The 265824-nt window shown below is 40.7% G+C and overlaps 1 protein-coding gene and 1 pseudogene across 2 annotated transcripts; one reads left to right on the top strand and one right to left on the bottom strand.

Moving 5' to 3' along the window:
• Nucleotides 1-12444: 12444 nt before the first annotated feature.
• LOC119001458 (ferritin heavy chain-like) lies at nt 12445-13064 on the bottom strand (annotated as a pseudogene).
• A 10243-nt stretch (nt 13065-23307) lies between these two features.
• Nucleotides 23308-204328, top strand: SRBD1 (S1 RNA binding domain 1). Of its 2 annotated transcripts, none has more exons than XM_037066637.1 (21): nt 23308-23370; nt 29110-29189; nt 32068-32248; nt 38888-39268; nt 40469-40635; nt 44506-44623; nt 45667-45805; nt 51715-51811; nt 52900-53035; nt 57000-57103; nt 63044-63151; nt 67268-67425; nt 73434-73524; nt 74298-74405; nt 123553-123644; nt 131200-131282; nt 179391-179497; nt 180222-180398; nt 184240-184419; nt 200018-200202; nt 203451-204328. In XM_037066637.1, the coding sequence occupies exons 2-21, from the start codon at nt 29110-29112 to the stop codon at nt 203738-203740; spliced, it is 2982 nt and encodes a 993-aa protein (XP_036922532.1). In that variant the 5' UTR covers nt 23308-23370; the 3' UTR covers nt 203741-204328. The 2 variants fall into 2 exon arrangements, with proteins under 2 accessions (XP_036922532.1, XP_036922531.1); XM_037066636.1 differs by having other exon boundaries at nt 184237-184419.
• Nucleotides 204329-265824: the final 61496 nt, after the last annotated feature.

The following is a 265824-nucleotide window of genomic DNA, read 5'->3' as shown; positions in this document are numbered from 1 at the left end:
ACACAAAGGGATTTGCCCTGGGTCCAGAACCCCAGTAAGAATGGCCCTGAGACCAGGGAGGGGGCACCCCCCTATACACTGCTCCTTTGTACAATGAGAGAGGGAACTGCAGGAAAAATGTAAGTAACTCAAATAGAATGTAAATAATAAGGAAACAAAGCATGTGGCTAACCAGCATCCCCTTGCAGTTGTGTTGGAGTTTTCCAGCCATTTAACCCACCGGAACCCTAATGTATGTGTACCCTGCCCCTTCCAGTGGCTGTAAAGTAGTAATTACTTAGTTCTGTCTCAGAGAAGATTGAGATAGAACAGGCACTGAGCAACTCGCCTAACGTTCCATGGTTAGCACCCCGGACACGGTCTCCTGTCCTCTGTCCTTCGTGCACGATGGACTTACACATCGCTCCATTGGTTCAAGTCCCTACCCTGGCACCCTCATCTCATGGGACCCAGTGTCCCCACGAGATGGGAACAGTGCAACAAGGGACCATGCGAGGAAAGTGCTAGTGCAAGAACTGACCTTGCCAACACGTAGTGCATCGTTGTGGTTTTCTCCAGCAAAAGAAACAGAGAAGCGGGGAGTATTTCCCACATTTCCTCCGGTGGCACCCACATGTTCTGTGTTTGCCCGCCTATGGCGGAGTGCAGCTCACGAGAAAAATGGGCAGGGCATGCAGAAGGCAGGTGCAGTGGGAGGAGCACTCTACGATGTGTTTGTTTCTTAAAATAGTAACAGCAGTAGTAATAGTAGCAACAAAAACAATGATAATAGCTAACTAACAACTGCTGGTTGAAAACTCTGTGCCAGGCAGTAACATTTAACTACTCTGAATGACTAAAACTACCCAATGCAGTAGGTATTACCATGTTTCTCCAATGCTAAGACACATTTTTTAAAAATCACATTTTAACATTTTATAGTGCACATGGTAAGGAAGTACTATGTCATATCACAATTGCAGGGGAGGCTTTTTTAAACCTCTTAGTAGGGCATACAAGTAGGGTGCATTTTATAGATGAAGCAATTGAGGTAGAGAAAAGCTAAGCAATGCAGCCAGACTCTCACCACTAGTGGGCAGCAGAGCCTGGACTCAGACACCAGCGGTCTGCCTAGTCTCACCGCCCACCGCATGTTTGTGTAGCGATCTCAGACATCATTCAGACCACTTGCCCTCATCGCCCTATGTCTGTCCAATAGGGGCCAGGCTCATGCTGACCACACACTCTGTAAAGCAGAATATGTATTTTTTATGCAATAAATCTTGTTTTAACTTGCCCATGTAACCATGATTCTATTCTGCCTCTTGCAGAAACCTCTGATTATTTAAAAACTACCTACAGAAAAATGGAGGCTGAATTAAACCTGGCTGAGTGGCACTGGGGGGAGAGGCGGGCATCAGAGATGTTTCCCCAGGAGAACACCCACTCCCGTGATCACCTCTTTTTTCTTTTGGCCTTGATTGGGTGACTTCACTTTCTGGCCTCAGTTTCTCCAACTGTAAAATGAGAGGCCTGTGCCAGTTCCAGACTTTTCCGATGGTACATCCTTAACATTGAAAACATTTGAGCACACATCTTCACTATGTGTATCCCCCTTTTTTATTGACAAAAAAGGAAAATGTACTGGTATGTGTGTGTGCAGTTATATAAGTTTTAATACATGTACAGATTCATGCAACCACCACCCAGCCAGAACACGGAACAGTCTCGTCGCCCCCTTCGCCCAATTCCCCCTTTACCATTGGTAGTGAAAGTCTGCCAACCACCATTCAGGTCTCCGTCTCTGCAGTGTTGCCCTTACCGGAATGTCATTTACATGAAACCATACCATATGTCACCTTTTGTCACCTTCACTCAGTGAAATGTCTTTGAGCTTCATCCACGATGTCAAGTGTATAAATAATTTGTTCCTTTTTATTGCTGAGCAGTAACCCATAGATTACTATGGTGTAGTATGAATAGACGGACTGTGTTTTACTTGGCCATTCACTCCCTGAAGGGCATGTAGGGTGTCCCTAGCTTGTGGTGATGACGAATAAAGCTACTATGAACATTTTTGTATAGGTTTTTGACTGAGCATAAGTTTTCATTTCTTAAGGGTTCACGAGAAGGGAGATTACTGGGTTATATAGTAAATACATACTTAACTGTATAAGAAATTGCCAAACTCTTTTTAGTGTCTACACCATTTTGCCTTTCCACCAGCAAAGTATGGGAGTTCCGGTTCTTCTGCATCCAACTAGCACTTGGTATTTTCCGTTGGGTCTGTTGTCGTTTTCACTTAAGTCATTGGAATAGGTGTATAGTGGTGTCTCATTGTGAATTTTTCTTTTCATGTGCTTGTCAGCTGATGGCATGTTTATTCAAATCTCTTGCCTATTTTAAAGTTTTTGATGTTTTATTTATTTTTAGAGAGAGGGGAAGGGAGGGAGAAAGGCAGAGAGAAACAGTGATGTGAGAGAGATGCATTGACCGTGTGCCTCTCAAACACCCCAATGGGGACCTGGCCTGCAGCCCAGGTGTGTGTCCCACAAGGAATAGAACCACGACCTTTTGGTTCACAAGCTGGCGCTCAGTCCACAGAGCCGCATCAGCCAGGGTCTGTGGCTATTTTTAAAACTGGTTGCCTCCTACTATTGAGTTTTGAAGTTTATTTACATATTGTAAATGCAAGTTCTTTGTTGGATATGAGATCCGTTAATATTTGCTTCCAGATTATAGTTTGGCTTTTAATTCTCTTAACAATGTCTATTGCAGAAAAAAGTTTTAATTCTCAAGTCCAATTTATCATTTTTCTTTAATGATGTTTTATGTCATTGTCTAAAAAACTCTGCCCAACTTAAGATCACAATCTTTTTCTCCTATTATTTTTTAATAAAAATTGTATACTTCTGGTTTTACATTTAAATCTATGGCCCACTCCAGATTAAATTTTCTAAAAATTAGACTCTTACATGTCAGTTGCAGTTCATTTTTTTCAGATGGATGTCTGGCTGCTGTATTTGTCGGAAGGTTTACCCACATCACCCATTCAATTTGCCTTCCCACCTTTGTCAAAGGCAGTTGGTCACGCATTGTACAATGCACTTGGAAATGGTTGGAGTGGTGAATTGGATGTTATGTAAACTTATCTTAATAGAATAATCTATCTTTGAAGACTCACGGGCTGTGTTTGCGAGGGCCTGTTCCTGGCCTCTCTCACTCTGCTCCATTGCTCCTTGGTGCCCGCCAACACCACCTGGTCTTGTTACTTAGCTCTGGGTTGTGTTTCAAATTCAAGCAGTGTGAGGCTTCTAACATTGCTTTTCTTTTAAAAATGATCTCGCTTATTCTAGGCCCTTTGCTTCTCCGCATATATTTTTTTAACCAACCTGCCTACATCTACAAAAAAATCCTGCTGGGATTTTGATTGTTATTATATTAAATCCATAAAATAAATGTCAGCCCTGAAGGATTTCCAGATAATACATACGGCATCCAGTTAAATTTGAATTTAAGATTTTAAAAATGACTACTTAAATGTAAAATCTCAAATATTGTATGGACATACCTATACTAAAATTATTCATTGTTTCTCTGAAATTCAAATTTAACCTGACATGCTGTAATGCTTTTTTTTTTCTAAATCTGGAAACTCTAGTTTGGGGTGAATTAACATAACTATTTGAATGTTCTGATTTATGAACAAAGTATTTCTCTTTATTTAGGGCTTCTTTGATTTTCTTCATCAGTATTTTATAGTTTTTAGCATACAGATTCTCTCTCACATGTTTGGAGACTGCACCCAAAACATTTGAATTACATTTTAAATATTATGTTATAAGATTCTGTGTCTGATTTAAATCCTATGGGGAATATCAACTTTTTGTCTGTCTATTTGCTTTAACTGGCAACACACCTGTTAAGTTCAGGGTATAAGTTCTAATTTGCCTACTATGGGCTATTATCTCAACATCTATTCAACTTTCAAAGACATCGCTGCATTGCTCAGGTCTGTCCCACACGAGTGCCACCCAGTCTGGGACATGGGTGGGAGGTCCACTCTGCAGGTCAGCTCACTTAGTCTTTGGTGGAGGTTAGGACCCTGTCTACACATGTGCAGCTCAGACATGAGCCTAGGAATTGATACAGGTTAGGGAATCCCGTCCCTCTTTGGTTTCCGAGGGTCCGCCTTCCCGGTGCTCTGTGTGAGAATCCAGGGACTGGCCTCCCTGCCCTGCCATTCACTTTCTGAAACTTGGGGCCAAGTGTCAGGAGGATATATAGGGGGAAAGCAATGGGGATTCTCCCTATATTTTTAGGATCTTATTCCAGTGATTAAAGAGAAACAGTCTCCTCCCTCCGGGGTTTAGGCGCCCATTGGCATCCACTGCCTTTACTTCCCAGGCTGCCATCCGTCCATCACAGAGCTACAGTTTTGTATCTGGCACTTGCCCAGGGCTGGGCTGGGAAGGAAAGTGAAACAAAAAGGCGGGGGATTTCCTCAAATGTCTGAATCCCACTGGAGTCCCCCTTCCTGTCCCTCAAGCTGGAAAGAGAAGGCTTTCCTCAGGATGGGCCCGGCACACTGCTGGGGGGCTTGGTCCCTGTTTGACTCCAGATGGGGGAGAGGTGTGGAAAAGAAGACAGAGAGAACTCACGGCCAGATTATTCCCCCCTGCATCTCCTTCCCTCAGATGTCCGCTACCACTCATTTCCAGCCCTCAGGCAGCTTCTCTGAGTTGAAACAGCAGCAACAAACCCAACTGAAAACACTAAGTGCTAGTGAGGACACAGAGAGAATTGGGAGGGCCAACCTTTATAGATTTTAGTTTTAATAATTTTAAACATGTACTACTTTACTGCATTCTGTGATATGTGAATAAATAGTAACATCTTAAAAGGAGAGAAACTTCCATTTTTAAAATTCGAATTTCGCTGATTTATTTTTAGAAAGATGGGAAGGGAGGGAGAAAGAGAGGGAGAGAAAGATCGATGTACAAGAGATACATCGACCAGTTGACCTGGCCTTCAACCCAGGCATGCGCCCCCACTGGGAATCGAACTGGTGACCCTTTGGTTTGCAGACCAGCGCTCGACCCACTGAGCCACACCAGCCAGGCAGAAACTTCCATTTTTTAACTCAGGTGGATTAGGAGGTGCTGGATGTCAGGCAACAATGAAAATGAATGCTCTGGGATGGAGAACAAAGAAAGTGAGCCTTTCTATCACTGGCCCAGCTTGGTGCCTGGGGAGGACCCCTGGGCCATAGTGCACTGAGGGGGAATAGAGACGGAGCCGGGTGGACTGATGAGGTGGAGCTGACAGCCTGGGGAGATCCCAGTGGCTAGAGCTTGTATGACACAGTATTGATAACTATGCAGATGGGCTGCTCCAAATACGTGAAGAAGGCCCGCTTGGGTGTTCACTTGTGTGCTGATTAGTGTGTGTCGGTGGGGAAACTGCCTGCCCAGGAGAGAGCCACCTGCAAGGGTTAGAGGGAGTAGTGCCCGGTGCACCTCCAGAGCTGGGAGCAGCGCCTCTTTCCACCAGCCAGAAGGCAAAACCCCATGATGTGCAGACGTCAGGTAGAGCGCTTGCCGAGATCTCGCCTCCGTAGTGGGGAATGATTGCCCCGAGGCTGAGCACTGCTCCAGTTCTGGCTGACAATTTCAAAAAAATAAGACCCCAAGTGGTCGAAGTAGTTCCAAGTAACTTAACTGTGCCCCAGGGCTCAAGAATATTTAAGGGAGCCTGTACAATTTTGTTAACCTGTGTCACCCCAATCAATTCAATTAAAAAAAGAATATTTAAGAGGAAACAAAAATATCCATTGTGCAATGAGTTAAAACTCCCAATGCCTGACATCCAAGCAAAAATCACCACACATGCAAAGAAGCCAGATAATACGCCCACGGAAGAGGAGAAAAATCCGTGGAAACGGACCCAGAACTGGCACAGATGTTAGAGTTACAGGCAAAGGCATTAAAACAGCTATTATAACTAAATTCCATATGTTCAAAAGGTAAAGTGGAGACAGGGAATATTGGAAAGACCTAAATCAAACATCTGGAGATATAACTGACAATATCTGAGAATAAAAACCCATTAGATGGGGTTAATTACAAATTAGATGTTGTGGAAGAAAAGATTCAGTGAATTTGAAGACATAGCAATAGAAAGGATCCCAAATGGAACACAGAGAGGAAAAATCTTTCTAATGAAAGGTCATCACCAACCCGTAGAGCAACTTTATGCAGCTCTATGTACTGTATCTATAACCGGTGCCCTGGGAGGAGAGGAAAAAGTGGGAGGGACAGAATGAATATTTGAATCCAACTCTTCCTTCTTTTATTTTTGAAATTTGAAATGCAGGCCACTCATTTAAAAAGTAAAGCAATTACTGTAGGCCAGGCATGCCAGTGGGCTGCCAGCGTGAGGTCTCCAGCATAATGGGATGAGTAAGATAAGCTGTATCTCGTGCCAGTATCATTACATAATAAAGCAATTCTCCCAGTGCTCCATTGCCCAAATTCAGGCCTTATCATTGCTGCTCGGTGGGTAAGATGCTTGGGGCCTACTTTGTATTTTGATGGAACTTGAAGTAGACTAGAAAAGCGAGAATAATAACAAGACAAGAACAATCCAAGGCTGTATACTATAGGGCATAACTTGTATAGTATCAAATGCAGATACAAACCCCATGAGTGTAGAGCTAGAGAGAGACGAGTTCCTGGCTATCTCAAGGGCTGGGGGTGCGCCATGAAAATTGCCATTTTGACATTTTCCCTGGAGGGAGAAGGTTAACCCTTTATCTGTAGGTCACAGGTTCAAAAGCAGGCTGGGTCAGATCTGGCTGGCTTTCCTGCAGCCTCCAAGCTGATGTAAATGCACATACCGTGATCTTTCTTCCTCTAATTTGCTGCCAACCCATTTTGCCAGTATCTGAATGGCCAGTCATTTTTCTAAGGAGACATTCTGAGTTCTGAGAAGAAAAAGAGCTTCCCACACCGCCCCCCCGGCACATTAAAATCTCAGTATTTTTAAAATACCGAGTGGACATGCTTGACTATGAATAGCTTGACTATCTACCTTATGACAAGGTAGGTGTCTTCTGAAAGAATATTGAAAGAAGGATCCCATTGCCATTCATTCAAATGCCTTCTCCCATAGTCTCCTGAGTTTCAGAAGTGTCAGGATGGTGCACACAGAAGTGCCAAATGCTTTTTTGCATCTTCTAGCCCATTGCCCCCAACTAGGTGTGTTGCATGTGGTGGAGCGAAGTGCATGGCAGGGGTCACCTGACAGCTGGTGGCATGGGGGGTAGTTCACATGGAGTACAGACACTCCAAGGTTGTTGCCTTCCAACAACCACCCTACTTCCTTGCTGGGATTGTTGTGTTCTGCTATCGATGGGATGGTAGGTGTTTCTCGGGGGCTGAGTCCCCCGACACTTCCCCAGTCCCAGGGGTGAGTTCCTGATCAGTCTGCGGCTCTTGTGCCAATCATGGGAAGCGTAAAGCATCCCCTTAACCTGTGATTAGTTCAGTAATGTGCATGTGACACAGAACTATTTAGTAAGATGCAGGTGGGTGTCCTTTGGAGGAGTTTTCTGGGAAGAAAATATTGAAAAGAAACAGTTCCTTGGTAGTGCATGAAATATTGCTATTAGTAATTATTTTTCTTTTTGAATTAATCACTGCCCTTTTGTTTTGGGTCTGGATGATATTTATGATGCAGATATCCCTTGAAAACACCTAACAATACATTGCCATAAATTAGTCGGGCAGCTTGCGAACAGGGGTTAGGTGGTGTAGCGCATTGCAATCCCCACCCCTACCCCCGCTGAAGGTGTGTCCATGTCCTAATCTCTGGAATCTAATTCAGGGAACTGTACTATTACCTAATTTGGGAAAAGGGTCTTTGCAAATATAATGAAGTCACCCATTTTGAAATAAGGTGGGCCCCAAATTCAATGATAAGTACCTTTATAATTGGTGCTTTTATATTGACACAGACCCAGGGGAGGTGATGTGAAGACAGAAGAGCGACGAGGCCACAAGCCGAGAAAGCCGAAGGATGCTGACAAGCTGCTGGAGCTGGAAGACGCAAGGAGGGAGTAAAGCCCTGCTGGTGCCTTGATTTCAGACTCCGGCCTTCAGAATTGTGAGAGAATAAAATTTCCAGTGCTTTAGAAATCTGGTTTATGACTTCCAGCCAAGATGGAGGCCTAGGCAGACACATTGTGCCTCCTCGCACAACCAAAAGAAGAACAACAACAATTTAAAAACAAAATACAAACAAAACTGATAGAAAAATCAAACTGTATGGAAGCACGACAACCGAGGAGTTCAAGTAGAAACATCCATCCAGACCTGTAGGAGAGGCGGAGATGGGCAGCCTGGTGGAGAGGACTCACGGTGAGGCAGCGGCTGGTGGAGCAGGCAGTCCCACGATCACGTGCGGATAAACTGGCAGGAACACCTGGAAAACCAGTCAGACCTCCCAACCCAGGGTCTCAGCGCAGGAAAATAAAGTCTCAAACCTCTGATTGAAAACACCAGTGGGGGTCAAGGCAGTGGGAGAAACTCCCAGCCCTCACAGGAGAGTTCGTTGGAGAGACCCACAGGGTCCTAGAACATACACAAACACACCGCCCAGAAATCAGCACCAGAAGGGCCCAATTTGCTTGTGGGTAGTGGCGGAAGTGACTGAAATCCAGCAGAGAGCAGAGCAAGTGGCCTTTTGGGGCTATTGTTCCCCTTTGGGCCCCTCCCCCACATATAGCACCACAAACCAGCGACATGGGTTACGCCACCCTGGTGAACACCTAAGGCTCTGCCTCTTATACGTTGGAGGTGCACCAAGCCAAAAGAAAAAGGCCCAAATAAAAGAACAGATCAAATCTCCAGAAAAAATACAACTAACTGATGAAGAGATAGCCAACCTATCAGATGCACAGCTCAAAATACTGGTGATCAGGATACTCACAGGATTGGTTGAATTTGGTAAAAAAATTAGATGAAAAAATGAAGGCAATGCTAAGTGAAATAAATGGAAATGTACAGGGAACCAATAGTGATGGGAAGGAAACTGGACTCTAATCAATGGTGTGGACCAGAAGGAAAAAAGAGACATTCAACCATAAAAGGATGGAGAAACGAGAATTCAAAAAAATGAGAAGAGGCTTAGGAACCTCCAGGATATCTTTCAACATTCCAACAACCAAATTATAGGGGTACCAGAAGGAGAAGAGGAAGAGCAACAAATTGAAAACTAATTTGAACAAATAATGAAGGAGAACTTCCCGAATCTGGCAAAGGAAATAGACTTCCAGGAAGTCCAGGAAGCTCAGAGAGTCCCAAAGAAGGTGGACTTAGAGTGGAGGAACCCACCAAGGCACATCATAATTACATTACCCAAGAATAAAATGAAGGAGAGAATCCTAGAAGCAGCAAGAGATAAGGGGACAGTCACCTACAAAGGAGTTCCCATCAGACTGTCAGCAGATCTCTCAAAAGGGACCTTACAGGTAAGAAGGGGCAGGAAAGAAGTTATGAAATTCAAGGGTCTACATCCAAGATTGCTCTATCCAGCAAAGCTTTCATTTAGAATAGAAGGGCAGATAAAGCACTTCTCAGATAAGGTCAAGTTCAAGGAGTTCATCATCACCAAGCCCTTATTATGTGAAATGTTAAAGGGACTTACCTAAGAAAAAGAAGATAAAAAATATGCACAGTGAAAGGACAGCAAACTCACAGTTATTAACAAACACACCTAAAACAAAAACAAAAGCAAACTAAGCAAACACCTAGAACAGGAACAGAACCACAGAATGGAGATCACATGGAGGGTTAGCAACAGGGGAGTGGGATGGAGAGAGAGGGAGAAAAGGTGCAGAGAATAAGTAGCATCGATGGTAGGTAGAAAACAGACAGAGGGAAGTTAAGAATAGTATAGGAAATGTAGAAGCCAAAGAACTTATATGTATGACCCATGAACATGAACAAAAGTGGGGGAGTGTGGATGGGAGGGGGTGTGCAAGACCGGGGGAAATAAAGGGTGAGGGAAATGGGACAACTGTAATAGCATAATCAATAAAATATAGTTAAAAAATAAAACTCTGGTTTATGGTAACTACCCACAGCAGCCACTCTTGGTTTGCTGAGTGTTGTAGTGAAATGAAGACCCAGAAAAGGAAGTCTTTGGGTCATGAGAAGTTCATTAACTCTACAAAAGTCAGCGTTTCTTCAGAGCCCTCACCTTGACCCTAAGTGGGCCAGTTAGCTTGTGCCTTGCTCCCTACTTGTACATGAACTTATAAGTCCTTCTAGCCACACAGTTCATCCCAGCCCTGGCTATAGATGTTCCTTTTCTCATTCCTGGGGCTATGGCTGAACAGCCCCTGTCCCTCAGAGAGACTGCAAGTTTCCATAAGAAGAAGGACATGGTTGGTAGACTCACTCCCCCAGGTGCCTCTGCCCAGGTAACTGACATAATTAGAGAATGGCAAAGAGCTAGGAAGAGAAATTTAGGACAAAGGAACTTCATGTTTGTTGTGCAAGTACTGTGAGCCTGGTCTTGTGTTAGGTATTTACATACACGATCTCATTTAATGTTCACAAAAATCACATGAAGTAAGCCGTGGCATTTCCCCCATTTTATATATGGGGAAACTGAGGCTCAGAGGGGCTGTCATGTGCCCGTGATCACAGTTTGTAAGTGCTAGAAAGCAAACGCAAGGTGGTCCATTTGGCTTCGAAGCTCATGTTTTCTACTCAAGAAATTGCTACTTCCTGTGGAAGTTCGAGAAGGCTCAAGACCGAAGGCAAAGGACAAATGAGGGAAACATCGGGTTCATGCATTTCTGTCGCTCCTTCCCCACAGACGGCAGGTGAATGTCTCCAAAGTCCCCACAGAAATGCATCAGCCCTCTGATGAAACGGGTCTGGGCTGTTGTTCAGGAAGGAAGGCCACTGTGAATGTGAAATGATGCAGAATTTCACGTGGTTCACTGGAGGCCTGAGCTACTCAGTAACTGAGGGACCGCAGATCACTTGGAAATGAAAACGTTTCAAGAATAGTGGCCTACCTTGTGTTTGGGAGGCATGTTCCAACCCAGGTCTGGTGACCGGTACAGGTGTGCCCGACAGTCTGTTTGTCAAAGGAGGCTGTGCTGTTGACTTTTCCTGTTCCACCGCCCCACCCCGCTGCTTCCGGTCCCCCCTCCCTCTGCCTTCGGGAAACACTTCCCTGGAAAAGATATGCTCATCCTGCATAATTGGGCCAGTAGTTTGCAGGGTGGCGTAACAACGAACAGACCCAGAGTCTCCCTTTCCCGCCAACTCTTCTAACAAATGTCCCAGGGGTCCCAGCTAAGGTTTTAAAAGAAAAAGAGTAAGCTTGCCAAAAGGAATGTCATTTTTAACCCCCCAACTTTCTTGGTTATTACCACTAATTTCCTTCGTACACCCCATTGTTTGGTGAAGCCTTGCTTCCTTCTCACTGCCTCCCATCTCCCTCAGGGGAGAATGGTCCTTTTCCAGGAAGCTGTCCAACTGTCCAATTTTCAAATTAAGCAAACACACATTTGTTCCTTCAGTTAACAGGCTTGGTTCAGAAGAGACAGGTAGAAGGCTATATCTGGAAATTGTTCTGGGAACACACATTAAGACTAGTCTTTCCTTCACTGGTTTGTTTGCTCTAATTAGCTTTGAAGTTTATCCAAAACTCCTCTGGTCACTGCCCAGCAAGATCTATTTCCCTGCAGTTCACCTTTTCTTGTGACATTTCTCTTAGAAAGTGGATTAGATCCAGGTTCTAGGCCCCTGTGAATAACTGGTCGGGCAGGGAGCAGGGTGACTCAGAGTGAATCACTTAGCAGCACTGAGTCTGGGTGTCCTCCTTATCCGTACAAGAGGGAGGCAACCCTGCCAAACAACAGAAGGTGGACAGAAGTACATCAAAAACTATAGAAGCCAGGACAGATGTAAATAAGGTCATTGTGAAAATCCTTACCCCACCAGGATGTTAATTGGGATAATAACCAAATTAACAGATTAACAGGAGAAAAATCAAAGTTTAATACATGTGCATGGGGAATTCGCATAGGCGTGGGATCATTCCATAAAAATTCCAAAGTCAGTGAGGCAGCACTGGGTGTCTAAGACGTTTCTGGGTAGAGGAGGAAGTGGGGACAGGCTGTTAGGCTCACAAGTAAGGATGGGAGGTTTACAGGTAGTTGAGGGAGAGGTGAGCACAGAAGGTAGGAAAGTCCTTGCTGGGCGACTCAGAAACAACGGGACACAGGTTAGCTAGTAAATAGACGCCCACCCTCTTACTCACCACTGAACTCAAATCGGGCTAAGGTGGCATCTTAAGATTTTCTTTCTGAAGCTGGTTTCTCTATCTGAATCCAGAGCAGGAAAGGGGGGAAGGGTCAAAGGTTCTTTCTGAATTTTTGTTTCATAATAAACAGCTCAAAATTAATATCCCCCAAAGCAGCTTCATGGTGGCAGAACTTTGTTCTTTGATGGATTTCACCTGCTCATTCGGGAAATGAGTCTCAATGAGGTCACAGCAATGGGGGTCGTTTTTATCAGTGGCCAGTTTATGCAATTCCAACAGTGACTGATTCACACTTTTTTCCCAGGGTAATGCGCACCTCATGGCACTCAGCCCCATTCTCCCATTTGGCATGGTCTGGTTTCTTTATAGCTAAAGACAAATTCCATCACCTCATTGATTCTGCAGCTTCATCAGTTTCTCAGCATGTTCCTTCTCCTCATGATACTGGTGAAGAAAATAGACTTGGCCAAGTCCTTCAAAGCCACATCACCGCAGTCAAAGTAGTAAGGCATGGACAGGTAGACATAGGAAGTGTAGAGCTCCAGGTTGATCTGGTCGTTGACGGTGGCCTCAGAGTCCTGGTCGTAGTTCTGGTGCACCTGTGAGGTGGACATGATGCTCTTACCTTGCAGCTGAGGAGAGGTAGTGATGGCCAGGTGCTGTCGGGCACTGGAGTGGTGAAAGGGCCTTGGGTGGTCTCTAGGTGCTGTGAGGAGGTGGTGGAGGGGTCTATCCATTTACCCCAATAGTTCAGCTCTGGTCCACTCTGAGTTGCAACTGAGTAACATAAAGCAGGATACTATAGCACAGTGTGGGGGTTAGGGTGGAGAGAAAATGCCTTTGGATGTCCCTAAGAAGACATCCTTTTCCTATGTAGCAACCTATACAACATTTCTGACACTGCCATCAAATGTCAGCTAGGACCCTTCTGTTAATTTTTTAAGGGTACCTTCTTGTGTAGATCACTTGTGGCTGTTAGGAAATGCTTCATAAATGAGAATCAAAACTTATATCTACCTTTTTTTTTGTCTGCTGGAGTCACATAAAAAAGTTTTGTCCATTCCTTCAGAGACTGGAAAAGCCTTCCTTTCTTTATTTCTTTTTCAGATATTTCATTGTAAGCATATAGGAATACAACTGATATCTGTATGTTGGGTTGGTATTCTGCAAGTTTTCTGAATTCATTGATAAGTTCTAAAACTTTTTGGGTGGAGTCTTTAGGATTTTCTATATTAAAAATCATACCTGCAGAGAAAATCTTTCTTCTTCCTTTTTGATTTGGATGACTTTTATTTCTTTTTCTTGCCTAACTGCTCTGGCTTGGATTGCCAGTGCTGTGTTGAATACAGCCAGTGAGAGTGAGCATCTTTTTCTTTTTCCTGACCATAGAGGAAAAAATTTCAACTCTTCATCATTGAGTATAATGTTAGCTGTGGAACTGTCACATATGGCAATGTATACCTTCCTTCTATAGTCATTCTGAGAGTTTTTATCATGAAAAGAGATTGTATTTTGTCATATTTTCTGCACGGATTGAGATAATCATATGATTTTTATCTTTCTTTCTATTAATGTGGTGTATCACATCCATTGATTTGCACATATTGAAGCATTCTCACATCCCAGGGATAAATCTCACTTGATCATGGTATATGGTCCTTTTAATGCATTACTGAATTTGGTTTGCTAATGTTTCGTTGAGATCCTTTGCATCTATATTCATCAGGGACACTCGCCTGTGGTTTTCTTTTCTCGTAGTGTCCTTATTTGGCTTTGGTAGCAGCGTAATTCTGGTCTAGTGAAATGAGGAAGTGTTTCCTTCTCTTCTATTTTTTAGCTGTTTGAGAAGGACTGGTGTGAATTTTTCTTTAAATGTTTGGTAGACTTCACCAGGGAAACCATCTGGTCCTGGGCTTTTCTCTTTTGGAGCATTTTTGATGACTAATTCCATCTCCTTACTCATTGGTCCATTCAGATGTTCTATTTCTTCATGATACACTTTTGGTGGGTCGTATGTTTCTAGTCATTTATCCATTTCTTCTACGTTGTCCAATTTGTTGGCATATAATTATTAATAGTAACCTCTCACTATCCTTTCTATTTCTATAATATCAGTCACACTGCCTCATTTCTGATTTTATTTGCTTGAATCTCTCTTTTCTTAACTAGTCAACCAAAGGTTTGTCAATTTTGTTTGTCTTTTCAAAAAATGGCTCTTAGTTTTATTGAGTTTTCTTAAAATAGTTATTTTGAATTTTTCATCAGCAAAGTTGACGATCTCCATTGTTGAGGTCCATTATTAGAAGATTATTTTTATCCTTTGGTGGAAAGATGTTACATGTTTCTTAAAGTTTTAAAAAGTTTATATATTGATTTTTTTCAGAGACAGAGAGGAAGGAAGGGAGGGAAAGAGGGAGAGGGAGGAGGGAGGGGGATGAAGAGAGACAGAGAGAGAGAGAGAGAAACACTGACTTGTCATTTCCTTCACTCATTGGTTGCTTTCTGCATGTGCCCCAACCAAGGATCAAACCCACAATCTTAGAACAATCAGGATGATGCTCCAACCAACTGAGCTATCAGCCATGGCTCCTGTTCCTTGAAGTTTTGCACTGCTGTGTTTGAAACAGCAGTCACCTCCTCCAGCCTTTACTACCCTCGCAATGTGTCCAATCCTTTCCCCGCCAACAGTGTGCTGGAACAGCTCCACTGCAAACTTGGATCCACAAACGCTCTCTCATCTGTAGGTAACTGCCTCAGACAGTGTTTTTCAAGGGCTCCCAGCTCAAGAAGGGTTGAAGCCAGTTCCCAGGCCACTGTAGGGCCCACAGCCAGGACTGAGGTCTCTGTGTCCATCGTCCTGTAGGGCGAGGCTCCTTCCAAGCCCCTCGGCATATGGAGCGAGACCCCACAGTGCCCACAAAGACACTTTTGACTATGGATGGATGCCAAGTTGTTGTTGTTGAGGAGTGAGACACAACAAGGGATGTCGTGTTCAGCCATGATGCTGACGTCCTCCAGCTGGAAGATACTCACACACAGACCAGGTCCTTGTAAGTCTTCCCAACTCCATACAAAACACATCAAGTGCATTCTTCATGTGACAGGGCTTCAAATCCTAGTACCCTCCTGGCTGTGTTTCATGGGACACACTTAAATTTGTCAGTGTCAGTTCAGTTGTGTATTAGAACCTTCTGCTGTGAAACAAATTACCTTTAAACAATTGCTTAAAGTTCTGAGAGTGTATTATCATTTCTGAGTGTACAATTCTGTGAATTCTTGTTAGTAGATTCACAAGGCCATGCAACCTTGACTACTATGTAATTCCAAAACATTTTCATCATTTCAGAAAGAAAGAGTCAGGAATCCAGGAATGGCTTAGGTGAGCGGATCTGACTCTGGGTCTCTCAGGGGGTCCTAATCAAGAGTCCAAGATTTGAAGACCACAGTCATTTGAAGGCTTGATTGGCACAGAGGATTTGCTTCTAAGAGAGGGCATTCACATGCCTGGTGGGCTATTGCTGGGTTTCGGAAGGGGCCTCATGTAGACGTCTCCGTAGGGTGCTTGGGTGTCCTCACAACGTGGCAGCTTGTCCCCTCCAGAGATGGTGACCCAAAAGAGAGTGCAAGAGGGAAGCCGTACTATGTTTTAGGTCCCAAGGTCAGAATCACACTTTCTTTTTATTCCATTCTGTAGAAGCTGTTTACTAGGCCAGCCCACACTCAAGAAGGGAAATTTGGCCTCGCATTCTGAAGGGAACAGCATCAAAGGGCCTATGGACGTAATTTAAAACAATCAGTGTGGTATTCAAAGGCAACCACGATGGTAAAGATGAAGTATAATCAGTACTATTTGCTGTCAGGCTGTCACCTCTGTTGATGTGGCTTTTCATCTTATTTAATTATTTATTTTAGAGAAACAGAGAGGGAAGAGAGAGAGATTGATTTGTTCTATTTATATATGCATATCACCAGTCTGCCTCAAAGGGTTATCTTAAAAACAAACAGTGTATCTTACAAACAGTAAGCAATCTGTAAGTGTGACCTATTTTTTTTTCAGTTGATAAACTACACCATAGTAGTTGGTATAGAACTATGAATATCTGGTCTACCTGTTGGAAGGGCAAGTTTAAGTACCATAAAAATATTGTATTTATTATTTAAAGATTTTATTTATTTATTTTTAGAGACGGGAAGGAAAAAAGAGAGGAAAAGAAATGTCAGCGTGTGGTTGCCTCTCACGTGCCATCCACTGGGGACCTGGCCTGCAACCCAGGCCTGTGCCCTGACTGGGAATCCAACCAGTAACTGTTTGGTTCACAGGCTGCTGCTCAATCCACTGAGCCACACCAGCCAGGGCTAAAAACACACATTTAGAATCCATATTTCTCTAGCTCAGTCTTCTAAGTTTCCTAAATCAAGAGCACAGTAAGAATTAGTCCAGTCTTTCTGTAACGTGCAGAACCACCTGGTATCCTCTTACACATGTAGGTTCTACCTTAAGCTCCTTAAATTGGGAGATTGAGGTAAGAATCATCATTTTAAAAAGCTCTGCTTTTGATTCTTATATGTATTTAAATTTGGGAAAGACTAGCTAATGCTTTTTAGAAATAGGCCTGAGAGTTACAGGAATTAGAGACCTGGGTCTCCTAACTGACAAAGCTCATGGCAGAAAGGTATCAGAGGCCCTTATACCTGCAGTAACTATTTCTGTTAAACTCTCTAACTTGCAGGATACGATAGTATTTTCTTGGTAAACTACCTGGGTTTTCTTACGCTCAGATCATGGCACCATCTTAACAAAATCCCCCTTAGGCTGTACGAACATTATGACTTCTATAACTTCCCATGGCATTTGCTAAAGCTTGTGGGGGCCACTTTCTCCATTTTAATGCATTTCTTTAGGGTGATCAATTCACATGTTTTAGACTCATACTTTTATCCTGTCTCATTGTGAATGAGGTCATCTTTCTACAAAGAATGTTTTCTGTCTGCAGCGATGTTGGTTTCAGGAAAACTCCGGTGTGTGGTTTTGGCATCATCTGTTAGCCGGCCTGTTGAAGGGACTGTTTTCCTCTGTGTACGATGCTGGCAGCTGCCTGTGGTAACGTACTACTCACTAAGCCAATTGTCATGTTTGATAAAGGACTAGTATCCACTCTCATAATTCCACAATCAAAAAATCCAGCTAAATTGTCAAAATATTTGAACAGACACTTGACCTAAGAAGATATATAGGTGACAAATAAACACATTACATTAGTCATTAAAGAATGCAAATGAAAGCCTTAAAGAGATACTTCTAAACACCAATTAAATGGCAACAAGACAAAAACAAACAGACAGATGTGACCATCGCATCCTGGCAAGGATGTGGAGTGACTGGAACTTTCACAGATTGCTGATGAGAGTGCAAAAATGATATGGCCACTTTAATAAACAATTTAGTAGTTTCTTATAAAACTAAACACTCCTCATACAACCAGCAATCTTGCTCGTAGGTATTTATTTGCCCAAGAGAAATGAAAACATAAGTCCATGCAAAAACTTGTACATGAATGTTTATAGCAGCATTATTAATGATGGCCAAAACCTGGAAAATGTCCACCAACTGCTAAATAGATACCTGTGTTATATCCATATGATGGAATACTAACTGGCTTTAATAAAAAGAAACAAATTAGTGATACGTGCAACAACATGGATTAATCTAACACGCTTTATACGGAGTAAAAGAAAGCAGACTCCAATGGCTATATACTGTGTGATTCTGTTTATATGACAACCTAGAAAATGTGTAAATATTGGGACAGAAAACACAGGAGTGGTTGTCAGGGCCTGAGCATGGGGGAGAAGATTGACTACCAAATGCATTTTAAGTGATGGAAATGTTTTACGCCTTGCTTGTGGTGATGGTCGCATGCGTTTAGCAGGTAAAAAGTTGTTTTACTTTATGTAAATTACATTCAATAAATCAGACTTAAAACAAAAACAGCAACATACACACACTTGAATGTAGGCTAATCTGACATATGATGCTTTTCCTAATTTGAATTCCAGTTAGTGTGTGAAGCTTCTGATATCAAAATTCTGACTCTAGGCATTCTGGGTGTTTCAAATCAGCCATTTGCAGGATAGTTCTAGCTCATTAAGCTGGAAGGAGGACCAAAGGTGCTACGAAGTATTAATTATGATAGATAGAGTCTCCAGATGTGGCTCCCTGTGGTGATGAACAAAATAAATTTGGCCTCATTATGCAGCCATGCCATCGTTAGGATCCTAATGAGCCCCCTGGGGTTTCAATGCTTGGACTTCAGGCTATTTAATGAATATTTTCGGCTTTTAAGGTGGTCCCTGGACACTACTAAAGGGTGATAAATTCACCAGGAGGAAATTTTGCTCATGAATGCAACTGATTGACTTTTAGCCAGTGAATTTGCCAGACAGGTAATGAGTAGCGCAGTGAGCTATGTAATCGATAAAATATTTTATCTATGATTCTGAATTTTTTTAAAAACCTTACTTTAAGTAGGCTTCCTTGCAAAGTACTCTGAGGACTTGTGAAAAAGAAGTGGGATGCCTGGCTGGTGTGGCTCCGTGGACTGAGGGCTGGCCTTCGAACCAAAGGGTCACTGATTCTATTCCCAGTCGGGTCACATGCCTGGGTTGTGGAGCAGGTCCCCAGTTGAGGGCATGTGAGAGGCAACCGATGAATGTTTCTCTGGCACATCGATGCTTGCCTCCGTCTCTTTCTCCCTCCCCTCTCCGCTCTCTACAAAGTAAGTAAATAAAATCAAAAAATAAGCGGGAAAAACTGCATTTCAATTTTCAGCTAAAGATAAAAATTACATTCTACTTTAATATGTAGGTCCCATAGTTGTACTTCATGTAAGATACATTAAATGTATGTAATTCCTTTGAATGATGCCTGAATATTTAATTCTTTGAAAAAATCTGCACAGTGAATTTTCTCAGGCTTAACTGATGCCTCCTCAAGGTCCACTCAATATTTGTCAAAACTCAATATTTGTCAAGGGATTTTAGTCCCTTGAATCTTTTTTGTTTTACACATAAGGTGACAGGCTTACTCAGGATTATAACGATGTCCTCACCACGAGACTGGCACTTTGGAAGGCTGCTGCTGCCAGACAGACTGGAAAGGTAACAGGGCAGGCCAGTTTGGGGAATGCATCTACCAGCCTAAATAAACAGGAAGCCCCTTCTCATTTGGGAAACAGAGGCAGTCCCTCCTCTGCTTACCAATCTCATATTTTTTTTTTTTAGGAAATCTCCAAGTTCCTGGCTGAATTATTGAAACCCACTGAAGCCAATGTGTTTTAGTGTTTAGGAATGAGAGTTTTTGATGGTGCGAAAGTGTGTGGGTGGGGCTAATCTGCAAATTCACAAACTAGGGCTCAGTTTCAGTTGGTGCATTCTGGAATCTGAAACAGACGCTCTGCTTTTGCAAGGTAATTATGTATCCCTTAGAGTTCTAAGGGACAAAATATTTGAATTTCCAGAAGTACACTTGATTTTTCAAATGGTAACCCACTTACTGTGTGGCAAGAGCTTTAGATTACTTTTCTAGTGCAAGGAAGAATTTTTCTTTACTCCAGGTTCATTCTTCAGTCCAGGAGTTACTCTGCTATTTTATTGAGTACTTATAATTTGTCAAGCATTATCAGGCAGTGTGTGGGTAAAGGAGAGACCAGTATGACTAATACTTATTTCCTAGACTTAGATCCAAGTATCTTACAATTTAGTGAGTGCAAAATTCAGTGCAAACAGTTGCATCAATATTAAGAATTTGTGTTTTTATGGAAGTTCAATTAGTGTGAAGCTAATAGGGAAAAGAGCCTGGTTGTGTTTTAAATGGGAAGATAACAGTTTTTGTAATGTATTTAGTGATTCAACATTTCTTTCAGCATCTCCATGACCCAGTGTCTTGCACTAACCACCATAGTGGAAAAAGGAAAGGTCTTTGCTTTACCCTGGCCAAGTAGTTCAATTGGTTAGAACATCATACTGATATGCCAGGGTTTCTGGTTTGATTCCCTTCCACCCCAACCCTGAGGGCACGTACAAGAATCAACCAATGAGTGTATAAATAAGTGGAACAACAAATTGATGTTTCCTGCTTGCTCTCTCTCCCTGTCTCCTCCTCTAAAATCAGTACATAAAAATTTTATTTTAAAGATCTTTGCTTGGAGTTGGTGGTATATGGATTATATGGATGTCTTTAAGAGTACTAGGTTTAAACCCTGGATCTGCAATTTAATTGCTTATGTGACTTTGGAAGAGTTATTTAGCTTGAATTTCTCATTTATAAAAAGAGGAGAGTAGCAACATCTATTGAGCTGATAGGTGAATCAAACACACAAATACATATGAAAGCATTAACTTGGAGCCTGGCACAGAGTAGATAATAAATGAATGTAAATTACTATTATTACAGTCTTCCTGGGGAGAGAGAATCCACAGAGAAAGGACTTGAAAACATAGTAACATAAAAATGATAACAATACCAATAAATACTATCTGAGATGCATACTTAGGAGCAATAAAATAAATAACCTCCAAAACATGTTTTTATTATTCCAAAACCCTACTGCATAGTTTCAGGTGGGTGTCCAGATTATTCTGGGCTAAACCCATGCATTTCTTGGCAGTCAGTGCTTATCCAAATAACAGCTTGGGCAAGCTCCTAGAGAGAAAAAGGAGTTTTTATGATGGGGCCTGGTTTATACTTAGTGATTACAGATTTCCCTTGAAGCTTTTAGTGGGAGTGGCTCTCTTGCAAAATTCCAAAGGAGATGTTTTCTGAATGGTCTTACTCACCTTTAGAGTAAGCTACCACTTACCTTAATGTTAGGACACCCAGCCCCAGTTTTATTTTTCCCAGATGTCTGATGTCTAAAACTTTTTTGGGTTACTTAGTTTAGGGGTTCTTTTTTCTTCCCCAGTCGAAGGCAAATATTCTTGGTACAGGAAAGGAGAAGCAAGGTCCAACACCACACTGGCCAATCCCTACTCTCATCCTCACTTTGCAGTGTGGTTACTACCATTGGCAACCTAACTCTTCAATCTGGATGGTCTTCTATGGGTCTATTGGGACTGTATCTAGTCCCCAGTCTTGCTTGTAAATTCCTCTAGGGCAGGAATTATGTCAAAAGATTTTGTAAAATATTGACTCACCTTGACCCTTAATTATTCCCTACCTTAAAGTTGTATAGTACAATTTGACATCAAAAGTAGATGAACAGTAAATAGTAAATTACTGTTGTTCATTGCAATGAGCTGGTTTCCCTTTCCATAATTCCAGACTGTAACGTGTTCTCTAGTTTTATTTATTTATGTATTTATCTTAGAAGACAGAGAGAGAGAGGGAGAGAGAAATAAAAAGAGATACATTGACTTGTTGTCCCATTTATTTATGCATTCATTGGTTGATTGTTATATGTGCCCTGATGGGGGATCAAACCCACAACCTTGGCATATCAGGATGATGCTCTAACCGACTGAGCCACCTGGCCAGGGCTCTAGTATTCTTTCAGAACTAGAAATTGTGGAGCAGGCAGTTTCAGACCTTCTGGAAGTCTGAAACTACTGCAAAAGGCAACATAGGACTACAAATTAAGAAGGAAAAACAAATCTATAAACCATCTCAGAAACTGATTCTTGCTGACCATAAATCTTAGATATAGAAGAGAAATTTAGAAAGTCCTATTTTCCTATACTTTGCAAAAATTATCCTGTGAAATTTATGTTCACTTTGGGTAAATCTATGTGTAGTAAAGCCCACTCAAGGGTCATTTCCATAGCTTGCTCAGCTCTTCCATACTCAAAAGAGTCCCAGGAAATGAGTCATTAGCACAGAAAGTTGCTTTTTAGAATATTAAACAAATCCATGGGGTCATGGTATGTGAAATTCTAATCTAGACTAGCAATAGCCTTATTTTCCTAATCATACAATCTATTCTTGACTGCTTCTATGAATTTAAAGTTTAAAAGCACATCACCAAAAAGCAAGTCATTTTTCATTTCTACTGAGAAATGATTTTGAGACATTGTGTTCGAGGCACAGGGAAAGAATTTCCAGGAAGGTCTTTACAACTTTTAAGTTGGATCAGTTAAAAAAAAAAGTGGGCCTTAAGGGATGAAAATGAGGCTGACACTTGGGAGTCACTGAAATCAAACAAGAGCTACTTTTGAGTTTTGTAGGGACAGAACGGGCATACTGGATCCGGAGAAGGGCTCGCCTAGGATACTAGGTTATTAGCGCTTTCAAAGAACCTGAAAACAAAATGGGGCAGGACTTTCCCCTTCTTGCCCAAGAAGTTTAGGTAACTGGGACCTGCGTTTGCCTCAATTAATCGAGTATTCACCCCTAATTTGTGTTTGGCACCTTATCAGGTAAAGGCAGTGGAAACTGGTTCAAAGACAAATGTAGTACTAAGCTCCGGAAAGAACCAGGCTTCCAAACCGGCGCACCAAGCTGCCTGAGAGACCCAAGCAAGGTAATGATGACCGTAGGACTAAACTCTTCCATTAATATAGTCTTTTGGGCCGTGTGAGGGTTTACTAGAAGTCCTCACCTGAAAATTTGAGTATTTTTATAAGATCGAAGCACACCTTACCCCGGGGCTTAGGAATTAATGAAACACAGTAAAAACACCTCTAGAAGTTAAATAACGTTTGGAAAAACTGACTTTAGAAAGAATACAACATGACTATTTTTCATTCTTCTACCGCAAATTCAAAGAATGTAATGAGAAAAAAATAAAGCAGTTTAAGAGAAAGAAAAAAAGGAAGGCGTTTGCAACACTCCCTGCCTCACCTCCACCGCCCCCATCTCAGTGATTCCACCCCACCCTCCAGCCTCGCCTCCATCCAGCTTGGCTCCACCCTGCCCCAGGGGCTCAGTGATTTTGCAACCAGTCAGGGAGAAACGAGGTGGGACTTCCGGCATTTGAAAAACTTCCGGCGGGAACCGGAAGATGTAGTGACACACAGAATCCCCGGCCTTCGGATACGTGGTGCGGGAAGGTGAGCTGAGCGTGTGCCTTGGCGGTGTTCCTGCGGGCTCGGGTGAGCCCGGCGCTCGGGCTCCGGTATTTTTGGGGCGATGTAAACAGTTTTGAACGCTCATTTGGGAAATAACGTCCCTTATTAAAGTGAGACGTTTTTACCGTTTGCGGTCTCTATTTACCAACTTACATCCAGAAAACCTCTCGTAGCACCCGGGCGCGTCTTAAGTCAAAATGCAGCTCTTGGCGCCTGGGGGCAAATTAAGCCGTGGCAAACCTAGCTTGTGTTTATAGCTCAAATTTCTGGAGATGGGGAGGAAGCATCTTTTCACTATCAGATCATGGCAGAATCAACTGCATTCTCAGCGGTGTGCCTGGCATATAAGAGGCGTTGAATAACTGCTGAGGAAAGGAATGAATGGAAACTCTAGGCAACTTTCCTGCAACCTCCCATGTGACAGCACGTACCAATTTAATGTATGTGGAATGGGAAACAAGCCTAGTCTTGGTGTGTAGGGCATTGTGTTCTATTCCTTCTACCACATAGCTTTTCCCTTTGAATCAACCATTTAAACTCACTGGCCTGATCTGGCTGGGTAGAGCTAGCATTCTTCCCATACAACAAGGTTGCTGGTCCCATCTTTGGTCAGGGCTCCCACAGGAATCAACCAATGAAAGCAAAAGTAAATGGCACAACAAAACCATGTTTCTCTCTCTCCCCTTCTCTACCTCTCTCCTTTCCTCTCTCTAAATAAATAATAAAGACAAGAAAATATAGAGGCTCTTCCAGGTTTAGTCTTTTGTTTTCATTACTCAGGCATTTATGCTGACATTCTGAGCACTTCTGACAGTACCCTTAGGGAGACTTTTAGGGGAAAGAGTTGTTCCCCTCTGCTCTTCTTAATTTTTTTCATTTTTTTCCTATTTTAATATTTGTCTTATGCAGATTTCCCTGTGCCTTTCTCCCGATTTTCTTTTTTTAATAGATATACAAGCAAAGTTTATTTAGAAAGTCACAGAGGTAGAAGAAGTGAGCTGTAGAAGAAACAAATGGGTTCAGGAAACAAGTCCCGGAGGCAAAAGAAGGGCCCTTGGAGCTTAGGAGAAAGAGAGAGGCAAGGAGATCGGCCTGGGTGAAGCCCGTGGGAAAAGGCTCCATATGGACATGCGCCAGAGAGAGAGCACCTTTCAGATTTTCACTTGCTCTAGTTCAGTGCCTTCTCACTTAGCAACATCACGGAAACCTCCAAGTTATTGATTTGAATATGCTCAGATGCCCAAGGAGGTAAGACAGCTTGGTAGACTGGAAAATCTCAGGCCACTAAGAACAGGAATGTTCTTCTGTACCATCACTTCTGCAAGGAAGCAGTGAGTGCCATGTGTGATTTTTGCCTAATAGTGATGTATATTCACTCTATAGAGAATAGATTCCTTTATATTCTTCTATACAGACCATTGTAAGAATGTGTTCATTTAATAAGTAGCTATAGAGCAGCTGTTAAGGGGTGGTCTCTGTGTGATGCAGACATGAAAAAGGTTAGTGTGGTTTCTTCCCTCATGGTGACTGCTGCCATGAAGTAAGCATGGGGCATACAGACAATGAATAAGGCTAATTATACGTTATGTTATATAGTGCTTTATAAGGGAAGTAAACAGGGTCCTATGATATTTCTAGGACACCCATTTTAGCCATGAGGTATTGACCTCTAAGAGGAGATGAGGAGCCTGCCACTGAAATGCGCAGGGGGAGTACTACCCCAGGCAGAGTGAGCTTGAGGTGGAGAAGAGTCGTGCTTGTTCCAGGAACAAGCTTGTGACTGTGGCTGCAGAGCTTCAGCAAGTGGTGGAGATGATTAGGAAGGTAGGCGGTGTCAGTCCTGGAGGGCACTTTCGAACTCAATGGTAAAAAATGTGACTTGGTTCTGTGGGGAGGACGGGAAATCATTGAGTGGTTTTTAAGCATTTTCTGAATATTTTGGATTGGCATGTGGAGGATGGGTTGAGGGGCAAGAGTAGAAGAAGGGGTGCCAGTTAAAAGGCCATTGCAGTAGTCCAGCTGAGAGAGACTGGGGACTAGAGACTCACTGGAGAGCACAGAGATTTAAGATACATTTTGGAAGAAAAATGTATTTGACTTACTGGTAGACTGGATGTGGGAGATGAAAGGAAAAAAGATTTGCAAGGCTTTTTTCATGGTGAATGAAACTTTGGATGATGGATGTGTTTGTTATTTTGGCTGTGGCGATGTATATACATATGTCAAAACTTTCCAAATTTGTATACTTTTGAAGTTTTTAAAAAATTTTATTTCTTTTAGAGAGGGGAAGGGAGGGAGAGAAACATCAATGTGTGGTTGCCTCTCATGCACCCCCACTGGGGACCCAGCCTGCAACTCAGGCCTATGCCCTGACTGGGAATTGAGCCAGCAACCCTTTGGTTTGCAGGCGGGAGCTCAATCCACTGAGCCACACCAGCCAGAGAACAAATTTGTGTTGCATGTCAGTTATAGCTCAATGAAGCTGTTAAAAATTTTCAAAGGTTCTGGCTTAGCAAAAAATTACCCATCTTAAGTGGATGGTGGTGCCATTTACTGAGATGGGATAAAGTATTTACAACCATGGAAATGGATGAAGTTTTGGTTCATGCAACCAAACAAATCCTATCTAACAAATCCTATGACACACCATAAGGAAGAGTTGGGGAATGGAGATGGAGCTATGGTCCCTAAGAACATTGGTCTTTTTTTTTTTTTAAGATTTTATTTATTTATTTATCTTTAGATGGGAAGGAGACAGGGAGAGAAACATCAATGTATGGTTGCCTTTCATGCGTCCCCTGCTGGGAGTTGGCCTGCAGGGAACTGGCCTGCAACCCAGGCATGTGCCCTGACTGGGAATCGAACCGCGATCCTCTGGTTCGCAGGCCCGGACTCTCACTGAGCTACACCAGCCAGAGCCTAGAACATTGGTCTTTAAGCTGAAGTTTGCATACCCCTGGGAGTACCCCTGGCACAGATAGTTTTTAGGAATAATTTCTAGGTCCTTAGCTTCTATATATATTCTTGCTTAAACTGATCTGCTTGAAATTGGCCTATGTGTTCATGAATATTCTCTTTTCTCACCTCCCTTTTCAAAATCGTACTTTTGTTCCCACTTGTTTATATCCTACTCATCTTTCTATGGTAACTGCCTCTGGACTGTCTGAAAGGGGCACTTTGAAATATTTTTTTCCGAGGAGTCTTCCTTAATGAGTAATCACAATTTTATGAGCTTGCCAAGTTTTTGTCTAACCCCACTTTAAACATTTCTGTTAAGGCTGAAGTGTGGAGCTAGAATTGGGGCACAGTGGTCTATGTGGGGGTGTTCTGAATTCAGGTATATCGTAGAAGGGGGTGGTGGCAGTGGGTGATGTGGTTGGCTGTTTGTTGGGGTGCACCTTCAGTTTTTTATTCTTGGGCTGGTAAGATTCTCCAGAGAAGACTCTTTCCGTTCCCTTCCCTAGAGGCTGAGGATCTGCCAGGCAGCTCTCTGGGAACTTACTGGGTGGAGAGGCGGAGGCTGGAGATGAGGCGGTAGGAGCAGGAGTTCTCTGTGGTTAGCACTCAGTTTGTGTGGTTCCCATGCCCACGAACTGCCCTTGGTGTCCTCTAGTCTAGCGACTGTCATACCCTCTTCAGAGGTTAAGCTTCTGGAGCACCAAGCGGAGTAGGGCATTTAGAGATAGTGCTTCGCCTCAGACAGCTTCCACCCAGTCTTAGTCCCTTTACCCTTAGTTTCAAAGTATCAGGTACTGCTTCCCGAGATGTAATTTTTTTTTAAGGACACTACAGAGTAAATTGGTTTGGTTTTAAATGGCTCCCACTACTGACTTGGGATTTTAATATTTACGTAGTGAAATCTGTTTATCTTTTTTGGCTTTGGGAATTGAGTCATGCTTCAGAAAACCTTTATTCTCCCACCTCCACTCAAAATCATGAAAATAGTCTTCATTTTTTGTAGTAATCTGTATTTTATTTTGTGCATTTAGAATTATTAGTCAGCGTGGAATATATTTCTGTTCCTGGTGTGGTGGTAGGAATTAAACACTTGTTTTCCTTCTGAGTGGTAGCTGGTTGTCTTAGTACCACTTAGTGAATCATTCGTTTCTGCCCTGGTTTAAACTGCCACCCGTCATACATTAACGTGCTGCGTGTTTGTTTCGTTGTTGTGAAATACATACAGCAGAGGCACCACAAGTTACCCCTCCTTTATGATCAGTGTCTAGAAGCACTCATGTCAGGAAGGATGCCCTGCATAAACATAAACTCGCAAAAAAGGGGTGAAGGAAAAGATGTGAGTCCGTTTTCTCTACTTCTGGAGACTTTTCCTTTTGTTCTCCTGGTTCCTTCCGGGCGCTCTCCCGCCAGTGCCTCTGTCTGGACTGAGCTGAGCGGTGGCAGCTGGGAGAATGTGCTCCCTTTTGTAACAGCCCTTTGCAGTATTTCTATGCAGTATTTCTCCTCCGAGTGGGAGGTAGAACCAGAGGCATTATAACGTGTCTGGTTTAGGGGCTTGTTTAAAGGGTTGTATTTATGTCAGAGTCTAATACAGTGTTTGTGGTTTGACATACATTGTTTAGGTAATTTATCAGCTAAAGTAAATCTGTTTATTTCCTGTATCATATGATGTCTATGGTTATTTGTCGTAACTTTTTTAGAACTAGGCTTTTGAATTTGGTAAATATTTAGTGGCTTCAGTGATTGTTATTTAACTATCGGGTTTTTTATTATAAGGAAATGGATTATCTTGTTTTAGGAATAACATGACTGCTTATTCAGTCAGTCAACATTATTTGTCAACTTTATAGGTAGACTGTCAGAAGAAAATATACTGTGAGAAGCTATAGAAGAGGGAAAATATTTCTTTTTTATTTTAAACCTAGTTTGTGAAAACTGGTGGCTTTATTTTTATTTTTATTTTTTAAAACATTTTATTTATTTAGTTTTAGAGAGAGGGGAAGGGAGGGAGAGAGGGAGAGAAACATCAGTGTGTGGTTGCCACAAGTACACCCTCTATCAGAGACCTGGCCTGCAAGCCAGGCATGTGCCCTGACTGGGAATTGAACCAGTGACTATTTGGTTCGCAGGCCTGCAGGCAATCCACTGAGCCACACCACCTGGGGCTGGTGGCTTTATTTAAAAAAAATATGTATGTTGATTTTAGAGAGACCAGAAAGGAGGGGGGGGGCAGAGAGAGAGAGAGAAAAACATCAGTGTGAGAGGGAAAAACATCTACTGGTTGCCTTCCACCTGTGCCCTGACCAGGAATTGAACCCCCAACCTTTTTGGTACATGAGGTGATGCTCCAGCTGACCAACCCATGCCGGCCAGAGTGGAAAATATTTCTTATATAGTTTATAGTTATAGTTTAATAAAGAACATTATCATTTGGTGCCTGATAAACCATCAAAAAACAGTTTACTCCTGCATATAATTCTGAAAACCTATGAATTGTCACCCTCTAGGAGCTTACATTTTACCAAAGATGGCTCACACTCACCAGGCTTTTGAATCCATCATGGAGTGTTAGCTACTCTTATAATTGGCAGCCACATAAGAGGGGAAACCAGTGTTTGGGCTCGTGAATAGCCCTCTTTTTTTCCCCCACCGATGGCATTTTCTAACAGCAGAGCCATTGGGGTTTTAGTTTTGCATACAAAATAAACGATCAGTCATTCAAGTGATTCAAATCATGCTGATTTCATGTTCCGTTTCTTCCAGATGTCATCATTGCCAAGAAGAGCAAAAGTAAAGGTCCAGCCTGCAGAACCCAAGGATGAGTTTGCTTCCCTCTCTGAGCTGTAAGCGTATACACATATATGTTTTTTAATGGGGGTGGGAGAGTGATGGGCATTTTAGGGAGTTAATGCATTCTTTCATTGACTTCATTTTAGTCGAAGAAGGCTGTGTCTTTCCATCATTCATGCTGCAGATACTTACTGAGCTCATGTTGTGTCCCGGTCCTGTTTAGGCGTTGGTACTGATGAACAGGGAGAAAGTGATGAACTAAAAATACAACAGTATTTGCATAAGCTCCATGAGAGCAGGGAGTTTTTTTATACAGGGTGGGGCAAAAGTAGGTTTATAATTGTGAGTATGTGAAGCATAGAGTTTATTCTTGTATCATTAACTTTTTATTGTATTTTCCAACAACTGTTGGAAACAACTGTTAACCTACTTTTGCCACACTTTATATTGCTTTAGAGCGAGGTTTCTCAATCTCAATACTATTGATTGGATAATTTGCCAGGGGGCGGGGGTGCTGTCCTTTGTAATATAGGGTATTTAGCAGTATCTGTTGTATCTACCTACTGGATGCCAATAGTGTCCTCCAGTCTCCCCCCCCCCTCCCCTCCCCCAGCACCGCCCCCTGCTGTGGCAATCAAAAGTGAAGAAACAAAAGGCAGGGCGAGGACTGATCAGTGCTAGGCAGTAATAGTCCTGCGAAGAAGCATAAAGCAGGGCAAGGGGTAGAGAGCACGTCGAGTGGTGTCCTGGGAGGACATTTTGGATACAGTAGTTGGGAAACTTCTTTCGGAGGGTGTGGCGGGAAATCTGTATGAGATTGGGCTGCAGCTTGCAGAGATCTGAGGGGTGCTGAGGAGAGGGCGTTCCAAGTTGAGAGAACAGCAAGGGCGAAAATCCTGAGGCAGGAATGAACTTAAGTATTAAGAGAACAGTGAGACCAGTATGGCCAGGTCAGAGTCACCAAGAGAGGGACTGGAAGTGAAATGATAGGTAATGGGCTGTGACAAGGTGTTAGGGTTTTATCTGAAGTGGAATGGGAAGCTACTGGCTGGTTTGGGGGAAGGGAGGTAACGTGATTCTGTTTATATTTATAAGAGATCATTCTGGTTTCTTGATGGTGAACAGACTGTAGGGGTGCCGTAATGGAAGCCAGGAGATCGGTCAAAGAGATTATTATAGAAGCCTTGGGTGCTAGAGGAGAAAATGGTGAGAAGCGCTCTGACTTGGGATATACTTTAAAGAGAGAGTAGACAGGATATGCTGATGGAGTTGATTTGGGGTGTGAAGGAAAGACAGGAATCTGGTGACAGCATGAAAGTCAGGTATGAGGGTGGTGAAATCAGGAGTTCTCTGTTGGACTTGGTAAGTTTGAGACAAACGTTAGAAATCAAATGAAAGTGGACATACTCTTGAGCTCAGGTCAAGTTGAAGACATAAAAGATTCTTCTATATTCAGCTGTAGGACGAGATGAGGTCATCTATCTAGTAAAAGAGCATAGAGAGAGGGGGCTAAAGACTATGTCTTACAGGGTCCTAACATTGAAAGGTTGGGGAGAGGAGGATGGGGAAGCCAAGGGGCTAAGGGGAAGCTGCCAGGGAAGTGAGGGGAAAACCAGGGGGGCAGTGTTCTGGGAGGGTGGGAGATGCTCTGTAAGGAGCGAGCGCCAGATGGTGCTGAGAGATCAAGTTGCTTAGGAGTGAGAGTTGACTACTCTTAGAACTGCCTCATGTTTAATAAAGTAATACCTGTACTAAGTGTTTCTGAATAGTGACTGAAGTCACTTTTGTGCCTGTCATGTAATCTTTGCAATATCTCTATGCAGAATAAGGTGAGTAATTCCTGCTTGACAGATGATGAGATTGAGGAGGAAAGAAGTCGTTCTGCTCAGTTTGGTGAGAGAGTGAAGAGCAGAACCCTGATTTTCTGATTCCTTGGTTTTCTAAATCTCATACCTTGAATTCCACTGTTACTGTGCTGTGCCAGTTTCATGATTTTCTGTGGGTTTTTTTGCTACTCGTAGGGTTGTTAGCATCTACCTGTGGAGGTAACTCAGTTGGAGACTCTCTGTGGCTTGACCTATCACAACTATGCTCACCTAGAGCGTAATTTAGCTAAGTAGTCATCCAATCAGGTTGTTGCTCCTAGGAAGAACTTAAATCATTCAGAAAGGCAGACATCTCAGTTCACCAGTCTCACTGAAGGAGGTGGTTGTCCTTCCCACCAATACTGACCTTCTACAGTAGGGATGGAAGTACCATTGATGCGGTTGACAGGAGCGTGATGTTCCTTTACCACAATTCATACACTGCTTTTTCTCTGCTGTTGCTATGAGTTTAATTCTTGGGTTGTTAGAAAGTACTGCAGCTGCACCTATGCCGTCTAATGAGGAAACAGATGCATTTTTCGAAAGGAACCAAAGGCTAAAACAGTTGGAAGGGTCGTGGTGCTGGCTTTTTATGTAATTGAGGGTGTTTCCTAGGGCCATACTCCACTTTTTAGGTTGGTTTGAATAAGTTAATACAATTTAAATGAATTTGATTAGCACTTAGGAAATTATTTAAGTGCTTTTCACCGGTAAAATGGAAAACCTCACAATGACTATGGTGTGACATGACCCAGTAAATTGCTTAAAGTGATAAATGATTTCCTGTGTCTTGAGTGCATGTGTGTGTATTTGTCTGTTAGGTTACTGGTGAATCGAGAGAGACTTGTGATTTACAGCACATCGGGGGGTGTTTTTACATTGGTCTCTGGTTAACTCTTCGGTTTAATTGTTAGTATCTGTTTGTACCCTGTGCTCACACGTGTCCATTTTATATTCAACACCTCTTAACCTTATTCTTTTGAAGAAGTGTTACATGTCTGTCTTTTTTTGCCTTTAACATTTGGCTTAGGTTTTCCTAAAATTTTTTCTGGCAATTTATGCCTAGATCATCTGCCTCTGAAGAAGACGACAAGGACGATAGTGCCTGGGAGCCCCAAAAGAAAGCCCCCAGAAACCCTAAGCAACCTGTTCGCAAGGAATCCAAACCAAAGAGGATGCCCCGGGGGAAGAAGAATACTCCGCAGACCAGCGGTGGCCCGGAAGGTGTGGCTGTTCAGGAGGTGTTGGTAGGTGCTTTAGCCGAATACAGGGACGCTAGTGCTTTCCCAATTAGCTATGTCACTTCCCCCTCATATATAGGAGGACAAAGCAGATAGATGACAATGACTTCAGGGCAATGGTGTCCTCTGCCATGGGTTTTAGTAGTATTTCCCTCTGATCCTCCATGATGGAGGAGAAGAAATACTTATCAACTCGTATATATGTGTATCTTGCCATAAGCACACTGCGTATACTTCAACCTGGATTATACAAAGAATTATGCATTACAAAGAGAATTATGCATTTCCAAAACCATTCTCTGTTGTATTCCTTTAAGTGACAGCTTCCCTAGGACATTTAAAATAATACTCTTAATGCACAGTGGATGCCTGACTTTCCAGGGACACATTTACTGTGTATAATAGGACTTACTGTTAGGCCTTGCTGTGCCCTTGGATAGGGCTTTGGAATTACTCTTTTCTCCTGCTATCCAGTACCTGTGTTGCATAATCTTTGCATTCAAGCTTTTCACTGGGCGCACTTTTTAGTGGGTGGGCCGGCTTTAGCTATAGCTGAGAAAGGTTTGACTTCCATTACCACTGGCAGAACTTGGAGGTATTTTGCTAAGCCTGGCATAGCTATTATTGTACTTGAGTAGATTGATTTCTTAACCCAGAAAATATCTCTTAGTTCAGTAGTTCTTTGTGTAGAGCTTACAAACCCTTTGAGAATTTGAGAAAAGTTAAGGACCCTCTACAGTGAAGTAAGTACAGTGTACACATGTCCATCCTCTAAGTTTTAAAGCGCAGTTCAAGGTGGGTTCAGCTTCCTTGTCATGGTCACTTCTTGATTTTACCAGTGATGCTGTATGTATATGTTTTTCTCAAAAGTGCCGAAACTCACATGTTGATAGCTCAATGAAAGCATGTGGATCATGTCGTAAGATTTCATTTCATTAGGTTGCATTTTGCTTTGCTGTAACCACCCCAAAATAATTAAACGCCCCATTTTGGATAGAACTAGAATTAGTAGCCTTCTAATGTTTTTAAAACTCGCTTTTAGCAAACACCACAGATAAAATCCATCATTATTCTGCCCCTTTCCCTCCAGGTTGCTGGCATTTATGAGCCCACTCTCCTTCATTCACTGGAGACTTTAGCTCCTGCTGTGGACACTCTGTCTGCCAGCTCCTGTCACCATTCTCAGCAATTTCCCTGCCCCGTGGGTGATCTAGTACCATGCTGTTCTTTGTTCTTTGATCTCATCTCCAGTGGCCATTCTTTGCATGGACAGCCATCTCATATTTCATCTTGAATCTTGTTGTCACTGGACTCGGCGCTACCTCCGACATTTCTCTTTCAGCCGTTCCACTTCTGCGCCACCAGCTCTGTGCTTCCAGCTCACTTGTTCAAGGGCTCCCACCGCCACAGTTTTGTGCCCCTTCTCATCAGCAGTTCTCAGTCTTAACTGCACGTTAGCTTCCCTTGGAGAACTTAAATCATGCCAGTTCCTAGACCCTGTATCTAGAGCAGTCCAATCTGGAGAGAATACCGGGCTAGGCAGGGGCAGCCGTAGAGTATTTCCTTAAGGCTCCCCAGGCGACTTTTTGTGCAGCGAGCACCGGGAACCCCTGCCCAGCCTTCCGATGTCAGCACTCCGTCACCGACATTCAGGCCTTTCTTCCCTCCTTATCTGCCCTACATTCCATAATCTCTCAATTAAATCACTTTTCATCAAACAGTTTCACTATTTTTGCCCTTCTTTCCTTCGATGATACACGCCTGATCAAACCCTGAGGCAGCCGGAAGCAGTCTTAGCGATGACCTAATTTGGTCTTTTAGATTTGTAATCTCATAACTCACGTATGTAGTGCACTCATTACTTTTTCCCCCAGCAGGTTTGTTTTTCCACTTTTTTCTCTTTTCTTAAACTTACTTGCATGTCTATATTTTCTCTCTCAGCTGATGACATTGCCTTTTACGTGTTCGAAACTATGTGAAGTTGCCAGTGACAGGTCTGTGCCCCCTCTGTCATCCCCTTTCTTCTGCCAGCACGTCTTCCATTGGCTCAGTCATTACACGGTATAAAAATGCTCGTATAGATCTAATTTTTAAGAAGCTTCCTCCTGACTCCATATCCCTTTTCAGTTATTTGTCAAGTTCCCACGACACAAGGCAAGGATAAGGCTGAGGCCTGCCGACGGATGCGACTGGTAGAGACACAGCGAGCCACGTTTTGGTTTAGGCAGTTTCCTACTCACAGAGACAGCAAGGAGAAAAGTGGTCAGCATCTTCTACAAGTCTTGGATTTGGTCATAGGCTACATAATAACCATTCGTTAAGAGTGACTTTAAACACCCATGGAGGCAAAAGAAAACAAACTTCGATTATTTAGTCTGTGAAAGATTCAGGTTAACTATAAAAAGGAAAAATATTGTCATGGAGGCTTTAATTAAAGTTACTAAGCACTGAAGGAGCTATAGAATTCTGGAAGCTTCAAAAAATGGAGAGATGCTTCCATGGTTTTGATAGTTTAGATCCATGTTTCTCAAAATTTTGGTCTGTGGATGCCCTTACATTCTTAAAATTTATTGAGAAACCCAAAGAACTTTTACTTACGTAGATTATTTCTATCAATATTTATTGTATTAGAAATGAATGAGACATTTAAAAAATATTAATCTAAAAATAAAGATGTTACATATTGATACATATAACACTTTAATGAAAAATAAGTATCCATTTTTTCAACACAAGAAAATAGTGAGGAGAACAATATTGTTTTACATTTTTGCAAATGCCTGTAATGTGTGACAGGAAGTGACTGTTTAAAGAAAACCCTGCCTCCACACAGATTATTTCCCTGGTTTTTGGGAAATGGAATATGGCTACTTGAACATAGATTTTTCAAATAAATGTGGATATTCATATTCGATTCTTTACCAAAACTCAGTTAAGTGGTGGTTTCTTTGTTTTTTAAAATTTATTTATTGATTTTTACAGAGAGAGAGAAAGCGGGGTAGAGAGACACACACGTACATGGATTTGTTGTTCCACCTATTTATGCATTCATTAGTGACTTCTCATGTGGGCCCTGACCCGGCATTGAACCTGCAACCTTGACGTGTCGGAATGTGCTCTAACTGACTGAGCTACCCGGCCTGGAGTAAGTGGTAGTTTCTTAAAGATTTGTCCTATGGTGGTAGCTGGTACCACATTAATGAACTTTTTATACTGTTATATTAAAATTCATTGGTCTGTGGTATGATATGGATTGATCTTTTACCTAAGCATGATTTTGTAACGTTACATATTGGTCATTGGGAAAATATTGGTTCACTGATTTATGCATATCTTCTAAACATTAGTACCTTTCATCATGCAATGTCAAAAATTCACATTTGTTAATATACCCACTGATTTTGTCACAGTGTTGGAAAACTGTCCAGCTCACAGAAGCAGATACAAATTTCTAATTTTCACTTTAAAGGCTAAATTTTATTATTGGCTCAAAGACAGGTATTTCTTTGAGGTGACATTCTGACAGAGACCCACATCTGATGAACCGTAGTTTGTCAGTCATTCTTTCAAGTGAAAGGGGTGTTTTGTGGACAGAGAAGCTAGGTCCCTCACAACTCAACCGGCTGGCCCACTGCTTTTCCTTGAGACAGCATGCGTCATGTACAGCGGGAGTGCTTTCTGTGCTCCAATTTCTGCTCAGATTGTCGAAAGGGTATGTTTTCAGGGGTCAATATTTTTAAAATTAATATTTTTTAATATATTAATTCTGCTGTATTCTTATGTGGTACTGACACTGCTTTACTGCAAGCACATGGTGGTGAAGGGAGCAGTGACTGTAATCACAGCGGGGCGACGCTGCCCTGCGTTTTGCTACCATTGCTCTTGCCGAACCCTCGCACATTTCAACATTTGTGAAGAAGGCAAGTGATGTCTCGGCATTATCGTAAACGTACCTTTGACCTCACAGACCCCCTGGAAGGGTCCCGCATCCCCCCAGAGCTCTGTGAGCAACACTGAGAAACAGTAGATAGATCTTGCCTGGTGACTCTAGAGAAGGTATCTTTTATGTATCTAATTTATAACTATTGGCCTTTTTTCTCCTCACCTTTAGTCATTTTATTTTTTTCTTCATTTCTTAATCTACTTCTTTTCTCCCCATTAGGAGGGGGTCTCAGTGTGGTAGTGGTGGTAATGATATTGGTATCAGCAAATATGCTAAACATGCCCTTGACTGGACAGTCTTCCTCAATCCTCACGACAGCCCCTTGAGGCAGGTGCTACTATTGTCCTAATTTTGGAGACGAGAAAGCCGAGGCAGGAGACATTAAATGACTTGCTCATGGACCATAGATAGTAAGTGATAAAATTGGGTTTCTAAGTCAGGGACGTGATTTTGTCAGTGTTTCAGGAACTGATACGTTTCTCATGGGTGTTTTTGCATCAGTGATGCTCCTAACAGTGATATATAAAACCAGAGTGTTGGTTTAATAATCCTTTGATCTAATCATACGAACTTGAAATTATTATGACTAGCACTGTCTCTCCTTAGAGGTAAGTAGGGAGTTAAATAGGAATCAGAAGTTTACTTGATGACCATCGACTCAGAGTAGGAGAGTCAGACAAACCCATTCACTTGGGTTTACTGAATGCCTGCTGTGGTCCGGGCACTGTGGTCCAGGCACTGGGAAGCCCATTGAACGTTTCCACTGCGTGGATCTGGGGTAGTCTGTGTCCAAGTTGCAGGAGGCTTGTCTTGCCATTGGGACCAGAATACCCAGAATCTGCTGCTCAGCTCTCCTCTTCCTTGTGCCTTACTTAGAAGAATGCGGATTGTATTTGCTTTTTACCGTTTTTTGCTCTTCAGTGGCTGACAGCCCTCTGTGTGATTGACACATTCTTTAACCAAGTCAGTTTATTTGATCAAATTATTACCAACTCTGATGGAGTCATTCTGTTTTTATTTCTTTGGTTTTGTCCATTATGTTTCAGCTGACAGTGTAATCCTCGGAGGTCTGTTTCATGTGTATCATTTCCCGGTTCAGGTGGTAGTGTAGTGGGTGGGCATTAGGATGGGGTGCTCTTTACTGTAGTAGTTCCCAGTATTTTCAGTAGTCAGTAATTTCGAAAAAGTATTTGATACGAGAGAAAATTGAATTTTAACTGAATTTAGTTTGGGAGTTGTCCTTCTGTTGTGGTTTGTGCCATCTGTCTCGCTTAGGTAAATAGCGACAAGCTAGCATATGGAATGGTAAACTCCACGTGGGCAGGGTCTGTTCAGTGCCCAGATGAGTGCCAGGTCTCATTCCTTCCCACCCGAGGTGTCACTTGGGTGTGGATGGCGGAGGGGGGGGTGGGAGCATGTGTCCAGTGGCCTCTGGACACGTGGGAAGTGCTTCGCAAACTCCTGTTATAGGGAAGTGCCTGACACTGCCCTGCTGTCATGCTTTTGTCTGTCCTGTGTCCTTCTGCAGAACTTGGTGGAAGGTGTAGCCTGTTGGATTTTATCAGTGTGTGTTTTTCTTTTCTCTCCAAATGACTGATTTTTGATGCAAGTTTTATTTATTTTTAAAACTAGATTTTTTGCCTATTCTCCCCTGTAATCCTCACCTCAGGATATGTTTATTAATTTTAGAGAGAGAGGAAGGAAGGAAGGGAAATGGCAGAGAATGAGAGAGAGAGAGGGAGAGAGAGAGAAGGAAGGGAGGCAGCAACATTGAAATATTGTTGAAATGTCGATCTGCTGCCTCCGGTGGGGTTTCCAACCAGAGACTGAACCTGCAGCCCTTCGGCGTATGGGAGACACTCCAACCAGCTGAGCCATCTGGCCAGGGCTTGATTGCAAGTATTAAATCTTAGTTTCTCTGGCATGTGTAGGCCTATCCTTTATTTACTTATTTATTTATTTAAATCATCACCCAAGGGCATGCTCATTGATTTGAGAGACACAGAGAGAGAGAGTTGCGGGGTGGGAGGAGGTGGAAGGAGAGAGAAACAGAAACATCGATTGGCTGCCTCCTGCATGTGGCCCAACTGGGGATAGAGCCTGTGGTCTTAGGTGTACGGCATGATGCTCTGACCAACTAAGCCACCTGGCCCGAGCCCTTTAGTTGTTTTTTAAAATTAAACTTTTTATTTGTAGGTAATTTCACGTGCAATTATAAAAAATATACAGAGAGCTATCTCATGCCCTTTGTCCAGTTTCCCCAATGGTAGTAACATCTTGCAAAATCCAGTAAAATAATCACAGTGGGGATATTGATGTGATAAAATCCACTGATCTTGTTTAGAGTTCCCCAGTTTTATTTGTATGCATTTATGTGTATGTGTATCCTTAGTTCTGTGAAGTTTTATCATGTGTGTAGGTTTGTGTATCTGTCACCTAGTGTTGCCCATTTATAGCCACACCCCGCTCCCTCCCAACCTCCCTCCCCCTTACCCTCTCCTGCCCCCAATCTCTGACCTCTGGCAATCACAAATTTGTTCAGGAATGTTTTTGAGATTGGCTTTTCCCCCCATCCAATCATATCTTTGAGATTCTTCCAGGTTGTTGTGTGAATAATTTGTTCCTTTTTATTGATGAGTAATATTCCATGGCAACTCATTTTTATCTTCTAATTCTCATGTGTTTTCATTGTGGTTTGACAGAATAGTTCTGTGGCTGTGGCTGATGTTGCTTTGGAAGACAGAAAAAATAAATCGGTTACTGTGCAGACTCTGAAAACAGCAAGGACAAAACGGAAAAATTCAGCTCAATCATCTTCAGCTCCAAAGACCAAAAAGCTGAAAGTTGAAGAAACCAGCAAAGCCAGCGATGTCAAGAGTGAGAGTCACAGTGCAGAGACACCATCCACAAGCACCCCGTGGGAAGTGGCCTGCAAGAAGGAAGAGGATGGAGATGACTGTGCATTCGGTCAGTCCCCGTTAGAGACCGTGAAGACCGAAGCACCCCAGGGGCAGCCTGACAGGATTCTGGCAAATGCCAGCGATGCTATGGAGGAGATGGAAATGAGCTGGGACATCGTGCAGGTATGCGCAGCCTTCGTCTGTGCTTTAGGTGCCCAGAGGAATGAGAGTGGCCCTGACGGTCTCCAGAGATCAGCCACTTATTTCATCTTTAGTTTTGAAATTTGGTCTATTTTATACGTTGACTTGTTTTGTTAGCCAGTTGGTTATGATAATTCTTTAATAATTTTTGTGCTTTTTCCTTCCATTTTTGGCAGATCTTACACATCAAGATTGAAATGCTAATAAAATTTAATGCCTTTGTGCTTTACTTTGAAAAATCTGCTTAGGTTTTGAGAAGAGTTACTGAAAGCACATTTCATTTTTTTAATTCTCCAGACTGACTTCTCTCAGCTTTTCTGCTTACATATACATTTTGCTGAAACTTATAGACTTTTTAAAGAAGAATTAATAATTATGAATATGTAGTACTAGATGTACTGCAAATGTGTAGTACATATACTATGTAGTACATGTATATAGTACATGTACTGTATGTATGTGATACAAAATTCCAAAGATACCGATCTTTGTATCCTAATTCTTATCCAACCAATTCTCGTTCCTGAAAGTAAGGCATCTTTCCCATTCTTGTTAATCATTCTCTATCAGTTCATATACGAGTAGTTGCCTGGTATTCTACTCTGTGGGTGTGTCATAATTTATTTACCAGTTTCCCATTGCACACTTAGATTCTGCTGAAAACAATTAGTCTGCTGAAAACAATTCTTCCAAAAAAATTGCTATGAATATTTCTTCCTCCAGAGGGTTAAATATATCAGGATAAACTGCCATTGAAATGTTTATGTATTTTGAATATTGATAGATGTTGTCAAATTGCCTTCCTCAGAGGTTAAACTATTATACTTTCTCACTGGCAATGAGAAAGTGTTTTTTCTTGTCACTCATGTCAATAAAGTGAGTTACCTGTCCTTCATTTTTGTAGTTAGTCTGAGAGATAACAATGCATATCTCACTGAGCCCTGTAGAATACAAATGATAGAGTGGCTTTAATTGGATTTTATCGAATTAGTGAAATGACTATTTTATGATTGTCAGTTTATATATTTTATGTAGTTTTAAATTATATTTTATTTTTTAACCACGGCAAGTAGTTTCTAAGTGACTGGAGAATATAACTTGATGCTGTATTTTAAACTATACATTACAATATAGATGTTTAATTTGGGGGACTTTAAATCACTGAGTATACTGAATTTACAGGTTTTATCCGAGAGAACCAGTATTGAACCTTGGGTTTGTGCCAACATCATCCGTCTCTTTAATGATGATAACACAATACCCTTCATTGTACGTTATCGGAAAGAGCTCATTAACAACCTTGATGCCGATTACCTGAGAGAAGTCCAGCAGACCCTAGAGGAGCTACGGTAAGATACTAAGATACGTGGGGAGAGATGAGCCCAGTGTGAGGGGAAGGGGGCAGGTGGACCAATGAGGGGCAGCCGTGGGGAAGTGAGTGACAGCATATTTCAACAGCTTCAATGTTTTGGGTTTTTTGAAAACTGTTTTTAAAGATTTTATTTCTTTTTAGAGAGAGGGGATGGGAGGGAGAAAGAGAGGGAGAGAAACATCTGTTGTCTGCCTCTTGCATGCCCTCACCTGGGGACCCATTCTATAACCCAGCCATGTGCCCTGACCAGGAGTCAGACTGGCAACTCTTCGCTTTGTGGGACAATGCCCAATCCATTGAGCAACACTGGCCAGGCCTGTTTTGTTGAATTACTGTTGTCTGGATGTAGTCCTATTCTGACAGAGGAAGCCAGCTCTATTTTACTTATGTAGAGGCGTAAGGGTCCCTCTGCTGGTGTGTTTTTGCATAGCGTGGGTGTGTATCAAGGGTGGTTCGCACTGCAAGTGTGTGCCTGAGAGTTGTAGCGTCATCTTGTCTCACGGAAATGATTCATGTGTCCGAATCAGGACTGCCAGTGGAAAACTCAGAAAAATACGCTTTGGTCTAAATCTTCAACAGATTACACAAAAATGCTCTCTCAGTACTACAGAGATGCTAAATGGAAAGTTCTTTGGCAGTAGAGAGTTTGTAGGAAACATGTATATTTTCTTTTTCTATTTTTTTGAGTGGATGGTCATTTTATATTAGGGGATTGTAAATTGTGTATGGTCATAGAATGGAAAGTACCCTTTAAAAAGTTATGCCTGTGGACTTACTGTAATAACTCTGAAATACACATAGAGAAACTAGAAAGACTGTAAGACTGTATTATTCACTAAAGTTATGAAAACACTCTTCATTGTTCATGCATTTATTGCATTTGTCCTACATGCCAGGTGCGATGTTGTCAATGTGTGTGTTCTTCAAGTCTACAAAAAGAATCTGATTAAATTGGATATAATACTACCATTAAGCCATTCTAAAAGTATTGAGTTATTTTTACAAGCCTAATAAGCTGCCTGTGATTTGGGGGGACCGTGCAGCTTGTGAACTTTTCCACCATGTGGAGAGTTAATTTTGTTGAGAGCAAAATCAGTTACCAACTCAGGAGTATAAATGGCTAGCTAAGCAAACGGTCTCAGATTTAAGTCTTCCAGGGCCAGGCTAGTATAATCAAATAGCAAGGAAGAAGAACTGGAGATCGCAAGTCCTGTCCAAGAGGGAGGGCCGGCCTCTACCCTTCTCCAGCAGATTGCTGGTACACAGTGTTACCTACCCAGTTGGATGGCTCTTTCTGTTTCTGAAAAGAACCTGATAGTGTGGGTTTCTATGTATAAAACTTCGGAGCCCAACAAAATCCTCTATGGACCACATCTGGAAGGCCAGTATTGCAATTTCTATAGTAAGCTTTCTGTTTGGTTGAGTGCAAGTTAATGAAGAAAATCTGAGGGTTTTGGGATCTGAAATTGTGAAGCGTCACAAACAAGCAAGGATGATTTATTTAAAAAATAAAATATTCTACCAATATTTGGTTGTACTTACGGGTTTATTACTATGATGATTATTATGTTCTTTTTCTATTAAAAAACCACTTCTGCAAGAGAGTTCCAGTCTTATATTAGCAGAGGAATGCTTCTCGAAGTAACTGGGGACACTAACTGGGGCCTAGAAAGTTTTTTTATATCATGCAGGGATTTCTTTGTGGTGAGGAGATAAGATCTCTTTTTTCTTAAGCTTCGCATTTTCTGTATCTAGAGCATTGGCTTGCAATCTGTTAATTGTTACCAATAAATGAGTAGGTCATTACAGTTTAAAAAATGATATAGCGACTAGAGAATATGAGTAAGTTTTATGCTAAAGGTAAATATTGTTTAATAAATATGTTTATATGTGTGTATGTAAACATGTAAACATTAACATGTTTATGTGTATATATAATAATAAACAGTTTTATGAAACAACATTTATCTTTATAAACTGCACTCTTATATTTTCTGTTTCATTTTTTAAGTGGTAATGACCTACTCAGTTGGTTTCACTACACATACACACAGACACACCCATATTCTCACATCTATACACACACACTGCATTGCAAGGTGAGATATATTTCTTACTGAGGGGTTACGATTAAAAAAGTAAATTACGTAGCACGAGTTTGGATAGTAAGAAGAGTTTTTGTATTTTCTGTAAAGATGCACCACCTTTGCCTTCCACGGGGGCCAGCGGGAAGATGCTGGCCAGCGGGAAGATGCTGATCATCTGTCAGAATGACTGGCAGGCTCCCGGCCCGGGCCGCCGGGGCTGTACGAGGCTTGCAGGCCGCAGCCCAAGGGCTGCCTAGTCTTCACCTTTCATTTGTAATCTTCTGCCTTTGGATTCTTGTTTCCCTAATTAGATTTGATTTTTTCATCCTTTTTAATAATTCCTCATCTCTCTGATTTTGCCCATCATTTTAGCAATACCATCATTAGGCAGGTCCTGTAAATAGGAACAGGTAAGGAAATGGGAGAAGAGGTGCTAAATAGAGCAATAGGACCGCATGTTCGTAGTGAAGCATTATTATAAAGTGGCAGAACAACTGTGTCTTGCTCTCGATCCTATCTGTGCGTTGATCCCCGGGATCACCTTTTCTCCACGAAATCCTGGTTCTTTGCAATGGAAAATGGTACAGCCAAACCTCAGCCATTTAGTGCTGGTGTCTGTATGATCAGTCACTGTATGATTCAGTTTTTGAACAAATCGCTTCTCAAACAGCCTTCTGGAACCAAGGTTCCGCTGTATTTAGAAACTGTGAATGCGAGGTATATTCATCCTGAGTAGTGATGCTCAACAGCAGTGAGTACCCGTGTCACCCGTAAGTTGGTGTCTAAGTACCATTCTCCGGATTTCGGGATGGGGTCTGGAGAGTAAAAGATGAGCCTGGAATATCTTGTTCCAGAGAATAAGGAGGTGCTTGAAGAATGATGGCGATACGGCAGAAGGACACAGAATCTAGCTTGGAGGAGTTACTTCCAGCCAGATAGAGAACAATTTAAGCGTTGAAACAAATTATAGCAATGGGCTATAATAATTAAAAAAGTGAAAAGTCATGAGTCCCTAGTGATATAAATACATTGATGAATACATTGAAAGTTTATTGAGGAATGGGATAATCAAAGTACCTCACCACAAAATACTTAATTTCAAAGGGAATATAGAATACCTGTACTATGGAGAAACCCACAGATACTACCTTGTCAAATGATTAAAGTTAATTAGTAATGGGACAAATATAAATCATCGTGATGCCTATTTTCACATTGAAGGCAGTAAGAAGAGCGAGAACATCACTTCTGTGATATTCAGATTTATCATCCAAATCAAAGTGTGAGTAAACATGAGAGAAACCCCAAATTTGGGACATTGTACATAGTAACTGGCCTGATTCACGCTTCTAAATCAAGGTGTTGGGGGGAAGGAGAGACTGAACTACAGTGTCGGCTGGGAGAGCACGAGTTACATGGCAACCTGTGATTCTCACCGAATTCACTATGAAGGACATTATCGGTACAGTTGGTGAAACTTAAATGAGGTCTGAAATCTGAAGATTAGGTGATAGTAACATCAGTATTAATGAATTGGTTTTGAAGGTTCTATTGTTATGTATGAGAAGATTCTTGTTTCTAGAAAATGCACATTAAAATACTCGAAAGTAATGGCAACTTATTTCAAATGGTTCAGAGCAGGGGTGGAGGGGATGTTCTTTTTACTTGACCTGTAACTTTTCTGTAAGTCAGAGGTAGCTTCAAAGGGAAGGTTTTGACGTGCAGGCCTTGTGTATTACAGAAGTTTTTTTTATTTTCAGGGCTGTTGCCAAGAAGGTTCGTAGTACAATCCAGAAAATCAAGAAGGAGGGAAAGATGTCGGAATGCCTGTTAAGAGCCTTGCTGGACTGTAAAACTTTTGAAGAACTAGAACACGTGGTAAGGAGCCCTTTTTATCCTTTAATGTAGACCTGATTATATTATCATTTAGGTCTGTTTATAGTTAAAGAAGACCTGGAAATAAAAAACCTAACCATCAGCCATCATTATTTAATTCAACAAAAGATTTATTCTTCATTCAGTCACTATCATATGCATATCTGTGCTGGGCACTTGGGCTAACAAAAATGAGTAATGTGTACTCCTTGCCTTCAAGGAATTCCCAGTGCAGCAGGGAACAAGGAGATGAGGATATTGCAGTGTGAAGCGGAGGGGAGAATCCTGAGCTGAAGGCCTAGTTGTGAATGTCTTCAGCATGTCGTTGGTTTGAAACTGTGAGGATGGAAGGTTTCACGGAAGGAGTGTTGGTGGGGTAGGCAGGTCAGGGTTGACCATTGAGGGACACCCACTTTTGAAACACGGGTGGAGGAAGGGAGAGCCTAGGGAGGAGACATGGGAAGGGTAAGCGAAGTGGGAGGAGAGTCAGATGATACCGAGGAAGACCAGGAAGAGGCGTTTTAGAAGGAGGTAACAATAAATTGTTTAGTAATTAAATGAGCAGAGAGGCTTGACAAGATATGAAGCTAAAAGGTATGTTCAGTGATTAGGGGGCCGGTGAGGGCCTTCCTGATACCACCTTCAGCAAGGCGTGTGGAGAGAGGAGCCAGGGGTCTGCAGGCCGAGGAGTGGACGTGGCTCAAGAAGTGGGAGCATTGAGTGTTGACAGCTTTTAGAAGACTTGGCTTGAATCAAGAGGACCTTATCATTCTTGCAGTTCAGGCACTGGGTTTTTAAAACGAGTGAATCTGAACAAAACCCCTAGTTGTAAGTATCTACAAAAGTGTCAAGAGTCAGATAAGGAGCACCGCCTTTGCACAGCCAGTATTACCCGGTTAGTGCTAATTCGTCTTCGGTGGGGGGCAAGGGTTGACGTGGGATGTCTTCGGCATTCTCACCACGTTCTCTAATGTTGCATCCTAATTTAACTTTTGCTTTTTAAAACTGAACAATGTGGTATGTGTTCTGATGTTTTCTTTTTCTAGTCAGCTCCGTATAAAACCGGGAGCAAAGGCACCAAAGCCCAGAGAGCAAGGCAGCTGGGATTAGAGGAGGCAGCCAGGACACTGCTTGAGAATCCAGGGGTGCTCAATCTGCTGTCTTATGTTCGACCCGATGTGAAAGGTACCTGCTCTCCTTAAAGAGATAAGCCCTATGTCTTTTTAAGTTTGAAAATATACGTTAAAAATGTTGTTTAAGTAATGCCTGCACAAAAAATAGGTAGCGTATGAAGAATGAGGAATTCTCACAAAATAAATCCCAGTGTACCTCTTGCTTAGCCATTCAGTTTTCCTCTTTTGATAAAGTGCCTGTTCTAGACTTTCATCCATTTTTTATTGTGCTTATTAATTAATAAGCGCTTTAAGATATTCTTCTTTAGTTATCTGGGTGCAGATTCTCCCTCCCAGTTTATAACTTCTCTTTCACTTTCTGTATGCTGTGTCTTGGTGAATAGAAGGTTTTACGTAGTTTTATTGTAGTTAATATATGAATCTTCGCAGCATATTGATCTTTACTTTTAGGATACTTGTTTTTTTTTTCTTTTAAAAGAAATCCCTTTACATTCTGAGGTTATAGGATGATAATGATTCTTCACACTATAAAGATTCTCATATTGTCTTCTAAAACTTTTACCCTGTTTCTCAAAATTTATTTAATTACAAAGTCATATCTGTAGAAAGAATTCCAACAGTTCTGACCTACATGAAGCGTCCAGCGACATCCGACGCTCCCTCTCCCGCTTCCCAGGAGTGAGGGGTCTGTCTCCTCCTGGATGGTGTCCGCCTGCCCTTCTCTTGTGCAGGCGCACAAGAGAGACAGGAGGAAGGGAGGAAGGCGGAGTTTTTCTTAGCAAAACCCGAGGGAAGTGGCAACCGATACATGTCAAGATGCATGGCTTTTATGTCAAAATGGGGGCCTTAGAGTGTGGGCTCGTTGAGGAAGAGCAGCCTTTTCAGGGTCTGATGGGACTGGCCCTGCAGTTCTCGCAGTTTCTTTGGCCCATGGTTCTGTGGGCCTGGAGACGTGAGTATCCATAGGGGGCAGTGTCTGATCACAAATGCATAGTGTGCACGAAACTGTAGGGAGTCACAGCATGCGGTGACCTTGTTTTTAAGAAAGTCACCCAGTAAATGTGACTTTGCGACGAAAAAAATTGAGTATGTGTGTCTGTAAAACTACATATATCTTTCATATACAAAACACATCTCAATATCTGTATTAAAGAAGACAAAAAGGAAATGCAAATTAGTATTATTTGAGTATATAGATGGGTTGAAATGAGTAAAGTTCAAGTTTAATTTTTTTTAAATGTGTATTTTTAGTTGGATTTTTAAATGGTTGCAACGTTTAATAATTTAACAGTAGCTGAGACTCTATAGCCATGTATTAAGATTGGCCCAGTGAGGATATGTTTTAGTAAAATCCAATGTTGAAGCTTTTAGAATGTTAGATACATAAAGGTTTATTGCTTATTTTTTCTCTTGTGGTTGATCTCCTTCTATTTCTTACCTCCCGTGCTACAGATTTTCCTCAGTGCACACGCATACTGAGGTCCTCCTGGGTAGGTTTGGAGACTGCATCGCTCTTCACTGTCCTGTGCGGTGATGCTTCTGGACTAGATGTGGTGATGGGCACTTGGTGGCACGTCTGTGCTGGGACTCAGTCAGGGTCTGGCACGGTTACAGCAGTACCAACACGTATAGCAGGACCTTCTGTTTGCTTTAGTCCCTCTTTTGGATCACAAATGTAGAAGAATTAGAATTCATTTCAAACAAGCTGGATAAGGTCTATTTTAAGTTTCCCTGAAATGCTTCTTCCTTTTTTTGGTCCCCTCATTCTTTATTTTTCTGAATCCTCACCCGAGGACATGCCTATTGATTTTAGAGAGAGAGAGGAAGGAAGGGAGAGAGCTGGGCAGAGGGAAGCATCAATGTGAGAGAGAAAAATCGACCAGTTGCCTCTCGCACCGTGGGCCCCCACAGGGGACTGAACCCACAACCCAGCATGTGCCCTGAGCAGGAATCAAACCCACAGCCCTTTGGTTTACAGGCTGACGTTCCCACCAAGTGAGCCACACTGGCTGGGGCCGTCCCTTCGCTCTTTGTGCTACACAGATACCCATGATCACCCTCAATTTATTAACGTTCCTTTTTTTTGAAGATATTTCTCTGTTCCCTTCATTTTGATGCCTTTTTTATAACTTCTCTAAAAACATCAAGAGAGTTGGAATTTGATCTTTTTTTAAAAAAGAAAATTGTATTTTATTGTTCATGCTGTTACAGTTTCCTTGCTTTTTCTCCCGTTGCCTGCCTCCACCCAGCCCCCACCCCTCTTAGGCGGTCTTGTCACCGCTGCCCCTGCCATAGTCATGCACGTGTGTTCCTTGGCCAGTCCCTTCACCTTCCTTCGCTGAGTCCACCCCTCCCTCTGGCAGCCGTCAGTCTGTTCCCCGTAACTGCTTCGGTTTCTGTTTCGTTTGTAGTACTGTTTTTCTAAAGAAGCATTTTCATCCTTCTTGTCATTCTTCAAGGAAGTTTTCAAGAAACCAGATAGTTTCGGTGTCATTGTTTTTTTACCCCAATAGAAGACGCACACTAATTTTCTTACTTGTCACTGACCAACAAGAATTTAGTCTGAGTGAAAAAGATACTGAGCCACAAATGGGTTACATCCTGGCAGATCAGAGCACTCCTGTGTTGCTACAGGGGAGTAGCCTGGTGGTTCTGTTGTGTTTAGGAAGAGAGGGCCTCGGGGCAGAGGAAGTAGAAAGAAGTGCCACCCTTTGATTCCTGGTACAGTTGTGGGCGTTGGAAATACCTCCGGCTGGGGAGCCTTCACTATAAGGCAGAGGATAGAGTTTTCTGGTTCTGTGGACTTGATTTTCTCCTGATTTCACAGAGGTGCTAAACTCTCAGAATTCCTCTTATCCTTGTTGTAATAAGCCCCCAGAGCAACTCTCTTTCACAAGGGAAGGTGGGTTTTCAAAACACACAAGGATCTTTTCAGTCCTTTCTCTCCCTGGTTGGACTGAACTGGGGTGTGTAATTTGGACGAGAGTTTTGGATGCCTGATAATGTCTACTTTCTGTTGAGAACCACTGCTATAGCAAAGGGCATCACCCCAGCAGTGTTTTCGGTTTTTTATTTTTTTCAATGACAGTTTACATTCGATATTATTTTGTACTAGTTTAGGTATACAGCATAGTGGTTAGATGGTCATATGAGATCTGTCCAGGAGGTATCCAGCTGTGTAATATGAAAAATAGAGACATTTATTGAAGAAAATACAAGATACAAGAAACATTGTACACTGGACAATGATGCCTCAGTCTTCTTCAAAGTAGATACCTTGGGACCTCACACAGTTCTCCCAGTCGCCATCAGCTGCCCCATTGTGTTTTACTGAATCTCATCCATGGTCTGAAATCTCTTGCCTTTCAAAGGTGATTTTAGTTTTGGGGAAAGCCATAGTTGCAGGGCACCAAATCTGGGCTGTAGGGGGACTGAGTCATTTGAATGATGTGATGTTTCACCAAAAAACTACACCAGACATAATGCATGAGCAGGTGCATTATTATGATGAATCTGCCAATCACTAGTTACCCATAGCTCTAGCCTTCTGAATTATCTGAATAGTTTCCACAGAGGAACGTTCAAGCTTAACGCAAAAATTGATTTAGATTCATTGCTCTACTTGCTCAGTTATTTTGAATGTGATGTCCACACAGTACTTGTGCTCAGTCAGTGGCATCAACTGCACTCACTGGCTAGTACAGTGAAGTGTCATTGTTCACGCGTGTGCATTCCAGTCCACCGCCTTGGCTCTCTCCTGGGCTGCCAGGTTACGTCCATATCACACAAACTGTTCTGATTATATTAACAGTGGTTGGACTTTTTCTGGACACTCAGCCAACTCAGTTACACCAGCCAGGGCTGGTTTTTTAAACTAATGAGTATCAGAATCATCTGTGATAGTCTATAAACTAGTGAAAGCCCATAGTCTACGAATTAATTAATCAGTTTTAATTCTCTCTTGATGATACATTTATTGATTTAGAGAGTGAAGAAGGGGAGGGAGGATGGGGGGAGAGAAAAATAGACAGACAGACAGACACAGACAGACATTGATGCGAGAGAGAAATGTCATTTGGTTGTCTCCCATAAGTGCCCCAACCAAGGGACTGAACCCACAGACTTTTGATTGATGTATAGGATGACACTCCAACTGAGTCATCTGGCCAGGAAAATTTTATTTATTTATGTTTAGAGGGGAAGGGAAGGAGAGAGGGAGAGAAATATCAATGTATGGTTGCCTCTCATGAGTCCCCTGGTGGGACCTGGCCTGCAACCCAGGCATGTGCCCTGACTGGAAATTGAACTGCGATCCTTTGGTTCGTAGGTCCGTGCTCAATCCACTGAGCTACGCCAGCCAGGGGAGAATTTCTATTTTTAATAAGTACCTAGTGTAAGGTACTTACCTTAGTACCCTGTTTTCGGGTCCTTGGACTATACTTTACAAAACGTTGTTCTAGAGCTCTAGAATAATTTTAATTACATAGGTTTACATATCATGTTCCCCACATGATAGGGGTTTTCAAAGGCCTTTGTTATTATAGCAAAATCTGATACCCTCTTTCTTTTCTTTTATTGTTTATTGTTTCTCATTGAGAGAAACAGTAGAAGAGTAGCGAGTATGTGGGTTACATACTTTTTTCTGACTTGTCACCATGGTGCTCATTAGACTTTGCATGATGATACTGTGAGATGCTTTGGGACACCAGGAATTAGTGCATAGTGAACAGTTTTCCTTAACTGAGGACTGAGCTAGCGAGACAGCTCACACGAGAGCAGACGGTCATCGACTGCTTACTATGTGCCACCGCTGTTCCGAGTCTTTTTCACACAGTCTTTCACCTGTCAAAGGTCATTTGTTCCTGAAAATGCCCTCATAGAGAAATTCTCTTAAAATATGAACAGATTTCTTATTAATTTCAATGGCCAAATTATTTTTCTTTGAATTTCTTCGAAATAAATGTAATTACATCAGTAGTTAAGAGTAGTTGTAATACAACACAGCAGGGCATTTTCTCCTTATTAATTACTCTGTAAGTCTGTCTTTGTCTTCGTTACTCATTAAAACTATGCTTTTAGAAAAATACATGATACTCAGTGCTTGTATAATTCAAGCATTACTGCAGGAAAGAAAGCTTTAATGGAAACAGAACAATAAAAAGAAAAGAAATGAAAGAAAACAATGCAAATGGTCTAGCTCAATGTATGAGTTATCGCAAGTGTGATAATGTACAAGACTTACCACTACCATTGGTCGACAATTCGAATGTGGAGATGAGCATAATTCAAATGATGCTCATTGTTATTGGTAGATACCAATTGTCATTGGTAGACAATTCAAATGTGAACATGAAACTTAATGAGTCTTGTTTCATGCTTAAGAGATTTGAGGGATTCGAATGAGTCATTGAAAATGTGAAGAAGTGCCTCATAAGCCAAAATAGGAATATTAAGAAACTTACTAAAAAAAAAAAAAAGAAACTTACTTTTTTATTAATATAAAAACATGGTTGAAGAACCAAGGAGAATTTTTGTAAGTGGAATGAAAGTATGCCTTGGGATATGACTCAATTAATATATATTTTCCATAACATGCTAAATCTTTGTAAATACCTCATGAAGTCGGTGGTAGTCTACTTTTATCGGAAACTGAGGCACAGAGGGGTCATGTGACTTGCCCAGAGTTGCGCATTTGGTAAGTGGAGTGGGGAGCAGCGCAGAGAGCACGTTCCAGAGCTGCACGTCCCACCACTGGGTTGTGTGCTCTGTGAAGGTCCTCTGTTCCTGCTTTGAGGGACTTGTTTTTGTTGGAGAGGGGAGTTAGTCACTGCTATGATACTTTTCTGTCCTAAGGCTGTCAATTTAAGGTTTTTATTTTGACTGGATGAGTTTATTGTGATTTAGCTACAGACTTAAAAACCAATCTGCAGCTCTTGCTTTTGTTTTCCCTTTTGTCCAAAGGGCTTTCGGCACTCCAGGACATTGAAACAGGGGTGCAGCATATTTTAGCAGACATGATTGCTAAAGACAGAGAAACACTTGACTTCATAAGGAAATTGTGAGTACCTCTTTGTAGATTTATGCTGTTAAGGGCTGCATGGTTAGTGCTAAGACCAGTGTTCATTAACGACTTGATTTTCAGGCTTTTTCTTAAGTAGCAGAACTTGATTCAAAGAACAGAACCGTAGTATATAACACAGATACAAGTAAAGTTGCTGCTGTTGGATTCTGAGAAGGGAGCCTGGGACTCTGCCCGCTTGTCCTCCTTGCACCGAAGCACCTCAGCGGAGGGCTCCGAGGAACACCGTTTAAAAACCACTGGCTCACACAAAAGATGCTGGAAGAAATTTATATTCGTTTTGAGTTGGCATTTAAAAAAAAACATATTGTGATGTATGCACTTAATTTTACAATATCCCCTTTCTGGTGTTCCCCTGGTATCAGAAGAGAGGACAGAGCTTCGCCGGAGGCCTGCTCTTCCTCTCTCTCCACATCTCCCGCTGTGTGTGAGCTGTGCAGAGAAGAGGAAAGGTGGGCATGAGCCAGTGGGCTGCTGTAGCTCGTCAGGGTTTTGTTCATTTGAGGGAGAACTTTGCTGTTTTCTCAGTGGCCCTAGAAGGAATTAATTGAAGTAGGAGAATTGCCCAGGTTTTTAAGTGTTTTTACAGGTAATTATGCTGCAGAAATTTGGTTCAGTTTTATGCATTATCATTGGAAGCTGTTCTGACACATTTTCTTGTTTCTCCTTTTTATAGCTTTTAATTGGTTCTGACTGGTCATACTTCTGACCAAGTATGGTGGTTAGAGAAGGATGATGTCTAGACTAGGATTTCTGGTCTGATTCCTTGTAGATAGTTTTGGTGTCTTATATGCAGATGGTATCTGCAGATGGTATCTGAACTCACTTAGGCATTTTATGGGAGGGTTGAGTTGCTACAGAAATAGATGTGTAGGATCTATGGTAGCATGAATAGGCAAAGAGTCCTTATAATGAGTCAGTAACATTTTTATAGTTGGACATCATTTAAAGAAATTACATTTGGTAGTGGCTTATCATTTTTGCTAACCTATTCAATATATAATATGCTTCTTTACTACACATATTAATAACTACTTGTTTAAAAAAATATTTGTGTATTTGAACAGGTGCCAAAATAGATATATTTCTATTCAGTCATCTTTGGCAAAAGTGTCTTCAAAAAAAGTAAATGAGAAAGATGTTGATAAGTTCCATCTCTACCAGAATTTTTCATGCAACCTAAGAAACATCCAGCATCATCAGGTAAGTGAGGAAGTCGCCTGGCGTGCTGTTGGTGGTGGTAACGACAATGCTCTGGGTTTCCCTGCTACTCTACTTACTAAGGAGTTAAAGAATTTTAAGTCACCTATTTTCTTTTTTATTCATATAAATTTTTGTAATATTGTCATATTCTTTCCATTTCATAAATGGGGAACTCAAGACCCAGAGACATTAGTAGGTGACTCTAAGAATTATTAGCATAACTGACAGTATAGCATCTCAGGTGTCTTGACTTTCTTATGGTGACCTGTCTTATTAGACTCTGCTTGCAAGTTCGCTGGGATGTAAGCTGTGTTCTGGGTCTTTTCCCTGTGAGGTACAAATTAGAGATACCTGGTTTAGAATAGAGTGTGAGAGATCTCACTTAACTGTATAAATCGTAGTCATTATATCTCAGACTTTTAATTTCGTTTCTAAGTTTACTAATTTTTTTCTAATTGTAGTGATAGGATGTATGTTCATTGTGGAATGTGGCTTTTAGGTCATATAGGGAAAAAGATGTTATAAGTGCAAAGTATGATATTGACTCTTACATTCACCTGTAATAGCTACCTTTACTAGTGTTCTTTTTTGTGTGAGTTTGAGCTTCTGTCCAGTGCCCTGTCATTTTGGTCTGATGACATTTCATGCAGGTCAGGTCTACTAGTGACAGACTCTGTCAGTGTTTGTTTATCTGGAAATTTGTAATTTCTCCTTATTTTTTAAATTTATAATTGTAAGATACATAAAACATAAAGTTTACTATGTTAACAATGTTTAAGTGTGTAGGTCAAGTAATGTTAAGTGTATTCACATTGTTTTGCAAACAGCCTGTAGAACTCATTCATCTTGCAAGACTAAAGCTCTGTACTTATTAACAATCTCCTTTATAATTGAAGGATAGGTTTTTTAGATATAGATTTCTTAGTTGACTTTTCTTTCAGCACTTTGCATGTGACCTCCCCTTGTCCTCCATGGTTTTTATGGAGAATTAGCTGTTTATTTTAATGAGTTTTTGCACATGATGATTTATGAGGTCTGTCTAGAAGGTACCAGCCATGTAATATGAAAAATAGAGACATTTATTGAAGAAGATACAAGATATAAGAAACACTGTACATAGGACAATGACACCTCAGTCCCCTCCCAAGTGGGTGCCTTGGGACCTCACACAGTTCTCCCAATTGCCATCAGCTGCCCGGCCGTATTTTCCTGAATCTCATCGATAGTCTTGAAATCTCTTCCCTTTAAAAGGTTATTTTAGTTTTGGGAAAAAACAGAAGCGGCAGGGTGCCAAATCTGGGCTGTAAATCTGGGTGCCAAAGCACCTGGGTGATTTGATGTCTCGTCAAAAAACTCAGTGTGAAACACGAAGCATAAGCAGGTGCATTGTTGTGATGAAGCTGCCAATCGTCAGTTACCCAGAGCTACAGCCTTCTGAGTCATCTGAATAGTTTCCATAGAGGAATGTTCAAGCTTAAAATCTAATGCAGATTCGTTGCTCTACACACTCAGTCATTTTGAATGTGACAGCCACACAGTATATATGGTCAGTGAAGTGTGTCTATTGCCCCTGCTGATTAGTACAGTGAAGTTGTCATTGTTCATACATGCACATCCCATTTCACTCTCCTTGGCTGCCAGGTCACATTGATGTTGCACAAACCGTTTTTATTTTAACAGTGGCTGGACTTTTTCTGGGCAGACCTGATGTACATTTCTCACTTTATTCAAGATTCTTTGGCTTTGGTTTTTGACAGTTTGATTTTAATATATCTGGCTGTGGGTGTCTTTGAGTTTATCTTGGAATTCATTATAATTCTTGGATGTGTAGATCATGTTTTTCATCAAAATTGAAAATTTTTTACCACTGTTCTTCAAATATTTTTCCTGTTCCTTTCTCTTCTTCTCTGGTTCTTCTACTGTATGTATGGTTGATTGTGTCCCACGGGTCTCTTACGCTCTGTTCGTGTCTCCCCCCCCCCCCCCCNAATGTTCAAGCTTAAAATCTAATGCAGATTCGTTGCTCTACACACTCAGTCATTTTGAATGTGACAGCCACACAGTATATATGGTCAGTGAAGTGTGTCTACTGCCCCTGCTGATTAATATAGTGAAGTCGTCATTGTTCATACATGTACATCCCATTTCACTCTCCTTGGCTGCCAGGTCACATTGATGTTGCACAAACCGTTTTTATTTTAACAGTGGCTGGACTTTTTCTGGGCAGATCTGATGTACATTTCTCACTTTATTCAAGATTCTTTGGCTTTGGCTTTGGCTTTTGACAGTTTGATTTTAATGTATCTGGCTGTGGATGTCTTTGAGTTTATCTTGGAATTCATTATAATTCTTGGATGTGTAGATCATGTTTTTCATCAAAATTGAAAATTTGTTTGCCACTGTTCTTCAAATATTTTTCCTGTTCCTTTCTCTTCTTGTCTGGTTCTTCCACTGTATATATGGTTGATTGTGTCCCACGGGTCTCTTACGCTCTCTTACGCTCTGTTCGTGTCTCCCCCCCCACCCCCCACCCCGCCGCCAGATTCTACCTCAATTGACTAGTCTTCAAGTTTGCTGATTCTTTTTTCTGCTCACTCCAGTTTGATATTGAGCCTCTAGCAGGCGTGTCCAACCTTTTGACATCTCTGGGTCACACGGGAAGAAGAGTTGCCATGGGCACACATTAAATAGATTGCAATACATAATCACAAAAAAGTCTCATAATGTTTTAAGTAAATTTACGATTTTGTGCTGGGCCGCATTCCTAGCCATCTTGGGCTGCCTGTGGCCCGTGGCTGCAGGTTGGACACCCGTGGGAGTGAATATTTTCTCTGTCATTGTATTTTTCAGCTCCAGAGTTCCTGTGGGGTTTTTTGTTTGTTTTATAATTTCCAACTTTTTATTGATATTCTGTATTTGTTGAGGCAATGTTCTTCTGGATTCCTTTATATTTCTGTCTATGCTTTTCCTTAATCTGAGCTTCAGTAAGACAGTTGGTCTGAAGTGTGTCTAGTAAGTCCAATGCTACTTCCTCCAGGACAGATTCTCTTCATTTTGTTTTTTTTTTCCTGTAAATGGGTTATACTTTTTTATCTCTTTGCATATCTTGTAAACGTTTTGTTAAAAAATGAACATTTTGAATGTTGTAAGTTGGTACTTCTGAGAATTATATTTTTCTCCTTTTTTTAGGGTTTGTTGTTGCTGTTGTGAGTTTGTTTAGTTAATTCTAAACTATTTTTGTAAAGTCTGTATTTTTCATTGTGTTTAACCACTGACGTCTCTGTTCCTTTAGCTTAGTGGAGATGTAATTACTTGACAAGAGATTCCCCTAATGCCTGGAGCCAAAACAAAAAAAACCAACTTTCCCAGCCCTTGAAGATTAGCTCTTTGGTGGGGCACTCTGAGTAGGCTGTTTACTACTCTGCCTTAGCCTTCACTTCCTCTTTGCCTGGGGCCCTAAGGTCAGTCAGAGGTGAAAGCCTAAGATCTGCTCAGGTGTTTTCAGAGCATGAGCTTAGTCCTGAGCATACATGTGGCCTTGCAGGTTTCCTGATATATGCAGGAACTTTACAAAACCCCTTTGCCCCTAAGTATTTTTTGTTTCCCAGCCTCTTCCTTCCCAGGCTTTTTGATTGCTTTCACCGTAATTCTTTATTTCCAACTGTTGTTTATTAATTGAGACTGCAGCTCATATATTTACCTCTAAATACTTTTAAGAAATGCAACCCAGGAAGCTGCTGCTGTCCCAGGGAAACCCTGACACAGGCGAAACAGAGGCAAGCCCTGGAGCTGGTCTCAGGGAACCCCCATGCAGAGTGAAACACACATTTTTGGTAAATAAATGAATAACAAATGGGTATAGCTCCAGGTTTTGTTTTGGTTTGGTTTATAAATGTTGACTGAGTAAATTGATCATATATATATTTTGCGGATTATCGACTTTGCCATATATGCTTGTACTCAGATTCTGGCAATTAACCGTGGAGAAAATTTGAAGATCCTGACAGTCAAGGTCAACATTCCTGATGGAGTTAAGAATGAATTCTGTAGGTGGTGCATCCAAAACAGGTGTGTTTGTAGACTTTTATAGAATTTCCTTTCTCTTGTTTCTAAAACACTGTACTGAGATCTATATTTTCTAATATGGAAAGACGTCCATTATGTCAAAAAAAAGAGAAATGAACAATGGCACTCAGCAGAAATAATATCTTTTTAAATTGGAGACAACTAGGACGGACTTTAATGCTTTTTCTATAAAGAGCGTATTTATTCTTTTGAAAAAACAAATTAACAAATGCATACTATATATAACATATCAGAAACGTTTTATTAAGGATAATTGAAACATTTAATTTATTGGATATTCCAGTGTAATTCTTTAAGCATGCTGTATATAGTTTACCTAAAATATTTTTCACATTAAGGATGATTGAAACAAGCATTAAATTAATTGGACAGTACGAAATTTTTAATGTTATGTAACTTTTTATTATGCATTTTTGTTTGTTAAGGGAACCTTTAAAAATAGCATCACATGGTTGTATAGCATTTTTGACTTTCAGTCTTAGTTTTTAGAATATATTTGATCCTCACAAGAGACTCATTGGATGGTAGAGCAGATTTGTAGCTGCCATTTGACAAAGGAGAAAACGGATGCAGAGTTAAAGTGGCTTGCCTAGCAGTAAGGAGATGTAGGTTTTAGGTATGCTCCTCACTGGCTGGTTCTGTGTGACCTTGCGTCAGAGGGATTGCTGGCAATGCTGCGTGAACAGTTGGATGAATTGTGCCGAGAGGAAGAACCACTGTGTACTTTTGGGGTGAGCTGTCTCACCCAATGTGCTTCTTACGTCAATTCAGTGGAAGCCAGTTTTCCAAACCAATTTCTTGAATGAACAATTTACTGAATGGTGAGACCAAAGACCTGTCAAGTAAAGCAAACATTTAAATGTTAATCACTAGGTTAATTGCTTAAGCCAGTTATGTTTTATCTACACAATGGAATTCTGTGCAGTCATTTTGAAAAATTTGAGATAGAGCTAAAGGTGAGAGATAAACATGTTATCAGGTTAAAAGGACAATTATAATGTATATTTGTAGTATCACCTCATTAATGGCAAAAATATTTCTATATTAGAGTAGAAAATATCTGAAAACATATAAGGGTCTACTCCTTAGCTCTGTGTGCAATTTTAATTGCCTGTTTTACTACTATTATGGGTCTACTACTATTTTGGGTCTACTCTTTTGGGTAGTTGTCATTTTTTACATCAATGTGTATTTCCTTTATAAATAAATAAGGTCCATTAAAAGTAAAAAAGAAATAAACACCTAAATGAAATCCTAGATTTAAAAAATTATATTAAGAAATTAGATAATTTTAACTTAAGATCTGATGAAAGTTTAAGACAGTTTCATGCAAAGAGCAAAACCCTGAGTGGCCGCATCTGCATCTGAGCTCCGGTTGCGTCATTCCCACCACGCTGACTGTGAGTGTGTTGCTTGATACTTCTTCTCAGTGTCGTTATCTTTAAAATGGCAGTAATTTTGTTCTCACAGATTTGAGAGTATTGAATGATATTCCATGGAACTGTATAGCTTTTGATGGTATCTGTTATTACAGTGATCTATTGTGCTAATTTTCTTTTTATAAATGTTTTTTATGAGGAAAATTTATGCTCATTTCCTACAAATATTTATAATACTCAGTATGAGGGTTTGTCTTCCATAGTTAAGGAATTATGCTTTTAATCTATTATCTTTATAGTAAGTAAATGTCAAGAAATGGTTTTCCTTGCAATGATATAGTTGGTTTTTATTAGCCCATCTCTATTTTATTTTATTCTCCAATTGAACAATTGGTAATAATATTAACCTATACTGTAATACTTTATATCACTGTGGTATAGTGATATAATTTTCAGTTGTATTTTAGAAGTTTCTCTCATGTAGATAATTGAAGAAACACTTTTGTGGAAACTAAAGAACTGAAACAGAGCTAGTTAAAATACTTTTTCCAGACTAAAGAACTATTATTAAGAAATTCTTTTCCTTTCTTTAAACACATTGGAGTGACTGGAGATGGTTGCTTGAATCTTATTCTCTTTTTTCAAGATTTTATTTATTTATATGTAGAGAGGAGGTAAGGGAGAGAGAAATACTGATGTGTAAGAGAAACGTCGATTGGTTGCCTCTCATATGCCCCTAACTAGGGACCTGGCCTATGACCCAGGAATGTGCCCTGACCAGGAATGAAACCTGCAACCTTTTACTTTGTGGGATGACACACAAACCACTGAGCCAAAACAGGCAGGACTCCTTTTTTTAAAAAAAAAACAAAACAAACCTTCACCCATGGAAATGTTTATTGGTCTTTAGAGAGAGACAGAGAGAGAGAAACATCTATTGGTTGCCTCCCATATGCACTCTGACAAGGGATTAAACCGGCAACATAGGTTTGTGCCCTGGTGGAGAATTGAACCTGCAACCTTTTGGTATAGTGAATGATGCTCCAACCAACTGAGCCACTTGGCCAGGGCTCCTAGTGTTTTTTTGTTGTTTTTTTTAACTCTCTTTGTTCCTGTTCTTCCGCCTTTCTCTTGTACTTACCATTCAGGTTATGTGCTAGATGTTGGGGTTCCACCTGTAAATCAGATAAATATACTGACCGTCTTTGGTGACAGTGTACTTTAATGAAAAAGACATTGAACGAATGGTTAGGCGTATGTAAGCTGAGGTTACAAAGAAGAAGTGCATTGTGTCATAAGGGTTCGCAACAGGGAACCTTAACAACTGGGTGCCCGTGTAGGTCAGAGACAGGAGGGAGAGGAAGCAACAGGAAGTTAGGATTGAGATGTAGGCTCGGGCCAAATCATATCTAGCTTTCTTAGTCATGTTAAGGACTTTTTTCTTTACCTCAAGGGTGATGGAAAGCCACTTAAGGATTTAAACAGAGGTATGTCATGATCAGTTTGAGTTTTAAAAGATCATTATGGTTGCAGCATAGAGAACAGTTTGGAAGGAACCAAGAGTAAATGTCAAGGCGAGGGATGATGGTGGCTGGGACTGGATGGTAGCAGTAGGAAATAGGTAAACTGTGAGTGGGTATAAGGAAGGCATCCTGGAGTCTCAAATAGACCCACAGCACTGTTCCAGGGTGGGGAGCAGAGCAGTCACCCCTAAGGAGGGTCTTGAGGTTTAAGGAGGACTGTTGGGGCTTCCAGAGAGATTAGGTAGGTAGCATTAATGGTTTCTGGTTTTCTCCTACATGCAATGGGGAAATCTTCAGTTGGTCTTGAAGAGAATGACCCCAGTAGACTTAAGATACATTTTTAAAATACCACTCCATTAGGGTCTTCTATCTTCAAAAGACTATCTTCTTAGCACATTGTCCCATGACCCAGGACTATTATTCTCTTTCCTAACTGCCCAAGCTACATGGCATGGTGTGAACGACTCTTAATGATCTGCCATGTTTTCTAGCTTATCTGTCTGAGCCATCCTGTCCCTTGAATCCTGATATTTTATGCCCTAGCAGTACTAATGTGCTTGCAGTTACTTGATCATTCTCTTCCATGTCACTGAACATAAGCTGTGGTTTCTTCCCAGAATATTTTTATTTCTTTGTCTTGCGTGCTAATCATGATTTTTTTAAAAGATTTTATTTCTTTATTTTTAGACAGAGGGGAAGAGAGGGAGAGGAACATCATTGTGTGGTTGCCCCTCACACGCCCCCTACTGGGGACTGGCCCGAAACCCAGGCGTGTGCCCTGAGAATCAGACCTGTGGCCTTTTAGTTCACAGGCAGGCATTCAATCCACTGAGCCACACCAGCCAGGGCTAAACCATGATTTTAAAAAAATTGAATTTATTGGGGCTGTTCCAGGTGTACAGTTCTCTAATCTGTCATCTGTGTATTGTATTGTGTGTTCACCACCCCAAGTCAAGTTTCTTTCCATCACTGTTTATCCGCTTTGCTATGTCCTACCCCCCCACTTCCCTTTGCCTCTGGTAATCACATTATTGTTGTCTGTCAGTGGGGTTTTTGTGTGTTTAATCCCTTCACCCTTTTCACCCAGCCCCCACAGGTCTGTTCTTTGTATTTATGAGTCTGTTTCTACTTTGTTAGTTTATTTTGTTCACTAGATTCTACATAGAAGTGAAATCGTATAGTACTTGTCTTCCTCTGACTGGCTTATTTCACTTAGCATAATACTCTCTAGGTCCATTCATGCTGTCACAAAAGGTAAGATTTCCCTTTTTTACAGCTGAGTACTATTCCATTGTGTAAATGTACCACAGTTTTTTTATTTACTCATGTACTTAAAATCCATCTCAAGTGTTTCTTCTGGGAAGTCTTTCTTAACATTGGGTTTCCCAAATTAATAATGATAATAATGTGTGTCTAATTTATATCCTACTCCTCCCTATTTCTTATACCCTCAGGTAAAGGTGACATTAGGGAGTAATCGGGATTTGGGTAGAAGAAAGGGTGTACAGTATGTCCTGCCTAAAAGTATTTTCATTCAAATTAGAAGACAAACAAACTATATTCTCCTTAAGTAATACCTTTTTATGGGAGGGAATCAATTGGTTGTAATTATGTAACTTTATAAAAAATATTTTATTTACTTATCTTTAGAGGGAAAGGAAGGAGAGAGGGAGAGAAATATCAATGTATGGTTGCCTCTCATGCGTCCCCAGCTGGGAACTGGCCTGCAACCCAGGCATGTGCCCTGACTGGGAATCGAACCGTGATCCTTTGGTTTGCAGGCCTGTGCTCAATTCACTGAGCTATGTGTAATTATGTAACTTTTGATATATTACATTATAAATGCTTAAATGTTTCTTCACTGAAATTAGTTAATATCCTTGCTGAGATAAGTAAGGGAGATGAGATCCCTATGGTCTATTAATGGTTTATTAGAAACTATTAATATATTATTATTTGAGACCCATTGGAAGGCAAGGTCAGAGATGCTGTTAATGGATGAGAACACAGAAAGGGCAGAGCTGAATTTCTTTGTCATTTTTAGCTTGCATTGTTTCTTACTGTTTTTCATCCAGTGTCCGCTGCATTTATATGCATCGGCGTGTATGTGTGCAGATGTACTGCCTGGAGAGCAGTGCAGTCTGAGTACCAGAGTGAGTTCTGCCCGAGAGTGACAGGAGGCAGGGGTTGAAACAGTTTCTCCTTTGCTCAATTCACTGTAACCTTACGGAGGAGATAAAGAACTGGGAAAAGAAGGATGGTGTTTGTCTTAGTTCTGGCTGCCTTAACAAAGTACCATAGACCAGGTGGCTTAAACAACAGAAATTTATTTTTTCATAGTTTTGAAGGCTCTGAAATTCCAGGTCAAGGTGCAGGCTAATTTCCTTACTGGTGAAGGCCCCCTTCGTGGCTTGCAGACCGAGGCCCTCTTGCCGTGCCCTCACTTTTTAGGTAGAGAGAAAGAGCTCTCTGATACTTCCTTTTATAAGGTACTAACTCCATTATGAGGACCCTACCCTTATGACCTCACCTAAAGTGAATTATCTCCTAAAGGTCCCATCACTAAGTAGCATCGCCCTGGGGGGAGTTAGGGCTTCGGCACACGAATTTGTGAGGGACTCAGTTCAGTCCATACCAGCGCTCTAGTCATTTTTGGGGTAACTTTCTTATATCTTAAGACTTTTGACCATTGTTATTAATGCTTTGGAGACTCTTCCCAGAATGGGAATGTTTTTGCCTTGCCTTAAGTTTTATGTGTGACCATGGTTACTGGGTTTTTAAAATAACTCCAGATGCCACAGCTAATAATTTCCAGACATCACAGGCTCTCTTCATAGATTGTTACTTGGTTCAGTAAAGTTGTTGCCCCCCTTCCTCTCTCCCTTCTCTCCCCCTTCCTCTCCCCCTTCCTCTCCCCCTTCTCTCCCCCTTCCTCTCCCCCTTCTCTCCCCTCTTCCAGGAGCACTTTCCTGGTCTTGTTGTCGGCACAGCAGCTTTATTACAGACTTTTTCTTCTTCAGGTGGAGACCACGTCGCTTTGCGAGGCCAGAGTTAATGAAGATCTTACACAATTCAGTGGATGATTCTTTCAAACGCCTTATTTATCCTCTCCTCTGTAGAGAGTTCAGGTATGCATCTTGTCTAATTTAGTTTTGTGTAATGTTTATTACTACGTATGATAATAGGCCCATTAAAAGCATGCAGTAAATATTTTTTGATCCATTAACCAATCCAAAGCACTGAGTCACAATCACAAAGTCTTAAAATTAAGCCTAGGTTTCAATCTGCATGTAGATCGTACACATAGATCACAAAACATAGCTCTTAATTTCGATATGCTTATCAAATCTTCACCCCTTACTATGTACCCCTTCCAGTTCTGCAATACCAGTCTTGCAGTTTAACATCCAAGCTAAACAAAAGGTTTTATTGATGAGAGATTTGGCTTGGGAGAAACAAACTAAGAAGTTAATGGAGAAGTTAGTTGGAAGTAGATTTTAGAGATAAAGTGAGCCCCCCAAAAAGCATAAGGGAATCAGTAGAGCACACGATGAATTTTTTTCTATAAAGAAAGTTAATATAACATTTTTCACTTCAAATGGGAGTCATTGGGATGAGTAATTATCAGCAATGATGAGCAAACGTTAGAAGATTATTAAAGAGATCACGTAGATGGTCTAGCACAGGGCTGTCAAACCCATTTTCACTGGGGGCCACAGCAGCCTTGAGGTTGCCTTCAAAAGGCCAAATGTAACTTAGGACCGTATAAACGTAACTACTCCCTAACTAGAGGCAAGGAGCTCGGTGCTGTCCCTGGGGAGAAACAAGATTCTGGCTAGATAAAACAAGGTGGAGGGTAAGATTTGGCCTACGGGCCTTGTGTTTGCTACCTGTGTTCTAGCAAAAGGACTGAGAGTTACAAAGAAGAACTGCAAAAGAGGTGAGGTGCAAAATTGTTTTTAGGGGAAGAGACGGAAAGGAAAGTAATGTTAGGGCAAAACCCCTTTCCGTCTGTCCCTTGTCTCGGAAGGCAGTCCTTAGAAACCAGCCGTTTCTTCGTCCCTCCTTCCTGTGTTCTGTAGGTTTTCTTCATTCTCAGTTGTTTATAGGTTTCAACAGGGGTTATCTGGGGACAGTCATTTCTAGTCATCTCTTCAGTTACTAGAGTTTAGAGCAGCCTTTACAATGTCTGTCTGTTTTTCTTTAGGGGACCTGGCCACTGAGCTGGGAGAGATTTAGAGCAGGGATGGGGAGATACTATTAAAACGTGCACACAGCGTCTTGTCCAACTTCTTTTTTTTAATCAATGTCATTCATTCTTTTGGTTTATCCTTTTTAGCCCAGACGTCCCTTAAAAATAATGTTTCTTTTGGAATCCTAGTTCAAGTCTGTGTGAAGTAACATGTCTTGATTTTGAATGCTGGGACATCAAATTTAAGACTAAGGGATTCTGCCCTCAATGAAGTGAAAAAGAAACTTATTTAAAATTTCATTTCCTTTATCTTGTTTTCTCATGTTGCATGTGATGGCCAGTGACACTTTTGACATTTCTGCATGTATTTGATTTGTGTAGCTTCACTACTTGTGGAGTAACTTCATAGAGGTTTGGTGACAGCACCTTGCTGTGGAATTCTTTCACGTGGACTCCTTCTCTGACTTCCACTAGTGGCAAGCGGGAGCACTTTTCTTTTCCTAAAATGCCTGTGGCTAAAAAAATATCTTATTTCGTTCCGTAAGTTGGTTTTCATGTGTTGTCCCTAGATGTGTCTCTTGATGGAAATACTTGTAATTACATGAACAGCAGTTAAAGGTGAAGACTCCCTGCTGATTTTTTTAGAAAATAAAATTACTTTTTTTCTCTAAGAAATCTGTCCTAATACAGAAAAATTGAAAGAATCAATAAAACAAAAAAAAACCACATGATTTTTCTACCTAGACAGTACCATTGTTAACCAGACTTTTCTCTATTAATGTGTATATATTATTATTATTTTCTAAAGATTTTATTTATATATTTTTAGAGGGGAAGGGAAGGAGAAAGAGGGAGAGAAACATTAATGTGTGGTTGCCTCTTGCATGTCCTCTACTGGGGTACTGGCTCACAACCCAGGCATGCACCTTGTAACAGGGTGCAGCCAAGAGGGGGGCCCCCAAAAGGGATTTGGAATGGGGACCAGAACTCAAGGTGTCCAGGAAATATTAGGATTTCCTGGAAGGGATCCTTACCGCTTCCAGGCCCTGTATGTATTCCCTTTGTTCTGTAACACCCTGACTGGGAATCGAACCGACGACCCTTTGGTTCTCATCCCATGCTCAGTGCACTGAGCCACACCAGCCAGGGCTCATTTGTATATATTAAAAGAGGACGTAGAGACTGTTATTTTGCAGCCACATTTTTTCATTTGACTATATACGGTGGAGAGTCCACGTCTGCATTTCTCATTTCTGTGACTGTCATGATCATTCATTCATGTTTCGTTTTTCACACCTACTTCTTTCTTTAAGCCACCAGTTACCATCTTTTATTATATTTTGAATTTTGACTCCTGTTTATCTCCATGGTTACTAGGGATAGTTAGTACCTGTGCATGGTTAGTTCTGGACATCATCATTTTTGTTTGAATTATTATACTAAGGTCATAGATGACTCTGCCTTGTATTTTCCAATACATATTCCGTGTTGCCATCCTAAAATTCCCATCTGATTATTTCATATTCTTCAACTTAAAATCCTTCCATGGATCTTTGTCTCCAGGAAAAAATCTACACTCTTTAAAAGGATGTGCGTGACCCTTTGTGATCTGGTTTCTTTTTGCCCAGTGTCTTGGTATTTCTTTTTACTTTAGCATATGAAATTACTTGTTTCTGCTGTGGTGAGCCATGAGCTGCTTCCATTGCCTGGAGTGTTTTCTCCATGCCTTCTCTCCCTCTGCTCTCCCCACCTGTGTTTGCCTAACTCTGTTACTTACTGTTCTTGATTCACCTGAGAAGACACCTCTTTTAGAAAGTCCTCTTTATTTAGCTATCCCTCCTAAGTGTTCCTATTGGAATAGCACTTACTGTTTTATACTTGTGCGGTTTTTTTTTCTTTCCGCTCCTTCTATTAGGCGATAGTCTTCAGGGCAGGCATCTTACCTTTTCAGCTTTGTGTCTCTCAAGCCCAACCATGGTGCTTTATATAAGACTGACAACAAATGCTTGCTCCATAAATAAAGTTAAAAGTGAAGCTGTAGAAATACCTATAAGGATATTTTTCATGTTGTATGGCTGAATGCAGGCAACATGGCCATGAAATGTTAGAGAAAATGAGAGAAAGCCTCGGGGAACTGAATTAAGCCAGTAAAGTAAACATTAGTTAGCTGTGTGTGCTTTTACTTATGTAAATAATTCTACCTCAAAACTAATACGGAGTGTGCTTTGAATTGCACAGTTAAGTTTGAACTCTCAATTTTCTTGTGGCCAGTGACATACATTTGTTTTTTAACCTTGCCTAATAGAGATGACATACTTTTTCTAGTTTCTTAGGAATTTCAGAAGATAATAAATTTTATTAAGTAGATGAATGGTGTAAAACTTAGTTTACAATTATCTTAAATTCCATTATAGACATATTTTTATTCTAGAGTGAGTTTTAAAGTTAGACTTTTAATAACTTTTTATAAAACTGGGACATTATTTATACGAGTCGTGGATCTAGACTGACATTAGTGCCTGCGGTCATATCGCATCAGTGTGAGACTGACGGGCAGGGGACTGGAATGGGTGGGAAGGCGGCATTGGGCAGGGGAAGGTGTAAACCAAGTATCGATGGAGGGGCAACTTATGACTCTGTAGTAACACTCTCAGTAACACTGCTCTGAGGACGCCTTTATATTTTAATCTGCCGACAAACTTTCCTTTGGTATCGTGTGATGTCCCAATCTTCACACACCTGTGCCTCTCACGTACACAGATGTTTATACGTGTAGATTTTGTGTACCAGGGAGAGCAGAGAGGAGTGAGGGTATGATGAACTTGGTAGGTTTGTTACCACAATTATTTGTGGTAACATGTCGCTGCAGTTAGCAAAAATAGACTCAGTGTAATTTTGTGTATATTTTCCCTCTTAGAAATTTTGTTATAATAAATGTTCCTGTGAGGAATAACTGTACAGAATGAATTCTGTTGTTTTTCTGGAAGAAAATTTGGGTGAATGAAAAACTAAATACATTCTCTTTTTTCTTTTTCTTTTTCTATTTCTAAAGAGCCAAACTAACATCAGATGCAGAGAAGGAATCTGTAATGATGTTTGGACGGAACCTTCGTCAGCTCCTTTTAACGAGCCCCGTTCCAGGGCGCACCTTGATGGGAGTGGACCCTGGTTACAGACACGGGTGCAAATTAGCTATAATTTCTCCTACCAGTAAGCATACCTTTCAGCTTGTATATTAAAGTTATTTGGTTGGGCATATGTTTCACGTCATATATTTCATGAGGATTTGGAAATAATGTTAATTTTCACATCTTAGAAAATGATTTTCTTATATATAAGGATATGGAACCAGAGAATCAAACTTCATATTTGTCATATTTGATGACCAAAATCCTCAATATATTACTGTCATTTATGCTCTTCCCGATGTCACCGTGGAGATGTCACACTGAGGTCAGACTCCAAAAACTCTGTCTGCCTGTCAACTTTTATTTATTGTGATGGATTTACGTGTGATACATTTTACTTTATATATTTATTTATTGATTGATCTATTTTATATGTATTTGCTTTTTTATAGCACAGGAAGATAATGTTTATTATACTGTAACTGGAATCAGAGCTGATAGCAAATTCACAAGGTAGTTTTGGTTACTTTGTTTTAAAGATCAGGCCTCAGTAACAATAATCAAAACAAGTCTGAACTGCACAGATATGTTGCTCACTGCTGTGATCCGCGAAGGTTCAGAAGCCAGCAGGGACAAGTAACACAAAGGTAATGACTAAGAATGTCAATGGGCCAAAGATGTAGTTCACTGCAATAAACTCTGCCCTTGAAATTTCTTAACATTCTTTTCAAACACCGAACAATTTTTGCTGGTCAGCAAAATATCAAACATGCACAGAGAATTCTTACAAGAATAGTATCTTAATACTGTCAGTGTTACCACCAGGCTTTTGTCCCCTCCCAGGTTCAATGGATCATGGTTCCATTCCCTGTATGTATTAGTGTTAACAGTAATACGCAAACTTGATTTTGTTTTCAAGGTTAAATAGCAGATTGGCTTCACATTTGGTGGCCAGCTGTGTACCTTAATTTTTCATCTTTTATGTTTTAAATAAATTTAACTACATTTCATAAGCCCCGAGATTTTCAATAACCTACTAATGATTGTATACTTTTAATTTACACTTCATTCCAATTAATTAGAACCCCACATACATATTTAAAATTATTTACAGATGGTTGTAACTAAAGCAATGATAAAATTTACTACTTGTACAGTTCGGCTGCTAATAAGGCCTTTAACTGAGAGCTGCATATTTTACGCATTTTTTTACTTGCTGGGAGCAATTCTTAAAATTGCAGCTATGATTCTCTGTGAGCAGTAAGTGCTTTCATTCAGCTTGCGCCCACGTGGGTAACCAGATTCGCTTTTCCCTCTCTTGTGAAACAACTTCCCCCCAAACATAAATGTTAGTTGTCCCACTGAACAGGTGCCAAAAGAAACTTGAATTTGAGCAACAGATTGATAAATATAATGACTAGCAGAGAAGTTTGCTCCTAACAGGCGCTCAATACATGTTTGTCATGCTGGAATGTGCGAATTGGGAGGCAGCTGTTAGAGACTTTTCATCATACACTGTAACTGTGGAGTTCAAGGTTCCCAGACTTAATTCTCCCTCAAATGTAAATACAAGATTTTGAAATTTTAAAAACTGTTTTAACAGTTCCCAGAAAATGTAAACAAGTTGACAATAGTTGCTACTACCATATTAATTGAGAGAAAAAAGAATAATTACTGAGTCATAATGTACAACTGAAGAGAAGAAATACAAAATTAAGAAGTGTTAGCTAATTATTATTTCCTCCAGATTTATCCTTGCAGTGTTTTTTTGTTCATATATTTATTTATCCCTGTTAACTTGGAGCTGAAAGAGAATTTTATTATCTGGATGGATTTCACTACCTCGTTTGGTACATAATTAGTGAAAAGCTGGTGTAAATGTGAGGTTATGTTTTCATGTCATGCCATGTCTTCGTATTTGTTTTCCATTAAATTTTTCCTATTGAAATGATTCTGTGAAGAGTAAAAATTAAAACTTCTTACAAAGTACAAAATTACAAGTGTACTATTACTATAATAATGTAAGACTAGGTACATAGGAAGTAAGACTGTAAGGTGTAACAGTTTGTATTGACAAATATTCCTTCATGTAATTGTATATGATTTAATTTTTATAGTTAAAAGTTAAAAAGTATTAATAAAAAATTTTTTTAAAGATTTTTTATTTATCTTTAGAGGGGAAGGGAAGGAGAGAGGGAGAGAAATATCAATGTGTGGTTGCCTCTTAAGAGTCCCCTGCTGGGAACTGGCCTGCAAGCCAGGCATGTGCCCTGACTGGGAATCGAGCCAGGATAGTATGGTTCGCAGGCCCACACTCAATCCACTGAGCTACACCAGCCAGGGCTGAAAAGTATTAATAAAATTTTTAATAGCAAAAATAAATAAGTGCTTTGTGAAAAAAATGATTATGTATAGAATGTGAGCTCATCTGCCAGCTTATGAGATTGCTTGCTTATAAATATTTCAGATTTTGTTGATAGCTTTGAAGCATACTTCACACTTGCCCTCTAGCATATTAATAAGTAACTTATTCTTTTTAGAAAGGATACACTGACAAAATCTTAGGTTAATGTCTTTGACCAAACATTTTTAGTCTGTCACAGGACAATAGCAATCACAAAAACATTGATGACAGAGTTCATGCTTTGGTTGCCCCATCTTATGGTCTCGACTCTGTCAGATGTGGTACCCCAAATCATGAGCTGGCTTAGTGATAGCCGTACACAGCCCTCTGGACCACTGCGTGGGTCCCAATATATTTATTGGCTTTTCCCAACTTAACTAAATGTGCTAAGGATAGTTGTACTGTGCTTGCATTGGTCGGTGTTGTTGATTATAATCTCCACCCCAAACCCCATTTATAAACTATGCAGCAGTATTGTGGGCCTCATCTGCACTGAAGCCAACCTGGTTGCAGTGGCAATGGTCCTCCTTGATGGTGGTGCCTGTGTGATAGATTTTAATTCTCAGTATACGTTTTGAGTACCCAGGGCACTTTTATTGTTTGGGCCAGTAAATGTTTTTTCTATTACTCATATATTTACCCTTTCTATTAATCTTAACTTTTTTCTATGTTTGACTTTTTATGTGAGATCATTTCTTTCTACCTAAAACTCTAGACTGTTACTTTCCATGTGGATCAGTTGGTGACAAACTATCTCAGTTTTTGTTTGAAAAAGTTTCTGTCCTGCCTGGTGTGGCTCAGTGGATTGAGTGCTGGCCTGAGAACCAAAAGGTTGCTGGTTTGATTCCCAGTCAGGGCACATTCCTGGATCAAGGGCCTGGTCCCCAGTTGGGGTTGTGTGAGAGGCACCTTGTCAATGTATCTCTCACACATCAATGTTACTTTCCCTCTTTTTCTCCCTCCTTCCTCTCTCTCTAAAAATAAATAAATAAAATCTTGAAAAATTTTTAAGTTTTTTTTTAAAAAAAGAAAAACTTTTGAAGAATATTTTTGGAGGTTTATAATTCAGGATTGGCATTACTTTAAAAATGTCATTTCATTTTTTGTGGGTTTATTTTTTAAGTTTTTAATTTTTAAATTATATTTATTGGGGTGGCATTGGTTAATAAGATCATATAGGTTCCAAATACACAGTTCTATGATACGTTATCTGTATATTGCATTGTTTCCCACCACCCAAAGTCAGATTTTCAGTCAGCATGTATTTGATGTAGATTTTTGGTTTTGTCTGATTCATTCATTCATTCATTCATTTAACTATGGTTTCTCTTGAGAAATCAGCCAAAAATCTTATTATTTCCCTTGCCTGCAGAGATTTTTCTCTTAATGGTTTTCAGAAGTTTTCTTATGTTGTTATTATTATTTGTGACATGAGTTCTGCTTGGGTTTATAGAGATTCTTGCATCTCCTTTTGGAATTCCAATAAAATGTATATTAAACCTTTCAACTTTCTATTTTCCATTCTTTTGTTATATTTTCTATTGATTGGCTTTAATACTTTTACTCCGCTGTCTTCTCTCTTATTATATTCATCCCTTGAGTCTTTTCTTTAAGCTATTATATTTTCAAGTTCTGGAATTTTCATTTGATACTTATAAAAAATAGATTACAGTTCTGTGGTGAACTTTTTCACCTTTTAACTTGTTTTGATACTTTAAATTTCCCTTACTTTTACCTTCTATATCTCTTAAGGTATTTACTATTTATTCATTTTTGTGTTTCTTTTGGTTTAGAATTTCAATTCTGAAATAACTTTCTTTCATGTGTAATTCATTCCTGAGTTCTCTCATCTCATTTCTGAGGTTTTTTATTTCTGACTTGGTATTTTATTTTCTATAATTTATTTTGTAGCTTTTTCTTATATATTACGTATAGTTTCTTTCTGTTTTGTGGGCAAGGACATCAAACTAGTCTTTTTTATTTCTCATTTTTCAAGATAATTGTTCTGTGTGATAATTGACTCTGACCCTTTTCGATGGATTAGTGTTACAGAAAATTAGTTAGTGTTCCTCAACCTTCAGGCAGGTCATGAATGATTTTCTAGCTGTGTATCCCTAAAACTGTCACTTCTGTTTTTTTCCTAAAGTTATGGAGAAAAAAAACTTCTGTATCTATGTAAATTGAGAGAGAATCTTACAGTTTCTGGAATCAGCTTCCGTGTTGCTTTCTTCCCCTTTACCTGGACTTTTTTTCTTTGCTCGCGCTCTCCTTAATTTGCTCAGTGTGGATATGATTTGAACAATTTCTCTTCACTGTGGGGTTTTGTACTGAGAAGATGTTGTACTTTCAGTTTCAAGAGTTCCTAGAGGTCAGTTTTCCGGTCCTTCCCGTGCAGCCTTCGCACTGACCTGTGAAGGGAGTGTGCAGGGGCTTCCCCTCCAGTTTCAGCTCTGTTCTCCAACAGACCTGTGGCAATTTCCAGCAAAGTACCTTTTGACGTTTTTGGGATTCCTCCTTTATGAGATGCTCTGTGCTCCCCCTGACCGAAATGTCGGTGAATGAAGGCCTTCATAGTAGTCGGTGGGCTGTTCCCGCCTGCTCATCCTCCAGGGTTTTGAGAGGGTTTTGATTGGCTGTCCCTGTTGCTCTCTTTTTGTGCTACACATTTTTACAATAAATAGGATGTGCATTTTATCAATGTCTTTTTCCTGCATCTATTGAGCTATCCTATAGCTTTTAACTTTTCCTGTGTTTGTATTTTATAGGATGATTTTTTAAAATTTCACACATACAGGTATCTTCAGTCTGTTTTGTTAAGTAAGACTTTTCCAAGAATTTAGCTATTTCATTATTTAATCTACATGAACATAAAGTTGTTTATAATAGTTTCTCTATCATTTAAATCTGTTCTGAATTTGTACTTAATATTTTTTATTTTTAGTACAGCTAGTTGCATGTTTTATCCTTTCTTTTTCCTGGGTGGTATTGCTAAAAAAGTGCTGTTAGTGCTGTTAAAAAAGTCCCTAATAAGTGCTGTTAAATATTAAACTTCATTGGTCTTCTATGATTTAAATTTTTTAAATTTTATTATTAATTTCTGCTTTTAACTTTATTATTTGCCACCTTCCACTTTCTTCGAGATTATTCTATTGCTCTTTTCCTAACTTCCTAAGTTAGTCACCTAACTAACTATTATTTCTATTCTTTAGGTATCCTCAACTTTTTTAGTATATTTTTAGCTAAAATACAGTACAGAAAAGTTCACCATTCATAAGTATGCAGCTGAGAAATTATACATGAAAGAAGTTATTCATGTATCTACAACCCAAAGGAGACATAAAAATATCACTTATTTTATATATAGTAAATATTCAGTAAATGTTAGCTTTTACTGTTATTGATCTTAAGTATTATTACAAATTAATAATTTTTTCTGCAATGCAGAAAATCAGGGCCTCAAACCCTTAATAACGGATTTATGTAGCAAAATAGAGTCCTCGTAACTTTGGAAGGAACAAAACTTCCTCGTGCTTAGGGAGAATCTGATTTAGTGAATATGGATGATTCAGACTGCATTGCAGAAGACAAACCAGCTCCCTTTCCTGTTTTAACTGGCCAAAATCATTGGTGTGTTAGGTTTTGTAATGCCTTATAAATTGGCTTATTCTTTTTCATTTTTTCCTAAGGTCAAATACTTCATACTGATGTGGTTTACTTGCATTGTGGACGAGGCTTCCAAGAGGCAGAGAAAATAAAGAGGCTTTTGCTGAATTTCAAGTAAGAAAATAAGTAACCTTTTGAGCCCTTCAGTTGCTCAGCCAATCAGAGATACCTTTGAAGCCCCTAATTTGGAGGGAGGGGCCACGGGCAGTGCCTTGGGGAGGGAGAAGGAGCGGAGTAAAACAAGGCTGGGGCAAATTGCTGGAGAGCCCTGCATTTGGAGGCTCCAGAGGAGCTCTCCTCCCTTCCTCTGCCACCTTCACTGAACAAAGTGGGTAATTTGAGCAAAATGAGCATTTAATTTTTCTGTTTGGGCCTGTACTTTCTTCTTCCTTTTCTTTTTCCCCTTCCTTCCTTCTATCCGTCCTTCCTTCCTTCCTTCCTTCCTTCCTTCCTCATGGGTCTGAAGAATGGATGTTCCAGTTGACAACCTATCAAAATTATTTGACAGTCTATCACATAATTCGGCTATAATACTGAATTCAGCCATAATGATGAATTATTATGGCTTAGATTCACTTAATTATTATGGCTTAGATTCACTTAACCGTTACTAAATTTGGTGCTTGCTATCTGGGAAGAAAACTGACTGTTCTTGAGGTGTGTGACAGTAAAATCTTTCTCCACTGACTGCAGTACCAAATGAAGAGGCGGTATTTTTTATTTTTCCTATGTCTGTCTCCCTTGTGAAACAGTGGCAAAGTCTCATGGATAGATGGAGAGTACGGGCATTGGCCAGTAGTATGTGTGCATTCTGTACCTTTTCTTCTCATTGATATGGAAGCACGCCTTGGGCTCACCCAGTGTCTCCTCCTGTTTCTCCTTTGAAGCTGCAGCACAGTGGTGATTGGAAATGGAACTGCCTGCCGGGAAACAGAAGCTTACTTTGCTGACCTGATAATGAAAAATTACTTTGCACCACTGGATGTTGTTTACTGGTAAGGATGTTAGGAATGTTTGTTTTCCTTGGAAGGCAAAAGAACTCAATTCCTTCTGTGATGTTTTCTCCCCCACCCACCTTTTAAAAAAGATACACATCTTGTTCTGCCTGAAACCACCTCTTGATGTTTATGAGAGCTTCCCAGTACAATGTGGAGTGTCTGTCTGTGGCAGAAATTTGAGTTTCGGTATCCTGAAACTTCTCAGAGGAGCTGCCAGTTAGGGCTTACTTGGTTTCATGGGACTGCCCTGGTTTTACACTGTGTGAGGGCCCTTGATGGACTAATAAGCAGGACTGGATAACTTAGCCTTCTTCTCCCCAAGTTTTGATGCCTGTGAATCATTGGCCTTCAGAACTGAGAGCCAAGGTAAGTATTATAAATTAAAAGCATTTCTAAAGTTCCTTTATTGTTTGTCTCTTTATCACAAGCTTTCATTTTATGTGGGCCTACAGTTAACCTGTAGGTGCGCATTACCCGTTTGTCCATTCTTGCCCCTGTAGTAGTTCTGCTTTCATTTACCGTTGTTTTCTCACTTTCCCTTTGAAACTCAAATAGCCATGCTTCCCTTTTCCAGACTATTGTACAACATTAATTCCGAAAGGGTTTAATTCTAGGAGATAGGGTGGTTATAAAGGTCTAGTATTTAGGGGAGAACACATAAAAGCCATCTCCTGCCGCTTTCCGAAAAGTACACTGAACAAATGAGTGTGTGTCTGCTGACAGCATCAACAGAACAAGACAAAAACCGCAACCAACACCAGAAGAGTTCTGCCGCCCATTTAGGAAGGGCGGAAAAGAGGGGCCTTGTGTTTAGTGTAGCATTCTGTGTGCCGAGAGTATGTCAAGGTGTCGGAAAACGAACTCAGGGTAACCGATGGGAGTTACAGGGTCCACTGCAGGTGCCATGGGGTCATGGTTTAGGAAAGCACCAGACTGCAAAGTCCACCTCAGCCTTTTCCCTCTGCCTCTTGCTTCACCTTGGTCAGGTTGGTTTGGAGATGACTGTGGACTTTCCGTCTTCTAGGAGCTGCACATGTGTGCCCTGTGCTTTTGAGAATCTCACACAAGCACCTGACGTAGCTGATTCCCTTGATTTCAGACAGATACTCTGATTTCTTTTTTACTTACTTGCATTAATTTGCTATAAATATCTTGGGTACTTTTATAGCCACTATAAATAGAACTTCCAAATCATTAAAAATATTACATAGTGAAGACTTCTTAAATTTCATCTGAACTAACCCCTTTATTGGATTTTCAGCAGTGATTATAGTGGAAAGAGGAAGGGAGCCTTGGCATTGGGCGCACCCGGGTGCTTTTGTTGTTACTGGTCACTAGCTGTGCTAGTCTGTGAGAGTTACTCAGCCTCTCTGAGCTTCAGTTCCCTTTATCATTCAAATGGGGACTGCTTTTGCTTTCGGCTGCGTTTTGAAGTTTTCCTTGTAATTATCATATATTAAGTATTAAAACTTTCTTGTATTAAAATACAAGTTTATCTCTTTTCTTCTGTTTCTATTAAAGTTAATTTATTACATGACTTTATATCTGTATAAAGGCGCACTGTTTTTTTTTATGTTAATTTTGTTCCCCAGATACAGTAGACTTCTTTCATTGTTTATATTGAATTTTTCAGTTGCTTCTCTTGTATTTGTAGATATATGTCATGTCATCTGCACAAGGTGATGCATTTTCTTCTCTTGTTTAATGATATCATGCAGTGTCTTTGACACTCCGTTGAGTAATAATGATAGTGGAACTCCTACTTTGAAGGGATCACTCCTAGTGTCTCCCTGGAGTTCAGTGCTGCCTTTTGTATATGTTTAAAACATTTAACGCAAAAAATCTTATTTATAAGTGTTTTAAAAATATTGATTACTATTTTATTGCGTTTTAAACTCAAGAACGAAAAGCAGCATTTATGGTTTTTCAGAATTTTGCTATAATCTGAGATTTTTTTTCTATTTTGATCAATGAGTATGCAAAATCGTAGTAGATTTTCTATAATAGAACTATCTTTGCAATTGTATTTGCACTCCATTTTGTAATAGTGTATTATTCTTTTAAGGTCCTGTTGGGATGTATTTGCTAATATTTTTACGAGCTTTTGAATTCCTTAAATAATGTAAGTAACAAATCAGAATTTATTGGGAGTTTTAGGAAAATCAGCTATTTGATTTCATCTTATCATTTTGCCGGTTCACTGTGCCTTTATGAGAAAGCCATATTCTGTCCGCTAACATTTTGAAGTTACATTGCAAACTCTGTTTTAGTTGACATTTTCATGCTTTCGGTGGCAGAAATTGTTCGCACTTCCTCAGCATGTAATCTGGTGTGCATTCTTGTAATCCTGCCGTTTACTCCTCCTGAAAAACCTTGTCCTGGCACGTCCTGCAGCGCATTCCCTCTGTCCCTCCCACACGGTTTGTCTGGACAGATCTGCTGAAGGCTAACATACACCGTGACTTAGCTGTTAGCACCGTGCACCCTGGTCTACCCAGGCAACTTCCTCTAGCGCGAGGCTCTTTCTGTCCTTATCATACCTTACAAACTTTGGTACTTACAGACACGGTGGGGCAAAAGGAGGCTGATAGTTGTGAATACACGAAAACACAGTGTATTCTGGTTTTGTCATTATATTCCATATGAGCAAATGTAAACCTACTTTTGCCTCATTGTGTAATATGGGGATCTCATTCAAAACTTCATATCTCAATTTCCAAATGAGGAAAAAAACTGGAATTAAGTTGTGGAATGTAACTATGCTAAGACTTAGTCACACATGTTCAAGTGTTTGTAAAAAGAAATTTTACAATATCATACATGTCATTTAAGTATTTGCTACAGTGATTTGCTATTTTACTCTGGCACATAGTAGGTACTCATTTTATTTTTTGAATAGCTTAGTCCTTGTGTTCATTCATGTAAAATTGTTATTCTTTGTGTTTTCTGCATTTTTATCCATTTTCCTTTTTGTAAACAATAGTGGTTTCTTTCATGTAGCAATGGTAGCGTTTATGGAAATGTAGAAATACCTAGCTCCTTATGAGACAATTGTATTTGTATTCCATGTATCTGGTTTCTGTTACATTGAAACTTTCTTAACTTAGGGAAATGAATTTTATTTATTTCTACTTCCTTGATATTAAGCATATTTCTGTACTTACAGGTCCATATCAATAAGTACTTAGGATTTCAAATTGTTAAATGTTAAGGGTGAAACTATAGTTGGCCCTTGAACAACACAGGGTGTAGGGCCTCTAACCCTTCTGTGGCTGAAAATCCACATGTAACATTTGACTCCCTAAAAACTTAAATTGTCCGCTGATATCCACACGGGATTGGTTCCAAGACCCTTGCAGACACCAAAATCAGTCGATGCTCAGGTTCTCTATGTAAAATGGCATAGATCAGTGCATAAATTCGTCCCTGGCATTTGCAGACTCCCAGCCATGGATTGAAAACAGTGTAGGTATTTATTGAAAAAAAATCTCTATGCAAATGTGCTTGTGTAGTTCAAACCCACGTTGTTCAAGGGTCAGTTGTATTTTTAACAAGACAATTCTTTACAAGACCATTGACCAGAATTACTGTGTGCGCAATTACGGAATATTTCCCCTCTGCCTAATGCTTTGGTAAATCTATGACTTACTATTTTCTCTACTTTTCCATTATACTGAAATTCACACTTGGCAGATTATAGACTTAGATTTTGCCAAAGATAAATTATTTCTGAAATGGAACTATTGCATGCTTACAGTTATATATGTATTTAATGAAGTGTAAAAGAATTAATAGTGATCTTTACTATTTGCTGCCTGTTTTTCAACTACAAGTATTATGATTTATGCTGAGAGTGGAAACATTGCTAGAAATCATAGCACTGAATGCATTCTGGAGAATCACAGATACATGAGACCACTTAGAACCTGGAAGCAGAAAAGGGAAAAGAAAATTTTGTGCTGTTAATTCATATCCTGTGCTTAATGTTTCTACTCTGAAAGCTGCAATACATAAATGGCTTTGAACAGGCAAATAAAGAAATTAATTTTGCTTCCTAATTACCTTGTTCATTAAGATAGTGAACAAATTAGAAAATAGTATGGAACAAGAAGGTGTGGTGTGCATATAACGAAAGAATGAGAAAAGGGGAGGGGCTCTGCAGTGGAAGGTTGGGGGTGTGGTTTTCAATGACCAAGGGCTTGGCCAATGACAGAACAGTGGATTGCTACGTCTCATTAGAAGTGAGGGTTTGTGCTAGACATCCGAGAATACACATTGGACCTCTTTCTTTTTTCATTACAGTAGGATATCAGCCATTTACTAGCAGGAAAATATAATTTGAGTAATTATAACTTAGTTTCTTGGAATAAGTTGATATGCTTTCCGAGTCTAACTAAATTGAAGGGAATAGCTTGAGCCTCGAGGTCTAACTCATTTGTGAAAAATGCCTGATAGTGAAGCTAATGAAAGTCTTTTGTCTTAAAATTAAAAAAAAACACACATGACTTCTTTAAAGAATAATGGCATAAAAGTATAGGTAAGTGGTAGGATATACTATTACCTCAGATGTTATTTATATTTTAGAGCATATTTAAAAATGTTGTACTGTAGATACAAGCAGCCCTTGGAGTATTGCAGGTTGGTTCCAGACCACCAAGGTGAATATTTTGGTTACACTACACTGTAGTCTGTTGAGTGTGCAATAGTGTTTCTGAAAAAACTGTGTCCATACCTTAATTAAAATATACTTTAGCCCTGAAAAATGCCATCATCTGAGCCTTCAGCAAGTCGTAATCTTTTTGCTTGTAGAGGGCTTTGCCTCGATGTTAATGGCTGCTGACTATAGTTGTAGCAATTTCTTAAAATAAGACAATGATGAAGTTTGTCACATCTATTAACTCCTCCTCTGAGGAACGATTTCTCTGTAGATGTGATATTTTGTAGATGTGAAAGGAATCTTTTTTCTGAGCACTCGGTCTCAATAATGGGCTTGAAATATTCAGTAAACCATGTTGTAAACAGACGTACTATCATCCAGGACTTGTTGTTCCATTTATAGAGGACAGGCAGAGTAGATTTAGCATAATTCTTAAGGGCTCTAGGAGTTTTGAAATGGTTAATGAGCATTGGCTTCAACTTAAAGTCACTGGCTGCATTAGTCCCTAACCAGAGAGCCAGCCTGTCCTTTGAAGCTTTGAAGCCAGGTATTGACTTCTGCTCTCTAGTCATGAACGTTGTAGATGGCATCTTCTTCCAGTAGAAGGTTGTTTTGTACGGACTGAAAATCTGTTGTTGAGCACAGCCACCTTCATTAACTGTCTAAGCTTGATCTTCTGGAAAACTTGCTACAGCTTCTGCATCAGCACTTGCTGCTTCACCTTGTACTTTTTTAAAAAAAATTTTATTTATTTATTTTTAGAGGGGAAGGGAAGGAGAGAGGGAGAGAAATATCAGTGTATGGTTGACTCTGCCCGGGACACACAATGTATCGTGTATCCCCTGCCAGGAACTGGCCTGCAACCCAGGCATGTGCCCTGACTGGGAATCGAACTGCGACCCTCTGGTTCACAGGCCTGCACTCAATCCACTGAGCTACACCAGCCAGGGCTCACCTTGTACTTTTATGTCTGCTTGGTATGGTCAGTTATCTAAATGTAGCTGCCCTAGGGGTGGTACAGTGATAGCTCACTGAGGTTTTCAATACATTCCCTAGCAATTAGCGAGGTTGAGCATCTTTGTGTTTTTTTGCCATTATATATCTTCTTTGGTAAAATGTCTGTCTAAATATTCTTCCCACTTAAAAATTGGATTATTTTTCTTCCTGTCATTGAGTAAGGGTATTTTATATTTATTCTGAATACAAGTCCTGTACCACATACCTGTTTTTTAAAAAATCTTTACCCAAGGATATATGTTTATTGATTTTAGAGAGAAAGAGACAGAGAGACAGAAAGAAAGCAAGAGAGAAACATTGATGTGAGGGAGACACGTTGCTTGGCTGCCTCCTGTATTTGCTCTGGCCAGCCATTGAACCCACAACCTTCTGGTGTGCAGGACGACACTCTAAGCAACTGAGCAACCCAGCCAGGGCTAGCATGGGTTTCTCATAAATAAACATTTTGGTCTTTTCCCATTTTATTTTTGTTAGGAAAACTAGACTGGTAGATACATCTAGATTTTAGTGTATCTTTTGATAGTTTCTTGCCACCCTTCTGGAGAAGCTATAGAATGAACAGACTGGGTTAGGGTGTTATCACAAAGATGCTGGTTATCTAATGGATTAACGTCTGGCATGAGATCTGTAGGGGCCTGCTGCAGACGCTGTATTAATTAATGTTTAATTAGTAATTTAGAAGGTTTGGAGGCATGCATTTCAAGTTTGTGGACATTGAGGTTTATTAGAATCCGGGTAAGAAAATATTTTGAAATACGTGAGTTGTTGCATCAAACCTAACAAGATGCACTTCACTATAACAAGGCTTTTGGGGTGCTAGAAGGGATTTTCAGTAGAGATTTTGTTGGGCTGATACTGGGGTTTCCTTGAATCCCAACTGAGGGAGATTCCACCACAGGAACCTGCAGCAGATTTCCCATGTCCTGAACCACCTGGCCCCTGATTTCTTTCGGTTTAAAGAAATTTAGTTCTTGACCATCGTTAAGATTAGCTATACAACTTAATATGTATCTAGCTATGTATAAAGCTTATTATGTTGTGAAGTTAAAATTGCTGTTATTTATTTCTGACTACTGCAATAATTTGAGTTTTACATGTGGAGTGTAAAGTCAGTTTCTTTGCTTCTAGTAGTGATGAAGGCCATGAATTAGTCTTGGAACTTAGGGCAACCTCAATTATTTTTTGGATGTCAGTTTGACTCTCACGCTTAATAACAAGGTAAGATGATATAGTATTTGTCTCACTTCTTTCTACAGCGAAGGCTTGAGACAGTGTGCTGTGACGGTCTAGGATTTTGTTGCCTGTCACGTGTCGAAAAACTCACTCCATTTCCGTGACCATTGTAAACGCTAGGCTCTTGTTTGTAAGGCTTCTTTTCCGGGATGTTTGTGACATTAAATACATTTTAAAGTAACACTTTTTATATCAATATAATTTATTTTTTTTCAAACGGCCAGAATATTTTTAAATATATTTTTTTAATGGACCATAATGAGGTATGTTGAAAAGGAGGCATAGGAATGAATAATTTGTGTGTGTGTGTGTGTGTGTGTGTTTGGTTTTAAAATACTGTTTGGATTCAGATTCAGTTTGACAGTTTCTGATCAGAATAAAATGTTTTACCGGTTTTGTAACCCATGTGTTTCTGTATCCCTAAGTCCAATTTAAGTATCTGCAGGAGTTCCCCCAACCTGGCCCCCCCAGCCCCCTTTAACTGTAGCCCCTCTTGCAGGTCTTTGTTTATTGACTCAGATTAGAACTGGCCTAGAGCCCAGTGATGGTCATTTCTCGTCTTAAGGTTTTGGTTATAAATCTGATTTTGTTGCCAGATCCAATAAAGATTCTTGATTGTTTTTGTTAGTTTTATTACAANTGTGTTTCTGTATCCCTAAGTCCAATTTAAGTATCTGCAGGAGTTCCCCCAACCTGCCCCCCCCAGCCCCCTTTAACTGTAGCCCCTCTTGCAGGTCTTTGTTTATTGACTCAGTTAGAACTGGCCTAGAGCCCAGTGATGGTCATTTCTCGTCTTAAGGTTTTGGTTATAAATCTGATTTTGTTGCCAGATCCAATAAAGATTCTTGATTGTTTTTGTTAGTTTTATTACAAGTTCTTGCCAAAGATACGGTATATTATAACCAAAACAGATGTTCTGTTTAGACAAGTGTATTTGCTATAGAATAACTTAAAATATAATTTAAACAACAATGTGTTCAGCATTAAGGTAATAACTGATGAACTTTGGGATTTTATGAGTGTTTTTGATAACCTTTACCGATAGAAGAAACAGTGCCTTATTTTGAACAATTGTTTTACAGGGGTTTTTTTTGTCCATCTCAGCTTGTGGATGTGCAGTCTTAGATCCCCCTAGACCCTCCTACAAACTAACATTTTAATGTGATCTTGAAAGAAGAATGGAGCTACACAATTTCATATACATAGTTCTGCTGTTTCTTAAAGCGTACATCAGATAAATAGTATTTGCTTTCATAGAGACTTCAGTATAGTAAAAATAGTTTTTAATATTCTAATGCTTATAAACTAGTAGGTAAAATAATTATACATAGACCTTTTCATAAATAGTGTACTTGGTGAATTTTGGAACCAAGTACAGGTTATTATAGGGTTGTAGGTAGATCATTTGGGCCTTTAACCATCTCTGATTAGGGCCCAGTGCAGTCTTGATTTATTGCCGCAGTCTTCGTTGTGGTGAACACAGACATGTAGTGAATATAAGATGAATGTATCAATATTTATAGGCTGTAATTTCAGCTCTTTTTTGATCATAGCCCCTAGAATAAATTAGATGTGTAAGGGATAAGACTGCATTATCAATAGATTTCTAATGGAATAAGTTTTACCTTGAGATTGTTAATGCTTTGGTCTCTTCTGAGTCATATTTTCCTCTTTTCTTAGGCATTTAATAACTTGCTTTTTTTTTTATCATCTTTAGCCTAAACCTTTAAAAGTGTATTCAGCTGATTATTGGGGAAGATTTAAGTGTTTTTTTTTTAAAATTAGATCTGTTTGGGTTGTACAGAATACTTTGGTTTTGTCTCTCATTTCAATTGCACTAGAAGAATGCAAAATTGCTAGAATCCTTTGTTGTTGAGATCCTTTTCATTTGGTTATATTGGATTGAAGATTCTCTGGCCAAAATTTGATACTTGCAAAAAGGAGTTCTTGAATCCACCTTATTTGTGTTATATATATATATATTTTTTTTGAGGGGGAACTCTTTTGATTCCAATGTATTTTATGTGGCTAAATCTTTGTATTATGCTTTCCTGACTTATTGAAATACCACTTTCAAGTTCCCCACATCCGTACATTTCTAAGGTTACACCCAGCTTAATTCCCATTACTTTTCCGCTTCACAGCACTTGCATTTTGAAGAGATCCTAACATTTGGGTTCACATTATGATAATTAGGTTTTAGGCGCATGGGGGATTAAAGATGTCTCAGGTCTAGTTGAAGAAGAAAGTTCAGAAGCACTTGCAAAACTTGCCTGATTGGTGGGTAGAGGTGCTTTTATTTGTTCACTACTCAGGCAGCATTAATCCGTATTTCATCAGGTACCTACAGTGCTGTAACTCTAGATGTGACCTTGGGACTTGATTTCCTTCAGCTTCGTTTTCTTTATTAATGTGCCGTGAAAGAGGTACATGAAAGATAGCCAACATCAAAGTACCTCTTAAAGTAAAATGGTGGATAGGAATTCCCTGGTATTTAACACTCTCTGTCAAATGTTCAGCTGGTTTGCATCCTTGTACAAGCTATTGCTTGCCTCACTAAAAGAAATTTAAAGCAGTTACTTCAAGACAGGGTGGTGGGGGCATGGTGGTGGTGGTGGTGATGGTGGGTGGGTGGCAAAGTTAGCCAGGGAAGAGAGTCCATGAGGATTTAAGGACATACTCTTTTTCAACTGTTCTCACAAGATGACTTGTTTTTGTGTTTTTCTGTGGGTCCAGTGTGTTGTGGGTTTTTTTTTTTTTTTCAGTGCAATGCAGCACTTATGATTAGGGTGAGGAGGCCCTCCTCCTGGGTAGGAGGAGATCGAAGAGGGCTGCCAGAGAAAGTTCATCTAACCTCTGTGAGAGAAAGAATAAAAGGCGATGTCAGGGTCTTAGTCAGAAGTTGTTTCACTGCTTTAACTGCACAGCCTGTTTATTCTTTACTGAACCATCTAAGAAAGAGCTTTTAAACACAGTGACATGGGAAACTGAGTCTTAAGAACCAAGGGAGCAGGACTCAGAGAAGTCTTGCCATTTGTATTGTGGGATATTTATTTTCCCCCAAACACGTGTTTTAGAAGCTGTCGTCCATTCTAGGTTGAGTATGCAGGGGTAGAACTTCTTGTAACTCAGTTTTGAAACTCTGGTTCCTTCATGTTTCATAAATATCTGTTGGATGTTTCTCCTTAGTTCAGAAAAAATAGTTAAAAGCGTTTTGCACTTTAGATAATCACAAGAATTATAGGTTTATTCCTAATCTCTTTATCATAGAACTATCTGAATATGAATAGTGAAAATAGAAATCACAGAATGCTTTAGAAAATGAAATTAACTTGCTTTCAAATTTATACTTTATTTGCAGCTTACTAACATAACCTTGGCTTCTGTCTTTTACAGTCTATTATAATAAAAACTTTTCCTAGTTAATATTTGTTAAAATGCATTTGTAGAATTAAAATGCTTTAAAAATAGCATATCTTCTTGATATTCTGTGGTTTTGTTTACACCTACCTACTTAACTAATTTTTATTCATAAATGGCAGGAAAATAAATTTCAACCCAGACCTCATCTTGGTGATATATTGAACTAAAGTCTGTGGCCTATAATGTATAAGAAATCAACATGACAGCTGATGCAGAGGAGTTTGGTAATGGTCTTTTCTTTTCAAGGAAAGCAGATAGATATTTTCAAAAGACCATTCTGTCAACACAGAATGAGCTCCAGACGTCTCCTGAAGGGAGATGGCCTAGTAGATGTGGGCAGGGAGCAGTGCATGCAGTTCATGTGGTGTTTGGGTTTGTGATTAAGGAAGGGGCGGGAGAGGTGCCTTTTCCCTATTTGTTGGTATAGGAAACGCAGTACTTGTTGCTGCCATTGCCATAGGGTATATGGCTCATCCCAGGCATTAGGAAAATTGAACTGGGATTGAAAGAATACTTAGGTATTAGGAAACAGGTATTGGGTTGGCCAGAAAGTCTATAGTTTTTACTGTAAAATTAAAGATGTTTTTCATTTTCACCAATAACTTCATTGATTTGGATATTTTGAGTATGTCTGAGTATGTTGCCTATGTTCCGCATAGTAGAATGTTGATTGTTCTCAGTTAATGTCTCGGTTTTATTGCTATCAACTTCGCCTGGTCTACCCGACTGGAGCATCATCCAGCAAAAAATCTCTAGGAGGAAACTTCTCAAACCGCTTTTGACCTGTTCCATCAGTCACGGCACCTTCTCTACACACTGCACAAATCTTCTTTTTTTTTTTTTTTTTTGCATTTCAGTTGCCTTTTTCCCTTTCTTGAAATAGTAAAGCATAATATGCCAAAAAGGTTGGTTATTTTCTTCCATCTTCAATATTAAACTGTCTACACAAAAATTCACCAATTTTTAAGTTCTTTTTAATGCACACTGATATGGCAGCTGTCACAATACAATCTAACAAAATTGTTTCGAATGAAGTTAAACTAAGTGCTACTACAGCCATCATACGGAAAAAAAACGAACTTTTTGGCCAACCCAGTAGTAGAATGAGAGCTGGAAGAGTTAAAACTCTTCCATTCATGCAACCTTCTTTAATTCCTTTCCCCCTCTCTCCTGCACACTTAATAGCATCTTCTTTTGCATATGGGGTATGTTCTGTTAGTAGTTGGATCTGACCCATCACAGTCATGGGAATTGGGAGACAAAGTGTAATAAGTATCTAAAATGTCATCAAGATCTTATTTGGCAAGCGTTTTATCTTTCCCAAGGCAGAGAGCTTTGGAATCCTTGGTTGACAGAGTGACTCATGCTTTGCCTATTTTTTTAAGGTTCTGAGGTTTTTTTGTATCCTTATTAGTACCAAGTTAAAGCACGTGAATTGGCTCAACATTGTATATTTAATCATTCAAACATATTAACTATAAGTTAGTCTAAAGCTTGATTGACAAAGCTCAGCATGGCCAAGGGTCATAGGTGCTGTTTATTGGTTACTTAGTGGCAAGCAATTTGAGTTTGCAAATGAGTCAGCAGCTTAGCAGTTGATCAGTATGTTTTTGACTGATTCATTTGGTTACTTAGTTACCCCATTTGCCTCAACATTCTACTCTTCAAATCATTTTTAATTTTCCTTTTCACACGAGGTTTATCAGTCTAGGACTACAAGGGACCTCGAGAAGTTGATAGACTGCCCTCCCCACTCCCAGGAGGTTTGAATTCAGATAGTGTGGTTTAAATCATGATGGCCATCGTTATCATGGCCATATTACACTTTCTATCTTTATTACACTCAGTAATATATTGGTGGTGTCCCTGGTTCAAAATTCAGATGTCGATGTGACCAAAATGCTAATGCTTTGAAGAGGAGTATGAAGAATCCTCTGTAATGTCTTCAGTGTATAATAGTAAATGTTTTGAGGATGTTCATTTTTAGTCAAGCCATATGCCCTAAGTTCTAGGATTGTGATTTCCTTCTCTTCCAGGTCCTAGACTTATTTTGAATTAAAATTCACTGGTTATATAAAAGGAACTTGGATACCTATTTTCTTTCTTCTCTCTGCTCTTTCTTGGTGTGTGTGTGGGGAGTGCTGATTCTCAAACCCTTTGGGAGATTCTATATCTGATTCTCAATATGAAATGCTACTTTTAGGCTGTTTAGACTTTGGTGATAAAAGGAATAATTAAAATTTCTACCAAAAAATTAGTCTTTTTAATAACTGAATACAGAAAGACTGGGAAGATGTTAAGGACCTCTGCTCAAATTTTCAGATTTTGTAACTTGACAGCTTTTTTCTCCCTGGTGTTTGGCAGGGGCTATGAGAAGTAGATAAAGAAAGCCAGGACCATGTTGGACTCTTTTGTTTTTTAAGATTTTATTATGATTTTATTTTTATTTATTTATTTTTTAAGATTTTATTTATTTATCATTAGAGGGGAAGGGAAGGAGAGAGGGAGAGAAATATCAATGTATGGTTGCCTCTCATACATCCCCTGCTGGGAACTGGCCTGCAACCCAGGCATGTGCCCTAACTGGGAACTGAACCGCGATCCTTTGGTTCGCAGGCCCGTGCTCAATCCACTGAGGTGCACCAGCCAGGGCCTACATGTTGGACTTTTGAAGTGTCTTAAGATCGTTCAGGCTTGATTTGCTTCTACTCTTCTTCATTTTCTTACTGCTTTCTTCTCACTTTTTTCCTTTGACTTTCTTTTACCTTTCCTTATTTAGAAGTGTCAGGTTTGTTTGTGTTACGTGGAAAATACAAAATGTACCTGTCCTGTTGAGTTTAATATACTGGGGGAAAGTTTGTCACCAAACTCTAGTGTACATACAAAATCCTTTTTCTGTTGTTAACTCAGGAGTGAAATATTTCAGTTAAATCCCCCTCCACTGTTAGAAGCCTGAGGTCTTCCTATAGTTTCAGTTACTGTCATCCTCACTAAGATATTCAAGAATCTTCTTATACTAATAACTGTCTCTCCCTTTGACTGTCAAAATTCTTTTACTCATTCATAGTCAGCAAATACTTATTCAGTACTTTGGTTTGCGCTAGGCACCGTGGGGTCAAAGATTCATAAAACCTCACCCAGTGGCCATTTTATATCCAGTTCAGTAGCCTCCTCTAACCTCCAGCTCATCTGGACTCCTTTTCATATACTGATGCAACTTCCACCCTATTAAATAATCTTAGTTCTGCCTCTGGTAAGCATTCTTTCTATGCATCCTTGCACTTATTCTTACTTTTAAACTAAGACGGTGCTCCAATTATTATCTTAATTTCCTTTGTCCTCTCTCTGTATCTTCTTTTCCTTGGTAATTTCTCCACTCACTTTTGGGCCTTTATCTTTTGCATCTGAGTCTGCATTCCTAATTTTAAGTTCTCTCCAGAGATCTGGACTCAGTTTCAGTGTCTTGCTGTCAGTCTCTTAAGTAACCCTCTGGTGCCTCAGATTCAGCAAAACTTAACTCCTTGCTTTTGCTCCCAACCAAACCTAATTTTCTTCATGTATTTTTTGTTCTTTTATGAGCCCCTCCTTTGTTGATGGGCTAGCAATTCCCTTGGCCACAACATTGCTAATCTTTGATTTCTTATTCTTCCCCGTACTCCATTCTAACTCTCAATCTGCAATGTTTGTTCTATTTTTCTTCCCTTCAATGTCTCCTGCTGGCTAGCCTTCTTCCCTTGAGATTTTAAGCCTTTCATGAGCTGGCCTCAAGTTACTTTTCTAATATAATCTCTTGATACTCCCGAGCCAACCCAAGACAAGGTGCTTATCATTCAGGCTTTCATAAGCTGAGTTTGCCTAGTTATCTTTGCATCAAGCCATTGATGCCATTCATTAAGGAATTATACAATCAACAAAAATAATACATATACCGGTAATCATCAATTTATTTATTGTGGTAAGAATTAGCACATTTATAATTTATACGCTCATGTTTTATTAAATATAAGCTAAGGCAAATTTATTTTAGTATTTTGTTTTATCTTTCAAGGTAGCCTTATTTAAATCTTCCCCTCATCTACTTCTGTTATGAACAGTGAAATTTTGGTTCTTGTTTTCAGTGGATTCCACTTAAGTGCCCTTTGCCCTCGTAGGAAGTATCCTCTGGTACCAATAAATCTTTATGCCAGGTAAATTGGAATATTGGTTCTTTGAACATGTGTAGGCTTCTTTCTTCTACCCCTTTTGTAGTTAAGAACATGGGATGTAGAGCCTGGTTCAAATTATGACTTCATCCCTTACTGCCATAGTCAAGTTACTCAAGTCTCTCTGCCCCTTTGTCTCTGAAGTGGGGGTAATAATAGGATCGACCACAGAATTTTGGTGAAGATTAAATGGGGTAATACATTTTAAAAATATTTAGAATAATGCTTGGCAAATGGTATGTAACCAATAAATGTCAGAAGCTACTATTTTTATTTTAACTGATAAGTGTGTAGGATAATAATTATTATTGTTCATACTGTTGTCTTCCCATGAAATACCTTTTCTCATCCTCTGCCTGTCACAGTCTTATCTGTACTTCAGAGCATGTCTCAGGTGTCACATCCTCCAGGAAATTCTCTTTGGTGTCTGCAGTTAGAATTAATCTTGCCTTGTTCTGTCTTCCTATGAAACTCTATATATTTCTACCATGACACTTAAAATATAGCCTTCTTTATACTGCAGCCATTTATGTAGCTGTTACTGGGATAATTGTTTATGACTAGGGACGTGTCGTTCATTTTTATAGAAGAGTACCTTGTTCATTATTTCCTCCCATGTTGGTACTCAAAAATTCAAATTGATTTTAAACAAATTAACCCCTCCCCCCTGCGCATAGATATGTAGGGAGTATGTATATATATTTATACACACACACATGATCGATCCTTCTATGCACAAAGCACTTGCGTAATTGTTGTGAAAGAAACAAAAAAATGAAAGGTATGTTTTCCAGATTAAAACCTGGAATGTTATCTGTACATTTAAAGAGATTCAAAAATGTACCATACAAATAAAAAAGACCATCATTTAAATAATAATGACTTGTGATTAACTGTAGTAACAATGGTTAAATGACCTGTGTCCTCACCATTCAGCTTGTGACTTGCGACCTTGTCTGTGCTTTTGAAGACCTGTTTCTCCTGCACCTCGTTCCCCCTCCAGAGATATTCTTGTAAGAGACTCTCCTGAGCTCTGCTGGTGCTTCCCTTGCCGTTGCTGTTTTACCTGGCGGCTCCTCTGCGGTGATTCGAGCTCTACTGCATGTGTTCTGTGAGTTGCTTTTGTTTAAACTTAAGGTTGTTTTGTCATTTTATTCATTTTGATATGTGTAACTGATTCATTCATTTTCACTGTTACGTTGAATAATTACTAGGATATTTTTCTATTTTATAGTTGATGGATTTTGGGGTTGTTTTCAGTTTTGTTGTTTTTAAAATTCTAATTCTCCTATTTTGTTTAGATAACAGATATATTGAGTTATAGTTCATCCACCATACAGTTCGCCCATTTGAGAGGTGCAGTTCAGTGACTTTTAATATATTCACCTGTACAAGTAAGTACAGCAGTCCCCAGTGTCAGTTTGAAAGCATTTCATCATCATAAAGGAAACCGCATCCACTTTAGCTGTTGCTCCCCCACTCCTCTGTTTCTCCCCTGGCCCGAAGCAATCGCTGACCTACTTGTCTGTATACACCCCTGTCCTGAACATTTCCTCTGAATGGGATCGTGCCACATGCAGTCTCTTGTAACTGCCTTCTTTTTTTTGCTTAGCATGATGTTTTCAAGGCTCACCCATGTTGTTGCATGTATCAGAGCTTTATTTCTTCTGTGGCTGAATAATATTCTATTGTATGGCTATACCACATTGTATTTTTGTATTCATCAGTTGATGCACATTTGGGTTAGTTCCACCCTTGTGCTATGATGAATAATGCTGCTGTAAACTTTCATTTCTATATGAACATGTGCATATACTTGGATATACACTGGGGTGTGTACTTAGGAGTGGAATTTCTGTGGTAACTATATACTGAATGGGTTGAGGAATGGCAGACTGTCAAAGTGTCGGCACCGTTTTACATTCCTACTGGCAGAATGTGAGGGCTCCGACTTCTCTACTTCCTCACCACACTTACTATTTTACTTTTTAAAAATGAATATTTAATTAATTTATTTCAAGAGAGAGGGGGAGGAAGAGAAAAAGGGAGAGAAACATTGATCTGTTGCCTCTTGAATGTGCCTCTGCTGGGAACTAAACCGGCAATCCAGGCATGTACCCTGACTGGGAATCGAACTGGTGACTTTTTGCTTTACAGGATGATGCTCAACCAATTGAGCCACACCAGTAGGGGCTATTTCATTTTTTAAATTGTAGGTATCATAGTGGGTATGAAGTGGTATTTCTTTTATGACTAATGATGTCTAGCATCTTTTCATATGCTTATTGGCCATTGGTATGTATTCCTTGGGTAAATGTCTACCCAGATTACTCAGTGTTTATTTAGGTTATTTGTCTGTTTGTTGAATTGTAAGAGCTACTTATAATTCTGGGTACAAGTTGCAAATCAGATAAATGTTTTGCAAATATTCCATTCTATGGGTTGGTTGTCTTTTTACTTTCCTGATTATCATATTTGAAGCACAAAGTTTTAAATTTTGATGAAGTATAATTTTTTCTTTTGTTGGTCATGTTTTTTGAGGTCATATGTAAAAATTCATTGCTGAATCCAAGGTCATGAACATTTGCTCCTTCATTTTCTTCTAAGAATCTATAGTTTTAGCTTTTACACTCAGTCTTTGATCCATTTCGAGTTAATTTCTATGTATGGTATATAGTAAAAGTCCAATTTCTTTTTCATGCAGTTCAGTTGTCCCAGTAACATTTGTTGAAAAAAACTATTCTTTCCTCACTGGATGACCTTGGCACCTTTATGGAACCCAGTTGACCAAAGAAGGACAGGTATGTCTCTGGGCTTCCAGTGCCGCTACATTGATCTACGTGCCTACGCTGTGCCTCCACCGCACTCTCCCGATTGTCATTTTTTATAGCATGCTTTGAAATCAGGAAGCATGTCTTCCATTTTGTTATGTTTCAGAGTTGTTTTGGCTATTTAGAATCCTCTTCAATTCCATACGAATTCCAGAAACAGCTTGTCAGTTTTCACAAAGAAGTCAGCTGACATTGTGATAGAGGTTGTATTGAACGAGTAGACCAGTTTGGGGGTGACTGCCAATTTACCAGTGTTGCCTTCCAGTCTATGAATGTGCGATCTTTCCATTTATTAAGATCGTCTTTAATTCTTTTAACCACATTTTGGTTAATTTTTTTAACCAAAAAATTTTTAATTTTTTTAACCACAGTTTTCAAAGTCAAAATTTTAATTTTTTGTGTTAAATTTATTTCTAGGCATTTTATTATGCTATATTATAAATGGGACTTTTTGTTTTATTTTTGGATTGTTTGTTTCAACTGTATATAAATATAATGGTAACTGATTTTTGTAATTTATCTATCTTACAACCTTGCTCAACATGTTAATTTGTTCTAACCTTTTTTTAATGTATTGCTTGAGATTTTCTCTATATAAGATTATATCATCTATGATAGATGGAAGATTCTTTTATCTTTACAATCTGGATGTTCTATCTATCTATCTATCTTTCTATCTATCATTTAGCTAAGTGCCTTGGCTAGAACTCCAATACAGTGTTGAATAGAAGTGGCAAGAACAGAATCTTTATCTCATGCCTGCATATATCTACTCAAACAATAAATCTGATCAGGGAGAAATGCATCCAGTGTTTTTTTGTTTTTTTTAAACCATTAAATCTGATGTTAGTTGTTAATTTTATTTTTATAAGCTCTTTATCTGGTTGAGGAGGTTTCCTTTTAATCTTTTTTTTTTTTTATCCTGAAAGAATGTGGGATTTGTTTTGGGTTTTTTTTTTCTGGATGTTGGGTTTTGTCAAATGTTTTTTCTTTGTCTCTGGAGATGATTATGTGAGCTTTGCTTTTATTCTGTTGCTATGATGTATTATGTTAGTTGATTTTTGGATGCTGAACCAACCTTGTATGCTTGGGGTAAGTGTTACTTGGTTGTGGTGTATAATTGTTTCATGTTGCTAGATTTGGTTTGCTGATACTTTGTTGAGAATTTCTCTATCCATACCTATGAGAGACATTGGCCTGTCGTTTTCTTGCGTTGCCTTGGTTTGCTTTTGGCATCAGGATAATATTGGTTTCATAGAATGAGTTGGGAAATGTTCTATATTTTGGAAGAATTTGTGAGGAACTCATATTGGGTTTTTTGTCTGTTTTTTTTTCATTTTTATTCAAACTTAGTGATAAAGCTATCTAGGCCTGTTTTTTCTTTGTGGCTAGTTTCTCTGTTACTAATTCAATATTATGGGACTATTGTGTTTCTTCCTAAGCAACTTTCAGTAGTTTGTGTCTCCCACGTGCTGTTCAATGAAACCAGGTTTGCGGCTTGAGCAGGTACAAGCCTGCAGACCTCACTCACCCCAGCACCAGCACAGAAGTACCGCGGGGGCTGCAGAGCCCGCTGCTTTCCCTGCGCCGCCCACCACTGACTGCTTCTTAGGCCCTCCTTTCCTGGAAACTCTTTTTTTGGACTGGAATGTGTTTTTTTATTCTTTTACTTTTGTCCTTTCTGTGTCTCATGTTCTAGATAGATCTTTTTTTTCAAATCCTCATCTGAGGATGTGTTTATTGGTTTTAGAGAGAGGAAGGGGGAGAGAGAGAAAGTGAGAGAGAGAGCATGCCATTGGTTGCCTCCCATATGTACTCGGACCAGGGATGGAACCTGCGACTCAGGTATGTGCCTTGTCCGGGAATGGAACCCTCAACCTTTTGGTGTACGGGATGAGGCTTCATCCAACTGAGTAACCTGGCCAGGGCTAGATGTATCTTTTTTAAACATGAAGGGCAACTTTATGAGTTTGTTGCAAGGATTAAGAGAGTTAACATGTAAAAGTACTGGAAGAGTACTCTAGTGCTGTATATAGCAGAGATGAATTCTCTCCTCTTGGAAGAAAAACACACTACATGTAGGTGTCAAAAATTTTCTAGAGTTGAAAATCCCGGGAAAATGAATACAAATAATAATTTTAAAAAATTGCATACTGTATGTATGATTTCTGAGTCAGAAATCACAAAATTTGCTTTTGAACCAGCAAACATGCAGATATGTTTATGTGATAATTGGAATTATCACACAAAGAACATAGTACACATATGTTGACTATTTCAAGAAATAAAAGAGAGGATCATGCTTTATCAAAGATAACCTTATTCCCTGGCTGGTGTAGCTCAGTGGATTGAGCGCGGGCTTGCGAACCACACGATCTCGGTTTGATTCCCATTTCAGGGCACATGCCTGGGTTGCAGGCCGGTTCCCTGCAGGCTAGTTCCCAGCAGGGGATGCACGAGAGGCAACCATACATTGATATTTCTCTCCTTCTCTCCTTCCCTTCCCCTCTAAAGATAAATAAATAAATGAATCTTAAAGAAAAAGATAACCTTAAAAACTCCTTAAGTGACCTCTGGTTCTTGGAAGTACAGCAGGCCAGGGAACCTTTTGCTTCTTGTTTGCTTTGTAGAGCCTTCCTCTTCTTGGCCTAGTGAGACCAGAGTTTGGTGTGGAAGGTGAGATGACAGTAAGGCCTGGGGTTACCCATGTTGTAGGGGTGAGGACCCATAAGTAAGGGCTCTAAAGTTGTTCCCTTTCTCTTTCCAGGAATAACTGACATTTGTATGTATTTGTATTTGAGGAAACCAAACATTTGGTTTTCTTTTCCCATGCTGTCCTCTAACCAGAATCTGTTTAGTCCCTACTTCATTTTTTAAGCTGCCTTCATTTTTAGGAGTTTAATGAACAAAGCACAAATCTCCCATTTCTCTGAGCAAAATGAGACTTAAATAAACATTTTAGTTGTACAAACTTTAAAAATGCATGCTTTTGGCAGCTTGAAAATTGGCTCATTAATGTAAACAAAATAATCAGATCAGATATTTGTGTTTAAAGAGATTTAGTTGCTTGAATACAGCTGTATCCTTTGCGTAAAGAAATTTCAAGTAATTATTCTCTGATCTCCTTTTCTAACCTATTCCTTTAGAATTTGTTGAAAACATAAAGATGTTTCCTTGGTTGATTCTGAAGAGAGCCCCGGGCATGTTGTAAAAATGTGAAGTGGGGGATTATTGCCCGCCTCATCCTTTGGCGGGGGTTTCTAAACAAGGCGCTGTGGATTTACGTAAACGAGAGGCATGACCTGGGGCTCTGAGGCCTCACCTCCCTCTAGTCCTTCTCCCCTCTTCCACTCACAGACCACTCAGTTGACAAGTGCTTTCTGCCTAGTTTGGAAATCGCCCTATGATACTGTTCTGCCATCATTCTGCTCAAAATAATGTCATACAGCTGTGCTGAAGTGAGTTGGGAGGTGCTGTAGTTAATTAAATATTCGGTAGATTCTTTAGAAACTTTGGCCATGTAGAAGAGTTTGGGGTGGAGAAATAGTATCAGAGTGACTGGAGAGGGACTGTGCTGGTGGAGCCACCGTGCCCCTCGCAGGTGGTGCCTGAGCGTCAGCTCTGCTCCTTGCTAGCTGTCTGTCTCCGGGCAAGTTTCTTCACCTCTCTGAGCTTTTTCTGATTAGTGAGATGAGAATATTCATACCTGCCTCTCGGGAATATGAGGATTAATGAGATGCCCATACTATGCTGAATATAGTACATTGTTCGAAATAGTGGTCAAGAATATGGGCTCTTGAGTCACACTGTCTGTATTCGTATTATAACTCTAGTATATACTAATTATGTCAACTTCAGCAGATTACCTAATCTCACTGTGCCTCAGTTTCCTCGCTTTTATGTGAGATAATAACAAGGTTGTGGTGAAGCTTAAAGAAATTAATATGCATGTAGCACAACACTGTCTGACGCTACAGGAGCCAACTCTCAGTAGTAGCTAATGGTAAGTGTCCGTTCGTTCTGAAGTGTTTTCACACTCTGTGTCCAGTGGGATGTAATTTCATCCGTTCTCTCCCTGCCCAGATCCTCACTGAACTTGCTGTTCTCAAGCCGAAAGCACTACCACGCTCCCCGTGTCTCAGCCCTGCTGCTCGCTTGTACATTTTCTCTTGAGATACAGAGATTCTTTTCAATATTAAAGAGTGACACTCAGCGATAAAAGGACTGAATCAGGATATTTGATACAGATTATAGTCTGTCATAGCTGTTCATAATCTGAGACAGACTTGGAGTTTTTTGGTTGATAATGCTTGGGAAGTGGTTAATGCTATAAGATTTGAAGGGATGAGGAAGTTGTTAATCATTTTAATAGTGGTTGAAATGAGAGTTGGAACACTTTAAAAAGCATTTATTCGAGAGATTCTGTAATGAAAACAGATATTTCTTCTGGGAACCTAGCTCAGACTATTTATTGATTTCCGTAACGTTGGAGCCAGAGGTCTCAGAAGGTTCCAGCACCCTGGTGCCATCGTACTCTTACTGAGCAGGGTCCCGAGGGTGACGTGTATTTGTTTTCATTTCAGTGATGGGTTATGTGGACACGTAAGAACGTTGTTTTTCTGCCTAATTTTTGCCTGAAAGATAGACAAACGAAGTCATAGTTAAACGATCCGTGTTGACACGTGTTCCGAGTGGCGTGTTTTTGCACTTTAGGAAACGATGTGTAGTAATACAGTAATCTTTTTTTTCTGTCGTGAATTGCCAGATAAATTTTATTTCCCACATTTAATTTTTTTTGGTTGAGATTCATACCCATTACTTGTGAGGTTATATTTGTGTTACTTAGTGCTTCTGGTTGTCCAGTATGCTGCCTTGCCCCACCAGATCACCCCTGCTTGTATGTCTCTTCAGGAGTGGGTCACTGCTTTGTAGGATGTAATTTGTAGAATGTAATTTCATAAACTGGGCGTGGCTCTCAGTAAGAATAGCAAATAGTTTGTTCCTTTGTTAAAAAAAGAAGAAAGAAAGAGTTTACTCCAGTCAAAAATTAGGAACCTTGCCTTCAAGTATTGACTTTAGGAGGTTTTTTTTTGAAGTATTTGTTCCTTCATTATAAACCATTTTGTATTATAGTATTTAAATCATTATGTACTTTTCTTATAGGTTACTAAAAGTAGATTTTAGTAAATTTTTTAATTCAGACTTTAAAAAACAATACCCCATGGCTTCATTACTGCTTCTCAAGTACCTTTACACCTTTTGTTTATTCCCACAGTAACCTTGTGGCTGGAAGTATCACTCACATCACAGGTGAGGGAACCGACCTGCAGGCTGAGAGGGAGGGAGGGCTTTAGTGGAGTGGGGGCTCAGATCCAGCCTGTCTGATTTTAAACCTCATGCTTTTCCCAGCACACATGCTCTTTCTCCTCTTCATTTTTGAATATGGCAAGTATTTCCAGAAAGTTTGACTTAAGGGAGTAAAAGCCTGTTTTCAACACTTAAATTTACTTTTACCTTTGATCATTCATTTGGAGATGGTGGAGACGACAGCAGAAATTGTTTGAACAAGACTGAATCTATATTCAAATTAATCCACGTTCATCTGCTTTTTAGGATTAAGGGATGTTTTAAAATTATACGTAATACAGTATCGGAGGCAGAATACCCTCAAAGTCTAGGCCAACTCCTCAAGGCTCAGTGATCAGGCCGTCCAGATTTGGTCTTGGTGGGTCCCAGAACTCGCCGAAATAGTTGGTTAGTAAGGAAGTGGAATACAACACCTCTTTGAACGTTTTCCATTTTCTTCAGCTTTTGAAATGTTTTAGAATTCAGCACGAACTAACTTTGTCTTGATACTAAGTTGAAACTAACTGTTTCACTAACTGCTTAGTGTTTCTTTAAGGGAACACTCCCCTTGGGATTCCCAGTCAGGGCACACACCTGGGTTCTCGGCCAGGTCCCCAGTTGAAGGAGTGTGGGAGGCAACCACACATTGATGTTCCTCTCCCTCTCTTTTCCCCCCCTTCCTCTCTCTCTAGAAATAAATAAAAATCCTTAAAAAAAAGATGTGGAAGAAGAAAGAATATCTCTCTACCTCTGGTGAGCCAACCTGTGACCATTGCTGAAGCTATGGGTTAAATGTTATAGAAAAATAGTGGAATAATGACAAGGAAGGAAAGAGTCTGAAGATAGAGCATGATTTCTTGCTTTTGAAGGGGAGGAAAAATGGACCCTTGACTCTATTAAGTTCCCCGGTTGGGCCTGAAAGTTAAACAGAAAAGCAACAAATGTATTTACTGTAAGTTCGATGTGACATGAGAGCCTTCATGCTGAGATGAAGACCTGAAGAAATGATTCTGCCTGCGTGTTTTGGCACTCGAGGAGGAGGGGGAGGTTGTGGGAAAACGTGGCAGGGGACGAAAAGGCTCTGAGCTACGGGCAGTAAACTGGGGCAGATGTGGAGAAGGCCTGCGCGTTTGGGTTCCTCCTGGCCATCCATTCGTCCTCTGAGTTCAGGGTACTCCTTCCCTCCGAGTACAGGGACGGCCCCTCTCGTGAATGACTGCAGACAGCTTCAGGGCAGAAGGAGGGGTCAGAGTCCCTTCTGTACCTGCTGTGTCTCAGGTTCCTTTGGCTTCAAATAATTATTCTGTCGAAGTGGCATATTTGAGGGTAACAGCCGGATTCCCCCCACTTTCTGGTTTTACTTCCTATCAGCGGCGGGGGTGTGCTCCAGGGCTCATTTGTAAGTGGTTCTTGGATTCTTGCTTGGTCCTTCTCACCACGAGGTTTTCATCTCTTTTGGAAAGAGATAAATTGTCCTTGGGAACATAGACTAGATACAGTGTAAGGGGTGCAGACCTTTCTTTCCTTTACTGGTACCACGCGAGGTTCATTTTTCCACAGTTAACATAGGTAAGGTATAGGCTTAGTGAAAAGAATTGTCCGTGTGTGGGAGTTACAAGGGAGGGGGTGGTCATTTGCTTTACCAGTGAATGTGTTGCACTATAAAAATTTGATTTTGTAGTTCTTTTAGCTACTAAGCTCTCTTGTTGCACTCAAATGCATTTTCAATGGAATTTGACTTAGGAAAATTCTGGTTAAGAGCAGATTTTTATGAATTCATGTACACATAAAGCAGAATCGGTGCCTTTTTGTTCCGAACAAGTGGGTTGTCACTTGGAAATAGAGACTTTGGTATATGTTCTTGGTTTAAATGCCTGAATTGGGTGTGCCAGAAAATCGTGTTATTTTTTGAAATTTAAAAATATATCTTCAACAGATAAGTATAATTTAGTGTCTTGGTAGGATTATCTCACAAAGGTTCAGGTTTTCTTTACATTGGGTTAAGTGATGGATATTTTGCCGAATAGACCAGACTGAAAGTTTCCAAGTCTAGAGCTGTGGTCAGCAGCAGGGATCTGGAAGTTGAATATACTTAGGTCATGTGAATGTATGTCGGAACTAAGGGAATATATTGCATAGGTAGAAAACTTGGGAAAATGAGAGTCAATTATGTGGAAATTTTCTTTTCCTTCCTTTAAACAATCTTCAGGTTTAGAAGCATACTTAGAAAAATAATGTTCTAACTGGAAACCCCATTTGGCAAGACTCAGGGCTTGACAAAATATGTGGGTGTCTCTGCTGCTTTGCATAAGAGACGGATGATGGTGATAGGGGAGGAGAGAAAGGAATCAAATGTAATATTTCAGCTCCTTTGCAGGATAAAGCAATGCAAGGAAAATAGCCGTGCTGTGTATCTCAAAGGGCCCTTGTGGGGTAGTTCAGTTTAAGAGGGGATTAGCATTGGAAGTCTGTGATCATGTCAGACATTTGTAATTGAAGGTGGCTGTTGAAAATAATTCTTAACATAACTGGAGTGTAGCAGTCTTACTGAGGATGAGGTAAGGGGAATGAATAGGAAATGACCTGTTTGTCATCGCCTGACCACAAAGCCAAGAAACTTGGTATCTGGTAATGGAGACTTTAGAAAGCAGAAACACTGGGAAATGTTTGCTAGTTCAAATCAAAAAGGCTTTTTGTGAAAACTGCAGAAGGAAGATACATGTGGGAATATACAAGGTCTGCCCAGAAGGTATCCAGCCATGTAATATGAAAAATAGAGACATTTATTGAAGAAGATACAAGATATAAGAAACATGGTACATAGGACAATGATGCCTCAATCCCCTCCAAAGTAGGCACCTTGGAACCTCACACAGTTCTCCCAGTTGCCATCAGCTGCCCAGTGTGTTTTTCTGAATCTCATCAATAGTCTGAAATCCTTTTCCTTTCAAGGGTGATTTTAGTTTGGGGAAAAGCCAGAAGTTGCACGGTGCCAAATCTGGGCTGTAGAGGGCTGAGTCAGCTGGGTGATTTGATGTGCCACCAAAAAACTGCTGAGATGTGATACATGTGCAGGCATGTTGTCTGATGAAATTGCCAAACACCAGTTGCCCATAGTTGCAGCCTTCTAAATCATCCAAATAGTTCCCATGGAGGAATGTTCAAGCTTAACACAAAATTTGATGCAGCTTCATTTCTCTACTTGCTTAGTCACTTTGAATGTGACAACCACACAGTACACACGCTCACTCAATGGCATCTACCACCCCCACTGATGCGTACAATAAGGTCTTTATTGTTCACACGTGTGCATTCCAGTAACCTCTTCTTGGCTGCTGATGTATAAACTGTTCTTGTTATATTGACAGTGACTGGACTTTTTCCCAAGAAACTTCCTCATATATCATTGAACTTTTTGTTTTTAACACTGTCCCTTGCCCCAGTTAAAAATGAACCTTTTGATTGCTTTAGTAGGCGCAGGTTACATAATAATAGTAGCCACAGGTCATATAATGATTTTTGCCAAAATGTTAAGTATATGCCTCATGTAGGCAGTCTTATTTTATGAGCATGTTTGGCCTGTTGCCTGTATTTCTGTCCTTTGAAATCAAGTCTTAAGAACTTTTGGGGGAAGTTCATGGACAATGAGTACTTCTTTCCAGTAGATGAACGTGATGCTCACTTCTGGAGGTAAATTGTCAGTGTTGTACTATGTAAATTAATCTGAAGTTTCAGGTGAAAAAGATACAGTGTAATTGGTTGCCAAAGAACATGTGTGCACTCAGGCTGCTAATGAATGACCACTTCCACAGGGCAGTCTGGGAGTGATGCGCAGCTTTTGGAAACAATGAGGCAAACAGGAAATGTTTTTCTCAGAGGATTTTACTTACTCGTCCAAAGCAGTAGAGAAGCATTAAATGATTTGTGGTGATTTTGTTTTCCTGAAGCACCTTTCACAATCTGAAATTCAGTCGGCTATTGTGCCAAGGGATAGATGCACTGACCTTGTCAGAGAGTAAGTGAAGATCTCATTTGACTGTGGTTGGTTAGTTCACTTATGTGTATCCGGATCTCCGACCTTGGCTTTTTATAACTCTGTCATTCACTACAAAAATACTCGTGTTTCTCTTTTTTCTTTGTGTTTGTTCATTTGAAAAGCCCTTCCAAAGGAACTGCAGCCTGCATGTGATTACAGCTATCAGTGGCACTTAAACTAACTGCTGAGGCGAAACTTCTCTGTTTGGACCCCGCTAACTTCAGATATCAATAGAAAAAGAAGAATTGTCCCCCATTAAAAGGCCCAACTTTACTAATTGGTGGCTGCCCTTTTGGTTGAGCTCAATTTCTCGGGCGCAGTGTGTGATAGGATAATTTTTGACATTTTAATTTGACAAGGAGCAATTTGGGGAAACGACGCAGACATGTGCCCGAAGCGAAGTCTCCTCTGGCTGTGATTGAGGTGCCAGTGCCGGGGAGGCCTTTGAACGGCTGCAGCACTTTGTGCGCCCTGGGATCCATTTAACGCGGTAGCTCGAGCTCCTTGGCGGGTCTGTCCTAGGAGCTTCACCTAAACCACTTACTGAGTGGAAAGGCTCTTTCCGTAGTTACTACGGTGTGGGGAGCGAGTGCAGTAGATTCTGACCTTTGTGACAAAATTACAGCTTTCCTTGAGGACTATAGATTTGGGTACAACGTGTAAATTTTATGTCTCTTTATTATTTAACAATATTAGAGTCTACATCTTCCAACTCAGAAGTATAATTTGTTTTAAAAGTTTGCCCCCGGCATTGAAAATGCTGGAATAGACTAATTTCAGATACAGGTTATTTTTTGTGTGGTTGTATAACTTTACATAATGGAAAATTTACATTTTTAAATGAAGTTAAAGCTGGAGAAAAGAGTATACACACACATCACACTAGCTAATTTATTCCTGAAAAAATTACCTTAGAAATTTGTGTTCACCAAGCACATTGGGGAATTTTTAGAGGGCCAGATTGGAACCGAAATGGATGTTTGAAAATATCTGCTGACAGATCATTGGTTTCTAAGTTTGGGAAGTAGGTTGAGAGAAGAGGAAAAGGGATTTGTAGTTTTTTCTTTGTGTGTGTGTGTCTAATAAGTGAACATTTGATTTTTAATGACTAGATAAGATTAGAAATGAATACTCTCAAACTTGCCCATAATGATGGTGATTTATTCCAGGCCAGGAAAAGATACTCATTTTACTGCCAGTGTACTTGCCCCCCCCCCCCATTAGGATGGACAAAAGGTTTGGAGAAGTAGACCACTTAAGGCCGATGGGTTACGTTCTGTTACTTTTTTACAAGCCATTATTAGTTTGTATCCTACATGTCTTGGTGAAAAATATTTTATGAAAAAATACTTGAATGAATTTGCCAGTCCTGTGGGCATACTGCATGCACATGCGTACTCGCTTTCCTGAAAAGTTTATCTGCCTGCTTCCCTTGCTCTCCTTTCCTCCTTTTGCTCTCTTCTTTCTTTTTCTTTTCCTCCCATTTAAATATGGGGAAAAGGTTAACATCTTTCACATCATTCTGTATGAATGCCCATGATTATAAATAATTTGCTTCTTGAAGACTTAGGATTGAAAGCATTTTTATATCTGCTTTTTGTAAAACCATCAGTTTCATTTAGCAATTCATCATTTATAGTTGCTCACGAAGAAGAAACACCACTATTCAATTTTCCTCCGGAACACAAGTCAGTTACGTAAATAGACACACACTTGAGTTTGTATTCTAACATCTTTCTGTTTTTACTTTCACTTTCAAATGAAAGTGATGTTGAAATGTGACTCCGAGTGTGAGATGTGCATTAATGTTACTGTAGAGATTGCGATTTTACTTCCTGTTTTTCTGTGTTTGAGTTAGAAAACTTGAAACTAACAGGAAAATTCACTGGAGCTCTTTGATAGAACATACATTTTTAGAACAGCACCAAGTCATTGAAAGCTTTCTTTGGAATGAACACTATGCACTTAAGACCAACTGAGGGGAAATAAAATAATTTTAAAGCTCTGTCGCCATGGTGCAGACTGACTGGGAGGTGACTGCCAGCGCGGGGAATCGGGAAGTGTGTAGTTTAAATTCTTCAGGGTCAGATTATGTCGAGGATTTTCTTTACACGTGGTGTTAAGTCCATGTTAAGTGACAGCTGTAACTGTCTACTTTTCTTACCTTGCGGAATCCCAGAACACAACGTTAGTGTTCTTCTAACTTGTGTTATTTTTGTATTTGTTTCTAATTTTCAAGAGTATATACCTTTAAGTTACAGTGTGACTAAATATCTGAACAACCTTCTAACTTTCTTTAGTGTATTAAGTATCTCCTGGCCAGGATTGAAGAATTTGGAGCACGGAACTCTTTTAGGAAGGCTTGGGGAAGATAAGACCAGGATCTTACCTTTACTCATTTGTTAGTTTTAGGGTCCCCTCTACCCCAGTCCTCACTCCCATGATTTTGTCTTAGCATTAAGCACTGATCACATGAAATACATTTGCCAAAAAATAAAGTCCAACAGTTAAGATTTAAAATTGCCAGGGATATCCAAAGAGGTGGTAAAAGGTTTTAGAAATCTAGAGGGAGATTTGACTGCATAGAGGTTTGTTTTTACATTTTGGAGAATGTTCAGTGATTTTCATAAAGGCGGTCCTTTGTACTTTGGCGTAATCCAAGAGGTGGTTGCAGTGAGGTCACGCCAGCTCACGTTTAACCGCCCTGTCTGGACTCTTGCTTTGTTGTGGACTGAAAACATTGATGGCTCCTCACCATGACATTGAAAATTATGCTATAACTGGATCGGGCTTATCCAGTTCTGCTTGTATTTCAGTTGAAATATGTCCTTATCCAACTCCAGTGCAGAGCTTGTCCATTTGCATGGTTTTGAGCAGCAAATGTCCTTTGACAACGGCATCTCACTTTGTTTTAGTAACACTCATCTTTGTTATAGTCCAGACCTCCTGCACAGCGGTTGGTTTTTATCCATGTTAATGAAAAAAACAAAATTCCTCTATTTTTCAGTGGGTAAAGCAGAAAAACATAACCTTCTGGACAGTTTGGAATCAAGTTAGCAAAATGTGCAGGAAAAAAGACAATAGACATGGCAAATAATCATATCAAAGTAACTTTTACAGAAATGAAAGCCTGCAGAATAAATGGTGAATAAGAAATTAATTTAGAAAATTTTACTTTTATTTAGTATTTATATTTTAATTTATTTTGTTTTAATTAACACATTTGATTTTTAAAACATAGAATATACACATGAGAGTACTTAGTCCTTATGTGAATGTGGGTGTTTCCTTCTATCCTTTTTATGCTGTTTGTGTTAATTGGCCTTAAAACAAATTTGAAGATTCGAAGATGAGGAGTTACTTGAGCGACTACACAGAGTTAGAGAATAGTACTTGCAGGTGCCTCAGAAGAGAGCAAGATGAGTGGGCTCCAGTGAATTGTCTCAGTGTGAAAATAGGCACAAGGGTATGGCAAAGAAATACATTTCAGCGGAGTAGCCACAGGGAGCAGGTGCTGTCGAAGAAAGAAGGGAATTAGACCTCCTGCTTGTTCTGCCTGGTCCCAGAGGTGCTCATGTTAACATCCTATTATTTTGCAATGTTACTAACTTGAATCCAAGCAAAGTCCTAGCTCTTTTTTGTGCCTTTTCTTTTGAGAAATGAGAGGGAAAATGGTGTTTTGTAGTATTTGTGTTTGGCCTACCGATCCCTTGTATATTCCAATAAAGTGTAAAACCTAAATGGCACTGAATTCTCTTTCCGGTGGGCGGGTTACATCATTAATCACACACTGACCGCTCATGTGAACAGGTCCTGGTTTGTTTAGTTTATGGTATATCTAACCAGGCGACTTGATAGTGAATGCTCCTTTAATAAAATAACTTATTTTTATGCTTCTCCAGCATCTCCTGCTTTGAGTATTCTTTGGAAATCATTAGTGTTTCAGGGACTAAGATCTGAGGAAAGGAAGGTAGGCCATCATGTTATGCTAACCTCTGAAAAAAAATGCCTATTGATTGGCCTTTATAAACAACTTTCAGAGGCTCCACAGCTTTTTTATCATTGGGGAACCTGTGAAAAGATGATTGGAAGTAGAGGAGTGGGCAGAGGGTAGGTAATTAAATAGGAAAAATCTGACCTAACAGTCCAGAGCAGGGTTTTTATTTTTTTTATTAAATGGGCAGAGGGTAGGTAATTAAATAGGAAAAATCTGACCTAACAGTCCAGAGCAGGGTTTTTTTGTTTTTTGTTTTTTGTTTTTTGGTTTTTTTTTTTGGAGTCTTGGTTTTAGATGATCTTTGTCTAATTTCATTTAACTTTTTGGTTTTCTTTTTTTTTTACATTTTTTTAAGATTTTATTTATTTATCTTAGAGGAGAAGGGAAGGAGGGGAGAGAGAGAGAGAGAAAGAGAGAGAGAGAAAGAGAAAGAGAAAGAAATATCAATGTACGGTTGCCTCTCGTGCGTCCCCTGCCAAGAACCGGGAACTGGCCTGCAACCCAGGCATGTGCCCCGACTGGGAATCGAACCGCGATCGTGTGGTTCGCAGGCCCGCGCTCAACCACTGAGCCACACCAGCCAGGGCACTTTTTGGTTTTCTTCTACCCCACAGGTAAAATGAAGAGGGTACTTAAGAACCTGCCTTTCTTATAGGAAGGTAGTTTGACTTAGCAGATCGTAAAGCACTTCTAGGAAGCTATACATATTGGGCAAAGGCAAGAGGTATATATAATTCCCTTTAAAATATCTGAAAATGACTTTGAGAAAATAACACCCATGTCTGAGATGAAGCAAAGCATTCTGTGGCCTTTCTCTGCATCGAAGGAGGTGTTACGGCCGAACCCTCTGACCGACGGGAGACGGGCAGGTGCCATGGCACTCAGCTCTTCTCCCTTTCGTGGAAGCCTCGGGTTGAATGTTTTTCTGGGCAGCTCATCTTTGGCTCCAGCGCCTTGTTCTGATAGTGGCATCTGGCACTAGACTGATTTGAGTAGGTCTGAGGTTTGCTCTTTTCAGAACGTGCTCTCTAGGCAGCTTCTGTGCGGCTCCGACATGGCCACACGCTGCTGCTGCTTTTCCTGCCTCCTGGCACCACCGATGAGGCTGAGGCGTTCTGACACCTGCCATTTGGAACCTTTACTTGCTGAAAAATGTCAGGATTTTCTGACAAGCTGAAGACAGATAAAACTGATCGTTCTTCCTTTTCTCAGGCTTAGGCTGGGGCCTTTGTTCATAGATGGATGAATTGTGGAAGTGGTACAGTTCCGGTAGTTTTCAGAGAGCCACACCAGTTTTGTGCAGAAGGTTCTGATGTATTTGTGTTCTTATTCTCTTTGGTACCTGTTTGGTGTGATACTAATTTGCGGTTTGTATAAGCAGAAGTTTTAGTGATTTGTGTGTGTGTGCTTGTGTGTCTTTTACCAGATTAATGGTGTGAGTTGGGCTGTGGCTCTTGTTACTCCTCATTAGTATTAAGAATTCCACAAGGACACTGCAGATTTTTGAAGCCGGACTTCTGTTATGAGCATATTGCTATGCAGGTGCACACACCGGTGACAGATGTCAACTGGTCAGGAGTGAGACCTCCTGTCTGAGGTCCTCACTACTTCTTCCCTTTTTCCATTGAGCCAGCGTAGTGTTCTGGTGGCGGAGGGCTGATCTGTAAATAAAGGGCAGGAGAAGTGGTCATGTTTGGGGTTCGTTCCCTCTAGTGACTGTATGTAATTGGTTGAGGAAGGGACTTGGACTCGGGTGCAGAAGAAAGCCTAAAGCCATTGTTATTATTTTGCTTCCTTTCAATCTTTTGGATAAATTATAATTGGTTGTTTGCTATTGAGTAAACTCTTTCCTCTGTTTCTCAAATCACGATCTTTATCTTGGATCCAGAGTTCAGTTACATCACAGAGATGATGATAGCCTAATTTGGTATAATTTGGGAGAGATGTTCCAGTGACTGCAGTTATTTTGAATTGCAAAAAAATGTATAGAGATCAGATGAGAGGCCCTGTAATTTACTTTACTGCAAGCCAGCCCGTGTTTCGAGACAGTGGATCACACATGAACCTGTCTCCTCTGGCGTCTCTGCCGACCGCTGCTTCTTTCTTATGTAGCTCAGTGGAAAAGGGAGAAGCAGCGTTTGGACAACAGGCTGGTTCTTGTAGTGTAATTTATGAAGACCATTAGAAATGCAAGCTACGTCTCCAGCAGTTGGAAGGCAGTGAGGACTAGTGACTTTTGTGGTATCGGTAGGATCCATGGATTGGAACATGAGTATTTGAAAACATTTCACAGTGGAATCCTGGTAGTTCTTGAGTAAACAGAGGCTCCTTGCTTAGGGTCCTAGGTCAACTTGAATTACCATATTTTTAGGACTGTAAGACACACCGGACCATAAGACGCATCTAGGTTTTAGAGGAGAAAAATTTTTGAAGCAAAAAATGTGCTTGGTTTTAGAAATAGTGTTCATATAAGTTTCTTTATCTTGTGATTTGAATTTTGATATCAATAATCATCAAGTGGTAAACTTAGTAGTTTGGGTTTCACATTGGAAGCGAGTAATCTTAATATTGCTTCTACCTAATCAAACATTTCCTGTATTCTTTTTTAGCTCTTTTTCTTTTTTAAATATATTTTATTGATTATGCTATTACAGTTGTCCCATTTCCCTCTTTGTTCCCCTCCACCCTGCACACCCCCTCCCACCCACTTTAGTTCCCCCCCCTTTAGTTCATGTCCATGTGTCTCAAGTTCTTTAGATTTTGTATTTCCCATAGTATTCCTGCCCTCCCCCCTGTCTATTTTCTACCTACCATCCATGCTACTTATTCTCTGTACCTTCTTCCCCTTCTCCTCCTCCCACTCCCCTGTTGCTAACCCTCCATGTGATCTCCATTTCTATGGTTCCACTCCTGATCTAGCTGTCCTCTTAGTTTGCTTTTGTTTTAGGTATGGTTATTAATAACTGAGTTTGCTGTCCTTTCACTGTTCATATTTTTTATCTTCTTTTTCTTAGATAAGTCCCTTTAACATTTCATATAATAAGGGCTTGGTGATGATGAACTCCTTGAACTTGACTTTATCTGAGAAGCACTTTATCTACCCTTCCATTCTAAATGAAAGCTTTGCTGGGTAGAGCAATCTTGGATGTAGGTCTTTGGATTTCATGACTTGGAATACTTCTTTCCAGCCCCTTCTTGCCTGTAAGGTCTCTTTTGAGAAATCAGCTGACAGTCTGATGGGCACTCCTTTGTAGGTGACTGTTCCCTTATCTCTTGCTGCTTCTAGAATTCTCTCCTTCATTTTAATCTTGGCTAATGTAATGATGATGTGCCTTGGTGTGTTCCTTCTTGGGTCCACCTTCTTTGGGACTCTCTGAGCTTCCTGGACTTCCTGGAATTCTATTTCCTTTGCCAGATTGGAGAAGTTCTCCTTCATTACTTGTTCCAGTAAGTTTTCCACTCATGGTTATTCCTCTTCCCCTTCTGGTACCCCTATAATTCAGATGTTGGGGCATTTAAAGATGTCCTGGAGGTTCCTAAGCCTCTCCTCATTTTGTTAAATTCTTGTTTCTTCATTCTTCTCTGTTCAGTTGTTTCTTTCTTTTTTCTGGTCCATTCCATTGATTTGAGTCCCAGTTTTCTTCCCATCACTATTGGTTCCCTGTGCATTTTCCTTCATTTCACTTACTGTAGCCTTCATTTTTTCATCTAATTTGCAATAGAAATCAACCAGTTGTGTGAGCATCCTGATCATCAATGCTTTGAACTGAGCATCTGATAGGTTGGCTATCTCTTGGTTGCTTAGATGTTTGTTTTTTTGGAGCTTTGATCTATTCTTCATTTGGGCCTTTTTTTTTGGTCTTGTCTGTCACTCCTGTTATGTAGTGAGGGGTGGAGGTTTAGGTGTTCACCAGGACAGGATGACCCAGTGGCTGGGTTGTGATGCTGTATGTGGGGGCAGGGTCAGAGAGGGAACAGTGGCGCTTGTTTTGCTCTTTGTTGGATTTCAGTCCCCTCTGCCACTTCCAACAAGCAAACTGGGCCCTTCTGGTGCTGGTTCCCAGGTGGATGGGCTTGTGTACATTCTAGGACATTGTGGGTCTCTGCAGTGAACTCTCCTGTGATGCTGGGAGTCTGTCTGGGTGCCTCAACCCCAAAGAGGGGGTTTTAGGCTTTATTTCCCGGCGCTGGGGCATTGGGTTGTGCAGTCTGTCTCGCTGTCCGTTTTCACCTGGTTTATCTGTACACTAATGTGTGTCCGCAGTCAGCTAGCTGTCTTGTGCGCCTCACTGGGGTCTGCCCAGTTCCTCCCCATGCCTGGGGTCTGCCAGCCACCACCTTTTCCTGCCTTGACCCCTCTCCACTGGCCACCGACTCCGACCCTCTTACTGGTCTGAATGAATGGTTGTCAGACTTCCATACAGTTCAATTTTCTGCCGGTTCTGTTTGGTTTTTTTGTTTCTAAATTTTTGTTGTCCTTAATTTTGGTTGTGCAAGGAGGCGTAGTGTGTCTACCTACGCCTCCATCTTGGCTGGAAGTCTATTTCCTGTATTCTTAAAGTATGTTTCACACATTTGCAAATATGTCCAGGATTTGCATACACTTGCAAATCCTAGCCAAGAGTTGAATTTTCTCTGACATCTTTGATCCCTCTTAATTCAAGGTACAATAGACTTTCAACCAAGAATGGGCTGTGTTGGTCTAGGAATCACTTTAAAAGGTCCCAAGTTAAAGAAGAATAATAAAATTAGACAAAAAATATTAAAATAAGTCAAATGTGTCTTTCAGGTAGGATTCTCTTTCCTCTAATCTCTGTCAGGGTTCATCATTTATCTTTGTTTGCATTGATTTGTAAGGCGGGCACATTTCTTACATCTTTGAGCCCAGTGTCAGTAGCTCTGAAAACACCAGCTCAGCAGTCCACGCCCTCTAACGCCAGCCTGCCTCCAGTGTTCCCCCGTCGGCCCATTTGCAGCTGAATTTATTCATCCCATAATGTAGTAAAGGCAGTTCATTACAAGTTCTCTTTTCCTCCTTAAAAGAGTAGATATGTTTAGGATAATACTTATGAGAGGCTTTGCTGAAACAAAACAGAAAAGCAGATACTGTGAGTGACATTTACATGTTGCCTATGCAGCTAGAAACTAAGATGCCACATTTTTCAGGGGCTTAGGTTTGTCTTTTTTTTTTTTCTAGACGTAAATTTACAGTGTGGCATTTCCACTCCTAGGAATCTATTCCAGAGAAATAAAGCATATGCTCACTTCAGAACTTACAAATGAACATTTATAGCAACATCATTCATAACACTGGAAAACTGGAACCAGCCCAGAAGTTACCTGCTGAATGAATGGGTAAACAAGAGGTGGTATATCTAGAACAGTGGAATGCTGTTCGGCAATAACAATGAAATGCTGATGCTACAGTATGGTTGCTAAGTGAGGGAGCCGGACAGAGAAGACCACATGTTTTGTGATTGCAGTTGTGGGAAATGTAAGGTAAATGGTAGATAGAGAGACAGAAAGTAGACCAGTAGTGGCCCAGGCTGGCAGTGAGAAGGGTTACAAAAGGGCACAAAGGGTCTCTGGGGGCGGAAATGTCCTGAGATGGGATTTGGGTGACGGTTGTGCCATATTTACTAAGGGTCACTGAATTGTACCCTCACGATGGGTGGATTATATGAAATATACCTCAACAAAATTATACCTCAACCAAATCTTAAATCTGGGTTCTAAACCTGCCGCTTCCGCATCATCAGTGATCTTGCTAGAAATGCAAAGTCTCTGTCCTAGTGAGCCAGAAAGGATGGGGGCGGGGCCTGGCGATCTGTGTTGTGACCCCCTCCAGCAGGTTCAGAAGCAGGATCAACTTTGAGAACCACTGCTCCAGAGTCAAGCAAGGTTAAATGGAGATGGGGGTAGGTTCTGGGTATAGTTCATGCACATTCGGCTGACCCCGTTCCTGTAGCTGTAGGAAAGGTTTGAATTAAGGATTGTTGTTGTAGAGTTAAGGAAAATTACAGGGCAGTGGGAGTAAAAATAAACTGGCCTTTCATGTTCTTGATGTGTCCCCATGAGAAGCTTTATGATGGTGATGTTTGTGTATCACATGTGTTAGTAAATCCCCGAGTTCTTTTAGGCTTGCTGTTACTTAACGAACACAGCATAAACAGGTTCATTTGCCATAACGGCAGTGGAAGTTTAGATCCTCGAAAGGAATTATTTTTTCTAAATATTTACACAGTGTAATATAGCAGAGCCAAAAATGTGTAGTGAGCCCAGAAAGTAAAGATCTGACTGCAGATACGAAGTAAACGGAGCAGCCGGATGAACTGAACAGCTCAGTCCCCCCTCCCTCTGTTCACGTGCTTTCAAAGTCATTGTCAGGAAAGGGTTTGATTTAGAGCGGTTTTCTAATGCCTGGCATGTGCTCTCAGGGCTGTCCCCCAAGCCCCCTACCCCTGCATGATCTGGATGGCCAAAAGCAAGCCTGAAGGTTAAGGCTGCTCCAGAACAGGACTTGGCAGTCCAGCCTGGAAACTGTTGGCGAGTGTAGCAGACGAAGTTTGTGGATAGAGTCTCCCTTCACAGCGGGCTGATGACTTCTGCAGAGGTGTAAGTTCACGTCAGAGAAAAGTAGAGATTGGGTCGGGTGGGGGGATAAAACAAATGTAAGACAAGGGGAAAAGGAGGAGGGGGTAACCAACCAGGTACAAAAAACAATAAATGTATGAGTTCCCTGAGGTTGTCAACAGTGATGTTTAGAAGACTGTTAGGGAGTGTCACACAAAGCATAATTATTTCCAAAACTATTCAGCTGGAGGTAGAACGTACTGGTCTCTAAGTTGCTGGTAAAATATATCTTAGTTTCTGTCTCTGTTTTATTTTTCATTGTCTTCCTTTGCTTCTTTCCCTGTTTTCTTGTCTTTTGTAACATTATTAGTATTGTACTGGGTTAGCCAAAAAGTCCATTTAGTTTGTCCATAAAATAAAAGACACATTTTCCATTTTCACAATAACTACTGATTTGGATATTTTGAATATGTTGGCTGTCGCCCATGTGGTAGAACGTTGATTTTTCTCAGTTAATGTCTTGATTTGATAACTGTCAGCTTCAGCCAGTCTACCAGAATAGAGCATCGTCCAGCGAGAAATCTCTAGTGAGAAGCTTTGCAAACCGCTTTTGACATGTTCCATCAGTCACAGCACCTCCATATACTGTACAAATCTTTTTTTGCATTTGAGTTGCATCTTTACCTTTCCTGATATAATAAAGCTTAATGTGCCAAAAATGCTGTGTATTATCTTCCATCTTCAACGTTAAAATGGCTACACAAAAATTCACCAGTTTTGAATTTCCATATCAGCTCGCTGATGTGACAGTTGTCACAATACAATCTAACAAAATTGTTTCGAATGACATTAAAGACAACTAAGCGCTACTAGACCATCTTACAGAAAAAAGCCAAGTGAACTTTTTGGCCAACCCAGTATTATATAGTACTTATTAGCAAAATATTAGATTATATCTTCTAAGTTGGTATTCTGATTCTGGTTTCTGTTACTAGATGGGTAATAAAGGAATCAAATGTTTTGAGAGAAGTTTCATTCTAAAAAGTGTGTGCCGTAGCAATCTGAATTCCTCATATTTATTAGTGGATAAACTCCATAGATGTGTTTATGCCCCCCCCCCAAAAAAAAACCCCAGCAAAGGTGGGGTAGAAAAGAGTAAATAAAGCACACTTCTCTCTTTGTCAGAATTCTTTGTCAGAAAACTACAATGCTCTATATACAACTTTTGATTTATATTTGAATAGAAGTGCATTTGAAAAAGAATAAGTGAACACAGACAATCTTATTATATAGTAAATGCAAATTGATAAAAATTGGACAGTTTTGGTGTCAGCAGTAAGAATCAGGAGCAACATACTCTTTGGTGTGTGTGGCAGGTAGGCTCCGTCATGTTACTTAACTCAGTGCGTTTCAGAATGTTGGCCAAGGACTGTTTTAATGACACAGTTAGATCAGTGTTTGCTCCCTGCCCCCTCAGGTTTTGTGTCTTGTTGGTAGGGAGCACGGACCGTTCACGGTGCTGCTTTAAACCCCACCTTGCTCCACCGTCAGTGAGCTCTCTCCTTGAGCCTGCTTTTCTAGTCCTGGGGGCAGAGGGTCTCGTTCTTCTAGAAGCTCAGTCGAGCTCTCGCACCAGGCCTGCGGTTGCTCCAGTGGCTGGTTTTCCCTTGAGTTCCCTTGGTGGTATTGCATAGGACTTACAACAACTTCATGTTGGTAGACGGGGCGGGGGCGGGGGGGGGGACGAATTAAAGGAGGGGTTTTGTTTTATAAAAGAAAGCAGAAGCAGGTGAAGGGAGAAAGAAAATTAAAAGGGTGCTCAATTTTAATTAAGGGAGGGTAGGGCAGACGGACAGTTTCTGCTGGTGCCATTCGTTGTCAGGAATTGCCTCTACTGCACTGGAGGAGGGATTCAACCTACAAATGGACAAGCTCTCCGTCTTCTTTGTCCTTCAGTTCGATTTGCTTTCCTTTACGATGGCATCAGAACACTGGTCTCCAACTTTCTGAGACCAGGGACCGGGTTCATGGAGACAGTTCTTCCATGGACTGTGGGGTGGGGGGTGGTTTCAGGATGGTTCCAGTGCATTACATCCGAGCTCGCCTCCTGCTGTAAATCCCAGTTCCTAACCGGCCTGACCAGCACCGGTCCATGGCCCGGAGGTTGGGGATCCCTGCATTAGAAGGTACCAGTTTTTGTCATCTCTATCATGGACAGCATTAAAAGTGATTAAAATTGTAATATTTTGAGACATCATGGTACATTGTAGCAGCTCAGCATTGTTGAACATAAATTTATTGTGCCAATTAGCACAATCAGATTCTCTTGTTGAGTACTATTGTGTTTATAGCACAGAATAATAGGTAGCTAGGTAGCTGGGGCTTTTAGGAACCACAAACTCCAAAGTAAAGTTCTACTGAGAAGTTGTGAATCTCTTTTCATCTGGTGTGGTATGAAGTTCAGGAGGGAGAAGTAGTGGAGGGGATTCCGTATTGTTGAAATACTGCTGTGTGGATTAAGATGTCCATCTGGGTAGACACTCATCCTTTGTTTAGCAGACGTTTTAAGTTCCTCCAGTCTTGTTATGGGTCCCCTGTGTGATTACTCTATCATTGCTAGGCCTGTTCGCTTTGGAAAAAGCTCATCTTTTGAAAGATAGATCAGGATGTTTTTTAAAGTTGGTAATTGGAGAAGTGCTTCTAACTGATCTTCCACCAGATGGCGATAGTGTCACATTTCTGAAGGTGAACTCCATGCACGCCCTGAAATCTTGAGGGTGGGGTGTATATTTTTTTATGTCACCATATTTTGCCTTTAGAGTTTTCCACACACATTGATTTTCTGGGATACTACTGTATCACCTCACATCTTTTTTGTTTTGAATAGTGAACTGGTTATGCCATGGTGATCATGAAGGATAATTTGGGGGATATATTCATAGGCCAAGACTGAGTAGAATTTAAGGATACATAATATGCACTTTATTGTAAAATTTCTCATCATGCATTTGCTTCTTATCTGAGCTGTTTGTACAAATGGAGAACTTACTCTTGACTTTCTTTAATTGCTTTTATTTTATAACTGTTATAAAATGTTATTGTCTGTGATCTCCTAGAAGGCATGTTTGGGAATTATTACTAACAAATGATGTGTTTACTCACATTTAAGTTCAAAATAACTTTAATAACTTTAAAAGAAAGTTTGGTGAAGAAATCAATATTGGTTATATGTGATACCATATTTCCTGAGCAATTAACAATTGTCATTTTAAACTAAAGTTTTTAAACTTGTCTGCTTACACATAAATTATAATTTATGTTAACATAAGGAACCACATAATTACAATTAAAGGGTTAACTTATTTAAATAATAATACTTCATTACATAACCTACTTTTTCTTTTGTATATACCTATATTTTAAAAAAATTAAAGTTGGACTTACAGTCTGAAACCAGTTTTTTTCTCATCTTAATGTTTTATAACAATAATTTTTTATTTTTATTTTATTTTAAAGTATATTTTATTGATTATGCTATTACAGTTGTCCCATTTTTTCCCCTTTGCCCCCCTCTGCTCAGTAGCCGTCTTCCTTCCAGCAGTCTCCTCCCAGTTCGTGTCCATGGGTCATTCATATAACTTCTTTGGCTTCTCCATTTCCTATACTGTTCTTAACCTCCCGCTGTCTATTTTGTATCCACCAATTTGTACTTCTCAATCCCTGTATCTTTACCCCCATTCTCCTTCTTCCCTCTCCCCTCTAATAACCCTTTGAATGATCTCCACATCTATGATTCTGTTTCTGTTCTAGTTTGCTTAGTTTGTGGTTTGTTTTTGTTTTTTTAGATTCAGTTATTGATAGTTGTGGATTTGTTATCATTGTGGATTTGTTATTATTTTAATGTTCATAGTTTTCATCTTTTTGTTAAATAAGTCCCTTTAACATTTCAAATAATAAGGGCTTGATGATGATGAACTCCTTTAGCTTTACCTTGTCTGAGAAGCACTTTACCTGCTCTTCCATTGTAAATGACAGCTGTGCTGGATAGAGGAATCTTGGATGTAGGTCCTTGCTCTTCATCACTTTGAATACTTCTTGCTAGACCCTTCTTTCTTGTAAGGAAAGAAATCAGCTGACAGTCTTATAGACACTCCTTTGTAAGTTACTCTCTGCTTTTCTCTTGCCGCTTTTAAGATCCTCTCTTGATCTTTAACCTTTGGCAATTTAATTATAATGTATCTGAGTGTGGTCTTCTTTGGGTCCATCTTGTTTGGGACTCTCTGTGTTTCCTGGACTTGTATGCCTAGTTCCTTCACCAAATAAGGGAAGTTTTCTTTCATTAATTTTTTCCAAGAAGTCTTCAGGTTCTTGCTCTTCTTCTTCTCCTTCTGATCTCCCTATGATTCAGATGTTGGCATGTTTAGAGATGTTCCAGAGCTTTCTTATTCTCTCCTCGTTTTTTAAATTCTTGTTTCTTCATTCTGTTCTAGTTGACTGTTTCTTCCTTATGTTCCAGTTTGTTGGTTTAAACCCTGACTTTCTCCCTTTCACTGTTGGTTCCCTGTGGATTGTTCTTTATTTCACTTAGTGTAGCCTTCATTTCTTCCCTTATGTGTTTGCTATACTCGGTGAGGTCTCTAAGCTTCCTTATCCCCTGTATTTTAAACTCTGCATCTGATAGGTTGGCTACCTCCTTGTTGCTTTGTTCTTTTTCTGGAGTTTTGTTCTGTTCTTTCATTTGAGCCATATTTTTCTTGTCTCCTCAATTTGTCAGCCTTCCTGTGTTTGTTTCTATGTATTAGGTAGAGCTGCTTTGACTCCCTGTCTTGGTGCACCTGTTACATTGTATGGGGCAGAGCCTTAGGTAATCCCCAGGGTGGGGCAGCCCACTTCAGGCTTTGTGTGGGGGGTAGGGGTCAGAGAGGGGACAGTGCCGCTGCCCGACTGCTGGAGGCTTGTTTGGCACTTGCCCCACTTCCAATCACTTTGGCGACTGGCACCCCTCTAGCTGTTGCCCTGGTGATGATTCCCAGAGGAGTGGGTTTGCATATGTTCTAGGACCCTGTGGGTCCTTTAAATGGACTCTCCTGAGAAACCTGCAGTTTCTTCCACCACCCCAACCCCCACTGGTTTTTACAGCCAGGAGTTATGATACTTTATTTTCCTGGCGCTGGAACCCTGGACTGTGCAGTCTGGCTTGGGGCTCGCTCCCCAGCCATCTCTAATGAGAGACCACCCCGCACCGCCACCTGGCCACCACCCACTCACCGCCACCACACCCCAGTATCTCTGCCTCAACTCCCCATCTCCACCCCTCCTAGCCTTCTGGACGGTTATGTTGTCTTTTAATCCTTGGTTGTTGGACTTCCAGATAGTTCGATTTCCTGGCAGTTCTGGGTGTTTTTTGTTTTGAGGTTAGTTGTAATCCTTCTTTTGGTTGCGCGATGAAGTGAAGTATGTCTGCCTGTGCCTTCACCTTGACCCGAAGCCCTCTGCAACAGTAATTCTTAATGACAGGGTAGTTGTCCATTTCATGAACTGTTAAACAGGCATTTTACTTTCCAGTTTCTTTCAGTCAGAGCTGTCCTATGATGAATAGTGCTTTACATTTTTTGATATTTTAAAATTTCCCTCAGATAAATTCTTAAAAAGTAATGGCTGGTTCAGAAAGAATGCATATTTTTGTGACTCTGGGTCTGTATTTTCAAACTACCTTCCCAAAGAGTTCTACAGTTTAAACATCTATAACAGTATATGATTTTGCTTGTTTCAAGAAACTACATATTGCTCATTTGAGATTCCCTGAAATGATAATTTGTCACTAAATAAAGGATTTTATTGCTTTGATATTTTCTTAGAAATAAACCTTGCCCTTTATACATTAAACCCTAAAGTTCCTTTTATTTATGGTGGTTTGGGTTTTGGTCTTGTCTCCTATTTCTAAAATACAAACATCAGTTCTTTCATGCCTCAGAATAGGTTACCTCATATGCAGAGCAAAGAATTTAGATCCGTGTTTCTTAACTTTTTTAGCACTTTGGGTAACTTACTGAGAAACATAGGTCATGTAACTCTCTCTTCATATGAATGTTTCCGAGTCTGAAAACTTGGAAGAATGGTTTTTAGATAAAATATTTTAAAATATTTAGGAAAATAAGGTATGCATTTAGTTGCTACTTAGTACATATTTTTTGGTGGGAAGAAGGAAGAAAAGAAAGCTGCTAGATATTGATAAAGCAGAGGAATTTTAATGTACTTCATGAAGAATTAAAATCATCAGTTATTAGTTTAAGCAATAAATCCTGTCTGATTTTTGATATCTTACTAAAATACTTTTATTTAAGTGGATTACTTTTAAATTAAATTCTCTTGTTAACATAAGGAAGCATATAATTTATTGAAAAACAAGAAAAAACCTGTTTTTCTACTTGGGGAATGGGGAGAGGACCTCAAGGGGACTCACATAGAGGCTTCACGTGAACTTGTAAATGAGTGTGGAAACTATTAGTCCAATAACTTAAACAGCTAGTTTTCCTATCTCATGAAAAGAATTTCCCTCATCTCAGTTTGATAAAAGAAATTGCCATTTTCTTACTGTCAGAACGCACAGTTATTGTAAGAAAACTACTTGCAAACTTGGTTTTAAAAGATTCATCAACATACAATCTGTCTTGTTAGAAGAAATTTATAAACTGTGGAGATACTAATTCTGTAGTTCAAGTGTATGGTTTAAATTTTTTTAAATCCTTATGCCAGGATATGTTTATTGATTTTAGACAGAGAGGAAATGGGGGGAGAGAGAGAGACATTGATGTGACAGGTAGACTGCCTCCCGCACAAAGCCCCAACTGGGATCGATCCTGCACCCTAGGCATGTGCCCTGCAGGGAATCCAGTCTGCAGCCTTCCGTGTGCGGAACGATGCTCCACCCAGCTGAGCAGCCAGGTCAAGGCTACGAGTATGTTTTCTTAGAAAAAATAAGTATATTGATAGATAAACCGATTTATGTAATTATGTAATATCATTGAATTTTACTTAAGATAACAGAAATTAGTATTTTTAACTCCTAGTTTTTATTAACAATTTTTTAATTACTAGACGTATGACAAATGAAGCTTAATTATAGAGTCAGCAGAGATTAAAAAGCAAATAAGAGAAATAAATAACTTTATGGCAGTCAATTAAAAATATATAAATGGGAAAAATATACATCATATAAAATTTTATTCACATATATAATTTTAAAATGATCTGAAAAAACTTTCATTCTCACTACTTTACAAATTTTATGGGTGGTCTAAAGTTTCCTCACACCAGGCTGAGATAGTTACACAGATAAGCTTTATGTCATTTCAAGGAACAGGTTACATCAGCCTTACAAAGACTCTCCCAAAGAAATCAGTGTGGAAATATTCCCCTGGTCATTTACAAGCCACTATTCATTTACAGTAGACAGGTTTTGTAGCCAAGAGTAGGAGAAAAAATACACCAATCTTAGTTATTAAAAATAGGGGCAAAGTACCAAAGAAGATATTAGAAAACAGTCCAAGAAAAAAAAAGAAGAAAAGTAAGTGCGTCTATTTTTTGAGCATTTTACTTGCTTTTCATGTTGTGAGTGTGTGGTTTTTATTTTTTGTTTTTTTTCTTAATAAAAAGATCTAGAAAGGCCTGGAGTAGAGCTGAGTTAGATTAAATGTTTTTTAAATAACGGACAATTTATCCTAGAGAATTAGTGCAATAACACACAGGTCTCGTGAAGAGTAAGCCCAGTGATAGCTTCTGAAATGTATTTGTGTATTTAAAGTTAGAGACACCATGTGCGTCTACCATGTTTGTTGAACCAGCAATATGAAGCAGCTTCAGAGCCCTGTAATAGTCTCAAAACTTCAGTTCTGTTACAGACTACATCAGTTAAATTCCCTCCAAATAAAGAATTCTGCTCAGAGTCCTGTCTGCTTTATGGGAAAAATAAATAAAATAGTCAAATTACTGAGATAATAAACCTAATTTGTTTACACCTTAGAGAAATTTATTTTGTGAAATATAAAACTTATTAAATCACTAGATATCTGAACATTCTGCAAAGTTTATTTTTGCTTTCTTCAAAATATAGTAGAGATCATTGGAATAGTTTTTAAATAGTTTCCCAATAAACAGACACTGGCTTATAAAATCTAGCATACTTTCTACCGAATGTCTATCTTTGACTTCCACGTAGGAATGTAAAAAGGAAGAGAGGAGACATTTTAACTTGTTCACAGCAGCTTCTCCTGGAGAAAAATCCTTGCCACTCCCAGCTTGACTTGATTCATACAGCTCTTGCCACATCTCCGTCTTAGATCCATGCACGTGTTACATCGAAGTGATCGGTGTTGGTTTTCTGTTCATTTAGACTATTTAAGCATGCTGGTCTGTGCTTGGTACTGAACTGTTTATTCGATCCATCCTAGCCAATAAGTAAAGCATATGAAATGTACTGCATTTTGTATTGATTTAATATTAATGTTAATCTGAAAATCTTTGGGTGCAGTGAGTCACATCTGTTTTGTATTCCTCTGTCTAAGAGAACTGGCAATGTGGTATTTGGAAGGATATTTATTATCTGAGTGTTTTTCTTTGCAACAGTTTCCCTTAGTCTACTGAGAATTATAACTTCCAAGAGACAGTGAATCACCCAGTAAATTCTCAGGTACCCAAATGCTAAAGGCCATAGTTAATTGGAATTTTTATTTTCCATTTATGTTCCCTTTGCTTTAATAGTGGTAATTTTGGAGGCTTCTGGCAATGATCGAAAATAAATTTCTAGTGAAATTTAAAAAAAATATATCCTTTTCTCAGTAATAGGTCTCCCTTGCCCTTGATGGTTACCTTCCTTTTTAAGAAAAAACTTTGTTAGCGATTGTTGTTTTGTGTTTGAGAACAAATTTTCCATGGCTGATGATTGAATATTTTTATCCTATGGTGGTATTTCTTAAGTTTTGGGGGGTAATGGATTTCTTTCAGTGATCAATGAAAACTATAACCCCCCTTCCTAGACAAACTGCGTAAGCACGAACATTTTGTTTTGTGTACGGCTTGATCACTCCCGCCCCTTTCTGTCGGCGGCACAGGCCCCAGGTGGACAGTGCTGCTGTGACGGGGCTGAAGAGTCGCTGCTGGTAGTGCTGGTTTTAACGTCGTGTTATGCGTGCCGCACTGGGATTTTTCTTCGCTTTCATCTTCATTTGACATTGTGTTTTTTCCCTGACCACTATGTAGTAGAAGATGAGCATAATCTAAATCTTATTTTGGAGACAAATAACCTTTCATCTTAAAGCTAGTCTCTGAAATTGTAGAGCGTATCCAAATTTCTTTACACTTTAGGTTCTACTTTAGGTGTGTAAAAAAACAAAACTCACTCTAACTTTTAATCAAACGTGAAGGTGACAAAAGAGAAATGAGTTCTTATGGACCTGTTCTTTAAGAAAGTAGTTCCTCTTAAGACGATGTTACGTTTGTTGTTTAGCACAGAATTGTGTGTTTTAGTAAGTGGTGAAACTAATCAGAAGTTCCTCGTGCTGCTTAATATCTCAGCCTTGAGAGTCAAGCAGGTTAGGCTTCACATTTAGCTCAGTTGCCTATAAGCTACGTGATGTTTGGCACACTACTTATCTGTAGAAAAAATCCCCCCAAAAGGATCAACTTAGATAATGTCTGTGAAGTGCTATGTTTTGTGCTTTTCGTATAATATCTATTTGGTTAACTCTTATTGTATGATGACATTGGTGTTGATAAGGGACAGGGTGAGTCCCCTTGCTTTTCAATTGCCGAGTGTTTGTTNTAAGAAAGTAGTTCCTCTTAAGACGATGTTACGTTTGTTGTTTAGCACAGAAATGTGGGTTTTAGTAAGTGGTGAAACTAATCAGAAGTTCCTCGTGCTGCTTAATATCTCAGCCTTGAGAGTCAAGCAGGTTAGGCTTCACATTTAGCTCAGTTGCCTACAAGCTACGTGATGTTTGGCACACTACTCATCTGTAGAAAAATCCCCCCAAAAGGATCAACTTAGATAATGTCTGTGAAGTGCTATGTTTTGTGCTTTTCGTATAATATCTATTTGGTTAACTCTTATTGTATGATGACATTGGTGTTGATAAGGGACAGGGTGAGTCCCCTTGCTTTTCAATTGCCGAGTGTTTGTTTTTCCTATTATTAAATTTAGGATAATAGCCCTTGCCGGTGTGGCTCAGTGGGTTGAGTGTCAGCCTGCGAACCAAAGGGTTGCCGGTTCAATTCCCAGTCAGGGCACATGCCTGGGTTGCAGGCCAGGTCTCCACTCCGGGGTGTATGGGGGGCAACCGATCGATGTTTCTCTGGCACATCGGCATTTTCCTCCCTCTCTTCCTGCCTTCCCCTCTCTTTAAAAAAATAAAGAAAATCTAAAAAATAAAAGTAGGAGAGTAGATCTTGTTTGCAAAAATAAATTAATTAATAAATCTTCTTCCCCCAAATAATCCTGTTAAGTCTCAGTGCCATATAATTGTAGTCGAAGTTCAGTCAAGAGCTCTTTAAAGGCACGGGCTAGCAAACTTCACTTTTTTACACTTCACTTCTCAGTGTTGAATTATTACAATAGAGCAGTACATTAAAGGTTATCCACTAAACTTCTTTCATGTTTGAGGTCTGTGTTGAGGAGCAGAGAAAGGGAGAGAGGGTTCTAGGAGTGAATTAAAAATCAGCACTAACATGCTTCTGCTTTTGAATCTTCAAACCTAGATGGTCACATGGTAGAGAACCACAGGTATCACAAAGACTTAGGGTAGATGATATTTGTTTGCATATGGTGTCCTGAAGGAGACCTCTGATTTTTAAACTGATAAACTGTACAAATGTCAACCAACCAAATGTCATCTCTAAGGCAGTGTTCCCACCGTGGTCTGAACAGTAGTTGGAGCCGAAAAAGAAAGGATAATGTATAGGGGGTGTTTGATTAAATGAACGATGAAGAGGCCTGGTTTAACATCTGCATGAAGTGAAATGTCTCCAGTTTACTAAAAAGATGATTCCAGACCCTTCTGAAAAGAAGTCGGCTCCTATCCGGTCTGACTCCTTTGCTTTTCACATTGTTAGGTTGATTATAATCAGGCCATGACAATGGTGATGTTTACGGCAGTGGTTTTTCTGTACATTCACACCTGCACATATGCACACGTGCGCATGTGCTGTGCAGCATGCTTTAGAGTGACTCGTTCAGATGGGAGTTGTAAATGTCAGTCAGTAGTGGGTTATAAACACGAGAGAAGCCAAGTATATTCTGAAAATTTTGTAGCTGGCATCAAGGGGCAATATCTATTGTATTCATCTATAACCTATGTCATTACTACTGACAGAAAATGGCTGAATTACCTCATTATGGGCTTAAATTTGTGTATTTCCTATGTGAAGAAAACAGACATGCTTAGTCACTTTTTTAAAAAATATTTTATTTATTTATCCTTAGAGGGGAAGGGAAGGAGAGAGAAAGAGAAACATCAATGTATGGTTGCTTCTTGTGCATCCCCTGCTGGGAACTGGCCCCTGCCAGGAACTGGCCTGCAACCCAGGCACGTGCCCTGACTGGGAATCAAACCGCGATCGTCTGGTTCGCAGGCCCGAGCTCAATCCACTGAGCTACACCAGCCAAGGCTCTTAGTCACTTTATGTTAATGAAAAATTAAATGCTGTACCTATCACTGAACTAGAAAGAAAGCACTTTGCCTTGCAAGGTACTTTTCTTATCTAGTCTTACTTGTTTATTTTCTTTGACTAGACGAAAAGTTCAGAAAGTGATATTCCCCTTCTCTTTTTCCTTAGCATTGTGAGTGAGGCAGGAGCGTCCATCTACAGCGTCAGCCCTGAGGCTAACAAAGAGATGCCAGGCCTGGACCCCAACCTGAGAAGCGCCGGTAAGAGGCCGTGTGCCCTCGCCAAAGCCTGAGATTCTGCCATCCTAGACTTGTGTTTGTAGCAAGACAGATATTTCAATATTCGAGACAATTTAGAATATGTACATATATGAACAGGCAGGCACGTTAGAAAATGGTTGGTTGGAATAATAACTGTAATTGTGGAAAATGAGGGAGAACGTGGTTTCTAAAGAGGCACTGCCTAGTGTTCGAGAGTGTAGTGAAAAATCAGCTCAAAGCATCTCGGGTGAAAGTGAATGCTAGGGTGTTCATACAAATAATAAAATACTCTAAACTCTCTTCTTGTTACAACAAAATATTACTTATTAAGGCTTTTTGTTGAAGACAGTAGTAATATAAAAATATTTATAATCAAATGTATGATCATTCACAGGCTTTCAGTTTATTGCTTAATATATGTCAAATGACCAGTTTCTCTCGTCTTACTTTGATTTCTGTGATGTAGAATAGCTAAAATCCTGTGTGTGAAGGAATTAAGGTACTTCAATACATCTAGTGAATATAATTGGTATTACAAGCAAAACACTAGATTGGTCAGAGCATTTTTCTGGGTAACGGGAATATTTAGACTACTTTGGTAGAAATGTACTTTTTACTTTTAATTTCTTCCCTTGAATATTCTCATCAGATTTCAGTGGCTCATTTTGAACTCTATACCCAGAAATACACACTTGAAACTTTTTGCATTAATTTAAAGCTAGCATTTTCTTTCTTACATCCAGAAGAGCTTATGGTTCCCCTTCAGCTCATTCCATGGCACAGCCCCATGTAAAATGATCATCTTCTCAAACTCACCTCCCAGCTCAGGACCTTGCTTTCCCCTGTGAAGCATTTCCCTGCCTCATCAGCTCAGTGTGGCCTCCACCTCCTTGCCACGTACTGTTTTGGTACTTGCCTTGTAATAGTAATAATAAAGAGGATTAGGTTTGGTAATCATAGTAGGAGCTGCTAATACTCATCTTTTTACTTTTCTGGGTTTTTTTATAGACTTTTTTTTTTCATTAATCCTAACTTGAGGATATATGTACTGATTTTATAGAGGAGGAAGGGAGAGAGAAAGAAAAACATCTATGTGAAAGAGAAACACCACCTGGTTGCCTTTTATGTGCATCCCAACCAGGGACCAAACCTGTGCAAGCTTTGGGTGAACAGGATGATGTTCCAGCGAACGAGAGCCACCCGTCCAGGGCAGCACTAACCTTTTTAAAGCTTTTAATATATATGAAACATTGTGGTAAATGTATTACCAGAATTATTTTATTTAATCCTCACAGTTGCCCTATGAGGCATTTATTATTTCTATTTTATGGATGAGGAAACCAAGGCTTTAAGGGCTTAAAGAGGCCATAAAGCCAGTAAGTATGTACATAATATTTGTATACTTTTATGAAGGTTCAGAACCCCTCCTCCCCAAGTTGACACTGAAAGGTAATCTTCCGACAGGGCATCAGGGAAAAGTATTGCCTAGGAGGTGGCCATCCCTCAGACCTCCCCAGGCTAAGGGGGCTGCTGTTTCCCCTTCACTGCTGGCCTCTGTGGGTTACAAAACTATCATGGTATTGGAGGTGAGGCAGGGTCGCTACGTTCCATCAGGACTCTGTGAAAATAGGAAATAAGAAAAAGGAGAATCGGTGTCTGGTCCCAGTTACTCTGATTTAATCATCTCTCTGTGCCTTCCTTCTTTGTCTCAGCTTCTGTCCACGTGGCGATGCCTGTGTGTGATCTGTATCAACTCCCAGCGCCTACCTAGACATTGTTAGTTTCCAATCTGGTCGTGGAAGCAAATATTGAAAGAAGCAGAGAGCCTTCATTCTTGGTTTTCTAGGGCCCACTTCCTTTTCAGTTCCTGTTTTCTGAGTGAGTCTGTCCATTTCGTAGTGATTAATGCCAGGGTGACTTTATCCTTCACTGGAGACCTGACCTACCTGTGAGTGTGGGTTTTACCTGTCAACTCTTCATAACTTTACCACATCGAAATATAACAGAACCTCAGCCTTCATACAAGTGTGAAACGTGTAAGCAAATGACCTTCCTGGTATTACTACATTTCTACCGGTTTATCAGCTTACTGAAAACAGGGGTTGTTCTTTACATGCTTATACTCCCCTGTAATAAACACCATGCACATGAGAGGCATTGAAATGGATGGATAGTATAGTAGATAGATTGCATTAAAATATTTATTATGGTTTTCTGATGGAAGTGGAAGGTTGAGTGTTCCTGTTATTTCTTCACTCCCTTCTACAATCACAGGAACCTGATAGAATGCAGACTTAAACCCACTGGGACAAAGAGAGTGGGGGAGGAGATAACAGCAACGTTCGTTTTGAAGCTGGGAAGCAGATGGCTAAGAATAAGTCATCTAGCCAACTTGAGAAAGTTCAATACTAGGATAGCCTTGTTTAGAAAACAGAACTGACCTGGAAGAGATCACGGGAACCCCGTAAGTTTAGGAAATGTACCAAGCACCTTTAGAAGTATCTTGGGAGGGCAGAGGGGCCTAAAATAAGAGGATTGATCAAAAGTCTGTTCAAAAGTAATTAGACCGAGTTAAACATGGAATACTATACAGCCCAGCAATTCCATTACTAGGTACATACTCAAAAGAATTGAAAACAGGCACTCAGAGAATACCTGCGAATAGTGCTGTGTGACCATCTGTGTACAGTAGCCAAAAGCTGGAAACAACCCAAATGTCCATAGCAAATGAACGGATAAACAAATGTGGTATCTTCATATGATGGAATATTATTTTCAGCTATAAAAAAAGAATGAAGTACTGATATTGCTACACATGGACAAACTTTAAAAACATGTTAAGGGAAAAAAGCCAAACATCAAAATTCATATACTGTATGATTCCATTTATATGAAATGTCCAGAATAGGCAATACTATAGAGACAGAAAGGCAGGGACTGAGGAGATGGGAGAATGAAGGGCGACTTATTTTAATAGGTACAGTGTTTTCTTTTGGGGTGGTAAAAATGTTTGGGGGATGTGATAGAGGTGGTGGTTTGCACACTGTTTAAGTATATGTAACTGAATTAGCACCTTAAAATGATTAATCTTATGTTATGTGAATTGCACATCAATAGAACAAAACAGACCTCCCTTCCCACACATTTTGAGTAACTGTCCTTCCTTCGCCTTTGATGAAGACTAGAGATTTATTCTTTGGAGAGGGATGTGCATGTCTGTACACTGGAGGACATAGCTTATAAACGAGAGTGGGGATACCTACGGAAAACTAAGAGGGACTGAATAATTACTCACATGCTGTCGTACAGACCTTACAGCGAGCCAGATCTGCCTCGCAGGAGGTTAGGGGGTTCCAACCAGCACGAGAGAAAACTCCCGAAGAAACTGATCGGAGACACACAAAGCGATGGCCAGGCCACCCTGCAATGGAACCCACAGTTGGCAAACCTCGCCTTTGAGTGAAACCCTTGGAGTCAGCTTTCTAGTACTGTGCCCCTGGAGGACAATCACGGGTCACCTCTCGTGTGAGGAAAACTTACACTATTGAGGACAGACGCCAGAATATTCTGGAGCCGGGTAGGGAGAGTTGGTGGTGCTTGGAGGAAGTGTTGCTCTCGGGCGGCTGCATGTGGCTGTGCGCTGTGCAACCTGCCTCGGCGAGGGAGGCCGCTCGGTTGCTGTCTCCCACCCATTCTGGGCTCGCTCCCCTGCTTTATTGTCTGTAATGTAATTTTTCCTCTAATACTTAACTTTTTTGTTTCAATATCACTTATTAACTGTTCTTCATTGAATTTCATTACTGTTCAACAAATTATCATTTATTAGAAACTAAATTCTTCTGTGTACTCTGTGTCTTTCCATCGGTCTGTGAGTCCGCCACAATGCAGACTCTGAATTACTGTGGCTTGTAAGATGACTTGCTATAATTTTTTAAATTGCACTTTGCCTAGCATTTCTGTTTTTTCATATAAACTTGAGCAGTTTAATTCATATTTTTACAACCCTATAGAAACACACTAACATTTTGTTAAGTTTATACCTTCTTTCAGGTTCTGGACATTTTAATTTTCTTATTCACAGACAATACACACACAGTGTACAGATTCTCCTCCATGATATTTTTTTGTTGACTGTTGAAGACATACGGTGGAGTGTCAGTTTTTACCCGGGTGTCTTGAAACCAGCCGACTGATTGAAATCTTTTCAGTTTTGATACTGTTTTTAAATGACTTGCTTGGGTTTTCTGGGTGGACAGGCATCACCTACAAATAATAATCTAGTTTCTGTCTTTTCAGTAGTTATACCTTTTTTCTTTTCTCGTCCAATTGCATTGACTAGAGTTTCCTGAACAGTGGGAAATAGTAGCAGTAATGGGAGAAATATTGATGTTATATGTGGGCAAAATAGTATTTGCCATACATTTGGACATAATTGCATTTAAAAAGTGTATAACAGCTTCACTGAGATGCAATTTACACAGAATACAATTTACCCTTTTAAAGCACATGTCCTTGTATTTTTGGTATATTGTACAACCATCACCACTTCCCAATTTTAGAATATTTCATCACCCCAAACAGAAACCCCGTATTCATTATTCATCACTCCCCCTTTCTTCCTCTCTCCATCCCCTAACACTTAGTAGGTCAACACTAAGCCACTTTCTTTCTATATTAATTTGCCTATTCCAGACATTCCACATAAGTGGGATCATTACAATATGTGGTCTTTCAGTTGCATAATGTTTCCAGGGTTCACTCATGCTGCAGCGTGCATCAACACCTCATTCCTTTTTTTATGGCCAAATAACTTTCCATTGCACTAGGTGTACCACGTTTTGTTCATGCATTGGTCAGTTGATGCATATTTGGGTCGTTTTCATTTTTGACCAGTATGAATAATGCCACTATAAGCATTTATATACAAGATTTTATGTGGACATGTTTTCATTTCTCTTGAGTGTATAGCTAAGAGTAAAAATCTGGGGACATGCGGTAACTCTGTGTTTAACATTTTCCAGAAGTTTTTAACTCTGTTTTTAACTTCTGTTACTATGTTTTCTTTCCTCGCCATTCATTTCTGCCTCTTTTAACATTTTCTTATTTTCTATCACAAAATGTGAATGTGCCCCCAAGTTTTGGGTAATAACTCTCTCTCTTTATTTTTTTCTTTAAAAAACACTTTTTTATTTATCTTTAGAGGGGAAGGGAAGGAGAGAGGGAGAGAAATATCAATGTATGGTTGCCTCTCGTGCATCCCCTGCTGGGACCTGGCCTGCAACCCAGGCATGTGCCCTGACTGGGAATCGAACCACGACCCTTTGGTTCACAGGCCCGCACTCAATCCACTGAGCTACTCCAGCCAGGGCTCTCTTTATTTTCTTTATCACAAATCTATTAAAGTCCCTCTGCCTGAACCACCTGTCTCTTACTTTGAGGAATCTGCCATCAGCCTGATCATTCTCAACCCATGGGTGTGCATTATTAGTCTATTACATATCTCTTTTCTTGGTTGTTCCATAGCAGGAAGACAGCGCCATATTCTCTCCAAAGCCTGGACACGCTACTTTTTGGGTTTTGCTTTTAGACAATGTGCATCTCCCTCTGTCCCTCTTCTTGCCTCCCATCTCCTCCCGGCTTGGGTTTGATGCCATATGGAGGGAACAGAATCTGAAAGGGAAATACCAGTTCTAGAAATACTAGGATTGATGCTGAGGTTGGGGATATTGTAACCCCAGAGGCTCTTAGGACTTACTCTAGAGTTAATGTCACCTAGAAACCGTAATTTCCAATCTGCTGTTGCTGCACTTAGCAATATTAGGATGAATGAAGGAGACACCAGCAGTGAATCAGTTTGAAGGGAACCAGGTAGAAAATAGTTTAAAATCCCTTTGTATTTTAGAAATTTTAAAATATGGGAATCTACCCACATTTATCAAATTATGCAATTGCTCTACCCAATTTCTAAGTTTAGGTTTTCATGATGTGGGTTTTCCTGAAGGGGTTGATTTCAGAGATTTACCTACTATTGATATCCTTTTATTGAATTTCTGATACTCTCTTCCTACACAGTGAATGTTCTGATACCTGTATCCTTAACTTGGTTTACCATATGGGTTGTTGCTGTTTTTAAATCAGCGATGCATTTTGGTAATATATGTGTTTGAATTCAGTGATTCTTACTGCATTGTATATAGATAAAGGCTAGAATAAAGAAATAACATTTGCTTTTAGAGAATGTTCAATGTTTCTGGTGGCATTTCTTTTCAATGTGTAATTATAAATGTGCTTATAGAATAATCTATTTTTCCTTAACTTTCATAGCTTAACCCTTTGTGAGGCTGGATAAGAAAAGTGTATGTGCCAGCCTTGGAATCCCAGTCTCTTCTGTGGGAGAAATAGATTGTACGACAACAGATTATTGCTCCCTAAGCTTGCTTTGTGAGCTGCCATTGTCACAGTATGCCAGAAGTATCAGTAAAAGATATGAAAAAGACTTGAATGCCTGTGCAGTGAACTTGATGTTTACAGTAGGTCTTATCTCTTAGGAGGTGGAGTGGAAATCAGGGATGGCAGAGTCTGGTAATCCCTGGTAAGAGGTGGCTTCTGTTGCCAGACCTGGACCGTTTAACGTGAAACCAGGCCTGGGGTTTCCTTTGGTGGTCTCAGCGTTTCACTTAATGAATTTACATAAGAGCTTTTCTTATGTAAGTCTCAATATAACCATGTTACTTGGGGAAAAAATCTGCCTTTAGAAGTATCCTTAAGATTCATATTACATTTCTTTTCTCTACTAAATCTCTTAAAAGATAAATTTGTTATGAAATTTTCTTACCAAGTGGTAAGAAAAATGGCAATAAATGAAGACCAAGTAAAATGACACAGGTAATGGAATGTTTGAAGTTAACTTTCAAGTCTCTTGAACAGGAATTGTGATGGTCAGGAAAGAGGTGTGAATAGGAGTGTGTGTGTGTGTGTGTGTGTGTGTGTGTGTGTGTGTTTGCGGACAAGCCATTGTGACTCAGATTGCTTCACAGGGTAGTCTTACAATTATGTTCAGGGCAATCCAGGTACGTTCACTGGCCAGCTGACTCTGTCTCTGGTTGCAGTGAGATGTGATTTCATCATTTGTTCATCATGATCAGGATCCAGTTCTAATAAGCACGTTTGCCATACAAATGCATGTCACATGTACAGTAATGCAGGGGTGTTTCAAAGTAAAACACATATGTGCTTGTTCTTTAAAGTGTGAGGTGCTCTACTATTCCGTATTTGTATTGAAAGAATGAACAGGTGATTGTGTAAGTGTAGCAACTAAGTGTTTTATTTATTTTTTTCAAATGTATACCCCTTTACTCTATTTGTGCTCAGGATTGCCTCTGGTTTCTGGTAGCATAATCAGTCCTGAAATTTTACATTCAAATTGTTGGTCTTTTTGGGAGGGGATACAGAGGGGTGGAATTAAGTGTTTGCATAATGAGGAACTAATGTAAGTAATTATCTGGATACTCTTTTTACATTAAGGTGTACTTGTTTTCTGATTCTCTTTTTTCAGTTTCCATAGCAAGGCGTGTACAAGATCCATTAGCTGAGCTGGTGAAAATCGAGCCAAAACACATTGGAGTTGGAATGTATCAGGTAAAGCGGTGTGGGTCATTTGACTTACGAAATCCATCAATCCAAAGAGCAGTACTTCAGTTGGCATAGGGGAAAGAGTTCCAGTTTTCAAAGGTTTTACATTTGTGGGAGGGTAATAGGAGTTAGAAGTCAATGGGGAAGGAAGGATTTTTTTTTTTCTGGTGTTTATGGTTCTGGTCCAAACTTAGCATTGACTGTAGTCAGATTTACAGGCTATTAAAACATTAGATCTGACTAGTAGCTTCATTTGGAGAGCCTCTCCTTCTAATGTGATAAAATTGAAGGAGCTAATGGGACAAGGTTGGCTCTTGGTGTAAACCAGTATGAACTACTGATCTTTATTGATCCTTCAGGAAAAAGCCTTTAGTACCTACTGTGACTTTTTTTCTCTGCTTCCCATTTCTATTTAATTACCATATTTAATTTTGGGGCATTACCCAGTGTGCACTGAAAGCTGCATTTGTCGCTGCCGTGTAGTAGTGATGGCGGTTATATTGCTTCTCGTTGTTGTTTTATTTTCGATTCTTGAGCCTGTGATCATCGGGCAGTTGAGGACAGCACCGAATCTCGGCAGAGTGAGTCTGTAGTTGTCTCCCGAAACCTTGAGTTGAATTGTTTCCCTCTTTGAAGAAAGTCCTTCTTAAACCTGGAATAGAATATTATCCTCTGTATAATCTTTGTGGAATTTCAATGAGAGTCGCTGCACTTTCTTAAAGAACTATTACATTAGGTCACGGACTCTGTGACCACTAGAAATGGGAGAGATCTTCAAAATCAGACAACTCTACCCCCTCCCTTGACAGAAGAAGAAGCAGCATCCTAGAGTAGTTAGGGTTTTACCCACGACCACACTGGCAAAGCCTGGGGTAACCTGTCATATTGGGATTTAACTGGGAGTCTTCCCATCTCATAGCAAGTGGGAGGCATCCAGAGCTTTAACTGGACTTGTTCCTTTGAGAAATGTAGTTACTGAACAGACTGATCTAGCTGCAGACACAAATACCTATAATCTGAAGAATACAACAATAGCAGTTTTATGACATAGGCATTATAGTCAAGAGGAATTACAGTTATTAATTCAAGAGGAAGTCATGGCATACCTCAGCAAGGCAGTGGAACACAAAAAAAGGAAAGTCGCATTTACAGAGCCCAGGCCGGCCATTGAGCTATTGGCCTCAAAGAAGTCTTGAAGTAAATAGCAAAGATCTAGTTTCCAGATTTGGGTTCAGAGATAGTGTTTAACAGGACAAAGTTTGGACTTGATTCCAACATCAGTGAGAAGTAATAGAAATTTTCAAGCAGGGGGATGACAGGGTCAGATTTGTGTTTTTAGGCATTGACTCTGCTACTCTGGAGAGAATCATTGAGAGGGGAAGATGAGAAGCAGTAGGAATAGGCTGGGGGCTGTTATATAGCCCAGATGACAGATGACGGTGGTTTGGACAGAGTTAATGGCAGTAGAATTGGAAAGAAGTGAAATCTTTTGTAGGTCTTACTTGGCAATCACTGAGGGAAAGCGGTTGCTAAGAGTTTGCTCCCAGGCTCCTGGTATGTGGATGATGCCTGAGTAGACAGATTTGGTAAGAAAAAGATCAGTGGTTCTGTTTTGGACATGTTACATTTGAGATGCCTGCAAGAAATCCAAGAAATGGTGTGAAATAGGAGTTGGATATGCAAGTATCAGATTTAGAGAAATAGCCACGTTAACACTGGAGTACAGACTAGTTAGCAAATAATAACACCGAGAAAGGGATCGAGACAACAGGCTGAGTTCCTGATGTTCTGCAGCTGCATCGCTGCCACCATCGGCATATCCATAACTCCAACCCCGTAAGGAAAGATGGACATGTATGTCTGTTCCTATATAGAGCCACATGTGTATGAATAAATTGAGGATAGCCTAGTAAGACAAGAAAGCTCCCCACTGGTTGATGGAAATTTTAGGAATTCCTGAAAGATACTAAGTGTGAGGAATCACATCCATGGGAAAGTAAAGCCTGGTGGACCACACCTCAAAATCCATTGATCCGTAGAGTTCTGTATGCCTGTGGTAGCCCCTCCCTCGGTACGCTGTGAATCCAAGCCAAAGTACTGAGTGTAACACGGAGGCCACGGAGGCTGGGGGATCCTCAAGTAGCCTTGGATTGTCAGGAAGCCTGATCCTGGCAAGATGCACTCCTGACCCGTACTGACATCTGGCATCACATTCCACATTTCCCATGTTATCGCTTCGAGCCAATGATGGTAAACAGAAACTGCACACACAGCAAATTAGGATCTCTGAAACTATCTCGTTGCCAAGAACCACTAAACACTTGAGGAAAACTTAGGACAGAAAATGAGACATCGAACTTAATAAGCAAAAAATAACACCCAGAGAAACAACAAATAGGCAACAGACTTTGAAATAAGTAAAATTAATAGTCGCAGAGGGACAAGAGAGGTGACTGCATTTGTAAAACAAACAGGGGATTGAGTGAAATTGGACCAACCTCAGGATTTAAACATATGATTGTCAAGGTTCTAATACCCCACATAAACAGGATAAGGAGAATGGACACAACTAAACAAATTAATGAATTGGAAGACTGAGCTAAGAGATTTTTTGGAATGCAGTCTTATACTGAACAAGATGGAAAGCGTAAACAAAATGTCTTAAGATGCAGAGGACATTCTAAAGCATTAACATTCATGTGATAGAAGATCAAATAAATAAAGAGAAAGGAAGAGAATAAAGAGAATTACAGTCACAGAAATAATAGGAGAAAATTTCTCCAAACTGAAGATAGACAAGTCTTTTGAAAAGGCCTAATGAGCACTGAATAAAAGAACAAAAGATCTACACTAAAATGTCTACTTACAAGATTTCAGAATTCTAGTAATAAAGACAAACTGACTACAAGCTCCCAGAAAGCAAACACAGCTTATCTGCAACAGAAAGGATTAGGGTGACATCAGTCCTGTTATTGGTAAAAACAAGTGGTAGAAGATAGAAATGCAGTGTTTTGAAGTGTGGGAAAAATTATTTTGAACCCATAATTCAATATTCAGACCAAACAGCAATTCGGTGTGAGAGGAAAATAAAAGCATTTTTGGACCTGTAGTGATTCGCCTTCTCTGATTGTTACAGATCTTTTTAAAAGTATTACTTATGGAACTACTCTTACCACAAAGTCGGGGGGATCCCCAGCAGAAGGGGCAGGCATGTGGCAGAACCAGTACTGAAGTTAACGCAACAGCACAGAGCTCTACAAGACTCACAAATACAGTAAAATATATATGGAGTCTCAGAGTTTGTTTTGTTTGATCTGTAATGTTAACCTTTAAATATATCAGACTAGGTCAGATCAGCTCAACATGGGAGGGTGGAAGGAAAAGACACGCTGAAGGATTAGGGTTTTCTTTTTTCAAGAAAAGGGTTTGCATATAGATTCTGTATCTCTGTAACTTGTTAGAAAAACATAATCTGGAATATGTGAATAATAACCACAAATAAAATATTCAGTATAAGTCATGAGAATAAAAAACAAAAAGTTTATTTTTCTAACCAAAGGCAGAGAAAACAAGTATAGGAAATAAAATGTATGATGACAGGAATAAGTTTAAGTAATAGGTATAGGTGAATGGGTTAAAATTCCCCTATTGACGGAATCTAAGATTTTTCTTAAAAAAGATTTGATTTATTTATTTTTAGAGAGTGAGGAAGGAAGGGAGAAAGAGGGAGAGACAAATATTGATTGGTTGCCTCTTTTGTGTGATCCAGCTGCAACCCAGGCGTGTGCTGGACCGGGGATCAAACCAGTGCCCTTCCGCTTTGCAGGATGACTCCAGTCAACTGAGCCGCACTGGTCAGCTTTAGAACCTCAGATGGAAAAAAATTAACGTAGCACCAAGGTGTATATGTTCAATAGATACTTCTAAAGAAAAAGGCAACCTTGATATTAGAAATAAGACAAATACTCTACATGAATGAAAAGGAAGTCATAGCAATTTAATTAGCTGAAATTGAATTTAAGGCAAAGTGCATTAAACAGGTTGAAGAGGGATATTTGAGATTATATAGCAGATATAGTCTTCCATGAAGATGTGATTACCCTGGGCATTGCATGTTACCTAATATAGCTTTAAAAATATGTGGTATTAAAAACTTCTAAAAATTAGAGCTGGAGGCAAATTTGCTTTTTTTGTCGGAGTCTTAATAGATTATTGTATAGTAACACATGCATTTAAAAAATAGCTTTAAGTGAGATATAATAACATTGTACATGTACATACATACATAAATTTACCCATTTAAAGAGTACAAGTCAGTGATTTTTAGTTTATTCATAGAGTTGTGAAACTATTACCACTAATTTTTAACACTTTTATCGCCCCCAAAAGAAACCGTTAGCAGTCACTCGCCGTGAGCCCTCTTTCCCCGCCCTAAGCAACTACCGGTCTACTTCCTGTTTCTGTAGGGCATCTCCTCTGGGTATTTTACATAAAAGGAATCATAGAGTATGTGGCCTTTAATGACTGGCTTCTTTTCATTTAGTATGTTCTTTTGCTGTAGTATGTATGAAAACTCTATTCCTTTTTATGGGCAAATAGTATTCCATTGTCTGTATGGACCACATTTTGTTTATCCACTTACCAGCTGGGTTATTTTCCGTTTTTGGCTATTGTGAGTAATGCTGCTGCAGATATTTGTATAGAAGTCTCTGTGATGTATGTTTCCATCTCTCTTGGATATACACCTCAGAGTAGGGTTGCTGGGGTAATTTAACTCAGAAATGTAAAGTCAGGTGATGAACTAGGGACACGATTTGCTAAACATGTGTATGTACATATGATAACTACATATATTATTAATAAGCTTTGGGTGTTTTCTCATTTGTACACATTTATATGTGGGTATACATAAAATATTTACATAAAGTATAGTGAGGACAAAGTAGGTTTATATTTGTTTATGTGGAAAATTATAGTCATAACCTGCATGTCTTTCCATTGGAACAACTGTAAACCTGCTTTAGCCCACCACCACCCCCATATTCAAAGAGCCTCTACATACCATTCACCATAGACAAAGTATGAATTTTTCTCTTTATCAAAGAAACCCAAATTAAACAGGGAATATTATATTAATCTAACAATTAAGTTGTAGTAAGATTATAAACATCTGTGCAAGTGAGAAGGATGCAGTGAAATGAGCATTCACGTATATTGCTAATGGAAGTGCAAATGGTTATTTTTAGGAAATAGTCAGTACCTACCAAGATGTACTTAAAAAAATGCATTCATTAAACCTGGTAGTTCTCTTCCAAGGCAGTAATAAGAACTGCCGATAGGATTCGTATACAAGTTTGCTATCCTACCAAAATATTGGAAGCAGCTACAATAGAAAAATAGTTAAATGAGTGATGGTATATCCATCTGTTGAAATACTATACAACCATTAAAAAGGCAGGCTTGGAGAGGATTCACAACGTGAGAAATTACTCTCGATGTAATATTTTCAAACGTGATAAAATTATTGATACATAATCAAACCAGTTTATGTTTTAAAAGTCTAGATATGCATTTACACTGAAGAAAAAGTGTCTGGCCAGTGACTGATACTTATATCTTTGTGGGTGTGATTAGGCATTTTTATTTTCTTCTTTTTTCAGACTTTCTACAGTAAATGTGTATGAATACATTTTGTGGTAAAATATATATCCACTTTCAAATCCCTGCCAATGGGCCACTTAATTTTAAGCTTTGATAGACTTCCAATGCAACCAGAGTGGGACTGAGTTTCTGTTCAGTTGAGACTTCTACATGCTTTTAGTATAAAATGAATATGTATTCATTATGTGTATATGAATTCTGAAGCTGGACAAACATTGCTAATTTTAAAAATGAAAGCTGTTCAAAGAAAGAATGTTAAAGAGATGAAATAATAGAAGCTATGATATTATTCCAATAGAAACTAAAATACTTTTGGTTTAATAACAGCTCAAATGCTAAAGACTGAACTCCAGTCCTCATCTCAGAAATGGAGAGAGCTGATTTTAAAAACACATGCCTGTCATTATTCCTGGAGAGGGGCAGCCAGTGCGGTTGAATGACAGCATATCCCTAACTGACCCCTATAGACTTCGCTGGAAAGCGGCTTGGTGTTACTCCCAAGAAAACACCGCAGGGTGAGAGCAGGGTGATGCAGGGCTGGCTCTGTGGCGTTCTCTGGGACGTGGGGGGAGGTGGTTTAGCTTGGCCTTGACACAGCCTGAGAGCACAACTGAAGTAAGGTGGATTTACTTGCTGCTTGTTCCTTCTTTGGACCATTTTTCGTTAGGTACTTTCATGCTCATTAACGCCTCTGTTTATTAATGAGTGTGCATAGGAAAGTAGAGAAGACAGAACAGTTCTATTTCGTCCTTTTGCACCTCTCCCTTAAATCATTTGATGGTGTTAGAGAATGAAATGGTTTTCCAAAGGGAGGTTTTGGAACCCTTAGTGGATTTTCTATATCCAGGCCATCTTTGTTCCTCGTTATTTTGGATAATGAGGAGTTGCTGGAAAAGGATAATCATCTTCCCAGCTGAAATTTTTCATGGTAAAACCTTAAAGGTGGGAATTTGCATTTCAATTCTCTGCCTCCTGTGTGGGATCTGTTCTGGGTAAGAACAAAACCAGCTCTTCAGTGGTGACATTACTCTGTGAAAAACCATTTTATAACTGTAGTTACATGTAGGGATTATAAAGTGCAGTTTTAGTTTAGGATTGTAAATGGTTAATAAGGGGTCTCATTTGCCCTGTATTATTTGTCCAAATTCTTTTAAACATTTTAATCCTTTAATCATTTGGTATTGTCCAGTGGGATATGGAAAAGAGTTTGCCCCATGGGTGTTCACTCAGATGACTTTGGACTGGATTTTTGCCCCTATACTGAAGCAATATTGTGAAATAATAAAACACGTAGAATTGTTCTAAAGGTGAAGCATAGAATTGTTGTAAAAATCAACCATTGTTCACACCAAGGTAGATGAGTACCTTGCCAAAATGTTTTTACAACCTTTTCCCTTACTGGTAAGTCCCAGGATATCATTTGTACCCAAATCTCTGCTTTTCTGGGTATTATGAATGAAATTCAAACTTATTAGCCTTGCTATTCAGGTAATTCACTCATGATCATAACTGATCTGTTTCCATATCTGAACAAAAACAAGTTTTTGACCTTTATTGAGAATATGAACTAAACTCATGTATTAAAATTTGCTAGTTATTTTTTAAACTTAAAGTTTTAAAATTTCTATTCCGAGTATTTTTTCATTTCCAGATGAATTAAGCTTCTTTCATCAAAGTGTTAACTTAAGTTTTCTCAGGTTCTTAGAAATCACTGACAGTGTCACAAGCCATATATCTATCTATATGTGTACACACACTCTTATTGTAACCATTACTCATCCTTAAAGAAATGTGAAATATGTGATTTGAAGAAACTTTTACCAATAATACTTTAAATTACTAACAATGAAATACCTAATGTCCTTTATCCTTTCCTTGCTTATTCTTTGTGTTAGGATTTCTAAGATCTTAAGGTATTCTCACAGTGTTTAAAACGTAATTATCGTGGGTGATTGGGAGTAAACTAGACCTGACATTGAAAGCACTACCATAAAGGAAGACATAAATTCTAGTGGTTTAGAATAGAAAACATCCTTGAGTCAGAAAACAGTATATATAAAATCCATAGACGGGAAAAAGTATTTTCAACACTTAGAGCCTATAAAGGATAAAGAATACATAAAGGTCTCCTAAAATCAAAAGAAAAAAAAAGACAATTCACCAGAAAAATAGACAAGGGATGTGAACAGGCAATTGACAGAAGACATATGCAACAAAAGTATAGATATGAAAAAAATGATCATTCTCACTAGTAATTGTGGAAATGCAAACTGGAGCCGTAATGGGAAACCTTTGAGGTTGCCAAAACTTAATCTGACATTTCGGATATTAGCAACCATGTGAGCACTGGGAACTTTGTACACACTTCTAGGCATATAGTAAACTGGTGCCGCCTCCTGGAAGGGCAGTTGCAAGTCAGTCCAATTGGCAGTGGTGATTCTCTCATCAAATCGACAGGTCTGCTGCCAGATACACATGGCAGGGTTGAAGAATCCCCTCACAGGTGCACTAGACGGGATGTCAAAGAAATCTATTGAAGTGTTATTTATCGTAGTAAAAATGTGGAAGTAGTATGTCCATCATATGGAAAACAGAAAATAAACTAGTATGCTCAGGTAGTGGGATATTGTATGGGAGTGAAAATAATCCCATTGGAGCTACATATATTCATATGGATAAACCTCATAGCATATAATATTAAGAGAGAAAGCATGTTGTGTGTATAGTATTACATGGTTGGTATAAAAATTTTAAATAAGAAAAATAATACTACCTACTATTTATGAATTCCAACATATGTTGTAAGAACAAAGAAATAATCAATAGAGTTTAAGATAGTGGTTACCTTGGGTGGAGCATAGAATGGGAACTGGGAGGGGTATACCAGGAGTTTCAACTATATAGTACTTTACTTCTTAACTTGTCTGGTGGGTGTACGGGGTCAGAGAGGGAACAGGGGTGCTTGCTCTGCTCTGTCTTGGATTTCAGTCCTTTGTGCTGTTTCCCACAAGCAAATTGGGCCCTTCTGGTGCTGGTTCCCAGGTGGATGGGCTTGTGTACGTTCTAGGACCCTGTGGGTCTCTCCAGTGAACTCTTCTGTGAGGCTGGGAGTCTTTCCCGGCACCTCAGCCCCCACAGGTGTTTTCAATCGGTGCTTTTAGGCTCCATTTCCTGGCGCTGGGGCCTTGGGCTGTGCAGTCTGTCTCCCTGCCCGTTTTCGCCTGGTTTATCTGCACGTGAATGTGTGACCTCGGTCAGCCAATCGCCTTGTGCATCTCACTGAGTTTGCTCATTTTCTTCCTACGCCTGGGGTCTGCTAACCACCGCCTTTTCCTGCTGGGACCCCTCTCCACTGGCTGCTGACTCTGCCCCTCTTACTGGTCTGGATGAATGGTTTTCGGACTTCCATACAGTTAAATCATTTCTGTCAGTTTTGGGTGCTTTTTTGTTTCTGAATTTTTGTTGTCCTTAATTTTGGTTGTGCAGGGACGCACAATGTGTCTACCTACGCCTCCATCTTGGCCAGAAGTCGGAAGTTCTTAATAATTTTATCTTTGTCACCAACCCCTAAGGAAGTTTTTGGTATACTGGTTAAGAGTAATACTGGTTGTGTGTAGATGGATAGTCTATAGACTAAAAATAGTGGAATAAGATTATTCCAAAAGTTTTAATTCTGGCATTAAAACAAATATAACTTTCTGTTTTAATGAATATTTGTACGTAATTATGTGTGGATAATTGGCATTTCAAGAGAGAATCTTGGATGTAATTCTTTAATCAGTGCAATAAACTACTGTAATGTAATAATGTTCACATTAGAAAGAATTGTTGAAAACTCAAGTATAAGATTGTGCTAGATAATAATAGTGTCAGGGAAGAGAAATAAAATGTGTAAATATTAGGAGGGCCTTCTGCGAATGTACAAACTGTATTCTGAATGACTGATGTCTGCTATTGTTCAGAAATGCTGATTGTCATCCTTTTATATGTGTGTGTTGGGGGGTGGGTGTTGATCATCATCTTTAAGAATAGCACAGTTAATTTAATTACTTTAAAGATTACAGTATGTTTTAAATTCAAAGGAAAGTTATCATCATTGTCATAGTGACAAGTATGAGTAAAATGTATGATATGGTAGAAAGGACTGTGAGGTCTATAGAATTTAGGTAAGAAATAAACCCAGCCTGCAAAGTGGCCTCCTTCAGTTTTGATGGGAGTTCTCTTGTGGCGCCTCCCTCCACCAGTCTGCCTCGTGCGTGTGTGGTCGTGTTGCTGTGTCTGTCTCTCTGGTGACCCTGGAGAAAATTCTAAGGGGGCACGTGTTTAGAGGAGAAATTGATAAGAGATTTTTTTCTGGGTTATTTTCAATAATTTTAAATATCATTAGAGATGAGAAAAGTATAGAATGAAGTTTATCAGTTTCATAGAAAGAAATGTGTGTGTTATCTCTTCGAACAACTGACTTTAGGAGACATCTCTGGTTTGGGTGAGGTAGTAAGCTACTTGGCTGCCTTCCTTCTACACTTTTGACTCTGGTGATATATTTCTTTTAATAATCCAGATCAGGCTACCCAAGCTGTTTATTGTATAATATTATTTAAAAAGATGTATTTTCTTTTAAAATATATAATTGAAAGGGAGAATTTTCTCCTGACCTATACAAGGCTTTTGTTTCATTATTTGGGAATGAATGGGGCCAGAGGGTATGCGTGCACCGGGTTTTGTTGGAGAGGGACTTGCAAAGGCCTTTTGAGGTATGATGTGCAAGTGAGCGTTTTCAAGTCTCAGAGGTGTGATTATGTCATAACAGCCATAACCTCTGGGCTTGCTTTATTACTTTTATTAAAACAAATCTGTATAGGGGTGCTATGTATATTTTGGTGATGAAGGAAATGAGGTGGTTAATTTATTATGTGAACAGCACTTTCAACTAACCACAGCGTGATTCACTGAGAGAGCGGTGGAAAAGCCTAGCTCTGTAGAAATGACTGCTTTTTGATTTGTGGGCCTTAACTTTCAACACCAGAGCATGAAGTTTATCTACAAAATGATTTCTTTTTTTTCCCCCTGTACTAATGTTTTTGTCCAGTTTTAAACTTGGAATTTTCCCCTCCATTTTATTTTGGGCATTTACTGAATATGAAAGATCTAAAGTCCTTGGCAGCAAGTTAAGGAAGAAAGAAAAGGAGGCGGGTGGGAATTCATGTGTTAGGGCATTAGGGAAGTGGGAACATCGCTATGGTTTTCAAGCAGCCCACACATACCTCGGAGGAGGACACCATAAAATAAATCAACATACCAACCCTTAACAAATGAGGATAACCACCTGGTATCAGAGACGAGTTACGGAAATTATGGCACCTGCAGCTCTTCCCTTTTGTAGGATGCGTTTATAAACAGATGCTGTGGTGGAAAAGAAATCTCCTGCAGACTGCTCTCTGCTGATTGCTTGGAGGTGGGGGTCGGTTCTGAGAGGAGGTGAGGGTGTGATGCCCCACAGAAGTCCACACACTGTGGAGTGGAATCAAAGAAGATCCGTCCGTCTCATGAGTTCTCAGGGCACAAAGCACTTGTTGTATACCCATAAACAGCCATCAAAGACCCATAAAAATGTTGTTTTCTCTGGAGTTGTGCCATTTCCAGCATCATCTGGTAATGCGAGCCTGCCTAGAGAGAGTGGAAAATAGGTCATCTTTCAGGCATAGTTTTGAAAGACCCCTTCATTTTTCAGATGCCCCAAATATCATCTGTTTACAAACAGAAAGACTCAGAAACCAGGCAGGCATTCCCCGATAAGAATCCTTTAAAGCATTTTATATCTGGAATATTACAGGTTTCCGTAATAATAAGGATGACAGTCTGCTTTATAGTTTATCTCTTCTTTGGAGTAAATACCACATTTCTCTTAACAGCCCTAAATTTGCTTTAAGGATTACGTCATTACCGCATAGCACTTCCCCAGAGAGCTGGCGAAGGCCAGGAGAAACCTTATTTGTGTGGTGTAAAGACAGGGTAGAGGAGGGAGGTCCATGGCCATGGTTCCTGTAAACGGGGTGGGTCAATGGCACGCCTGGCTAAGTTGCTACTCCGTCGTCATGAGCAGTCGGTCCTGGTGAGAATGTGTCCTCTTTGAGATGGCTTCAGCCATTGGTGACTAGTGACGATCATGCACAACCCAGACGGTGGTCAAAATTTAAATTTAAAAGGTATTGGATCGTCGGTGCGACACTGGTTGAGCCTTTCAAACTTCCAGGTATTCTCGCTGGTAGAACTGAACAATGATTTGGACATGTCCAAGAGACATTATGTTTGATATCATATAAGCCAGCATTTAATTTGTTGAAAGTGTCTTTGTCTTCATAATGGTTTGGTTATTTTTTAAAAGAATGAGATTTTGAAATTATTATTGGGAATTGGCTTTAAAAAGTCTATTATACTTCCTCCCCTCCTACATGCCCGTCTGAAACCAACATAAAGCATGAACAGTTTTAAAAGCGTGGATTATGGAGAACCTTGCATCCAAATGTGCCCTCCATTCTTCTCCACCTTCCTTACCATTTTCTCCTGCTGTGTGCTCTTTGCTGTGTGCCACTGGCCCCCTCATCTCCCTTCTAAGCCTCCTGCAAGCTGCTTGTTGAAGAGGTAGTGGTCCTGTGCCCCCTTACTCAGGGCCTCTTCCTTCGTACGGTCTGAGTACAACTGGGCATTGAAGAAAGTAATTCTACTCTTGTTTATGATTTGAAACCTGCTCAGATATGTGTTGACAAATTTAAGCAGCCTTATGAGTTTTTCGAAATACAAATTTATAGGCATGCTACCAGAGTAGCATTAACTAAACACAAACCCAGTGGCGGCAGCAGAATGCAGAAGGCATCCAGCACCCGCTGCTAGCTGGTAAGGGCGTGGATCTAAATAAAATGGAACAGGGTGATTGAGAGTGAATGGGATAGGAGATTCTTCTTGAAGAAGTCCTGACTTCATCATTAAGTTTGCAGAGAAATGTGCACTCCAGATGAAAACACTAGGTTAGTCGTACCTGTAGCTCCTAACTGTGCTCCCAGCAGTTGGGTAGTTAGGATTAAGGGTGTATTTAACCAGAACTCCCCTGAGCACTGAAGCTCCTCTATGGGTAGGGAACTGTTTTAACCTGAACTTGCTGAGGCAGTGTCACTGGCCCCTTCCTCACTTCAGTGCTGTTCAGTGAACAAGAACGGCCTCCGGGCCCAAATGGAGCTCTAGTTCTGACCATAGTTTAGTTGCACTTGCTGTGTGACCTTGGGAAGGTAATGTTGCTTCTTGATCTTTGTGCCTTGTTGGAAAATAAAACGTTATCTATATGCTTTCTGAAAGAGTGTTCAAAGGAAATTTATATATTTTACATGCTTATTTTTAAAGACATAAAAATGCCAAAGGTACAAATGTGAAAGTGAGTTTATTTCATGATGGGACCATCAAATAAACAGAGTCCATTTACTTTGGTGGGTTTTTATTTATTCCTGTTTTTTATTCAGATGCTAAGCTTATCAAGTATTCCGAAAATCATTTAATTTCAAGTTACAAGGGACTTGGGAAATCACTCAGTTCGTACCAGCAGGTATAAGGGTGTTCATCGCCTTCTAAAAGCCAGCGCGGAAGGAGCTGCGGGGAAAGCTTTCAGAACGGGGGATCGGCGTGGGGGCACTGCTGTGGTCGCAACCCAGGAATGAGGAAGCGGCCCGTGCCCGGCTGCCTCGGGACCGCGGTGACGGCAGGTCGTGGAGCACGGGAGAGACGGGCATTTGTAGTTGAATTGGAACACACACTTTCCCTTCTGTTATTATCTGCAGGAGTTTGTTGTAAGTCGATAGTGCTGTACTTGTTATCCTTGTATACCTGATTCTTCTGTTGTGGTTCGTACCTAATGTTTAAATTAACTCAGTATTTTGCAGAAGGGAGGGTGTTGGGGGTAGAATAGCTAAAAACAAACAACAGAAACCAGCTCCTCGGTTAGGATGCACGATTGAGTTGTGGGTTGTCAATATGAAACAGCTGTTTGTTTGTTGCAAGCCTGCCTCGCCTCTCCGGTGATCAAGCTGTTTCTCATCATATAATTAGCAGCTCTTTAGGATTTGAGCCGTGTTGTGGATTTAGAGCTAGTCATATGCAACATTTGCTGAAACGTCATAGTTTAGATAAAAAATTAGTGATTGCTCTGCAGCCATCCTACTGAAATATGAATGTGGGTTGTATTAAAAGAAAGATGTCTGAAGAGATTTCTGAAATTCGTTTCAAAGTGGAGAGACTGCAAGAGGCTGTTCTGTGTGTTTTCTGAGGGGGGCGTCAGTGGAACTCTTCCTGTCCTGCAGGCCCTGCTGCCAATCGGATAGTGTCCTGTGTTCTCCTTCCTTTCCCTCCTCCCCGGGGCCCCTTTCCGTCAGTGTCGTGAGGCAGCAGTGACATGGGCAGCAGGACAGATCTCATCCGGCGGGGCAGGATTTCCTTCTTGCATCCTTTTCCCCCGTCTTCTAAAACCCTGCTCTGAGGTCGAAGCCAAGAATGAAAGGAAATGGAGTTAGGTTTACGTTCTCCCAGAGTCCCAGGTGATGTTTCCGCCTTCTGGGTAGCTTTGCCCGGGGAAAGGAGCTCAGCGGGCCTCCTGCCCTAGAGGGAACCCATCTAGGACGTTAACAGACAGGCCCCTTTTCAGCCTGGGTTGTGCTCAGTAAGGTCTGTTTTGAAATCAGGGTAACCCTGTGTTTTAGAAAAACAAGTCAGAAAGGGGAGGTTTCTGTTGCTTCATTAAGTTTTCCTCTTCAAAATAGAGCAAAAACGTTTTCTAATTATGCTGAAGTCACAGCTTCTCCCGGGCTGGAAAAGACCCTCTCCTCAGTAAATCTCTTCCCAGCGCAGATACTTCAGAAAAGTTGCTTTGAAGACTACAGTGCCACGACTTTTATTTTCGTAAACTCCAGAGTAATGTTACAATTTTTCCTTCCTTTAATAAGTTTAAAATTATAGTGGAATTGAGAATATTTTTTAAAATTTTTAAAATTTTATCTCAAACCAGTACATAAATTAATAATTTTCTCTATGTAAATACACATTTTACGAGACAGAAGCATGGAAACAGTAAGTGCTTGTTTGGTGACAGACGGTGCAAGTAGGAAATGGAATACTTTAGAATTTGTAAAAATAAAATTTTGAGGGGAATATATATTTTGTATGCATTTAGTTTTTCCATTATTTGCATGTCTTCATACTATATCTTTCATATTATGTACTGCTTTCATACTATATCAGAAGTTCACGTCTACCTATTTCTAAAAGCATAAGTCAGAGAAATATTTTTACTTTAAGAGAACACGTCAAAAATGCTTGCTCTCTCACAGCCAAGTGATTCCAAGTGTCAGGGGATTTTACCGACAGTGATTTCACCAGGTGGCTAGTGACAGTATACTTAGCATTAGTGCTAGAATATGAACTGTTTTGATTTTGTGTTTGTTTTTTAATACACCAGGACAATGACATTTTACAAGGCTACTCTAAACTATTTAATTACAATTAGCATTAGAGCAAGATTTAATTCTTTATCTTAACACGGGAGCTATGCCATAAAGTTGGAATTCAAAATTAAAAGATTATGTTGGCTTATTGGACAGGTAGGACGTGAATGAGTATAAAGATGAATATTTTCATATATGAAGCTGTGCATGTGTTCTTAGGGCTCTGTTGGCCAAAAATCTGTTGCCTTAGGAGTATCCAGGTTCATAATTCAGTTGAATGTATCACAGATGGTCCGTTTTAGAAGCAGTTTACTATTTGGATGTCAGGAGAAGATAATTCCATTGTAATTTTAAGTACCTCATTCCCAAATCACTTAATGGTATATTTAATTTTAGCTGCCCCACATCCATGTGAGAAAAAATTATTGTTACAAATAAAAGATGTGCAAATCCTTACTCCAGCTACTTTTGGGGGGGCAGGGAGGAGATTTGGAGGGTATTACAGGATATTATTACAGTTTTCTGTTTGTTTCTCTGTGTTAGACTTTTCTGTTTGGGGAAACTTTCTCAAAACCTATGCTAAAAATTCATTATTATAGAACCATTAGAAATGCTGTTTTATTATCTAGTGATTAATATCCATAACCTTAATTTTGGAATCAGCTTCATAAATATGTACATTTTTCTATGTCAGTCATTGTCTAGAATTTCATTTTTGTTCTGCTTTCCATTACATACCATGAATTATATGAAATTAATTTAATCGCTACTACAAACAGAAATTAAATGTGCCCTAATCCAGAATTACGTTGTTTGCTTTTACAACTGTAAGTCATAAGTAATTAATTTTCCTTGGAAAATTAATTCACTTACCATTCCCAGTAGCATCATATGTTGACACAGGGTTATAGATAGTTTAATATTTTTCTTCAGCGTGCTGGCCTCAACTTTAGAAGACCTTAAATGAAAACAAATTAAATTTACTCAACTGTACATAATTTGGAGTTATTTAAAATAAGTGTTGTTGTTATTGCTATTATGCAGGTGATGACTCGAAAATTACATTCAGACTTTACAAAATCTCCATTAGTATATTAACAAGTCTGAAACAATATATTCTTAAAAGTTGTTCATGTGACAGGAGCCATTACAATTTCTATTCCTCAATTCTGAATAAAACGGTTTACACGACAACCGTCTGACAGCAGTAGCATGGAGAGTTTTACCGACACTCAATTAATGGGAAAGCAGAGGGGGCAGACGGGCCTGCCGGACAGTGTGACCACCTGGGAGAGCAGGTCACACTGTCTGCTTTCTCACGGAGCTGACTTTCCATAGCTCACCTCAGTCGGGAGAGAGATTTCCACCACGGTCGTCGTAAAGCACAGAATATGAAAGATGTTTTGTTTTAAGCCCCCAAATATTTTTTATTATTGATTGCCCTTCTCTAATTCTTTCATCCTTTCCTGTTTAATACTCTTTCCCTTTACTTTACAGAAAGGCTAATGTGGAAAATGAAATAAGCAAAAAGTCTTTCAGCTAAATATGTTGTTTCCTTTAGCTGCTGCTTATGTTCTGGGGACTCAAAATACAGGCAAACCGAAGTTAACTTTTCTTTTGCATTTGCCAGGAGGTTATTTTGTAAGGTGATTTTTTTTCTGGCTCATAGAACTCTATAAAACATATAGTGTTTATTACTTTATTTATATTTATTTAAGTCACTAAGGTGAAATTCTAGTGATGGTGGCAATGTTACAGTTTTAACAAGTGGGGGCTTATTTTATAAATGTGCCTTTGTGCCCATAGCTTTCAAAAATGCAGGGGGTTAGCAATGAAATGCTCTTTATGCCTTTTGGAAAGAAAATGTGCCGTTTAATTCCAGTGTAAAAGTACTGCCAGCACACAGAATCGCCACTGTTATTTTTTGTTAGTATTCATTGTTGTCCTCAGTGTTTTGATCTGTATGCACAGGGTTGAACTACGTGCATTCTGAAGCTGTATCAGAGGAACGCGTTTTATTTGCTGCTGCTTTCGTAAGGGTGATGACGGCGGAGTCTTCCTCCCTTTGCTTCAGGGAGTCCTCCGAGTGTTCTTCAGGACTGTATAATGGCTTTCTTTTTTATAGTCATGAGACAAAATGAAAAAACTACAGGTGTCGACTCACGTACATTTATGTTGGTGCTCTGACTTAAACGCAGACTGTTACATAGTTAGGTTTAAGGGAATGCAGTTCTTTCAAAAAAAATTTAGGCATCGAGGCAATGATTATTCTAAAATCTTCGTTTCTAAATCTATCACCATATCCCTACAGTACGGTATAAACACGTGTGATAATTCTGCATGCATTCTTCTGCGGTTTAGAAAATGTCCCTGTCTTTCTGAAGTGAACACAGCAGGTTTGGTTTATCCTTGTTTTGAGGTAGAAAAGAAAGTGTGTGTCTAGAGAAATGTAATAGATCGATCTGTGTTTTATTGCACAGTACATTCTCATGAAATTACATTTAAATGAGAAGTTTGTCACATCTTTTATTAACTCTTATGTTGTGTCAGCGGCTGTCTTTCAGAGAAACATTTATTTGTATGGTGAGCTGGGTGTAGAGCGGCTGTCCCTGGTGTGTGGGGGAAAGAAAGGTGCAAGAACGTGGCGAGAGGAAGAGCTGGATTTAAGCTGCACGGGATTTTGCTCAAAGTTGGCGAATGAACATTTTGCATTAAAATGGATAAAAATTGTGGATTCAAGAAACAGAGTTTAGAGACGTAAAATTACGTCTTTTCCACAGTTACTTTGTGGAGTCTGGTGAGAATAGGATCGACGAGACTTTGTGGTAGAAATGTGTATGTTCTTTTCACAGATTGTGTTATGTGGCGGTGGTACAGGCTTTGTGATTCGCTGGATAGTAGTTGTGCCACACTCGAAAGGCTGTTTGTGCTGTGGGGGAAACAAGTGCATGCGTGTCATGACGATTCTGAGGGACTTCCGCTAAACCCTGGCTTGAGTTTGGTCAGTAAAATTTTATTTTTAATCTGTAAGCAGAGTAGAAATAATCATAGTTATTCCTGAATAGCTCCCTAAAGTAGGTAAAGGTGGGCTTTGCAAACTGCTGGTACTTGTTGGAGGGTGATACTGATGTTCTGTAACATGTTAGCTAGCATTCAATAGAGCCCTTAGCAATGCCACTGCGGTAGGAAAGTCAATTCGTCCCTAAAGAAATGTGCAGCTATTAATGTGCATTTTGTTCCACACTGTTCTTTCAAAAGACTAAATTTTAAATGAGTTTGCACTTCTATTCACAAAGGTGGTAATTAAATTAAGGTGATATATAGAAAGGTAAAATGGCAATTTACTACCACCCGAGACTGACAGAACTCTCCCAGGTCCTTCAAAGTCCATCATGCCCCCTGTCATTAGACCACATTGCTTTAATCTCACACATCAACAATGGGATAAATTAGGTTATGTTTGTGCTTTTACTAGAAACTCAAATCAAATCACAGTCGAGGTAGGGAATACTGCATTGGGCCACCCTGCTTTTAGGCTTCCGTTGGGCCTGCACGTTAACCTGTGGTTGTAGAAAACAGCTCACCTACATATTGTCCTTTTCCTTGGTAGCACCATTCAGAGTTCTGGGCCATCTTCAGTCTCTTGTGTAAGAACCCTGCTTCATGACCGTGTGCACGCAGCAGTGGGCAGAAAGCAGGTTTACAATTGTGAGAATTTGAAACAGTTCATTCTTATATTATTATTCATTCATTATCGTGCTATTTATCTGTATAACAACTGTGAATCTTTTACCCACCCCTGTATATAAAAATGTAAAGTAATTAAATGTTCTCTTTGGTGGGTTTAAATGAACTAGAGATTTATATTGATTGCAGTGGATGAATCTCCACCTTTATTCTATTAAACCTGCTAATCAGAAGATGAAAATGGGCAGGAGAACCTGTAAATCGTGTCCTGTCTCCAAATTGTGTTTCATGTCTGCATACTAATCCAGAGCATTTTTCCTCTAGTATACATATTAGAGGAATCATTTTTGAATTGTGATTTTTATCAAATTTTCAAAAATCTCAAAAGGACCTCTTCCCAATAAATATTGCTGCTTATCATTTTTAGAGGAAAGGAACAGTTAGAAACTATTTAATTTTTGAGTTGTAACATTTACATTAACATTAAATTTATAGGAACCCTCAAAACATTGTTTTATCTTTTTCCTCTCCATATATGTAAACAGAATGAAGTTAAAATTAGTTGGTGATTTCTTCCTTGGGATGCTTAAAAGAAAAATAACGTGTTGCTGTGTTTGCTAATAACAAACTTTCATTCATGTTGAAGTTATTGTACATTTCGTGTGCTATAATGTGGAAAAATAAGGAATATGGGAAGAAAGACGGTTCTAGCTAATGCGAGGGCTTAATTCTAGAGAGGCCACCAAGGAGTCTGTCATGATTGACAAGCATTCTAGTGGAGTCTTTCTTTTCTTTTTTTCCATAGCAGTGTTGAAGTCAGTCAAAGTATATATACAAAGCTGAGTGAATACCAGTTTCCCCAGTACAGAGGCTATTTTTTCAGGAAGTCTAACTCAAACCAGATGTTTTGCCTAGACCCAGAGTTTGTTGCTGCCAAGCATCTCATCAGAGGTCAGAGTTCCGGGCTCCGGGCCCGGCTAGAGTTCTTTCACAAATTGCTATTCGGTGAGGTTTTAATCCTAATGGAAAGAATAATGTGCTTGTAAAATCTGCAGTTATTACAAACACAGTATACATATTGTGGACTTCAAATGACCACATATTTCATTCCCATAAACAGGGAATTGCAGATGAATGCCTTGTGTGATAGCTTTCGACATTCAAACTCAAACCTAGTATACAGTTTATACCGCACTCACCATTTGCATTTGTAATACCCCAATAAAAGTATCTGTTATCTTTGGGTGACAACTGGTAACCAACTCATGCCCACCCTCCTCACCACCAGTTTTTTTTTAAAGCAAGCTCTACAACCTCATACAGCTGTTTGAACACAAGAATTAAAAACATTTGGAACTAAATATTGGATATCCTTAGGAAGATGTATGCATGCTACAGGACTAAGTGAAAAGTTCTTAACATAAAGCAAAAGATACCGTTGTGCCAAGGCTCAACCATTTCATATTTGGAAACATATATATTAAAACTGACTTTATTTACTCAAATTAGGATGAAGAGTATTTCTCTTTGTAATGGAGAATGTGATTGGTGTATATAGCTGAATGTGAGATGTGGCTCTTTTAGACAAAGAGATTAGTGAGCTTTATTATATCTGTTTACTTTATTTTATATACAAATATTATTAGGTGCTCATTTGAAGGTTTCACTGTTGTTCATTGTGTACCCAAGAGAAATTCTCTGTAGATAAAGGTATGGGAAACCAGACAATCACAATTTAAGCTTCAAGTAAACATTTTGATTAAATCATAACCACTAAAATTAATTAGATCTGCATTTGGGACAAGTGTTAATTTTGTGTCAGTGGAACAGAGAAAATTCAGATACTGAAAACAAGAGAAATTGAACTTTTTTTGAAAAGTAAGACAGACTTTAGTGCCCCTGAATTATCCCATACCATATTACAACACTTTTTGGGTTGAACAGTTCGTAGCATTTATTTGGGGGAGGGGGGAGGGAGTCTAATTTCTAAATACTACATTTGTTTTCATAGTTGAGTGACAAAAATATGAGGTATAATAAATATATAGATAAAAACAAGGTTCAAACAGGTTCTCTAAGTCTTCCAAATAAATAAAAATTGGTTAACTGTGGGAACCAAAAAATGTCTAATAGAACAATATGTTATAGGTAGTGACTTATAGGTAGAAACTAGTTTTCATTTTACCTTTTATTTCTACTAAAGAAAATCAATATTGATCTCATCTGTGCTGCACCAATTCCATTGGTGTTAAGAGGGTCATCATTTCTATGAATATAAGTTCTATCAGTTGCTAACAAATGAAAAAAAAAAGATTTGTTGAAATGTGTGGTGTAAAGGAAAATTGGAGGATACCTGTGTTGTATCACCTTCTTCAAGTTGTGAACAATTTTTCAAAGCTGTCTTTTGATTACTCTTTCGTGCTATTTTATTCATCTGAAGACCTCGCGTGGTGGAGGATCTGCGGAATCCTATTTCTCCAGTGCAGCTCCTTAAGCTCTATCTCCTTTCCACATAAACTCATGTAGTACATCATATTTACTACTCCGTTATTTAGTTTCACTTTATTATATCATTGCTTACAAGGGACTTCGTCTTGGAAGAAAGATGCAATATTGATGCATAGTATTTTTATTGTCTTTGACATTCTGTAAAGTGAAATAATGTTTCTTTTTTATTTGTTCATTAACTATAGTTGGTGAATCCCACCCCTCCTCCTTTAAATCAGGTGATACCATCATCAATTTCTTTAAAGAGGTTGAAAATAAGTGTCAAAACTTGAGGCTACATTTCGTTTTGTATGGCCTAATCATTCATGTGCAATTAAAAGAATAGTCTAAAACTGTGGTCAGTTAATGAGAAACAAACAGTTTCATATTAATGAGTTCCCATTTGCCAATAATTCTGTCATTTGTAACTTGAATCAGTCATCACCCGTGCAAATAGCCCTTTCAAGACATTGTTTGCAATTTTGTCCTCTGTTTTCTGTCCTTGATGTTGTGAAAACGGCCGTCTACTGTTACAGGAGTGAAAAGAGATCCCGTTCAAACATCTTTTGTGTTTCCACTTTCAGTGAAAAATGTTTTTCAAACCTGCAGCTGGTTATTTCTGCAGGAGTTCCCACTTATGCTCAGATTTGATTGACATTTTGAAATGGCAGCTTTTCATGAAAAGCTGTTAACTTGTAGAATTCAGTTATGGTACTAAGACAGACTGACTTTGTTCTGTGGCTGGGACCTGTCCAAACTAAATAGAACCCTGCATCTGAATTTAATAGTGCTGCTCAGCCAAGATAGGGCACTTTTGCCTCCCCCCCCCCAAAACTCTGGTGCTTCTTATGTGTTCTAAAACTAACTTGATGGATATTCATCCTAACATCTTTCTGTTCTGTAATTGCTTTAATTGACATATGTAGTCATTTTCTTGTTCCCTTCCTTGAATATCTAATGGACTAGGACAGTGCTTCGTTTTAAGATCCGGTGCTGATTGAGAACCTATTTTGTAATATATGAACTTCTTTTGCAGTGTGCTCATGTTACGGAGCACAAAAATTTAGGAATAATGTAATTGTTTGCTTCAAGTATATAGGATCTAAAATGTTTAGAAACATGTTGCTACTAACACTCATAGATTCTTTCATTATGTGAAAATATTTTGGATATTTTACATATGATACAATGCAAATATGGCTTATTAATTTCATTTATTTACCCAAGAAATACTTGTGTCTCCAGTTTCAAGGGCAATGTGCTGTAAAACATGGGAATCACAAAATATATGATCCTGCCATATAGGAACTTTGAGTTCAGTATCTTCTTTTCGAACTTAATTGGTAATTAGTGCTTCAAACATGCACCAATTTATAACATTGTATAGTGGTAATGATGCTTAGTTTTCCAAGTGCCTAGCCGTTCTTGTATTTGATTTCTGTATAACAGTGTTCATGAGATGAGTAAGAAAATTTAGTATCTTAGACCTGTGGGATTTTTCTTCTTTCTTTCCCCCCCCCTCCCTTCCTTCTCTTCCCTCTTCTCCCTCCCTCCCTCCCTTCCTTCTTCCTTCCTTCCTTTTTGGTTTCTTGCTATCTGTTGAGAAAGGTAAAGCTCTGATTATTGACCCCTTGAACATCTCCTGTGATGCCTGCTTTCACCTGTCTCAAGACAGCAGGCTGGGCCAGATAACCGCCATAGATCCTGGTCACCTTCAGGAAGCCCTGCACACCTGGGTGCAGGTTTAGTTGCAATAGTTGACTCAGGGTGATTGTAGAGTTCTCATTAACTGTCGCTGGCCTGTCGTTGCTCCCTTACGCTTAGGTGGAGAGATAGATTTTACTTTCTGTAGTGTCCCCACAGCATGTGATGTAGTGCTGGGCAGTGGGCCCTACGGTCGCTGTGAGAAAGACCGTTTTAATTTGTATTCTTACAGCTCTGAAACGGGAATCCAGGGTTGCGGTTGGTTGAAAAAATTGGCTGAATTACAATTTTAATATTATCCCTGGACTTTTAATATCTCACCATGGTTTTGCTTCTGAATAACTTAGGTAATTGATATTAAATCATGCATATCCATTTGTATTAACATAGAGGGTTTCAGAGGATCAATATATTACAACCTATTATTAGTAAAAATAATACAAGTTTTAAGTTATATTGGCATTACTTTTAGAATCAAAATCACTTATTGAATAAGAGTTTAAATCCATTTCCCTGTTGTAATGATGTTTGAAGAGCAATTCGGGGATTTTAATTCGACATATGTGTTAAAAATACCCAGAGGCCCATAGTAGTCAAAAAAGGCGTTCCTCTGTCCTTCCGGGGGAATGTCAGTTCATATGTAATCATTTCAGTGTGCAGATCAACAAAATATATCATGGACTTTAAAATGTCCTTTTTTTGTTTTGACCAATTCTTTTAGGGCATTTGTGTCCTAAGGAAGCAAGTTAATTTTTAAATTTTATGCATAAACTTATTCTTACAGTGTTACCTGTAATAATTTAAAAACTGAGAAAGCAAAGGCCTGTTCAATAAAAAAGACTGGGTGTCCACATACTTGAATAATCTTCAATCATTTAATATTTAGTTGCAAAAGAATCATAAGTAGAATGTTCATATTCAGCCAAAAAGCTAGATATATATTTGAATTACAGAAGAAAAATATGCCTGGAACAATTCCTAAAAGTTAAGGGGGGGTTGCCCTGGAATTGTAAGATTGTATATATTATTCTCTTTTCCTTTATGCACCTGCTGCATTTTGCTAATTTGCTATAATTAAAATTTGTAACTTTTACTTTTTGGGANCCTGTTCAATAAAAAAGACTGGGTGTCCATATACTTGAATAATCTTCAATCATTTAATATTTAGTTGCAAAAGAATCATAAGTAGAATGTTCATATTCAGCCAGAAAGCTAGATATATATTTGAATTACAGAAGAAAAATATGCCTGGAACAATTCCTAAAAGTTAAGGGGGGGTTGCCCTGGAATTGTAAGATTGTATATATTATTCTCTTTTCCTTTATGCACCTGCTGCATTTTGCTAATTTGCTATAATTAAAATTTGTAACTTTTACTTTTTGGGAGAAAAACGGGTTTACTAAATTAGAGATCTAGAAAAATAGCAGTGACACATTGGAATCTAGGAATCCTGCTTTCTAATTTCTTTCAGGGCAGCTTGAGGGCTTGAATAATGGTCCTAGTTCAGGAGGTGAAAAACAGTTACCCTCAGGACTTTGCTTGGCTAGCACTGGAATTTTAAAAATAATTGAAGTTTGAATGCCTGTAGGAGAGGGTACAAGCTTCTCCAGTGTACCGCCAGCCCCTACCCTTCTCTCTCTCTTCGTCCTAGCCTGGTCCGTACATTTGTGCAACCCCTCAGACCTTTCAGATGCGGATGTTTTGTTTGTACAGCTCTGCCCCTATTGACTGAATACTTCAGTCAGTAGCAGAATGGTTCACTCCAGCTTTCATTCCGTGGGTTTCATTTTGCTCACCCAGCAGATGAAATGGTGGTAGTGGTGATTAACATTCGTTGAGCCCTTATATCACAGGCTTATAATAAAACTTAAATTATTATATGATATGATTGTCATCATTATCTGAAGCTAATTGCTATTTTCCCCCCATTTGATCAATGAAACAACTACAGCTCAAATAGGTTAAGAATCTGTTAATAGTAGAGCCAAGATTTGAAGCTAGGTCTACTTGGATTCAGAGTCTTTGCTTTTTATAGTTAAGCTGTCTGTAAAATATTTACATTCTAGCATCATTAGAAGTCTTTAACCATGATGCTTGTATTATCGAAGAATAGAACCCGACGACAGTTGCCATTCTTGTTTATGCATGTCACAAATGAAAGGAGATAAGGTTTTGATATTATCTTTTATACTTTTATTAAAAATAGACTTATTTCATTTTCAGTTTACACTTGCACACTGTGTGTTAATATATAAAGAGGAAATGCTGGTGTTTTCCATGGCAATTTGGCATAAATATTGTTCTCTGTACTAAAAAAATAGTATACCTATTTCTTATAAAGAAAAAAGTACGTTGACTTCAAATATATAATTTTGACATATCCAATTCCTGTTACGTACCATATTCAGCAATATAACGTAACCCTTGCAATACTTGTCTAAGTGTATAAAAACAAAGTTATGTGGTAAATACTTTGATATACAACTTTTTAAAAAAGATTTTATATGTTTATTTTTAGAGAGGGGAAGGGAAGAAGAAAGAGAGGGCGAGAAACATTGATGTGAGAGAGAAACATCAATCTGTTCCCTCTAGTATGTGTCCCAAATAGGGATCAAACCTGAAACCAGGCATGTGCCCTGACTGGGAATTGAACCAGCAACCTTTTGGTTTGTGGGACAATGCCAATTGAGCCACACTGGTCAGGGCTGATACACCTAATGCCTGTTATCTCAAACATGTTTTGTTTTACTTTTTGGTTGTTTGGTTTTTGGGGGGTTTTTTTGCAAGGGGTGTTTTTTTGTTGTTGTTTTAGCAAAAGAAACCAATTTGGAGGATTCTGATTAGAGGAAGAAAATTGGTTTCTACTTGGAACAACAAAATATATACTTTCCAAAATTTTTAATAATCTTATGAGGGTTAAGTCACTTAACTCTTATATTTGAATCCCATTTAGGAAATGTGACATGCCTTTGTAAATTATTCACAAGTGATGGGAAAGGAAAGAAAAGTCACAGAAGTAATCTCTGCTTTAAACTCGTTAGGGAAAGGGTGTTCATTAAGCAAATTCAAACCATTTATCACAGTAGTCGTACCCGGAAGGTTAGAAAAGAAGAAAAGGAATTAAGTAAAATTCTACCACTAGGATAACTGTTTGGAGGTGTGTGAGAGGTAAATGTTCTGAGTTTATGTGTGTTGAGAGGTATTTTACTCTCACACTTGAATACTGGTTTTCCTAGGTGTGAAGTTTTAGGTTGAAAATAATTTTCCCGGCAATTTTATTGCATTTCTTCTGTTGTCTTCTGTCATCTTGTGCTGTTGGTGGTGATCTGATTTTCGTTTCTTTGAGAGTGGCCTGTTTTTTTCATCTATGAAAGTTTTAGGTGCTTGTGTTTTTCCTTTTATAGGGCTAGTCACTTCTTGTTTCTTTATAACCTGAAGCTGTCCTTCTGCTCTGGAAAATGTTTTGTGCTATTTATTTATAGCTCCACGAAGGTAGACATGGGACCTCTTGGAGGAACCTCTGTGTCTTTCTTTCCTGAGACTTTCAGGTCTCAATATCTGTTGTCTGTGTTATTCTAGGGGAGCCCTCAATTTTATCTTCTAATTTAATTTTGACTGTTTTGTAATCATTTTTAATTTCTAAAAAATGTTCTCTTGATCTCCAACTACCTTTTTAATGATAGTATGTTCTTGTTTTTTATTCATATTTTTAGCTACAATACTTTCTTTAATTTTCCAAAATCACTAAGCACAGGAATTTTTTCTCTATCTCGGTTTCTCTCTATTTTTTTTTTATTGTTTCGTTTTTCTATTTGTTGTCTTGGTATCTCTTAGGATGGAAACTTACAGATTCTTATAGGAGCCTTGGTGATCTCTTCCTGTTTAAGAAAATGACCAGCCCTGGCTGGCGTAGCTCAGTGGATTGAGCACAAGCCTGCGAACCAAAGCATCACCAGTTTGATTCCCAGTCAGGGCACATGCCTAGGTTGCAGGCCATATTCCCAGTATGGGGTGTGCTAGGGTGAACCATACATTGACGTTTCATTCCCTCTCTTCCTCCCTTCCCCATATCTCTAAAATAAATAAAATCTTAAAAGAAAAAGAAAATGACCATAACAAAGCTGAGTGGAGCTTAGGTATACGCAGATAGAGTTTGTTTCATTGCTTTATGGTGATCTCTTAAAGAGAGAAGACCGTTCTCCAACAGGAGAATGTCTACATGCCACATTTCAAAACACTTTTTACCTGGGCCTTTTTAATGGCACTCCCCCGTCCTGAAGGCTCCTTTTGTGTGATGTCAGCCTGCTGGGAGTTAATCTTTGGTGTACTAACTCTTACCTCTATCAGAGGCACCTATTTTATAGTCTGACTTTGAGTCAATGCCCCATGCCTTGTCCAGTATGGTCTCTTGATATCCCAGGCTACAGCCTCCCTAGACGTAATGCCTGGCTCACAAGCTCCCTGCTCAAGTGCACCCCTGCACAAGTATGCCGCCTTGCAGCTTCCTCCTCAGACTCTCCTTCAAACAAGCCTTGCCGAAAACGTGCTCCCAGCTGTTGTACCTTATAGTAAAAGGTACATCAGTAGAGGCTTAGGTAAGGAAAAAAAGCTCTGGTCTTTTTTTGTTTAAAACTATTTTTCTATTTTGGTTACATTTCTGGAGAAAAGTTGCCGGATTCAAGCCTTCAAATTTAGTCCCTTTTAGGATGGAAAATGTTCCTAGTGAGTAATCAATAGTTAAAAAAGCATGTCTGACTTTTAGTAGCAGCTATTATTAAAACAAGCATGGGCCCTAGCATGGATTTAAATCACTGCCAGTGTGGTTTTCTATGCTGTGTATGCACCGGCGTCTGTAATGTGTTTCTAACTTTGTTCCATGGCTCGATTAGTACTCATTCCTTTTCTACTTTTTCTTTACTTCTGGGAAGATATTGCCTCTGTAGATTTCACATCGTAGAGAGAAACTCACCTCATTGTGACCTCTAACCTATGTAGTAAATCCTCTGATATTAATTTTGGTTCTTTCTGATCTGTGCCCCCACATGACCCCCCCAAGATTTCATTATTAGATTTTGACAGCCTTTTAAATTTGTAAGTGCCACAAATTTGTCACTAGAGATGAATGGGTAAAAAGAAAATTCCTCGCAGTGGAGGATATGGGTAAAATATTTCAAGTGACAGGTCTGCATCAGTAATGCTAATGTTTATAGGGTGATGAAAACCATATAAGTCTTAAGCCAGAATCTTGTTTCAGCTGAGTCCCAGAAATTTTGACCACAGAAGCCAAGGCACATTCCATTTATTCCAACAAATGTTTTTCTCGAGTTCTTTCCAACTATCTGAAAGACGATTGTCACTCTTGAATGCCTGAAACCTTAAGTTCTTTTTCTACTATATTAGTGAAAAGCCCTGGAAACTTTGCCTACTATTCTCAAGCTAACTTTGTCTTGCCTTGACTTCCTAAACTAGAGAGCAGACTTCACAGTGTTACTTTGCTCTCTATTTTTCATGTTCGTGGTCTGGCCAGGTTTTTGAGAAGTTTTGTATCATTCTTCTTTAAATTTAATTTTAGGTAATATTTTTATTGAAGTATAGTTGTCATACAATAGTATATTAATTTCATGTATACAACATAGTGATTTGACATTCATACACCATGCGAAGTGATCACCACAATGTCTAGTAGCCATTTGTCACCGTACAGAGGTATTATGATATTGACTATGTTCCCTATGCTGTACATTACATCCCTGTGACTTATTTATTTTATAACTGAGAGTAGGTACCTCTTACTCCCTTTCACTTTTTTTGCCCTCCCACCCCCAGCCACTTCCCTCTGGCAACCGTCAGTTTGTTCTCTGTATCTATGAGTCTCTTTCTGTTTTGTTTCTTTAGATTCCATATGAGTCAAATCATATGGTATTGGTCTTTATCTTTCTGACTTTTTTCACTTAGTATAATACCTTCTAGGTCCATCCATGGTGTCACAAAAGGGGAGATTTCATTGCTTTACGCTGAGGAATATTCCATTGTGTGTGTGTGTGTGTGTGTGTGTGTGTGTGTGTGTGTAAACACCACATCCTCACTTATTCATCTGTTGTAGACCTAGAATGCTTTCATACCCTGGCTTTGCAAATAGTGCTGTAATGAGCAGAAGGGTCCATATATCTTTTCAAAGTAGTGTTTCGGTTTTCTTCAGATCAGTACTCAGAAATGGAATTGCTGGGTCATACACTAGTTCTGTCTTTAATTTTTTACTTTTTTCCATAGTGGCTGCACCTGTTTACAGTCCCACCAGCACTGTTATTTATTGTCTTTTTGATGATCGCCGTTCTGACAAGTGTTAGGTGATACCTCATTGTGGTTTGGATGCGCATTCCCCTGATGGTTAGTGATGTTGAGAGTCTTTTCGTGTGTGTGTTAGCCATCTGTATAGCCTCTTTGTAGGAATGTTTACTCGTATTCTCTGCCCGTTTCTTGATCAGATTTTTTTGCCACTGAGTTGTATATTAACTTCTTAACAGATATATTATTGGTAAATATATTCTCCCATTCGGTAGGTTGTGTTTTCATTTTATGGATGGTTTCCTTCACTATGCAAAAACTTCCCAGTCTGGTTTTATTCCATTTATTTTCTTTTACTTTGGTTGCCATTGTTCAAGGAGACATATAAAAAAAATCGCTAAGACTGATGTCAAAGAGTTTACTACCTGTGTGTTCTTCTAGGAGTTTTACAATTTCAGGACTTATATTTGTCTTCAATTCATTTTTAGCTTATCTCTGTATGTAATATTAGAAGGTGTTCTGGTTTTATCTTATTGTTTTTGCATGTATCTGGCTGGGTTTCCTATCACCAAGTATTGAAGAAACTGTGTTTTCCCCATTGAATATTCTTGCCTCTTTTGTTTTAGATTAATTGACCATATAACTGTGGGTTTATTTCTGGGTCTGTTTTTGTACTAGTACCATACTGTTTTGATTACTATGGCTTTGTAGTATGGCTGGAAATCAGAGAGCATAATACCTTCAACTTTCTTCTTTTTCCTCAAGATTGTTTTGGCTTGTCAGACTCTTTTGTGGTTTTGTATAAATTTGGGGGTTATTTAATCTACTCCTGTGAAAATGACATTGGTAATTTGATAAGGGTTGCACTGAAATCTGTAATTTCTCTGGGTAGTTATGGACATTTCAATGATATTTATTCATCTAATTCATGAGCATGGTATGTCCTTCAATTTATGTGTTGTCTTCAGTTTCTTTCATCAGCATCTTACAGTTTTCAGAGTACAGATCTTTCATTTTCTTAGTTAAATTTATTCCAGGTATTTTTTTTTATTCAATTGTAAATGGGATTATTTTCTTAATTTCTCTGTTAGTTCATTATTAGTATATAGAAGCATAGCCAATTTCTATATTTTAATTTTGTATCCTGCAACTTTCTTAAATTCATTTATTCTAATATCTTTTTGGTAGAGTCTATAGGATTTTCTATATGTAGTATCATGTCATCTGCAAATAGCGACAGTTTTATTTTATTCTTCCCAATTGAATGTCCTTTATTTCTTTTTCTTGTCTTACTGTTGTGGCTAGATCTTCCAGTACTATGTTGAGTTAAACTGGTAAAACAGGGCATCCTTATCTTAGTACTGGTTTTAGAGGAAAAGCTTCTAGCTTTTTACTATTGAGTATAATGTTGTCTGTGGAGCATCATTCTTTCCATCTCACTTCTGACCTGACTTTTATGCTGAAAGGTCGCCTTTACTAAGCACTGGGCAGACAGATGATCTTGGATTTCTCTTGTTTCTTACTGATACCAAAGGAATTTTTCTAGTGGCTTCTGATTCTGACGCAAAACAGCATTAGCATTTGGGGGACTGTGAAGTACATTTAGAGAAAATCTAGAAGAAACATAACTGAAATTATCCTTGATATGATGCCAGTTAGCATATGCATGCTATTCTTTCATTTTTAAGATAAAAGATGATAAAGAACTTTAAACCATGATAGTAGGGTCTTTTGCCCATTGATTTGCATAGTAGTTGCTATTTCTCCCTGAAAACGTTAAAAAGTGTAGGATTTATTAAAAGCTAAAGCAATGATCTTTTATGCATTGTTTACAATAGTAGTTTCTAGATCTTTGATGTCATGAACTAAAAAGATAATTTTTTTAAATATTTAAAAATATTTAAAAATATTTAAAAAGCTAGCTTTAGCTTTTAATAAATCCTACACTTTTTAACGTTTTATAATATAAAGCTACTATAAAGTTTTCCTGGGAAATTAAAAGTAGTTCTGAAGGAGAAAAAGAAAGAAAAAATAAAGGAGAGAAAAATACCACGATTAAAAACTATGTCTACCTCACCTTCATCTCAAGCATGCACAGAAGTTCCCTTGACTACAGATGTTCTTTACCAATGTCATAAGGAAGCGATACCTAAACACTGTAATAAGCATGGTGATTTTACAGTAGAAATTTTACATCACACAAAGGGATAATGCATTATAAGTTGATGGGGGAAAGGTTTCATGAAGTGGGCCATTGTGTTTTCCTACCTTCATAATAATAAAACAGTTAATGAGTATTTTTGAAGTACTCAGTAGGGATAGGATGAGAAGTTCTCTTTTACAGTTGATGGGAGTAAAGTAGCAAGATGTTTTTTTGACTTGCTTGGTCTTCCTTAGTACCTTTCATTTTTATTTCTCTCCTAAGGTTAAGATAGCATGAGCTCGGCAGTCCATCTACCTGAAGTTCAAATTTGGGCGCCACCCTTTACTAGCCTAGTGACCTTGGGCAGTTATCACCTTTGTTACATCACCACCATCAGTGTCATTCCTAGTGCAGAATTGCAGTACATTGGCAGTGAGAGGTATTTAATATTGATTGTCAAACCCAGCCCTTCATTTTCTAAAGAAACTGAATCCTAGAAAACTAAGTGACCTCCCTACCTCTAATTAGTTTTAGTTTCAACTAATCAATGATCTTTTATGCATTGTTTACAATAGTAGTTTCTAGATCTTTGATGTCATGAACTAAAAAGATAATTTTTTTAAATATTTAAAAAAAATTTGTGGTCCTGGTATCCAGTTCCCAGATGGTGCTCAGTAACTCTTTCCTCTCAGTGTTGACATGGTTGTGTAGTCCCTTTCCACGTTGTACTGGTCTTGGTAACCAGGGGAATGTGGCAGAAGCAATGGCATATCACTTCCAAGATTAATTTATGAAAGATACTGTGGTTCTGCCTAGGAAGCCTTTGCTTCCTAGATCACTTACCACGGGGGAAGCTAACATTCGTGCTATGCACAGCCCTAGAGCTTGGACACAGGTCCTTCAGCCCACTGAGGTGTTCGGACGGTTTCATCAGCCCCGGTCGACGTTGTGAATGTAACCTCATGAGAGCTGCTCACGGGGAGGGGATGTGCAGAGCCATCCAGCTAAGCTGCCATAGAAGATAAATGCTTGTAGATTTTAAGCTGCTAGTTTTGGGGGTGATTCATTACGCTGCAGTAGATAACTAATGTAGTACGATTGTGGAGAACTGACGTATTTCCAATTATTTTTCTTCTCACACAGAGAAAGGAAGAGACTAGGAGGAATGCCATATTTATTGTGTATAGTAAAGGACAGTTGTTTAAATTGCTTACATTTATCTTGTTGGTAAACTTTCACATTGTTCTTTTTCTCATTTCGCTGTTCACCACTGCAAACTTTGCTGTGAACTAACATTTGCGAACCACTGTACTTCGTCATCTGTATTTCAGTTAGTAATTTTCAACTTTGCCTTCTTTTGCGCCCTCAGGTGTTTGCTAGGTAAAGGAAAATTTGTTTTCTTTTGAAATGTGGCTACAGAAAAACTGAACTGAGGAAGTTCAAGCTGTAGTTCTTATTTGCGTTAGGAGACGCAGTAACACATGAAGACTGTCCTAACTTTAATCACTCTGTTTAGTTTCTCTGTTTAGATTTTCTCATCTATGAACTGAAGGGTTATATGCTAGAGAGGATCTCCAGAAGGCCTTTCTGTCCTAAAATTTTGAGATTCCAATAGAAGACTTTTGGACATTTTTATTTTTCCTCCTATATTGTTTACCAATGAAAGAGAGGTAGTAATCATAAAATCTGCTTTTTACATTAAAAAAATGCAGTTGTTTAAAATCAAAATTAGAACCTCATCAGAACTAATATAGTTGCCCAGAAGGAGACAAGGAAAGGCGGCCAGTGGAAGGGACATAGTGTCTGTCCCCTGATGTGGACACGTGCGAACGGCGGTGCTCTCCTCCACGCATCCTGCCCGTCCCCTGGGAAGGGGCCACCAGGAGTGGCAATGTTCCGAAGCCGTCATGTTTCCTCTGGGAAAGAAAAGCATCTGTCACTCTTAGCTGAGCTGAGTAGGTGGCAAAATATAATTATTTTCAGAGTATCAAATAAAATGCTGTCATTGATCCTTCTTAGTGACAGAAGGATAGAAAAATTGACGGGAGGGAAACAGAAGAAAGTAAATAATAGTTTCATGATAGAAAAGCCTAGAGCCCTGTCAAAGCAAGTTGCCGTGCAGTTTTTTTCAGAAATCTGTTTTTCTTGTTACTGCATAGACACTTACCATTTATGTACAATTCATGTTAAGAACAATGCTGTACAGAATTTAAAAATCATGTCTGTTTTGTCAGAACATTTTTAGTCATGGTAAGTCTTATGAATGAATAGGAAATATTAGCATGCAAACAAACAAATGTGTTCCTGATTGTTACAAAACTTTACAAAAGAAAATAGGTAAAGTAAATCGTTTTTCTTTGCAACCCAAGCGAGAGGGCTGGAATTTGCATTGCCAGATGGAGTGATACTGCTGTACTTATGCTAAACGGGAAGGCGGGAGGGGGCAGGTGCAGCGTTTGAAAGTTCAGCCTCAAGAGATTGACACTGTGTATTCAGCTATACTCCCTCAGTGCGACCTTGGGCAGCGCGACCTCTCTGAGCCTCAGTTTCTCTTCTGTAAAATGGAGATAGTAATATAACAAGAGCAACCACAGAGGTGTGAAGATGAATTAAATTTACATTATAAAATTCCAGACACCTATTAGCACGCCACATAATTATTTTCTGTTGTTATTATCATAAAATGGATTTTCTTATACAGGGATTTTTAAAAGAACTTTGACAGCTTAGTATTCTGTGTAACACTTTATATTGTGCCTCTTTGTGGTAATAGCAACTGCACCAAATTATGAATTCTCTCTTGAAAATTCAGCCCTGTGACAGATATTTAATTACAAAGCACTTGTCATTAAAGATTAAGCACTGAAAATTGCTAGATGCACATAAAAAGGATTCTGAAGTCAATACTTAGAAAACACATAGGTAGTTATCATCTCCCTCTTTTGAGATGAATTTAAGAATTAACTGCATATAGCAACTGCCAAAAAATTATATTCAGTTTTCCATTCATGTAGCTGCTTATAAGATGAACATTTCTGCTTCTGTCCCGTGATGCTGTTGGATCCTTTCCCTGCGCTCTGCCTCCCACCAAGGTTTCAGGTGTTTCTTACGTGCCTCCCGTCCACACACAGCACAGTGCATGCTCAGAATGCCCCGCCATAGGAAACGGGGTGAGAGTACTTTGGGGGACAGTTTCAGAGTGCCACCTTCACCTTCACCGATGCAGGAGGCTAAGTATGGAGCGATTCTTTCATGTCCTGTGGAGCTCCGCTTGCACTCTCTGTTGCCCTAGTCATGTGGAGATGGGGATGCAAACAGAGGGAACCTTGCCTTCCATAGTAAAGCTTCAACTCTGTGGAAGTCCACCCTGTGGGTCCTGTGCCGCCAATGTCCACCTCAGGACTAACTGGAGAAAATTTGCTGTCTATGGTGTTAATGGACTGGAAGCCAATTTACATGTGGCTGTATTTATAGCCATATATGAGTATATGTATGTGAATTCTGGGAGAGAGGGTGGATCTTTAGAACTTAACTACTGGAAATATTAACAAGGAACTTCGTTTCCACAATTTGGGGAGGAAAAAGCCTTTTTTTATTTCTTTGCACTAGTACCTGCTTTTATCTCTAACCCCCCCCTCCCCAGACAGTTTGAACAGAAGACTGTCAAAATTTCTGTGCATGAAGATCTCTCTGTCTCATATGCACACATACATTCACGGAATACTTTCAGATCAGACCTTCTACACACAGTTTTCTCTTATTAGAAGGGAAATTTCTTGTGGCTAAATCTCTGCACCCTAAGTTTTTCTAAAGTCCACTTTTATGACTCAGCTATAAATCTCTAAAAATAGAGACTTAAAATGGAAATGTTGAGTTCTTTGTACTATATTGGGTCAAAATATCCAGCTAATTGGTATGCATTTGTTCAAGTATGTGTCATAAGTCAGGAATTATGTTTTAGCCCAGGCTCTATACTTGACCACACAAGGGGCAAATTGGTGTGGCCAGTTCAGATGTGTTCATGCTTTTTAAAAAAATTTATGGTAATTTGGTCATTAGTTTGGAAAAGTATGTGAGCAAGGCAGGCCTTTAAGATTTACAGACCTCCACTTTGCCAGTATTGCCCCTATCTTTCCTCCACGATACCAGCCTGTATCCACTAGGGGACATGCGAGCACCTACAGAAGGGAAGCCAGACTAGATTCAAATTTAAACACTGGTCTCTTATGATAGCATATGAAAAGACTCATTTTTATAGTCTCATGATTCATAAAGAAGTTACACATTCTGTTTTAAGTTTTAATCATCATGGGAGATTTTTAAGTCAGTCTCAGTATCTTATGTGCATAATTATGGAGTGAGAAGCAAACAGGCAGCTAACCAGCAAGCTTCTGCCGTCTAACCACACGCTCTTTTGCACTAACCAAGTTCCCCGTCGTCTGCCGGAGCTGTGCTGAGAACAATCCGGTTTTGAAAATTACTGTCTGGACTGAGGAGAAAAGAGTTACCTTGTAGGCTCAGGAGGCGAGACATCTGGGGAGGACATCTGCTATCGGATTGCAAAAAATGAACACCAGGAGCGGTGCTATTTTGTACCCCACCACCTGCTCTAGAGCTGTGTAGGCAGAGAGAGAAATCTGTAGTTCGGGACACCGCTGTTCCTTCCTAAAATGCTTATCTGCCTTAACCGTTCATGAGCTAAGATTGTATTTTTGTTTATTTACAGGGGAGGGGGGTTAGGTATAATCAATTTACGGAGAAGGGCAGTAATATAGTGCGGGAAGTTTTGACAAATGCATAACCCTCATCTATTAAGGTGTAGAGCAATTCTACCATCCCAGAAAATCCGCTCCTGCCCCTTCTTACACACAGGGAGCACTTGTTCCGATTTTTTCACCACATGTCAGTCTGTTCTGGAAATTTACAATAAATGAAACCGTACAATGTGTATTTCATTGTCCATAAGTTCTTCAGCCTAATGTCTGTCAGATTCATCCATGTTTTTGCAGGCATCAGTAGTTCTTTCTTGTTGTGAGATAGTATTACATTATGCAAACATACAACATTTTTTAATCCATTCTCCTGTTGATGGACACCCGAGCTGTTCCTAGTTTGACTTTTAACAACTAAAACTGCTGAAATATTCTTATACAGGGTTTGGGAGGGCATACCATAAAATTTTCCCTTAGGTAAACACTTAGCAGTTGAGTTGCACAAGTGTTTTGAAGCTCTGTAATTAGGCTGTACATATTTTATTTGATAGTACTCTGCATTGGAGTATTTCTTATCTGATTAATATAGCCACTCTAGTCTTTATAGTCCTAATATTTGCATAGTATATGCTTTCTATCCTTCCAACCTATTTCTTTCCTTTACATTTACTATATGTCTGTTGTAGACAGCAAATAGTTATATCTTGATTGATAATCTTTGCCTTTTAATTGAAGCATTTACTTCATTGACATTTAGTGTATCCATATGGTTGAGTTAAGGTTTACTATTTACTGGTTGTTTCCTATATATCCCATCTGCCTTTCTATCTTTGTTCTTCCTTTTATGCCTGATAGAAAGTCAATTAAATTTTAGTTTTTCCACTTTAATTGTTCCATTGACTTCTGATTGTATTTATTTTTCATGGTTACTCTAGAGCAGTGATTTCCAACCATTTTCATTCATCTGATGGCACACATAAACTAATTACTAAATATCTGCAGCACACCAAAAAATGTATTTTTGGTGATCTGACAAAAACTAGGTCTAATTTTTATTTATACTGAATGCTTATTGTGTTAGCTGTTGTCATTTTTTTATGTGACAATTGAAGGGAAAAGAGGTCAGTGCTCCTGAAATAGTCAGGTATTTCATGGTTTAAAAGTTCTTGGGGCACAATGGTTAAAAACCACTTCTCTAGAAGTTACAATTTATATTCTTACCTTTTCAATCTACTTAGAATTAATATTATACCACCTTCCATTCTTTGTGTGATTATTTTCATGTATATAAATCCGAAAGTTCAGTGCTATAATTTTTGCTTTAAATGGTCATATGTCTTATAAGTAAAATTAACACACACACACAAATTTACCATCTGGTGTCAATTTTCTTTTGCCTGAAGAATTCCCTTTAACTACATTTTTTTTTTGTAGTGCAGGTCTGCTAGCAATGAGTTCTCATCTGAAAATGTCTTTATTTTTCTTTATTTTTGAAAGAGAGAATTTTGGATTGGTATGTGTTTTTTAGTTTTATTTTTGTTTTATAATGCAGTGCTGTAAAGATATCATTTCACTACCTCCTCACCTGTATTGTTTCAGAAATTAGCCATTTCTCATGTTGTCCTTCCTTTGTACGTAATGTGTTCTCTCACTCTGTGCTGCTTTCACAATTTTCTCTTTATCTTTTTTAAGTAATTTGAATATAATATTTCTAGGTATAGCTTTCTTTGTATTTATCCTTCTTGGAGTTCACTGAGCTTTTTATATCTATATATTATGTTTTCTGAAATATTTGGGAAATTTTGGACATTATTTCTTCAAATATTTATCTACCCTGTTCTCTCTTCGTCAATTACATGTGTTTAGTATTTTAGTATTGTCCCACTGGTCCCTAAGACACTGCTTTTTCCTCTCTGTTTCATCCCTGTTATTTGGCTAGAATAATTTCTATTGAACTTTATTCGTGTTCATCTGCCGTTTCTTCTGCTTACCTCCAGTGTGCTGTTAAAGTCAAGTTTTCACTTAGTAGATCCTAAGTTCTCAGGTCTGGAATTTCCATTAAAGAAAACAACCTCCATTTCTTGCTGCTATTTCCCATGTATTCGCTTTGGACTATATTTTTCCTTTAAGTCTTAGAGCTGCTTTAAAGTTCTCATGTGCTATTTTCAACATCCGGGTTATCCTAGACTGATTTCTGTGGACTGGATGTTCTCAGTCACCACTCTGTTATGGGTCAGATTTGCATGATTTTTGTATATCTAGTTGTTTTTTTTTATTGTATGGTGGACATTGTGTGTGTTAGGTTACTGAGAGTGCAAATTTTGTTGTCTTCTTTTAGAGTGTTGAATTTTCTTCTGTAAATCAATTTATTAGGTCAGATTGAATCTTGTAAGGATTGTTTTTTAAGTAAACCTTTACAAACCTTTGTTTGTAGAACAGTGTTGAGGTTCACAATAGTATCGAGGGGAAAGAGGGAGCGCTCCATACCCCCCTTCACCCCACACACGCACAGTCTTGCCCACTGTCAACATCCCTCACCACTACTCACCAGAGTGTTACAGTCAGTCAGCCTCTGCTGACACATCATTATCACCCAAAGGCCATGGATTATATTAAGGTTCAGTCTTGGCGTTGTACAATTTTATTGGTTTTGACAAATGTATAATGGTGTGTATCTACCATTAGAATTATCACAGAACAGTTTTAAAATCTGTGTGTTGTGCTGATTTCTCCTTCCTTCCCCTCTAAGTCCTGGCAAACACTGATCTTATTGCCTACAAAGTTTTTCCTCTCCCAGAACGAGATGGAGTTGAAGTCATACAGTATGCAGCTTTTTAGATTGATTTTTTTCACACAGTAGTGTGCATTTAGGTTCCCCCGTATATTTTCATGGCTTAATAGCACATTTCTTTAGCACGGCGTAATATTCTATTTTCTTGATGTACCACAGTTTATCCACTTACCTACCAAAGAACATCTTGGTTGCTTCTAAATTTTGGCTATCACGAATGAAGTTACTTCTGCCATCTGGGAGAGATTATAGAGAATTCGTATAATTTCCTCCTTAAATGTTTGATAGACTATACCAGTGATCCCATCTGGATGAGGGTTGTTTTATAAACTGTGTTAGGATGGGTGTACAGCAACCCTCTCTCTCTAGGACTAGAACAGCCCCACTTCTAAGGCCTGGCCTTTCTGGGGTATCAACAGAGTGTCAGCGAGGTCTCCTCACTGACTGGGAGAACATCCTGTGTCTCCCAACTCTGCGCAGTCTCAGGAATCTCCGTGTAGCCTGCAACTTCCAGGCAGCACTTTTCTGCCTGGTCTTACACAGTCTTATTGTATGCCCTTGGTCTGTGCAGCTGAGTATTTAGCCAACTATTTAAGAGGTCCCATACACGTAGTTCCACTCTCCAAAGGTCCATTCTCTCTAGTATCTCACCTTTAGCTTCCAGTCACTTCAGCAGTCCTGAGCCCACAGCGACATCCCCAGCTCAGTAAGACTGCTGTATTCTGCTCGTGCACCATCCTGTGCCACAGCTGTGGGCGGTTGTGGGGCTCATCTTATGTGGTTCCTCTCTCTGGAATCAGTCCCATGCTACCAACTGTTGTCTAACATTTAAACTTAGATACTAAATATTTTGCCAGTGTTATAGTTGTTTACGGTGGGAAAAGTCCTCTGGTACCGACTACTCCATTGTAGCTAAAAGTAGAGATCTTGTTTCTTTCAAAAACATCTTTGACCACATGTTAAGGTGCCCGTGTGTCGTCCAAGCACAGAAAAGTTACTGGAACTGTGTGAGCTGAGTGGAGATTTCCGAGGTTATGCAGTGCCCGGGAACACAGGGATTCCGGCCAGCGTGGGGAGACCTCACTGAAACTGTGGGTGCTCCTCTGACACCTCCAGAAGATCATGTCTAGGGACGGGGACTACTCCAGCCCAGAGTCAGGATGGAAGGTTGGGTTTTTTAAATTAGTTTCCATTTGTCATGTGCAGAACAAAGAAGGCAGTCATTGTCCCAGGGGTCTTTGTGTCTAGTTGGCTTGAACAAATTGATTGAGGTTAAAAGGCACAAGTTAATGCAAACTGGGTGCCTAAATGTTGAGTTAGCAATAAAGAGGGTTTCAGCACACCTTCCGTACCCCTCCTCTTGGAGGAGGAGGTTTTACCAAGAGAATCGCTTCCAGTGTTGTTTTTTATCCTCTTATGACCACTGGCCGGATGTTGGTTCCAGGTCTGGAAAACCCCCTCCAGTGCTGAAAGACGAATGCCCTTTACCACCTTCGTCCCGGAGCCCCATGGGTACTCTGAGTTGCTCACTGTGCAGTATATACATTTAAAAATAAAACTGTTCTGCTAGTATAAAAAATACTTATTTAAAAGTGCGCTTATGAACAAATGTATTTCAAATCCGTTTTTCAAGAGTATTTGTCCCCTGACGTGTAAATGCCTATGATCCATTAGAGCTAGAACACAAAAGTTTTTAAAAATTAAATATAGTTCTTTTATGGTGCTGAACATTGCCTTAGCCTAAAAGGGAGTACATAAAGACCTCTTGTATACTGGATTTGAAGAACTGGGGGTGGGGCTATGCTTAAGCACACATACTCTGTTTTCTCAAATGTTTTCCATTCTTCTGTCAGTCCTGTCTTTCATGGGTCATGCAACACACACTCTCTTGGATGACTCCTTTAAATTGTCACATGTCAATCAAAGAAAAGTAGATGGAAGGTGAGGAAATAAGCTTGCATTATTTGAAATTAGCTTTCCCTGTGAAGCTTTTTTGCATCTTTAGTTTCTAACTGCATTTTGTATTTTGGCAATAGTAATAGACCGGAAGGGACACGAGTGAGTGATAATTGCTAAAGAAAATATTCCAGAATATTGCACCAGAAAACCACTTGGGAATGAAACTGAAGTTTAACATGGAATGTGGGACATGAAGTTTTGTTGCTGTTGCTATACTGCACAGACAATGTTTCATCTGGAAGGACTTTTTAAAAATCATTGTGAGATAATTTTAGTGCTTTAGAACAAAAAAGAGAAGAGCAGTTTGGATCAGCAATTCTTCAGAATTTTGTGGTAGAGGAACAATAAAAATGTGAATTCTGACCTCAAAAAAGCTGACTAGTATAAATGACTGTTTATATTTCTTTTTAAAAATCTCATAAATTTTAGGTAAAAAAGCAGTGGCCCAAACAATATTTTCTTGAATTCAAAACAGACTGTTTATACAATTCACATAACTTGCCCAAAAATTTGGAGTTAGGTAACATTTAAAAAACAGAACAATTCATTTTTCCTGGCATCAAGTCCTTGGCAATTAGCGCAGTCAGTCGTGGGGTCCTCTCGTCTCCTGTTCCGTGACTGCCAGCAGGGTGATGTGCCACATGTCGGCTTTCAGCAAGTATAAACTGAGCTTCTCGAAGACACGTAGTTCATACGCTTTTTCCTGTGCTTTCGACACTTAGCACAACTAGCATGGTGTCTGGTACATAATAGTTGCTTCGGAAATGTTTTCAGAATGCCAAAATCAATGCATCCGCCTTAATGTCAAAGACATAATTATGGGGACAATATTAAACTTTGTTTAGTATTGACTCCCCTAAACATACATGATTTTTACTTTTAGAAAATAATGTTAACTCTTTAGTACTTTCCTAAGCAAAAAGTTGGGGGAGAATATAGGCCAAATTTAGGATTATTGATGACAGCAATCCTTGCAGAAATATTTCTCACATGAGTGTAGCTACTACAGGAATTAAAAATATTTCAAATTAGAATGTTATCTTGGACTTCTATTCTTGCAAGGCATTTTGGTAAAATGTCTGTTCTACCTGACTTCATACTTTTTAATGACTTAATAGTTTAGGTTGTGTCAGGTTTATAATTTATTTGTGTCATTCCCCTCTGAATAAGTTTTTGGATTGAATACACACATATACCTTTTCACATATGTCTTACTGTTTCCTTAGAATAAATTCTGATATATATGAAGATGCTACTTGAAATCATATACATATTTGGTACAATTGTGAGGATTAGATTACATAATATTATAAAGTCTTATAATAATTCCTGGCAGTAAAATCTCCAGGGTTTTTGATAGTAGAGTTGTTAGTTGTTTTTATTGTTATCTTTCTACTAGACTTTGAACCCCCAGATAAAATGATTGGTTTAGTTAGAAGAACGTAAACGATCCCAACTCCAAGAAGTTTGAACAATAGGGAAATTTATTATTCTTTATTAAACAGTGGGAAATATTACAAGAAGGTCAGAGAAGGGTGGGTTTAGAACTGGTTGATACAGGATCTCAAGAATGTCGTGAAGTCTTCCCGTGTGTGCCATCTGCCATCCTCAGTGAGTCAGCTGTGTCCTCAGTCAGTCCTAGTCACATGGTTACAGTGCTCACCCTGGTTCCAGCTTGAAGGAAAAGAAGGCCAGCTCTTCACAGAGGTTTGTATGTAAGAGCAGTGAAGTCTTTCTGAAACTCCCACAGCCTTATACTTTTTATTTGCTGTATTGAAAAAATGGAATGGGACCACCATGATTGACTTGTGATTATGACGCACAGTAGAAAATACATTTCATACCATGACTATACCCATCACATAAATACTTGTGTATATGTATAGATCTCTTTATATAGTTAAACATAATTCAAAATAAAAGCTTCTGAAAATACCTATCCCTACTATCTGTGATGAAGCTAAATACTATTTTATTTATATTTAAATATAAGATTATTTAATCCTCAAGTACAAAAATTGGGAAAGATTTAATTTAACATAGATAGAAGCTCTTTGTGAATTTGTTGCAATCTAGAACACATGAGGCCAACAAGCACATACAGAAAGTGCACTATTAAGCCTGTTCTTTTAAATTTTGATCAAGTCAAGATTGAAAATCCTTTTTCACACAACTTGTTCATTTGAGTGGTGCAATAATCTTAACGCTAATTGATACAGACAAGAATTATCAGTGAATTGCAGACTCAAGGAAACAGGATTACACAAGTGCATGAGTCCCAGGACTTGGGGGTCACTGGGAACCGTCTGGAAAGCAGCCTAGCACAGAGTATGAAAAGATAAGTGAATGCGATGTGGGGCATGGGTTGGATTCTGCACTGAGAAGGAAATGCCATAAGTAGGGTTGAGACAGTTGATGAAATTTGTGTATGGGTTGTGCATTGGGTACTATTGTAACATCAGTGATAATTTTCTTGATTTTAATTATCATACAATGAATGGTTTGTAAAACAGTGTATTTGGAAATACACACTGAAGTATTTATATGAATGAGGAAATTTTTTATCACTCTTAAAAGTTTTTCTAAATTTGAGGAGATTGCAAAATCAAAAGTTTAAAAATGCCAAGAGATTGTTTTTCAACAGAAAAAAAACGTATCTGCTTCTTGAATTTATATGCACTAAATGCATAATATGTATGTCATGATATTTAATTTTTTTAATACACTGTTGGATTTGGTCTGCTAGTTTTTTTGTTGAGGATATTTGCTCCTACATTCATAAACAATATTGGTTTGTAGTTTTTGTGTGGTAGTTGTTCTTTCTTTTTTTTTGATATCTTTGACTGGCTTTGATACAGGGTTATAGTGGCCTCATAGAGTGAGTTAGGAACTGTTTCCTTCTCTTATTTTCTGGAAGAGTTTGAGAAGACTCAGTGTTAATTCTTTAAATGTTTGGTAGAATTTACCAATGAGGGTCTCTCATCCTAGACTTTTCTTTTTTGGAAGATTTTTGATTCCTGATTGAATCTCTTTACTTGTTATAGGTCTATCTATTCAGATATTCTTATTTCTTCTGGAGTCAGTTCTGATAGTTACTGCATTTCTAGGAATTTATTTATTTTTATTCTTCTGTGGTTTATTTAATTTAATTTACTTTAAATAATAATGCATTTTTAGATTGTGTAAAATATATCTGGTTCAGTTTTATGAGTTATATTTAAATTATACAAAGTAAGTTCTCCAATGAACAGACTTGCAAATCTGACCTAAAATTCATTTATCATGTTGATATTTTGAGTATTCTAGTCTCTTTATAATCTTACCAATACTTGGCATTCTTCATCTTTTTCATTTTAATCATTCTAGTATGGATGTTCCAAATGTTTTTGATTGATTTTTAATTTTGAAAGTTTTAGACTGACATTTAGTAAAACACAATTACCAGAAATACATCAGGGGTCTCTTGTTTTTGTTGTTATTGTGTATTTGCAAAATCCTTCTTAATGCCTTGTTTATTTTAAAGACTTAACAGATATTTTTTTCCCTTTAAAATATGACTCAAGTCAAGTTAAAGATTGCTGATTGGACAGTTTCCCTCAATTTAGTCTGTCATTATTAACATTTCCAAATCTGGTAGTTGAGCTTGCCTCAGTACTTTTTCTTCTTCAGTGTTTAAATTGATTTACCTTAAAGACAACTTATAGTAACTCAGTTAAAATGTTAGAAATGCTAATAATTTGGAAAATGTTATACTCAACAACATTTCAGTGTATTTCTAAAAATACACTGAAAGTTTGTAACTAAACTTGGTTAAAGGAATCAGCATTTCTATCACCAAAAGGTGATCAACTTCTCATACCTTTTTTCTGATACTTTGCCTCATGACTCTGAAAAGTTGTTCTTTAAGCTCTCCATCAGTCAGTGGTCAAAACGACCATAATTTTTCAGAAAATCACGTGAGATACCAGCGAACAAAACACATGTTTTTTGTCTCATCTGGCTGCAGTATTCATCGCGCTGTTCATTGCACGTTAAGGACGTACGCAACATGCTCTATGCGGTCCTACTCTATTTCTTTCTTGATTTTTTGTGCTGGCGGCAAGCCACCAAATTAACTTTATGACCCACTAATTGGTCACAACCCTCAATTCGAAAACCACTGGTTGTAACCAGTCATTATCATCGGCTGGGACTGGGGCAGCTTCCCCCAAGCATATGGCCTCACAGAGGTGGGGTGGGTACACAAAAGACAGTCAGGCTTCTGTTTGGAAGGAAAAAATGGGGTTAGAGGCTAGAGGCGGGACAGACAACCAAGAGCGTCTGCTGCACGGACGGCTGCTCCTTTAGCTACAAGGCATCTCGTGTGCTTCGACGTACGTGGCGTTCTTCGTCTTTACTGTAATGGCTTCCAACCATTACTCTTAGTTTTTCCTGTTTGTTTAGGGTTTGGTCTCTTTCCTCAGACAGTTTTTCTTGTTGCTGTCATTGTCGTTGCTTCTACATTGTTATCTGTTCCTTACCTTCACTTTTTTCTTAAGTCCTTTTTTCATTTTGCTGCTTCTCATCTGTTTAAATAAAGAAAAGATTATCCTGCTCCTTAAAAAAAAAGACTTTCTGTTTTTAGGGAGAGGGGAAGGGAGGAAAAAATAGAGGGAGAGAAATATCTATGTGAGAAGCATCAGTCAGTTGCCTATCGTATGGGCCCCAACTGAGACTGAACCCACAACCCAGACATGTGCCCTGACCAGGAATCAAACCGGTGACCTGTCACTTTTCAGAGTGATGCCCAAACAACTGAGCAATAATACCATTCAGGGCTAGTCTGTCTTGCTGCTTAAAACCGGTAGTTCAAGTGATCAGATTCTCAGTATGGTCTTGGGTTTTTCTTTATGATCTTTTTCATGATCATGTTTGCTTATTAGATTTTTTAAATTACATTTAAATATTTTAGCTGTGGCCTGGATAGTTACCAAGTAGGTTTCCTGTGACATAAAAAGTACTACTGTACCCTTCAATCTTCAGAATGAAATGTGTGCTGTTACTAAGTGATAATAACATGGTCAATCACAATACCTAGGGGCCCTACTTACTATATTGTGTTTAAGATTATCAAACGTATCCTCTTTTCCTTAAGACATATGGAAAAGAGAATGATGCTGACTTCTACTTTCATATTGGGAAAACAACTAGAGGATCTTTAACTTTAGAACTATTAACGGCATCAAGTGCATTATGAACAATTCATTGTGGTAACCTGGCTTCAATCAGCCAACAAATATTTACTGTCAAACACTGTGTTCCATCACTTCCAAGATGCACATTTTCTTGCATCTTAACATCTTGGAAATCAGGATGCATCTTACATTCATTGGTTTCCTACCATTGCTGTTGGCCCTACGGCCAATCATGGTGTGTTTTCTGTATGAACTTGATTCTTAATCCTGAGACATGCCTTGAACTTCACTGTTTTAGTTGACAAACCATTTCACAATAAAACATTTAAGAAACTTGAAGGTAAGAATAGGATTTCTGTTGCTGCCCCAAATCTCTTCTCTTGATACTTTCTGCTAAAATTAAGATGGGATTACTATCAAAGTTTACAGAATGAACATCTAAAGCTTGAAAGAAAATCCCAGAGACTGTAGAATATAAAGCATGTCTGGAAAAGGTGCAGCCATTGTTAATTTAATGAGAATGGCTTGGGTGACATTGATGTAACCAGGCAGCCAAGGAGAGTGGACTGGAATAAGCTTACATGAACAATGACGACTTCACTGTACTAGTCAGGGGGGTGGTAGATGCTGTTGAGTGAGCGTGTGTACTGTGTGGCCGTCCCATTCAAAATAACTGAGCCAGAAGAACAATGAATCTGCATCAGATTTTGCATTAAGCTTGAACATTTCTCCCCAGAAACTCTGCAGATGATTCAGAAGTCAGCAGCTATGGGCCACTGGTGTTGGCAGCTTCATCATGACAAACATGCCTGCTCATGCATCCCAGCTCATGCAGAGGTTTTTGGAGCAACATCAAATCACCCAGACAATTCAGCCCTCCTAAAACCCAGATTTGGCTCCCTGAGAGTTCTGGCTTTTCTCAAAACTAAAATCACCTCTGAAAGGGAAAAGATTTCAAACTGTCATTGATTCAGGAAAATACAGCAGGGCAGCTGATGGCAATTGGGAGAACTGTGTGAGGTCCCAAGATGCCTACTTGGAAGGGGACTAAGACATCATTGTCCTACATACAGTGTTTCTTGTATCCTGTATCTTCTGAAATAAGTGTCTCTGTTTTTCATATTACATGGCCGTATACTATCAGGACAGACCTTGTCTTCTCTAAGAAATGCTACATTTCTTTTGCTAATGTAAAGGACAATTTTCTATTGAAAACTTCAACATCTATAACTCTGAGAAAAGAACTGATTCAGAAGAATGGAATGCTGAATATGAAGAAAACCTGAACCAGCTTAGATTATTTATATTTTCTTTTTTATCTTAGCACAATACACGATTTTAAAACTTTAAAAGAGCTCTTTTAATATTTAAAAATAAAAATTCAAATTAATGAGGAAACAATAATGGTGCTTCATATAAGCAATAGTATCTTCAATTTGATGAAACGTGAGTTTGATCTACTGTCAAAGTCATTGAGTATTAAAGTACTGCTTCCTAGTATGGTGTAAGCTTTCTTTTCTTAAGAAGAACTAAGGGAGTATACATGCAAGTGACGGTAACACTACAAGGCAGCGAGTAAATGGCAGAGACCAGTATTTCTCAGAACGTGCTCTGGGAACCAGCAGCGACAACATCACTGGGGAGTCTGTTAGAATGCAGGTTCCCAGCACATGCCCCGACCTACCGACTCATAAACTCTGCAGGTGGAGTCCCAGCAACCTGTGTTTTTAACAAGCCTTGCGGGTGGTTTTGATGGCAAGCCAAAGTTTGAGAACCATTGCGCTAAGCAGAATTTTGGAAAAGGGAGATACACCGGTTATGTTATAGTAGAGTGAAGTGTGTGAGCAGTTTAGAGTAAGAAAACACAGATTCCTTAAGTTCAGATTAATTATATCTGCTAACAGTGTATTTAAAGGAGTGATATACGTTACTATGCTGTATCTTAGCCAGCTATGTAGGCAAAATAATGGAATAGTCCAAGAATTTTGTTCTTTATTTTTTATTGATATTTGATTTTTGTCTTTTTAAGCACGATGTATCTCCGACTTTACTCAAGGCAACACTGGACAGTGTTGTAGAAGAATGTGTCAGCTTTGTGGGAGTGGACATTAACATTTGTTCAGAAGTTTTGTTAAGGTGAGACAAGAAATCTGTGGTTGAGGATCACAGAATCTTGAGTTGAACTGGCGATCTGGTTACAAGGGGGCACGTGTGTGAAGTTGTTAAGTGTAGGAAAATCTGTGAGTTCCTACCTTGCTTTAGGTAATCAATCAGAAGGGAAGACATTTAAGAAAAGAACTGTACCAATTCACATTATCATTTTTAATACTGCAAATCTAAAGCGAAGGGCATATGGTTACCATTGGGTGCATTAGCGTCACTAATAGAATTTAAACAAGGTTAACATGGCAAAGAGCTGTTTCCCACCACATGAGAGTAGATATTTTTCACTAGTTCAGTCTCTTGCATTCATCTGTCAAGCTTGGCGGTAACCAAAGGATGAATTCTGAGGGTTCAAGGTAATAAAAAAAATAGGGTAGTAAATGCAAGTGTGGCTGTTGTAACTTCTGCTCCTAACTCACCTTGTAAGCTAAACAGGAAATGGCAAACTTGCTACTTGGTTCAGAAATACAAAGATCGTGCATGGTGTAGGAATGCTGTGGGGAGCAGTCCTTGTCCTTGCACCAGTGGTAACCGGGGTAACAGTGTCTTTACAGTTCGAGATGTGTGACAGTATGTAATTGCAATTTTTTATGATACAAATGTTTTACATTATTGTCTTTTCAGATGAGAGCTTTCCTTTCAGTACTCTTGGAACTACTATATCTGCCAGATTTCTCATTTTTGTTTCTTTTTTAAGGCATATTGCAGGTCTCAATGCCAACCGAGCCAAGAATATTATTGAATGGCGAGAGAAAAATGGACCCTTCATCAACCGAGAACAGCTGAAGAAAGTGAAAGGACTGGGTCCGAAATCTTTCCAACAGTGTGCTGGCTTCATCAGGATTCACCAGGAGTATATTAGAAAACTCTGCAGGTGATCATTCGGGGAGACACTTTGGGTTCTGTCATCCTTCTCCTTTCTTGCCCTCACCCATCCAGCTCATTGGCCTAAATAACCAAGTGTCTGTTCATTTCGTCACTCAGCTTATTTTGACTATCTAATATTTGCTAGGCACTGGGACTCCAGCAGTGAACAAATCAACAAGCGCCCAGTTTTTATGGAATTAAATTTTAATATGTGAGACAGAGAATAAATAAACTAGTGAAATAAATAGATTTAGCTGTAGTAAGTGCTATAAAAATGAAAACAGTGACACTATCTTAGGGAGCGGTACCGCTGCTTTATATGTAATTCACTGAAAAGTTACTTGAGCCAAATTTTCAATGGAATTAGGGAGCCAGCCATGCACAGAAAAGTGAACAGATTGTACGCAGGGTCTAAGATGGGCCCAAAGTTGGTGTGTTCAGAAAGTGAAACCCAGGCCAGGCCACTGTGATTGGAGCACCCGCACCGGGAAGGAGTGTCGTGAGGCCAGTGACCAAGGGGACGTCGCAATGGCCAGTCCTGACTGATGGCTGTTCCCCCACACGGTTGGGCTTCCCCGTTCCCTCCTCACTAAAAACTGACCAAAGCATTATCAGTTCTGTTGATAAAGAACTAATGTTTGCTTTTTAATTCTATTAGCACAAAAGCAATTGGATAAACTTCTTAGCATCATTTATGAAAAAATAGCTTTTATGTATATGTTACTTTGGGCCTACCTGGTTCATTTATGTGTAATTTTTCTTTTGGCAAAATTATAAGAGGTAATATGGACAAATAATCTTTATTTTGGAAAAGACTAAGGGAAAACCAGCCCCACTGGATAATACATTCTAAAGCTATACACTAATTGAACAGAAATTTCTAATTTTTTTATGTAGAAATAGAACAGAATAAAGGTGATGTTTCAAACAGTGAGTAAAATGATTAATTATCAAATTACTGGTTTGATGACAGCTGGCAGGAATTGGTATGTGTGAGGGGAGCTGTAGTCCCACCTCACCTTGGACCCACCTAAGTTCCAGTTGGATCAGAGATTTCAGTGGAAAAAGTGAAACTGTAAAAGTACCAGAAGAAAACATGAGTGAATTATGCAGAACATTGGAGTGATGGAAGTTCTTACTAAGTATACCACAAAACCCAGAAGCCAGGAAAAAAAGATAAAATAATTACATGTTTCTTAGTTTATATGTTCTTTGAACACTTCGTTATAAAATTCAAACAGTAAAAAAAAAAAGAAAATGAAAAGTAAAGGATACCTCAACCTCTCACTTTAAAATACTTTCTTATATGAGGTCTGTCCAAAAGGTATACAACCATGTGATATGAAAAATAGAGACACTTATTGAAGAAGATACAAGATACAAGAAACAGTGTATATAGGACAATGATACCTCAATACCATTCAAACTACACACCTGGGAACCTCACACAGTTCTCCCATTTGCCATCAGCTACCCTATTGTATTTTCCTGAATCTCATCGATGGTCTGAAATCTCTTCCCTTTCAAAAGTGATTTTAGTTTTGTGAAAAGTCAGAAGTCACATAGTCACATGTTACAAAATCTGGGCTGTAGTGGGGCTGAGTGGGTGATTTTATGTTTTGCCAAAAAAAACTCTGCACAAGATGTGATACACAAGTGGACGCACTGTCATGATGAATCTGCCAATCACCAGTTGCCCGTAGTCACGGCCTTCTAAATCATCCAAATAGTTTCTGTGGAGGAATGTTCAAGCTTAACTTGAACATTCGTTGCTCTACTCAGTCAGTCATTTTGAATGCGATATCCACACAGTACACATGCTCACTCAGTGGCGTCTACCACCCCCACTGACTAGTACAGTGAAGTCGTCATAGGTCACACATGCACATTCCAGTTCACTCTTCTTGGCTGCCAGGCTACACTGATGTCACACAAACTGTTCTCATTATATTACCAATGGTTAGACTTTTTGCAGACAGACTTCATATATTACTTTCTAAAAATAAATTTTTACTTATACTACCCTTTATATATGTGTTTATTTTAAAATGCATGGAGAATGGATCATTCTATACAGCTACTTGAAACTTGCTTTATTTGTTTCAGTAATATATCTTGAATCTCCTTCTGAATATAGCATATGGGTTTATGTCATTTTTATAATGTCTGTATAGTGTTCAATTTATGGATGATCTATGATTTAATCAATATTCAGTTGGAAAACATCTGTTTTAAAACATACCATTTTGGAACTGATTATGAAGTGCTCAAAGATTAAGCGTCGTATCTTCTTTCTTCTTCTTTTTTAAAGATCTTATTTATTTATTTTTGTAGAGGAGGAGAGAGGGAGAGAAATATCAACATCAGTGTGTGGCTGCCTCTTATGCACCTCCAACTGGGGGCCTGGCCCGCAACCCAGGCATGTGCCCTGACTGGGAATCGAACCGGCAACCCTTTGGTTCATAGGCCAGCACTCAATCCACTGAGCCACACCAGCCAGGGCTGTCATATCTTCTTGATAGATCATACTTTTAGTCAGAATGGACTATTGCTATCTAACTGAGTATTTTTTGCTTTGAAGTCTGTTTTGTTTACTATCAGTGTTGCTCTGTTTGCCTTTTGAGAACATGCTCGGTGTGTTTTCTTTTTGGCATTTAATTTCTGTGACTCTTATAAACAAATAGATTTCATGGTTTTGCTGAATCACTTACTAATATATTCAAATTTATCTATGTTTGGACAAATATATATATGTTTGGACTGATACATTTGGACTTAATCTTCTGTCTTATATATTTTCTCTTTGTGCTTTCTCATTCTTTTCTTTTCATGCTGTCCATGGGATTTACCAGTTTTCTCTGTGCTTCTTTCCTTGTTCTTCCACCATATTTTTATCTCCCCTTGGTGATTTCCTGTTGTATATTTTTTATTTAAAGTTAATCTGGACTGACTTCTGATGTCTCCGTCCTCCTCCATGAGAAGTCGAGACCCTTTGGTCCCTCCCCAACCTCTGCCTTTCCTCCACCTCCCATGGTGAAAAGCCTGAGGAAAGTTTCAGGCTAGCCCTATTGGTGTGGCTCAATGGATTAAGTTTCAGGCTTTCTCCTTAATATATCTTGTTTTACATTATTCGTGAGAAATTATTTAACTTAGTATGTTTTTATGGCTTCTGCACTTATCATGGTTTCTTGTAGCACACATCATTTTTCTTGAACTTCTTTTTGCTGAAGTAGATACCCTTATGAAATTCTTTTCAGAAAGGGTATATTGTGTGGATTGTACTGTATTCTTACATGTCTGAAAACAGTTTTAATTTGCTCTATTTAAATGCTAGTTTGGCTAGGTATATGGCTCTGGATTCAAAATCATTTTCTCTTATAAAACTTTGAAGATATCGCACCACATCTTAATGTGTGTTGATGAGAAATTTGATGCTGGTCTGATTCTAGCTCCTTTCAAAGAAATATGTTTTGTTTCTTCTCTTGATTTATAAAATCATATTCTAAAGTTTCTCCACACTGTCAAACATGAGTCTTCTGTTTTGGGAAATCATCTTCTCCTTTCCTCCTCCTTATTTATTTCCCTCCACTTTTCTCTTTTTTCTTCTAGAATGTCAGTTGTAGAGGCTGAATGAATCAGTTAAGAATGTTTTTGGCTTTAAGTAACAACAATCCAATTAATAGTGTTTAAACAAATATGTGGTAATTTCTGTGAAGTTAGAATGGTTAGAGTCTTGTTACTGTTTGTGTGTGGCAGGAAAATAAGCACATTTTTAATGAGAGATCTCTTCTTTTCTATCCAACTTTACCGTCCCTCCCCCTGCCTCCTGGTTCAAATGTGTACAGTAGTCAGCAAACTGAATCTGCAGGCCCAAACCAGGGAGTTGCCGCGACACCTCCAGCAGGTGCTGAGGTCCCAAGTGAGAAGCCGGGCAAGAAGAAGAGCAAAACCGCAGCGAATGCCGTCCTGAAGCCAGATCCTTTGGACCAGACTTGTATTCACCCGGAATCATACGGCATAGCGACGAGGTAAGTCTAAGGCCCGCGTGAGAATTCTCCACGCCCAGTGTGTGAGTTCTCCACAGCAGATGGCCTTTGTTTTGGCAGAAGGGAGACTTTTAAATACATGACCATGTTTAACATGACAACATTTTTCAAAAGTTCCGCATTGCTGAGTTATGTGGCACATTATTTTATTTCAGTGAGGAATGAAACCATTATTCCTGGAGCAGTGTCAAGCCAATAAACCCTGGTACTAATGGTGAAGTATGAGTAATGGAAATTGCATGGCACTCTCCTGTTTGTTTTGGAAATTAACAAGACACAAATGACTAGCACCTGGCTTAAAGCTCCGGCTTATCTGAAGATAAAGCCCTTTTGAAAGTAAACAGCCAACTCTCAGATTTCTTAAGAAACACCCCCCTGCTTGGTTCTTACAGAGCCTAAGAGATGATGTACTTTTGAAGAGCATACATTAACCCAGAATGATCTGGGCAGGGAGTGGGTTTGAGTACAAGGGAGCAGTCATATAAGCATTAGAAGAAAAAACTTGAAATACCACATTTGTTTACTTCAGCACATTTTAATTAGTTCAAAACCAGTGACTCGTTACATAACTGGTTTAAGGCTTAGTGAGTTTTAAGTAGTGATGAGGTTGAAAATAGTGACTGTTTTAACTGTCAGTGATACTGAAGTGAAATTTTAAATTTCTTTTGAAATAATTGAGATTTTATTATTTGATCAATGTGATTGATTTCCTTTCATTTAAACACGTTTAAAAATTATAGGCTATATAGCACATTATAGAGAACTTAGAAAATAGAACAAGTAAAAAATATTTTATCAACATCTCAACAGTGATACTTATTTTTCTCCCAACATTCTCTTATGAATTTTAAATGTACACAAAAGTTTTTCACAATGAATTCCTACACCTAAATTTCATCATTAATATTTTACCATGCTGTTTTTCCACTTATCTATCCGTTTATCCATCAGTTCATCTTATTTGTTTGTATTTTAAAAGAAAATTATAGACATCAGTACACCTTCAACTAATATAGTTCAGCATGCGTATTATTAACTAAAATTATATCAATCTTAACAGTTTTTATTCCTTTTTTTTAAAGGATTTATTTATTTATTTTTAGAGGAGGGAAGGGGAAAGAGAGGGAGAGAAACATCAGTGTGAGAGAGAAACGTTGATTGGTTGCTTCTTGTCCATGCTCGGACTGGGGGCTGAACCGGTCACCGAGGCGTGTGCCCTGACTGGGAGGTGAACTGAGGATCATTAGGTTTGTGAGACAGCGTCCAGTCCACTGAACCACTCCAGTCAGAACAGTTTTTTCTTCTTTTGAGGTAAAATTTGCATAAAGTTTTAGTAAGTAAATACTTGTCTCTGTGTAGCTCATCACTCTAAAATGTTCCCTTATACGTCTTCCCAGTCACTGCCCCAGCCTCCAAGAGTGAAGCACATGTTCCGATTTTTCTCTGCCAAAGATTAGTTTGCTTCATCTAGAATTTCTTATAAATATTACCAAAAAGTTGTACTCTTTTGTGTGAGACTTCTTTAGTATAATGTTTAGAGATTTTTGTTCATGTTGTAACAGGTGTTAGTAGCTTGTTCCTTTTTATTGCTGAGTAATATGCCATTGTGTGAATATGTCACAGTTTATTCCCCCGGTGAAAGGAAATTTGCCTCCCTCCACTGTTTTACTCTTATGAGAAAAGCTGCTGTGAACATACTTGTCCGATGTTTTTGTTGTTATTGACATTTTTCCCATTTATCTTGGGAAAATACTTAGGACAGGATTTGCTGTGTCATAAGATGAATGAATGTTTAGTTTTCTTAGAAACTGCTAGAATTTATTCCAGTGTAGTTGTACTACTTTACACTTTCACCAGTAATGCTAAGAGTTCTGGTTACTTCCTATCTTTGTCATCATATCAGATGATTAGCCTTTTTACTTTTAGTTATCCTAAATGAGTGTGGGGTGGTATTTTTTTGTGTGGGTTTGGATCGGATTTCTTTGATGACATTGAACACTTTCGCATATGCTTGTTACCCATTTGTGTGTCTTCTTTTGTGAATTATCTCTTCATATCATGTAGCCATTTTCTAATTGAGTTGTTTTTCTTTTCATTGATTGAGTCTTAGGAATTTCATTGTATTGATTTGAGAGAGATGGAGATCAAGGAACGTGGATTTGTTGTTTGACTTGTTTATGCACGCACTGGTTGTTTCTTGTGTGTGCCCCGGCTGTGGATCAACCCCCAAAGTTGGTGTGTCATGATGAGGCTCGAACTGACTCACCTACCCGGCCAGGACTGGCTGTAGGAATTCTTATAATATTCTCTGGGCACTAATCCTTTTTGAATGTATGTTCCAAAAATATTTTGTCCTAGTTTGTGGCTTACCTCTTTATTTTCTTATTGGTGTCTATCAATGAGCAGAAGTTTTTAATTTTGATGGTGTCTAATTTATCAACTTTTTATAGTTACTGCTATCCCAAGTCCTGTGTAAAAACCGTTGCCTACCTTAAATCAGGCAATTACATGTTGTGTATGGATTGAAGTGTGGGTCAAGATTCATTTTCTTTCTTCATTATGAAAATTTAGTTATTCAAGCACCATGTTTGAAAAACAGCAACAAATCCTGCCTTTATCCACGGCTTCGGTCACTGTTGAGCATGGCAGTCGAAGTTTCTGGCCCTCTGTTCTGTGTCGCTGGTCTGTTTGTCAGTCGATTACTGTAACCGTATGATAAATTTGGAAGTCAGATAGTATGTCATTTAATTTTGTTCCTTTAAAATATTTCTCTGAATATACTAGATGATATGCATTTTCCTACACATTTTAGAATGAGCCTGTCAATTTACATTAGAAAACCAAAAAAAAATCTGGTGGATTTATGATTTGGGATTACATTGAGCGTGTAGGTGCATGTAGGGACAGTTGATGTTTTCTTAATATTTATTAAGTCTCTTTGATCATGAGCTTATTATGCCTTTTTATTTATTTAGGTGTTCTTTCATTTCTCTCCACAATGTTTTTTAGTTTTCATCATGCTCGTTTTTATTTTATGTTTTTCAACATTTTTTAAAATCGCTCTTAATATGTAAAAATATAATTAATCCTGACAGTAACTTTGTGTCCTGCACTCTTGCTAAATTTTCTCACTAGTTTTTTAAGTTGTCAGGAAATAGATAAAATCTTTTCTTCTTTTTTTTTTTATCTTCATGCTTTTAATTTCTTTGTCCTGTTTACTGCGGTGGTCAGGACCATGGGGCTGTGCTGAGTGGGAGGGGCGAGGGTGGGTATTGTCGCCATGTTCTTGGTCTTCTGACACACAGTCCTCATTGTTTTGGGAGTAAAAAAACAAAACTGGGGTTTCATAGTGATGATATTTTTAGTGTTGTTTGAGAAGGTGCCTCTCTGTTTGCTTTCTGACATAAGCACATTTTTTTTGTTTCTGAATATTCCTTTTTTAAAAGGGCTAAATCATGTGATTGAACTGTAATTTATTAATAGTGGTACTAGTAATAATCCTTATGGCGGATTCCTAGAAGTGAAATTTCTCTGCCAAAGGATTTGAAAGTTTGTGTGGCTCTTGATATGCATTGCCAAGGAGCATAGTGTTTTATAATGCCACCAGCAACATTCAAGCCTGACAGTCTTTAGTTTCTCCTGTCAGACAGGACTTGGCTGCCAGTTCTCATAAGTCAGTTTCTGCACGTGGAGCAGCAAAGCCCTGCCAGTGACTTCGCCCCACGCCGTGCCCTTTCGGGGGTTCCTTTGTCTCTCAGAAGCAGGTTACTTGTGCACTGTGTCTACTTTCTTTTTATTTTTTTACTATTTCTGTTGTTTACAAAGACTTTTTAAAAGTGTTATTTACATGTATGGATTCTCTATTACATTCTTTTCTATTATATGTTAAAGTAGTTTGTCCTTTGGGCTGAAATTGTTTCCTAGTTTACCTTTTCTTTCTGTCTATAATGCTATCATGTTTTTGAACTATAAATGTTTAATTTTTATGAAGGAAACCTATTCTTTTTCTTGCTTTTATGTAAATTGGTCTTAAGATCTCTGATCTCTAAGATTAATTCAGTGAGCCCCAGTTTTTTCATATTTTTATTGATTTTTTACTCCATGAGTTTTGTTGTTCATGATTTTATTCATCACTTAGAACATGCAAAGCCCTGTGGCAGGGCCAGACGGACATAAACATGAATCGAGGCAGTTTGTGCCCTCAAGGAGCCTTCCTGAGTCGGTAGGACTCACCTACCAATAACCCTAGCAGAGGTCGGTAGTTTGTCAGAGCTTTCTCAAGCCCAGTCATTCTTCAGAGGAGAAAGAGGTCACATCCAGAAAAGAGTATCTTACAAGGTTTCATGCAGGAGGTGGCGTTTGGGATAGGTCTTTGGGGCTTTCACCCAGTAGAAATTGAAAAAGAAATTTAAAGAGTTAGAGACAGGAAAATGTAGCTCAGGTCAGGTTTGAGGAGCAGTTAATAGTCCATTAAAAACAAAAATTCACTGAGTACTCCCTCATTGCCATGCACTATAGAAGCATCATCTTGTTTAAACCGGGCAGCAGTTCTTCTCTTTTTTTAATCTTCACCCGAGGATATATTTCATTGACTTTAGGACAGAGAGAGAGAGATCTTTCAGTTGCCTCCTCTACATGCCCCAAATGGGATCGAACTCACAACCTAGACATATGCCCTGACCAGGAATCAAGCCCACAGACTTTTGTTAAATGGGATGATGCCCCAACCAACTGAGTCACCTGGCCAGCAATCTACTGAGGTTGTTACTGTTCTTATTCCCACTTCTTTAAGTACAGTTCAGCATGCCAGCTGGGTGCAGTAAGTTACCTAACATAACTCAGCTGATGGAACCAGGATTCGATCCACATGTGTGGCACTCCATTGCCTGAGCTTTTAACTGGGTCAGTTAAAAGGCTATTTTAGAGCCAGATTTAAATGTAATCATAATGGTCTTTCAGACTAAGACTATCACACCCTTAAAGACAGTATGTGTTGAGCACAGAAAAGTAGCAAAAAGATTGTGACTTGTCTTGTGTGTGCCTCTTAAGGAAAAAAAAGAGAGAGAGAGAGAAAGAGTGAGAGAGAAACGAGTGCGCAGGATACGCCGGCTCTGAGTGTGGCTGCCATCACACGGCTGGCATTAGACTCTTTCCTCAGGAGGAAACACTGCCTCCTGCAGTAAAGGAAACTTTGCCTATTTATTTTATTAAAGGATCTATCTGTAGGAAATGAATTTTTCACTTAGAGTGTGTAGAATTTTATGCTGTTTTGCTGCAGATGTGATGTTTCCTGAATTTTGCACTAAAAAGAATTCCCTTTCATTATGCCTTTTAGAATGAGGGGTGTGCATTTCAAAATAAGCAGCTTGATAGTGATCGTACCGGGTACCTCTCCCCCTCAGGAGAGGAGTGGGATGTGGCGCAGGAATGGCACACTCGCCGTAGAGACGTGCCCATCTCCGCCAGGGGTGTTTTTAAGTGAGAGAGAGGTGGGGGGAGGGGAATAGGGCAAGATCTTTTAAAAAACGGAGTAAAAGAGTCAGTGTTCTAGAAGGCGAAGGGAACATGGGATGAAGAAACCCATCGCTGCAGATAGGTACACTTCAGCCGCCCCTCAGTGCCCTTTTGTTCTGAATCTCTTACTTGTTTCAGGGTCTTCTCACGTTCACCTGAGTACTTTACTAAGAAAATCCAAGGCTACGGTCCAGTCCCCTTTCGTAGACGGTCTCCATATCTTGACTCCCTCTGTCCCGTACTTCCTCAGCTGCCCTTCCATCTCATGATTCTGTGTGTCCCCCCCACCACCCCTCGCTTCTCACAGGCTGCCGAGGACATCACTGGACAAAGAATCAAAAGGACTTGGCCTTTCTCTCTTGACCCATAATGAATGGTTAATGGCACAACTGTCTTTTCATGAACTGAACCTAGAGTTGTCCTAGTCTCTCTGTGTCATTGCCAGGCCTCCATAAACTTGGGGAGGGGTAGGTAGGTGAGCAAGGTCCTGTAGCTTTGTAAAATTGTATGACTCGGATGACTCTTGTGTCCTCAGGGTCTCCACCACCTGCTCCTCTCATTGGGCCGGGCAAGACATGCTACTGTGGTGGCCCCCTCTCCGCTCCCCGAGAGCTAAAAGCAGCACCACCTGTTCTCCTCTTTCCCCCGGAACCTCCATCTCATTGTTCCTTCTTTTCATTGCCACACTTCTCAGAACACCTTGCCTTTAATCCTCGCTACTTGCCTCGTCCCAGTGCCTGACAGTTTTGCCTCTATCCTTGCCTCTATCCTTCCATACTTCTGAAATCACTCTTTCGACCAGCGATCTCCCGATTGTCAAAACCAGGGCCCTTTCCATCCTCCAGCCACTGACTCACTCTGCCACGTTTGACACCACAGCCTTCTGAGCTGCCAGGACTTTTGTTTCATACTCGATTTTCCCTGGCCCTCTACATGCAGACAGTCTTCAAGGTTTGTTTGTTTGTTTGTTCGTTCGTTTGTTTGCATTTGCTACCCTCTCCCCTTGCACTGGGAGGTCATATCCGCTCCCACGACTGCCTTGATCTGGCACTTCTCCTCTGGTAATTGTAGCCCTGCGTTTCAAGCTCTCCAGTCCAGGCCTTCCTCCTAAGCTCTAGCGCTCCCTTTCCATTCGCCTGAAAGAGGTTTTCTCATGAATATCTTTGCAACTCAAGCTCAGTATCTCTCAAAGCAAAACTTGTACCCTCCTTTTATCGCTTCCTTTGTAACTCCCTCTGCTCCACACATCAGGCCTTTTCACTAGCCCTACACAAAAACAAGACAGACCAAGAATCAAAAGGATTTCTCTCTCATCCCATAATGAGTGGTTAGTGACACGACTGTCTTTTCATTAACTGGGGCTGGAATTGACAGAATAACTCATCTATTCATCTGAAAATTTCATACCAGATTTGCTAGGCTGGTGGCAGTTACATTTAAGGTTGGCTGTGATTGTGGCCTGCAAGCTCCAGGAAGCGTCTTGTGAATCTGGTTTTCTCTTTCCTCAGCCCCTGACACAGACTGATACAGCAGTACTTGTTTAATGAAAGAATTAATGACAGAATTAGAAAATGGAAAGATGGCTACATTGAGGAACAGCGGGAAAGGGAACTACTCGGGAATTGACCATCTTAATTGTCAAGGAGCAAAATGAAATGTCTAGCTTTACTTCAAACTAAATATTTTTTCCGTAGTCTAAACTACGAGTTTAGACTTGTAGTTTAAGGCTGAGGAAGTTGTGTAAGCAGAATTGTTGATAGAACATCTAGATCATTCTTTCTGCTGGTGCCTGTCCCACATGCTGAGTGAGTAGTTGTTTCAGAATCCCTTGCGGATTGAAGGGATTTGGGGACCTCCCCACATTGAATCTCATGCCTCCATAGAGTATTGAGTTCAGAGCTCAGCCTTCCCAGATTTTACAGACTGCAAAACGGAGACAGACCATGAAAGGGGATTACTTACCATTTGCTGTCATCATCCAGGAATTGTCACGATGTCCTCATGTGTGAGTGATTTCATTGTTGGGTAATATGGGCCAGGAGTAAAATTGCTGCTTTGTTATGAGTAGAATGAAGCCCAGACATAATTTAGGGGTTGCTACGCCCCCGTGCCTCTTTGTTTTTGTCCCACCACTTTGGTTGATCGAGAGAGCCAAAAGCAAGTATCCGATTTCCCCTTTTCCTTGACTCAGGTGCCAGGGGGCGGTGCTCCGTGCTGCGTGTTATGCTGATTTGTACGTGTCACAGGGAGAGCTGGCGCGCTCCCAGAGAATCTGCTGCATTAAGAGTTTGATTCACTCCAGATAGTTAAGCTTGAAAGTTCTTATGTTCTTGATTCAACTTGAAAAATGCCAGGGAACTTAATGTCAAGACTGTCTCTTGGCACTCATTTTGATAAAGCATTAGCTAGTGTTTAATTGTTATTTCCATTACAGCCATTAGGGAGAAATTTTTAAAAGACCAGTTTCTAGAGTTGGTTAGCAGCCTGTGTAGCAGGAATGTGACACGCAATACCATTCCACCGGACGAGGCAAATGTATCAGCAAGGAACGGTCTGTGTCGGTATCTGCACTGTGATATTAGCACTGTGGTATTTCCTTTATTACTGATGATGAACCTGTTACTGATCCTTACAGCTAATGTTGAAAAGTATGTTTCCAGAGTGTGTAAACACCATTAATTTAGACGAGATCAGGCCCATCCAGGGAGGCATGGCCTTACATGAGAGCCGTTAATTTACAATACAGCTCGGGAAAGAAGTAATCACATAACTCAACAAAATAGTATACTTGGAGAGGTGGGGATCTTCTGTACAAAAACCAAGCAGTGTTCATTCTTAATATATAAAAACTTGTGTTAGTTTTTTAAGACCAAAAGTTGGTCAAAGGAAGCCCTGGCTGCTGTAGCTCAGTGGATTGAGTTCGGGCTGTGAACCAAAGGGTCGCCAGGTCGATTCCCAGTCAGGGCACATGCCCGGGTTGTGGGCCAGTTCCCAGTGGGGGGCCATATGAGAGGCAACCACACATTGATGTTTCTCGCCCTCTCTTTCTCCCTTCCTTCCCCTCTCACTAAGTGAATAAATAAACTCTTTAAAAAAAGTTGGTCAAAGGGCAGAAACTTCTGGATGTAAGATGAATAAGTTCTGAAGATATGATATACAGTGTGGTGATTATAGCTAATAACACTGTATTATATACTTGAAAGTTAGTAGATCTTCAGTGTTCTCACCACAGAAATGGTCATTATGTGACCCAGTATAAATGTTTGCTGGTGATATGGTGGTGATTTTGTAGTTACATCAGTGTATCAAATCAGCATATTGTACACCTTAAAATTATACTATGCTATATGTCATTTATATCTCAGTATGGCTGGGGGGGAAAGAAACAAAAGTAGAAAGGACTCTGTGACGAACCCGGTGCCCCTGGGCTAAAAGCAGCTGGGGGACAGAAAGGATTGGGCCCCCTTAGCCGCTGCCCCTCGCTGTTGGCCGCACAGCTTCAGGCAGACAGGCCAGTCGGACTGGCAGGCCAGGCCGAAGCCCTTCAGGAAGTGAGCACATTTCAGTGTATTTCATTCTTCCTGTTCAAGGGTTTGGTTTCTCTGAACTCTTCTCTTAGAATTGCTTTCAGAGGCTTTATCACATGCTTTCCAACTTTAGCTTTCTGCCCAGAAAGGAAAGAAGTTTTCTGGTTAATAAGTAGCTGTAATGCAAAAGGTTTAGATTGTTTTTATTTCAGAACAAAACAACAGCAGCAGCACATTGACAGTCGCAGATTTAATGTTTGTAGTTTCAGCTGTGACCCCAAAGCCCCATGACTTGTAGTTTTTCTGAGGGGTAAGTCAGTTTAGCCTGCGGAGTGTGTCCAGCGCACCTCCCCACATCCAAAGTTCACTGTGGCTTTCCTCTGCTTTCCCGTGCCAACTGACTCTGCAATGGTAAAAACATGTTTCTTTGTAGGAAACTTGCCTGAAAAGAAGCCTAAATAAAAATGCTGTAAAATAAATGAAGATTACATAAGAAATTGTTTGCAAATTTGAAAGATCTTAAATTTTTCTGGGCTTGCCTCACAAAAGTTGGCAGATTCAGACATGAAAATTAAGGCAGAATCGTTTCTGGCTTTTGATAAGTGATATCTTAGGATGTATACCAGTAGTTACCTATATGAACTTCTGTGGAGCTATGATTAAACAATATTAGATTGTCTTTTCATAAAGAAACACAACATCATAAAAGAGAGGTCAAACCTAAAATCTAAAGATGATAAATAGATTAGTAAAAGAGGTTTTTTTTTTCTTATTAGTATAAAAACACAAACATCTTACTGTAGTTCCCAGGAAGAAACACTTATATTTTTCAAAGTGCCTTCACAAAAGAGAAAAACGATGAAAGAGAATCTGCCCACCTTGGAATCAGATGATCAGGCGGTGGGGTCCTTAGGAATTGGCTCAGGATGGAATGTCTCCTGTGCCCCACACAGAGCGAAGCTGGTGGAGGACCCCGGGAAGTTTAAGAATCCTGAGTCGGTGTAGTTTCAACCTGCCTGGGTTCAAATCTGGGAAAATAACACGCCCTCTGCCCTTCAGTTTCCTTGTCTGTGAAATGAGGGTAGTAACAGTACGTATCCGGTGGGATTTCATGAGTTACTATCTGTCGAATTCTTAGCACCTGGGACAGTAAGGTTCTTGTTGTCGCCATGATTATCGTTGCTGTTGTTTTTGTCGGGGTCAGGAAGGAGCTATCGAGCTGAGCCTAAGAGAAGAGGAGGGTGGGGTGGTTTATAACTGTTAGTCTCCCAGGGGGAAAGAATTCTGCCATGAGGTCTGGATGTGATTTGAGTCATTTAACATTGTTAGTTAACATGCGCACTGGGTTGTAGACCTGGAGAAAACACTGGTTTCTTGCCTATCAGTACCCAGAGAAAACCGATGAAAGAGAACCCAGTGGAGGAGGAGGGAGGGAGCGGCAGGGCAGCCATAAAGCTGTGCTCGCTCCAGTCTCTTCCTTCTCCAAAGTGTTTGCCCTTCTTCTCGTCTCCTCTTCAGGTGCAGATCACTCAGTCTGGAGCCTGAAACTCAGTGGGGTATTGATTTAGTCTCTGTTACCTCCCTCTTCTGTCCCTCCTTCCTGTCCGCAGCCCAGCTATGGATTTTGATCTTAGCCTGTCTTCTGACTCTCTGTGTCCGAAAATAAGCACATTACTTTGACCTCAACTGCACACTCTTCAGATGGAATAAAAATGGCTCTGCCCATTCAGAGGACAGCCAGGGAACTTATGGAAATGGCAAATGTTGGGCATGTTTCAGTTTCTGGAAAGGCAGCCTCCTCGACGGGGTGGGATCCATCGTGAAGAGCTGTTTCCCGAGGACCAGAGTCCCTCACCCCAATTCGTGGGCGGCGTCCCCTGGTAGTGTGGGAGCTGTTTCAGCTCTGCCGACACTAGCCTCTGTGTTTCTGGCTTCTACCTTTTTATTTGCCTTTCTCTTTCAACTGTTCGTAGGCACTAATCCACGTTATGGCTTTATAGGCAGCAAATTAAATTATGTGAATTCTGAACAGCGTTTCTGAGCTGTTAGGACCCTGCGGCCTTTGAAACCACTAACTTAATTTGGTCCAACTCTTCTTTGGTAACTCAAACAGAGCCAAACCTTTTCCTTTTGCATTTGGTTTTAAAAATAATAAATTGCTCCCAGGCAGTGGTCCTGGGTGCCAAATTCTTATCTGGGATCTCAATTTTCTGTGTGCATTAAAAACCCCCCGAAGTAAAGGGGTGAGGAGTGCTAATGAAGATGTGATCTATGACAACTTCTGCCTTAGTTACTGCCTTGGGGTCTTAGCCGTGCAGCTTTGGACAGGGCACCTAACCTGAATCTTGATTCCCTTATCTGCAAATCTGCAGCCACAGTAAGTTTTTGGGGAAATGAAACGAAATCATCTTTCAGAGTCTCTGTTTACCTGCGTGTAAAATCCCACCTCTGAAAGAGCAGATGGAAGGGGGAGATTATGCCAACCTACTGTCATCACGGGTCTCCCTCCTCCTTAAACAAATACTTAATGAAGAAATCTGGGTGTACTTTTCTAAATCATTCTCAGTTGGCTCCAGCATTTTGGCACATTCCTTTGAAGAGCCTTGATTTTAGCAAATCTTTGTCATTTGAGGATGTGTGGTGTGTGAGTTTTAAACAGCCAGACTCAGTGGGAAGAAGGTCATCACACTGAGTAATACTGGGTTGTTGGAGCATTTTTAAAGGTTTTATTTATTATTTTTAGAGAGGGGAAGGGAGGGGAAAAGAGAGGGAGAGAAACATCAATGTGTGGCTGCCTCTCGGCCACCCCCAACTGAGGACCTGGCCTGCAACCCAGGCATGTGCCCTGACTGGGAATCGAACTAGCGACCCTTTGGTTTGCAGGCCGGCACTCAATCCACTGAGCCGCACCAGCCAGGGCTGTTCTTGCAATTTAATGTTTGGTTTATTGATATAATTCCTTTATGGCTGAGTAAAATTGATGGATAAAAATAAATAAGCACAAAAGTCTCTTTTAAAAGTGTTAAGAGTGGACGACAATGAGATCTTGGCCCTTATGGCATGGACTGTGTGGAGGTATGAATCCTATGTTTGGCCCCCACACACAGGCTAACGTTAGTTGGTTTTAAAGTGACGGTGTTGCATCGCCACAGTTCTCCTGCACTCTGTGGAGTATCATGTTTCTTAAACAGCCAAGTCCTGGGCTGGCTCCTAAATTTGTTTCTCCATGCCGGAAATGATTACATAAAACTGAATGGCTATATCTGAACGCTCATGAATTTTGAGGATTTATTTTTCAGGAAAAAATTCTTACAAAGACTTGGGGTGCCTCTGTAGCGAGTTGCTGTGGAGGATACCAGCAGTTCCAGGTCATACACCGTTCCGTTTGAGAAGCAAGCATGTTCTCTGCGGCAGGTTCTGCATCTAACTTAGTGCAGATGCGCGCTAAAGGGACACGATGTGCTCATTTGTTGCACTTATGCTGCCTTCTTACTTTAAGTAAGATGGGTGAAATTGCATATTAAATAAAAACAGCAGCTCAGACAGGAGTCCTTAGCAAACTGAAAAAGTCTTCCAGAGACAGGAGAAAATGAGAGTATGACTTTAATGACTCACTGACTTTTGAGCAAATTGTCTATTTAAATGCATTTGTATAACTTCTTTGTGGGATTTATCAGTGTTAACTATCTAATGTTTAAAACCAGTCTGCCATTAAATTGTGCTGGTGAAATGTTACCAAAAGTATTATGATTTATAGCTTAACTAAATATCGCAATTCAATTTCTGACATAACAGCAGTTAAAAAGACACGCACTGATGTGTATTGCATGAAACTCCAGTTAGTGAAAACAGCTGCGCGGCCTTGGGGACATTATTTATCTGTATGAAATGACATCTGCCTTTTCGGGTTGTTGTCGGGGCCGGAGGAGAGGATCTGTGAAGCACTAGCATGACGCCCAGCAGTTACTTCCCAGCACATCCTCTTACGTTCTGCATGCGGGCATCAGACGTACAGTGCATTTTCATACGGTGCTTTTGGGCCTGAAAGTACTTTGTATTGAATAGTACTTGTTATACTTAATTCTAAAATGAAACTTTGGATTGGATATTGCTTATCACACTCAGTTCTAGGGTGAAAATTCAGAATATGTGGAATGGATTTGGGGGGTTATTTAAAGAACTCATGTTTGAGCGGCTACTGAGCACAAATGATCATTTGCAGTGAAATGTGTCTGAAGTCCAGCCAGGCAGAGGTGGCCCGAGTGCTGTTCCCAGTTCACTTTGCAGTGCCTCTCCCCTTTGGTGGGCTGTTTTCCTTTCCCTGCCACCCTGCTGGAACTTAAGTTTTCACAGTTAAAAAGCACTTGACTTTGTTCCATCGTCATTTAAAAATAGGCTTGATCAATCTGAAGCATTAGGTAAGAGCACAATGTGGTCCTTTTCCACTGATTGCAGTTACCAGTTCCCTCAGTCTTATGTGTGTGAGAATGAACATGATATATAAAATACACATTCAGATTAAACAGACTGATCATCTTTTTACGTCTGCAACTACTATAAACCGAATTCTTTGTATAGAAGTGCCTTTGGTAGCGGTTAGTTACACACACAACCTTAAGCCTCTTGAGCTAGTGTTTGTGTTATTGAGACCAAGATTTGTACAGTGCTTTGGGAAGTCTCTGCCGTATAGTTACTTCTATCAATTATAAAATGCAATTCAAGGTTATAAATATACAGCTCATGAATACACTTTTTTGGCACTTTCTCAGTTGACCTGGGCCGGAGTCTTGGGGATTTTGAAAGGTGTTCTGCTAAACAGCCAGTAGCAAACCAATCAAGGCAGCGGGGTAAATACCAGGGGAGCCTGCTCAGCAGGGCGCCCATTGCTTAGAAAGCTGAGCAAGGAAGTGCGCTGTGGGCAGAGGCTGTCCTTACCACCTGTCCCATCAGTCAGAGCCTCGGCAGCTGTTCCCTGTCACCAGGGCCCATGTGTGCTGCTGCCCATCCATCAGCACTCACAGACATGGCTGCCTCTGCGGTGGGCCGGAAAGGCCATGGACCACAGGCTAATAGTGTGGGTCCCACTGGCCACCAACTTGGGTGGAAGCTCCTTTCCAAAAAAGGAGACCAGGAAACAACTCCTTGGTCTTTGATTAGACCACTAACTAAAATATATTCTCAAGAGAATTATTTAGATTTTGGAGAATCTGTTTTTGACTAAAATTTGTATGGCTATGGAGGTGTAGGAGGATTGCACATTCGAACCCAACGAGACTCGATGGTTAACTGCGAGGTGAGAGAGCTTCCTCCCCAGACCCCAGACCATCAGTGCTGACTGTCACCGAGGAGACCTTTTCCCGTGGAGCCCAGCCGCGCAGGGAAGACTGGGAGCCACGGGCACTCCTTTGCGATGGTGCAGCAACCTGCCAGAAGGGCTGCATCCCGCTTCTGTGCGTAGCCTCCAGCACCCCCCTTTCCCTCCCGGTGTTCCCGAGGCATCCTTACAGCAACGGGTTGGAGGGCAGTGGTGTCCCTGTCTGGTGACTGTGCTGACCTTTCTAAAGTGTCAGTAATCATAGGAAATGAACCTTAACGATGGAGAAAAATACCCAGCCAAGGAATATCAAGAAAGTGAGCTACAGCCCAGTCTTTGGATGAGATGGAAGGAAAAAACATCTTGACCCTTTCATTGGGTTTTTTTCTTAATTAACTTATTACTGAACTCCAAAAGCTAAGTAATTGAGAGGTAGCTATTCGAACAAGGGAAGTATTTATCACATAGCAAAAGGAAACTGGGAAATGCAGATACTTGTAGTTTGGAAATATTGCAGGCATATAATGTATAAAGTTTATAAAGATAATATTCATTCTAAGATTATATAATTGCAGTCTTACTTGCTTCCATCACTTCCATTTTGGAAGAAATGTAGTTTTTCTTTTTGATATCCCCTGCTGTATTTTTTTCTGTCGATGCTGAATATACTTGATGTATTTGATTTAAATTGGACCATGAGAGGCTTGACTGTTGAAGGAATTTGAGAATCACTAAGCCAGTAGTGTGCTTGCGCAGGTCATCCTGGGTACTTTATGAAGGTAAAAAATAGTGAGTGATTCGTTTGTCAAAACCAGCAGTGCTTGTTGGCTATTTTGCTAGAATTTTATATTATCAATTCATTGTTGATATAAAATAATTTAAGTTCATATATGTTTTCCTACTGCAATTTTAGGAAACATGAGGTAAATATAGGTGTCCTTAATTAGGAAATACACATGACACTGAACTCTAAAGTGCATTATGCTGTAAAATGTCTCTGATGCTGATTCTGAGCAGGGGCTTCACCGGAAAGTAGCACAAGAGCCTAAATCCGTCTCTTCCCCATTTCCTCAGGTGGTCTGTCTGTAACACCATGGGCCACATAGCAGATTTCTAATGAACGAAAACTGGCAGACTGAGATGACTGAATGTTCCGGTGACCTGTGGAAGGAAATGGCAAAATAAGTAATATTATTAATGTGCCGGGCTTCTTTCCCCTCTGCAGGTTTTTGTCATTCGTTGGAGGGACACTGTGTGAGATTGGAAAGCCTGAAATGCAGCAAAAAATCAAGTCATTCGTTGAAAAGGAAGGAATAGAGAAAACTGCAGGAAGGTTACAAACAACGGTACACACCTTACAGGTCATCATAGACGGTCTCAGCCAGCCTGAAAGCTTTGACTTTCGGACAGGTAAGCTGTTGAACTTGAATAGTAACACCTTCCACTTGCATAGCTCACATTGCCTCCTGTGGCCCTCCCAACAGTCCTGTGCCACAGGCAAACAGGTTTATTCTTCCATCCTACATGTGAGAAGACTAAAGCAGTGACCTTCCTTCAAAGTCATTGCAGTTGATGTCTGGACCCAAAGCTGGAAACCAGGTCTCCAGAGTCCTCGTCCCTGCTTCCTTTCTAAATGCATCATCCACGGCTGCTGGATGCATGGAGGCAGACATTGTTCATAAGCCTCTCGTGAACCTTGTTAACCTCATAGGAACCAAAAGGCCAAGGTAAAGCATTCAGTTCACAAACTGAAAAGTGAATCTTCTTCCTGAATTACAGCCATCCGAGTTCCTAGGTTTTGTGTCAGTGAACACATTGAACAAATAAGATACTATCTCTCTGTTGATTTTTGCTTCTAATTAAAAGTGCTCTTTGCTTTCAGCACAGGTAGATAGATGGTGCGGGAAGTGTGACAGCCACACTTGTTGAGAGCAGTGACCCAGGGAGAAAGAATTAAGGTGTCAGTTTCCCAGGGAAATTCGAATAGGAAGCTCTGAGGTTTAAATGAACCTGCGCTTCTCTCCTAACCCATTTTATGATGCCATGCTGAAGACTTGGCTCCCTCCATTCTGGGCTAGGCTGTGCTGAGGTCATTGGACGTGCTTCTTTGGAAAGGTTCAAGGGGACACAAAAACTCCCAGCCAGTGAGCTCATTGTACTTTTACCTCAACTTTTCAGTAAGTTTGAAATTAATTTTTGTTAAGTTGGGGAAAAGTAAAATAAAATAAAAACAGCAAGAGCAATACAAAAAATGTACGAGTAGAGGCCTCCCGGTGGTCCCTCCAAAGCAGCAGGGCGCCAGGGCACTGGGTAGAGAATGGCTGTCAGGCAGGGTGGGGTTCGAGGGCGGGCCTACTGCCGCTGCCCGAGGAGGTTGGTGGCGCGCCCTAGAGCTGTCCCTCCTTTGCTTCTGTCTCAGTGCTGATGGCTCTGCTAATGCAGCTACTGTAGACTCAGGGCATAGATCAACTCTCAAATTATATGGTTCAATTAAGTAACAAATAGCTAAGTAGCGACCCTCATCTGGGGATGCCTTTGGTTGAGCCGAAACCAGATACGCATGGGCTCTGGACTGAGCTTAATGGTTACTGCAGTTTTTATTGTTGTGACAAGTAAAATTTCAAATACGTCTCTTTAAACACACTTTGCACCTGACCTATGCCCTTGTGTAAGTCATAGTTTTCAAGAGGTTTGAGAATTTTTCATTTTAATACTTGAAAACACCCCCAACAGGGAAAGCAGGCAGTTGTATTTCTGAAGGGGCAGGTAGTATTTTGGGTGTTTCTGCACTACGGTGCTCATGTTACACATCTTTCCTCCCGATTTCTCAAAACTAGCTCCCTTCTTGGTGCCTCATTCGCACCCTCATCCTGTCTTCTGTTTTCTCGGTGACATGGTTCTGTTTTATTAACACTCCGGTTGCTAGTTAGTGCCCATGATTGGGTTCATCCTAGGCACCCCGGTGACAGGGGACTGAACGTGCACCTTGCCGAACAGAGTGTTAAAGTTTGCCTGGCACCTGGAGGGTTTTCTGATCTGTCAGTGGCCCAGGCTGTCTTTGGGAGCATGTTAAGTAGTGCCCGACTGTAATTTTCCATGTAAAATTAAACAACACAGCTAATCAGGAACCCTCAGGGAATCTGTACCAGCTGGGCCTCTGCAGGAAAAAGTGGGGAGGACAATTTTCAAGCATAAAAACAGTTCTTACGGGGCCTCCGAGACCGTCCTGCCTCTGCCCCTGATCGGTGACTGGGTCTCTTGGCATTGACGCAGCCGCTGCCCAGTGTAATGTTACATTACGGTAAGTTTCTTGCTTTTGGAATTCACTGCTTTGGCGTCAGGTGAAATTCTACAGAATCCATTCCAGTGTTAGCATATTCCTATTTTATGAGGAAAATGAGATTTGAGGTTTAAAGAGGGCTTTTGTTTTGTTTTACAGGAAAAAGGTGACTTTGTAAAAAAAATCTTGCTTTCAGCATGGTTGGGCTGGGCAAGGGGAACAGAGAGGTGACCAGTTGTTAATACAAATGTAAAGGATAGCTGCAACAAGTAATCAGGATAAAGCCAACAGCTGCGGAGGAAAAGGAAATGGAATGGGTGGAGGGGAAAATGAGGTCTTAGTCAGAGGAGATCCAAGCACAGAATGTGTTCTTTGTTACTAGAATCAACATTCAGTAATCCTAGGAAAGGGGGCGGAGAGGAGCCGGGATAAATGGGATCCAGAGATAATCCAAAGGCCCCATTTAAACTGTTAGTTCTAACCTTCTCCCTCATAAAACCTTTGTTTTTGTTTTGTTTTAACTAGAGCCACAGTGATTCCTTGGCATGCTTTATGCCCCCATTTTTGGGGGGGGGAGGTGCTAACGAACAGAGAGTCTTACTGGGTCAGCAAGAAAAGAGGGCTGTGAGGAGCTTGAGAACAAGGGTCTCAGGTCCTCGCCTTTGTGTCTAGCGCCTGGCAGTGCCTGGCCAGGGAGAGATGACAATGGGTCCATAACTGTTTGATGACTTGAATTAAAAGAAGAAAGACTAGGTACCAGCTGGTCTGGGTGTCTGAGCCATAGACCCTCAAGAATCCATAAATTTTGATTGAATACACATATTCAAAATGGAGAGAAAATAACTCCTAAATTTGTGGGGAGTGAGACCAGAGAACATTTGAATTTCATCCATGTTTGATCAAACATTGATGGACTTTCTACCAGCTTTAAAGAGTTTGAGAATCCAGGCACGGGGTAAAATCTCCCAATCTTCTGCCTCCAACGCTCTTACTTTGTCAGCGTTTCTGATTTAGCCTTGGGTATCCACTGGACAAACAGTTTCTAATCACGTCCTCAAAAAGAGGAGAATAAGAGTCAGTCCTTAACATAGGGCTAATGTTCACATGTTACCGAGGTGGAGCTTAAGGAGAAGGAAGCCTCTAAGTGAATTCTCTTGAACCGTTTTTACTCTGTAGATGCTGTTTCCCCAGCTCGGGTGCATTTTCTCTGAAGGCAGGCCTGTGTCTTCAGCTCCTTTGTGTCCCCCTTGAATGCTTGGCACTTGTCTGGGCACATAAGTGGGATGCAGTAAGGCCTTATTCACCCAGGTGTGTTGTGTCTGGGAAGTACGGTGTCTGATTATTTATACCAACTCTCTTTTCTCCCCTTTCCTTGTAGATTTTGTTAAACCCGATTTCAAGAGAAGCATTGTCTGCTTGCAAGATCTGCAGGTTGGGACGGTTCTTACAGGCAAAGTTGAGAACGCCACTTTATTTGGAATTTTTGTGGATATAGGAGTAGGGACAGCAGGGCTGATTCCCATACGCAATATAACAGAAGCAAAGCTGTCTAAAACGAAGAAGAGAAGGAGTCTGGGACTGGGCCCGGGGGAAAGAGTGGAAGTCCAGGTACTCAACATTGATGCCCCCCGATCTCGCATTACCCTGGACCTCATCCGGGTCTTGTGAGTGTCCCGCCGAGGGCCAGACACTTTATTCCCCGTTTCTACAGATCGGCAGGAATGAGTCAGGTGTTTGTGACTTCTAGGTAGAAGATGAGAAAGAATTCACTTAATATCAGAAGTATTTTCCAAACACTTGCCTAGTTTTTCTTTCTGAATAAACAGAGAACTAAGAGTTTGATATCTGTTCCCCTTAAAGAAAACAACTAATAGGCATCCCTGTGTGACTTTATGTAGTGATGATTTTCTGACTCAGGTTTTATTTTTTGTAATTCACCTTCTTTGACTTCTTTCACATTTTGTATGAGAGATTACTTCACCTCTACTTGCTAATTTGTCTTGTTGGACTTGTATGGATTTGCCTTGATTTGTATGGACTTGTCTTGATTTGACTTATACAATGTTTAATTCTTCCTTTTTATAGATTTCTAAAAATCAGGATTTTTAGATTTGATTAATAATTTTTCTCTGCCAAACCAAGCGAAAATATACCTATAAAACAGAACCCGTTGAGTTTGTAACCCTCAAGTGGGTGGCTCAAAGCATTTTCAGACGGATAAATGTATTGATCATTTCAATAAAGTTCTGTGGCCAGTGACCTTGTTTTTGCTCCGATGTTTCAGTGAGTGCCTTAGGAGTCATTTTGATCAAAGCAGACGTGGCACACACTTGTACAAGTTTCAAATAAACCAGCTATGCTTTGGGGGGAAGAAGGGTGCCTCTGGAAATTTGGAGAATGACTTTCTCTTTGACTTAGCATAGAAAGGTATATTCTCTCTTAAGCATTGGGATTAAACTTAAGATTGGGATAGAAATGGCCTTCCTAAAGATCGAATAGAAATCGTGTGTGAAAGGTCAACACAAGTAGATAAAGCAAGTGACTCTTTAGTTTTAGTCAGTGGTGATGGTATTAGCATGGCCATTCAAGGTACAAATGATATAATGGGGCATAGGCTGGGTTGGTGTCTCGTCCATTCAGGCTGCTGTGGTTGATTTGCCGAGCGGAGTCACTTGTGTGATTGCATGAGATGCCGGTTTTCTCTGTGTGTAATGAGTGGAAGATGGTTACTAAGACAATGATGGGTCCTGCTTTTTCGCCTGGGACAATCCTGGTAAACACTCAGTGTCCTGGCACAATTTTAATAGTACCTCTTTTTATTTCCAAAGTGCCTCATTTTGAATAATAAACCATATGACCACTGTAATAGTAAGTCACTTACAAAGAGGTAAATTGGGCTGTGTTTACTGACAGTTCTGCCTGACGCTTTGCCCTTCTGAGATGGGGAAGGGGGGGAATGTGGGAATGTGCAGGGATTAAGAAGTACAAATTGGTGGTTACAGAATACACGGGGATGTTAAGAACAGTATAGGAAATGGAGAAGGCAAAGAACTTACATGCACGACTCATGGACATGAACTGGGGTGGGGGGAGATTGCTGGAGGAAATGGGGGTTACTGGGTAGAAGGGGCAAGGAGGGAAAGTTGGAACAATTGTAATCGTGTAATCAATAAAATATATTTAAAAAGTCAAATTAAAAAATGTATGCAGCCTTCCAACTGTTGGACATAGATCTTTTTAATGCAGTAGGTTCCTTAAAAGTGTTATTACTCGAGTTCTGTTTCCCTAACAGTTTCATTTCTGAAATACTTTTTCTTTCTTGCTTGCTAGTCTTCAACTACCAGTGAGTCATAATGTTGTAACTTTAAGTCGATCGTCCTGCTCACTCCTCCCAATGTTTTTCCTGTTTCATAACTTGTTAGGTCAGTGATGAATGACTGATAAGCATCTGAGGATTTTTATTTTGAAGCCTGCAGTGTAATTTCAAATAAATGCTTGTTTAAAATTTAGATATAATTGGCATACAAGGTCAGTCTGGAAAAAGCCCAGCCATTGTTAATATCGTGAGAACAGTTTGTGCAACATCGATGTGACCTGGAAGCCAAGGAGAGTGAACTGGAATGTGCATGTGTGAACAGTGACAACTTTACTAGTCAGTGAGGGCAGTAGATGTTGTTGAGTGAGCATGTGTACTGTGTGGCCCTAGCATTGAAAATGACTGGGCTAGTAGAGCAATGAATCCGCATCAAATTTTGCATTAAGCTTGAACATTCCTCAAACTATTCAGATGACTCAGAAGGCAGCAGCTATGGACAACTGGTGATTGGCAGCTTCATCACAACGATGCACCCATTTGTGCATCATGTCCCATGCAGAGCTGTTTGGTAAAACAACACGTTACCCAGGTGACTCAGACCACCGCCTCCCCCTTCCCCCGCCATAGCCCAGATCTGGTGCCCTGCAACCTCTAGTTTTTCCCAAAACTAAAATTACCTTTGAGAGGGAAGAGATTCCAGACCATTGATGAGATTCAGGAAAATACAACTGGGCAGCTGATGGCGACTGGGAGAACTGTGTGAGATCCCAAGGCGCCTGCTTTGAAGGGGACTGAGGCATCATTGTCCTATGCACAATTTTTCTTGTATCTCGTAGCTCTTTCAATAAATGTCTCTATTTTTAACAGTACATGGCTGGATGCTATCTGGACAGACCTCGCATACCATCTTATTAGTTCCAGGTGTACTGCATAATGATTTGCTATATATTGCAAAAAGCCTGACATGGTGGAGATTCCGTAAGGCCTGCGTTAGGAGAAGAGGGGCATGTCTGATTCATCTTTTAACCCCAGAATGTACCATGGTGCTTGGTGGTCACTGTACTCAACTAATCCTAATCCCTGTTCTACCAATAATCCATGGTGTACCTTCGAACTGGTATCTTTATACTTCTCTGGGCCTCTTTCTCCCAAGTTGAGAAAAATGGGTGTTATTCCTGCCCTTATGAAGCTTAGAGATCTATTGAGGAAAAAAGTATCAATAATCAAAGAATCACATAAAGATATAAAGTTACAACCATGATAAGTGATATAATGGTGACAGCATTTGGTAGGTGGGTTGATCTAGTCAGGAAAATATCTCAGTGGGTTTTCATTGAGATGTAAAAGATAGCTGGTGCTGACGAGGGTAAGTGTTTTGGTGACCTTAATGAGAGTTTTCAATAAATGATGGGGGTGAGAGCCTTACTGGAGTGGGTTTAAGAGAAGGTAGGAGGAGGTAGGTTGGAGATGGTGGATATTGACCATTTTTTTCAGGGGCTTTGACTATAAAGGAAAAGATATAACACACAGGCTAGAAGGGGAAAAAGGAGTCCAGAGACAATTTGTGTGTACGTATGTCTGAAAAAAATAATAATATGCACAAATGGGAATGGATGCAGTAAAATATGGAAATTTGACACAGGATTACTGAGATGATATCCCTGAGTGGACAAGTTCAGGTGGAGTCTAGTGCGCAAGCCATTGGTCTAAGATAGGAATATAAAGAGTTCATCCACAATAACGAGAGGGGTGATTGAATATATACCTACCTGCACAGAGGCAGGTAGGGAGATACGGTGCTGGGAGCTCACGAAAGGTCTCGGATTGTTTCTGTTTTTCACATTGAAATAAAAAGGCATGTTGTCAAATGAGACCAAAGATTGGGCGGGGGGGGAGAGTTGGAGGTTTGAGAAGACAGGAAAAGGTAAGAAAAGGGTGAGAGAGTGAAAAGCCTAGGGAAACAGACGTATTTCAATGGTTTCCAGACGGCATTGCACGTTTCACTTCAGGTTAGTGATCAATCGAATGTAGGATCGGTTGTATGTTTTCTTCAGCCCTACCAACTGTGTGGGTACAGGTCCCGATTATGCGAAGATGTAGTTCGGGTTTGGGAGTTTGCCCAACGGGTGCCGTACAGAAGGGCAGGGAAGCAGAGGGTGTGTGGTCAAAGAAAGCATTGACCATGGAATTTAAGCTCAGTAAGAAGAAAAATAACTGTAAGGGGAATTGGGGGAGTGGGCAGTGAAAATGTATAGGATTCATGGGTTGTAGGTCCTCATGGAGCTGGAGGAAGGTGAGACGGGGTTAATAGAGGACATAATGGGTAGAAAAGTAGCTGTCATGAGTAGGGTACTTGGAAACTACAGTTTTTCAGGATTGCAGTTTTGGGTGATTACGGAACAATCAATCACGGGAGTAAGTAGCAGAGGTAGGGGACAATAAGATCTAATAAGATCATTAGAGAAGAGGGTGTCAGGGAGCTGACTTGAAGGATTACCTACGGGGACGATGATTTTAGGAGGCTGTCCCAGAAATGTCGGCGTAAAATAGCGGAGCTTGTACCGGAACGTCAGTGGTTAAAATGGTGAGAAGTGGTGGGTTTCTGGGTATAGTTGGAAGGTGAAGGTCGAGCCAAACAGGATTTTCCAGTGTACTGGATGTAAGGTGTGAGACAGATGGGAGTCCTAGGGTGGTTTTAACCTGAGCAACCAGGAGGCTGAAATTGTTATCTCCTGACACAGGGAAGGAAGGCCGTGGCAGGACAGTTTTGGTGAATTGCATGCACTATGGACAGGTTAGGTGAATTGAGATACTCATTAGATAGCCAAGCGGAGGCGCCCGGCAGACAGCTGGCTCTTTCGGGCTGAAGTTCGTGGGGGAGGAATGAGCTGGAAATGTAATTTAGAGGTCACCAGCACGTAACGGTACTTGCAGCCATGAGACTGAATGAGATCACCGATGAAGTGAGTAGGAAATTAAGTAGAGAAGGGATTCAAGGAACAATGGAGTTGTTGAAAAATCCAAGACACTCAGCTATAAATTGTTTGAACATCTCTGCAAGGGCAGGAATTTTGTCTTTCTCATGGCAGGCCTGCTAGACGCCCGTTCAGAATTCTCCCTGACTTCCTTGCTGAGAGAGTTCTGATTGGAGGAGAGCAGTCGTGTAACCAATGGACGTGGATGTGGTCATGGGACACAGTTCTGGCCAGTGAATAAGTCATAGGATAAGTCTCCTGGGGCTCTCTTCCAGGAGAGCTGGAAAGGGCGAGGGGTCCGGCTCAGCTCTCAGGCTTCTCTCATCCTTTGCCCTTGCCCTTCTCCCTGCCGGGACTGCAGATGGAAGGCCGGGAGCGGCGGAGGTCCGGCAGTGGCGGAGGTCCGGCAGTGGCGGAGGTCCGGCAGCGGCTGCTGCACAGAACAAAAGCTCGTGAATCCGCCTCGGCATCGTGGAGTCACTAAACCAAACAGCTTACTCTGGACTTCACATTTTGTATGAAAAACAAAAGCTGCATTCACTTCAAAGCTTTGGGGGCAGGAGGGGGTTACAGCAAAAGGTATTTCCTAATAACATTTGTGTGCTGTCTGACTGTATCTCAGCACTCCCATACAGAAACATGCCTAGCATGTGCTAGGCACTCAATAAATGTTGATTGATTAGGTGAATAAAGAGTTAAATAAAACAGTTGAATATAAATGTTCAGAAACATTCAGTTTTTTCTTAATCATATTAGACAATATGGTAGGATACAAGTTTTATTTATTACAACATACTATAAATATCTAGAAATAATCTCACAAGCAATGCATGAGATCAGTATGAAGGAAAATGATAAAATGTTACTAATGAATGCTGAAATAACAGCAGAATGCATTAATGTACACCATGTTTCTGGGTTGGAGCACGTGGGATGGTGGAAAAACTATATATACATATATGTGTGTATATATATGTGTGTGTATATATATACTTTTGCCAAAATTCCATTCATTCTGACTGGCTTTGCTTTTGTTTGTCTGTTTATTTAAACCTAAATTAAAAATAAAAATTATTTAGAAGAGTGTGGGAAAAAATCAAATCAATACCTTAAAAGAGTAATTTACTTGGATTGTATAGGGGAGTTTGTCCTACCAGATATCAAATTATACTCAAAAGCTGCCATCTTTTAAACTGTCTGGTTAATAGAAATCGGAGAATGGAATAAACAATTCAAAATCAATAGGTATTTAATGTATGTTTAAAATGGTAAAATGATAGTGCCATGCTACACCCAAAAATAAATTTCAGATGGATTAAATGTGAATAAAATTTTAAAAGAAGAACAAGCAAACATGGAAGGGCTGTGAGAAGCAATCGACCAGGCATGGGGTGGAATGCAAGAAAAACTAGAGGAAGCACAGGCCTCCAGACCTAAATTTTCATTCAGAAGATGTTTACTCGACACCTACTATGAGGCCCTGTGCCAGCTGCTGGGAACGGAAGATGAATATGATATCTTTTGAGGATGTCTGTAGCCTAGTTGGAATTTAAGCTGCAGCAAAGGATATTTGAAGCTAAACATGGGCAATTGGGGGTTAAGCCTGGCTGCTCTCTACCTCAGAACATGGTGTCATCCCTCTCGTCTGATGACACAAGACCCTGGCACGCTTGGTTTGGGATTCGGGGAGTGCTTATGTCAAGGGGTCTGTACCTCTAACCCTGACCTACAAATTAGCACTTGTGTTAAAATTGGAGATGGAAAGAAGCGACAGGATGGAAAAACCAAGTATATTTAGTCAATCTTTTCATTTTGGCTTCCTGCCTGAAATCAGTCATAATGAGTTGGATTTGAATAACAGATCGTGGAGAACTTTTGAATGACCGGGCTCCTTGCCAAAGCTGTCTGTTCCACAGGAAGAAAGATATAGATTTCTTCCCACTCATTTTATACGGTGAGGAGGATTCTGTGCACGAAGGCTCGGTTTATAATTTAGGGGGGAAGTGGGGTAAGCTGACCCCAATCTGTCAGCACAAAAAATTACCTTTTTTCGAAATAAATTTAAAAACCACCCCGAGGAACGATTTGCTATTCTCTTCATACCAAGGCTCTAAATAAGGATTATAATATTCCCAAAAAAATATGTTTAAGGAGAAAAGGCTAACCCTAACAAAAGGAAATATATTCGTCTAAACAGTTCAGGGAAACCTCTTAGATACCAGAGGATTCGTTGCAACTATACAGCTCACCTTCTGTGACGTAGCTGAAGCATCATGTAGCTCAATCCTTGCAGAAAAGTCTAAAGCTAAAGACTTAAGAATGGCGAAGGGAGAAAAGGGGGAGAGGGAGAGAGCAAAGGCAGAGCCCAGTGTTGTCAGAGCACCAAGCCCTGAGAGTCCTGTTTTATCCAAGCCATTAGGCCAAATGTGTAAGTCGCTCGGGTTGTTGCAGTATTTTGTAGAAGGAGCGGATGGAATCCTGCTACCGGAAGCAGTTCCGGCAGGCTCCACCCCCTCGTAGGCAGGCCCTCAGGAACTTCCCCGGAGGGAGCAGGCCTTGGGGTGTCTTCCTCTGGTCCCAGCGACTGGTTCTTTGATCATTTGGCATTTGCCCAGCTGGCCCCCAGATTGAAGTCTCTTGGCAACAAAGGAGAAGGCAGCGCAGTGGAAGTCAAACCTGCTGTTTGCTTCACAGCGTTGAAATGATTCCAGGAAGCTGAACCTCGACCTGCCACTTCAGTCAAATGTGGTGTCGTGTACTTCAGTGGCCAAAGAACTGATAAGGTAGACTGTCACTTTATCTGTAGTAGCGCCCACAAGAAACATCTGGCATTATACCTATATTGTAAAAAGTACAAAAATGAAATATGGAAGTTGGAAAATGCAAGTCCTGTGTAATTTGAGAAGTAGCCCCCTTTCATATCCGCAGCCTTTTGCTGCGTAAGTACTCCTTCGTAAGTAAAGATTTTTAACGCATGGAGATCCCATGATATATATTGGTCTACTTTGTCTCCTTACAGTGTAGCATGTATGTATCCTCACATACCAGCACCGCCGTGTGCACCTTAATGCGTTTCGTTGTGTGTGTGGAAACCACTACACGGAGCTGCGGTGAGTGTCATGCAACATTGCCCTAGAGGTTACTCTGCCGAAGAACATGCGCATTGAAATGTGAGTAGCTAATGTAAGAAACCCTGTGGAGGGAGGACAGATGCCACAGAACTTGGTTCATTTCTACGGGTCTGTGTGTGTGTTGGTACTGGGGTGAGATGTAAAATACATTCTTTACTGTGGGTTGACGTTTTTAAGGAAAGTGAAAGCGGAGGTTGGGAGGCACTTTCTCTGTGGGAGTAGTTCTTTCTGTTCCCCAGACTCAGCATGCTCCCTCTCACTGCAGAGCCTTCGTGAGTGTCACGCCATTCCTTCTGCCTGGAACAGCCCCCCTTTGCTTTGCTCTGCACTCGCTCAGGTCCCGATGATGGGCTCTCACCCCAGATGGCATTTCTCAGACCAGTCTTACTGAACTCCCAGACTAAAGCAAGTTCGCTGTCACAGGCTCTCCTTGCGCGATGCATTCCACTTCCTGCGCATCGTTGTTTGTGGTCATTGGGAACTTCCTCTCCCTTTCATTCATTCATTTCTTACCTCCTGATGTTGGCCCCATCTTCACCAGACCTGAATCTTTCATTGTTTTACCTTGATTCCTCCAGATACAGCTTGGTCTCTGTCTTAGCTCAGGTTTTCTGGAATACAGACCATGAGAAAAAGTTTTTGTACTCTGGTTTCCTTGGGGTTTATAATCTCAGGGAGGAAGGAGCAAGGGAAAATGGGCAGTGAACCCAGGGCAATAAGAAAGCAAAACAAAGTGCTATGTGCAGCCTCATAAGAAAACACTGCTGGTTTCTTCAACACCAGGTCTTCCTTGAAGACACTGTGCAGAATGACGGTGACTCAGAGTGGAAGGGTGGAAGGAAGGTGGGGAAGAAAAATTTATCCAAGGTCTCCTTCCTGTTTCCAGTTTCTTACTGGTCAAATTTACCCTACCAGGTGTTGATTTCCCATACTTCTAGGTTTTATTACCTGACTTCTGTGGACAGCTGCCTAGGAGGTGGGTCCAGCTGGGTCAGGTCCTTGTGCTGGAGCGGCTTTGGACCCACTGCTCAGGTGTGATAGAGGCTTCTCCAAATTCCGGACCTCACCCCCACGCTCCCAGCAAGCAGCAGTGACTGAGTGGCAGCCAGGCCTCCTGTGGAGTTTCTGCCTGGAGGGTGGGGGCCAGCATGGGGGTGACAGTGAGGCAGAGTGAACCTGGGAGCTCATAGGTCCTGTACATCCTCTGTAGCATTAGAATTGAGGTTCTTCCAAACTTAAATTAGCTTGCCTGGTCCACTAGATGGTGAACGCTCACCACCCCTCCCTCCCCACCCCAGGTATCTTTACTTTTATTACGTGCTTGTGGAACTCAGCTTCAAGCCAGGCTACCCAACCAGATCTCAGAGAGACCAGCCCCAGGACCTCTGCATCCCCGGCCTTGCAATTTGTAACAGCACCGGGTGCTCAGGGACTCAAAGCCCTCTATTCCTTCACTGTTGTCAAGGTTCTCTTAGATCACTCCCCTCCCACCTAGAACTCCAAGAACACTGAGCGGAGGCTGCACATCCATTTAAGAAAGAAAACGAGAAGTTGAGAAGCTGTGGGGTGATCTCCCTGCCTCATGGAGAGTTTGGCTCCTGTGTGATTGATTCTGGAAGCTGCTGGAGTTGAGAATGGACGTGAGTCAAAGGCCAAGAAAACTAAAACTGACCATTAATTGGCCCTTGACCCATCACATCTTTCCAAGAAGAAAACATAACCCTCCATGCTCCACCTTATCCCCAAGATAAAAACATCAAAAACCCTAGGAGAGGACAGGCAAAACCAGACTGTTCATGTCTAATTCGACAAAGGGTCATTTAAAAATAAAGTGCTCAAGGCAAAGCACAGTTGAAGACGGTTCCTTTGGGCTTTGGCCAACTCTTCACTAATACAGTCTGCTGGCCTCGGTGAACAGAGCCAGGACCAAAGGAAACAGTCTGCAATCCAAAATTTTGCCTCCAGAAACTTTACCTTGCTCTTGTTTGGGTCTTGGTTTTGGTAACAGCTTTATTGAGATATAATTCACCATTTAAAGGGTACAAGTCAATGATTTTGAGTATACTCAGAGTTCTAGTGTACAGTCATCACCACAATAGATTTTAGAACATTTTCATTACCCCAACAGGGAGCCCTGGACCCATTAGCAGCTGCTCCACACACTCACCCATGGGCGACCACCAATCTACTGTATGGATTTGCCTCTTCTGGACTTTTCATATAAATGGAATAATACACTAAGTGTAACTGGCTTCTTTCACTTAGCATAATGTTGTCAAAGTTCATCCATTTGTAGCGTGTATCAGGACTTCATTTCTTCTTGTTGCTGAGTAACCTACTCTATCTATACCACATTTCATTTATCAGTTGATGGATGTTTGGATTGTTTTCCACTTTTTGACTCTAATGAATTATTCTGCCATGACACCCATGTATAAGCTTTTGTGTAGACATGTGGTCATTTCTCAGGTATATAATTAGGAGTGGGATTGCTGGATTAAGTGATAACTCTATGCTTAATCTTTTGAAAAAATGCCAGAATGTTCTAAAGTGGCTGTACCATTTTACCAGCAATGTATGAAGGTACTATTTTTTCCATATCCTTGTCAACACTTGTTATATCTATAGTTTTGATTATAGTGATTCTCATAGGTATGAAGTGGCTTCACATTGTAGTTTTAATTTGTATATCCCTCTTGGATGATAAATATTGAACATCTTTTCATGTGCTTATTGGCTATTTGTATATCTCCTTTGAAGAAATCTATATTCAGACTCTGGTCACTTTTTAATTAGGTTATTTTTCTAAATTATAGTGGTTCTTTATTCTAGATGTAAGCCCCTTATGGATATATAACTTACAAAAATTTTACCCACTCTGTGAGCTTTCTATTCACTTTCTTGACGGTGTTCTTTGAAGCACAAAATTTTTAGCTGTTATGGTGTTCAATTCATCTTTTTTTTATTCATTGCTTATGATTTTAGTGTCATATTTAGGAAACCACATAAATGGCGTAAATGCTCCAACCAAAAGACATAGGGAAGCTGAATGGATAAGAAAACAAGACCCATCATATGCTGCCTCTGAAAGACAAATCTAAGGTGGAAAGACACAAACAGACTAAAAGTAAAAGGATGGAAAAAGATATTTCATGCAAATGGAAAGAGAAAAAAAAAGCTGAGTAGCAGTACTTATATCTGACTTTAAAACCAAGGCTATATAGTAAGAGACAATGAAGGTCACTACATAATGATAAAGGGAACAGTCCAACAAGAGGATATAACCCTTTAAACATTTATGCACCCAACACAGGAGCACCTAATATGTGAAGCAAACCTTGATCGACATAAAGGGAAAGATCGACAAAAATAGTTGTAGTTTGGGATTTTAACACCTCATTGACTTGGATGGATAGATCTTCCAGGCATAAAATCAACAAGGAGACAATGGCCTTAAACAACACACTAGATCAAATGGGTTTGATTGATATTTTCAGAGCATTTCACCCCAAAGCAGCAGAATATACATACTATTCAAGTGCACATGGAATGTTTTCTAGAATACATGTTAGGACACAAAACAAGTCTCAATAAATCTAAGATGATTGAAATCCTATTAAGCATCTTCTCTGCCCATGATGCTATGAAACTAGAAATCTATCACAAGAAGAACACTGAAAAACACACAAAGACATGGAAGCTAAATAACGTGTTATTACACAGTGAATGGGTCAATAATGAGATCAAGAAAGAAATCAAAAGATACCTTGAAACAAATGAAAATGAGGACACAACAATACAAAATCTGTGGGACACTGGAAAAGCAACCCTAAAGGGGAAACTCAAAGCATTACAGACCTGTCTCAAAAAACAAGAAAAGCCTCAAATAAACTATCCGACTTCACACTTAAAGGAACTTGCAAAAGAACAAAAAACAAAACTTAAAGTGAGTAGAGTGAAGGAAATAATAAAGATCAGAGCAGAAATAAATGAAATAGAGTCTAAAAAAATGATTCAAAAGTCAATAAATCCAAGAATTGGTTCTTTGAAAATATAGAAAGATTGACGAATCTTCAACCAGACTCATCAATAAAAAAAGAGAGGGACCCAAATAAAATCAGAAATGAAAGAGGAGAAATAACAGCTGACACCAAAGAAATACAAAGGATTGTAAGAAAACTATTGTGAACAACTATATGCCAACAAACTGGACAATCTGGATGAAACAGATAAATTCCTAGAAACATACAATCTTCCAAAATTAAATCAGGAGGAATCAGAGAATCTGAATGGACAGATTGCACCTGGGGAAATTGAAGCCGTATCCAAAAAATTCCCAACAAACAAAAGCCCTGGACTGGATGGCTTCACAGGTGAATTTTACCAAACATTCCAAGAACTAACACCTCTCTTCTCAAACTGTTTTATAAAATTCAAGAGGAGGGAAGGTTCCCAAACTCATTTTACGAGGCCAGCATTATCCTAATTCCAAAACTAGGTAGAGACACTACAAAGAAAGAAATTTATAGGCCAATATCACTGGTGAACATAGATGCTAAAATCCTCAACAAAATATTAGCAAACTGAATACAGCAATGCATCAAAAAGATCATACATGATGATCAAGTGGGATTTATTCTAGGAATGCAAGGTTGGTACAGCATTCATGAATCAATACAGTGATTCACCACACAAAGAAAGTGAAGGATAATAACCCCATGATCATTTCAATAGAGGCAGAAAAAGCATTTGATAAAATCCAGCACCAATTTATGATAAAAACTCTCAGCAAAGTGGGAATAGGGGGAACATACCTACACATAATAAAGGCCATATATGACAAACCCATTCCCAGCATCATACTCAATGGACAATTAACTACCAATATTTTCCCCTTAAGATGGGGAACAAGACAGGGGTGTCCACTTGCACCTCTGTTGTGCAGCACAGTACTGGAAGTCCCAGCCACAGCAACCAGACAGGAAGAAGAAATCGAAGGCATCCAATTTGGAAAGGAAAAAGTGAAACTGCCATTATACGCCAATGACATGATACTGTATAGAGAGAACCCCAAAGATTCCACCAAGAAACTACTAGAACTGATAAATGAATTCAACAAAGTAGCAGGATACAAAATTAATATTCAGAAATCACTTCCATTTTCATATGCCAATAATAAACTAACAGAAAGGGAAATTAGGAAAACAATCTATTCACAATTACTTCAATAAGAATAAAATACCTAGGAATCAACCCACCAAGGATGAAAAAGGCCTATACTCAGAAAATTACAAGACACTGAAGAAAGAAATAGAAGATACAAGTAAGTGGAATCATATACTGTGTTCATGGATGGGAAGAATTAACATCATTAAAATGTCCATGCTACCCAGAGAAATCTATGGATTCAGTGCAATTTCTATCAAGATTCCAATAATGTATTTTACAGAACTAGAACAAATATTTCAAAAAATGTATATGAAATCACAGAAGGCTCCACAGAGCAACAGTGATCCTGAGAAAAAAGAACAAAATTGTTGGAATCACACTACCTAATATCAAACTGTACTATAAGGCCAGAGTAATTAAACCATCCTGGTACTGGCATAAAAACAGACACATAGATCAATGGAACAGAACAGAGAGCCCAGAAATAAACCCACACCTTTATAGTCAATTGATAAGTGCATAGGAAGCAAACAAATACAGTGGGCCAAAAATAATTTCCTCAGTAAATGGTGTTGGGAAAATTGGACAGATATGTGTTGAAAAATGAAACTGGACCACCTTCTTACACTACACACAAGAACAAATTCAAAATGGATCAAAGACTTAAATGTTAGACCCAAAACCATAAAAATTTTATAGGAAAACATAGGCAGCAAAATCTCAGACATTGCTTGTAGCAATATTTTATTGGATATATACCTCCCCAGGCAAGGGAAATGCAAGAAAAAGTAAACAAATGGGACTTCATCAAACAAAAGTTTTTGCACCGCAAAGGACATCTTCAACCATATATAAAGACAACCCACATAATGAGAGAACATATTTGCCAATACATCTGATAAGGTGTTAATATCTCAAATTTATAAAGTACTTACAAAACTCAACACCAAAAAGACAAGCAACCCAATTAAAAAATGGGCAAAGGACCTGAATAGACCTTTCTTCAAAGAGGACACACAGATGGCCCATAGACATATGAAAAGATGCTCACCATCATTAATTATTAGAGAAATACAAAATAAAACCATGATGAGATACCACTTCACACAGGTCAGATCATCAATAAATCAACAAACAACAAGTGCGGGTGAGGGTGTGGAGAAAGGGGAGCCCTGTACACTGTTGGTGGGAGTGCAGACTGGTGCAGCCACCGTGGAAAGCAGTGTGGGGTTTCCTCAAAAAATTAAAAACGACTTTGTCTTTTGACCCAGAAATCCCACCTCTGGGAATAAAGGAACCAAAACACTAGTTCAAAAGAACCATACGCACCCCTATGTTCACTGCAGCTTATGCTTTTTGAGGCAATTATAAATGGAGTTGTTTTTCTTGTGTTCATTTTCTGACTGTTCACCACAATTATGTAGAAATACAATTGCATTTTATATTGATCTTGTATCCTGCAAGCTTACTGAACTCATTTATTAGCTTTAATGGTTGTTTAGAGATTTCTTAGGATTTTTTATATATGAGGTTATGCCATCTGTGAATGGAGATAATTTTCTTTCTTTTCCATCTAAATCCCTTTCATCTAATTTTTTTGTGTAATTATTTATTAGAATCTTCAGTACAGTGTTGAATAGAAGTGGTGAAAGTGGACATTCTTGTCTTGTTTCTGATTCTAAGAAGAAATTATTCAGTCTTTCATCATTAAGTATCATTTACCTGTGGGTGTTTCATATAATCCCTTTATCAGGTTGAGAAAGTTTCCTTCTATTCCTAGTGTTTTTTTATTCATAAAGGAGTATTGAATTTTGCCAAATTGCTTTTCTGCATATATTGATGATCACTTGGGTTTTGTCCTGTATTCTATCGACATGGTATATAGTATATTAACTAACTTTCAGGTGTTCAACCAAACTCGCATTCCTGGAATAAATTCTCTTTAGTTATGGTGAATGTCATGGGTTGAATTGTGTGCCCCCAAAATTCATATGTTGAAGTTCTAACCACAAATACTTCAGAATGGAATCTTATTTGCAAATAGAGTCATTGTAGAGATAAGTACTTAAAATGAGGTCATACCGAATTGAGGTGGGCTCTCATCCAGTATGTGCGATGTCCTTGTAAAAAGGAGGCACTTGGATACACAGTCACACAGGGAGACTGCTATCTGAACATTGAAGTTATGCTGCCACAAACCAAGGAACTACCAGAAGGTGGGAGACAGGCCTGCAACAGATTCTCTCCTAGCACCATCAGAAGGAACCAGCCCTGCCCATACGCTGACCTTGCACTTCTAGCTTCTAGAACTATGTGTGAGGCAATACATTTTTATTAAACCGTCCACTGGTACTTCATTACAACAGCCCTAGCAAACTTATACAGTGTATGATTTTTTGTATATGTTATCAGAATCGGTTTGATAGTATTTTGTTGAGAGATTTTGCATCTGTAGTCCTGAAAGATGATAGTGCAGTTTTCTTTACTTGTGAAGTCTTTGCCTGGAGTTATTTTCTTCGTATTTCTCTAGGTTTACCAGACACATTTTAACCACAACCTACTTCAGATTTATAGTAACTTTTCCCAGTGAGATTTACAAATATTACTCCTATATAACTCTATTCCCTCTCCCTCTTTTTGTACTTACTGTTATATTATAGATCCAATTATAGTACTGTGTGATATCTATACACACTTAACAATGTATTGGTATAATTACTTTATAAAGTATAATTACTTTATATACTTTATATAATTTCATCTCTATTTAAAGAAGCTGATGAAAGAAAGTAATGCAAGTATGTATTTAAAGAGTTTGTTATCTTAACCTTTTTATTCACCATTCCTTGTTCTCTTCATCAGTACCTTATTCGCTAAGGAAATAAGACCCACTGAAGATTTTCTTGTGGAGGGAAGGGGGTGGTCAGCATTAAATGTGCACAGTGACATGCGAGGGTAACTGCTCTGGCAGTTGTGTAAATGCATCGGGTGGTGTAAGGGATAGAAATCAAGGAGATGAGGCGGTTACAGCAGTCAACGTACAAGGTCATGAGAGCCTGGCTTTGGCTTGATGTTTGCCTGCTGGTGCTGGGAATGGCTAAGCCAGTTTGGACAGGCAGTGACTCAGAGTCAGCCATGGGTAGGCACACTCATCAGGATTCCCCGGTGAACTGAGGTCAATCTGAGGATGAAGCCTACGTGGGAAAAAATGCTTTGTCTGACGATTCCAGGGGGCTCGGAAGGACAGACTTTCGCAAGGCAAGCTCTGAGGAGAGAGAGCATGGTGCTTAGCAAGTGAAGTGAAGCCCATCCCGGGCCATCACAGTTATGTGTGAATGCAGGGGAGGGGGCGGAGGAGAGATTCTTCCCCGTGCACGTGTCCCTGCAGCTGTCAGGGATGAGGTTACAGACTGTGGACGAGAATGCAGAATTCCTCTTCCCTTTCCCAGGGCAGATGACCTTTCAGAAATTAAACAAATCAATTCTGTGTCCTCCGAGGAAGCGCGTGTGACTGCCCCGACTCAATGGGCTCTATTGTTTCAGGTGAAGCCAGGTGATTCCATTCATCACTGGTACCCTCACTAAGAGGTTTTGTCTGTGAATTTTCCTCTGGAATAAATCTGTAAGATGTGGATTAGACATGCCTTTACATACTGTTGAAAAACAAAAAACAAAGGACAAAGAGCATGCAGCCCTGAGTGTAGAGACGGCGTCCGTGCTGTTGATAGTGTGGAGTGGTTATTCCAGCCCAAGCCAAAGGCCCGAATAAGGTGGCAATGGCAAAGGTTCACTTGCAAAATGCTCATCCGGGTCATCGGGGCAGCAAAAATAGGAACTGATTGCACGTTTAAAAATATGTGTAAATAATCCATGAATCAAAGGAGACATCTAAGTGAGAGATAGAAAGTACTTAAAAACTAAAAATGAAGAAAAATACCACCTATCAAAATTTAAAACGCTGCTTAGCCCTGCTAATTTCATAGTAACGACGTGATTCCCAAATCCTCGAGTCAAGAATATTATGTTTAAAATGACTGTGCACCCTTGGCAGCTGCTAAAGGGAATGCAAGTCTTCCCTGAAGGAGAATTTGCTCAGAAAAGTTCAAGGAATATGATATCACAGTCAAAAATGTAAAAGCAAACAAGCAAAATGAAACCAAATCAAGAAACAAGCCACTATGAGTAAGAGACTGTAGGAGAAAAACAGAGCCAAGTGAGACCCACAAAGCTTTTCCATATCGGAATTGTGAGACTCAGATTATAACATGAGTATGTTTAATATATTTAAATGAAAGAAGGAATTGGACACATGAATCATTTGACTAAGGAGAAAGTACTTTTAAGTGATCAAGCAGGTTTGATAAAAGAAACTAGATGAGTATTTGGAAGGTAAAATAGTGTGATTGGAATATTTTGTCATGAAAATATGAATTTTTTTAATAAACCATTTCTGTTACTTTTGTGTTTATTTTTTCTTTTAAATATTTTATCTAGAATTTAATTTAGTGTAAGTAAAAAGGAGAATCCATTTTTATATTTTCCAGACAGCCACCCTCTTATCCTAATACTGTTTATTAAATACATCATTTTACCCCACTGATCTGAAATGCCAACTTTATCAGAAACTAATCCCTGTACATATTTGTGTGTTTCTGGGGGTATCTGTTCTGTTCCACAGAGCTTTCTGCTCATGTGCTGATACTAAACAGTTTTCATTACTATAATATTTATAATACTCTCCAGTATCTGATAGGGCTAATTCTCCCTCATTACTCTTTTCTTGCTTTATTCTCAAAATAATGGTGTTGGTATTTTTCTTGATGAAGTTAGATTTACATATTTACTTAGAGAAAATTACCATCATCTTTTTGTCTAAGAAAATATATCATCTTTATCTAAGAAAATATATCATCTTTTTATCTAAGAATGTCCTACTATTTACTCAAATTTTTTCTTACATCACCTGCATAGTGCTTCAAAGTTGCCTTTATGTGAATCTCGCACATTTCTTAAATGTACTTCTAGGCATTCTATTATGTTTTGGGGTGTTATAAATGGAATATTTTATGTTATATTTTCTACATGATTGTTGTTCATGTACGAGAGACCTAGGGATTATGCTTTGATTTTGTTCTTAGCCATCTTATCTTACTCTTGGTAATAAGGAGTTTTAAAGCTGATTTTCCTGGATTTTCTGCCATAATGTCATCACCTCTACAAATAGTAATGTTTTCTTCTCTTTCTGATTTTATCTGTTTTTCTTTTTCTTCTCCATTGACATTGGCTAGTATTAGTGAAACAAAGTTAAGTAACGCTGGTAGCAACATACATTCTTGCTGGGTTTCTGACTTTAATGGAACTCAGCGTTTTACTGTATAATTTCTGCCCTCTGAAATCATTTGTGTATACTTTTCATGTTAAGAAATTATTCATCTTTCCTGTTTTATTTGTAAGTTTTTCCAGAAATCAAAAGGATAATTGAGTGTTAACAGATGCCTTTCTAGAACCCACAGGAATGTTAACGTAGTATTTCTCTTTTGATATGTTTAAGTCATATTATAATAATAGGTTTATTCATATTGAGCCATCCTTGCATTCTTGGTATAAGTCTTGCTTGATCATGATACATGTTTGATTGATGTGCTACCAGAGTCTATTGGCTAATGTTTTATTTACAGTGCTTAGGAGCTGGACTGTGTCAATGTTATGCTGAATTAATAAAAAAAAAATTGGAAGCTTTTAATACTCTGGGACTATTTGAATAGTTTTAGGGTTACATGTTCCTTAAAGATTTGATAGAATTCTCTTGTGAAAATTTCTGAAAATTGATCTATTTGTATATTTTTCATTGGGGGGGGTCAGTTTTGATCATTCATGTTTTTCTAGCTAGTCATCTATTGCATATATTTGCATAAAGCTGAGCATTGTATCTTTTTATATTTGTGTCATTTCCTCAGTGTCTATGCATATTTCTTCATACTCATCTTTAATATTTATGTACTTATTTCTTTTTTATTTGTATTGTTTGACTACCTCTGCTAAATTTTTGCCTTTTTATTTTTTTCATAACACCATTCCCCAGGATATGTTTATTCTACATTTTTTTTCTTTTCTAATTCTTTCACTATCTCTAAATGTCTCCTTTCTTTTATTCTTAAGATTACTGTGTTCTTTTTCCAACTTCTTAAATTGGGCATTTAATTTTTCATTCTCCATGTTTTTCAATTAATAGAAGCTATTTTTAGTAGGTTATTTTTTCAAGAAAGATTCCTAGGAACTGTGTTCTTTGAGTATTTTAAGTTTGAAGTTGTCTGTATGCCGCTTTTCTGCATGAACAGTACTTTGGCTGGAATAAAACTCTTGGTTCCTCGTATGACGAAGCGTTTTGAAGACAGTGACTATTTACTGTATCAGATATTGCTTTAAAGAACTAGGAAGTGGCCTGGTTTTTGTCTCTTCCCCTCGAGGTGATTTGATTTTCTGTTCTAATGATCATATCTTAGGCATTTATTAATGTTATTAAGGTATGTTCCAGTGCTGATTAATCTTTGTTCTTCCCACTTTAAGATGGATGCTTATTTAAACCTATAGACTCAAGTACTTTATTTCAGAAGTTTTCTGAATTTTACTTTGGGTATCTTTTGTGTGCTTGATTCTTCTGTCTTCAGAATGCACACTTGAGCATTAACTCTATCTAATCTGTGTTCCAAGTCTATTTTTTCTATAGTCCTTTAAAATTCCTTTTTTTTCTATTGATTTTTCTTTTCTTTTGCTCCATTTTTCCATTCCTTTACTTTGTTTTCAACAATATCTTCTTTTTCTCTGCAATTTCCATTTCTATATGTCATTATAGATGACATATAGATATCTTCTTTTTTCTTCTACATCTTTCCTGGACACGCTCAGGTCAACTTCTCTCACCTTCTGTTGCTTTATCATTTTTTCCTTTGGTCCTTTTATCTGTGATTTGAACTCTTGATTCATGGAGGCCAATTTTTCACTAAGTTGTTTGAATCTATGAGAAGTTGTTTGGTTAGTTTTCAACTATTCCACAGTAATTTTTTAAAACATATACTGAATTTGTTTAATCTCTTTTGCCTTTTTATTTCCTGCAATGATTTTGTCTCCAGGGTTTTTTTTAAGCGTCATTGAAATATAATTCACATATAATTTACCCACTGAAAGTACACAATTCAATATTTTAATATATTCATAGGGTTTTGAAACCATATCTGGTTCCTATTTTGGTTATTCTCATTTTGTAATACAAAGTTCTTTCTGGATCAGTTATACAGGGAAAGAAAATGTGAGAAAGAGGTCAGAGGCTTTGAATAACTTCTGGGCTAACAAGGTCTAACAATAAAGCCCTGGTATGCAAGGTCTAGTGCAGTACAGTGTGTGAGGATTCAGACTTTGCAAAATCTTAATCGACTAGAATTGGTAGCTTCAGTGGCACCCATTAATTTTCTCTAGTCTCAAAAATTTTTCTTACAGGAATGTCGAGTCTGTAGTTTCGAAAGGTTGTCATGGAGAATTCTTGAGTCTGTTTGCAGACCTTAGCCTTTTTCAACCAAGAAATTGTTGCTTTTTTCCTCAGGGTGTATTACTAATGTGGAAAACTGTCTCTGCTTGACCCACAGCCATGGGCATCGTCTCTTGGCCTCCTTTCCCTTCTTCATAAATATTAAGGTTCAGATCACAAGCATTGCCTGCTCTCCTTCTAGATGGAGTTTTTATTCCATTTTTATTCTTATTGTTTCTGATTGATTTTGGAGAGCAGATGGAGTCTGTCTTAGCTTCAGCTGTTGTAACAAAATAGCATGAACAAAAGATCTATAAACAACAGAAATTCATTCTCACAGTTCTGGAGGCAGGAACGCTGAGAGCAGGGTGCCGCTATGGCTGGGCTCTGGAGAGAGGTCACTCTGGGTTGCAGACAGCCAGCTTCTCACTGTGTCTACAGGCAGAGCAGAGGGAGGAAGCAAGCTCTCCCTGGACTCTTAATAAGGGCACTAATCCCATTCGTGAGGCCCCACCCTCATGACCTCATCTAATCCCAGTTACTTCCCAAAGGCCCCACCTCCTACTATCACGTTTAAGGTGGGCACAGTTTCAACATATGATTTTGGGGGGGGGAACACAAACCCTCAGTCCATAAGAGGGTCAGAGAATTCTTTGTTCCTCATCTTCAAATGAGAAACTGATCATTTTATTATTAACTTAGTTCTTCTTTTGGCTATTTTTCACTTTAATATATTTAAATCTCTTTCTTGCCCATCAACTTTAGACTATATAGAATTGTATTCACCATTATGTACAGTAAGGAAAAAAATATATCTCCACTTTCTTCTCCCCTTTTTTCCTCTACTTTTTCCAGCAATATCTGCTAGTATTCCATTATGTTTACAACGTTGAGATTTAAGGCATTATATTCTCTGTAACTTTAATTATGTGTCTGTACTTATTTTTTCTTCTGTAAGCTGACTCTAAAAGTTGGAAACACAGCAGTTGGTTAAATTACTGTAGGCTGTGTGAGTATGATGAACTGTGGAATGAAATGGTTGTTTTCAGAACCTCAGAGAAGGAAACATAATCCAATGTGACTAACTCTTGACAGAGAATGTTTCACGGACCCTGTCGATTGAATTCTCTTACACCCTGAGAATGGTGCCCCCTCCAGACTTTCAATTCCTTTTCTATTTTCAATCTATGCATTATATACATTGTGTAATGTACAATATTACATTCACCATAACATTAAAAAGTCAATCTTCTTCACCATACTGCCTTTTGATAAAATCTCCTGTTATATTGAAGGTAGCCTTTCTGAGGTCCAAACCGGGCTGTACTTCCTAGGCTCACTGCTTGTCTGTCATCCTGGGGTTTCTTTTCGTAGCTCTCGGGTAGGTGCCTCTTTCTTGAAGCACCAGTTTCCTTTTTTTTAAAGGTTTTTTAAAAATATTTTTTAAATTTATTTTTAGAGAGAGGGGAAGGGAAGGAGAAGAGTGGTAGAGAAACATCAATGTGTGGTTGCCTCTCATGTGTCCCCCACTAGGTACCTGGCCCGCAATCCAGGCATGTGCCCTGACTGGGAACCGAACCCATGACCCTTTGCTTCACAGTCCCATGCTGAATCCACTGAGCTACACCAGCCAGGGCGAAGCTCCAGTTTTCCGTCTTGCACTTTTTGTTGTTGTTGTTTAGCTAGAATACATTCTTAAGATTTTTTAAGGAAAATGTATGAGATATAAATACTTTGAGATGCATGTTTGAAAATGTTCATCACTTATTTTACTTGATTACTAGTTTAGCGGAGCATAGAATTCCAGAATAAAAGTAACTTTTTTCTATATAACCAGAGACATTGAAATTAAGAACAAACTGACAGTAACCAGAGGGGAGATGGGAGGGGATAATGTGGGGGGAGGGGGACGGGTAAGAAAAAAAAAGGAATTTTTTTCTGAGAACTTTGTAAGCATGCCTCCATTGTATTCTAGAAAATGATTTTACTGAAAAGAAATCTGATGCCACTTTGATGCTTGTTCCATTGCAGGTGACATGCCTTTGTTGAGCAGTAATTGACATGTAGTAAATTGCACATATTTGTGGACAATCTGATCAGTTTTAACGTTTGTATACATCCATAGAACAATCCTTTTTCCTCTCGGCTTCACTCTGGATAGCTCCTATTGGCCCATCTTTTAGTTAATAATCCTTTTTTCTTCTGCATTTATTCAGTTTTTAATTTTTATTGATTTTTAAAAGATTTTATTTATTTTTAGAGATGGGAAGGGAGGGAGAAAAAGAGGGAGAGAAACATCAATATGTGGTTGCCTCTCACACACCCCTTACTGGGGACCTGACCTGCAAGCCAGGCATGTGACCTGACTGGGAATCGAACCGGAGACCCTTTGGTTTGTAGGCCAGCACTCAATACACTGAGCTATACCAGCCAGTTCTATTGAATTTTTAATTTCAGCAATTCATGTTTGTTAATTTGAGAATTTACATTTCATTCTCTTTTTTCATCATTATTGATTCTAGTTCTCTAGTGAGAATCTCCATTTTGCCCTATATTTTCTTATTTTAAAGTCATGCCTGATAACACCAGTATCTGTTTCATCTGTGAGTCTATGCTAAAGTCTGTTTTATTCTTTGGTTTTAGTCAGTTGGGCCTATCTCTTGGCATGTTTTGTAATTCTTTGACTGAATGCTAGACATTCTATATGAAAATCATGGATATAAATTGAGGCTCTGGCTAGTGTTTTCTCCCAGAGAAGACTGACCTGCCTCTTGGCGGGAGTGAGAGTAGAGACAGATTACTTTAATACAATCTTGGATGAGCTCATTTGAAGTTGGGTGTTGGTCTGTTTTGCACACTGTTCCATTTCCATCTTAGCCATGTGCCTACAGTGTTACTGTTCCACAGTTTTCACTGCCTGCAACATATACAGGGCTCCTCCTTGGTAGTAGGTACTGAGGTCTGACTTCTGGCTCCCAGCCTGAGAGATTGTCGAAAGATGTGATTGGCTTCCCAGGTTCTTATCTGCTGCTCTCTGCTTTGGTGCTTCACCTCTTATACCAAGGCCATTTAAGATCAGTAAACTCATTGAACAAAATATTTACAAAATGTGCCGACCTTCTCTTTGGAATTCAGTCCTGTCAAGGATCACAGCTTCCACCTTAAGGAACTAAAAAAGAAGAGCAAATGAAACCCCAAGTAAACAGAAGAAAGAAAAGAATACACAGGAGCAAAAGTCAAAGAAATGGAAAATAGAAAAGGAGGAAAGTCAATGAAACCAAGAACCGATCCTCTGAGGGGGGAAAAAGGTGAACTTGGACCCAAAATGATTAGAAAAAGAAAAACCAAAAAATAAGTTACCATTATCGGGAATGAGAAAGGTAACGGTAGAGCCTACTCATATTAAAAGAGAATAAAAGAACAACTTTATACCATAAATCAATTCAACAACTTAGATGAAATAGACAAATTCCTTTAAAAGCACAAACCGCTAAAGCTAAAGAAAAAGATGATTTGAATTATGCTAATCTATTGAAGATATTGAATTTATAATTTAAAATGTTCTTGCAAAGAAAACTTCAGGCCCGGATGGCTTCACTGGGGAATTTAANGTAACGGTAGAGCCTACTCATATTAAAAGAGAATAAAAGAACAACTTTATACCATAAATCAATTCAACAACTTAGATGAAATAGACAAATTCTTTTAAAAGCACAAACTGCTAAAGCTAAAGAAAAAGATGATTTGAATTATGCTAATCTATTGAAGATATTGAATTTATAATTTAAAATGTTCTTGCAAAGAAAACTTCAGGCCCGGATGGCTTCACTGGGGAATTTAAGCAAACATTTAATAAAGAAGTAATACCAATTCTACATAAATACTTTAAGAATACTGAAGAAGGAACTACTTCCCAACCCCTTCTATGAGCCTAGTATTACTCTAGTACTGAGATCAGAAAAATATGTGAATATACATTGACAATATAAAACACTTATATTGTCTGGAGGTGTTTAAAATTTGCAGAAATAAAATTTGTAACGGTAATAGCACAAAAGGCGGGGACAAAGTAAAAGAAATTAAAATGTTCTATAAACCTTACATTGGCGAAAATACACATTTATGATAGATTCTAGCAAATTATAATGATTGTTGTAATCTCTAGGGTAACCATGAAAAGAAGAGTAAAATAATGTATAATTAGCAGGCTCATCAAAAGGGAAATGGAGTTATACAAAGTATTTGATTAATTTTCTTCTAAAATGCAAGAAAGGAGCGAAAGAAGCATAGAGCAGGCAGGATGAGCAGCAAACAAATAGTAAGTGGACAGATGTGAACCCTAACACATCCACGATTACTCTAAATGTGAGAGCTTTGGTTAAACGGCAAAGACTACCCGACCCGGATAAAACAAACAGAAACAAAAACAAAAGCCTTGCCGCTCTGGCAGGAAAACAAGCGGGAAGAAGCAAGAGCTTCACGGCCTGCGCACGTCAGGCCGGCTACATGCATTTCCCACGTGGAGGCACAGCCCTGCAGTGGAAGACCTCACTCACCCTCTGCACAGACGGCAGAGGGAAATGCTTGGGCCGGTGGCAAGAGGTCCCCGAGGCCGAACTGAGCTCTGAGAAACCGAGGGAGATGATGGACTGAAGGAGGAGGAAACGCACATTTCGCCCAGCGTCGTGTACTGCTGATAAATGTTTTGAGGTCGGCTCTCCGAGCACAGTTCTAACACAATGCCCAACTGATGTTTTTGTTTACATCAACAAGTCAAATAAAACTGCAACAATGGAGAGGTGTTGGAACTCACTCATTTACCCATTGTCAATGGCAGGTGTGACAGAGGTCTTTGCTGAATGGGACAATGGTTTTGGAATATTGGAAGAATAGGGTTTTTGTCTGTTTTTCTGCTTTTCACATTTCAGTGGCTACAGACATGACGTTTTTAAAAGTTTCATCTGCATTATTCACATTTTCTCCATCACTTCTTAACCCTAGACCAAGGTTCAGCAAACTACACCCCAAGAGCCCACATTAAATTTAGTCTCCATAACGGTTTTAAATTTTCCATTCATGTCTAAGTAGTACAATGCCCCAGTGTGCACCAAATATGTGAATAAGCTATTTTTAATAGTCAAATACTACCCATCAATTCTTTTTTCCCTGAACTGCTCTTTTCTTTCCACTTCTTCCAGCTCATAGTGCAATCTCATTATGCTTAAACAGTTTTGATTACCCTATCATATTTCTTCGCAAAGAAACATTCAAATTAAAATTTAATTAGTTTTACTTTCTTATGTTCATAAAGCTTATAAATATTAATTTTTTACTCTGATGGAGTTATTGCCATTATTAGAAGTATATAATTAAATAAAATAAATCTTATAAATTATAATAAATAGTGATGACATTCAAAAACATATTAGGATATTATCATTTAATGGTTTATTTTCAGAATGAAAATAAAGCTTAGCGTTAACTTTACTCTTCCTTTCAGTTTTTATAGGTGTGAATCACTACATGGAGGTAAAAGGAGTTTTATTTTTTTTCAAATGTCACTCCAGGTTTAGCAACCCTCTCAAACTGTGTGCACAAATCATGTAGTGATCATCAGACATGATTTTTAATGATTTGGCACTGACAACTTGATTAGATTTTCCCTCAATTTTGTTGAAACCTAGGGATTAGAAACCATCCAATTTGAAAAAAATAAATCATTTTCTAGTCTCTAAAGTCATTTACTTTCTCAATTTCTGATAAATTTACCCAAAAAATACCTTCCTAAGATTTAACACCTTGCTATTAATTATTATTTTTAGAGAAATCTCATTTTTGGAGCTTAAGTTAGTTACACTGAGATTTACAAAAGAACAACAAAAAAGTGGAAATTGTATATCCTTTGTGAAGAAAATATAATCATGCTGAATTTCAGTTTCCTAGGACAGGTAGGACAGGTGGACAGGGTTGAATGGCTGATACTTGTTACATAGAGATAAGTTAGTAATTTAATAATTGAAAAGGAGCGTGTTTATAATCATATGCTTGACATTACTAGGGAAGCACATAGAAATCTGAGGGTCAGGAATTATCCCTAATTGAATATGTTGGTTTGTAAAGTTCAGGATATTATGTTCTAGGTTATGTTTTGGGAACATTTTATCCTACACACCTGTACAGAGGTGGATGTTCTTTTTAATAGAATTGATTTGTTAGAGCGGTTTTAGGTTCATGACAAAATTGAGCATAAGGTACAGAGATTTTCCATACTTCCTGCCCCCACAGGCACAGCCTCCACCATTATCAGCACCCCCCACCAGCGTGCCACATTTGTCACTGCTGAAGAGTCAATCAACAGTGACAGATCACTGTCACCTGAAGTTCATACTTCACGGTGTTGTACGTTCTTTAGGTTTGGACAACTATATAACAACATATATCCACCACCATTGTATCATACAGGGTAGTTGGCCTGACTCCAAAATCCTCTGGGCTTTGCCAATTCATCTCTCCCTCCCTGCGAATCCCTGGCAACCACTGACCTTTTACTGTCTCCGTGGTTTTGCCGTCCCAACGTGACAGAGTAGGACTATACAGTCTGCAGCCGTCACAGAGCGGCTTCTTTCACTGAGTAATGTGCCCTTAAGCTTCCCCCATGTCTTTTCGTGGCTTGATAGTCATTTAAGTAGGACCTATAACATAATGTTGTTAAAACATAACAGTACTATAAACATATAAATAAAAATAAATAGAAATATGCATACATGAATTTTTATATAATAACATAAATCTAAAAACCGCACAGTGAAAAAGAACAATTGATCAGTAAATAGACATATACACAAATAAAGATATCACCTTATAGCACCTCCTAATCATTCAGCAAGGGTTAAAGAAAATGTTCCCCCCACCAATCTGCATAAATGTTCCCAGAAATGTAAATCCCCAGTTCCGATATACGTCCCTTGTCCAGCTAGATGTACCACTAACCTGCGGGAAGCACCGGACATCATGTGGGACTTTTCACTTCCTTCTCAAAGTCACGTGGACCGTGATTTTCAACCATCTTCATCTCACGGCACACATAAACTAATCGCTGAAATTCTGCAGCAGCCCCCAAAACATATTTTTGGCTGATCAGACAAAAAACTAGCTATAATTTTAATTGACTTACAAAAAGTAATAATAATAGTAATTGCTTACCCTTTTTGCTCCAAAGTGACTTGTTAATAAATCAGGTGCCTATACTTGTATATAACGATTTCTGGTACCAAGAGTTTACCTATCGCACAACCTTATTATGCAACATGACCAATAAGATGCAACTCTACTGTACGACCTATACATTTATGGTTCAATACAGGGCATTCACACTGGATGGCTATTGTTGTGTAGGCTGTCTTCACATTTTCATTTGACAACCTAAGGAAAAAGAGGTCAGTGCTCCTGACTAAAGAGTCACGTATTGCATGTTTTAAAAATTCCTGTGAAACACCAGTTAAAAATTGCTGATGTAGACAGATGGGCCAAAAGCATGGCACATGCCTTAGTATTCTCCAAACTTCACCACCAAGAACAGTGGGAATTCAGAAAGAGGGATTTGTGGCAGACTGATATATTATATCAAACACACTAATACTAAAATTCTTAGATTAACGGATGTGTAGACAAAATAGATAAGAGCCAGAACTTGTCATGAATTTGTCACTGGCATGCTCTCACAAGACTCCCCCTTAGGGGCAATGCATTCTTGACAATAGTTATGGATAGGAAAGGATAAAATTAATGATAAAATTTATCATCTCTATTGTTGCTCATTAAATTCAGGACATGCCAACACAGGCAAAATACTCAGGTTCTATAGCCTTGCTTCAAGCTTCATGTAAATGTATTCAAGAAAAGACAAGACCTGAAGCCTTACTGAGGACTCATGGTGCCTTGATTAGAGGAGGTTTCAGCTACACTAGTGATGTGAGTGATTGTGAAAGGGATGATGAGAAACCAAAACGCCTCCCCCTCAGGTGTATTTTCTGGCAAATCAATTTTTGGAAAGAGTACATATGGAAATTGAGAATATGGAAGTTGATGCTCTTAAAACTATATAGGGGTATACCCCTTGGAAAGTCTTTGCCCTGGTGTATATATTTTTATTTAAGACTAACACAAAGAATAGAAATGAGAAAAGATAGAAAAATGAAGTGGAAACAAATGATTGAGTTGAGGCTTAGTGGGGAAAGAATAGTAATGGTAGACAAGCCAAGGAGTTGAATGTAGGACCTTCACCGATGGCAATAGAAATAATAGAAAGAAGAAATATTTAAAGATAGACTTTAAAAATTTTTCTTGAACTACAAGAAAAGCATGAATCTGTATATGGAAATGGCACAGCCAGGTAAGACTGAGCCAGAATGATCAATTGAGAGATAAATTGTAAAATTCCTCACCCTCAGAGAATTTTGGGAGAAAGCAGGCAAAACAAAACAAAATGAAATGAATATGTAACGGGAGTGAAATCAGACAAGGCCCAGGGTGACTAAAGTAGAACATACTTCTTGAGCAAAGGAAGTGTAACTGAAGGATTTTATTCCCAGCAGAACTATCACCCTAATGCTACCTTATAGCAACCAACAAGTGGTTTTAAACATGTAAGAACATGGTGGAGGAGGTATTGTTTCATTGCCCTTTTGGAGGAATAATAATATGCACTTTAGTTACTGAAGAGAAGGCAGGGCAACTGTAGTAAAATAATGTGATGGTAACATTGAATCTGTTTAACAGTAGAACAAAAACTAAAACAAATATGGGGTTTTTGATTATAGAAAAGAATGTACATATTCTAAACCAATATATTATGAAAAGTAAGTGACAAAAGTTAGGAGGAAAAGGGATAAAGACACAGATGTTAGTTTAAGTATAACAAAATCTTTACAAGCTAGGAGATCAAAATATATTATTTAATAATAGAAATATAAATATCTTTTTGGTAATGACATTTTTTAAATGAACTTTTTTAAAAAATAATTTTTCAAAGACTTTATTTATTTATCTTTAGAGGGGAAGGGAAGGAGAGAGAGAGAGAACATCAATGTATGGTTGCCTCTGGTGTGTTCCCTGCCAGGAACTGGCCTGCAACCCAGGCATGTGCCCTGACTGGGAATCAAACCACGATCGTGTAGTTCGCAGGCCCAAGCTCAATCCACTGAGCTACACCAGCCAGGGTAAATGAACTTTTTAATGAAAATAAAACATACTTATAGAATAATACAAAGTTTTAAGCATACAAACCATTGAATTTCACAAAGTAAACACGAATATACCCATATTGAAATGACCCATATCAAGAAATAGGACATTATTAGCACTCAGAGCCCCCTCCTACCGTTGTACAGTCACTCAGGGGCACCCACTATCCTAATTTTTAATTGAATATATTAACTTTGTCTGTTGTGTGTTATGTAATTGGATTCATACACTATAATATGTCTGGTTTCTTTTGCTCAATATTATGTTTTTGAAGTTCATGTTGTTGCATGGAACAAGAGTTCATTCACTGTTATAGACACAAAGCACTCTGTCACGCGAGTGTGTCATGATTTGCTTCTCCACCTTGACGGGCGTGTGGATGGGTTTAGGCTCCTGAGAGTAGTTTTGCTGTGAACGTCCTTGTACTTCCTGTTGAACGTGTGTCTTTTCGTTGAACATATACTGGCCTTTCTGTTGGGTGTACTTATTTGAGGGAGAAAATATATTAACTTAGTATTCACGAAACTATTCTCCTTGTCATAAAATGTAGAGTATCGATTTAACCCCAAATTAAAATGGGAGAGAAGAAGTAGATGGGTTTAAGAGAGTTCTAGTGTGTTCTAGTAATATGTGGAATTAGTACATAATGAGTAACATGGATAAATGAAAAGAATATTATTAAATATTGACCCATAATATTTACTTTACATAATATTTACTATTTATAATATATAAAACAAAATTTAGATATTTACTTATTCAAAAACAGATCACTTTAAAGCAAGTCATGTAAGGGAACTTTATACATCCACAAGATTTTTTACTTAAAATATTGAAGTATTAGTATATTGTTTAAAAATATAGAGATAAATGTCCAAAGAAATTACCAAAATAATTGGAAGTAGTGAGGGGCACTTTTTTTGTTATAAATCTTATAATATTATCCAACTTTTCTCTAAATTCTACTTGATTTGTTACCATGTGCGTGTATTGTTTAGTGAAATTAAAGGTTTAGTTGGTTTGGTTTGGTTTTGAACAAGGACAGCCAGCAATAACTCAACACAAAAGTGACTGTGACTCATAAACCTATTTGACCAAACCCAAACTAAACACACACCAACTCCGCTTCCTCATGGCCCACCCTGTGATGCTCAGAGGCCACCCAGCACTAGGTAATTGAGTTAGTTACAGAGGAAAAGAGACGGTTGCTTTTAACTAGAGTTCAATAGCTCACTTCTGCAGCTTTCATGAAAATACATGACCATATAAACACAATGTTAGGGCCCCTCCAGGGTCTTGCAAGGAGAGGTTTGAGTATGGGCCTGAAGCTTCAGCTTCACAATAAATCAGCTCCTTGGAAGCAAAGGCAAGAAGATAACCCCCAGATTCGAGCCCAGCTCTGCATTTCAGGAATTAGACCATCAAGTACTCACTCAATCGCTGCGCCTCAGTTTCCCTGTCTTGAAAATGGTGACAGTAAATCCTCACCAGTTTTGCTGGGATGCTGGTGAGATATTCGTGACATCATGCTACTAAAATACCAGCTAGCTTCGAAGTCCAAATTCGTCCTCCCCTCCCCTAACCAAAAACCCAGTTGTCCCAAACCCCCTAGAGTTGCCTTAGACCCCCACGTCCATGATGCCGTACGAATTGCAAACTTCCGTTTATCAGTGAGGTGTATCCTTCGTAGCTCTGATCCAAACTATTTTAGAGAGGAAAATATGAAATTCCAAATCACAGCATTTTTTGATCTTTGAAAAATTCACTGAACCAGTCAGATTATTAGAAAATTGTGTTCCTGAATCAGCACCCCCTCCTAGGAAATGATGTTCTAGGCAGCTCCCCAAAGTCACAGCGAAAGGAGCACAGTGAAAGGTTCCCTTCTTCCTGCTTGTCCTCTCTAGCAGGAGGACGGCAGAGCCTAGCCATAGCTGGCCCCTTAGAGCAAGATATGGACTTAGCAATGCTGTGCAAAATTCAGGTGTAGGAAAAGGAGTGAAAATCTGAGGTCTGTCCCTCCTCCCATTTGGAATCCCTGCAGCAGTCTTACCGGGTCAGTACTGTTCCACTGACCACCTTGTTGTACACCACTTTGTACTGAAGTCTTTTGTGCTTACTGCTGTGTCATTCTGGGATAGGGATGGTAGCATTTTCATTATTTCATTTCAACAAATATTTATTGAGTCCCTACTATACACAGGATTTTGGAACCATGCTAGGCAAAGGAGTGAGAAAGATAATAATCCCTGTTCCTATTCTGAAGGAGCTTAAAATTTAGTTACAGAGCATGTCCAGTGCTAGGAATTTACCCTACAGATCTACTCACAAAAGTTCGCTAAGTTACGTTCCTAGTTTATTTGTTGTGGCATTGCTTATAACAGGGTGAAAAGGTCTGGGACGCCCCAAATGTCCACGTCCTTTTGTCAGCCTTTCTGAACCAGGACCCTCATCCAAACTCCAGAAAACTGCAATCTGAGTGACTATTCTCTCAGGTCCCCTAAAGATGGCCCGTGAGGAGTGCCACTCTGGATGCACGGCGGGGAAGTTCATTCGTGACGTGCTGTGTGGCTTTAGGGCATTAGGGCTTAATTCTCTCATGGGAACACAGTTAATATGGAAATATGAGCAAGATGTCAGATAAAGTGGGAAAAGATATAAGGTGAAAAAGCAAGATGGACAACAAAGTGCATAGTTAATCCCTTTTGTGTAAATCAAAAATAGAAGGTATCTGCCTGGTTACTTACGTGTGCAGACAGGTGAGCAAAGGCTGGCCTCTGCGCCCCATCTGAGGAGCTGAAATGGGCACCGGGCACGGCCTCAGTCACAGGGAGTCCAGCTTGAGGTCCAGCAGGTGTAGGTAAAAGAGGCCACGGCTCTGTCCTCCTCGCAGGCCTGCTCTGGCCTTCACTCTTGCCTTGGGCCCTTTTGCATCGTTTAATGGGCCTCCTCTAATTTGTCAGTTTGAGGATGGATTTAGTGTATGTTCCACAGGAATGATATCAGTAGGAAAATCAATCCGAGAGAATTTCCATTTGGTCCTGGACTCTTACTCCATATGGCCCCTGCCCCATCAGCCTTGCTGTGGGGTTGTGTTTCAGGCCGTTCCTGTGCATTTACAACTAAAACCAGGCTGCTCTGGGCACGCTTCTGAGGTGAGGCCTGCAGCCTCGCACGCTCGGGCCAGAGATTGATACGGTGTGTGCACGCCTGGCCTGATATAGCTCTTTTGATCTATTTCTGAAGGAGGGTTTTTACCTCCTGAAGCAAGTGATTGATTAAGTTAGGATCTCTTGTAGGAATTCTCTTCGTTCAGGCCTCCTCACCAGCTCCCAGCGAGCCCTGCCAAATTTGAGTTTCCTTTTATGCTACAGATTGTTCTGTTCCAAGTGAGTAAATGGAAACTGTGTTCTTAATACGCAGTCGGTTCCCCAGCCCTTTATTTGCAGTCAGTTACCTTGGAATTCCTGGTTTGCATTCAGTGTTGTACGGGCGCCCTCTTACCACATCATCAGTCATGTTTCCAGCTACGTTGGGGCCTTATCGTTAGGGAGTAGCTTTGCTCCAGAGCTTTCCCTCTCCTGTGCGTCCCCACCCCCATTCCGGTGTGAGAATCGCTGGGGGATCAAGGTGATACCATTTGTTTTAAAACAAGCCCCCGCACATGTTTGCAGACTTTCGTAGACTTTCACAGACCACGCAAGGTGAGCGAACTCGGTGATATTCTCGAGGCCGCAGCTGGAGAAGGGGACCTTGGTTCATTAGGTAACGGTGGAACGGGAACACAGGCAGTTCAAAAGCACACGCTTTCCAGTCGCGCAGCTCTGGTTCCGATGCCCACCTCCAATCACAGTGTAAAAACTGGAATTACATGTTCTCTCTTGCATGACAGGCGAGGAAGCCTGGAGTGACTGACTAGGCAAACGTATAAGCACATTCCCATCTCCGTTTTTCATACTTCCTTCTGCACCCCAGACCACATGTTGTCTTTTCCAAAGTGGCTCTTCCTGTCACACTCGTGAACCTGGCCCTCAGTGGAATGTCCCATTGGGAGTGTTTTTTTATGTCCTTTCTGTGGCCCTCTCACACACAACTCCTGGGCCCCCCTCTCTTTACACAAAGCCTTTCCTTCCACTTGCCCAGGCCTTCAGTTCAACCGTGTTTCGAGAAATCAGGGCTGGGAAGACAGGAGTCAGGGGGGCCCTGCAGTGGGGAGGAGGACCCAGCCGTCCTGTCCCCGCTCCAAGGACATCCTTTTCCAACCTTTCACATTCTGGGGTCCACTTTCCAAAGGGAGCTAGAGCTTCTCTTTATGCCCTGGGGTGTCCTGTCACTGACCCCAGCATTTTTCTCTCTTTTGGAGACCGTTGTTTCCCCTCCCCCCAAAGAAACAGAGTTCTAAAAATTATTCCATGGCAGTTACTGTATACATGAGAATGAGGATAATGTTGTACTAGTTTATCATTTATTTATCCATTCACTAATTTACTCACTTAACAAATATTTATTGAGTGGTTTTAATGTGCCAAGCGCAGGTCAGGCATTGGGGATTGAACAGTGAGTGACAGACAAACCCTTCCCCATGGATCTTGAAGCCCATGAAGCAGGGAAGAGGGGACACAAGGACAGGGATGTGGGCGGAGGGGCTGCAGACGGGAGAGATGTCCTTCGGAAGATGGCCTTCGGGTGGAGGCCACAGTGAAATGAAGCAGGGACGACACGAAGACCCAGGAGAAGAAGAACACCAGGACCTGGAGAGAAGACGGGATGATGGGTTCAAGGGAGAGCAAGAAGCCCCGTGTGGTTGGAGCCCAAGGAGGGCTTGGTAGAAAGAGAAATCACACCAGGTAGGGTGTCGCCGTCCATGGGAGGGATTTGGGATCTCTTTTAAGCACAAGGGAAAGCCAGGAGAGGGTTTTGAGTAGTGGAGGGACATAGTTTTGATTTATGATTTTAGAGCATTGTGGCCAGAGGGGAGCCAAGACCGACGAGAGGCGGCAGCAGTTCTGGCAAGAGATGTTGGCCGGCACTGACCACATCATTGTGGTGGAGTGGGTAAGAAGTCATCGGGTTCCAGATATGTCTTGCCTAGAGCCGACAGAACTCGCTGTGTGATGGCATGTGGGGTGTGAGAGAGAGAACTCAATTGACTCCTAGGTTTCGGGCCTGAGCAAATGGGTGAATAGTCCTGCTATTACTGAGAAGTAGGGGGCAGAGCTGATTGGTACAGGAATCAAGAGGTGTGTGTGTGAACTTTGGGATACTCATCACATGTCTTAGTACCTGGAGCTCAGGCAGAGGCTGAGATGCACATATGGATACCATTGGCACATTGATAATATTAGGGTTTGGGGACTGGATGGAATTACCCAGGGGTGAAGGTAGTTGGAGAAGAGAAAATGTCCAAGGACCGAGCCAATGCTTGGAGGAGGAAAAGCTACCCCAGAGCTCAGCCATCCTGGTCTAACAGTTTTGTGGAAGTTTCGACCTGGTTTCCTGGGCCTCCCAGTCCAGAATCAATTGTATGCTGGAGCCTAAGGCCTCTGTGCTACAGCGACCTTGGGGACCTCACAGATCTAGTCCTGGTCCAGGTCCTGGTGGCAGCCTCCTCTCCTAGGCAGGGTTCAAGGTGGCATGCAGCTGTCTCAGCCCCCTTCACAAGCAGGCAGCCTGTCTCTGGACCCAGCAATAGCAAACCGATGCCTTCGGCCCCACTTATAGTACTGTCTTTCCATGTTGTGTCTGAGCCAGAGTTGATCATTTCAGAAAGAGGGTGTGGGTATGTTGCAACTTTTAAATCTAATCTGTCATGCTGTGTGTTTGGGGATATGGGACAGGCCACCTAAAAGACAAGGAACATTGCTTTGTAACTGGGGAAGGGAAGTATGGCGAGTGAGGGAAGAAGGCAGACAAATGGAAGACTGAGCCCTTCTTGGGAGGGGGTGAGACCAGTCTGCGAGGAAGGACGGGTGCTTTGGGGGGGCAGCAGGGACACCGTGTGGTGCTCCTTAAAGCCAATTGAGGTTGTGGAGGGGAGGACTTTGCCACTGCTTTGTTCTGCGGAGAGTTGTCATTCATAGGGAAGAGGATTTGTGGTCTCCTTCAAGTTGCAGAGAGAAGAAGTTTGATGTCTGAGGGTCCTTGAAGGGGCAGCAGACCGGAAAAGAGAAGCAGACTTGTGAGCGGCACTCTGCTATCTGGGCTGCGTCCAGGCCCTGGAAGCTCACTGGTGTGAGCGGAGCATCGTGTGCTTGTGGCCTCAGCTGGCGGCTCCTCCAGAGCAAAGCACGCAGCCAAGGTGGCTGCCTCCACACCACTGTCACGCATGCTTCTTAAAAGAACTGCTAGTAGTATGAACAGTGAAATACCCCTTACTTGGCAGAATGCTCCAGACTACAGCTGAAAAAGTGCTTCCACTCACATTCTGTCTCTCAGTTTGGACATGTCCGGAGCAGCCCCAGGACCCCTGGTGGGCCTGGCCACAGCTGGGCGTGCCCAGGCTCTGAAGCATCCATCTGGGCTGACTTGGGCACTCTAAGCCCTGGGTGACCCCTGCTCTTGTTGGCCTTCTAAGGTGGAAGACACAACAGAGAGGGAGGGAGGTATATCCATCTCCAGGCCTGGGACCCAAATGGAAACAGGGGAGGGGAACTGATGGCGTCCTAAGGTTTCCATGGTTAGCCGAGAGATGAGCCTATCACTGAAGACTAGATGGTGTCAAGCTCTGTCCTTCAGACCTCGGACCCTGTGCCTCGTGGGCTGCCAGTGAGAGGCAGACGCGGATGTCCACGGTGCAGAACGGGGAACGGCGCCGAGGCTAGTCTGGGCCACGGGGCAGAGAGGGACCTGACACGGAGAGAAGATAGTGTTTCAACAGTTTACGCGCCCATCCTGGTGCCCTAGGGGCCTTGGCTCTGGTTCATCTTATTTCCTGCCTCACAAGAACAAGGTCCCAAATGAAAACAAATGCTCGGTTTACCAAACAGGAAAGGAAAACTGTAGATAACAAGAAAACAAAACAAAAAGGAGCATGCTCTGAGCCATCTTTGTTCTATTATCATACTTTGATTCAAAAAGAAGCATCTTTACATGCAAATCCATTTTTGTATATTTTGTCTGATTGCTGGCAAGATAGAGAGACATAAATATTTCTGGAAATGGACATGACATAAACATATCATTAGCGGGGCTGTGACTGTGTGTGTGTGTGGTTTGAAAAGATGTTTATGGTGGGTTCAGTCAACAGACCCTCCTCATCTCTCTCTTATCAAGTTTTTAAGGACCTGGGAGCGTCAGGCCTGATGGGGATAGATAGGAACATTTCTGGGCGCTGGAGGAACGTTCCAGATTTCAAGCATTAATTAAGTTAGAGACCCACCATCTGCACACTTGCTCGTAACCCTCCTGATTATCTGTCTTAATTTTTAAAATGTATGAAGCATGTTTAGGTGTCCCCGGTGACACTGATGTTGCTTTAGAAATTCCAGCTGTTGCAAAGCTCTTCTTAACAACATTACTGGGCAACTCAGCCACTGTGAGGGGGAAGGTGTTCGTGACCTGCAACTCCAGCAGGGCCCAGGCCTATAAAATACATGTCAGGAGGCGGTGGCAACTTTTTCTTTTCCTTTTAAGAAAATCAGACCTCGTCACTGGGAGGGCCCGCACCAGCACGGGGTGGGGACTGACTGTAAAGATGTTCGCAGCGGAGCTGAGATGGCTGTGCTTTCAGGTCTGGGATATATTGCTTTGTCTAACAAGGCGCCCCAGCAGGCTTCCAATTGTGGTCTCTCTGCAGACCCTCCCAGCTGCGCGGGCTGATTGACAGACTGTGGGCAGATGCGGTGCCAGACTCTAATAAAGACAGGGCCTTGGGAAAATATAAGGCAATTATTGATGGGCAGCAATCCACTAATCAGACAATTTCAAAATTAATCCCATATTCCCTTACTGTATTAGCTTTCTTTCTTGTTTGTATTTATATAGCAAATTCATGACTTCAGTGAAAATTCTTCCCTCCAGCCCAATTATATCTCTCTGAGGGCATTAAATTAAAAAACAAGAGATATTGAAAGTGGCTTGCAATTAGTTTCTTTAGTTAAAGGTGCTCTGTGCACTTAGCGACAGTGGGGCTCATACAGGATGCATAATAATGAACGTAAACACTCGTGTTTTTTCTTCTCATCTTGGCAGGGTGAGGGCTGGTAAGAATAATGAGCCTGGTATTACTCTGGATCAGTGATAATGGGTTAAATAATTGTGATTTGATTTGCGGGCTGATAAAATTTGCATAAAATCCTACTCCAGTGTCTTGACGAGCTGCAAACAGCTCCGGATGTTCCTCCTTTGCCGCAGCCCATCCTGGCGGCCTCCTCCGACCTCCCTGTGCCGCACGAAGAATGTGGACTTCTTACAATAAAGTCATTCAGAGGAAACCAGCCAGTTTATGACAGGTTTCACAGGCAGGACTATCTTCCAAGTAGTGATATGAGAGTTTTCAATTTACATAAAGGAGTTTCAAATATTTTGCCAGTTACTATTACAGGAGTCCATCTCTCTATTACTATTTCCACCTTCTTTTCATTGCTCTTCCCTGTCCCAACCCTGGTTGTTGGGGTTTTGGTTTTTTTTTGACCTGAAACAGATGGAAATCTCTTTTTGTTCACTGTCAAAATTGCTTCTGCAGAAGGCTTCCTGAATGCATAGTATTACCACCTAAACTGAGCAGAGTCGAGTATCGGCAGGATTTGTAGGACTTACAAGGCTAGAGCCTCCTGTTGGGTGCCCGAAGAGTGTGGCTGTCCGGGGCGCCTGTCTCTGGGCCTTGGTGGTCAGCCTGGCACACCCCCGCGCAGGCTCAGCTGTGCTGCAGTCTGCTCCGTGGGTCTTGAGCTCCGGTGGGAGGGGTTGAAGCAGCTCTGATCCAACAGCTTCAAGTATCATCAGACACTTCCCATTCTGACCCTGGCCCCCATTCCAGCAACTGACCTCATGGCCAGCTTGGAAATACTCTGCATTCATGCTCCTACCCTTCCCCCTGTCCCTGGAGTGGCAGTGGTAGCCAATTGTTCCGCTCTTTTCTGCAAACGGTCTCAGAATCGCAGATTCCAGATGAATCGGTTGTTGGGGCATCCCACCAGCTGGGTCAAGAAAAAAAGGCCAGAGGTGAAGAAGCTGAAAAGAGAAGGGAGGGCTTCCCATTCCAGATTGCTGGGGTGCGGAGTGGAAGGAAAGGAGGAATGGGAAACGAAGGAATAGAGTGTGTGCAGGGCATCCTGAGAGGCCCAGCTTGCCTGGGGCAAAAAGGGCAGAGCTATGGCTGGGCAAACAGAGGGAACCAGAGTCTTGTGCAATGCAGTGCCATTGGATTCGCTCCCAAGCAGTCAGAGCTGGCATGCAACCTGGCCAAGGCCAAGACCCAGCCCATCACCCAGACACAGGTCTGGGGGCTGGTTCTCTGCGCCTGTGTTCTGTACTGATAGCCTTCACAGAATACCAGTCTCCTTAAGACTAGGGCCCTGGGCCTGCGGCTTGGCCACCTGCTGCAAAATTTCCCTAGTGCTCTTGGCTGGCTCTCGGGGTATATTGCTAGTTCCTGGGTGCCCGTCTCCGACCTATGAGGAGGTCATCCTTGACCCTCACTGGGGGGACTGACTGCTTGATGTCTGCTGCTTGTTGTTCCCATGCCCTTTAGATGTCACACTCTGCACTTATACTTGACTCACTCCCAGGACCTGCTCTACCCAGCTGATGGGTGCAGTCCAGGTCCCCATTGCCCCTGTCATCCATGCACGGCAGATGTAACACTGGGGCTGAGGGGGAGATAAGACCACGTCTACACTAAAGTTTTCTGCCAATGCTAGCCCATGGGAAGGAGGTTCAGAAGTATCTCGGAGAAAATACAAAATATTAACTTCTCCTTCTCTAAAACGTGAGAAAAGAGCAAAATGACTAGGATGATTTGGAGGTTCCAAGTGATGTATATAAGAAATATAGAGAAGAATCACTGAGTGGGTGTTGGCTTTACAATGGGTGGGCTAACATACCGAAGGCGTGGCATGTGGAAGAAAGAGCAGATGTGTTTCTGAGAGAGCCTAAGGGGTGGAATGAGGTCAATGAGTAGAGGCGTCGGGAAGTCACCTTTTGACTTTAAGGAACAGTTTCTGAAAACCAGACATTTCTAGAGAGGAGGGGGTTAGCGTCTTCGGGGGCTTGTCAACAGTGTGTCGAGGATGCTCCTTCAGAACTTCGGCTGCACGTGGGAGCATCAGCAACTTCCAGGTCACTTTCAGGCTTAAGAAGAAATGATCTGGGGTGACTACAGGAGAGAGTGGGGAGGCCATGGTCTTTGCACCTGTGGAATCCAACCAGTGCCGAAGGGGATGGGCTTCTATTCCGATGAGGTGCCCAGGGGTCAAATGGAGACAAGAGCATCGGGGTTTCGTGACCTTTCCCTGCCATCTCACAGTTAGTCTCTGTTCAAAAGTTTTACACTCCGTTAGTTCCCTTCCTCACAAAGCAACCTCCAACTTGGTTGGTTAAACCGTTTTTGGCCACCCACTGAAACTACATCTGAGGCCCACGAGCAGGTGTTTTTCTTCTTAATGGCTTTTCCATACGAACAATTTATACTGTGGAGACTTACATGAACCCTCATATCAGGCTCCTACTCCACAAGTTCCAACAGCTCCCCCCTGCCTGCTGGAGTGGCCTCCCTCCTTAGCCTGGTGGCCTCGGCTTTTTAAGTCTGGTTCCCACCTGCTTGTTCAGCCACATCCCTGATCTTTTTGCTCGAGGCAGGCTGGGCTCCTCGGGATTCCCTCCACATGCTCCACATAGTCTCTACTCTACTCTTTGGTTTCTGCTTTCTCCTGTTCGCTCCCTGCCCATCCCAACTATCTGGAAAGGAAACTCCTTCGTTCTCTTCTCTTCTTGACCCACTGACTGGATGTTCTCAACACCCGATTCATGTGTTTGTAAAAGCCTCTGGACTGTGCAAGAAGCCTCCTTCCAAAGGCTGTGGCACTTCCACGAGGCAGGAAGGAAACCAACAACTGAGAACAGGGACTTCCTTACCATCTGGGTTGGTTTGAGATGTTTAGTCGATGCAGAAAGCCGTGGGGTCCTGGGAATCTGCCTTTACATGGTAAGCAGGAGTGAGAAGCATCTTGTCATCCAGGTGGGTGAGTGACTGGTGCTGCGGGTCAACTCCCTGCCTGGGAGGAGCAGGAACTGAGTGACTGGCCTGTTTCACAGGCCCTTGTGTGAGGTTCTGTCCCTCTGGCTCGCAGGATTTGCAGTGTGGGGACCCAGAGCTTGACAGGGTCAGGAGTGCTACCACGTAGGTGAGTCAGAGGGCTGAAGCCACAGTAAGTTCGGAAGTGGCGGGCCCTTGAGAAGATCTGAAAGCACTGTTGGCCAAGTCGTGTGTCATCTGCAGGGAAAATGAGGGTGCTGGAGTGCAGGGGCTGGGGTTCCAGCTCTTCCCCCGATAAACTGGGTGATCTTCGCCAAGTTGCTTCATGTTTCTGAATTTCATCTCCACATCTGTAGAACAGCCATGATAACTCCCGTCTTCATGGTGGTAAGAAGCAAAGCTCAAATTTAAAACCGCAAGGTATAAGGATCAAATTTAAAGGTACCATATTTTGCCCTATATAATGTGTACTTTTTACCCATTTTTTTAGGGAAAAATAAGGATGCACCCCACACATGGGTACGATGATTACATCACCATGGGAATAACATGGGTATCATAATCCCGTGTGTGATGCACACAAAACACGGGTGCTCGTTGTACACGGCAGAGTCTGGGTGATTTGCAGATCGTGAAGCCTTAGAAAAAGTGTTATACGAGAGAGGCTTTTCCTTGAAAACAGAGCTGGTCCCAGACAACAAGGTGGTGGCAACGAGGCCTCCCGCAGGGCACAGACGTACGGATGCAGTGGGAGCGAGTGCTGGGTATAGACCGCCGGGGCCAATACAGCCTGCTGCTGTTGCTTTATTGAGATATGACTCCTATCATACAACAGTCACGACTTTAAAGTGTGCTATTCAGTGGTCTTTAGTATATACTGTGATGTGCAACCCTCATCACTGTTTATTTACAGAATATTCCCATCACCCTCAAAAGAAACCTGGACCCGTCAGCACTCTCTCTTTTTATCCCACAGCTGTGTGGGGGGGAAGTGGGTAGCCATAGCAACCACTAAGGTACTTTCTATCTGTATGGAATTCTTTTAAATGGAACCATACAATATATGGCCTTTTATGTCTGGCATTTTTTTCACTTGGCATAATGTTTTTAGGGTTCATCTAAACTTCATCTATGTTGTAGCATGTAGTAATTTTCATTCTTTTTATGGCTCAATAATATTCCATTGTGTGGATATACCTTATTTTGTTTCTTCATTTATTAGATGATAGGCATCTGGGTGGTTTCCACTTTTTGGCTGTTAGGAGTAAAGCTGCCATGAACATGGGTGTGCAGTGTCTGTTTCGAGTCCCTGTTTTCAGTCCTTAGGGGTGTATGTAGACCTAGGAGTGGAATTGCCCCATCATATAGTAAGTAACTCTATGTTTAGCTTTTTAAGAGCCATTGAACTGTTTTCTGTGCTGGCTGTGGCATTGAACACACCTGCCAGCAATGTCTGAGGGTTCTGATTTCTCTACATCTTTGTTTTATTTTCTGCTTTTTGATTATAGCCGTCCTGGTGAGTAAGAAGGGGTACCTTGTTGTGGTTGTGATTTTTATTTGCCTAATGAGGGAGCCTAATGCATTCTTTTCTTTTTTTAGTATATCTTACTGATTACACCATTACAGTTGTACCTTTTTTCCCTCCCCTCCATCCCCCTCTGCCCTACACCCCCTACCAGTATTCCCTTACCTTAGTGCATGTCCAAGGGTTGTCCATATAAGTTCTCTGGCTTCTCCATTTTCTATACTACTCTTACCTTCTCCTTGTCTATTTTGTACATACCACTGATGTTTCTTATTCCCTGTACCTTTTCTTCCCATGCTACCCTCCCCCCTGACCCCTGCTGATAACCCTCCATGTGATCTCCATTTCTGTGACTCTGTTCCTATTCTAGTTGTTTGCTTAGTTTGTGTTTGTTTTTGAACAGTCTACTGAACAAGATCCCTTACAATCTTCCCAGGAGACCTCCCTATACAAATAGAGGCTCTGGGGTTTATTTGTTGCCTCCACCTTTACTGCCACCGTCTCTGCTCCTAGAAGCCAATGCTAAAGGTGCTTCTAGGTGTAAAGACTATGCTAGAGGCTTTACGGCTAACAGCTCAGTAAATTAGGTATTGTCCCATTTTACCCACTTGCCCAAGGTTGGACAGCTAAGTGGTGAGCCGGTTAAGATTTAATTCCCAATCTGTCTGACTCCTTAGCCAGCTCCTAACCATGATGCCATAGTGATACCTGCTAAAGAGAACCATCAAACATGCTTTCCACTCTTTCAAAATTTTTTAAAAATATATTTTATTGATTATACCATTACAGTTGTTCTATTCCCCCCTTCATTCCCCTCCACCCGCACACTCCCTCCCCCACCATTCTCCCCCCCTTAGTTTATAACCACGTGTCTCAAGTTCTTTAGATTCTATATTTCCCCCACTATTCTCGCCCTCCCCCTATCTATTTTCTACCTACCATCTATGCTATTTTCTGTACCTTCTCCCCCCTTCTCCTCCTCCCACTCCCCCTGTTGCTAACCCTCCATGTGTTCTTCATTTTTATGGTTCCACTCCTGATCTAGCTGTCCTCTTGGTTTGCTTTTGTTTTAGGTGTGGTTGTTAATAACTGTGCGTTTGCTGTCCTTTCACTGTTAATATTTTTCATCTTCTTTTTCTTATATAAGTCCCTTTAGCATTTCATATAATAAGGGCTTGGTGATGATGAACTCCTTGAACTTGACCTTATCTGAGAAGCACTTTATCTGTCCTTCCATTCTAAATGAAAGTTTTGCTGGATAAAGCAATCTTGGCTGTAGGTCTTTGGATTTCATGACTTGGAATACTTCTTTCCAGCCCCTTCTTGCCTGTAAGGTCTCTTTTGAGAAATCTGCTGACAGTCTGATGGGTACTCCTTTGTAGGTGACTGTCCCCTTATCTCTTGCTGCTTCTAGGATTCTCTCCTTCATTTTAGTCTTGGCTAATGTAATTATGATGTGCCTTGGTGTGTTCCTTCTTGGGTCCAACTTCTTTGGGACTCGCTGAGCTTCCTGGATTTCCTGGAAGTCTATTTCCTTTGCCAGACTGGGGAAGTTCTCCTTTATTATTTGTTCAAGTAAGTTTTCCACTCGTGGCTGTTTCTTTCCCCCTTCTGGTACCCCTCTAATCCGGATGTTGGAACATTTAAAGATGTCCTGGAGGTTCCTAAGCCTCTCCTCATTTTTTTGAATTCTCATTTCTTCATTCTTTTCTGGTTGGATGTTTTGTTCTTCCTTCTGGTCCATTCCATTGATTTGAGTCCCAGTTTCCTTTCCATCGCTATTGGTTTCCTGGACATCTCCCTTCATTTCAATTAGTTTAGCCTTCATATGTTCCTCTAATTTGTGACTATAATCCACCAGTTCTGTGAGCATCCTGATAAACAGTGTCTTGAACTGTGCATTTGAGAGGCTGGCAATTTCTCAGTCACTTAGAGTTATTGGCTCTGGGACTTTGAGTTCTTCTTGTGCCATCTTTTGGGCTGTTTGTGCCTGTTACATAGCAGGATCAGAGCCCTAGGTGTTCACCAGAGCAGGGCAACTCAGTCACTGGGTTGTGACACTATATGTGGGGGCGGGGTCAACGAGGAGCAATGGCGTTCCGTCTGCCGCCTCCCGCCGTGGCCCCCACAGGTGCGGCAGCTGCCACTGTCACAGGGCCCCGCGCATTTCGTCCCACTGCACTCGAGTGTGCCACTGCCGTCAGCCCTCGGCCCCTGGGGTCTGTCTCACTGTGAGCGAATATGCGACCACGGTCAGTCTGCCCCACACCCTGACTGGGTCCGGGCCACTTGCGCCCTAGGTCGGGGGATCTGTCCTGCCCGACCCTGCTCCGCTGCTGGCTCTGCCCCTCTTACCATCCCGGTTGAACAGTTAGTGGTTGTCGGACTTCTGTATAATTCAATTTTCTGTCCTTTGGCTGTGTCTTTGTTCTCCAAACCTTTGTTGTATTCAAACTTGGTTGTGGGAGAAGGCACAGTGTTTCCACCTATGCCTCCATCTTGGTGGAAGTCCACTCTTTCGAAATTTGACAAATGTTTTCTGAGCACCCACTGGGAGCCAAAATCCGTGCTGGGCAATATGGCCATGAACGAGGCTGCCCTATGAGGCACCTCACAGTCTGTCTGAGTTTGCCAGTGATTTTTGTAGAGTGGAGAAATGAGCTTTGTAATTTTATTTGACTTGGCCTGCAAGTTGTTAGTACCTCCAGTTAGCACCCAAAGTAAAAATGACACCGTTGTCAGGGTGGACCTGAAGAAGCTGCTGATTAGAGAAGGATCGGCACCTCCACCTGTAACAAAAGACAGTGTCCATCGGTGGGAGGTTCCTCAGGGCCGTTTCCCTCGCAATTTAGAACACCAGGGAGGACAGAACTCGGGCAACCCAGTGTCAGAAGGGACAGGTCTCACTTTACCGAACTCCCCCACCACACGCACACGCACATGCACACACACGCACACGCAAGCAATGCCCTACTGGAAACTCTGGAGCCTGCCACCTGGAAGGCATTTAACATACTTTTAACAGGAATAGAAGCTTCAAGCAATAGACAAATTTACTGACAGAATCAGTACAGCCTACGGGGCACAAAGGGAGCCTGGCAGCTCTGGGGTGGCTGCACATGTTCGGAGGCCAGGCCAGGCCAGGCTCTGATCTCCCAGGCACCAAGGCCAGAGAAGCCAGCCCCAGGCTCCCCCTTCCCGTCTCTCCGGGCTCACTGTTTACACCCAAGTGTCCTGCAGCTGTGGAAACCCTTTCGTGGGAGTCGTGGTGGGAAATTACCTTCTCCTAAGTCTTCATTGCAAACAAACACACACACACACAAAGCCAGCTTCTTCTCTGGGGATCCTAGGAGTGTAACTTTGTATAACAGGCAGGAGTAAGACATCCTGCAAGAAAGGCTGTCTTGTCTCCCCAAGGGTGGAGAGATCCACCAGGCCCGCCTGCGGCAAGGATCTATCGACCTCCATCCCGTCCCCATTCCAAGGCCAGTCGGCTTCACTGAGTAGGCCACCCTGGGTTCAACAGCAAATGACAACAGCCACCCATGGGGGCAGTGCAGTGTGTGTTAGGGGGCGGGGAGCAGCTGACCATTTGGGAAATGGGGAAGGCAACTCCAAACTTGCAATAACAGTGGTCGACCTCTGTGGAGCACTTACTGCGTGCCAGGCTCTGTTCCGGGCACTGTCCATAAATTAACCCACTCAGTCTTCATAGTGACCCTGTGAAGTAGGTGTCACTAACCCCAGATTACAGACAGACAGATGGAGGCACAGAAAGATTAAGGAACTTGCCTGGGGTGCATAGCTGCAAGGGGCACAGGCTGCTTCCAGAGCCCACGTCCCTAACCGCCACACTGTGGACCCTGGGCAGTCGGATCTGGGCATTTTCTGGTCACACAGATGGCTCATACCAATCTGATTCCCTCTGTCCACTTATCCGTGTCCTCAAGATGATAGGAGAGGGAAGGTTGGTAAATGGGGGGATTCTCATATCAGAAAGGGAGGAAGCTAATGGGAGATTCATCCCTTCATTAGACACATTTTTACTGAGCAACGACCCTGTGCCAGTTACAGTCTGAATTCACTGAGCAAAAAAGCTGACAAAGAAGTTTTAAAACTTGGATGGAACTGGAAAGCATTATGCTGAGCAAAATAAGCCAGGCAGTAAAAGACAAATACCATGTGATCTCATCTTCAGTAGGAACCTCAACAACAAAACAAACAAACAAGCAAAATATAACCAAAGACACTGAAATTGAGAACAGGCTGACAGTGACTAGAGAGGAGAGGGGAGGGAATTTCAGGGGAAAAGGGAAGGGTTTGCAGGAACAAGTATAACGGACACATGGACAAAAACGGGTGGGTGGAAATGGGAGGGAGGTGGGAAGGGATGGGGGATGGGCTGGGATGGGTAGAAAGGACAGAAAACTGTACTCGAACAACAAATAAAATAAAATTTAAAAAAGAAGTTTCAAGACTGGCACATGGCAACCCACGGAGGTAGCAAGTGGAGCCAAAATAGAGGGCGGTGGGCTGGAAGGAGGAGCCAGGCTTGAAGAGGGCCACCTGCAGGTCTCTGTCAGGCGACCACAGAGGGGAGGGACTGGCATGAGCCCTGGGAGGAGCGGAGGGGAGGAGGTTCCAGGGCTGTGGGGATCCTGAGCTCTGTGGGGGAAGAGGCTGGTGGGTGAGGCCTCTGACAGACCCGTGCACTGGAGAACTAAGCTGGGGAAGGGCTGTGGGGAGAAGCTGCAGAGCTGAGTCGGGACCAGCCATGCGAAGGGGAAGACTTGGATTCGGTTCTGAGAGCAGCAAAAACCCACTGACAGGTTTTCATCTGGAGAGTGACGATGTAAAGGGTTGTGGCCTCTGTGAGAAGAATGGGTTGGAGGGGACAGTGGGGAGCAGTGGGTACCAATCAAGAGGCAGGCACAGCAGTGTAAGTTAGGGGCACAGGGGGCAGAGAAGGAGGGGGTGTGGGGGCTGGGAGCAGCAAAAGGGAAGTTAGCAATAGAACCAAGGGTTCCTGAAGGTGGGGCGGCCCCTGGATGAGGCAGCAATTCCTCAAGAAGGGATGTCTTTGAGGGTTGCTGCCCAAGATGAACAACTACCAGAAGTCCCGGAGTTGCCCGCTGTTACCAGAGACAGCAGACACCTTCAAGACAAGAGAGGCTTTGCAGGCTTTTTTTCTCAGAGTGCAAAATGCAGGTAAAGTCAGGAGGTGTGTGCTGTGCTCCTCTGGGAAACTGGAAGGGAGCGTGGAGGTGGCTTCAGGAAAGGCCAGATCTTGGTGCCCATGGGTGAACAGGACTTGGGAATCTGTGCTGGAAGTGACCAGATGGCCAGGAGGGCACCATTCACTCACAGACACACTGAGTTACAGGCTTTGGGGAAGCAGGGGAGGCTTCATGGTGGAGGTGACCTTGGAGGTGAGCCTGGAAGACTGTGTAGGGGCCCTGCAGGTAGAGAACAGACCAATCCCTGCCAAAGAGAATGCTGCCTGCTGGAACCCAGCAGACCACGCCCAGGAGACAGTTCACTGAGTCCAAAGCCTAACTGGGGAGGAAAGAGGTGAGTCTGGGGGCCAGACTGTCAAGAGCTCCTGGAGCAGAGAGTTTTCCACTGACAGGAGGAGGCCTGAGCCACCATGGCCACCATGAAGGAGTCACCTATCTAGGGACGGTGTCTCAGCCCGGCCTGTTGCTGCTCGACCCCATGCCCAGGGCAGAGATGTGCCACCCACGCCACACAGCCTGCCCGCATGGCCACCTCATGCACTATGCATCCAGGAAGAGAAGCAGTCACGTTGCATCTAAATGTTAATAAAAACGAAATCCCTGAGCAGTCACTGAAATTAGCGCTGGTATGATTGAAATGCCAAGGCAGGTCTTGTTATTTTTATGAAGCCGTGAATAATATAAGTATCCAATTGATAAAATGTTATTAAAGCTGACAGCCCTTAAGTGATCTAAGTGGTAAATATTGAAATGAGGTCTCTGCCAGGCTGTGCCTGGGGGGCCCGCGGCAGTAATAAGCATTGAACAATGATTCCAAAGGCTCAGGGGAGCTGCAGAGTTTGGGGGGAGCAAAAGCGCTCTTCCTAAATAATTAAACCAGAATTCCGGGGATGGATCGCAGACCCTTGTAGTGGTTTGTTCAAGTCCAAAAAAGTTGGCTTCAGGCAAAGCCCCTGTTGGGCATCCCTCTCCCAGCCGGGGTGGGAGGGAGCAGGGAGGGGCTGGCTCCAGCCCCCTGCGCCCCCAGAGAGCCTGCACTGAGCAAGAAGCTTATTTCAGCCTTTATTTATAATATAAACAGACTGGTGCAGCCTGAGGGTAGCTACAATTGATGAGTGGTGGGGCTGCCACGTGGGTTAGAGATTTTATTAGCACTGTTTAGGAAAAAACAAAACAAAACAAAAAACCCACCATGGAGAGAAATTTAAAAGCAGTGCCTTCCTGACAATCAGATCATTTAAGACGTGGTAGGGAGCATCTTTCTTTTCCCTGCTCTTGGAAAAAGGAACCAGGGGATCCCTAAAAGCTGCTGTGTATTCCATCATTAGCTAATGGCCAGCTGTGCTGGGAAGATCTGGGCCTCCCTGAGTTTGCCCAGGGAGGAGTGAGACTGAGTGCAGCCTCTTCTAAGACTTTGGGAGTAGGATGCTTCTATGGGGACCGGTGGGGTCTCCAGTGCCATCTGTCTGCCCCAGTCCCTGTCAGGAGCCGGCGTACCTCTGGGAGTGAGAACGAGGAGCGAAGCCCGGCTTCAGACCTGTGGAGCTGGCCCATGCCTCTCCTCCCCGGAGTTCATTCCACTAGTGTGACAGCCGAGGATGTGCCCCAAGGCTTGTCCTGCTCTCTGAGTGCGGTAGCAGGAACAGCGGGAGCTCTAGGAGCACAGGTGGGGAAACTCTCCAGACATCAGGGAGGCCGAGGAGCTGCTCCTGGAGGGGATGCACTTGACACTGGCCTATGAAAGAAAGAGAGCACCAAGACAGGGAGGTGGGACTGGGGACAGAGCTCTGTGGGATCCCCACTATGACAGAGGGTGGAGCAGAGGTGACTGAGCCACAGATTCTGGTCCTCAACAGGGCCAGTCTGGGAACTCAACAGGGCAGGGAGGGAGGGAGTGGTGAGTGGTCTGGATAAGGGGACATGAGGCCCCTCTCATCCCTGGAGCCGTGCTGGAGGTTGTGATCAGTGCTTGGCGTCAGGATTTGGAGTCTCTTTAATTGCGTCCCTTATGAGTCCAGGACATTCACACCAAGAGTCTGGGACTTTGAATTGAAAAATGGGCCCACTCAGCCCAGTGACCCAGGGTGGAGAGCCGCCGGGTTTGTGCCATCTCCGGAGTGGGTCCAGGCTGTGCTTGCACACCTGTCATTAAGGCCAGAGCAGGGACACTTGAACCCTTTCATTCACCCAAGTCCTCCAGGCTCCTAGGTGGACAGGGACAGAAATGATGATGGTACAACCATGGTTCACATGAAAAAATCTCACTTTGGAAAGTTCTGTGCTTATTCAGACTCTGTATTGTAGATAAGGAAGCTGAGGCTCAAAGTGGTTCAGCACCGTGCCCCAGGGACACAGCGCCGTGGAGGCCTGGCTCCACAATGGAACCCTGCTGGCTTTTGGCCCAAGGGAGAACGGCTTTTTAAAAACGGAAACCCATCCTGATTTTGCCCTAATTTCGCAAGCAATGGCTGCTTTTGTAGCCTCTTCAGAGATGGGCTGGCTCTGCTTTCTGCAGAGCCACGGAGGAGAGCAAGGAGCGCGCTGGGGCTGTTGGGGGCTGCCCAGCTCCTGCCCAGCTCCTGCCACCGTCTCTGCGCTGCTGCGCAGCGCTGGCTCCGGCCCCGCCCCCTCTCTTTGATCTGTCCTGCTCACAGCTTCCATCTCCACGTCCCATCTCTGCGTCCCGGAGTTGGAAACTGCTCCGTCCCTGCCCTCTGGCCCTCCAACTCCAGGGAATAAACTAACATCGTTCATATTCACCACGGGCATAACTCCTCCTTACACTGACCCTGGTGACTCACACCCATCGTCACATTTAGGCTTGCTAAAACCAGGAGAGTAGACGGAACGGGTTTTCTCGTGTTGCAGAAGTGGAAACTGACGATTAGAGCAACGGAGGTGAGGGTAACCTAGCTCACCCAAATTTTCTGGTGCTGAAATTCTCTTTCTAGCACGACCTGCTGAGAGCCGATGCTGCTGGGAGTAAAAGGCAGAAAAAATGTCCTGATGAGCGGCAAGGAGCCCCAGAAAACAAGCTGTTCTCTGGGAGAGATGAGCCTTCTGATGAAGATGAGCTAATGGGGTGGGGCTTTGGGATATATTTTAGGAACAGGCGCAAGAGCTCTTGGGGGGGGGGGGCGTGCAGCGGCTTTGAACCTAGCTGAGGAAGAGGGAGCAGTTGACAAATGCGTGAAAGAATATTTAAACTTCCAAAAGCTTCACTTGTATGTCTCGGCGCCACGTTGGGCCTCTGTAAACAGCAAATCAATTGAGTGCCAGGCTTGTTTTCATAGCTGTCCTGCACACTGGGAGTATTCGATGAAGCCAACCTTTTATTTAGTTCCTGACAGGTAATTAAATTTGCTTCTGCATCGGTTTGTGATCCAGCCAAGGAGCCAGGAGGAGCGTTCGGAATGGCTATAGCGATTTGCCGGAACCGTACGACTCAATTTTGCCTCTCAAGTTGCACGTAGAGATCTTGATTCGGCGGAAAGTCTGACTCAGGCTTGGGGCTCCAGGTTGCAGATTTCATTTTTTCCAGTGAGAGTTTGCGCTCTGTCTCAAACACGTGAAACCCCATGTCCACGTTTTTTCCAGAGTGACATACTGTGGGAAAATGGAAAGTTACAAAATAAAGAAAAACAGTAGTTGTCAGTAGCAAGGGAAGGAGTCCAGTGCCTTCCAGAAGACCTGTTTCTTTGGGAACCAGGAGAGACATTATTTCAGCAACAGAAAGTTCTGGATTCCGTGTTCACCACAAATGCCAGAAAGACTGCTGTGGTTCTGAAAGTTGTTAGGAAGCACGTGTTGGCCTGGGTGTGCAGGGGGAGGCTGAGAGGCCTAGTTTCCCCGGCACTGCAGGTGCACGGGGCGTCTCCGTGCCCTGGGCTGGCCGAGTGCCGAGGATGAGGGCAACAGCTCCTCTCGGTGTGTGGCATTGGGGCCGGTCTTGCTCTATTTAGAGAAGTCACCACTTCCAGGCGTGCGCCTTCCTCAGGATTCCCTGAGCTCTAGCGGGGCAGGAAACCATGTTCCTCGGCACGGTCTGCGGGGTCACCAGGACATGTCAAGGCATTTCTCTGTCTCCTGAGTATCCCGTGCTCAGGGGTGGCTTTTAATCTGAGGAGTCCTAGCTCTTGGATTTTGGGAAATGCCTCATTGTCTCTTTATGTTATTCCTTCTACTCTTTAAAAAATTGTTTTCTAACTTATTGATTTCAGAGAGAGTGGGGCAGGGAGAGAGGAAGAAGAGGAGAGAGAAGGAGAGAGAGAGAGAGAGAAACATCGATTTTGTTGTTCTACCCATCTGTGCATTCATTGGTTGCTCCTTCTATGCGCCCTGACCGGAGATTGAACCCACAACCTTGGTGTGTTGGGATGATGCTCTCAGCAACTGAGCTACCTGGCCAGGGCCCTTCTATTCTCTGTCTTAATGGGGCTTCTGTTAAAAATATGTTTGAGACTCTCACTCTATCCTCGGGTCTCTTAAACTGCATCTCTATCTGTCTGTCTGTCTGTTCATCTGCCTGGTTTTTCTCCCTGTGTTATATTATGAACAGTTGCCTCAGTACTATCTTCCAGGTTTTCCTCTCTCTCATTGAATCCCGTGTAGAATTTACTCTATTAGATTTTTATTTCTTCAACTATATTTTTATTTCTAAGATTTCAGTTTTGCTTATTCCTCTCTTAATTTATATCTTCTGTTTTATAATTAAAAAGTATAATTTTTCACTTATTTCTTTTACCTCCTTTACCTAAACATACTTATTCTAAACTTGTGTTCGGATTTCTCTATTATTTTCATTTCATTTGGAGTAAATTCATTTCCTGATTATTGTTCTTTTTTAGGCTTTGCCTCAGAGGCTTACTTTTCCTCGTGTGCTTGGAATTTTTTCTCTGCAAGCTTATCTGGAATAGAGTTTTGCTCTTTCTCTCTGTCTCTTCCTCTCTGCACTTACCCGTCTGTTAAACAGTTTTGCAGGGATCCCAGCAGCATCCAGGAATCATGTCTAGACCCAGGCTTAGTGCTTGTGGTTCAGGTCTCCGGTCCTGAGCCAGGGGGCAGCTGGGCCCGAGCCCTGGCCGCCAGGCTGCACTGTTTCAGCCTCCCCCTCCAGATAAACCAGAGCCTTGACTTATTTTCCATCTCATTTCATGGGAAGGGCAGCCCCCTCCCAAGCCCTAGTTTCAGACCGTGAGTCTGGCTCCAACTCTCTGCCTCTGGGAGACACTTTTACGTCCTGCTCTCCTTCCAGCGCTGAGCTTCCTCCTGTTTGCTGTCTTTCTATTTGGTTTCAGATGCTCAGAGGGGCTTATCTGGTTTTAGCTATTGAAACTGTGTCCTTGTAACTTTCTCAGCTTGTGTTTTATCTAATGTTGCTACGATTTGGAGTGCAGGAAGCCCTGCGCTTGCAGGAAGCCCTGCACTAGCTGGAACTAACAATGTCATGTCTATGGGAAGTTCTAGGGCATGGGCTTGAAGCTTCGTGGGCAGATACAGGGGAAAGGAGGCCTCGTGTCCCTGCCCCTCAGGGAGCTTCTGGCACAGCACACTAGCCAGCGCACTAGAGCTGGAAAATGCTAGCGAGTGCTGGATTTGAAGGATGGAAGAAAGGAGGCATTTGACTAAAACATGAAGCAGAATCATAGAAACCTCTTTGTCAATAAGGACATTGAAAGTCTTCAGCTCTTACCCTTTGCTCCTCTATCCCATGATTCTGTCTCTCTCATCACAGCAAGAGCGTGTCCCCTCCCTGTCTGAACACCTCCCATGATGAGGGGCCACTGCCCCTCGAGGCAGCCTTCCGTATTTCTGCGTAGCTGTGTTCTTCCCTTTACAACCTGAGATCTGCCTCCCTTTAGCGCCTCCCCAGTGGGCCTCATCTCTCCCCTGGGAAACACATGGAAAACTTCAATCACCCTCCTGCCTGGCATGTAAATGCTCAATAACTGCTCACTACAGTGATCATTTCTACACTCAATTAACCCAGCCAGGCTCCTGGTGCGCTGCTTGCCCCGTTGATTCACATCTCACCCCCCAGGCACGGTGTGGTTTGGCAGTCTGGTTCTGCTGCCTGGCGCTTCCTGGCGCTGCAGTAATCCCACTGTTACTCTCTGAGAATGGGATGGGGCCCACTACAGCACTCCCTCCTGCCCACACAGGGGCCTGTGCTCCTTGCTTGCAGAAAGCTCCTAAAGCCATGGGCAGAGGCAGCTCAACCTCTCTTTCTCCGAGCCAGTGTAAGCAGAAAGCATCCCCTGAGGAGCCAGTAGAGCCTGCAGTCCTGGTGACAGGGCAGGGAGGGAGAGGAGACCTCCTGACATTGCATATGCAAGGCAGGGTGTCCACAGAACCCCAAGCTACAGCCTCGGGGCTGAGTTGGATCGTGGTAGGTCATGGGGAACTATTCTCGGGGTGAGTTTGGACTTCAGATTGGGTCATCCTCGGGTTTTCTGGTCCACCGCTCTGCTTCTGAAAATAAGTCCTGAGCTCCAGACCATCAACCAACCAGGAAAGCTCATATGTCTTTGAGAACTATGCCCCTCCATACTTGCCCCTCTGCCTTGCCCCTTGCCCCGTACTTGCCCCAAAGTTCACAAAACTATTGTGGGAATGTTTGGAGGACATGGAGTCAGAAGCCCTGGGTTGACATCCCAGTTCATTCCATCACTTGCCACGCAACCTTGTGTACCTTGCAACCTCTCTGATTCCTTTCCCGTTCTGAGCCTTCATTCCTTGTCTGTAATGAGTCTAGTTGTACACACATGCCACGTTCTTCAGGGTTGTCCTGAGGAATAAACAGCCTCGCATCTGAAAAGGGTGTGGTCTGGTGCCATGCCCATCACTCATTACACATCTTTTCCCATTAGTTTCTTTACCGTTTCCCCGTATGTACTGGTAAGGGGGATATTAATTGAATAAGATTTTTAGGATCAAATTAATTTGTCTACAGATTACAAAGAAGTATATCATGTTCACCCTCATTGTGATTATCTGCAGGGGAATGTATTAAGCGATTCTAGTGGTGACCAGAGACATTGGTCATGCTATTTTTCTGCCCCAGTTCAGGACCAAAGCACAATGACTATCGCCTTACTCCGGAGGCTAGCAAGGGACCCATGGCCAGACATAGTATCAGGGTGTTCTGTAGGGAAGACGGTGGCTTTGGTGCTTGTCCAAGTGGACAAACTTGGGTATGAGTGCTCTTATTCATACATTTGTTCAGAACATATTCACTGAGCACCTCTGAAATCTGTGAGGCATGTCTTGCCCAGGTGTGGTGGCAAACTTTTTCAGATGCTGTGAAAGTAAACTCACACCAGAAGTCAGCTCAATGTGGGTGCTTGAGTGTAGAAGTTCCACAGATCTGGTCATTGCCTGACCATGCCCTGAAGAAAAGATATTTCTCCTTTGATGGTTGAAGGTTAGACGGGGCGGGGGGTGGGGGGGTGGGGAGCGGAGAAGGAGAAAAGGAAGGGAGGGTGGAGGCAGAGAAAAAAAAAGAGAAAGGAAAAAGGAAATGGCTATTTTGGAAGGTCTCAAAGAAATTCAAGGACTGTTGCGTTCTCAGAGAATTACAGCAGGACTGCCTGCCAGGCCAATAAAACTCTCCAAACCAGCCCCGAGTGTGGGTATCAGCAGGGCTCAGGGGCTCTGAGGACGACAAGGGGCTCTCGGGCCAGTGGATGAGGGGCACAGGTCTTCTGGGACCCCTGCAAGAGTAGCGCTTCACTGGGTGGTGCCAGCCCCTGACTCTCCGCAGGCAGGACTGACTGGCGCTGCCATTTCTCAGGACTGGAGTTGCTGGGCTGCTTATTGCATTTGCAGGTTCATACGAGAATGTATGTGTTTTATAAACGGAGCGAAGGCCTTATGTTTCTGATTGATGGGCCATCAGTTGCACAGTTGTTGGGCAGTGATTGATTTTCCAACCCAGCTGCTCCAGCTGTGCCACAGATGCTCCTGGTCTGAAGTCAGAGGGCGGGTGTTGTAAGCCATGGAGAAGATCCTAATTGGAGTGATCCCTGAGAAATCGGCCATGGTAATGGCTAACAGCCATTAATTTGGGGCTTTGCTCAGGGTGCCAAACCACAGCTCTCCCTTGGTGACTGCCTCTCCCAATACAATGGGCGCCATTTTGAATCTCACAATGGCGCTGGTGGGTATGAGCGGAAGTGAACTCTCGCAGTGTGCCAAACCAAAACTCTTATTTTAAAAATATCATGTTTAAAATTCAAAATTAACATGTACTCATTTTAAAGGTCTTAAAATGTATCAAAACGTAAAATGAAAAAAAAAAGTTAACCACACTTCTACTGTCCAGAGATAACCATGGTTAATATTTTGACGTATTTTATTTTGGCTATTTTAGTCTATGTGAGTGTGATATACATCTTTTTCAAAGTTGCAAACACTTCAAACAGGAGTTTATGTCATACTTTTTCTCCTTATGTCATAATAGGGATCACAATATATGCCTTTAAATTACAAATAAAACTCCTGCACAAGCAAGTGGTATATACAAGCTTGATTACAGCTGGAGAGAAAATGTCTGACAGTGGCATGGGATCGTGCTGAGACCCTGGCAGAGACACAGAAGATGTGGCTTCCAGGGCCTCTGGTCCCCTGGTGCTGGTGCAAGGCCCCGGGCTGGTACCACAGATACAGGAGCACCTGCCTCACTCATCTCAGGGGGTGGTGAAGTGCCCTCCTGTGCTGGCGCTTGGGACTCAAGCTGCAATAAAGAGAGAGCATTATCATTACTCTTTAAGCAAGGAACAAACTCTCCGAGCCCGTCACTTGTGCCCATTTGTACACAGGTGCTTTCTAAACAGAGCAAATGCCTGACGTTTCCGATTGGCAATGAGCCGCCGAGGTTAAGGACCTGCAGCAGTGGCAAGGCCGCAGAGAGGGCAGCCGGTGCCCTGATTTCCAAAGTGATGGGACTGAGGAGGTGAAGTGCCACGTTCACTTGAGGCCACCGTTCGATGGAGGCGGTGGCAAACTTTGAAGTTTAGTGCCTTGTGTCTATAGAGTGGCAGCTGTGACACCAATGAGCAGACCTGTTCTAGTAAACCGTTGAGTTGCACTGAGACTTGCTCTTTCCATGCCGTGGTGCTGTGGCTGAGTGGGGCAGCAGCAGTGAGCCTGGGAAGGAGCCACAGCTTGGCAGGGCCAGAGGAGATGTGGGGAGGAGGGGTGCAGGCCCTGCTGACCTGCAGGATGCGGGGACAGCAAAAAAGCTGGGAGTGAGAGCACCTTCCTCCAATGGCTTCTGCTTGGAGGGGAAGTTTAGGGGTGCAAGGCTTCCAGCCTTCCTTTTTCCAACTGCATTGTCATGACCTCGTTTTATAATCTGAAGTTTACAAGGAGCTTTCAGAAAACTTCCTCTCTGGTCTTCACAGTAGTGCATGGAGGAGGAGCAGGGGGCTTTGGCCCGGCTTTGCAGCAGGAGCCCAAGTGCTGAGAAACGTCATGGCCTTCACCACAGGGTGAGGATATCTTAGAGCCCACCTCCACCCTCCTAGGATTTTCTGGAAGTTTCCCAGGAGGACCTTGTGTGAGGCCATACACCAGTCCGTTGGTTTCAGACTCCAAGCACAACTAACTCCCTGTCCTCCCTGCCCAGCTTCCCAGCAGGCGGTCCTCAGCCCCACCCCACCCCAGCCTGGCCAGCGCCGCCGAGGGCTCCTCCCTGGAGGGTCCCAGGGTGCTGAGGCATCCTTTCCCCCACCTGGACCCGCTCCAGCTTTGAAGAGGTCGGTTTGGTACTGTTTTCCTAGTTTCTTCTGATCCCATCTGGCCACCCAATCTCAGCATTTGGGTGTTCCTCCCAACCCCAGCCTTCCGTCCTCCTGGAGTTTCTGAGACTGAACGAGTAAATCCCATTTTGCTGGTAAGCAGGGGGAGGGGTGCGGCGGGAGCGGGGCGTGGCGCGCGAACAGCTGCCCGCTCTCAACTCCTGTTAAGCAGGTGAGGAAACCTGGGCCCCCCACTGAGTGAGGCGGTGAACTGCGCCCGGAGAAAGGAAACCTCAACCTTCCGAACCCAGGTCGGTGCAAATGGTGATCCCAGTTGACAGTGAGGAGCCAGCGGGAAGGGAAGGCCGGCGTCCAAGGTCAAGGGCGCCCGCCGTGCAGCCCAAAGAACGGGCTCTGGAGGCCGGCGTCTCCGGCTGCAGCCCCGGCGGCAGACTGGGCTCGGGCTCCGCTGCTCGGGCGCAGGTGCGGGGTTTCGGTCACCAGGTCCCCTTGCGGGGCTGCGCTGTTAACAAGGCCCCGCGCCTCGGAGGCCTCCCGGAGGCGGGCGGCCTTTGAAGCGCACAGCCTGGATTATTTAATATAATGGAACAGTGTTAGACTCGACCCATCAGAGACATAAATTTCCAGGTGTTTTAAATTTGTTTTCCCATCAGAATGGTAAACGGCGGATAGTAAAATTCGGCACCGGGTTGCGGCTGTCGGCGCAGAGTGGGACAGTCTGCTCTCAAGTGGGCACACAGCCCAGCAGCCCGTGGTCCAGGACGAGTCTCCGAGCTCGGAGAGATATTCATGCCAGGGCTGGTCGAGGGTCCTGGCCTTTCATGTACAGGAGGGTCTCGGGCACCTACACCTCCTGCCCACGAGGGTCTTGCACCCAGACATCTGTGCAGAGAAGCGCACAGCCCCTCTGCACCCCCCAGGTTAATTGGGGTGCGAGGGCCTGTAACACCTATAACGAGGTCTCTGTTGCCCTTGCCAAATTCAATTATGGGTGCATCTGCTTTCTGATTTTTCCAAGATGGTTTGATTTAGAGGGGGCGGGAAACCCCGAACTACAAAGGAACGGGCTGCACAGTAGCGTTTTGCAGAAGGTAAGAAATTCTAACCACTTTTTCCAGACTCCTGCTTTTTGAGATGTGTCAGAATTCATAGGGTGGCTGCTGAGGACAGATATTACTCTGAGTAATTCTAGAGAAATCCGACCCTGCAGCCCACTCCCCACAAGACCCTTCGTGCTTTTTCCTTCAAAGTCATAAAGGATGTCTACGTTTTATAAGGCGGGCTCCCTGCCTGCTGCCCCCAAACCTACTGTGATCTGTCACTTCGAATGGAGAAACCATTTGACATTTACTTCCCAAACAGGAAGCACTGCCTCGGAGAAGGTGGCAACCCCAGAAATTAGTTCAATTTAGGAGATGAAAGTAGGGGAGGCAGTTGCTCCTTGCCAATAAAGAGATTATCATTCTCTATTTGCTTGTGGGCAGGGCCTTAAACAAGATGCCGGGGGAGGCAAAACCCCTAATGAGAGTCCCAGCTGCACTGAGAAGAGGTCCCTCTGTCGGTCAGCGTGGCACATGTATTTATGTGCGTGTTGGTGGGGGTGTGGGGCCAGGGATGGAGGATGCAGAGGTGTGGGGACACTTGCGGTTGGCTTGTCCTCCCAAGCCACACTGTGGTTTCTAGCAGAAATGCGCAGTCACAAAGACGCACAGGAAGGGTGCCGAGGCAACAGAGCAGAGATATCATTGGGACTGAAGCAGTCAAGAGCCAGAGTGGGACACGTCCTTTTTTGGCTCACTCGGTCAGGGGCTGGGAAAAGGCAGCGGGAAGGGTGGGTATGAGAGATGGCCAGTCAACAGCAAATTCAGCGTCATCCGGACCCAAGATGTCCTCAGAGAGCTGAGAGTCCCCCTACTTGCCCTGCTGTGGAGTTTTCAGCCCTTAGTTTCTTTCTAGAAGACAATCCCTGAAGGGCAGGGGGTCCTTCAGAGGTCAACTTCTGGAAACAGGAAATAGTGATCAGCAAATCTATTAATTAAAGTCCTGAGATCCATTGGATTATAAAGAGCAGTTATTTGTTGACTTATGACAGACCTTAGCCCTGGAGGACAGCTCTGGTTCTCCAGGAAGGCGGACCAAGACACTGTACCTAAGATGCCCCGCCTATGTGTGAAATTCCGGCAGCCCAGCTCGGCTGATGACAGAAATGACCGTAATAAACCAGGGAGGCCACAAGTCAAACAAATAATTTGGTTGACAAATAGGAGTATAAACAAGACCTTGATTAATGAATTTCCTAATAGTTCTGTGTTTATTGACATTAGCTCAGCTTGGTCATTAGTCCTGACATTGTCCGTATTTGTCGTATGGTGTAATATCTTCCATTTGTTCCAAGACTGCCTTGTAGCTCTTTTGCTTGGATGTTTTATGTCTGTAAGTCCTGTCCCCCTGAGTGGACCATGAGCCCCCAGTTGTGAGAACCCGTGCGCTTAGTGAATGAAGAGTAAAGTCACAGAATTTCCTGTGAGGGACAAGTAGAAAAGTGAGAACAGCCTCCATTTCATCATTTTAAGCCCTTGGCATCGCCCTTGGCATCGGGCTAGGAACCAGGTTGTAGGGCCCTTTGACTGTAACATTTGTTGCCTTTTAAACTAGTTGCTTGATCCTGTTATGCTTTGATTGCTCTGCTCTTTGAGCGGGCGTGTCCCTCTCCAGGAGTTACAGGTCTTACAAAAGAGAGCACAGAATGAGGGTGTAGAAGAGAGAACACACCACACAGAGTGGAGGAATCCCATACAGCAAGAGCTTCCCCACGGCTCACCTTGGCCATGACTTAGACTGCTTCTCACAGAGCTCACCTTACTAACGTGTTTTGGGGAAATTCAGCCACGGCCTATGATGGCCAGAACCCAAGACAGGGTTGTCCTGGGAAGGTGACAGTGTGCCTACAGTTAATCCTCAGTCGCTGGCCGGTGCATGCCAGGAGTCACTGTCCTTGACAACACTCCAGTCCTGGCGACTCTGGCTGTAAGCTTTAGAAACTTGGGGAAAAGCAAAGGCAGGAGGAGTTGGAGCTGTAAATGCCAGCTGTATTTTTATTGGTCATCTGCAACTTCAAAGGTTCCTGCTTTAAAGGAGGCACAAGCAGGTATCCAGTTGGCTCTCCAAGCTCCCAGCCTTGATGCCTTATTGATTTTCAATGTGGCTCGACTCCCAGGTGGGCGGACTTCAAAACGGCCTGTATTTTTCGGCTGTCATGTTTCCATCCCCGTTAGTTTCCATCTCCAGCAAGATTCCGGATATGTTTGAGGGCAGCTTTTCCTTCTTCAGCTGGCTCTCAATAATTTTCTTCTGGACAGGATTTCAGGCAGCCAGGGCCACTTCTGCTGGGGTGTGGTTTGCATCGTTTGTACGGAGCTGGGCCAGCTGCTGGCAAGTGTGAGGGAGAAGACGCAGTCCTTGCCCTTCGGGGGGTCAGTCCGGTCAGTCCACCTAGCATACGTGGAGTCTCAGTGTGTTCTAAATGGGGCACAATGGAAGGTGTGGCCCACGGTGGACTGTGGGGGGCACTGTGACTTGATGGGACCTCCCAGTTTAACACACAGTCTTCGTAACTGACCTCAAGCCAGCTCGGTAGTTTAGTGAGCTGTTGTGTGTCCAGCCCAGGGTCTAGAACCTTCATTAAATGTCTGCTATAAGCCAGGCTTTGGACTTCACTAATATTTACTGGTAGCTTTCCTTAAATTTCATGTAAATTCTAAACTGCTGTGGGGGGCATGTTGTTCTCGGCTCCTTATTATAAATGAGGAAACTGTTATGACTTGCCCAATTTCACTTAGCAAACAAAAGGCAGAGCAGGCTCTGAGCCCTGGGCTGCCCCTGCTGCCACTGGGTGTGTGCCTGTGTGCCCATGTGTGTTGTGAGGACAAGGGAAGGACAGTGGAAGCTTGTCCTCTCATGGGCTGACAAGCCTGTTCATGTGGAACAAACGAGTAAGATGAGGCTTCTGTGTGGTGATGACAAGCAAACGCTTCTACAGCGTCTACGGAGCACAGGGACTAGTTAAGTACTTCATTAATATTAACTAATCCCGATGAGGAACCTGAGGCACAGAGAGGGTGGGTAACTCTCCCAAGGTGGCACAGCTGAAAAATGTCAGAATTGAGATTCAAAACCAAACCCAGAGTCTCTCTTCTACACTTCCACTGAGTTTCCCGGCTGCCAGAGCGGGATGCTGGGCGTGCGGACTGGGCAACAGGAGGGAGGCTCTTCCTTCTCCTCATACTTTACCTCCTTAAGTCCCTGAAGAACAGGGAGGCAGGCAGCCAGGCCTCTGTGTCCCCCCCCCCCAACCCCATCAACAGACAAGGCACAAACATGTCAAGCAGACACCCAGGTTACCCAGACCTCAGCCCGGACTCCTGAGTTGCCACTGTAGGGGTTTTCTATAGGAAAAGATGTTGGGACATTGAACAGATGTTTGGTCACAAGTGTCACGCCTACAAACTAGGACCTACAGTCTCCTAAACCAGCACAGCTCCCCTCCATGCTGCTGTGGTCACACCGTGAGGTGGGGAAGTGGTATCTGTGAATAGCAAAGAAAGAGGTAGGGCAGGTGGGGGAGAGGCTGGGTGCAGGTTCAGGGGGACTCCCTGGTGCCCGGGCACAGGCCTTCTGCTCGG

The sequence above is a fragment of the Sturnira hondurensis genome, unplaced genomic scaffold (genome assembly GCF_014824575.4).
Source record: "Sturnira hondurensis isolate 20B ecotype Veracruz unplaced genomic scaffold, ASM1482457v3 Scaffold0016663, whole genome shotgun sequence".
Taxonomy (NCBI): domain Eukaryota; kingdom Metazoa; phylum Chordata; class Mammalia; order Chiroptera; family Phyllostomidae; genus Sturnira; species Sturnira hondurensis.
Note: the sequence above shows the minus strand (reverse complement) of the source record. Positions and strands in the feature narration are given on the sequence as shown.

What these genes read in the sequence shown, in the direction of transcription:
- SRBD1 (XM_037066636.1), top strand. Translation starts at nt 29,110, where the DNA reads ATGTCATCATTGCCAAGAAGAGCAAAAGTAAAGGTCCAGCCTGCAGAA. An exon ending in CCCCAACCTGAGAAGCGCCG is followed by an intron (nt 123,645 to 131,199) that starts GTAAGAGGCCGT and finishes CTCTTTTTTCAG; the next exon opens with TTTCCATAGCAAGGCGTGTA. An exon ending in AAGCTTTGACTTTCGGACAG is followed by an intron (nt 200,203 to 203,450) that starts GTAAGCTGTTGA and finishes CTTTCCTTGTAG; the next exon opens with ATTTTGTTAAACCCGATTTC.